Here is a 277,229-nt window from a genome sequence, read left to right as displayed (position 1 = left end):
GGTAAATTTGCATTCATACTTAAGGTGGTTTCAGGGATCAGCAACATTATCTTCCCTTTTCTGTCCTCTTTTTCTTCGAAAGGAAACTCGGTACAAAAGCACTTCCCTTGTCAAAGGTAATGCTCAATAAATAATATGCCCTTATCTACAGCAGAGAATGTTAAGGGAGCATCAAGGAGTAACTTCAGTGATTTAGACTTGTTTTTGAAATTCAAAACATGTCCTGAGAACCCCCTTGGATCTTTACTAATTCAGGCTATCTCTTCAGGAAGGGCCTTGCTCTTAGTCCTTCAGCACTTCTGAGACTGTTAATGGAATGCCCCTAGCTTATTGCAAAATAGATTTCTTTGATGACTAAATAAAGAGCCAGGAGTTTCAATTCTCCTACCCCTGTTTATTCATTTCCCAAGTCAATCCAATTGTAGGATTTATTTTTTGATCTCTCAACAGATATAAATGCATGCCATGAGTTTTAGTAATTACAGCACTTGTATAATACATGGCCGTGACAGCCTGCAATCCTTTCCTTCTCTGACAGGCAGTCAGCAGTGGCCTGCCACTGATTTCAGGAGTGTTTCTGTTTTCCCCTACTCTGCACATTCCTTCTAACTTAACATTTCTAACTTAGACTACTTCTAATGTCTTGGAGGGTACAGTGAGGGTCTTGGAGGGTAATGCTACAAACCTTTATAATCTGCCCAGCTCTGGATTCCATAGCTAAGGGAAGGCTGTTCCTTACTTACACTTCTGGATTCCTGGAAGAAGTCAAGAAGCGCAATTTCCTAGTGGTTGTTTTGCTGGTAAGGGCTGGCTTCCCATGCTAGAGAAAGAGGCATTATTCCCTGTGACAAGGCAATTCTGGGTTCAGCCACAACTGAAATGTTAAATGGATATGCATTTCTAATAAAAAACAGCTTTTTTAATTGCTTGTAGAAGACTGGAGTTTAATGGCCCCATAAACACCGCCTTGAACCAAAAGCCATGAAAACACCAACATCAAGGGCAGAAGGAGTCAAGGAGCAAATGGGCTGTTCAGTATGAAATGAGCTGCTTGGTGAACACCTCCAAAGCAACTGCGGATACTTTGCTTTGTGTGCACTCAAATTTCCATCCCAAAAACCATGATAAACCATGAGTCATTGAATTGTGGAACCATGTGTTGGGTGGAACTTCCAAAAATCTTCACGTCCAGCCTTATCAAATCAAGTCTAGATGCAGCCGGTTGTGCCAGGCTATGCCTCCTCTCCAGGAGAGTTTTGAGTATCTCTGAGTGACAGATACTGCCCTCAATGGGGAGGCCATCCTGCCAACAATTCTCAAAGACAATTTTTTTTAATCAAGTCAGACTTTCCCACATTCCAGCTTGTTCTAAATGCATCTTGTCCTAGCCCTATGTTCCTCCCAGTATCTGTGAACAGTAGTTAGAATTCCATTCAGCTTTGGCTTCTTTGAGGCTGAACAAAACTCAGTTCCCTCAACACCACTTTGGTTGTTGTGCAACTCAGCCTCAGTCATCTTGGTGTCTCTTTGTTGCACTCACTCCAGCCTACCAATGTCTTTCCAGCACTAGGAGCCCCAAACTGAACCCAGCTGTGCCCACAGATGTGGTCTCACAGCTGATAAATAGAGGGAACTAGTCACTTCCCAAACTGTTGGCTACGCTCTTGCAATGTCCTGGTATAGACTGTAAAGTTAGGCTGTGCAAACTGACTTGCATTAAATAAATGAGCCACATGAACTTTAAATCTCAGCTTCCTATTTAAGGCAAGTCTATAAATGAGCTTTTGCTGTGAATATGTATATGTACTAAGATGAAATTAGATAGCATATCTTAACAGCTTGGGAAAAAAAGGCTGTTGGATTTATGTTGTTTCTGCTGTAAATCCCACTTAGGGAGGTATGGCAGGGTGTAAGAGATCCGATTTACGTAGTTTGCCTCTGGCAGTCTCTGTTCAACTCCCTTTACTGTTAGACAATTGTCTTGTCAAATTCTGTCCAACATGCAGGGTTTTTTCCGATGGAACAATGAACATTTATACCAGCTCCTCCTAAGTTTACCAGCTCTCAGGAGCAAAATAAAGGTCTGCATGTGGTGCCCCAACTTGAAGCAGTAATGATTTTGGTTTGAATCACAGAACTAGGAAAGAGTTGCCATTCCTTGTCCATTAAGTTGTCCAACATCAGGTTTGCTGAAATGGCAAATAAGGCTTGATGAATATCAACAAGAGAAGGCAGCAGCTGTTCCATCTCCTGATCCCAGACATAATTTTCCTTATATTATTTACTGAGAGGGTTGAATTTAAAAAAACACGCTGCCCCTTGATCACTGACCTTTAAAAGCAGTGCTGTGCTGCATGCCACTCAATCAACCCAAACTCTGCCAGTCCTTACTCACATAGATTTTCCTGGATTGATTCAGATTTCAGGGATTTAAGTGTTTTACATAGCATGGAAAATCCCTTAAAAATAAAATAGGGAAAAAAAAACTGAAAAATGACCTTGAGAAAAAATATCTGTGATGAATCTGTTATGTGGTACCCACACAGAGATCGTATGGGTTATTATTAATTATATAGGAAAAATACTTTTCTTACTTAAAAGGTCAGAAAAAAAGTGTTTCAATAGCTAAGGAGTGAATTTTCTATTTATATAGGTCTGTAAACATTTTGCCATACAGTTATAAACTGTTGCTGTTCCCTTTTCTCACAGGTTCAATTCTACTTATTTACGTTTTTCAAATGCAGTAATAGAACTGTATGCACAAAACCACATCATCAATCTGCCTTAGGGGTAAATGCAAGTCAGCAGGTAATGAGAGGTATTGGCAGGTATGTATAAATACAACTTGGAGCTCCTACCAGCAGTACTTCCCAGCTAGTGCTGCCTAAACAAACAGTTGGGTGCATCTCGTTCAAAAATGATTGCACCAAAGGCTCAGTTCCACTGGCTGTTTGCTCACAGGCTGTGACTGAGTTCAGCACTGCTTCCACACAAGGCAAGACTGCCGAGCTGAGCATTGTGTTTCAAACACAGCCTTCCCAAATCACCTCGTGCATCTCAGGCACTTGTTTCAATCAGATAAAGTCAACTCTGTAAGATCGACTAGCTCATCCAAGAAGTGACAGGTTTAAAGTTGCCCATCTAACACCAACGCGTATCTATTTCTATTTACATACCTGTGACACAGTCTGTAATAACTAGACATACTGTTTTTCTCTATTCATTCACTGTTCCCAGTTGGCAATCTTTATGCAATGAGCATGTCCTTGATATTGCTTTATATTCTCAGTATGTATTTTGCCATCTTATTATTTTTTTGCTGACATGCAATCCTTTCTCTGCAGAGAATATGGAAATTGTCATTACTTCACAGTTTTGAATTTTTCTACACACTGTTCTTTCACAGTTTTGGGTTTTCTATGCTGTTTTAATTACTAGATCTCAATCTCAATATTCAGCTTTTATTATGATCTATTTTCTGTCATTTGAATTTAAAGAGGCTGGCCAAAATTTAATAGGATTTTTAAATACCAGGAATAAACCATTTTACTTTTTTTGTTGTTGTTTTTTTGCATTTTAGACATTTTTTCCTTCCTGTTTTTTTCTTAATTCAGCTTCTTTTTAAGTACAAAAATTTCTGAAAACTCAAAAATGTAATGTGGAAAATGACACTTTATTAGTGTATTGAAAATTTGATGGACAACCAGTTGTTGCCACTTCTAAAGAGGTTTTTAGATGCTCTCGAGGCAAGTATGCTTTGTTTATTTTAGAGTACTCATCACAAAGAATAGATTCTAACTTACAGCTTACAGCTCGAATATCACACACACTTCAGTCCTCAGTTTCTGGTAGCTGAGAAAGCAATGAATCTCTAGATGCTTTCCAAAAGTGAGTCAACTCTATCTGCTTGTTGTATGCTTGTTTGCATGCCAGTTGCTTCTAATTCTAGAGATGCTTGGTTGTTACAAACAACAATACCACTCACTCTTTGCTTTGTCAAAAAATTAGTCTTGTAACAATTTTTAAAGGTTATGTATGTTCTTAAAACTGAATCAAATGCTTTTCAGGCTCAGTTTTGACTTGCTGATGATGTCTGTGCACTGTTGAATGTGTTGTCTTTGGGACAAACAATGGGACTATGTTTAAAAGATGAAAAACTTTCAAATATATGTTCCCTTCTCTTCAGGTTACAGATGCCAGAATACAGAAAACTGGTCACAAAGTTTGCACACATTCTTTCCTCCTTGTAGAGAGTGCCTAGAGCATACAGCTGACTACACATTACCCAGAAATATATTTTAGTGAGCCTATTTCTCAAAAATATCCATATGTTTTGGAGGGTTTTTTTGTTACCATATGCTACTTTTATCATTACAAACCTTTTTCATATTGCTCTTAAGCTCAAGGAAATGGGTCATCTTTTGACCTTGCTCAGCCAACCTTCATTAAGATGAAGAAGATTGCTGGTGTGGTTGGCATCTAGGTCCTGAAGAGATGCTCCAAAGAATCAATATGGATAGAGTAACCTATCTGAAATGTAATTATTTTGATGAATAATGACATCCATGAATGAAGACAGCCCTTTGATAATGTTGTCTGATATATAATGCCATGTAAAACACATCGTATTTGTTGTGAGCATAAATAGAAGATGCAATTAAAAAGTTTCCAGTGAAAATTTATGAAAATGTCATCTTATATAAAGAAATTCTTTTTTTTCAATCACTAAGACAAAAAATGAGTATCTTTTTCCCATGTTGCTGAAAGTAAATTAATTCTTATAATTTTCTACACACAATTTCAGTGAATTTTCCTACATTTACACAGAATTTGCAGGCTGTTCTCAACCCCTCACTGGCTTCATCCAGGGTCATTCTGTACCTCTGTGTGGCATTTTATGCAGTAATATCTTTTGGGGAAAATACATAGCATTAAATTAATGGATTTCCTTTGTAAGTATTTCTTATCCTTGAGAAATTACTTTAATTGCTAAAGAAGTGGAAAAAGACTACTGCCCATATCTTTTATGACTCATTTTATAAAGTAAAGTGGTTACTGTCTCATTTGTGCACTCTGTCAGAATTTTGGAACTTCTGAAGGACTAAATTCTAGGCTAAATGCAGCAAACCTGTACATCCCCCTTCTCGAACTGTAATTCCATGACTCAAACACTCACATACAGAAATAACAGAAAGTTTCAGCTGTTTCATCTTCTTCCTTGCTGGTACTTTCCATTACAGATGTCACACCTTCCAGTGTAGTGAAACTTCAGTGCCTCATTTTTGACTGACAGCATTGTTTGTGAACAAGTTAAGCTTGTCAGCCTATCTTCACAAGGTTGAAAAGTGCTCTGATCCAAAAAGTCTGCCTCCCACTCTGAACTGAACTGGTAGTTTTCTACATGAACTCCGTTTTCCTTTGTTAAGTGCCTGTGATTACCACCCACATCTTCCAGAGTGATGGCATTTGAATTGCTAGGGGTATTTTAGGATGGAGAAGGAATGGGAAGAGGCTTGGGAAAAAAGTGGGTAGGGGTTTGGCATGTTTGTAAGGCTAAGCATTGTGTGACTGAACACAGCCAGGAGACCAGCAGCCAGAGCACCCTCTGTGCACAAAGCTTATCCACTCTGCCCAGCTTCAGCACAAAGGAATGTGCCAGCTCCTGCTTTTCCAGAGCAGCTGAAAGCCTCCTTCATGCTCCACTGAAATTTTGCTATCATTCCCTGAAGATCTATTCCCTTCACACTGCACATCTGGCTGCCACAGCCTTCCTTCAGCAAGAAGCTCTTTCTTTCTGCAGTGCTGTTTTTGCAGGTTGGATTGGGGAAGATTCAACTGCTCTTCAGCATCACCTCCCTGTCCTGCAAGCTGCAGCATGATCATCTCAGGGTCCTGGGGAATGGTAAGACACATATAATCCCGCCAGAAATGCAAAAACATCTCAAGAGGCTGTGTGGGGCTGTCTGTGGTGGAGGTGTTTGCATCTGAGATTGTTATCTTAGACCTCTTTTAAGGTCAAGAGAGATCTACTTAGTCTAACCAGTGGAGTTGAAAACTTTATTATGTTGGGTTGGATGAATTGCACCCTAAACACCATCAGCTGTTTAGAAGACCTTCTTCAACCCCAGGGGAAACCTCAGCTAGTTATTTGTACACTGTGGGTACCTAAACTCCAGTGAAAGGAATTTCACCTGTCACTAGTGACACTGCAAGGATGTGCAAGTGTATTTTCTCCCCATCAGTGTCTGGATTGAAATCTTGTGTATGGGTAGTTATTCTCCAGATCCTCAGTGAAGTTTAAGCACATAGTGTCCATTGATTTCAGGTACAAAAACTATACAGTGTTGGAGCCTTAATGCTTTGCAGATTGTGTCACATTTGTCCTTATAGATGGTCTGTATGATATTCTCTTTCTTGTTCACAAAGACTTGGGGGGGCTTTCCTGTACACAGAAACTGTCCAAAATACCTCTCCCAGACAAGTTCCAGATATGGACTCCCTTTTTCCTAAATATCCTTTACTGTATTACAGGCAAAATTTCCTATATGGCAAGTCCTAGACTGCCAAAAATAGAAAGAAAAAAGAACCCAAAATAACAATTGTTTTAATCTGTAAACTCATTCTGATGTCCATAAAAGTTTTTGTCATACTGGCAATCTTACCCATTTTCACAGTGCACTAATTCTTCACCTAGCAGGTAAAGATGATGGCAGGTTTAGATGGATCTGCCATCACAGGAAATTAATATCACACCTTCCAGTCAGTGCCTTTGAGTGAAGACCAGAAAAATCAAATCTCTCTATTCTGCGGGAATAGATTCTGCGGGAGAGTTCTGTTGAGTGACTAGAGACCACCCTGTTCTGTGTATCTGCACACAATCTATCTTACTCTGGCTTCTCTATTATGTACAAAAAATCCAGTTCATGGCTCTCACCAACTCACCCTTCCCCTCTATTCTGAAGTCTTCCCTGTGATTCTGGCTTTCCTCCAGCATTGATTCCTGCCAGTCATATGGGACACTCCCATACATTTCTGTCTTTTATTCCTATAACCTTCCTCCCAGCATGGTCTCACCAACAAACATTTGTACACAGATGTTTTGGCTGTTTACCTCTCCTCCTGAGAGTATTGGATGCACTCTTGTCTCTCCTAATAGCAACTTTTGTTCACTGCCAAAATTGAAGAAAATGCTGTTAACATCTGTGTGTGAGAAGAGAGATCTTCTTTATCAGTGTTATTACTTTCGTAGCTCTACCAAATTTGAGAGCAAAATTTAGGACATTGCTTCTTTATCACCTCATTTCTTCCCTCAGCAGAGATTAATTGCCAAGTAGTTTTGTATGATTTTAATGTTACTGCTCTGTTCTCTACAGTGCAAATGTATCTGGCCTATATAGTGGGAAAGTAGTGAATATAATAACAGAAGAATGATAATGAATTCTTGTGTAAATTTTGGTTGATTTTCTACCACCTTATGACATTTTAAAGAAACCAGACCTATGAAAAATTCAATAGTTTAACTGATTTGCCTTTTCACAGACAAAAGGCAAAAGCATTGCACTGCATTGCATTTTCTTCATGACATTGTATCTTGTGCTGTGCAGCTAAGTATTAACATGACCAGCCATGAGCCTGCTCCTTGTAGAAATCCTGAAATTTCCCTAGCCTAAAAAAACCTCTTATATCTCTCCTATTTGCCTTCATTGCAGTGAAAATGTTACTTTTGTAAAGAAACCTGAGTAACAAATATTTTGCAGACATACTTTACAATACAAGGCAGTAAAACCATGAGCTTGAAGACAGAAGGGCTTCACCACACTCTTTTAGGCAAAGTAATTCAAGGCTTCAGCCCCTTGCTACAGCAGTGACTCAGAGCACCCACAAGCCAGCACCTCTCACCTTGTCACCTTGCAGCAGGCACATGCATCTCCAGTACCACCTTTATTTGGAGGTGCACAATTTAGTTTGACTCTTAAAGCAACTTAAAATAGTTTTACTATTGCAATATTGTTTTAAATTACGAGTATTTGTTAGTGAAAAATACTTCCTTTTTGTTTATGCTTCTTCATGAACTTTTGCACAAAAGAAACAGACATTCCTTGTTACAAATTAATAAAAATCACAGACTCAGTTCTCTGCCTTTTTTCTGGTAAACTCAGTAGAACAGTGCAGTAATGCTATCACACATTCGTTAATATGATTGCAGAGGTATAGTGCACTGTAATATTAAATCTTATTTAAAAATAATTCCTATGTCAAATATAATATTAATTTATGGATATAAATAAAACAGTAGTCTGTCTTTCCATAAAATATATCAATTTAAACTGAAGAGGGTTCATATTAGTAAAAACTTTATATTAGTAAAATTTTAATGTATCCAGAAATTAATAAAAAATACCAAGCTTAATAATGGGGAGAAAAAAACCCAGTGTACTTAAAAATCAGGTTTATGTGATTATGCAGCAGTCTTTAGTCTGTATTACTATTTTTCTAATCCCAAGTGAGTTTAATTCTGCTTGATCACCAACTTCTGATTTTGTACAAGTGAATCTGCCAGCCCTACACTGGTGAACTATTGATTGATTCAAATCTAATCCACATTTTTACCCAAAAGTTTATACCATATACTTATAGTTTAGAAAGTATCAGGATGGTGATGCAAAAAAAGGCCAATTTTAAATCAGGGCTTGGATTCTGCTACCCACGTTTGTTTCAAGGAAAGAGTGTTTGACTTTGGTGTTAAGCAGTGCTTCACTGCACACCCCACAGCTCAGAAAAGCCACGGAGTCTGAGGGAAAAGTGTCAGGATCCAGAGTCCCCTCGGTGGCTGACAGCCTGCAGCTACCTTGCCTTCTGCTTTTCATGAACAGCCTCTTCTTCTGCAGAAAACCAGTCCAAAAAGGACCAGTGAAACTAAATGTATGAGGATCTGGGACTGCAGAAATAGCTCCAGAGGGGACTCCAGAAGCTGTTCAGGGGAAGCCTTTAAGTTTTCTGCTTTTCAGATATTCAGGGCCAGGGAACAGAGTTATCCACTCCAAACTTATCTGCTATTTTGGAAACTCTGACATTGATCTTGTGGCAGTTGTTGAAAACTGGAGCTCTTTACTAGCTAGCTAGCCTGGAGCTTATACCAGATGAGGTTTCCACACTGAGAAGGCTCCTGCAGGCACTGGACTTTGTTTTGGTCAATCCAAAACAGATCTTTTTCAATTTATCGCAAATTTGTAGCATCTCTTCCCTCAGGCAGTTTTGGTCTAAGCTTTTCCACCCTAGGTAGAAATTCAAAAGATCAAGTCAATATAAAAAGAAGCCACCCCTCTCATCTTTTCACTGCTCAGAAACAGCTTCTGGCAGCCAACACTTGGATTAGTGCAGGATTTAATAACATTTCTGTAAACAAGTTGTGGCTTTCACTGCACTAAGTAAATCCTGTAAAGGGAAATCCTGCTTTGAAGCTTTCTGAAGTTCTACAGGTTACCTATATATCAAAAAATATATTTTGTTTGGATTTTCACCAAACCGATGATAAGACGCCTGGCAGAAAGTTACTAAAGGAATCAAGTTGCTGGAGGACTGGTGCTTATAAGATTTCAAATCTGCCTACAGAATCTTTGGCACTTTTCAGGATAAAGGGTAAGCAGCAGAGTATCTTAAGGAATTAGTTTTATTTAAGATCTTCATCAATGACCTGCAGAAGGAAGGGGTGCAAGAGTATGTCTCAGTTCACAGAAGATACTGAACTCCTGCAGGGAGTCAGACAACACACTCACACACAGAAATGAGCTCTAGAGAGATCATACACAGCTGAGCAAGTGCAGAAAAAAATGTGGCAGATGATCCTGTCTAGATATGTATAGTGAGTGCATCTAGGGAGAATAATCTAAGCCATGCTTACACAGGGCTGAACTGGAAGCTGACAGCTGGAGCTCAGGAAAGAGACCTGAGGGTCTTTGAACTCATCTGCTCAACATGCAACAGCAGCCAAAAAATGCCAACAAAATTTTGGGTGTTCTCAGAAAAGATGGTAAGAGAAAACCAAAAAAATTTAAGATGCCTGTGCATCCACATCTTGAACATTCTGTACAATCCTATTTACATGTTTTAAGAAGGACATAGAAAAATTCAAGAAAATGCAGAGAAAAGCAACTAAGATGATTAAAGGGATGGAGCAGCTGTCTTCACAGGGAATCAGAGAAGGCTGGGACTTTTTATGATCTTATTCCTCCCCCAAGCTGAGTGGGATATGGTTAAGGTTTATAAAATCACAGAGACAGAGTGTAAAGAACATACAGAACTGTTGTTTCCCAAGTCCTGTGATGTCCTCTGGGCACTCACTGAAACTTTTGGAGAGCAGTTTAAAACCTGCAAAAGTCCTATTTTGAATACCACTACTGCTCTCTCTTCTTAAATGTGCTGGCACTGAAGGCTGTGGAGGTGCACCGTACCAGCAAGTTAAAAAAGGAGAAAGCAGACAAATTCCAGAGTAGCAAATCCATAAAGGGACACTGGAATGAAGAGGTAGGAACATACTTTCTGGCATCTCTGGTGCAGTGGAGGGTAGTGGAGAAATATGAGGGGGATGGACAGCAGAGACACAGGTTTATGAGTCGTCTCCAAACAGCATTTCCCATTGCCACTGCTGGTGATGAAATGGGTTATTAGTTTGGCCCAGAAGGCAATTTTCTATGTTGTCATGAAAATAAGACCCCGTGCTTCTTTGCTAGAGCTTAAACCTGCCACTTCAGAGTTATTTCCACCCATTTAATTTTGATTGCATCTCAGTAGGCAGTCAATGGTGCAGAATTTGTCAGCTGGAACAACTGTGTGGTAATTATCAATGGCAGGAATATTTTTTTTGTAATTTTGACCATGACATTTTTTTGCAATAGAATTAAGGAAAATATGGGCTTTTGCAAAAATGAAAGGAGGTGAACCAGTGTTTAAAATAGATATGGATCTTTTGTATAAATGTATAGAACTTAAAAATTATGCAAATTCAGTTAAATAAGAAAGATGTTGATTGAAAAGAATGAATTAGGCAGGCACAAAAATAATTATTTTTAATGAACATAATTTTAGGGCTTTGTTCTGCTGCAGTCATTAAAATTTCTGGATCAGAGTCCAGTTTCTAGAGTTAAACATTGTTCCCAGGTTTTCTGATGGCATTACTCTTGTGCTTTGCATGGTGAGCAAACAATTTTTCTCAGGAATGAGGAGTTGCTTGAATAAAAGTATTAAGCTGGACCTAAATAATTAAAGACAGACCAGAAGTCCTGGAGAGTGTGCAACAATCTCTGCCAACTCATCCCTTTCGGCAGAGATTCCCTCTCACTTTTAGGTTTCCATAGGCATCAAACACTGCCTTCTCCTCACTCAACCTCTTCTGCTGTACCTTTTTGTCTTTCCCTGCCCACCTTGCTCCAAATACCCCACACAGCAGAGTGTTTCTTCACTTTTCCTGATTTCTTGTCATTCCTTCTCCCAGCTCACAGAAAAGGATGAAAATGCCAAAGAGCTCTCCACACCCCCACACTAGATGGTGGTTTTCTGTTAGAGGAAATACTGCAAAAATATTGATTTTGTATGTTTCTAACTGGGAAACATACAAAGGGAGGAAATGGAAACATTTAAGGGACGCTTAAATACTTATCTATATTCATCAGTTATCACAACTTCTTGAGGCAATTATCAGTTGCAGTTTTGATACCACTTTACTGTATCACAATGCCAAGAGAAGACAGGCAAATCACATCCCCTGGAAATGTGCTGCATTTGAGAAAAAGGTTTAAATAGGGGAGGTGTTTTTATTCTTTTTTTTTTTTACCCATGGAAAGTAGGACAGCAAATAGATAATCAGAGGGGGAAAAAAATCTCACAGACTAATTAACTGTTGTTTGAACTGATGGATATGGATGACAATTTGCTCTTCATATAAATATTCTTATATTCTGTATGTCCCTACATATCACAACAAGAAAAAAGACCAAAATCAGTTATTATTATTATTATTATTAATAATAATAATAATAATATTGTTATTTTCAATCTTCTGTTTCTTACAGCAGCCTTAACTTGGTCTGTTGTAGTCACACAAAGGAGGAAAAAACCCGAAAATTTGCTGTAATTAAGCATGAGAATTGTTTTCTCTTTAAATATGCTCAAAAGTCCACTGCATTTTCAAACACTGAAATTTAGTAGGTGTTTAGAGGGTACACCAGGATGTGTTAGTTGAAATGTGGGATCAAATGAGCTGGAGATTGGTGAGGAGCAATCCCCCAAGTATGAACATTTTTGCTTTCTTGTTTGATGGGTTCTTATAATGCATTGCTGACATTGTTCCTGGACAATTAAATCATAATGCTGATCGTTGATCTCAGCTGCTTGACATTTCCCACTGCTAGCACACAGGGATCACTACCCAGCATGTAATAAGGAATCAAAATTTGAAAGTCAGTATTCTCTAAAACCAGGGTAAAGCCCTCTCCCCCTCCCACAGCACTCCCTACATTGCACTCTGGATTCAGCTGGAGGAGCTGCAGCTGTTCTCTGTGCCTGTTTTCACTTTCAAGAGGGACCGACTAAAGGCTGCTGAGATGCACAGCTCAACTCCTCTGATCTGTTTTTAGTGGGTTTTCTGCACTGGATGTTCCGGAAATATAACCATAAACCTTCCTCTGTCACAAATCCAAATAAATCATGGCATTGCCATGAAACATGAGAGAGAATACAGTTAAGCTGTCCAGGAGCAAGTCCAGAGGCAGAATAGCAGCACCTCTAGTGCTGTAGGAGCCAAAATGTTTATCCTTCACATTCTTTGCTTACAAATACCCCTGGGATCAGCCCTGACAAATACCCATTTTTTAAATCCCCCAGAGGAAATTCAACTGTATTTAAATCACCTTTGAAGGCTCACTAACCTTCAGATTCTCGGGTGGGACTGGCAGTATCCATCACACAGGCTGCATCCCTGAAACCACCATTGCAGACAGCTGAGTTAGCTCACTGGAGTCAACTGGGGAACATCTGTCCCTCTCACACTTTCTGAGCTTTTTCCAGCTTTAATATCCACATCAGTACTGGCAGAGTGCCTTAGGAATCTGCCAAGGGCTTATGCTTTCACATCCTTGACAGCACCACATGAGGGAGGTGGCTGGCTCTTGGGCTGCAGCTACTCATAGATCCAGTAGGTCATACAAGACATCAGCAAGTTTCTTACATCTCTGTGTTCCTTATCTAGTCTTGATTCAGTCCAGAGTGGAAATCACAGGTTGAATCCTAAGGAAAAATCAGTAAAACTCTATTATTCTTACAATCAGATGGATTCCCCCTCCTTTTCTCTCTGTGTGAAACCTGAGCTCAAGTTTTCTGTCTGTCAATATACATCCATCGTACAGTCAACCTTGTGTTCTTTCCTTTGATTTTATTTTGTCTTCTCCACTACTGCAGCTGTCTTTTATCATTCTTGCTTTAACTTCATATGACTGAGGAAATATACTGGCTTTTTCAAACAGCATAGGGTTTTTTTTTTTACATGAGCCATAACATGATGTACTTATTTTCAGCTGATCTACTTCTCTCATAAGGTAAGATACTCTATGAACCTTGGAAAAAGAATGAAAAGATACATCTAAAATAGCTTGTGTGGATATGAGGAGGGGAATAAATAGTTCTGTTATAAAGGACCATTAGTTGAGCCAGCTGTAGCTGCTGAGAGTGTTCAGAAGCAAATTCTATAACATAAATTGAACACATCCCCACTCATGAAATGGTCATGTCTCCCTATTTCCAGTTATTTTTGCTTTCAGCAAAAAAAATTGAAATATGGAAAGTTGAAATTTAGACAGAGGCAGAGGCAGCTTTGCCAATTCTTGTAATGTTATTGCAAGTATCACAACTGTTAATGTTTTCTCTTCAAGTCCCAAATGCTAGCAGCAAGACATTGCAAAGGAGTTTTCATTTCTGAGTATATTCTGAGTCATTCTGATCTCAAGGAAAGGCTTGAAGCTGCTTCAGAAATGTAGCCTAAAGAGTAAAATAGTAAATAAATAAAAAATGTGGGGCTTAAAGTCTTGTGACTTCTAAACAACTGAGATGTTTTTCCAATCGTGTGGATTTTGGAGATGGGATTTGCAATACTGTGCATCATAGCCTTAATCCAGCTGAAGAAAATAGACCTGTTTATTGTACTGCCTAGAACACAGGAAAACACTGTCCTGACTACGAATTACTTTAATCTTTTACATTCAGGTGCTCTCCTGATTCAAGACCCTTTTATGTTTGCAAGCTGAACAGGACACCAAAAGGAGTTACTCACCTTGCACAAATGAGCATGAAATGGCCCCTGTCCAATACCCCAGGAAAGCTGCCAGTCAACTGCTGCTACACTCAGCTGCTTCTGGGCAGGACTTCTCCTTCTGCAGCTTGGGAGGCATTAACATTTCAGCTGGGCTATATCCCAGATTCCTCTTTCAGGATGCCTTTGGCATCAGCTGTGAAATAAACTGCCATGCAGGTCAGTGGTTCTGCTTTGAAGGACTCCTGACTGCTCCTCAGGCTATCAGTGGAGCGAGGTCTCCTTTATTCCTGGACACTGAGAACCTGCAAGCCACAGCTTAGGGGTCATCCTCCCAGTTGCTGTTTTTCCCTTTGAAGAGAGGATTCCTGTACTGTGTGTCAACTGTGGTGATGGCTTCTAATGGAGACAGACACTCAGGTGAACACCAGTGGCAGAGCTTTTCCTCTTTGCAGCAGCAGGCCTGCCCCAGACTTGCATCTCATCCCTCCTCAAGAAATTTCTAGGAGCATTTGGTTTTGAAACAGGCTCAAACTCATGCTCAGCTGAAGCTGCCAGCAGTGAAATAGGCCACACTGTTAATTTCCAATGAGCCTGTCAAACATCTGTGTAAAAATGGAGACAGGAGCAATTCCCCCAGACTGGGGGAACATGTCATAAGGGTTTATTGCACTTCATGGTGTCTGAGAAGAATGGTTCAGATCAAGATTAAAATTAATCTCAGAAAAATTGAAATGGTTTCATTGATTTTTGCACAAGAAAAAAACAAATCCAATAAATAATCACCGTTAAGGGTAACATTGTAATTGCCTCCATACTAATCTATATTGGGGGTGGAGTGCCCCCGGTTTAATTTTGTCAAATAAATGATTTACAAATCATTTATTAGGTCTTTCATCACAAAAAATGCTTTATATACCATGAAATACAAGTCAGGAAACAGTGGTGCCCTTTTAAAAACAAGATTGTACAAAGATGGGATAAAACCCCAAAAGAAACAGTAATTCCAAGGGAAATAAGGAATTAAATTTGTCTGAGAGTAGAATTAATTATAAATAAAGTGGAATGCAAACAACATAAATTAAATCAGATTTCCTAAGCGTAGAGCAGAGAGTTTGTTACATACAGAATCACAGTGTGTTTATTCTGTGTGCACTTCGATATGAAAGGTATAGTGTAGCTGGAAAATAATAGAACTGTTGCTTGAATAATATGTCTCCTCTATTATTCTTTATAAAGGGCTCTGTTTCTTTCAAGTCACCATTCAAGCCCACACTTTTTTAAACATTTTATTGCTATGAAGCAAACTTTGAAACACTGACATTTCTAATTTATTGAACAGGCGCTAAAGTAAAAATCTTGATATTGTAGTAGATTGTGTGGAGCACATTAAAGAACAGTTTGTTTGGGCCTTATCTCAAAGGAAATTAAAATTCTTGGAGATTCTACACAATGTTGACCCTTTTATTGCAGCCCCATAACAGTTAGGACTGCAACTTAATATGTCACTGGTCACTGCTTTCAGAGGACCTCTACATCCCAGTAAGAGATGTTAAACTGCTCTAAGGGATATAATGTCACAATTTCACAGTGCATTTTTATAAGGTAGGTCCACCTATATAGGCATCATATGCAGAGAACAAACAATTTCTAACTGATACAAAAACTCAGATTTCATGGGATCAAATGCAGTTAGATAGCTCAATTCAGCCCTGTTGTTCTGAAAATGTTTCCAGAGCACAGTTCCTTGTCTAGAAGGATCTCAGCCTTCTGTCTTGACCAGTGAAACAAAAAACCATTCATCCAACTACAGAGCCAGAGTTTTGGTTGTTCTGACCCAGAAGAGAGAAGGGACAGCTGTGGGGTTTTTGTCTTGAAGGAAATATGTGCCCAGCCTCTGGCACGTGGCACTGAATGGTGCCTGAGAGAGTGCTGCAATCCCTACATTTTTATTGCAGTCTGGTCCTGACAGTGACCATGGTCAGTTTCTTTTCAAGCAAGCTGCACTGAGCCACATGTCGAAAGGTTTGATTGCCCCTCTTTAAAGACTGAGTGATCTGTCTCTCCTCAGCAGTCTGCAATACAGAAAAAATCTCTGTGTCAGGCACTTGCAGTTACTCTTCATGGCAGAGAATTTGTCTTTAGGGATTCAGATTTATAGGCTTCCCAAATGCATGTTGGAGCAGTTTGAAAGGTTATCCTCCCCAGCTGCCCATCCTTTCTCTCTGCAGAGGTTATTCCTCCTGCAGCAGGGACAATCGAATGGCTGGCAGGTTGTGTGTCCTGTTTATGACCTGGGGCATTGATTTCAGCTCACGTTATTGACTGGCTGGGCTATGAGCTTAAGGAGCAGAATGCCTTGGCTTTCACACCTGCTGGACACAGTTGCAGCAGCTAAAGCATTAATCAGTTCCCACAGGCCATAGACAAGTCCCACAGGCACTGAGGAGAAAACCGTAAATCCTACCCTGGTAGGGTTGTTGCAATGCATTGTTTCCCACACTGACAGTCTCACCCTTTGGAAGGAGTTAGGGGAAAAAGACAAGTGGCTTCCAGGGTCTCTGTTCCAGGATTGCCAGATAACCCTGGTACTCAGGAGAAGGCCAGGCACAAGAAATGGAACTGGGAGAAGTTAGCCTGAGAAACTTTCCAGTTGGGAGTTAAGGAAACCAAAGTGCTGAAGTGGCCACTTGGGACAATGCCTGGAAGGGATTTGGAAAACTCAGTAATGTGCACTGTAAAGCCTAATCTTTAAACAGTGCAGTGACCTGTAGGAACCACACTGTGCACCCAGAAGAAAATCCCAGGAGGCACCAAGTCAACCAAAAATCAGGAAGAAATTGTAATGACAGACAGTTGATTTCCCAGCATCACCATGGAGCCAAAGAACACCACAGACTGGAAAACACTGCTTGGGTATTCACTTGATAGAAGAGGAGTGCAGCTTCAGCATCTGTTGCAGTTCTGCAGGGGAAGGGACTGCACAGTTGTGTCCCATGTGCCACAGGGACTAGTTCACCTCAGGAGTGTGCTGTTGGGGAAAGTGCAATCCTGTGTCTTTTGCCTGAGACATGTGCAGTCTGAGAACAACTAATCTAAGATATATTTGGGGTATTTCGTTGGTAAATAAGTTTGGATCTCCTTGGCACACACAGAGTTTTACAAAGGCCAGATAGAACGAGGCTTGGAGGGTCTGTTTTGGATGCATATCGGTAGAATTTAGGTACCTTGGGGGTAAGGAAGCAGTTACTTAGAATTTTTAAAATTTCTAATAGTAATTTATTTTTGAAAGCACACATCTTAATTTGCAAGTAGGATCTCGGTTCCTTGGTGGATTTAGTCTTTTTGATCTGGAGGTATTTAAAAATGTATCAGTAAATCAGCGGGAGTTTGGGGCTTTGATGTCTTATGTTCCAGTTTCCAACTGTAAGTGTCTGAATACCTAAGTCTGGGCCATAATAAGTTCTTTGAGCCATGCTGAAGCGTGAGGTTTTTCCACAGCCAGAAATGACCTTTCTTGAGCAGAGAGATTTTAGCATGGAGCATCAAAAAGTCTCTTTCGATTGGGCATTCCTACACAGAAAATAAAGTTGTATAAGACACCCAGGAATTATTAATTATATTTAACCCATTAGGCACAGGAATGATGCAGAGAAAAATAATTTAGTTTTGACAGGTTTTTGCATTGCCATTCTTACACTTACCCCACATTTAGAGCAACTCCCACTGACTTCTGTGGGCCATTAATGGATCATGAATGGTTGAATACAGGGACAGACTGCCCTTTGCCTATGCCAATCCCCATCTCCTGCTTGCAAAGCTCTCCTGCTGTCTGCTGCTGCTGCCAAAGCAGGGACCAAGGAATGGGGCAGCAGCAACTGCACCAGGACTAGACCTTCCCAGCAGAATTAGGTGTCACTGTCCCAGCTTTTCCTTTGGGGATGACAGCAGCAGAAAGATGTTCTCCAGTCTCCATCCAACAGAGCAGCCCTGCTCTAACTCTTCCCTCCAGCCCAGAGGTGCAGCAGATCAAGAAGGGCCAGGATGCAGGGAAGCAGCAGGACTCTGCATCCTGCAGGCCTGGAGGGTGGCTCTCTGAGGTGCTGGGATGGGGATGAGTGAGGAGTGTGGCTTCTGAGCCTAGGGAAGAGTAGACAGGGATCCTGAGAAAAGAGGCATGGTGGAACACATGGGTGAGGAGAGGAGGGAGAAAAGAAGTGACAAAGAGGTGTTCCTGCCCTGCCAGGCTCCCACAGCTCCCTGATACATTGCTGTCATCCACTCAGAGCTCTTCAGACTTCACTGACCCTTGCTCACTGATCATTCTCTTTCTCCAGGAAGCTGAAATCTCCACTGGCTCCTCCCAGTCCCACTCACTCGCCTCTGAGGTCACTAGTGATCTCTTTTCAGCTACTCAGACCCATTCCTCCTCTCCCCACCTCCTCTGCTCCATCTCCATCACCACTCCTACAGTCCTCATGTAGAGCCTGCCCAGTCCCTCCCACAGAACTGTATTGCAAAGTTGATTACTCCAGTATTTCAGTCTTCAAAAATTTCACTGCTACCCTTCTTTTCCACTGCAGTCTTACAGAGAAGATACCCATAGTAATGACATCCTGTAAAGCCTTTTATAAGACATGTGTTTTTTTGATATCCTACCTTTTTGATAGTCTTCTATCCAATACCAGGCTTCACAGATAAAATGCAATATTTTACTCAGTGATCAGCATGAGTAGGGTTAACCATAACCTTGTAATAGCCAAAAGTTCTTTGAAATTACTCATCCTATTTTGATGAAAATCCTGATTAACAAAACACCCAAGAAAAAGAAATGTTATTTCTAATTCTTAATTTTAGAAATTAATCTATTCCATTTTTAATACCTATCTTATTCTGGTAAAAGTCAATTTTCCTTTGATTAATTTGAAGTTTCTGAGGCAGTGGAAGAGGTTTGGCACCTGTTCAGGTGCCATCTAATACCCAAGTCAAGATACAGCATTGCATGTGTAAATGACACTGACACAGAATAAATAACAAGTGAATAAGTCAGTGGGAATTGAAATTAGTAGAGAGAAAAATAGAAAAAAATATAGAAATACAGCAGAATTTGATGCTTTTCATTGTAATAGCCTTGCTAGAAATGCATAAATAGATTTCATTTATAAACTCTTAAATCCCCTACTACAGATTAGAAAGCAACAATGTAAAATTCATGGTATTTGTGACTGGCCTTTATCGACAGAGGGTAAACAGCCACGATTTATAATAGAGCTTCTGCTGCTGGTTTGACATCTCCATAAGAGGCTCATTCTAGAGATTCAAACTGCACAATAAATGTGTCACAGAAGCTTAAACATCTCTTAACATAAAGTGATTATTATGCATTCTCATCTTATTGGTCTCCCAGCTATTCACATTAAGGCTTTGAAGAGTCTGCCTTTATTTCAGCCCTACCATTCTTTTTTTACTCTTCTGAAGTTGCACAGAAGTTGCTCAAGAGATCAGCACCAGCATCTCTGTGAATGATATGTAAATCAAAAACAAGTGGGAAAATTGTAACAAGCCTTGAGGGAGACAGAGGGCTTCTTTATGGTACTTGCTTGATGCTCAAATTATTTCTGGTCTTCAAGCTATTTCTAAGGCTATCAATTAGGAAGGAATGAGTAACTGAGGTGATTAGCATTGGAGTAATTCAGACTGTTATTCCAGCTCTCATTTAAACTGGTAGTTACTGAAACTTGTTAGTGGCAAAACAGAGCTCTCCTCCTCTCAGTCTGTTTCCATTAAATTATTAGAGAACACTACTAGAGTGAGCTGACTGTCATGTCAAAAAGGTGTCTTGTAAAAATTAAAGAGCTTTATGTCTCTAGGTGTCAGCTAAATATCCCCTAAATGTGTCCTCAGACTTGCTGAGCTTGGTTTGTGGGTGAGCATAAGCAAGAACTCTATTGCAGAGAGTGCCATACACCTTATTTATGCTCACCTACAAAGAGTTCTCTCAGATGCTGAGATTAATTTACTCTGTTTGGCTAACAAAGCAGCTGTGGCAAAAATTTTGTTGGGGAAATAATGAAGTGAAAAAAAAAATCAACAACGATTACACTAATGAACAGTTATATAAAATCCATTCATTAAAAAGCAGGAAATGAAAGGGATTATCACTCCGCAAGAATTTTACACATGGGAAAGGTAATGCAGTGGATAGTGGATATTAGATCACAAACAATGCTCTAGTTCAGAGGGAAATCAAAGAAATAAAATTTTCCTCCTGGAAATATGCCTACAGCAGAATGAATATTGACTTGGGGCTTAATAAAAGGCGTTTCCCTAGTGCCTTTTCTTCCCTAAAAAAACTGCCCAAAACATAAGGGCTGACAGTTTTCCCACCCAGCCATTAATATGAAAAAATTCCAGATGTTCTGTACATATTGCCAAAAGTAGAAGGGAAGGTCTAAGCGGGAATCCGAGACAGCACTAAGTGGCAATGGAGAAAATAATAAAATATTTTTATTTTAACCAATTAAAGAAATCAAGCTACAGTCCCAGATTTAGATTTTTATATATATAAGTTTAATAATGTGGAAGAAAAGTAAAAATTGAAAATTTCTTGGTTCACAAACATCTGATATTTTTTCATCCCAATTTTTTATTTTCTTCTTCAGTAGAAAAATCAAACCAATGGAAACCTAACCCAGAACTGAAAAAAATAAAAAGATTATTTGAATATGGCATGAGTTCAGTGTCTGACTGAAATTCAAACAAAAAAATTTAAAAGCTTGACCTATTTAGGAGGATTATTTCCATCCACAGACTCTCTCTGTCAGGTACACATTCACCTCAATAGTAGCCAAGCCCCACATACATGTCTTACTAATTTAATGCAACCACAGTACCAAAAAATTGAAAGCAGTTAAATGCATTAAATTGAAACTGAATATTTGTTTGCCCATATTTTCCTGGTTTTGCAATATAGTCACCCATTACTGGAGGCCAACCTGACTTTCCTGTGTTTGCAGCTTCACCATTACTTCCATGCTTGCAGTCAGTAATTACAGCAAATCCCTATGAACTTTCAAATCATCATTATTACATTCATAAAAAGTATTTGAAAGCAAAAATATGTCAACAGCACCGTTGTGCTGAGATTACTTTTCTAAACCAGCTTTGAAGTTGTTTCCTGTCTGAAGCCCTGTGTCCAATTAAGTTAAATCGTTAAAAAGCAAATTATCTTGACGTTTTACTGTAATGGCCTAAATTTGCTTTGGACAAACATGAAACACTGAACTTCCAGGGTGTGAACTTCCCCCACTAGTGTATGTTTTGGGAACACTGGTCTGAAGAATGAAAGAAAGGGAAAGAAACTGTTGAATCAGTACCAGAGTAATAGCCCCTTACTGAATGAATCAATGCTTTCTTAGATGCAAGGAGGAAGAAAAATCTTGCCCTAATCAATATTCTGACATTTGTAAGCCTATAAATTATTCATGGATTAATCTGAGTCTCTTTCTTATTCAGACAATAAACTTAACAATCCTGTCTTCAGAATACTCATGCTTTTGAACTCAGTTGTACAAAGCCCTAAGCCATATAAGAGAACACATTTAGTTTAACAGAAGGAAACACTGTACACTGTACATGCAATTTTACTAAACTATTACAGCTATTTGCATGCTAACTTTTCATAGCCCAGAAAACATTAACGTGTCTTCTCCTGTGGGTCCAATTAGAAATAGTACAGAAGAGAGGAGGGTGATCCAATGAGTGAGAAATTGTGTTTCAAAGAGAGTTTGAAGGAAGTAACATCTTTTGCCAAATGGAAAAAATGGAGGTGGCCATTTGTCCCAGTGATATCTCAAACATGAGAGATTATCACAGTATGAGTTCGGGAGGCTGTGGGTACCCCAGGGGAATGAGCTGGGTCTCTTCTTCCTGCTCATCTTGTAGTGGCCACAAGATTTTTGGCCAGTTGGATACCACCAAGGAAAATATGTAATCTTGTATTCTTATGTGGAGCTTGCCCTTGCACACCATGCCTGGGTTGTTTTTTTGTTGTTTTTTTTCACTTTACAACCCACAGATTAGGAAGTATTTTAGAAACCCTGATCATTGGAAGAGGAATTGATGTATCAGGAAGGCTGAGAGAACACAGAGTGTTTTTTTTATCAGCACTGTTGGCAGTAGAAGGAAAACAAAAATATTATAGACTAAAGGCTTGTGGCTTGTATTTATACATCTGAGACTTGGAGACAAAGTAGAGACTGTTATCTATAAATTTGTGAGGCCTCTCTTTCTAGAGAGCTAGATCATGCCTTTCTCTGTTGGGCTATTTGAGCTAGAGTTCTGAAACCTGCTCCAGGCGGGTTTTTCTTGGGGGAGACATAAAAAGTATCCCATGTAGTAGGATTCATATTAAATTTACAAATAATGAAATACTTTCTGAATTAATTTTGACTAATGAAAGGAAGACTATTTCTAGGGTTTTTGGTCAATATATATGTATGAGGAAAGAAGACATCTAACAGATCTAAATTTTGCAAAGCATGGTTTTCACCAAAGCAGCCTGAAAGTTATTAGCAATATGTTCTCTTCTTTTAGAGCAGATTTTTCAATTGAAATACATTATAACAGAAATAAAATAGAATATTATATATTAGGAAACAACTGAAGAATAATATTTACCTGTTTGTAGACCAACACAGGAAGGTCTAGTGTACCAGATTAAATGCTAAAAGTCAATACTATAAAAATACAGACATACATTTAGTACAAGTGCTGAGCCCCCTCAAATCAAGGATATTGTTTGAAATCCTACTCTTACAATTCATGGGCAAGTAGAGTTAGGAAATCTTCATAGGATGTGTTTCTATCCTCATAGGATGTGTTTCTTCAGAGACGTAGTGAGACAGCACAATGCTCTGTGCTTTCAGTGTGCTGCTCTGTGGGAAATGAAAAAAACATTCTTTAAAATTAAGAAATAAATTAAAGGCCAAGGAATTATATCTCCTTAGCCAAGATGCCAAAAATATTTATTCATCTGAAATCTCAAGAGCATAAAACAATTCTTACTATGTTAATGTTTATACTGGGAACTTTCCATTAGTAAATATATGACAGGGAATAACCAAATCCATCCATCTGCTTAGTGGCTGCCTCAGAAGCTGCTACATGTCAATTATTAATCCTCCTGGGGATAGAAAACCATTTTTCTTCTGGAGGCCTACTTTTGTGTTTATTTCTTTTTTCTTTTTTTTCCCCTGCTATTTAAAATAATCTTTTTTCCTACATATTTCTTACAAATATTGACAGATGTATTTTCTTCTCAGCAATGTGTTCTCTTTTCACACAGCTTTACCATTTTCTAATGGAATTATCAGGATGAATAAAACAAATCTTTTTCAACTTATTCAAGTTTTTCTGAGACTCTTACTTCAGTGCCTTTGTTGCAAAAAATGGCTATTCCACCAGTAGTTGTTGAGACATTTGAACAGCTGTGCTGTTTCTATTTTTATTGATGAGGTAGTGATCTTTCTCATTTTTGGCATAGCAACAGACAGGAATGCAACAAAGCTATTTATAAAATAAAAATCAGAAGTGTCTAATTTAGATTTTTTTTAAAAAAAAGACAAAGCAGTGATAGGTGATCATGGTTTCTGGTACTGTTACTTAAAAGCTAATCAAGCAAGTGATGTTTAACATCAAAGGGAAATTAACTTCAATGAAGAGGGTTTATATATTGATGCTAGCGACATTAGGAAATTGTTAATTTTCACTTGAATCAAGAAAGGTCACTTGGTTGTTTTGTTGCCTCGTCATACTGCTTTTTACAGGATGGTTTCTGCCAGGATTGTCTTCATTACTAAAGCCACTGTCATAGCATGGGAGAGCAGGTACACAGCATCAAAGTAAATCTTTGCAATAAACACAGGTACTAATTAAACCTATTCATCAGAACTGCCTTAGAGAAAAAGCTAATTTAATTATGCCAATCACTGAATATGACTCATTACGAGCAACTAACCTTTGTGAAAAAATGCAGAAACAGACAAAAGTATAAGCTTTGGAAAGTACAATCACAAAACAATTTGCTTAACTTATTTCAGAAGAAATGAGGAAAATATCAATAATAAGATTACAAATTTTCACTTCAGGTTAGCTGTTGAGTCTTTTTCATCAGCTAGATAAATAGCATTATAGGAAAGGCAGCCTGTACAAAACTTTTGCCTGTTCTGTGTGTCAGTGCATGACTCTTGGTGCAATACATTAGCTACAGGCACTCAGATATCCGAGTGAACGAGAATCCTGCTGTGCTGGGCAGTGCCTGCAGCTGGAGGCAGTCCCTGTCTCAGAGACATCCTGCTCTCAACAGATCCTGGCTTGCTAACACAAAACTGAGGGGCCTGAGGGGCCTGGGAGCATCCCCAAGAAGTTCCTGTTCCCACCCTGCCCCAGCCCAGAGGATCCTGGCTGCAGCTGAGTCTGTGTGCTGGAACACAGAGAGGGAACATCCTTGCTGAATCCTAAACACTCAGAGAAACTGATGAACTGGCAAAGGTTGAAGTGTTAACTTTATGCTATGGTTTAAAAGTTCTTCATGTGTAACATACATCATTAAAAAAAAATGTATAAATGGCAGTCTGCTGCTGATTTCTTATTTAAAGACAATCAGTACATTTTATCATTTTATTTAAGTAGACAGAATAGATATATTTTATAGACATAATTCTTTCAGTAGTACATGGTATCCTATTATAGTGTGCTTTTGTCCTTTCCAGATGCTAGATTTCTGCTGAAGAAAGGGAAAACTAGGCATATGTCTTCGCTTATCAAAAATTGCAATTATTTTAAAGTTATTTGAATATTACAAATTCTTGTTTTTAGGGAAACTATAAATTTGAAGTACCAGAAAATTTCACAAAATAGAACGTTATATAACAGTTGTGTTATATCATATTTCCAGTGGTTTAAATCTTCTCACAAAACTTATGTAACTGCTGGTCTGCATATCTTTCAGGTTCAAAACCCACAGAACTTCTGAATAGAATCCAGGTAAAACCACATGGCTTCACCTGCTTCTGTGTCCAAACCAAAGAAACAAAATGCAAGTGCATGGCAGTTTCAAAGCACAATCACAAATCAGTTCCTTTGTTATTGGTTTCCATTGAAAGATTGGCCAAGGGTTGAGACTCTTCCCAGATACAATCTACATGTTGAGTCTAAAAAGGAAATCAAAGCTTTACAGATTTTGCCTAGGTTTGGAGTGGCTGCATGCACCTTGCTTTGGTGGCCGCTTGGATCTGACAGCTTCCTGAATGAAAGGAGCCACTGCCTCCTACCCTGCTCCCACTGCTCTCTCTGGAGGTAGGGAAAGTGCTGTATTTCTGCCTTTGCTCTTGTTTTCTTTTTAATTTTTCATTTCAGTGAGTAGGTACAGTAACACAGGGATCCTAATGCTGATTAGAATTTTTCCCAAATTATGAAGTTTTGGATCTATCTTTTTCCTTCCAAATGCTCTGATACATCAGCTGTGTTTGCTTAAAAGCAAATGCCCAGGAACACGTCCTGTTCTGAGTGCCTGTGCTAAAGCAGCTCACTGCCTCGTGCACAGCGCCTGCAGCTCTTCATCTCTCATGAGGAAAACCAAGATAACAGTGTTTGTGAACCTGTTCAAATACCTTTATGCCTTTATTACAGTTTGTGTGTTTATTAAAAGATAATTCCATTTTATGACTTATAACTTCAAAGCTATTTTGCAGTGCTCTGTTTGAAAGATTTACCAAGCAGAAAACCTGAGGAAATAACTGGGAAAGTTTTATGCAGCCTGGTGGATAAGTGTCTGAGAAACTTGGCATTTTTTTCACAATGAAAAGCTGGTTTTCAGTCTATAGTTTTTGAAGAGTCTGTCTGTCTAGCTGGTGGAGAACTGCAGAATGGTACTTTCATTATATAACACTAAAAATAACATTTTAGTCTAAAGCAAATTGATTTCCTGGCTCTCTTTTACTCTCTTTTGCTGTATCTATCTAAAAGTTATTCAGAGAGGTATTTGATAGGCACCTTTTGATGCTGTATGCCTCACATAACTCATCTTTGACTCTAGCATATTTCAATTCCATTTCTAAAAGTTAAATAAGCAGAACACTTGTCCTGCTAAGAGCAGAGCTTTTATTTGCTGTTGCAAAGTCAAAATAACAAATTTGCAAAATAAAAACCATTGTGAAAAGTTTGATGTTACATAATAAGTTTTGTCTCCAGATAGTGAAAGTAAGTTGTTTATAAACAACTTAGGGGGAAGTGGTGTGATGAGGAAAGCAAGGGCTGTGGATATGAAGTGGAATTTAAATCCCTGCTTACCATTAATGTCACAGGGGAAATGTTCTCATTGTTCATTCCCAGGTCCATCACTTATGATCTATCCTGCCAGATAGGATATAAATTTGTGGAGTGCTAAACTTGAGACAGAATTAGCTGTTTCCTAATATATCTCTTGCTATGTTGGCACTTGGATCCTGCATTGTGCTGCAGAATAGATCAAAGTGCTTCAGCATGCAGCAAGGTAAAGCAGGTCAGGAACTGTGGCTGGAGCATACAGACATATCCAAGCTTCTACTTCTGAAAAGTTAAGGTGTACAGTAAGATCTGTCTTAGGCACCAATTGAGGAAGCTTTTTTTTTTCCTTTTTCCTTTTTCCTTTATTTTGTGGATTTTTATGGAATAAATTTGGAGCTCATGTTTTGAGCCCTGGAAAATTACACTTAATCTGTATGGTTCTGAACACACATAGTTTAAATTTACAAACTTTGTCTTCATGTGAGCTAATGTCACTCCAGACAATAACATTTTTCGCCTCTGCTGTTTTCTATTATTGATGTCTTTAGACCAGTTTAACCTAGCTGTGGATAAATATTAGATAATGACAGCAGATTAATTATTATCACCCACATGTAGGTGCAATAGAAGCATGCAATAACCAGAAGAAAAATATCCTTTCTCTGTGTCTCCCACCTGAAATCCTGTTTCTTTTGCTGTCAACAGTACCCTCTCCTTGAAGCTCCTGAACTGCTGCTGCTGAGAGTGAGATATTCCAACAAATCATTTCCATTAGTCATTTCTCCAAAGTAATCACCATGTTGTCAGGAGCTGAAGCAGTCTAATTATTTATTGTGATAAAACAACAGTATTGCACAAGGTAAGAGAGGCAGGAGAAAGGGCCAGCATTAAATCACCCCTTCCTGTGGAAGTGAGTTCTTGTCTCTGTGGCTTGTCTATTGGAGAAGTGGCCAGGAATCTCAGAGCAGAAGTAGCCCCCAACCTGCCTCTGCCTTCCAGTAGAAAGACCATTCAGCATTAATTTGTGAATGTATTATTTCATATTTACCGTTTAATAGACATCCTGCCCCAAGCAAATGAATGATGCAGCAAGAAGGGAATAATACTTTTCTTTAATTCCCTTCTATTCTTCTAGAAAGTTGCCCTCATAATGTTTCTTCTAAGTCAACTCTTCTCATGAGTGACAGCTCTACATTTCAGTTTCTGCTGCTGTGAATGCACTTTATTTTATCTGTGGAAAGCTCTAGGCATTTACATGAGGAGGTACCTGAGCTGACTTTCAATCCCCTGCAAGTAACTATTGAACATTAAATCAAAAGACTGAGACTCCCCCAAAATTCTCAGACCTGGTAAGCTTTAACAGCATTCTGTTTACTATCACAGGATGGCCATGCCATCTAAACTGAAATAATGAAAAGCAAAATTCTTTAAGAGGAGCCTTGCTTGCCTGATGTTTCCATGTTGTGACTGCATAAAGCAGTGAGAAGAATAAAAGATTAGGAACCAAGGCAATACACTTTTACCAGGCTTGACAAAAGCTCCTTCTCCAAACTTCTTTCTTCTGAAAGCAAGCTCCTAGACCACAGTGTTTCTTCCCCCTCTCTGCAGCTGCCTTCAGCATGGTGTGCCCTGTCACACTGTGGCTTTTCCCTGCCAGCAGGATTTCAAGAGGGGTCAGAGGCCTTGGCCTTGGTGTGCAGGTGGATGGTGAGTCATGTTTTTACAGCACCTGTAGATGTTTGGGCTCAACCACCACCTCTGGTTTTAAAAATTTCCAGCAGACAAAGTTCTCAGCAGAGAGCAATCAGCCAGCAATGAAACCTGGCCGTAGCACTGTGGCTGCCCAGGGCTGGCACCTGGGAGCAGCACTGCAGGCCATGCTGGACAGAGTTGGCCTGCCCCATTCCACACGGAGCAGCCCACACCATTTCTTCTAATAGCAGGTGTTGGTGCATACTATGGAAAAACATTACGAGAGAGCACCTGAAAAGCTGCTTTTCTGTGCAGTGCTGTTGTCTTTCAGCAGGACATTTTAGTCTTTCAAAACCTTTCCCCTTAGAGTGCAGGGGAAGAAGTTGAAGTTGTTTGAGGAGAAGGGCATGGGAGAGTGCTGAGCCCCAAGACACTGCTCACTGTGGGTACTGTTTCCCTTTCTGCATCAGGACTATCAAGTCAAAGGAAGGTGTTCCACTGGTACCAGACAGAAGGGCAGCACACCATTTTTGTCCAAATGCAACTCTCCTCCAGATTTTCCAACAGCAGAGTTCAAGACTAGGCTGAAGAACCCTCCAGATCCATCCAGGATATAAATTAGATTGATTTTCCTTTGAGGGCAGAAACTCAGACTGTGTTTGCATATAGCCTCCAGTGAATTATTCTTTATTAATTCTGTCTTGAAAAGTTTGAGTCTCTCTGTAATGGTGTCTCTGGAAACTGACCTCTCGCATTTCACCCATTTCTCAGACATGCTCATTAAACTGATGGCAAAGTAGTAAAGCCTAACACATGATCTTTATACAACATTGTGGAGAAAGAAGGGCACGGCCTTATTGAACAGGGTGACTACTAGAGAAATTCAGGTAATGAAAACTATTAAATTAAATGTACTGGCTTGGAAGGAAAAGATTCAAGAGTGAGGGAACGTCAGGAGAGGGAAACATTATTAAATATAATTAAGCAGGAAAATAAAATACTGATGGCTATATCTATACTGTATCTATACTGCTTATTTACCTCACTCAACAAAAACCAAAGAATGCTAACAATGGAAGTAAATGTAATAATAACCGTATTGAGAACTGTCTCAGCTTTAAATATAAGGAGGAAAAAAATGGCAGCAATTTCAAGCTGCTTAAGGGAGATCAGCACCACTGCAATGTCTTTTAAAATGTGTTACTGATGATGACAAGAGAGAAACCTAAATGAGTCCATTCACAGATCAATGCACCGAGCTGCAGGAATTTATGTTTATAGGGAGCAACAAGGGCTGTTTCTTATTTACTGGTGTTTATTCTCAGATTTCATAGCAGTATTGCCTTCCTACAGCTACCAGAATAGTTGTGGACTGGTGTAATTGTGATGGTGATGCCCTACGTTCTGGGGTGAACTGAGCACTGGACCCCTCTGGTCTCCTTCCTGGCTACAACTGCTCCATCAAAAGCATGGCCTGGCATGGGATGGTGGGATGGGATGGGATGGGATGGGATGGGATGGGATGGGATGGGATGGGATGGGATGGTGGTTATCCTTTAGATGATTCAGGTGGCTATGTGCAGACTGCCATGGAAAGCGACATCGAAGTCTTGTGAGCTAGCAGGGGGATTGAGATAGCTGCTAGCAACTGGTCTTAGTGCTGCTGGTAGGTGCCATAGAAAACACAGTGTAATTTCAGAACCACATGTGTAAGTGGTGAATGAAAATAAGCTGGCAAAACCAAAGTTACCTCACAGGTGACAAACAAAAAAGTGTGGAAGGATCTTACACAAGATGGTGTCCCACAACCAGAAATAAATGGGATCACAACAATGACAATTTTGTCATTGACAAAAGCTAGTGCCTACAAATAAAAGTTCTCTATCCCATATGCCACCCCACAGTGAGGGTCTACCTGGCAAATGCCAAGATGGGAGAAATGGATCAGGAAGAATGTTGTTTGGCAATGGATCAAGAAATAAAAAGAAGCCTCTGACACCTGCAAAAATGCTTTGATTGGCCATGTCTAATTAAGAACTCTTAGAAAGGGAAATGCTTTTGAATTATAAGTAACAATTCTAGATTATTTAGTCTTGTGGGGATCATGGCAAACAACTGAAAAAGTTTAAAATAATCTGTAGGATTTTAGTCCAAGGCATTACAAATCTTCCTACACATTTTACTCTGATGGATAAACAAATTAAAACCTTGGGCACTGCAAGAAACTGAAAGAACCAGAGGCCAAAATAATGACTGTACATCTCCAGTACAAAATACAGTGAGGACTGAAATTCTTCCATATTGGAAGAACTGGCACTTCTTCCCAAATATTAGCCCATGGGAAAATGGAATGGTTTGCACTGATGGATTTTGTGGCAGGACTGCAACTGCTGTGTGCCAAGAAAAGCTACAGCATCGATTACTGAAGAAACACCTCTGTCTTCAGCATCATACACCCTTTTCTGAATGGAAAGGGCATGCAGATCTTCAGCCTGACTTCTTCAACCTGACTGCTGGATCAGCTGGCAGGGAGGATGGTAACCAACATCCCCAGGACTGAACACATGGAATAACAACCTAACAGTAGTGCATGGATGATTCAAAAGTTTAGTTCACTGATGAGAAGGGTGGGACACAACTCAGATCATTGTTTGGATGTTTATTCTTTTTTCTGCATGCTTTATTAAATGGTCTCTTGAGCAAGGCATGGAATGTTTGGAGAAATGGTTAAATATAGAAGACAAAAAAGAAAGATTATCAGTCATTCCAGTGGCCTTGAAGAGGGGAATAACTCTTGATAAGCCTGTGTGAACAGCATGCCAGTGATTCTCCAGCACAGACCAAGTTTAACAGTGCTTGTGTCTCTGCTTTTGTACTTCTGCCCAGGTGTTGCATCAGGGATTCCCTGGTTAGCAAGGTAATTGAAATAAGTTTACTCTTTGTGTTTCATCCATGCGCTTGTCCCAGATGCCTGCCTGTGCCAATGCACACAACCCTTATCTTTTATGTTTTCAAGATGGCATGACATTGTTTGCTGCGATTTTTCCGTGTCTACTCTCCATCATCTCTCAGTGCAATCAAACCTACACAATAACCAAGTTACATCATTCTAAGGTGGAGTAGAAAACAAGTAATTAATGTTAAACCACTGTCTGCAACATGAGATCTTCCACATCTTTAATTTTAGTGGATTTATTTTTTATTTAAAACGTGCACTCTGACAAGTAAGACAACTTGGTAAATATCCTTTATAATGCATAAGATTTCACAGCAATTTCTTTCCTGTCACATTCCAACCCCTTGTAACAAGAGAATGTAGAAATATATTTGCAGATGCATCCTCAAGGCAAGCAGTGTACAGTTCAAACAAGGCACTGAAATATATGTGAAGACAGAACAAGTGCTTCACTATAAATTCAACTCAGCATATGCCAACCATCCCCATTGCTGTTCTGCCAGCGTGTGCTTTGCTAGAGCAAACACTGAAGTTGTTCGCTGTTTGGATCCTCCTGAAGTCAACCTGAATTCCTCCCCTGACTTCATGGGACTCAGGTTTTTACTTCCTGTATATGATGAAGTCGCATGTTCATATAGCATGGTAGGGGTTTCACCTGCCATGATTTCACCTGCAATTCTACAGATTTCTCCTACAATAAAAAAAAAGGCCTTCTGACAGTAAATTATGATATGGCATAAGGAAGAGTGACAGAGCACTCAGTATACTCGGGTGGAAAGAATACTAATGGCTCAGAAAAATGAAAGGTCAAAAATATTTATTCAAATATAAACTGTCATTCCATTAGTTACTCTTGAAATTTTCTATTTGTTTAGCACATGCTTTTTATCTCATGGCTTTAATAAAGCATAATGTTGTATTAGTGTTCCTGCAGTGGCCTATGAATGTGCATGTAGTTGAAGTAATCTCACCAAATAAATGCTCAAAGCAGCTTTCCAATACAGCTTCATGACTTATTCATGAGTCATGCTGTTTGCAAATGAGACCACAAATAACACAAACCAAAGAAACTTTCTTCTGAATCACTAGCAGTGGTGCCTAATAACTTAGACACAAAGCTGCCTATAAACATATGTTTTACATCATAATTGCTTTTGTACCAAACTATTTCTAGGTGAATCAGATAATGAGCAATAGAAAAATACTTGTCCCAAGTTTTACATTTTGCTACTGTGTTTGCATTGCTTAACATTTTTGCTTCTGGAGATATATTTGCCATGATTTTGCTCTAAGGATCTGTTTCTTTCTTCATAGTCAGAATGTAACTGTGATGTTTTTATGGGAAAGACATTCTTCAAGTTTACATCCTTCCTCCAAATTCCCATCCAAATTATCTACAGAAAAAAGTTTGACCACGCTTGGGTTTATTTAATATATAAAACATATTTTTTACATTGATCTGTCAAATACAGAACTATAAATGTAGTGGAAAGCAATGCTAAAGATTTGTTGTCCGCTGCTTCTGTATGAACCAAGGCATTTCTGTTATAGTGACAACTGAGAATTTCTTCTTACAAAAACTTTTTAGAAAATCATCTTTCTTCAACCATATGTCCATAACTGTAGTCTTTCAGGCAGCATCTGTGTTTCAACTCCATTAAAAGATAAGCTTCATAAAGAAAGCAAAGACTAGATAAGGAATATTCTTTAAAAAATAGTAATTTCATACACATGAAATGGTAAAACTCCTCCTTTGTATAACTCACTTCTTAACTTCCAGTTCTAGGTTGTAAATAACAGTGAGTGTTGATGTTCCAAACCACCCCAGAAGGCAAGAGGAATGTAAGTTCTTGTTAATAGATCCCATGGGGTGGATTAGAATGAAATGACATTAAATGATCAGTGTTTATAAATACATATGTTGTGTGTATATCCATATTTTTGTATCCAAATATATATATATATGTATATATATATATATATATATGGACTTACTTTAGAACAGTTTGGTTGCAATGGAAAGCAGGTATGCGGCCATTTTGGTTATTATTACCTGTAGTAATACAACAAAATAAAAGCATAAAAATAAAACTTGAGAAAATGTATATGGAACAGAAAGAAAGAGAAAGAAAGGATAAGAGTAGGAAGTTCACAACTTGAACTCCTTGGGCTCATTAGATCTGGAGACATGGAAGCCATGGAAGTTCAGTTTGGCCTCAGCAACATAAGGAGAGATAAGCATCTTGTGAGGATTCTTTGCCATCTTGTCATAGAGGCATGAAAAGACACGATTAAGAAAATTTGAGGCACTAATTAATACATTTTTCAGAGATGGAAGGCTGTACTTTGCTTAAATTCACCTCAGGACTAGCCATTGCCCCCCCCCCCCAGGTGCCAAGAGAACATCTTTATACCTTATACTTTTGGGGTAGTTAAGAGTAAATGCTTTTCCTGTTATTTTTGTTGTGCTTGTTTATTTTGAGCTTATTATTTTGAATCTCCAAATAATTGGAGATTCATTCAGTCAGAGGCTTGAACATAACTCTCTGGTCAAGGGACTCAACATTTTCCTTGCACGTTTCAAATCTGACTCAATGCATATCCAGTCACCAGTAGAAAGTTAACCATCTCCAGTAGACAAGATTGTGATTATCTCCTCTTAGTACAACAGTTCCTGGTGATTGCAAATTTTTTCTCATTTTTAAGAAAACTGCATCCAGCTCCTTATTTTATATAAAAAACAAAATGAAGCTATAAACCAAGAGTTTTCACTTCCTGAGTTGTATAACCACTGAGTCATAGTAAAAAACACAGTACCTGCCTGAAGGCCTGGCCTCCAATACCTTTATTGTGAATTTCAGCATAGCCTGAGAATATCTGTTGAACCTGACCACTAGAAGTGAGATAGATCTAAGGTGCTTGAACTGAGTAACTCAAATAAACACTTTTGATCCATCTGGTTTTCAAAGCATACATCCAGTAACTGCTGCTGAAGGGAAACCGTTCTTGAAGACAGTTAGTATGGAATTATATTCCCAGCACTCATCACCCAATAAATGTCATGATCAGGGACAGGCTGGAATAAAGGATAATGATTGAAATGTTGGTTTAAAGTCTATGGGAAAGGAATTTAGTACTTATGGATAACACAGCAGAAACAGATGTGAACCATCATAAACACACAACTTGAATTTTTCACATCTCATACTTGTTATTAAATGAAAACTAATCTTTTAGGCCAAAGCATGGGAAAAATCTCAGTTTGAATGATTTTAGCTTAATTGGGTTATTGTTTTTCAACATTCTCAAGCATTTTCAGTGTTTATTTTCTGCTGTTCATATTTTACTTGGCTGTGTGTGCTCTTGTTCCCTCTTTAGTTGAGAGGTCAGTGCAATTTATTATTATTATTATTATTTATCCTTCCAACAAACTAAATCCACGCCTTATGTAAAACCTGCCACTCTGGACTTATATACTGAGTGACTTGGGGTACCAAAGTAATTTATTTTAAAGTGCTATCATGTGATAAAGTCATCCCTAAAAGGAATATTTATTCGTGTTTAGGAACAGGAAAGAGAGGACGCCTTACCAACATCACATGAATTTACTTAGATTGAAGGAACTCACTTCACCTTTGCCTTTGTGAAATATAATTTCCTCTGTCAACACTGTGACTGCTTTGGTGTTACAGATCAACACTGGATAAGCTTTATCTTCCACAAGAGCCTCCAACAGCAACAACTCAGCAGGATGAATCCAGTTATACACAGAAATATAGTGCAGTTGTAATAGAATATAAAATACCCAGTTTCTTGACTGCCATTTCAGTATACGCCAAGTTAGAGATTAAATGTACATAATCGTTTTCTTTTGGTAAAGTCTGGGTTTTGCTGTCAGAAAGTGTAACTCTGCTGAGTTGCTTGTTACAATTTATGGGCTGATTTTCTGCACAAATCCAGATGCATCTTTTAACAGAAATTTAATTAATTCAACATGACAAAGGGCAAATAGTTATTTTTTGGCAATTAAATCAACAGGAGAAAATATTCAGAATATAAATATTTGAAATGACATTTTAAATAACAGGCTTTTGGATTTTGATATCATCACAGGACTATCTTTAGAAATAGAGAGCAAGACAGTGCTGCACAGAGCTGCCCTGGCAACACAACACATGGCTGATTCCTGTCAGCAGCTGAACACCTTTCAGTGCATAAAGTGAGATTGCTGGTCAGGGAAATGGAGACTAAACAGGAATGTGATTGAAAGAGACACAAAATACAAGAATTTTTTTCTCATTCTACTATTTCTAAATGAGTAATAAAAAGTGTATATAGCAAAAACTAGTACCCTAAAGCAGGAAAATGAGATAGAACAATTACCTATTTTGTTCCTAAGCTTTTTCTTCCTTGGTAAAGCATTTGTTGCACAATCCCTGCAACATGACCTTCTGGGATATCAGTCCAATATACTCAAGGAAGAATGATATTATATCTGATGGTATAAAACACTTCTGCAAGGAAATACATGCATTCCAAATAAACAGCTGGTCCTCTGCAGTGGAGAGGCTTGTGTTTTCATGGGTTTGAATAAAATCTGCTTTTCTCATTATTTTGCAAATACCTATGGGTTTTGTCAATCTACTACTGGTTCAAATCAAATAGGAACTGCAGTGGCTCTTAAGGGCATGTCTTTCAAGCCCAAATTATACCAGTGGAACTGCAGTCATTACTTGCAAGATGTATTGTATTTCTATCAGTCAGAAACATCTCTTAGGTTCATTTAAATAGAAAATTTCATTAAAATAGGTCAGTAAAAATAAGACATTTTAAAAACAATTTACAGTCATGGGTGAAAAATAATCAAAATACTGAAACTCATAAGAGAAGTTATCTACTGAAGACTCTGCAAGAAAAGTCACACAAATTGGCATCAATCAGCCCATTTTCCCTTTACCCCCACAATTAAAACACATTCAGTTCCAACGCTTCCCTCTATCAGAGTGTATGAAGTAAGATGAGACAAAGATCAATATCCCAAAACTCTCAATGGTGAAAAAATGTTTTTGTAACTCTGGGATTTACATCACCAAGGAAGGAATACAGGTGTGTCTGCTAATGTTGCATGAAGCTAACCATGACAATGGCCTCCAGCAACTTACAGGGCAAGAGGAAAGACACCAAACACTAGCCCTAATGCCAGAGTTTGAGTGCATGGTGACTGAAAGGTGCAAGAATCTTGTTCATGCACTCATAAGTAGCTGGTGGTGAGGGGCCGGCTTGGCTCAATACATGGGCTATATTTAAACTTATTCTGGTGTACCTGTGTTAGCTTTAGGAGGTAAATGCAATTTTAATTTGAAAGATGCCTCACATAACTTGTAACTTGGCTCTTTCCTGAATACTAAGTCAAAGAAGATCTTTTTAGAAACAGGAAATACATAGTAGATGGTGGTTCCATGAGCAGTTACATTATTATTGAATAATTTTATTAAGGGTCAGGAACATTAGCCCTTGCAAAAAGTAAGGGTCGGTCACATCTAATTCATCACCACAAAAACAATCAAGGAAATTATGTTTGCAATTAAAAATTAAAGCTGTCTACAGATAATTAAAAGGTAAAATTAGTGAGTGGGGACTGGACCCTCAGGTGATTTTTTTCAATATTCTCTCCCTGCAGTAAGTAAGACTTCACTAATGGTCCTCACCTGAGAATAAAGGCTTTGAAACACACTGTTTTCCAGGTCTATTATGTAGATAAGCTATCATTTGCTTTTGTTACACACATCTAATTTTAATAACCCCAGCTAGGTTGAAAGGCATCACAATCACTGACAGAGGATAATGCATGTGAATAAGCACACACATTTACTGTCTCTGGCACTGCCATTGATTTGCTGGCTGATCATGGGCAGAGTAACCTTATCTTCCTCTATATGGATTTTTTCAGCTGTCTTGTGAATAATAAAATAGTTGGGAGCTGTGAATGAAATATTCCTCTATGCATTTTATTGCCTACTATAGGCAGCAGGTCTCTCAAATACTACATGGCATTTAAATGCAAGAGAAGTTCTGTTGTTTTGCTGGCTTCTCTAAATGAAGCAGTAGCTTCACATGGGCTTGGGATTTTCTCCCAAGCCTGCTCCAATAGAACCACTTCTTCAGCTCCCTTGTGTAGCCCTGGGTTCTGGATGCAGGTATTACATCCTCAGTTGTCTGCCAAACATGGAGTGTTTCCACTCATAGCTGATTCTTCAAGGGTTTACAGACCAAAAGCCATGAACTTTTAGCTCTATTCAGCTTTCACAAGACCTCTGGGCACCAGTTTTGTAGAACAATAAAATTATTTCCCATCACATGCAACTCAGAGTAAAAGAGCACAACTTTCTTTGCAGTGAATTTCAGTGAAACATCTGAGTCAGAGCCACCTCAAACCTCAAGCCAGCATGATTCATTTCAGTGCTTGTGTTTATCTGCCGAAATCCAGGAGTAGTTTAATATTAGGTCCAAATTTCTGTTGCTGCAACCCCGCTGTCTCTGCCCTCAAGCTGAGTTTTAAGTTTAGTTTACAGATAGCCAGTTTTGGGGACACATGAGTCAAGCGTACTCACAGCTTGAGACCTCCAGAAATTCAGTTCCAGACACCTTCTTCTATGCAAACATCAAACAGTGACTGAACAAGGGGTATCTGCAGTATGAGGCACAGAGAACATGCCAATCTCATAGGGAGAGGATGTCAGCTGGAGATGTGGATGTGATGAAGGGAAATATGCAAATGTACTAGAGATTTTAGGTCCATGTGGAAGAAGACTCTCGTGGCTAGCTGTATCTCCAGGGTTGCAGTCTCACTTGCAGCTGCTCTGGAAAGCCTCAGTTCAGCAACCTAATTAGTTTTTCCCTGATGTATGATAAGGGAACAGCAGACAAATTTTGCCTTGTTTTTTTTCCAGGGCAGAAAGCCGTGCATCCTTCTGCCCCTTGCTTTTGAAAAGCAAAAAAACCCAACAACTGGGGGATGAGGCTGGTTTAATGCACTGACCTGACTGGAGCAGATTTCAGAAAGCAGTAGGTACACGTGGGAACTGATAGACACATTGGAATTGTGTGCAGGCAAGGAGTAACAGCTGTGTTAATCACTGCAAGTGTTTATGGGGGCAGGAGGGAGTGCTCCTGCTTTAACCAAAACTCATATTACCAAGGAATTTCCAATCCTCTGTGAGACTGGACCAGTTACTTAACTGACTTTGATTAAGAGACTATTAAAAAAACCTATAAGACAGACCAAGAAACAATGCCAGTCTTAATGCTGGTTTTCTGATGTTGTGAGGGGAGTTCCTGCTGCCTCTTCTCATTCTTGAGGAGGACAGAACATCCTGTCTTGGTGCTCACTATGAAGCCCAAGTAGCTGGATGATGTGCCAGGTCCTCTTGGCTTGCCAAGACACCCACAGCAGACAATTCCCAGCAGACTGGGCTGCCAGGGTGCTGGGACACAGGGGTTGAACAGAGTCTGTGGGATGCAGATGGAGAAGAAGACATGCACTAGGTCTGGATATCATTTTAGTTGTAGGAGGTATATCAAACACAGATATCTGGAAGTGGTGTGTTCCTGAATCTGCTGTGAATAGCTCATGATTAAACTTTCTCAGCAATCTTACAGCCTCATGGTTTTCCCTGTAATTTATTCAGAGACTGTAAAGAACTCAAGGCTTAATCAGAGCTGTGCAGTGCCCCTTCTCTCCTGATTGACACTGAAGTCAAAGCAACAACTCTTCTGCCTCCAGCAAAAAATGAGCTTTCATTTTTGAGTGAAAAAAAGAAAGAACTCTCTTTCTCCTCTCTGAAGTCCATTCCAGGAGTATAGAAGGAATTATATATTCTGTTCATGATTTTGTTAGCTTTCTTTTAGGGCAGACTAAGTGTCACCTCACAGGTGGCTGGGGGCAGTCAGTAGCACACAGAACACACAGGCAACAGAGTCTTGCTCTGGATTTCTGGTGTATCTTCCTAGAAACCAGCTTTTCATCCTTAAAATCCTTTTTTCTTTTATTTTCCAATCTTTGCTTTGCCAGAAAAACAGCAGCAAAACCATAAACATGTTCAGGTTTTGGACTTATTGTACAGTGAAATGTCAATCTGTATAGTTTCAAAACTCTATGTGTAGGATTAAAAACAATAGCATGAATTCTGACATTTCAAAACTAACACAACACTATGAAAATCAGTAAGAAATTCTGAGGAATTCAGTATCAAAATAGTTGACAGCCAGAAAGTGTAATACTTGTAAATATTAAATTAGAAAGGTACTTTTTCCACTTCTGTGGGATTTTTCTGATATCAAAGTTAACTGAATGGCTAAGCTGAAGTGCCCAGAGATATTTTAGATTCCCTTGAGTTCCTAAGACATCTGCAAGGAGCTGGCAGGTATGACACAAACATATGGGAGACCTATGCCCTTCTGCAGTGGCAGCTGTACACCAGGTAGGATAGCCCAGGAATTTAAAGTGGCATTGAATGCCTACTTGGGAAGCTATGTCCTTTTTCTTTAAATCCTGCATTTTTCCGTCAATTCTTTTCCCATTAGCTGTGACATAGAGGTGTTAGAAGGAAGAGTAATTAGCTGAGAGTTATTGTTTGTCCTTCAGAAGTAGGAGATAGCTCAAGCTCAGGTTCATTGTCTGTGGAAGTCTGACAGACACCTAATTTAATTCAGCCTTTGAAAAGTGACACCAAATGTTATCAACAAAGATGAAATGTTACATGGTTGACTATGCTAAAGCTGTGAAATCTTGCTGGATGCACTGGATATGCATATTACACATAGGATGACCAAGGTAAACTACTAGAGCTTTTTGAGGAGAGGGGGCAAATAAATTCAATTTCTCACTGGACTGGACAGTTTGTGGGCCAGATCTCAAGGCTAATTTGCCACAGGGATATTTTGACAAGAATACTGAGAGGTCAGGCTGTACCACAGAACTGCTTTAATGAACTTGATGTGAAAGTTATATAAATGGTTATTTAGCCAAGTAAAATGTAGTTGGGGTAACTCACAGTTAATAGTGTTTGCAAAGTAAACAAAGGGGGAGTATAGAACAACATGCTTGAGGGGTTGATTCTTTGGTGATACTTTCCTTGGACTTTTCTTCTTTATCATCTATCCATTAGAAAATAATAGCCATCTGTGTCATAGTTTTTGCTCGTAAGTGTTCCTTTGACTGTATGCAATATTGCTTTTATGCCTCATTTTTTGTGGGGTTTCTTCTGTCCCAGTTGCACAAAGTCACAGTAATCATTTTCAGGTAGGTGTCCAGATATGCAAAATTAATAGCTGCAATTTCCCCTGGTTCAATAACCTTATTATATTTCCTATTTAAAAGGAACTTCAATTTGGTAGAACAGAACACTAATTTAAAAACTGGTTAATGTTCAAATATAGGAGAAGGCTCTTCTAACTAATTTAAGCTTGCAATCTATTTAGTTCACTGATATTTTCTAGTCATGATACAAGCACAGAATCAGAATGGTTTGGAGGGAACCTTAAAGATCATATGGTTGTGATTTGCCTCTTCCTGACATGGGAAGGGATGCCACTCACTAGATCAGGTTGCTGAAAGCTCCTAACCAGGTCTGGAACACTTTCAGAGATGGACTATCCACAACTTCTCTGGACAACCTGTTCCAGTTCTCAACACTCTCACAGTAAGAAATTTCTTCCCATTTCCTAGCCTAAACCTGCCCTCTTTCAGTACAAAGCCATTCCTCCTTGTCCTGTCACCATGTGCCCTTGTGATATTCCCCTCCTACCACTCTCTTATAGGTCCCCTTTAGGTTTTGGAAGGCTTCTATAATTTCTGTGTGCTGCCTTCTCTTCTCCAGGCTGAACAACCCCAGCTTTCTCAGTCTGTCTTCACAGAAGAGATGCTCCAGCTCTCTGGCCATCTTCGTGGCTCTCCTCTGGACTTGATCCTACAGGTCCAAGTTCTTCGTATGCTGGGGCCCCCGGAGCTGGATGCAATATTTCAGGTGGGGTCTCCTGAGAGAAGGGGGGAAGAATCACCTTTCTTGACTGCCTGGTCACACTTCTGATACAGCCCAGGACAAGATTGGCTTTCTGATCTGCAAGAGCCCATTGCCAGGTCATGTCAAGCTTCTCATCCACCAACACCCCAGTTCTTACTCCTTAGGGAAATTTTCACTCTGAACAGCTTGGAATTTCTCTGAACCAGGTACAGGACTTTATACCTGGCTTTGTTGAACTTCACAGGGTTCATATGGGGCCACCTCTCAAGCCTGTCCAGGTGGTTCTGGGTGGCATGCCTTTCATCCAGTGTGTCAGCTGTGCCACACAGCTGGGTGCTGACAGCAGGCTGGCTGAGGCTGCGCTTGATCCCTCTGTCTGTGTCACCAACAAGGATGCTGAGCTGCCTGATGCCAAGACCAAGCCCTGAAAAATGCCACTCCTCACCCATCTCTACTTGGACATTGAGCTGTTGACCATAACCCTTTGAGTGTGACCATCCAGCCAATTCCTTATCCACGATGGGGTCCAACCATCAAATCCAATAATATGTCTCATATTATTTATATAACTATTAGATTGTTGAATAAGATTCTGATGTAGAGGCTGTGAAAGTCAGTAAAGTCTCTCACATTGCTTCAGAAGGCAATAAAACATTTTTTTATGCACTTAGCACCTACCAGGGTTAACACATTACCTGATCTATTGGATATGACAGGATATGGCAGAAATTATGTAGGTACGTATCTGTTTTCCTTTCATTTATGAGCTGACTCCATCATGTATCAGAGTTTAAAACTGACCACATAAAATGAGCTTCAGCAACTGTTTTTCAAGGGTATAAATACATTCCATAATAACCTTAAAGACCACTTGAATTAAGAAGATTTAAACATAAATTTCTAGGTAGTATCAGTTTGCTTGTGATAGACCTGCAATAATGAAACTCTGTAACTAAGAAAATCTTCTCTAGGAGTCTTAACTTCATCCAGGTTTCTCAATCTTTCTTCAAACAGTGCTACAACAATCACCCAAATTCTGAATCTGTAGATTTACTAAGTTTTTTATTTTGAAAGAGAACCAGCTTCATTGCATTACTCTTCTGAGCTGTTTATCAAAACCCAAGCCAGAGCAAACCTTCCACTTAGCGATTTCACTTATTCTTGCAAACTCTTATTCTCCTGCTACAATTTTAAATGAAGTGTGAGGAGTGCTGGGGTTATCGTGTCACTTTCACTGAAACAGCTGCTAGCAGAACAGGCTGTAGCTCTTTGAATCATTTTATCTGCAGCACTAATAGCATTAGCTACAGCCATACAGGTTACAAGTCAGCACCTTCTGTGATTTCTCTAGAGCCACTAGATGGTAATGATAGTCACGACAAGTGAGTTACCAAAGTATCTTTTAAGTCATCTCAATTCTATCAGGGATAAGCACAATTTTTGAAGCTTCATAAGTTACAATTCAATTTTCCAAGTACAAAATGGACTAAGCCTTCCATTACTGAGAACTGAAACTGACAGTGTGTTCTACTAAACAGCTGATGACTTCTAGCCTAAGCGATAGGAGAATTATGTTTTAGGGATATTCAGTTCTTATATAAAAAATCTGAGACTCTCTTGGAGTTATAGATAATAAAATTGCTACTACAGACAATTTTGAAAATAGCTTCATTTAAAGCACTAACTGCATTCTCCATGATAGTCACATGAAACACAGACTAGGCACAATAAGAAAAATTAATGGCACAGTTATGAGTAATATTGGTCACCACATACATAACTCAAACATTTTCAGAATAGTTCCTTCTTTCGTATAATTGATTTTGGACATGTGTTTAACAGCCATCAGTTTTCAATACATGCCAGTATTTAACATTTTTATTTCCCAAGGATTTTAAATATGTGTTGGTATGGTTCCTCAGAGAACATTTTATGAACAAATGGAGTAAAAATTATGCTAAAGAACAAATTGTCTGCTGTCTCTGAAGACTAGCTTCTCTGAGTTCATTGTGCATATTTTCTGCAGTGCTCCTCTGGACCTTGATTTTTCATGTAATATTAAGTAGGTTGCCACTTCTTTCATGGGCAGAAACTCAAGCAAGGATACAAGGAAAAATAAAATGGAGGGGGTTGTGGTGTTTGAACTAATACCAGCTAGCCAGTACTTTGTTTCCATATATTTCATCAGCCTTTTTTTGAAGCGACCTTCAGTGACATCATGCGAAGGCTCAGGTCTCTTTCTACGGACACATTTACCTGTAGCATGGATTATGTTCAGATTGCTTTTGTTTCATTTAACTCCAAACATGAGTGGCCAAGGTCAGCTTCTCTATAAACCAGTTAGGACTTTTTAAACTTTAAAACTTTAAGCTTTTAATATTCTTTCTATCTGTTATTTTGTCTCATTGCTGTTTGAAGAGGAGGCAATGAATCCTATCTTTTAAATAGTTAATGTGCAGTAATGGAAGAAAGTTTCCAGAGTTCGTTCACAGCTAATGGCAGAGAAAGCACAAGGAGAGAGAAATTCATCTATTAAGATGTAATACTGAGAGAATAAATTACCATTCTAGATTATAATATTAAAATAATATACTGTTATTAAACATCTTATCCAAGTTAAGTATCTCATAACTTTGTTCCTGCTGAAACTGTATCCACTCTAATCACAGCAGAAGAGTAGTTATCTGCAATTTGTCAGAGTGAAACATTTTCACCAGGAAGCAAGTGTAGGAGGAATTTCAGGATGAAGGAACTGGAGATGTATGGCACTGCTATATTTTGCCACAGGCCATGTCTTACATAAAGGATTTGGAATACCATTTCTGGGTTCAGGTGCTTGTTTTCAACTCTCCATTGACCCAAAGACCACCATACCTTCCTGTCCTATTTTTAGTCTAAACAAGTCAGCCAGGGAGGCAGCTATAGTGAATGCTGAGAGTTTTTCTGTTGTAGAATCCTGGTTTGAGTTGTAAGGCACCTTAAAGATCATCTGGTTTCAACCCCCCTGCCATGTTCAGGAATACCTTCCATGAAATCAGAATACCTTCCAGGTTGCTCAGAGCCCCATCCAGCCTTGAACACTCCTAGGGATGGGGCATTCACAACTTCTCTAAGCAGCCTGTTCCAGAGTCTCACCACTCTGACAGTAAAAAATTTCTTCCTAATATCTAATCTTGACCTATCTTCTTTTAGTTTAAAGTCATCCCCCCTTGTCCTATTCCTACATGCCCTTGTAGAAACTCCCTCTCCAGCTTTCTTGTAGGATCCCTTCAGGTGCCTCTTTCCTTGAACCTCTTTATTCAAACGCCTTCAGCTCAAATAAAAGATTCTACCAGGTCTGTATATACAGCTTAAATACATATGATAATTATTTATTACCAAACATGAACAAGAGACAGCTGAGATTTCATGAGCTACTATGCTAAGCATTAGTATGCTCACCACCTCCAAGAGGAGTCCCAGGGGTTTTCTGCTGCTCAGGCAGGTGTCAGTCAGGAGAAAGGCCAGGTTCCACTTCTGGAATCAAATCTGTGTCATTGTTGAGCTGCCATCTTCAACCACCTCTGTTTTGTCTCCTTCAGAATTTCATACCTCTCCAACCTACTGTGTTTCTCTCTTGAAATCTTGAGCCACTTAACACAGCCTTCATATCAACGTTACCTGTTTGAAAGGTAACCTTTCTTATGGCTCTGAAGAGAGTTTCACTGCTTCCTTCTGTCTTAAAAATATCTTTAGACGTCCAAGCTGAGGTTCCACAGCTTGGCTCCACTGGAGTGAGGGCCGTAAATCCTTAGATATTAGGGTGACTATTGTGAAGGATCTTGCTCAGAGTAGGTTACACGCTACAGCACAGATACCATCAGACCTTTACCTTAATTTTTAGAAGTGTCAGAATTTCACCTGTGGAACAGAGAATTGCACCACAAGATCTTTGTTCTCACTCCTGACCAAGGGACCTTAACAGCAATAATAAGTATTGGCAATGAAAGACAGAACACTTAAACATGTCTGCCTCTGAAAGAACAAAGTGTATATTCCTAATCTTGAATGGTGATACATTCTGAGAAATTTTGACTGCAAGTAATTTTTTTTAATATCCAAATTCAATTTTAATACCCAATATCTTCACTTCAGGATGCTTTGTTCAGTTGCACATTTAAATAACCTCTGTTTCTTTCATATATTCATATATTCTGCTGTAGCTAGTGAAAACTGTTTTCTGAAAAGATTAGAAAAACAGTTATTGTAATCTCTATGCCTCAGTGCATGGAACAAAAGAAAGAACATGCAAATTTGGGATGAGGGAAGGACCTAAAAGAAATTATGACATTAGACTCTTCTGTGGTATTTAGCAGTAATGCACTATTCATCAGTTCTCAGGCTAGAACTGTTCCTGCACTTTTAAAATATGGAGTAATTTACTGAATAGATTATGTATGAAGACATCTGGAAAACTGAGATCGTTCTGATGGTTTAGGAAAAATGCAGCCTCTGTCTCCATAGGTTCTTCTCCAGAAAATTTAATCAGCAATGCAAGTCAGTGCATTTCCTGAAAAAATATGTGGCATGTTTCCATACATCTAAACACAGAGTGAAAGCAACATCCTGGTGATCTAGCACAGGTTCGGTCTACTGTGCAGGTAGAGCTAATACATGCAGAAATTCATTTATGTGCAAGATTCTTCTCCCTGATACCTCATAGCTTGTTCCTCTGTGTTCCCTTCCCAGCCCACCTACAGCTCTGAATTTGTGAGGGTTATCCAAGCACACAAGACACTACAAGATTTATAATTTTTATTACTATCTTTCAATTCTTGTGTTTATGTGCAAGTACATACTATCTACATTTTGTTCTGTGTGACAGAACGTGAACCTGCAAATATACTTGGCTGTAGAAGGGAGGAATAGGGGCTCTCATTTTTTTAACCTTTAAAAAAATTAAAATATCAGAACTTTTCTTATGACATAAAGTATGAGAGAGGAACAGCTTATGCTATATGGCATGCAGTTCAAACATTTCATCAGTAATGTCCTTCTCTTTCAGTGTTAGGTCATGAAACTTATTTCAACATGACTTTTATTTGCAAGTCTTTGTTGATCTACTTACTGCAAACCATGCAACAAGGGCCAAGGTAGGGGGAAAGTTTTTTCCTCTTTCTTTTCTAAACTGCAGAGAATGTTACTGGTTCTGTAAAAATCTTTTGGAGACACTACATTGTTCTGTGCTCCCTAAACTAGATTACTTTTTTCACAAACTCATTCTCAAGGAAATACTCCCTTTCCCTTCCAGTGTTCAATAAAAACATTAAATTATTATTTTCTTCTTTCCTTGTGAATTTTTTTGCCTAACCTACTTTCTGCCTGGAATCCTGCCTACCCTACACTATCATCCTGAAAACACAACACAATGACACACATATCCCCTCAAAAAAAGATCTGAGGGTGAACCTTGCCACATGTATTTGTCAGGAATATAAATGCTCAGGGAAAGTTCTCTCTAATTCTGTGTAACAGCAACAAAGCTATTTTCATTAGCCTCATCAAGAACTGGGTTGTGTCTGTTGCCTTTTCCAGAACTAAAAAAGGAAACACTTCCTAAGTGTTTTATCACAAATGATGACTTTCAGCATCCCAAACAGACAAAGAAATAGCTAAGTTAAGAGCAAGTGAAGCCTTGAGAAGAAATGCAGATAACTACCCCAGAAACTCCCTCACACATGTTTGAGAATACTTCAGATTTGATAATGTTTTTGTCTCCTGTCAAGTGCTTAAGTCTTTCTACTCTAAGGGGGGGAAAAAAGCATTTTACTTAATGGCTGTGATATGATGCTGAGCATCACTGAGCTGAGTAATCTAAGACGCATGAGTTAATAAGGATATGTCATTGTGTTTCTGTACCTTCTGGGGAGTTTTCACAATTATTTTCAATAGAAAAGAGGTATGTCCATGCCACAAACAACTGTATAGTTTCTTTCCGTCCAGAAAAAAAAGGACAGAGCTGTACAGGGAACTAAAGAGCCCTCAATTTGTAAAGAGATCAGCTGGAGTTTGTATCTAGTGGTGGATCCAGGAAGGTTGTTCAGAAATTAAAGAGTGTCCAGCACAGTTGCAAAAGAGTCGGCCTTGAGGGAGCTGGGTTCTTTTCATTTGGAGACAATGTAGATGAAACAGTGGAGCAGTGTCCCTAGTTGCTTGGGGCAGCATTACAAAGAAAATTGATGTAAACTCTCCTGAAAATGGATTCTAATATTAGCACATGCCAGAATGAGTGACAGTGCCCATAAGTTGCAATTTGAGAGGAGCAGATTGGATGTTAACTGCACCTTCATTGCAGGACTGGAATGGGCTGTCAATGTGGTTTTAAAAATCTGTCCCTAGAAATTGTCAGACAAGGCTAGAAGAAACCACACCTGACCTTACCTAGACTGGGACTAGTCCTGATTCACTGGAGGCTGGACTCAATGACTTGATGCCAGAAGTCCCTTTCAACAACATTTCTCTGAGAACAAATATATATAAGAAATGGAATATGTGCCTGGTATGCTCCCAAATTTTGTAAATAGTGTTTGGTATAATTCATTACGCCTTTCACAAGCCTTTGTAGAAATTCTGCTTCAGGCAGATGTCCACCCTGGTCAAGGTGAGGAAGCACACCAAGATCAGAAGAGTGGAATACTTTCAGCTTTTTCTCTAGGGATCCTGTTTTAAAAGACCATTCCATTTAAACCTATATCCATCCCAGATGGTATTATATATTATAACTAAACAGCTTGGCTTTTTAGTGAAGAAAAGAAGGGAGCTTTGAAAGGTTTCTGCTCTGTGATGTGAGGAGTGACCTCTAAGGAACAGATCTCAGTATAACTAGGTCTTTCCCTTTCTGCTTGATAGCTTTTCTACAGTGAGAGAAATCTACAGTCGTTAGCAAGACTGTCATCACTGCTTGCAAAGATCATTGCTCTGTTCGCTGAACTCTGCTTTTTTAATTCACCAAGGTTATTTCCATTATTAAGAAGAAATTGGCAACTAATGAGTTATTTCTAACATTACTCTTTCCAAGTGCTAAGACGTTGTGATGTGTTTTAAATCAGGTTCTCTGAGCTGTAAATTATTTTCTGTCTCACTGAAAGCCCCAGCTTCAACACAGTCAAAACCTAAGCAGAAAGCGTCAAAGAATGTGATTATGATTTATTTCCAGCATATCAAGACTTGACAAGTACTAAAAACTTACTAAAATAAGATGACTGTGGTAAGAACCACCTAACAATATCACATGATCCATTTACAAGTAGAATCTTAAGAGCAGAGGAAAAAAAGGAGAAAATTGCAAATGAAAATATTGGACAGATGGATGTATATGAAAATCTCATTTCAGACATTCTTAGTCATAACAAAACCATGAAATGCAGTGCTTTAGTAGAAAAGGGTTGTCAGAGCAAGTCTATTTCCATTTAGAGCAGCAAAATTATTTTTGAGGAGAGAAGCAATATATTCATAGCACTAACAGCACTATAAAATAAAAGAAGACTCTAAAATATATTTTCATAGTGACGTAGATAATTTCAGAAGTATACCCAAAAAGTAGAAGACCATGACAACTTCTGACAAATGAATTTTCCTCCTCTGCCCAGCTAATAATAACACCTGTTTTTTTCATCTTCAGTTCACTCTTCCAGCTTGGTCACAGATTAAGAAACATGCTTTCTCACACTTCCTATCCCTAGTGACACACTCTACCTCCTGACTGATTCATTGTTTTCGTCACCCATCCACCTTCTTTTATTTAGCAATTATCACTCTATACGTAGCATACCAGAGCATCTCCTCTTAAAAAGTCCTGGACCACCTCTGCTTTTCAAGCACTTTTGCAACTTTTTTCTACTTGCTGCCTCACTAGCTGTGGTGTTTTCTCACTGCAGAGCTCATGACCTTTCCAGCCGCCTTTCCCTCTGCTGAATCTGATCTGGCACTCACTCTGGCACCTCCTACAGCTCCTGGCCAAACTTCACAGCCAGTTATCTTCCCCTACTCTCTTCCTGAATCTCAGTGCCTATGACATCTCAGCCTCTCTGTCCACTTCTTATTGCTCCTCGCTGCTCTTTTATGGTTCTTTTCTCTTTTCACCCAACCAACAGGAATTTCTGTTACAAGCAGCCACTGGGCTTTGCATGTTCTTTGAAACAATGACTTTTATTACTTCCTACTTTTCCTTTTTTTTTTTTCTTTTGGTCATAATTTTTATTTGTTTTTAATTGGTTAATCTAGATTGAAAAAGCTAGTCATGGTAAGAACAGGAGTAATTTTGCAATAAAAGACACATTTTGCCTCAGCCACCAGTTTTATCTCTGTAATTTACCTTCTGCCTCAGAAAAATGCTCAGCCAGTAGCTTTCATCCCACTTTCATTGTTTGCTCTTTAATATTCTCTGCATCATGAGTAGCATCTCTCAGGTTATTCATTTCTCTAGCTGCATCCTGGCCATAATCAGAAGCTATGTTCTTATCTGAATTTGATGCAGATAAGAACAGAAAGTCATTCCTCTTCATAGGAACTCCTTTGTTTTCTGTTCTCCAGGGTATAGATGGGTGCAGCAGCATGTACAGACATCCCCACCCATACAGGGGGAGACTACTGACAAGGAAATCCTGCTGTAGATGTTATTTGCAGAGTCACATATCCTTCTGTCAACAAGCTGATGTTTCTTGGAATGTACCAGTTGTTATAAATCAGGTATCTGTCTAGTGTCCCTGAGTAAGTGACAAAGGACTGTATGGTCCAGCTGGCAGACACCAGGCTGAATCCTGGATGCAGGCTAGTTCTGGCTGCAGCAACTTTATAGAAGGGATGGCAGGTGTGCTGCACCAGGGATACCCTTGATGGCAGTAGCAAAAAGTCATTTTTTGGTCTGCAGCCATATGGACAGTCCTTTGCAAAAACTTTGTTGCTCAAGCTGAAGCATAATGTTACAGTAGCCTTCTGCAGCTGTGAACCAGGATATAGAAAAACTTTATATAGCTTCCTGAAGCCAGGATCAGATTTAAACTGGCCCAGATCCTGGTAAGGATTGAAGTAGTCTCCAGGATGGTCCAGGTAATTCAGCACTTATTCTTCATCCTGCCACTTCCATGGAGAATGAGATAGGGAGAGAATTTTGGTTTTGCCCTAGAGACAGAAGGAGTTATCTTGCCTGCAACATGGAATTTGCATCTTCAGTTCAAGGCATGTGCTCCACTTTGTACCACATGCACTTATTGTCCCAGTTGGTGTCTTCAGGAACTCATACAAAGCCCTTGCCATGGCAGACAGGAGGAGACTCCCGAGGCTCCCATTGAAATAATAGTTCAATAAAGAGTAATGTAGACAAACATTATTCCATTTTCTTCTGCATTTTTTGTGGGTTTTTTTTATGGTGTGCTTGCTGTTTAGTGGTTTTATGAGCAGTCCTCAAAGATTTGTAATACTCTTTTTTTTTCCAGTGTGGGTGGATCTATTTCCACATTGTTTTGAATGTTGCTTTTTAGTCACATGCTGTTCAGCTGTGCATGGAGTTTAAGCTCTGTGCAAATCCTTCAGATACACCAGAACAACTTGTTTGTTTAAAGTGAAATCCCTGAGAATGCTGCAAGGCGGAAATCTCTCTGGAATGAGGTATTTGTTTTGGATTTCTTCTAGTGCTGGGGAAAACACCCCCAGCTCTTGTTAGCAAAGAGAAAATATGGAATGAAGAGCCTGGGACTTTTATCTTTCAAACCCTAACATCTCATGCTGATTGTAATGACACCTTGGGCTCCAGATGAAGGGTAGAGTTGAGAAACAAAGGTAAATGGAAGACAGAAGAGGAAAATCAACACTACAAGCTCCTTGTCATTCAATGTCAACTTTGTATTTCTACCAAGCAGATAGTATCCTAAGGGTACGCAGGAGCTGTTTCCAGCACCTTGCACCTGGGCAGGTTCCAAACTAGCCTTGGTCTTGTGGGCCAGTTTGGGAGCAGATTCAGGTAATGTGAATGGGAAATTGCAGTTTCAGAAGCCAGGAGATGCTAGGCACAGAGACCACATACATAAAATCTTCAGTTATTGGTACTGGGCTTCTTGAAATAAAAATAGAAGGTGTTGACATAAAATTTAATGCAGAAGAACCTTTATTTTTTGTGGCCTTTAGTCCAGTCAGGTTTTAGTTTCATCATAATGGTCATCTGTGCATAAGAGGGATAGTACTAAAAAATCCTGCACATAGAAACTGATCTTGATGTTTGTTGTTAGGATGCTGATATAGACCTTAAAGCACAGAAGTGATACAAATACATCCATTACAAAAATACCCCCTGTAGTTGCTCTTCTCCGTCAATTCGTCTTTTGTCATGTAACACTCATTTACATGCACACCATGGAAATCCTAAGTGGGCAGTGCTGACTGCAAAGGGTTAGAGCAGGCTGGAACAAGGAGAGGGAGGAGTGATGCAAGGTAAATCATACCAGAGCAACAGTGATGTGTTTGCCAGGTTGTCTGTCAATAACCAGCTGCACCTTTCTCTTGGTGGGCATCCTGAAGTATCCTGGACCCTCCTCCCTGGCACACATCTCGCAAGTTTCTCATGGTGAGCCTGTGACTATTAGGCTTTTCCTCTCCAGTGCTTCTAAATGTAAGAATGCGTGTATAGAAAAAAAAATATTCAGCTTTATAACACTTTCTATAAGAATATTCCCAATAACTTTATCTTACCTCACAATTTCTTACAATTTCTTGTCTGTCAAACTGCTTTTTAGCTCTTCTAATGCCAGAGATTAAAAACTCTGTAAAGTATGTTTAATCAATATAATATCCTTGAATCTTACTGGTTTTTTCTGTGTGAACATCCATGTGTCTTTCATGTGGTTTTTAGAAGAATTCATTATATTTTTTTTCCAAGTAGTCAAAAGTATTGAAGCCTTAAGTATTCTCATTCCAAAGTCACTAAAGTAGAGCAGCTCATCTATAAAGTAATGCCTGCATTTTCTCTCTTGGCTCTTACTATTTGCTGTTACTGGCAGGTTTTCCAAATCAGTTTTGAAAAGGAGATAAGACAGAACCTATTAAAAGGTAATAATTAATATACCTCACTTAAGTTTCCATAGTCTTTCTGGGTGAAGACAAAATGATAGCTAGATTTCCTTACAGCCAGACATGTTTTCCTTTTCCTGGAGTTTCTGAAGAAGAGAAAATAAAGCCTTAATTTTGCACCTCTCTCAACAGACCTGACATTTTAAAGTGGCATTGACTGCAAAGTGAGAAAGCAAATTGCTATACTTCAGCAGCTGTCTCATTTCTGGGTGTTCTCCTTGAGGAACTTAGGCTGTGTTGGTAAGAGCTATGAGATCTTAATATTGGTACCTCAAAGATAACTTGATCTATAAAAGGTTAAATTAGACAGGATCAAATAATCTGGGATCATACCAATAGACCAATAGATCAATAGGGTAGATTAAGTTTTGTGAACAAGGAGACTTTACATCGGGAGTACTGGATTAGGTGGGCTAGACACTTCTGAGAGAGCTGCTTCTGAGTAATTTTAGGGATGTCCAACAGTTCTTAAAAAGTTAACAAAAAGAAATCCTTCCCTCTGAGTTGCTAAGGTGATTCAGCCACAACAAAGATTAATGAAATTCTGGAATATGCAAGAGGATATGTTCTCAGTAAGGAGAGACTATTAATGAAATTGCAGAAAACTCCAATGAAACCTCATTGAAAATATGGGTATAAGTAATTCAAAAAATAATTTGGTCTGGAAAAAATGCAGAGAAAAAGAAGTGTGGAGAGGTGGGAAATTCTAAGTCTTGTTTTTTAGAAGATAGAATTGCCTTTTGATCACCTCAGTAGGAGAAATAAATACAAAACTGCAGACTAATGCATCAGGATCTTTGAATTAAAATATATATATATATATATATATATATATATATGAAAGCAATACATAGATTGTCTTAGGTCACCTAGGAGACACCTGGAGCCGAAGATTCTCAATACACTTGATTAAAAACAAAACAAAACAAAAACCAAAACCAAACAGAAAAATACTTATTTTTCCATACTCTCATAGTTTTGAATCACCATATGCTGAAATACAATGAAAAGTTGCTGGAGGAGGGTGTCTGTATTCAGCCCAGGTTAAACAGAAGTAAATCAACATCTTGCATAGTTAGACACATTATCATGATCTAGCATAGGTCATAGCTAGGTTATTTTCTTACACTTTGTCTGAATTTCATATGAATTTCATATCTGGTGGACATTTTCATCAGTCACACTCTTAAACAAAATAATGTCTATTTTTAATCAATTTACCATATCTGAACTTTTCCCTGCACTTAGTTTCCTTGGTTCAGTGATTTTAATGAATTTTTCTAATGAAGAAAAATTACAGAACAAAGTTGACAGAAATAAGGTCAATAAATATATTACACCAGCCAAGAGTGCCTGCATTTTTGAACCAACCTTGTTATGAACAAGGGTTAACACACTAAGCCCAGTAAAGCATGAGTTCACTGAAATCTAAATGAATCCTTGGAAACTGACACTTCCATGGCTGCTAATGTTGGAAATAATGTAATTTACATTAGTTTGCTACTGCTAGAGATCTTCATTCATACATACATTCATATATTCTTCATTCATCTCAGATATAAAGAGAAACAAATTGACGTTCCTTCTTTCCTTCCTTCCTAGTCCACTTATTTCACAGTGTAAAACTGTGGACCAGCGGAAAAATGTTGGCTGGGAAATAGGAGACATATGGAGCACTACACAGAAAATTAGACAATCCATTTTTAATCCACTCAATACAGGAGCCAGAATGAACTGTATGTATACACAGAGGACTGAGAGACCATGCAGCCAATGCTTAGAGTCTCTGGAGTGACACTGAAATGGCTGAATTCTCAGCATCTGAATACCAGATCTCAACAAAGCACTTAAGCTTTAATCTTTTTCTTAAAATAATTTAGGCACCTAAATAAAAGTGAGGAGTACAGTTAGGATGTTGTATTGAATCTGGGACATGGTGTACTTCTTTCCTTTATCCTCAGTATTGCTGAGGGTGACAAGGTACAAGGCTCTCACTGAGATCTTTTCCAGTTCTATCAAATGTTAGAAGAAACATAATTGAAAACTACTGTAGAAATATTTCCCATTAGTCTCTGTTTGAGGATAAAACTAGGGAAGGACAGACAGGAAAGGATGAAAGACAAAAATAACAATCACAGGGCTGGTGCCTTTGCAGACTGAATGTGAGGGATGTATGAAAGGATGCTGGCAATGCCTGTAATCAGACTAAATACAAAATGTCAGAGGAAAAGCCATCTGCTATTCTACAGATAAAAAGAGTTTCTTCTTTTATTCAGGTGTGTGTAATGGCAGTAATAATAATAATAATAATTTGACACACATTATGGCAAGGACAGTTTCCATACTGTGTCCCCATTATTTTCACATCATATCTGCTGCCGAAGAAAGAATTCAGAATCCTTATCCTATAGTTCCAGCTCCTGCTGACACTAGACAGAAGACAGGAAATCTGTGCTTCCCTTGCTTCCCCCTTCCTGGCTGGGGTCCCTTCACCCTGCTGTGAGCACCCCCTTGACAACCCTTCTGATGAAGAGAGAGAGGAACTGCACTCTGGGATCCAGGATCAAGATTCATTTATTGTCTCTTTGCCAGGCCCTGGGTAATGACAACTCCTCCATGAAACCTCCATTTTTATTTTTTTTTTAATTGTAAAGACTATTCAATCTTGCAGGGACCTAGCCCCAAGTTTGTACTTTTTTCTTTAAGGATCTCACAGTTTGCAGAGATTATAACTTCTGTTCTGTTAATCATACGGATATTTGTCATACTGATGTGGCAGTCAAGTGTGTGTTCTTTATGCCCCAATCAGGTAAAGTTTTATCTTAGATTTATGAGAAAACCACAGAGTAAAAATACATCCTAAATCTATTCCTCAGCTTTATCTTGGCCCGGCATATGGCAGCATACTTTTAGATTGGTTAATCAGAATTCCTCAGGCATTTTAACCTGTCTGATACCAAAATCATTAATCTTGTGTCTGTAAGATACTCTGCAGATCTGTTATCACCAGGCACACATTAGCTATATGACTGCCTGAACTTAGTAAGCAACAACAGTGCATGAATTTTGTTTGCAAGATTTTTCCAGACATATATTCATCTCATCTGATCTATGTTTCCTGCTGAGATTTCCCAATGTATTTTGTTGAAAATAACTGTAATATGTCTACTTTTTCAGTAGGAAAATTCTAAGTATTAATATTAAAACCTTAAACTATGCTAAAGACTGGGATCAAAGATACACTTTAAAAAACAAAATAAAGTTTTATCATTCTGTCAAGAAAACACATGTTTCTATAACCTACTTAATTGGAAATAAGTTACTAGACTCTTAAATTATGGATTAACTTGCATATATGTTCCCTGTGACAAATGGGTATATGCATAGCTACATACATTTTCATACATCTATACAAAGCATGCATGCACATGAGGGGGCTGGTGTGTAAGGGTGGTAGAGTCTGGACACAGACTCTAAGCTGAACAGAAGCAATCCTTCCACCTTAAAAATGTCTTAAAATTTTCATTCTCTAAGCATTGCATCCATCTATCAGCCAGTCTGAAAATGCTTCATTTTCTTGCAGAACCTTGAACAGCCTCCCAGTTTCAGGTTTGGAACTGGCATTTGTGTCTCACTGCTGAGCTGTGAAGTGTGCACTTTTCCTGACACAGGGCATCCTGAGCACAGGGAGCTGATCCTTGGAAAGGAGTGGGGTAACAGCTCATACATGCTCACAGTTGTTCATATTAAGTAGCTGTTCCCCTCTGTTGATTTTAGGCTCATTTCTAAGCCAAGGGGCTGAAAGAGAGTAATTTTGTAACACTGTCTTAGTGTTAGAATCCAGCCAGACACAGGATAAAAAAGTCAAAAGTTTCTGAGATCAGCCTAATATGCTGTGTCATTTATCTTCCTGCTGGCACAAAGTCTATTACGATGCTGATGGACAGGCCCAGGTCAGCAGTGTCATCATTCCTCACACACCAGGCAGAGGTGAGGCTGAGGAATTGTGTTTCCTGTGCAGAGGGCTGGCAGGACACTTGATTGAATACAACTCCCAAGTAAAAGTGTAAGGTGGCCTTTACACCTCCCCTGACCCAAGACACGCTGTAAGTGCACATCTCCAGATAATTTATAAGATATTTTGCCCCTTTATCACAAATAGCTTATGAATATACTTCTCAGGAATTGCAGTCATCATGAATTCTCTAGAAGTCAATAGAGTCAGTTCCTCTGGCAGTCTTCAGTTTTCAATGGTATTATGTAAAAAGGGAAGGTTGGAAAACAAATGTAATTTTGTATAATTGGGCACACAAAACCACATTTACACATTCAAGTATATTCCTTCCTATATTCAAACATTCTCAATGCATTTCCTTTAGGACTGTCATTTGTTCTGCAGCCAGCTTGCTAAATTAAACCCAGGTTACAAAGAGAAAGGCAATTATCTCTATCAAAGGGAATTAAATTTAAAAAGGACTGAATCAGATGCTGGGATTAACATGGAAATGCAATAAGTGTTTATAAGCTTTGCTCAAACAAGGACAAAATAAAAAGAGCAGTGTTGCTATCCATCCTTCAAAATATGTCTGTAGAAATTGAAAAGTGGAGCTTTTGGATTGATGGGTTCTAAAATAGTTTGTATCACATAGTTGCCATCTATCAGTTGCCAAACACTTTTGCAATTTAACCATCATCTATTGATCCTGATGAAATAGTTACCTGGAAAAAGGATGTCCTTTCACAAAAACGCTGCAATTAACTTCAGTGAAATGATTGTATAGTGCTTTGCTGACATGAATATTGCAGAAACCAATTCAAGCATACATTTTTTTAAATGCCAGGTAATTACAATAGTTCCATTTCAAAAAGAACTGTAGAAAAGTTTTGCTAAATGCAAATTTCATGATTACATTAAAAAATCAGGAGGTAAATCATCATGATAAATCACCCATGCATATAAAATACAATAGATATGTCAATGTATGATTAATTGCATGCCAATATAATATAACAAATGTATGGTTAATTGCATTAATTACTGCAATCCTTACATTCCTACAATAAATTTAATATTTTAATTATTTTAATAATTAAATCATTTTCAGAAACCCTAACACAAGAGACAAATTTTTATTTTGATTATATTGCAATCAACCTAATGTACTTCCTTTACACATCATTAAGCAATAATTTACGGTACAGTGAAAAGTAACCAGATTAATCCTAAAAATATCTAAACCATTTACCTATTTTGAACATAATGCATGTTCCTTTGGCCCAAAGGCAGTGAATTTCTAGCTCATGTCTTAAATATAATTTTTAATCCAATTTTGGTTTTTACCTCCCTAAATGTTCCCCATACACATCCTGTTCAATGCAGAAGGGCAGAATGGTTGGAATTGGAAGGGACCCCCAGAGATCATCTGGTCCCTCTTCCCTTTCTTTTCTGTGCCCTTTTAACAGTCACCATACAGTTTTAATCATATCTGTAGCACACTTCTAGCACCTATCAATAATTTAGCTATTTCTTATAAACTATTTAGAGATCAAGTCCTAGTACAAAGTGTAGCCAAAAGTACAGCCTTTTCCTGCCTGAAAACACAGAACCTGGGCCCAGAGGTGGGTACAGGGCAGCTGGGTCTTGGACTCAAGCCAAGAACAGGTGAAAGACCTTTCAAATATCCCAACCTGCGGAAATGCCCAACATTGGGATTTCAGAAGGATGAGAGCCTGGCAATGGAGCACAATCACTGTATGATCTAACTAGCCTGAAGTGCAACATTAATATTTTATTGGGGAATTTTACTGAATATTATGCTTAATTGACTTTATGGAAACACACTAGAGTGGTGCTTCATGTGCACAGCTAAAATAAAAGTAGTTCCTAGATTCCTAGTCGGCCTAGTCTGTGTATCTGATACATTAATTTGGCTAAAATGTTGGTGGATTTTTCCAGAATGAGCTGTAGAAATACCAGAAATGTATTATCTCATTTAAGCCTAGTCTGTGTATCTGATACATTAGTTGGCTAAAATGTTGGCGGATTTTTCCAGAATGAGCTGTAGAAATACCAGAAATGTATTATCTCATTTAATTTCATTTTTCATCACTAAAGAGTCCATCTGTTACACAGGCTAATTTTAAATCTCCTGCACCTGGTAAGGGAGCAAAGCTATTTGATTGTGGATGTCTCTGGGTTACACATTTCGTGCTTTCTGTGTCCCATGGCATCCCCCAGGGACAGTGCAATGGAACACTGCTTCCCTAAAGGAAGCTCTGCAGCTGGATATTAATACATTATTCTGATGGAATAATAGTTCCTATTTGTTCAAAATGTAATGTTTTGTTTGTTATGATTATTATGGAAGTGTACTTCAGTGCTTTACTCACTCTTTTAATAGGCAAGAATTTAATTTTTTAGCAAGAAAGGAAGTCTGGAATTTGTTCAAAATTGAGCATATATTGGTACAATAAAATAAGGTTCCACTATCCTCCACTTCTATTCCTGTTTAATTATTCTTTCACAGGGGGAATACTGGAGCAGGATTAACTTCCAGTAATTATCAGCCAGTGAGAAAATTCACAGACAGGCTCAGAGCATAAACTCAGCATGTAAATACATCTAAAGTGAATATTACTGGGTGAAGTGGCGGAGAAAGCTAAAGGTTGGAAGAAACCTAATACATTTCTTCAATATACCAAAAAATGTAAAATCTCCCTTCCTTTCAAAAACATAACTGCTTTTAGCACAGGAACTCTTCAGAAAGAGCTGAAGCATTTGAGAAACATGGAATAACTCTGTCTTTTTTTCTTAACTGCATGCCAGTGTTGAGGTTCTGTTTTTTTATATTTAGTTGAGCAAGAGTCTTGCATGGAACAGAGTAACAGAAGATGCAATTTTTTTCATAATGTTGAAAGAAACAGCTGCTATTTGAAATTTTTTGGGTTTTTTCATGTTTTAAATGTTAAGTAAAATAATCTGTCCACTGCAGCCACACCAAAGGGATTATTTAGATTTATGTAGCAATCAGTTGTTAATTCCCATTGCACCTTCAGTTCCTCTTGCTTTAATTTCACTCACCACAGCTTGAGGGGAAGAACTGGTTTCTTAATAAACTACCTGTGAATCTTTTCTACATCTACTAAGAAAATACTACTGAAGCTGCTCTGCTTTGCAGAAAATATTTAAATATTCCCAAAACAAGAATTTAGATCCAAGACTTTATATGTTAATCATTGGACCAAAGTGTCATTCTAATGCTCTCCTGACAAACAAATATCCATAAACTTAAAAGAATTGGCACATCTTTGGCAAAAGAAAGTGAAGCCCACATTTGAGCACCCATCATTCAGCGTTAGGCACTGACCTGAGAGGCAAGAAACTGCACCAGATGCAGTCCTTGCTCCAGATGCAGACACTTCTGGGCCCCAGCAATCAGGCACAGAACTGGCTCAGCAGTTCATACAAGCCTATGGCACAAGCTCTCCAAGGTCAGAATGTTAGGCGCAACTGATTTAGCAAACAGGGTGTTTAATTGTTTACTTAAAACCTGAACATTAGTGCCATCTCTTAGAAACATGAGCCTTTTTGTGTCTTTTTATGCATGATATTTTTTTCAATGTATTTTCTGTTTAAAACAGAGGTCACTTGCCATTTGGTTTCTGGTCTCCTTTTTGAGCTTGAGTTAGTACTTCATTTTTTCCAGCTGGCAGAAGAGATATGATACTATTTTTCACTTTCATCTATTTCTGAAAGCAAAGGTACACCTGGACCCTAAAGATCTTGTTCGTAAATTTACAAACCCTTAGGGTTTTCATGAACACTGTAGTTTCTGAAAGACAATTTGAGTAAATGAAGTACAACATCAGCTTCAATAAGCACAGAATTGCTACCAAAAAAATCTTCAGAGAGCAATTTTTTTATATCCATTCTCTAATCTGCATGATTTTAATGAAAAAAAAAATAGAAGAGACCAAGCATCATGGCATACAAATTCATCTTGAACAAAATAGAAACACATTGCTTTGGGGGAAATGTTCATTTAAATTGTTTCCATTGTACCTGCTTCCTCAGGTGCCTCCTACATAATCCAAGTTGGTATTTTTGCAATTAAGTCAAGTTCTTTAACACAGTAGCTTTCTTTCTTCTCTCCTCCTGTCAGTCAAACCATATTAAAAAAATCTTCTACCCTAAGCCAGGTAGCTTGCTGTAAAGTGCTCACTTTTCTCTTGAAAAATAGATGTGATGTGAAACCCACTGCTTGGTACACTGTGTCATCAAGTCACCTGTGTGACATAATCCCCACCCTGCTATGTGAGAGAGTCATGGCGTATTCAGCTGTCTGTCACTTCTCTATGGTCATTAAATCTTTGATGGAGTCAGTGAGCCAAAATAGAACGTGAAAAATAGATGATCCTTTGAAAGCTTTATGAAAGGGTACCAATACATGCAGCCATTTAAAGAAAAGTATAGAGTTTAAGTATGAAAGGAAGAACGGGTATCACAGAAGAGGCATGCTGGGTTTGCTTTCCATAAGAATAACAGCCTGAATTTTTGGTTATATGTTAATGAAGATAAGTTCTCTGCAGCTTAATGGCAAATTTCTTGTAAATTTTATGCAAATAAGTGAACTTGAAACAACTGAACATGGTTATTCTACTAATTCATTTAATGTATTATAGCGTAAGACAGACAATCCTGCCCTTCTTAACAGCTGGAAGAGAGCAAAATTCCATCTTGGCTTTCTTCATTAAATTATGCACATTGTCTATTGATGCTACAGACACTATTGAGACATGTTGCACTACTGTCTATTGTTTACATACATAATTTTATACATCTGTATAATTGAGGCCCTTAGATCTATGTCTGCAGTTATTGCATACATTAAAAAATAGAAAAATACAAACCCAGTGTCATAACATAGAATGTCTTTCACTATATAAGAAGCACAGCATGATCTTTTCATGAAAGTTGTTATTAATGGGACTTAGAGAACTTTGATTTCCCAAGTGCTGAAGAAAAATGCCCAGAACATGTAATTTCTTAAACATTCAGTTAACTTTTGCCTTAATTAAGAAAACAGATATTGTGTGCTCCTGAATTTGAGTTTCCAGATGCATGGTTTACATGGCTTCAGCCATCTTTCCTGGCAGTCTCAAGGACTAGAACATTTCTGTCCTTATAATGAAATCTGAGACTCATTAATTCCATGCCTGTAGAATTTGCCATAAATGTAGATAGATTGTGAGGTTGCCAACAAAATCTTGAGAACTGGCCATAGTGGCACAGCCCAGTGTGCTCAGAATAGACTAATGGGCCAGCTCTGGGCCTCTTACATCTTCACAGGCAGATCCAGCAAAACCTTCCCTGCAGCTGATTATCTCACTAGGGTTTATTTTGGTATCACCCTTCCAGTCAACTCATTAATCAATGCTTGCTAACTAGAGAGTGAGTTTGCAGTAGGAAGTGGGACATTGAGACATGCAGCAGCAAGAGCTGTAAAAATGCTTAGCATGTGTGTGTCAATCCATGGATTCTCAAAATAAGAAGTGAGCAGGACATGTTATACTGAACCAAAGGTCTCTCCTCACCAAAGGTCAGTATTTTCAGAAGTTGTAACTGTAAGACAGCAGAAAATGGAGATATTGCACTTCAACTATCTGCAGTTAGCTTTGGGATTCAGAGAAAATGACATAATTAAAAGAAGCATCCTTTATCCTTCCTCCATAAAGAGCTATCCTAAGGAGATACCCTATCCATGTTTTTGACTTAAATATCTTTTTACCACAAAAAAGATTACACATTAATAAGTACCCACCAAAATACAAATACCACTTGTGAGAAAAATATCATAAAGATTTTAAAGATAACAGCTACTTTCATCTTGTTAGTAGAGTTGAAGCTGACATGGAAAATCCATGAACCCATGGTTAAACCTAGGAATGACCTTTGACTAAGTGTATTGAAAATTGAGAACAAATTTCTGCAATTTAAAGCAATAAATATGGGTGATTAGAGATCTGCTTCAAAAACACACTTCTGATCTAACCCTAAAGTGCTGGAGAAATTCTTTTTCTCTCTTTTGCATAAGGTGCTCAGCAGTATTTATCCATAATGATAGAGGAGGTGTGCACAGTATTAGAGAAGGAAGTCAAGAGGATGCATTTATTGCTTGTCCTATTATCTACATTCAAGCAAGTAGTAAGCAACAAGAGGAAAACAGTTTTGACGGTGGATGACAGATTCTCTAAAATATATTTTCATGCAGTCAGCATCACTACAGCATATGTTTCATTTCCTCATTTTTTGGCATACAGGTTTTATTAGGAGATGTGAGAATTCTACTTCCAAAAAGGTGTGAAGACATGCATGGGCAAATTCATAACACAACTGGAGAGTCCTTTCACACCACTGTATTATGTTTGTTTGGTCATGCATGTAATAACTTCTCTGGAAACTGTGTACACTTTGATGGTTAAACAGACACAACTACAGGAAGAAAAAAGAGGAAATAAAGGTATTGAGCTAGAAGAGAAAGGCCCCAGTGTTATATTTTGGAGATGAGACGAAGCAGACTGTGTAACATGGGAAAATGAGAATGTGGAGGGTGTGGCTGTTTGGAGATTTCATGCATGACATCTACTCCAGGTACAGCAGTCCCTGTTCAACAATTCATTGCTTGTCATTAGAAGTATAAACAAGTAGATCTGCTGCCATTAAAAGTATATAACAGAAGCATTTTGAATTACCTTCTTTTTTCCATTTCTCCAAACATAGTACAGTAGATATCATATGTCAGGCAGCTAAACTCTTTCTCCAAACCTTCTCTGTTTAGTGGCAATTAGTTCATTTCTTTATTTGAAGGAATCATCCTTGATTTACCTAAAGCTAAATGAAATATTCAGCCATTAAGAACACTTCCTTCCTCCAGCAATGGCTTTCTTTTCATTAAGAACTCTCTGTCACTGAGCTTCTCACACATTAGTCATGGATTGTTGCTCAGAAGAAAACCTACTCTGTATACACTACAGCAACAAAAATTTCTGATAATGTTATCTGTAATATAGTTTTTAATCTACAGAAAAAAACCCCAAAAGTACCTCTTTTCATGCAGCTCATTATATACGTATATGCAGATAGGAATAGACAGTGGAGTATGAGGAACACATAGGAAACCAAAACAAAGGAATGGATCTCATATTCCTGCCCTTTTGTTATGAGTTTGGTATGGAAACAAGAATTACAAGGTCTGGTATGCTCTTTGTGAAAGCCATCACTATTGCACAATTCATAAAAATACAATTATTCCTTTAAGCTGCCACTAGTTTTAACTCTGCATTTCTACCATCTCGCACAATTAGAGATGGTTACAGACTCATGAATATAAAAGGTCCACCCACTGCCTCAAGGCCAGGATCTACTGTCCTTAGGCCATTAATTTCACATTTGTCTGCTGAGTACTTCTCATGGTGGATGATTCCCTCACCTTCCCAAGCTACTATTCTAGTGCTCTGCTTATCCTTGCTAGCACTAAAGCTTAATGTGTAAGCCAAGTCTTCTCCATTGCAATTAAAGACCAACATGTATTTTCTTAACCTTAGCAGAGACAGGACTAGAACTTGTTAGTAAAACCTAGTTATTCTCTTCCTATTTACTGCAGCCCCTCGTATACTGAAAGGTTGTTTTCACGTCCTTTCCTCCACTGCTTCTGTTTTGTACAACTCATGTGTTTCTTACATTTGGACATTCAGCAATGATTACTCTTTTTCACTAAAAGCACATGTACTGAATAGAGTAGAATTCTTCCACATGTTCCATAGATTACATCCTCAGCTATCCATTACTTTGCAGTGCTTGCCTTGCTCACTGCAACACAATACTGGTGACCCATAGTTGATGTGAGAGTCAAAGTTTCAGATCTTTTCTCTAGAAAATAGCCACTTCATTAAAGCCATTTCATTAAAGCAATTAATGGAACTGCCCTTTCACAGCAAAACCTAAAATAACGATAAGCCTAAAATGATCTCTTCTTAGACCTACAATTTTGCACATGGAATTTTGTATGAAAAACCAGAAGAAACAGAGTAGAAATGCTTGCATGTTTTTGTTGACTTTTGAATGGGAGTGTTTCAGAAAAACACTTGTGCTTGAAGTTTTGCTTTTACAGGACTAGAATCTATGTTAAGGCAAAAAGCCTTAACATTTGAAAGCCCAAATTTCAACACTGAAATTCTTGTCTAGCAAGTACCAAGTCACAAACTTTGACATTTCAAAACTGATCCACAAGGAATGAAGCTGACACATGAGAAATGTATGAAGGCAGAGAGAAAAAGGCAGGAAGTTAGAAATTATTAAATGGGTTTCAGTTTGAATGAAGTTCTTACTAAAATGAAACAAAAAATAAATATGCTGAAGGCTCAGAAAAGGATCGTGTGCAACCCTTCAGCTCATCTCTCTTGTGTCAGCAGTTTTCTCTTTTGGAGAGGTCTGCTCATCCTGCTGCCAGAAGGTGCCTTGTAGATACTGCCAAGATGTGCAAATCACATCAAGCCACTTGAGTCAAAGCATTCTGACAGCCCCACTGCTTCGGCAAGCGAGCTGAGCAGGGTGAAGAATGAGGGGCTCTGCTCTCAATTGCAAACACACTTTGCTTACAAGCTATGTGTTGTTTACTGATCTGGGCCCAAATAAATACCCCATTGGCTCTCTGATGGAAATTTTAACCAACTTGCAAATTTTCTGTTCATTTTCACTTTTTTGTCTTTATTACTTTAGTGTAATCCTTGGGTCATCTCAGCAAAAAGTGTGTAGGTCTGTTCCTAGAGTCTACACCTATTTTTCATTCATTTCAGGTACCTCTAGGGATAAAAAGCCGAAAAAAATGAAATAAGAAACTTAGTAGTAGTTTCTGGAAGAACTTCAGTGGCTGATAGAAACAATTCCTGAGCAATCAATTAATTAATCATATTTCAGAAAGGGAGTGTGCTTTTTTTTTTTTGATGCTTGTAGAAATGATAAATAAGTAATCCAAGGACTAAAGTCAAAAGATGAAGAGTTGTTTATCTGAGCAGTGACAGCAGCAGTGGGAATACAGTAAATAATTTTAATAAGACCCCTGACTGCAGAACTGCTGTCATAGTGTTCCATAAATACACCATAGCTGTAAAAATACTGAATTTATACTCTGCAAAAATTCCTTATGAATAGTCTCTTCTACTAAAACTTTTCCCCAGCATTAGAATCACATTTTCTTGTGGGCCTTACCAAGAGGCATAAAGACCTCTAATTCAGTTCTAGCACTACCAAAAATCTGGCACACTAAAGTTTGAAAAATGTGTTCAATTGTCACATTTTCAGGGCTGAGCTCTGCAGAGTCTGAGACAGTGAAATCCCTGATAGCTTTAGGAAATACAGGATAATAGAATTTGAATTTGCAGAATAGGAGAGGTTTCCTGAACTCATTGGGGCAGTCAGATTGCAGGAGCAAGCTGAGAGTCTGTCTTCTGTAAGCCTTGGCTGCCAGGCATCCATCTGCCCCAGCTCTGCTCTGTGCCAGCTGTGCTCCCTATGTCTGCTTGCGCCAGTGGGTGTGTGTTACAGGCTACAGCACACAGAAAGACCCAGACACCTCAAGGCACATGGCCATGTGTGCAAAAACACATAGCTTGTGATTAAATCTGCCTGTAGTTACAATAAAGGCGATGGCCAGACCATCAAGGATAAGTGAGTTTCTGTGGTTCTCACCAAATTCAGTGCAACAGGCCACAGGGTGAAGCTGTAAGGTCACAATTGCTGAGACTTGATGGTAAGGAGAAGATAAGTTAGCACATTAATGGGTCTGCCTTCTTCCCAGTTACATCACTAAGTGTCTGTAAGTGTCTTTAATAACCAAGGCTTCCGCTCTAGGAAATCATGGAGGGTGCATTTGAGAAATTATTTCAATCTAGAGCTGCTCTGAAAATTGAGGACAGATGCTAAAGCTTTAAGGTGTCTTCTTAATCCACTAAAGAAAGAAGAAAAACTCCTAAGTACTTTCTAGACAAGGAAGACATATTAAATTACTAAAGGTCAGTGTTACAAGGTTTTACATATTGTAGCAGCTCTGGGCAGATGAGACCATATCATGGACAGTACTGGCATTTAAATAGACATTTTCTTTCTTGTGTCCATCTGATTCTTCTTCTAGATCCATAATAATAGTAGTAGCAATGTTAATAATAACAGTAAAAATAATTCTTACATCATTATTAGAAAGAGGATGAGCAGCCTATTGATTTGGGATCAGGACATGAATAGTGATGGGAGAGTTAATAAAACATTTCCTTTTATTATTACACCCCCTCAAGCTCCAAGAAAAATTATCTCCAATATTTTGTACTGAACAATTATCAGCTGCTTTGAGGACATTGCTGTTTCATTTTTTAACTGCAAAAATACAAATAATTGAAGATCAAAAGAATTATATTAGCATGCAAATTTTGTCTTTCTGATAAAATTAATAAAAGCAAAGATAATTGTCCTGCTTATGAAAGATAGTTGCCTCTGAAGAAGAACAGCTAATGTTATATTTATTAAATAGGGAGACTAAGCATACATAAGGAATATATGGCATAATAAGCCATATATGAATTGGTATTGTGAGAAAGTCACATAAACATGCTGTGTTCATTTGTAAGATTTCATTTTTAAGATTTCCATATTTCTGTAATTGAAAAAATTAGAATGCATATTTGTATAATAGTTTGAGCATATTTTATTGCACCTTTCATATTTGTATAATACTTTTATTTATTAATAATAATCTTATATAATTTGTTTTTAAATCTGAGTTGTGTCTTCATTAAGGAAGTTCAATTATCTTCCACTTATTCTTCCACCTGATCTTCCTGAAAGGAAGGAAAACTGGTTCTTTTGAAAAAAAGGAAAACAACTTAGTGGGTCAGGAAATCCATCCCACAGCCTAAAAACACAGTAAGAAAAAAAGAAAAAACAACCTCTACTGCGCACCCTGAAAAGAAAGCCTATTATTGTAATGAAAAGGAAGAAAAAATTAGCAAGTGTCTGTTCTTCCAAAGCTCATTTCCAGCCTTGCCATGCTTGCCATCCCTGCTGTAACCCTCTGACCACACGCAGCAGGCAGAGCTGCAGGGGAGAGTGGCAGTGTAAAATGAGGATAAATGGCTTACACACAGCCATTTGTGCAACGCTGGAAAGCATTTCCTGCCAGTAACCATTTACAAAGGACAGGGCTGGAAATGGGCAGAAAGCATGTGCTTTTGGGAGAAGAGGAGTTTTGTAAAGCACTGCCACGCAGCTAAGGGCAAAGAGAGCACCCGGGGCTAGGCCTAACAGGGAGTTAATAGCACAGCCACCATCTTGCTCACAGCATGACTGTGCAGCTAAAACCCTCACATTTCGAGGGCTTAAGATGGAGCTGTGTCTGTGGGGACCTGGGCACCGTGCCTGACCTGTAAATCCCAGCAGGGCAGGGTAAGCCGTGGCTCAGCCCTTCGCTGCGGCTCTCAGGCCTCCTCCAGCAGCAGAGGCCTCAGCTGCTTTCTGTCAGCCTTTCGACGCAGACAGACAGACAGCCTTCCGAGAGCAGCGGGTAGAGCTCCGGGCGTGCAGCCGTCTGTCTGTCCAGGTTCAGGGGATCTTCCAGCAGGGAGCACAGGCCCCTGGTAATGGAGCCAAAGTGGCTCCTGAAGGAGAGCTCCGTCTCTAGGAAAGCTCGTGCACCTGAAGCTGGAGATGTCTTGCCTCACCAGCAAGCGGTTTAAAGGTCTTCTAAACCTCTAACACTGTTTAGAGGTCTTCTAAAATGGGTTCTCCAGACTCGGTAAGGTGCAGCCAACAGAAGGGAACTGCTAAGCACACTGCTTTTCCTGCTTTCCACAAGTCTTGTGACTGTCACCCTCTCAGTCCGACACAGCTCAGCTCACCAGGAGAGGAGAGGACAAGACCTTATGTGCAGTTTCCTGGTGTCTCATTCCAGCCCTTTAACACTGTGTCCAAATGTCTCCCTTGTGTTACTTCAAATATAATCATTTTCTTCTAATAATATATAATATAATGTTATAGAATCTTGTAATAAAATGTATTTTACTCTCACAAAACCTTTCTGATCTCGTTCCCATCCAACCTCACGCTCCTCATTTGGTGCTGGCCTGCTGGCTGCTACCTCTGAGCAGCCCTTGGCACGATCCCATCTCCAACATCTCCTGTTACACTTCTATAAAAGCATTTTCATGCCTTTCGCCGTGCTGCTTCTCACTTTAGGAAGGCCACAGACACAGATATGCCTTTCTTCCCCTTTAACTCCCTATTTAAAATTTTTCTTTGTCTAGAAGCTAACAAAGCAATTAGCCACAGTTATGCTACAAGGATGCTGGTGGCTGTCAGGATGACTGATCAGATAACATTTTTACTTATATAATTCCCTTCTTTTTTCCATCCTCTATCTCCCTCAAGCACATCATGCATTGTCAGCTGTTATAGATTTCAAGCATAAGTCACTTTTTAAAGTCCTATTTTCTTTAGGTTTTGTTCTGTGCCTAGCACAGTCAGGCCTCTAGTGGTAGCCCTCTCTCCTTTACTACTAAAATACAAATTATTCTATTTGGAGAAATGTTAAAAATACACCTAATATTGAAATAATTCAATAACGCAGTAGCAATGTAATTAGCGGATCTTCTTCCCCTTTCAGATTAGTTATATTATTTCTCAGGAGCCTGATAAGAGTTGTTGATGAGGTACAAGAGAAGGTAAACCCATCAATACTTAACCCACACAACAACACTGTAAGGGAGACTTGTCAGAGTACCAAATATTTCTGTGCTGTTGGGAATTTAATTATGCCTTGCCTGCTTCATGGGAACAGTAACCTAGATACAGAGCACAACTGATAAACACAACTCAATATTTGGCATGTTCTGAACAACTGTATTTCAGAGGAAATTATTCAAATTCATTTTTATAGATCATAAGCTTGAAACTAAATTACAGCCACAGATTTTGGCTCAGCAGAGTTCTCTGAACTGTAGCAGAAAAGTCTGAGATAGGGTCTGGGGTTTTTAGCCTTCAAGAAAAGAGAATGAAACTTCCCTTTTTTCTTATAACATCAACCCAACCACTGTATGTTTCACCCAATAGCAACATTTTTAATTATAAATGTTATTTTTCCGTAAAGTTGGACTAAGTGAAAAACTACTCCAGGTTTAAAGGAATTGCTACAGGATGGGAACAAATTATAAACAATTTTGTTCAATTATTTTATTTCTGCACAGGAAAAAGAAGAGATTCCGACTGATTTAATGGGAATATGTCCACTTCATAAAGATTAAATGTGACTGCTTCACACTTTGTTTCCAACCACTCAATATTTTCTGCTGAACATTAAACTCCAATTTTCATGAGCAAATACAACGGGTAACTCTAATTGTAGAAAGTATACCTTCCTTTTTTTTTATAATCCTTGCAAGGAAAGTATCTTCAAGCCTCTCTAATTGATAAATGAATAATGAATTTAGCTCACTGTGACTCAGCAAAGGAAAATACACGATGTGAAAGTTTCAAAAGTAGTATTAAATTGTCAAATCAAACATAACCAATGCAGCTCCCCACCTACGGATGCTGTAGATTAGCACTTGGTCCACTTATCTTGAGTATTTACAACTTCACAAGCAAAATAGTAAAAAAGCAACCTAGATTTGAAACTGTCATTTTTATCAGTTGTTTCTTATGCAGAATTACAGCACCACAGGAAAAAGGGATTACACCATAGAGACACAAACTAGTGCAGAAAATCTGTGCTGCATTGCTTAAAGTTTTGACAGTATCACAAAGGAACTTCCCACATATTTCAGTCTGACACGATCTTATTTTTATTTCTAAACGCTTGTGGATTTCTGTGTACCACTGTACAAATAAAACCCACTTTATTCTTAAATGATAATTAAATTTTTTTAAAATTTAACACACTTCCCGTATGAAATTCCTAAATTCAGCTAAGCTGCACTCAAGACTGGGCTTGAAAGGAATCAGAAGAGAAAAGTTATTCTTATTGTCTTCACCTTCGTTGTGTTTCTGACAGTTGCAAAAATGTCTTTCAGAGCCCACTCATTTCAAGGTGCTTCAGATTTCATCTTTGTTTATCCCCAGTAATTACACACTTATCAGTCTGACTAAAAAAAATTCAAAGAAAAACTTTGTTCCACTCTATTAATGAGTTTTCAGCATATCTGATACAAGTTATGTAGTGATAAAAGCCATATAATCATGCAATTAATTATTTTATTTTCTTCTTCTTATGATGCATAAAGTTTTATTACCAAGAGAAAGCAATAGTACTGTAGTCACTGAGACATTAAAACCATTAGGCATTTAGGTGAAAAAATGTGTACTTAATTAGGATTACCACCTGAACTTACAAAATACATGATATCCAGACAGTTAGTACCCACTATAACCCACCTGCAGGTTTTTTTCTTGTCTGATCAAGCCCAAAATAATGCTATTATTAACTTTTTTATTTCTGGCCTTTATTGCTTTTTATATGCAAAGGTAGTATGCCCTGTTTAGCTTTAGAATGAAAATTTACATAGTCACTTGTCATCCTTCTCCACATTTTTGCTCTTTTTTCACATGACAGGTCTTGAGACTGCCAGGCTTACACTTGGGAGAGAGTCGTGAGTGAAAGCTGAAATTGCTGAAATTTCTTAGGGCTGGGTACCCCATGCCACCCAGCCTGGAAAGAGAAGTGGTTCTGGTTGCAAAGTAGCAAGATGTGCATGCCCGTGAGACTGCAAAGTTGTGGTGTAGGCTAGAAATCAATTCTTGTGCTGATATCTACTCACAAAAATTCACCCTCTCCTGAAGATTCCTCTATTTTAGTGTTTTACTACTTTGACACCACATCCGGTAAGTTCTTAAGTATCCTTGTCCCAGTGTCTTGCCTAAGGAACCTAAAACAAAACATCTGGAAAGAAATGCTCAGAGTTCTTCAACCAGCACAGAATTTTCTACACTTTATTTTCTACTTCACAAGACACTGCATTTCTTTTGCGTGCAGCAGAATCTCATTATTTCATACCTCATTATTTATATATTGGGTAAGCCACACATAAGCCATGCAAAATTTAAGTTCTTCTCACTTCCAGTAAAACAGCTCAAAAGCAGATGCTGAAGGGATGCTTTAATCATTGGTTTTGCAGAAAGTAAATAATTCGTTTTGCTGAAAGAAAAGTCAAGGTTTTCACTTGTCTGCTTATAATTAAAATTAAACCTGAATTGCCACTGTTTATTAAAGCTAAGTCACAGATTCCACTGTATTTCAAGATAACTACTGTTACATTCCTCAAGACTGCACTTTCTTTTCAGAGAAGCCAGAGTTATAATGCTGCCAAATAAATTTCTTCACCTTCCATTGAGAAGTATGTAAACAGTGAAATGGAAAATGTTATATAAAAAGAAATGAATCAGCAGGAAAGATTTTTTTAAATTCATAAGCATGAAATTATACTAATTTGGAAACTAATCAATTCTCTGCTACGAGCAGAATTAAGGGTCAGCACGGTATCTCCTTCAAATTGGATACATTTTGAGTATTTTCTGTTTAAATAATTCGTTCCATTCATAGGGTCCAAGGTCAGCATAAAATAAATTTTCTGAGTAATAACTAAGCAGAAACAAATCATATATTGCAGAAACAACACTTAATCAAAGATATAAACATTTATCCAGATATGTAACTCAGGTTCTGAAGAACTGTTTTGTGTTGGCTTTTGTTAATTCATTTGAAATTCAGAGCAGCCTTAGCCTAGACTAAAAATGCCAAATTGAAAATTAAACTAACGTTATAGAAAGTAACAGATGGGAAAAGGAGAGGTTTAAACACAAAGCTAAATGCCACTGCTGGAAATCAAGCACCACGGGAAAGAACAAAAAGCAATTTATTCAAAGGATAAAGTCCAGCAACTGAATGGCAAGAAACTAATAAATCCTTCAGTACAACATTAAAAATTAAAACACCTGCTTTATTAAAATTATTACAAACACCCAGGTTTAGTGCCAGTCATTCTTTTTAGGTATGAGGCCATCTTTCTAATGAACACAGAAGCAGCTCTGCAGATGTGGTATCCACTCCAAAGGTTTTGTGCAGTTTGAAATCTTGCAGAATTTTCACATACTTGAGTTTAGTCGTTAAAGCATATTTGGGCTGCTGCTTTTCATCCAACTTCTCTCTGTGGTCGTGCTTTCATATAGGTGGTTTAGTGTCAAATTAAGGTCAAATTTTCAGTCTTGCAACAAAGCCAAAGACAGAAGTGGGAAAAAGATACCGTATTTAGGAAATTTTTTTGTTATGGCTTGTTTTGGTTTTTTTTTAAGTGAATGGTTGAGCTGTCATCACTCAGGACTAACACAGGTCATCCTGGAGAGAGAAACTCCCTGCTGCATGGTGTGCACCATCCCACCTAGCCTGGGAAAGGGAACAGAAGGCTTTAGCCCAGTGATGTGTTCCAGTGGTCCTTGCCTCGTTCTGCAAACAGCAGAAACAAACACCCAGCACAGCTGGTAACTCCAAGCACTGTTCTCTCCTCCAGGGTAGAGCAAACCCTCCTTCACTGCAAGAATCAAGTTTAGGAAAGCGTAGCAGTATTAAAGAGGACTCACACAAAAACCATCAGTCCTGTGTCACTTCTGTGTGCTTTACAGTTTTCTGTCCTTATTTTGATATATATTGGATGGACATTTTGACTTACACTAATCAATTATGACATCATAAATTAAAATTAAAAATAAAGGGCAAGGCATAAATTATAATCTTGCCTACAACTGGCTAAATAGGGGAACATGAAGTGGAAAAGCTGCATGGAGGAAATAACTGGTGATTCAGAATGAACCTAATTTATCATAGGCATGCATGCAATTGTCTACAGTTCTAGCATTTAATTTGGACTCTTATCATCAGGAAAATAAATTGAAAAATATGCTTAAGCCTATACTTTAGTAGACAGGAAAATAAATGTAAAAATATCTTCAAAGTTTTTTAACATTCAACTTTAATGTACAATTTAGTAGGCCAAATAAGGCAATTTACATTGAAATTTTGTTATACATAATAATTTTAAAAAATAATTATGTATTAACATTGTTGTTAATTAACATTGTCAAATAAATGTATTATGTAGTTAGCTACCACCAGCCAGTTTCCTATCTTATTGGAATGTCTTTGAACATATCAAAATTAAAACATATAACACAACTAGGATGATAAACTTTCAAAGGCTTTCCTTAGTTTGGAATTTATCAGGAAAAGTACCAGGAGAGTTTCTCATCACCAAATATCATTCAATAACTTTGGCTCCAACCAAAGAATAACACAACTGGAATGATAAACTTTCAAAGGCTTTCCTTAGTTTGGAATTTATCAGGAAAAGTACCAGGAGAGTTTCTCATCACCAAATATCATTCAATAACTTTGGCTCCAACCAAAGAACAATGAGAGTATTCTGAAAAAAAGATAGCTTTTTTGAGTTTTTGTTTCAAATAAGGATTTATTTTAAATTGTCCTTGTTTAAATCTATTTTATAAACCAAACTAAATAACTTTTTGGCTGTCTTAAAAATCTCAAACTCCTCTTCAAACCCTTTCACTGTCTTTCTTTCATCCACTGCATTAGATTTTATCTCTGTGGATGAAATCCTCTTCCGTACACACACACATGCAAGTTCTTTCTTCAATGTCAAGAATCCAGCTTTAACTCAATCTGGGTGGTTTAATCCTTTCCACAGAACATTTACCACCAACATATAAACCCTGCTTATGTCCTTCTCTTACCCTGCATCTGCTGAACCTGCTCATCCCTCTCTTTCCAGTTTATTATTTCTCTAAAAAATGCTTTCCTTTACTTCTCTCCAAAGAAATAAAACAACAAGGTCTATAATAAAACAATAAAAGTCTATAATAATCACTTTTTTTAGAACCACCGTTACTTATATGGTTACACCTACTTTACAGCTCTTTAGTTCACAAAACCCCTAAGAGCCATAACTCAGAGAGGAGCAATTGGTTGCATTTCTCAGGCTATGAGATAGTCTTGGGTACTGCTGATCCAGTCATCCATCAAAGGTCCCAATTCCTGTTGGCATCAGCCACAACTTCTTGACTTTGCAAAGTGGATTTACATCAAAGGATCATCTCTAAATCAATGCTTCATACCTTTTATGGCAGAAAATTGGTGAACATCTTGACATGGAAAACAGATGCTGGACCTCACTGAAAACAGTCATTGCATTTAGGAACAATGCATTCATACATTCCCACGCTCCAGGTAATTGGTAGGTCTGTCAGAAGTCTTCAGACTCAGTGTGACAGGCACGTGCTACTTTGTCAATATATATGAATTTCCCTTACTACTATGCTCCAATTTACTTGTGTGGTATTCAAGGTGCATGAACACTGCCTGCTCTGTACTTATCATAGCATTAATAAGGCTCTTTCCAGACTTGGATCCAAAGATTGGAGGCTGAGCAGCAATTCCATTGCAATTAACCAATTTCTGTCCTTGGGTCTGCCACCGCTGCTCTGGGTACAGACACTTGCATGAGGGCAAATGTGCTCATGTCTTGTCTGATATTAATACTGGTTTCTGAAGGCAAAGGACTGTATCAATAATCTATTTGTTTTAGATTATGGATAGTGTTCTAGTCTATCTTAGTATTAAAAGAAATTTTATTTTGCCTGCTTCACAGTTAACTCAGAAAATGTGTGCTGGTGATTTATTCTTGAATGTGACTGAATAACCTAATCCTTCATTTGAAAGAGGTTTTAGGCTGTTAATAGGGAATATATTTTCTATATAATCAGAAATAACACCTTTTTCCTCTTTCATACTTAGGCTTCAGCTTACAGTGCATTGTGTTTCTTGATTGCATCTTTTGTATGTTGGTCTTTGTGAGACTTCACAAATGAAACCTCTTGCTGTGAGGTGAGTTGCTGTTCAATTACCCAAGAACAATTTTGCTAAATAATATAAGCATTTCTTATGGCATAGCTTTTTGAATTCAATAGTTAAATTCTACATCAAAATATCACAATCCTCTGTGATGTGTTATATTTGTTCTTTTCGAATTCCAAGCACATTATTAACCCTTTCACTGATAAATATTTTCCACTGCCACAGACTCCTTGCTCACACTGGCTGAGATTCTGCTGTCATTCCTTGTGTGTGCACTGTAGGCAGTGTAGCAGCATGCAGTGTGTAGCACCTGCTCAGCTTTCTAGAAGACCTTAATTTTTTCAAGAGCATGGAGGTTTTCTTCCAAGGCTACATCTCATATCCAATATCCCTTGGGAAGCTGCTGCAGGGACTCCCAGAAGTTTTCCCCTAGGTGGAGTCCTTGCTGTCCACTTTGTTTCATGGTGTGATTTCTAAATGGTATTCATTGCACTATCCATGACATTGAATGTGGGTCAGTTTAAAGCAAATTTGTGTAACAACCAAATTGGAATGTAGTCACCATTTAAAGGAAGGGGAAAAAACCACAAGCAAGCTAAACTTTTTTCCCTTCATTACTTCACACCCCTGTGCTCCCCAAAACCAAAACCCCCAAATAACCAAAACCAAAAAACAACAACAACAGCAACAAACAACAAACATGTAAGAAGATGTGGAGGTACATGGTCCATCTATGCCAGGGGTGGGTGGCAGGTGAAGATGGTGGGGAAATGAAAAGTGATAGATGCCTTGGATGAGGGAGTCCATTTTCATATATTGAATGAAAGACCTTGCAGCTGAACAAGGTCTGTCCTTGAAAGTATTTCTGTGTCCAGTAAAATATGAGAAAAATGTATGTGCTATGCTGGTTCCCACACTGACCTTCTAAAATGAGATTTTCAAAATATTACACTTCTAAATGAGAATAAGATGTAGCAGCATAAAAAGGCTTCCTCTGAGACAGAGGGAGAAATGTAATGCATAAGAATTTATGAGTGTAAATTGGCAGTTTAAAATAAAATATAGCACAGATATTTGAATTTCTATCACAGGAAAGATTAAAACCCAAAATACCACCAACTTTTTCTAATAAATAGCTTTTATTTGCTACTCAGAGCACCTTTTAGGAATTCTTCAGAACTGTCAGAGATAAACCGTTATCTCCATTGGCAAGTACCTTGCAAACATATATTCACTACAAACTGTGAAAATAACTGATCCAAGTGACATCTACTTCCCATTTTTGTCACGTACCCAGATTGGCAATTATCATAAAGATCAAGGAGGCAGACAATGTTTAAGATTGTTGTTTCTGTGTGTGCACATATTTTCCTATTTGGTCTCAACAGATTTCCTACAAATCTCAACCTTAAATCACTTCTGTTAATGAACCATAGGGTGAAACTCCCCAAACTACCAATCCTGTAGCTATGAAGCAACAAACCCAGTCTGGCACAGTGAATCATAATACTTAGCTTCTGAAGAGATAACTCTAAAAAGAGAGATGTAAAAGTCAGAATCACATTTATAGACATTTCCTTCTCCTGCTTCTCCAACTGCACTATGTGAAGTGATTTAAGGTCAAATCCTCACCAGGCAAAGCAGTGTATGCTAGTGCAGCATGAAACCACCATCCTTATAATCACAGGACCCACTTACAGTGAAAAAAATGAAAAATTTCAGTAAGCACAGCTTTATCAGAAAAAAAACCAACTAATTCTAAGAACATTCACGGCTGAGTGCTGCTGCTCTAAAGATGATAACAATGCCTCAAGAGAAGCAATACCTCCTTGGATCAGTTCATTGTCTCCCTTATCTGTTACTTCAAATATCTTGTTATTTACTGTCAAATATTACCATTTCTTTTCAGCCAACTAAAAATTAACTGAAGAGTAGTTCTTGCAACCAGTAAGAGTAAGTACACTTACAAATGAAAAGTTAGCAATAAAACTCTCAAAAATGTGGAAGTCATCATTATTCTGAGGGTTTACAAAGGAACAACTTCTGCTAATTGATTTTTACTGTACTCTTAGCTATAATAGATTCACTGGGGTTTTTTTTCCCTTCTGTGAACTCTTTGCTCTCAATTCTTCTGTGTTTTATGGGATCTGTGTGGATGTGAAGAGCATGCACAGCCCTGGCTGAGTGCTTACATACACTAGCAGTACACATGAAGGAAGCAATGAACAGTGCCCACCAGCTTCTCCTGACTCTGTTGCAGAAGTCATAATTTTTTTAATGTCAGCAGAAAATGGTGTTTGGGGCAGAATAATAAATTCTTCAACTTTGTGACTTAGAACTGAAACATGATTTATGAAGAGCTTCGTCTGTGTTTTAGATTTATAGTCAATTTTTTTTCCACTCAAATTTTCTGAAAATTTGGTGTCTGACAACAAAATTCAGGTCCCCTCCTGGTCTGATATTAATTATTCGTAACTGGTTGGAGTGCTCTAGAAGGAGCCTGGGCATTGCTACACCACTGTCTATGCCAAGAGCTGAGGAGAAGGGCTCTGGCTCTGACATTTCATGGCAAAAGATGACAAACATCTGCCAGCTCCACCGCCAGTTTGAAATGTGCTGGAACATCTCATCTGTATCCTTCCCCTAGCTGTTGTCTTGCCACCTCACACACACCAACATTGGCATACCTAGCTGCTGTGTCAGCTGGGGCCCCCAAGAGGACTGACACACCCCCCCCCCAAGCTCAGGACCTTCTCTTACACTCTCCAAGAACCATGCACTGTTTCCAGACCTGTGGGTTAGTGTCTCTGACTTGTACAAAGAAATAAAGGAAAGCTGAAGCTCAGACACTGCAAACTCAAGATAGCCAGTGGAGGTACCAGGATGTTTCAAAGGATCTGCTGCTTCAAATCCTCTCCTGTCTTGCTATGATCCACACCATACAGTAAGAATGAGTAGCAGTAACATCCTCAGTTCAAACATTGTTCATTCAGGGGAATGGCCTTGTTAACAAATTATTTTTCCAACAATCTGTAAAATTATTGTAGATTACATTCAATAAAGAAGCAGTGTAATTGAAACAAAAAGAGTGGTGTGATGCTTCCATGATTAAAAAGGCTGTATCATCTGGAGTTAATCCATTCACCCTAGAACACCTTTCCAAAGCTAATAGCTGAATTTCCACATTCAGAAGTGTATTATTCTTTATATGATCAGTGGATTCTGGTGGTTTTATTTGATCGTTAGCTTTATAAGTGAGAATTCAGGGCATTTAAATAAAACATGACATTTTATCTAAAGTAATGATGTTACTTTAAAGATTAACCTGAAACACTTTTCTACCCTTTCATTTTCGTGGAGGGATCAGAGAGTCAAGGCCATTTGAAAAATAATCCCAGACAAAAGAGGAATCCTTGAGGTTTAATTCAGTCTTTCCTTAACTTCACTGGTACCAAGACCAAGCCCTGTCCTAGATGAGCCATGGAAGCAGATCCTCCTTCCATTCTTGTGCGTCCAACAAAAGCCTTAATACAAGAGATCAGCACCAGCGTGTCACAGCAGTGACTTGAGCACAGAGAAATCCTGGATGCAGCTGGAGATACGTATAGGCTCAAAAGGTACAATATAAGTTAGGGACTGTTGTGCAAAACACCTACAAGGACTTGTCTTTCCCTGAATACTGTTTATGTGGTTCATGCAGTGATATTCATTAAATGTTCTGAAGGCTATGAAAGGGTCAAATTTTTTCCTGTTGTTTTATCTTGCTTTCACATAATTAATTACTGTCTACCTGTTAGGGTGTTGGAGTGGCAGCAGCTCCTGAGGGAAACCAGCCTTGACTGGTTGAATAAGCACTTTCCCGGACTCTGGCAAAGTGGAAGCAAATTGCCTCTACAGAAAGCAAAAGTGCTTTCTGACATACTAGCCACCTTCTGACTGAAGAATTTTACCTCCTTCCTCCTCCTGTGAAGTGTCAGGCTGCCCCTTCAGAAAATGTGGGTAGTAATTAGGGTGAAACCTAAGCAGAAATGGTCCTGTGCTGAGTAAATATCACTCCACTCTGAAATCCTTGTAGCCGTCCCTGTACCTCACCTCAAAGGTTTCTTACAAGGCTGGCACTAAGAGCCTGCCTAGACTCTGATTTCTCCTAATGGGCTCAGCTTCCTTGATCTAACATGGGAAAGGAATGCAGCAAGGGCAGTAAAATGACTTATGCTGACATGGTAACATGGCTAATAATATCTGAACACTTGTGTATGGTTTTCAAGAGAAAAAAGAAAGAGAGCCTTTGGAGGCCAGAAATATTTCCCAGGTACTGCTAATTTTCTTTAGTATTACACAGTAATCACAGCACAATTTTTATTGCTTTAAAGATATTTCTCTTAGTACCACTAATTCTTACATAATGATGTTTTTATTGAAAAAGTGTTTGTCTAAGTAAGAATCAACACTATGTATTAGTAAACACGAATACTACTCAACTTTTAATTACAATACTGCATTGATTAAATTAACTTATTGATTTTTTTTCTCAGTGTTTATATCTCAGTGTTTAGATCTATAGGATCTCAGCCCTCTTTGTTGTTACATTTTTAAACAGTTACTAAACTATATATGTGTATATGTACACATGTATTTTTACATGTAACAAATAATTGATTAGAATTGCTGCAATTAACAACCTACAGTGATGGCCCACAGAAAGGAGACAAACTTCACTTCCACATCATAACAGTAGTCACTTAAAATAACACAGTAAACGAAGGACAGGTCAACTGCTGACCAAATTAAACACCTCAGAATGATCAATGCAGACAAATCAGTGACATAAGCTAACCCTAACGCAGTCTTGGAAGAAGTCAGACAAGACAGAGCAAAAGTCACTCCTTTGAAACATTTCATAAGTATCAACACTCCTCTAAGAAAAAGAAACAAACAAGAAGACAGCAACAACTGGCTGAACACTGTGTTTTTTCTAGAGGCAGCTTAATTACATCAATTTTGTGTTAATGTCAGGAATAACAACACTGACAGTATCAATCATTGCTAGAGCTTTTGAGCATTTTACATCAAGAACAGGCTTTCTAACATTAACCTCAGTGAGAGCTTGCTGCTGAAATCCATCCTCCCAGTTAAAAAAAAAGTCAGGTGTGAGAAGAGGAGAATAAAACGCTTACAATACCCTTGTGTCTTTCCTGGTGGAGAAACACATTACAGACCCCAGTGGCAGACGATTTCTGCCTGACGATTTTTGCTGACAGCCAGTGCATTTATTGATTACCACCACATGAAGCTCAACAAAAGATCTAATAACAGACTACTCAACACATAGCCTGGGGATCTATCTGGATGCTTAAAAATCTAGTACAGGCATTTGGAAAGGATTTTTCAGGGCACTTGGCTGCTTCTGGTGCTGTGGGACCAAGTTCTGCCATGGGGGCAGTGCCTGGCCCTGCCTGCCCTGGCTTGACCTTGTTGCTGCCCTCACCTCCCAGCTTCCCTTCCCCTGGGGAGGAGCCAGATTTTGCTACATCCCTACAGAGTTGTGTAGGAGATGATTTCAAAACATCTCTTTTAAATGTCAAACCACTTTCCCCAGCTGAACATGTTACATGGTAATGGGTTATTTCTTGGCCCTTGGTTCAAGGCCAGACAGTACATTTTATGCTAAGTGTGGGAAAAGGAGCGAAAATTTTTTCCTGCCTGTTTTCCGTTCTGTTTTGTTCTATAAGCAGAGCAATTACAGTCATGCACCAAAAAAGGCTTTCCAGCTGTGGAAAGTCCCACAGGAGAAATTTTGAGGAAAAAATTTTCTCTAGAGTATTTTGCTGGATGGTTGATCTCTGCTTAGTGCACTGTCAATGCAGATAAGTGTGAAAAGCACTACCACACTGAACTCCAGATGTGACAGCTGGGAGGATTCAGCAACATTTGTGACATTCACATGCCATCAAACACTTGACCCTCAGGAATATCACCTGTCCCTGTATCTCCAGTGGAAACATGATACCAGGCCTGGCCACTCCCCAAGGTGTATTGCAAGAAGGTCTAAACATAAGAGGAAAAAACACATGGAGCTAAAATGGTAAAAGTGTCCTAAAGATATTTCCAAGAAATCCATTAAATGCTCAAGATGTGTTAGGCTTCTGACAGCAGCTAGCCACGTGCAGATGAAATAGAACTGTAGCTGCTAGAATACAAGGACTGTGTGATTTACAAAATTATTTCTGAGATCTCCTAGCCTTGGGCTCAATATTGATTCACTTTCTATGTCCTGGACAAAGAGCAGTGCTCAGAGCAACATGTGATGCCCTTTTCTGAAGGCTTCTTGTCATGGGACCAGGCCAACTCTTATTTAGGATGTTTCCAGTGGGATTTGCCCAAAGCTTCTGTCAAAATATCTCAGCACTGCTCTCAGTAATGATTAGAGGTATTGAGAGGTTTTTCGTGCATATATAGATAAACAAACACAGATACATCATCCAAATTTCTGGTGCTTTTATCTTTGTTTAGATTACAACACCCTGTGATAGCATTAGATAGGAGTTACTTGATACTCAACACTTCACCTTATACCTGCACCCATGTCCCTAATCCATGGGACCAGCCATGGACAGCACTACAATTCTCAAACCACTGAAAAAAATTTAGCAGCTGCCATCCCCTCCAAAAACACAATTTAGCAGAATTATGTTTTCTTCTTCCTCTCCAGATGTTCAATTCACACACAGTCCTGGACTTCCCTTTCCTCAACACCTGCTGATGTGAAGGCTGGATTCAGTCCAGAAGCAACAGGACAAGGAAGAGTTACTGACCAAAGTGCAATTTTACTCCAGGTTTTCTACATTCCTTAAGTCCACACTGAAACTCTCTGTCCTCTTATTCAGTAAAGGACAGTGCTGGAGGCAGTGGGATACCAGCAAGAGGAGAGGAAAAGCAGGGGTGGGCAGTGGTGCAGCCAGGACAGATGCAATGAAATGTCCTAGCTCCCACCTTTCCTTTCTGGCTCCAGACACAGCTTCAAAACATGTGAGGCAGCAAGAAAAATTCAATCCAGCAGTAATTTGCAAGGGGAATACAATTAGTGCATTAAGATTATTTCACTAAATGATTTCTTTTGCTCCATCACAATAGTGCCTTCCCTGACTGCTGCTAAAAAGGTCTGTAAACTCCACAGGGGACAGGCTGAAAAACACCACTAAGAGTTACTTGATGGCTGGCTTTGTGCACAGAAGCTCTGCTGGAGTCCTGTGTCTTTGAGTAAAGCATGTGCACCGCTACCGCATGCTAAACCTTTCAGAAAGGCTGTGGAGAAAGAAGGGCTGCCACTAGGATGTTGGATATGCAAGCACTTTTCTGCATCCCAGGGATATGGAGGACATTTTCCATTGTTTTTTTTCCTCCTTTTTGTTTTTTCCCAAATCAAATTGCAGATTATTTTAAAATCTTTTATTTTGAACTGGCAGTATGAGCACTTTTCAGTTTATCTAACTCTGACATCTAGTGCCTAAGTCCACATCACTTATTAACAGCAACAAAAGCCTAAGGCAGCCCTAGGGACGAAGACACTTTACCAAAGAGAATATTACATCAAATCTGTGTTGTCTTGCACAACAATCTTGCACATCAAATCTGTGTTATTTTATGGTAAGTTGTTCCTGATTTCACTTCACAGTAACACCACTGGCTGTCTAGAAGCAGTATCAATTTCAACAAATTAGAAAATGTCTAGTGGAAAGAAAGTTTCAAACCTTGTATGGGAGTTCTAAACATTTTAAAGGAATGTTTCAAGAAGTGACTGTGTTTTTACAAAGGGCATAAATCCATCCTGGTGGGATCCCACCTGCAGTGCTGCATCCAGGCCTAAGGGTGCCCAGCACAGGAAGGACAGGCACCTGTTGGAGCAAGTCCACAGGAGGTCATCAAGCTGATTAGAGGGGTGAAGCACCTCTCCTGCCACGAAAGGCTGAGATAATTGGCACTCTTCAGCCTGGAAAAGAAGAAGATTGGTGTAATCTAATTGCAGCTTTCCAGCACCTGAAGGGAGCCTAGAAGATTAGCAGGGACTTTATAAGAGCCTGGAGGGACAGGACAAGGGGGAATAGCTTTAAACTGAAACAAGGTAGGTTTGGATGAGCTATTGGGAAGAAATTTTTTACTGTGATGGTGTTAAGACACAGGAACAGGTTGCCCAGAGAGAGAAGCTGTGGATGCCTCATTCCTGGCAGTGTCCAAAGCCAGGTTGGATTGGACTCTGAGCAACCTGGCCTAGTGAAATGTGTGTTTGCCTACAGCCAGGGGGTTGGAACTGGAGGATCTTTGAGGTCTGTTCTGACCCAAACCATTCCATGAGTCCGTGACAATAGCTTTCTTTGCGCTACAGGTACCAAAACCATGATTTTTTATTTTTTTTTTGTGTGTGTGTGTGTTGATCATTCTTTTTCACAGAAATATTGGAAGAATCATGGAAGAAACTGTTTGAAGAAGTTCATTTGCAGATACTGTTGTTATAAATACCATTTCAGCTGTCCTTTATAGGATGCTGCATACCAGCATTTTCTGGGACTGGCACCTGAATCTGAGTTTTCTTCAGAAGCACTACAGATTTTTGACATGTTTTTTTTGTGTGACCTTACTTCCAAAGTAAGATATATTAAATCAGCTACTCAGTCTTATTATAGCTACCTACCACCTCTTCTTCTGATGAAATATTGAAACAGATGCACTTTAGAGGAGAAAGGAATTCCAATAGAAAGAACGTGGAAGCAGAAGACAAGCTGTCCCCAGATGCAGCTATCTGTGATTGGTACAAAGCCTTAGTATTTAGTATATTTAATACAGTTGTATTTTTCTTAGAGCATATTTATATCTATAGCTATAGTTTAGTTATAGTTATATTTACTTAAACATTAGTGATTTTAAACCATATCTTTATTTCATCATTATTTGATGACATAATGATGAAATAAAGATACGGTTTAAAAGAGACACAAAACCTTAGTATTTCTGAGCTGCAATGAAAACGATGCCCCTTTGTTGCATATTTCCCATTACAACGAAGGTAGAACATGAGTTATCATGCAGTTTCTTCCTGCAATCCAGTGCCAAAGGATCTGTCCATCCATCCACAGGTCCCTGCAAGAGTAAGTTAGCCTTTTCACTGATCTCATGTCACAAATCCACTGATGGGAATGGCTCAGATAAACTGAATTACAGGGAGTGATATAACCTGCAGGGCAAAGAACATGAACTCCCCGCACAACTGTTTATGACCAGAATTCAGGTATTCAGCCATTCTTACCCTATGGAAGTCTGAAATTCAGAAGAGGGTGAGTAAAAAAGAGTGAGGAGCAGGTTGCATGCCTTGCACACACCGTTGGGTTGAGAGCAAACTCGAGCAGTTACCAGGGAACCATGAGAGCACTGTAGACCCATGTTTTAGCTTGGATTATGATTAGTGCTCACATAAGACGTGTTGCTAAAACAAAGAACATTATTTGCAGTTCTGGGAGGCAAACAAAGGGGCTTGGGCTCTGCCTATAGCTTGGACTAAGATGTGAAAGCCCTTTGTTTACTTACAGAATATCATATCAAAAGGGCAGACAAGACAAGAAATTTGTAAGAGTTAACTTCCATGGAATTAAAAAATGCTAGAAATAAAATCCTTTTACCAAAGATGGAGGCCACTTTTCAATACAACTGTTGATTAATTACCTGTTTTGATCAAATATTTAAGCCATTCTTGTCTAAACTCCATAAAGATTAAAAAAAGACTTATTAAAAGAGCTCTCTGTGTTTCTTGGCAACAGATTGTTTGGTTTGTCAGGGTGAAATGCATTTTCATAGGACCTCTGATGAAGCTTAGTAGGAAGGTAACACACACAAAAGTAATTTGACTTGGCAGTCTGAACTAAATGGTTGCAGAGTGATGAATGATAACACTACATTTTCATATTTATATAGAATTTATATTATTTGTATAGTACCTTTTAAAAATAGTAGCACTTCTAGATTTTCTGTAACAGAACCCAAAGAACTTACAGTACCCCTGGAAAGGCAATCCTCTGTTGTGCCAAAATGGTCAACAGGGACTTAGACCTGAAAGAGTCAACCTTCCCACAGGCTGCAAGATACTCTTAGTTTTTCAATTATATGAAAATCTGTGTGACTACAGGAAACAGATGTGTGCTTCCTCTGTATTTCCTCCTCCCAGTTCTCGAATGAATTAATTGGGACGAATCTTCCGAATGCTACAAACACAAGAGCTCACTGCCTTTCCCCTGCTAATGATCCAGTGAGGGCGTGGTGTGGTATGGCAAAGCACACAGCGGGTGATCATGGCTGTAAACACGGTGTGAGCACAGACACAACTCTACATGTCACCATGATATTTTATGGAAAATCCTCTGCTAGGATTTTTCCCCTCCTGAGAAGCTGGGAGCCCCAGGAAAAAAATGTAATCAATAACTATCTGCTGCTGTGGAATGCAACTGGTGCATCTTCCATCGGTCCATGTGGATTGTTTTCAATTGATGAACAATCACAGCCACTTGTGCTGAGGCTGTGAGCAGTCACAAGATTTTTGTTATGCATTCCATTCTATTCCTGTTCTTTGTAGCCTTCTGATCATCTTTTCTCTCTGTTCTTTTAGTATGGTGTTAATGTAGTATTTTAGTATAATATATAAGGTATAATATATAAGGTATTATATCAGCCTTCTGAGAAAATGGAGTCAAGCCTTATGTCTCCACACATGGGGTGTTTGCCTCAACATCTATACATGGCCACAGCAGCACATCGCTGAAAATGAATAGTTCTTTATATAATATATACTTCAAATAAGTCACTTCCAGATATTTGAAAATGAATATTCATGGCATTACAAGGCTTTATTATCTCCCACATTTTTCAGTAGTTCATTCCAAGAGCACAGGACTTTGAAAGAAATCAAACCTTTCATTACAGAGAGGAACTCGGCCTTAGATGCTCCTTAAGTCTCCCCCAACAATGGACTTTAACAAACATCACACCTTAAGCAGACAGACAACAGACAAACTATGTCACATCAGTCTTTCAGATTTTCTAAGTTGTGGCTGAAGATGTTCACCAAATGCAACTTCTGTTGAAGGCTTCATCTCATTTGATTTTAGGACCTTGCTTTTTAGCTCAGCTAAGCAGTTCTAGCAATAAAAAGCCAAAACCTACAAGCAACTTCTTTGATCACTGAAATTTTGGGGTCAGCTCTGTTGTCAAGATGAATTTGCCTCAGCTGAGTCACTCAAGGGAGGGATTGTCTCCTTGCAGACCAGCAAGTCTCTTCCACTTAATAACAATTAAGCTGTCAAAACTTTTTGTAATTAAACCCATCAGCAGGTTTTTCAGAGGAGATGCCAGACCAGCAAACCCTCCTGTGTAATTTTATCTGTGTGCACAAAGTACAAGAGCACAGAGGAGGGTTGGCAGTGGGCACCGCAGTGATGCACAACACTGCAATTCCTCAGCAGTGCCCTGGCTTGGAAGATTGATCTTGGGCTCCTGGGACAAGCTGAAAGCAGACCAAAATGCATTTGGAGTCAATTCCAATGTTTCCCTCATCAATATTTTGATGTATTTTTCCTCTTCTTAAACACCACCACTGATGAGCTTGGCCTTGGCCAGCAGTGGGTCTGTTTTGGAGTTGGCTGCTCCACTGGACATAGACGAAACTTCTTGCACCTCCTCACAGAAGTCACCTCTTTAGCCCCATTCCCCCAGCTACCAAAGCCTTGTCACACAAACACAACAGAGATAAAGAAACTTTACATCTGAAACCTTTTTACCAAACTTTAAAAACTTGCCTAGCTTGTACATGAATGCTGATTTTCTATAAATACATTTAAAATTTAAATTTTTGAAGTTTAGGGTTTTTCCACTATGTCAGAGAAGATGGTGATGCTTTCTCTCCCAGAGAAACGAAAATACAGTTTGTGTATTATTTAAATTAATAACAAATTACATAACAAGTAGAAGTAATTTTATGTTACAGTTTGGGAAGGAAGCGGGAAATACTGATACCTTAGGGGAAATGCAAATAGCAAAATGTAATTAGTCATATTAATTTCTGGCCAAAATAATAGATTTTGTATCTACACACTTATTAAAAGTTTTAGTAAGTGACAGCAACTGGCAAAGACTTACTAATTGTAACCAAGAGACAGCAATAATAATACTTGGCACACCTTGCACATCTTATCAGGCAGTGAATTTTCTGAAATGTTGAGGAAATTTTGTGATGGGTCTCAAGTAAGGTCTCAGGAGACAAAGAATCTTTGAAAATCCAGGATCCATTCTTGAACCACTCTGTTCTCCAGCATTAGTCTGACCAATTTGTGACATCTCATGTGAATGTGTGATCAACTCGCAGCAAGGGAACAGAATCTCTCTCATAAAAAAAGAAAAAGGGAATATTGTACAAAACTGGTTTTTTTCAGTGAAGATTCACAGCACTCTAGGACTGACTTCGTTTATACCCAGTGCCACTCACAGCTTTTCCAAAAATTTGATTTAATCTGAATGTAAGAAACCACTGCAGAAGTAAACCTTGCTGACCACTCACAGATAGTTTCAGATATCTCCTGCTGGTCATGGTACCAAAGGGCAGCTTGGCTCTGCCTCAGAACTGATCTGCTGAAGCAGAGGTTTCATCCCTCCTGCACACTGCCTGGCACCTCTGCAGACTGCAGAAACCAACACATGCAGAAAGCAACCAACCAGCCCATAGTCTGGCTGCATGGGGCACCTGGGACTTCCTTCTCGTGCTGGAAGATCTTTCAGACACAGTGGAGAGCTACCAAAACCTCTGCAGCCACCAGCAGAGGTGGGACAGTCCTGGACACATCTTGGAGCTGTTTCTCAGTCTGGGGGAAGAGCTGGGAGTGTTTGTGGCAGAGCTGGCAAGCAGCTTAGACTAACAGAACACTTTAAGAGTTAATTTCTTTCTGAATTTGGCACATTTCTCAATTTTCATGCATTTTCACACAGATTAAGGCATAGTCTTAAGCAACTGTTTTCCTCTGTAACAAATGCTGTGTGGACAAACTCCCTGTATCAACACTGGTAGGCATCATCTGCACAGCAAAAGATCTTTAGTTTTTCCTAATTCAAAGACTAGAGGTCCACTTACTGCTGAGTCTTCATCAGACCTGGATGGTACCATGTTGATACATCTCACCAGCTTCATTTTTCTTCCTATACTTCTTCCACACTTTTTTCAAACTGAAGCAATACCTCTGAATGCAAAGGCAATCTGTGTCATTGTAAATACTAATTTTAGTTGTACTATGAAGAAGTATAGAATTTCAGTGTAATTAATATTAAAATTATATTAATTTCTTTTGGAAAAAATCAAATATTAATATACTGATGGTGTACTTCAGGCCAAACATCAAAATATGTAAGACTAATTCAGGTATCCAGAAATCGATGCATTGTTTCATCTTTATTTTTCAGAAATACAACTCAAAACCCAGCCTTAATAAATGCAAAATAATGAGTGCCTTTCCAGAATTTCTTGGAAAGTTCTCATCCAGAATAATCAGACTGAATTTATTTCTTAAAAGAAAGTCAAATTCCCCCCATGTGAGCAGAAGCTTAGGGGGGGGTTTTAGTCAGTATTACAGAATTTCCAAACAAACTACCAAGAACAGTTATCTTTACTAAGTAGCTCTCTAATTTTTCCATGAACTTGGACCAAAATCCACAGTTAATAGTCACTCTTTCCCTAGCCCATAACTCTGGGCAGCAGTACTACAATATACTAATTTGAGCTAACTCTGCTATAGGATTTCAAGAAGAAAGTTAATTTTTTCCCTTCCTTTGGCAGGTTATTTTAAGGTGTCAATTCAAATTTTGGCACTACATCAAATCTTTCTGCAGAAAAGCTGTTTCTATTCTCCACAGGACTCTTAAATGTAGAAGGAATACACTTCATTCTCCACAAATTGTAACATTTTCCATTATCCTATTACTATAATTTTCCACAATGGTCTTGACAGTCTTCTTAGCTCTGCCTTACCAGAAGAAAGGGGTTTATTCATTTGTTTAATTATGATGACTTTTTTACCATGAAGGAGATGCCAGCCTTTGGTACACACGGCTTGCTTTGCAGCAGAAAAGAGAAGAGCAATAGCTGTGGCTGCACTGTGAAAACATATCTATTTCACTGCTCTGTATTTCATGGGAAAAATAAATCTAATAACTGCAGCAATTATAATAATGGCAATGATGTGTGCAATGACATTTTACAACGCAGGAAAATTTTCAGGCCAACCTTGACTCCAAACATCCCTGTGTGACAAAAAACACCCCTAAATGGTCCCTGTCTGAAATGTCCTGTGTAGATGAATAAGGGCTCATATTTTTTCTCACAAAGGCTGCCATCTTACTGCAATAAATCCCTCTGTCAGCATGTCTCTCTGGACGACAATGTGCTGCTAAATGGCAGTCACACTTCATAAGCTCAGAAAACGGAGAGTATTAAGTAATGTAGCAATATACAGCAATTCGCTAGGAAAATGCACAATTCAACAAATCTGTTCTCCCAATTTTAGATGCTTCATTGCTCCATAATGCCTTCCCCCAAGGTCTGAACTGCAGTGGTACTTCAGGTAATCCCAGCTGGAGCAAGGCACTCAGGGAAAGTGAAGACTTCTGACCTGAGCTGCACAGGATTCAGGCTTTGTCCAGCAGTATTTCCACTGCAGTGTAAATTATTCTTATTGTGTCAGCTCAGGACACTGGAAAAGCAAAGCATTTAGAAATGGGATATCATGTCCAACTTACCATCATAATTGTTTGGGAGAGGAGAGAGTGCTGTGCTTTTTCTGCTTAGCCAGGAATGAACCTGCCATTTTGGATTTTAAAACCAATTAATCATGGCTCCAATCAGTTTTGATCAGTAAGCAAATGTTTAATTCCATTTCTTGTATAACTTTCTTGAAAGCGGGAGTCAGATTTTTAAGATTTTTTCGGTTGGCTGTTTGGTTTTGAGAGTTATTGCCTTCCGGAAACAGCTGTTTAAGAAGTCAGCCTGTGCTGGCAAAGGTGAGCACAGCAAAACTCCCAGGCAGTGAACTGCAGCATCTGCCCTGGGGAGATGGCAGCTCTCCTCATGGAGCACAAAATCATCCTACCATTGTTTCCTTCAGCTTTCCAGTCTCAGAGAAAGCTTCAAACTGCTCTCCTAAAAGAGACCATCCCTTGCCAGAAGGCATTGAGAGAGATGACAGGAGAGACTGGACTCTCAGCCTGAAGGACATTTGCTGAACTTCCTACAATCAGGAGCTCACAGCTAGTCTTGTGCAAGGAGAAAGTTTTCAGCGTGTTTTCTTGCCCCTGCACAGGATTCAGAGCAGCTGGTAGGATTAAACACTTACCATTCCTTTTCTGCTGCACCAACAGTTTTTGCCATCTGTATGTTAACAGCCTTAGCTTTATAACATTCAGTGATATAATTGTCTCTGGGAGCTGAAAGATGACTGAAATATAAGCTTTTATAAAATGATCATTTTCCAAATCACTGTGCCATGAAACAGTCACTTAAGCTAACTGGAGAAAAAAGATACCAGTTCAGAAGTTCAGGTGAACTTGAAAACAAAAGAGAAAAGAAGATCATACATCATGAGATCAAACATCTCATTCTGTTCTGTTGAATCAGTACTCCAGTGGGACAAATGGTTCAAAACTGTGCTAGAAAACCCCAGAAAAAACCCTAGATCCATTCCAGGCTCAGTTTATACCCATACTAATCCTGACAAGATCTTGCCCAATCAATTAGTGCAAGTCCTTACTAAGCAGGCAGCTGCCTTGTAGGTCCTGCAACAGTGAAAGCCTTGAACATCAGGTGTCAACAGAAAAAACTGCATGGAGAGGCCAACAGCTCCACACAGCCTTGCAGGGTGAATGGAAATACTCAATTTCACTTGCATTTGCAGCACAGCGCCGCTGAATTTAAGTCAGTCCCCAGTTCTTAAGGCCTTGAAATAACTGTGCAAAATTGTAGGGTAGATATTAACTCTGCTGGGGAAAGTAATGCTGTAAGAACCTCTCAACAGGTTCATCTGTTCTTTTCTTCATCTTCTTCCTGCTTTAAAAAGGCTGATGACAAACAGAGGATGACACTCTTTTGCCTACTGAGAGATCCTGTGCATTGAAGCTTCGGCTCAATCATCTGTGAAGCTTTTCAGAAATCTTCAGCGCTGCAGTAAAATTTAGCATGGATTAGCTTCCAGCTGGGAAAATAATAGGTAGAAGTTTTGTGCCTTTATTCATTGGAGAAGAAACACATGGATATCTCTGCATGATTTCTTTTCTGTGTATAAATAATTGACAATAAGTTGATGGTGGGGAAGGTTGTAATGATTTTGAAATTCAGCCCTGTACCTGCAACATAGTATGCTTAAATCTTTTGGCCTCATACCTATATTTAGCCTTACTCCTTCAACCCAGAAGAGCAAAGAAATTGAGCATTTTTAATCTGAAAATTTATTTCTAGGTTACTTCACCATTTGCAGCACCTAAAGTCAGAGAGAAACAAAAGCTTGGGATTTAAATTCCACGGCCTGTTACAGTCCGTCTAAATTACTGCAGATCAAAACCCTATGTACCCTCTATGAATTACACTGGAAATGAGCAAAACCTGTGATTGCCTTGCCTAAAAATTTAAGGTGATGCCTGTAACAGTTTCACAGAATTTCTGCTCAGGCTAAGCATACTTAAAGCAAATTATGCACCTGGTACTCCTACAGCTCAGGCCCAGCAGCCCCCTTGAACAGAGCCCTTTTAGGAACTTTGTGATGATCTCAGGAGTGTGCTGCTTCTTTTTCCAGAGAAAAAGAGCATTATGCCAGGTCCTCAGCACCAAAAAAAAAAAAAAAAAAAGAAGACAGAATTAAGTTCTATGAGGGTCCTACAGGACAAGCTGCCCATTGCTGTCAGCTGGGGCTTGGGCAGGTCAGGATCTGACAGGATTAACAGTTTACAGCTGAGCAAGGATAGGCAGGACCCTGCACTGAGCTCTTGTGCTCCTCAAGGTAAAGAATTCACAGCAGCTCATCTTCTTATTGCACTTGGGGAATTAGGATGGATGTGCACTTTTGAAAGCTCTGTCAGGTAAGGGAATACCATTTTTATGTGATTTTTTTTCCCCTAAGGTAGCTTTGACATTCCTTGTATTATGCTAGTATGTTTTAAGTATCCTTGCTTCTTGTGCTGACTGGGTTTTACTGGTGCTCTAGTTCATACCTATATTGTGTCCCAGCAAGTCAGTTCTCAAAGCCATTGCCAGTGAAGAGCATTTTAACCAGTGCTCTTATCCATGATGTGGTTAAACTGGGGGTTAAATTCTGGCTGCAGAAATCCTGTTGGAGAAGGTGAAAAAAACAGCTTGTTTTTAGCTGAATGGTTTGAGCACAAAGTACTGGTTGTTTACTTGCTATGTAAACTGAGAAATAGGAATGCCTGAGCTCTGCTTTTTTTCTTCCACGGTTGTACTTTTTTAGTTGTTTTGCCAAGCTGTTTTGCCTGCACCTGACAGGTTGTACTCTAGTGTGGGAGGAATAAGTCGGAAATGTTGTCCCAGAATATCCCTCTCTGTCAACATTCAGCATTTTTTCAGTAGGTGCAGAAAACTTCACTGTTGGGAAGGAGAGAAAATGGTCCACCTTAATTTTTTTCTAACTGAGGGAAACACTGAGGGGGAAAAAAAAGTGCCTGTGTAAAGTGTATGGGGGGGGGTTGGGAAAAAGTGGGGAGTGAAACAATCCATATATTTACATTCTGGGATGAGGAAATGAATGATATTCCCCAACACTCTAGTTGACAGTACCACAGTGGTAGCTGATTAGAAGAGGAAACATTTATGTTAATGATCTTATTTTGTGATTCAATTTCTTTCAAATTCTACCATCTGTTTTTAAATTCATGTTTCTCTTAGGACGCTAATAAGTACACGTGGTTTAATGCTGCATGCTAGTCACCAGTAGCTCTTGCTGATTTAAATGAAAATTGTATTTTGCCTGAATCTGGTCCGCTAGATTTGGTCCCTGTTTGAATTACAGTTTCTGGAAACTGCTGGAGAGAGAAAGATTTATAGCAAGATATGTTTGCATGTCTCTTCTGCTTTATTTGGAAGTGGTCTGTCAAAAATGAGACTGAACTTTGTAATGTTTGGAATTGTGGTTGGGGCCAGGGGACTCATTTATGGTAGGGCAGTGTCTGGCTTTCTTCATTAGCTGCTGCATGGCACTTTTCATGATTAAAAGTGGCACTGTTTGGGTATTTGTTTTATAAGTGAAAACTTATCTGGCTATTGCTAAACACAGGTCTTCCAAAATGGGAAGACTTGCCTTTAGTAATAGCCAGATAATTAATTTGTTGGTGAATGTAAAGTTTATTCCCAAGCAAGGAAGGAAGTCTGTGGTTTTGAACGGTTTTGTGAAACTCTTATCAAAGAGGTGGTGGTGAATGCTTTGCATTCAGGTTTTCTACAAAACTTTTAACCTAAGCCCTTTGATGGCTATGACACAAAATTAGTCTGATGGTGGAAGTTTTCAGCAACAATACAGCCCCACCCTTGAAGTTAAGCGTTTAAGTTTTTGTTTAAGACTTTTCTGCAATAAAAGAGCTTGTGTGAATGTGTGTGTGAAGCATTTATTTGTGCAGCTGTTCAAACTGATGACATGGAATAGGCAGGGAACAGGTGCAAATATGGGGTTCTCAGCTCAGTCCCACAACAGAAACACAAACTATAAACTTTTTTTTTTATAGCCATGTGCATGGCCATCACTTTCCTCTAGAGCCTTCAGTAAGCAAAGAATACAGTCAAACGCTGAATCCGGTTGGTTCCTGCAGATCTCTATGACTCAACTCTGCTAAAATTAGTTAACCTTTTTTTATTTATATATATAATATAAAATTACTAACTTCTTGTTGTAAACAGAGTTAAAAACCCTAGAAGACCAATCAACATCAAGGGAAGGTGACGATTTTTTTCTTGAAAGCAAACTTGAAAATTAATGCCATTTACTGGTATCTCTGATAATGTAACAAGATGGATTGCAGATGAGCAAGCTGCAGTATTTTGTATCTCTCCCTGGTGTCGCCTCAGACTCAATGCTGCTGGGTGATGTGTGAGAAGATAGAAACCCAAAACAGGAATTTTTGCTGCAGTTTAAATCCCCGTAGAGAGTACCTTTGTTCTATAGCACATGGTGGCCAGAGTAAAAATGTAAAAGTTAACATTAACCTTGCAATTTGAACTCATAGTGACAAACATAATCATTATTAGTTTAACCAAACTAAAAAAAAAAAAACTTCAATAAACATATATTTTTAAAGTTAAGGCCTTTCTTTTATTTGTTTTCAAGTGAAGCCTTTCTCTCTTTGAAGAGGATTGTTGAGATAATAGTTTTTGCATTTGAAAGAACCCTGCACTAACTGAGATTTATAACAGGTTTTGTGCTACAGAAAAATAGACACAGAGTGACCCTTAACTCAATTTTAGGTCATTTCAATTCATAGTTGGACATTAATATTAAGCAGCTGAAGAAGATCACTGGGTTTGTATTTTTGTCCTTTTTTTTAGTACCAAAAAAATCATCATGAGTAATTTCATTTTGAATGTAGTAATAAAACTTAATCAGAAATAACTGTCCTTAATTCTGAATGTTAGAAATCATATACAAGTCTTACATCTTAAAAAACCTCATTTGCAAAGAGGATTAGATGGAATCTTCTAATTCTCATTCCATTTAATCTGCTTTACTAATAAAGTATAAATACTCATTTGAATTAGGTGCACAGTGAGCCTGACATGATCCCAAGAGATGCTGAGTGCCTGGGCCCATGTGGACCACCACTGATGTCCTGCTCCAGCATCACTCCTGCTTTCTGAGCTGCCTGCTTTAGCCAGAGCTCTTCCGCTCTCCCCTGTCCTGGCTTTGGTTCTATGCAGTCAGTGTTTCTTCCAAGCTGGCCTCCAGCACACTGCAGTTCTTTTGATGTTTGTGCTAGAAAAGGATGCCAGAGCTGCAGCAGATTTCACAGGGCATCAAGGCTGTGGGGGCATGTCTGTACTTGGGTTTCTACTTTGTGTATTCACTTGGGCATTACATGTTTGCAGCTAATTCTGTGTTTCAGGAGGCATTGTATAACATGAAGTGAGATAAAAATTGCAGGTGTTTGTGTCCCACTGCCAGTCATGGGTGGGAAGGAAAGAACAATCACATGCACAGAAAAATCTGGGATTTCAGCACCATTACTGAGTGAGTCATGCAATGTAACTACAGCAAAAATGTCCACTTGAGGTGTCACCAGCCCCCATCATGTGATAATATAGAATGTTGGTGGAAACGGTGAGAACTCTGCTTTGGCAAGTGTCATAGTCAGGGGTTTGCAAATTATGACTAAAAATGCCACTGTGAGGTGAGACTTGCAATGGGTGTGGGTGGGGAAAGAGAGGAAGAGGACAATATATTGGGGCACCCAGTGCAAATGGGACAGTGACAGCATGAAATTGCTACTGCTGCCTCTGCAGGGAACTCAGTGAACTGCACTCTCATCCAATGATCAGAACAGAAACAAGCTGAAAAGCATATTTCAGGTAACTCCTTCCAGGCAGTTTCCTTTTAGTGGTTTTTACATCACTACAGTGCAGCACTGTGACAATAAACGAGATTGTTCCAGGAGACTGGCTATCAAAGTGCCTCAGCAATTATCCAGGATAGCTGGCCAGTTTTCCTGGGCCTGCCAGAAACAGGCTCTGAGCCACATGTGGCACCTTTGGAGCAGCAGGACACCCTGGAGGCTTCTGACTGTACAAACACATGGGCACATCCAGCCGTGGAATGGGGAAACTGAGGAAATCATGAAGGAAGAAAACAGCTGCAAGTTGTTTGCACTGAAGAAAAGCTCACCTGATATATCATTGCCACCAATCTCCCATGGAGATTTTCCTTAAGAAAGTGAAGCCATTGCTTGAGATGAGATGGGCAGCATTGCTGGAGAAGGCCTGGTGGTGGCCAGCTGCTCTTTCTTGGGACGAACTGAAGGGAACTTCCCTGTCTGTGTGTGTCTCTGCGGCTACATTTGACAGATGACTCTGCTCAGACAACTTGTAAAGACAAATAGAAACAGTCTTGGAAAGGTGGGAGGAAAACTAAATGGGTGAAAAATATCCAGAGAGTCCTGTGTTCATCAAACCATGCACCTACTGCAAGATTACAAACTTCTGAGACACCTCAAATTGCATTAAGATAATATAGAGCATGCTTGATAAAATTTTATTTCTCTTCTGGTTTTTGAGATGCCAAAGTTCCCCTGAGGCATATTTACAAGTTTTCTTTGTAACTAGTTCAGGAGGAAAACATTCCTTAATTGGTTAGAGAGGGGGTTTTTTTAGCTCCAGTTGCAAAAGCTCAAAGCAAACCCCCTGACAAAAAGTTTCAACATATTGATAAAAGCTAGTGGTGTTGGGGTTTGAATCAATTATGTATGTATTAGGAAGAAAAAAAAAAAAGGTTAGCCCTTTCTTTTAGTAAAAGGGGATGGGGGCAAGATTACTGCCTGTGAACTTCAGTGGATAGACAGCTATGTCAATTGTCTCAGGAAGAGCAAACCTGGCCATAATTAAACCTTGGTTGGAAAATGAAGCTCAGAAGTGCTTAGCTCTGGGACAAACCCTGGTCATAGTAACTGAGCAGTGGTGGTCAGCATAAGGAAAGGGACTTGGCTCATGGAGGGAACAGATTTTGGTGCTCCACTCCCTTCACTAGCATCCTTGGAGGTTTCATGGTCTTCCTAAAAAGAGAAACCTCTATTGTGGCAGCTCCCTGGTGGTGCTTATTTGAAAAAAGCAAAGAGCTGCTAAATCAAGTAAAAAATATTTTAACTGTCTCATTTTATCTCCATAGTAAGAGACTGAAAGTTTCTTGGAGAGATACAAACCAATAATGATCTATACAGTATGTAACTAGGTATCTAATAAAAGACACAATTATTTTTGTTAGATTGAGTCTTTTGTTAGCATATCCCAGATCACGCTGGGATGCTGATCAGGCATTATATCAGGAGATTAAAAAAGACAGAAGAAAAATATTTTTAGCTTGTTTAATTCTAGCTTGTGGCTCTGCTGTTGTTCTGTGCTTAAAGCATTACATACTTCACAGATTTCTTTTTTTCTGGTCATATCAAACAAATATTCTTTCGTATAGCCTGTGAGAGAAGAAACTGGATTTCAGCTATGCTCTCTAAGTGAAGACTGTACAATCACTTGCTACAAATTATAGTGTAGTAAATGCAATTATTATTGTGATGTGACTAAGAAGTGACATTTTTGCTCTCATAAATGTACTGCTCTGAAAAGTTAATGCATGTGCTGGACACACTAAAAGGAAAATATAAGCTGATTTGTCCTCACCCCAAGCTGTCACCAAGCTATAACAAGTTATTACAAAAAATGGTTCGTGTCTTTGAGCCTTCAGGATTGAGGTGTGCTGCTTGCTGGCATGCCAGCCTACTGCAGGGACACTCTTGCAGCTCTTTAGATTATGTTCTCCACTGGAAAATTCCACACAAATGGCAGCACTTCCATGTTGCCAACTCTGCAACCCCGGAGCACTTAGTCAGGAACACAATTTACACCTTTTTGGATACATTAGGAGGAGTACAAAAATGCAATTTTACATGGTGTCTTGATTTTAAACATTGTGGCACTCAAAACCAGATTAGGGTTAAAGCAAACAAATATTTTACTTATGAATCTCATATAGTTTACAGAGATTTTTTTGAAGATGCAGGACAGAAAGGAAACTGCATGCAGTTGAGAAGTCACATGAGAAAAACTTTAAAGGTTTCTCTTCCTGCAGCCCAGTGAAAAGCAGGTTTACTCCACATGCATTGCCAGGACTCCTGCTGTACTGAACATCCTTTGTCCTTGAGAAGCAACCTTGGGAGGTATCTCAAATGGGGGGGCAAAGAAGTGCCTGACAATTCCCTTCCTGTAATTTGTGGCTTGAACGGCAGGATGCAAGGATATCCTTCAATCTCACACCTTTCACAAACATTTTATTTTTTTCCCTTCCTGTAATTTGTGGCTTGAACTAAAGGGCAGGATGCAAGGATATCCTTCAATCTCACACCTTTCACAAACATTTTATTTTCAAATTTTGTTATCTTCTGGAAATGATGGTGATGCTGGTCATGGCCAGACGTTGCCATCCTCCATCTGGATAACCAGTGAATAACCAATGGATTTTATTTGGTTTTTCTTCATTTAAGTTAGATGGGACCTCTGGAGATCTGTAGTACAACTATTGCTCCAACATGATCAACACCTAAGTAAAATCAGGCACTCAGGACCTTGTCCAGGGGAGTTTTAAGTACCTGCAAGGATAGATTTGACATGCTCTCCAGGCATCCTTTTGCATCCTTAACTGGCTTCCCTGGAGGGGAGGGGAAAGAAAGGTTAGTTGGAATTTCCCTTGCTCCTACCAATGACTATTGCTTCTTGTGTTTTCCCTGTGCACCTCCAAGAAGGACCTGCCTGTCTTCTGTCCAGCCCTCTCCATCCTAGTGCTGGTGGCAGCCGTCCCCCAGATCCTGCCTCAGGCTGATCATGCCCAGCTCTCTGTGTGGCTCCTCGTGCCTGGAGTGCTCCAGCACTCAGCCATCACAGGAGCTCCCCACTGAGCTCCCCTTCTCCTCTGCATGCACAGACAGCGTGCTGCACCTGCCAGCAGGGCAGCTGGTCTCCAGGTTTTTGTGGAATCCTTTCCCCCACGTGCTGAATCCATTTTTGCATGACCCACATTTTTCTCACTCATGCCCTGCATTGCTGTGTAGGCAAGATCTGTGCCTACATCTTGCTGAGGGTGACACTTGACAGCAGAGAAGTACTTCAGAGTGATACTGGGGTAATTTTGGATGAGTGAGCTCCTCCATCTTCCTGTTGGCATTCTATGTGTAAATAATATGCATTTGACCTACTGTTCTTGTAAATACTGGCTTGCTGATGTTCTCCCAGTAGATCAAAAGGCTGTAACCTAATGTCTTCCCTAATGTAGTCAACATTTGACAAGTTATTGCTGAGGATGCGTACTATTTATAGTTTCACTTATTGTTTTACTATTTAGTTCTGGACTGAGGGCGACTATTAACAAAAATAATACTACTTTTAAACACTCTCCAGTAGGCTTCTCCTAATATTTTTTCATGGGAAGTTTAAAACTGTTGCTTGTTTCCTTTTTGGTTGGGGGCAAAAAAACACCAAACAGCATCTCTAACCCAATACCTCTTCAAAAAATATTAATAATAAAATTTCAACATTGAAATATCTGCTCACTGAAGTCAATGGCAGCAATTTTCTTGCTGAACTTTTTTACACTCCCTTTCCAGTAAAGGAAGGGGGCTGAATAAGTCAGAAATATGAGTACGTTGCCTGTGGGGAATTTAGTTCAATTCAGTGAAATCCTTTCCTGTGATAGAATAATGTCTTCCTTCCTCTTTTGAACCCATTTTTTAGCCTATTTCAATTGCATACATGATCTGAGATTATGCAAGAAACACCTCCACAGTGGTAATACTACTTAGAATACATGGTGCTTCCATTAATAAACTTGGCTGTCACCACTGGGGTGGTTCCATCAGGCTGGAAGGATCTTTTCCAATTCCTTTAACAAGTTAAAAGGGATTGTCAGGAGGTAGAGAAATAGTGCAGGATGGATCCTGCCCCAGGAAGCAATCTTACTCCTCTTTCTTTGTTTCTTGCATCTCATGAGTAAACTCCTCCATGCTGTAACAGTGGCTGTCTTCTTCCACAACTGGATGGAATTCAAGCCTGAGGAGAGCAGACTGAGGACTGGGGAAAAGAAAAGAGGCAGGGTTGGGCTTTGTGCCTCAGAGTACAACAGCTTGGATAATAAGTCTTTGGTAATTTACAGCAGACCACACTTATGGAAGGGGAGGTAAATTATTAAGGGCACAGAGCTGTGACTCGCCAAGACTACTTACACCTAAAGGCTGAATTTGCAGCATCTGTGCTAAAACTTATCAGTCAAATCCTTTTGGCTTGTGTAAATGCCCCTGATGAAATCTGAGGGGTAAGAGGCACAGGAGATGGTGCTGATGCTGTAGGGCTATCCCTTGGGAGTTGCTTCCTGCCCCTGACCAGAATAAGCTGGCACTTAGAGCACAATGGTGTCCTGCCCAGCACCCAGGGTGTGCCTCATCTTACACATCCCAGGCTACTGCAAAATTACAGTTCATCTGTCTGGGCCAATTAAGTCTGATATTTAGAAGCCTGGGGCTTTTTTTTGTTTTCTTGGTCAGATGAATCCCTTAGCCAAAGAGTTAGAATTACTACTTTTCACATTAATCTTTTAAAAGTTCTTTTTCTGTGCCTGTGTGTTAAGCCCTCAGTTCAAAGCAACAGCAGTGTAATAAGTTGTTCCTGCTGGAGAGAAGCCAGGGGAATTATTCAAAATGCAGTAAGAACTGATAGAATCTGGCTGCCTTAGTGCCTTGAAAGGCAGTCTTAATTTCTTTTAAAATTGGAAGTTAACCAAATCCCTACCTTCTGAGCATTCATTTTACAGTTGTGATGTTTTGCACATTTGTTGTCCCTGGGGCTCCCACTAAGGCAGGTATTTCCATGGAGCTGCCTTTGGCTGCCTTGGAGACCTGGCAATGGCAGCATCCCCAGACCCTGCTCAGGAGGGCAGAACACTTCTCTGTGCCCTGAGTTTCACCCGTGTGAGGATATTGCTGACACTGTCCTGTCCCTTGGCTTTCTCTAGTAAACTTGTCTTCAACAGAAAAAAAATTAAAAATTATAAAAATCTTCAAGCCAATCCTTGCTTCTTTGCTCTTTTCCTGGATAATTCAGGGTATGGAAATGTAAGCATACATCTGAGATTTATTTGTTGTGCACGTTTTTCAAAACCAGATGTTATTTTAAACATTTGACATTGAGTTTTGGCTCTGGAGGTGTTCTACTGTATGCAGGCTCTGATCCATCACAGATGAACAAAGCCATGGCAGACTTGAGACTGATTTTGTCATCCTTTAGGGTTAGTGAATGATAGGCATTCACGTGCTAAAACTGATAAATTAGTTGCAGAACAGAGGCTTTGTCCAGTGAAAACCTATTCTGAAGTGTTATTGTATTGAGTGTCTTTGATTATGTTAATATAAGTACTTTGTCAAAAACAAAAATATAACACAGATTCTCATGTGAATATGAGCTTGTTTCTTGAAAGCCTCTAAAATTCTCCACTTAGTATCAGGTATTGCAAAGTTGGAGATAAAAGTAGCCAGCATAAAAAAAATAGGCATCTTTCATTTCACAAAGCTGTATGTTAATTGAATATTCAGAACTTTCATAGTCTCCCTAATTTAAATTTCCATTTGTTATCCTGTCATCATTGGCTGATATGAGTAATGGCTGTTACATATTGTTCTGTCTGGTACCTTGCAGGTACAAGGATTCATTACAGCACCAGGTTTCACCTCTCACATAACTGCTGCTTTTAGTCCTGCCACTGAGCTCAGCTACCTTCAAAACCTGCCTTGAGCTACTGACATTTTCCCATGATTTCCATCAGGATTTTTTTTTTTAATGGGAATAATGTGGTTGTATCAGAAATTCAGTTTAATGGTAACAAGATTTTGAAAGCTATGCTGATTGAAAAAACTAGAAGATGGACTTTCCCCTATCAGGCTTGCACTTACATTCTCCCCAGCTGGGGTGCTTTTTCAGCACAAGTCAGCATGTGGTATGAAATTTCTAGTTCCAAAAAGCAAAAACAAAAAACAACCAGTGGAAATTTCTGGAAGAACCTAACACAGAAGTCATAAGCAAGCCTGTTTTCTTGCTTTATTTTTCCATGTTATAGAATAATTGCTAAAGACTTTAGGATGTGATTCAGATAGGACTTAAGAACTGTATTTCATGTTTTGATGGGATATGTAAGAAATCAAAATCTTTGTTTTGCATTCAAAAATTTTGATGTGTATCAACTGAAAAAAAGTAGTTGTAGAATTATCACTTCATCTCTTGCTAAATTAGTGCTTAGGCAACTATTCATGCTTAGCTGTCATAATCTTTTCTATAGTCCTTCTAGAGCTACCACCCCTTTGACACTTTTCTCCAAGCTATATATGAATGTTTTTGGTTTGGATTATTTTTCCTTGGAAGTAACATTTTCATATTTTCAGACCCAGGCATCATGTTACTGTCTGTCCTGCAACCTTAAATTTTTCTCATTGATGACCGGAACATTTCCATGTTGAGGATATTTTGTAGCCCTTATAATGAGTTTATTTTCTCATTTAAGTCAGGATTTTAGATGTATGTGTTACAAATAAACGTACCAAATATTTACTTCTGGTTTGGGTTGGTGCTTGCTTTAAATCTTGCTTGTTTGCAACCCTTTTGGCTCTCCACTGCCTAGCAGAGCAATTACAGAGGCTGATCTACCTTGAGGGCTGGCAAGGGCTTTGCTGGCCCTCTGTTATCTCTTTCAGCAGGGGATCTGGAATTATCCCAGCTCCTTGACACCCTGTCTTTCCTGCAGACAGATACTTGAAACCTCTCCCTCTGTTTCTCTGAACTCCGTGGTGCATCACAGACTGTGCTTAACCAGGTCTGGGTAGTCCAATGCCTCTGGGCATCAGGAAGCATCAGGGCATGTCCAAGAAGACTGGAAGCTAAAAGAGAATGAAAATCCAGAGGCAAAACCAAGCATGTTTTAATGAGTATTGAATTTTCAATTTGCACATTAGAAATAAAATCCAACTCTGACTAACTGGACAAAATGCAGGAATGGGTGTGAAATAGCTCAGAGACAGAGAGTGCTGCTGCTCTCACCTGGGCTAAACAAGAGACCAGCAGAGGTATTTACACTGTGCTGGGGACAGCTTAGGCAGGTCAAGCTCTGCAGGATGGACGGGAAGTCTGCCATGAAGGAAAGGAAATCACCACTAAACTTTCTCTCTTCCACAACCAGGAAAGATCTTGCCCTACTGTCCTAGACCTGCATCTGCTTCTGAAAAACTTCCATTGACTATCACTTAGAGGCTGATTTTACAGGAGCAAAGTTCAGAATATAAAACTAAATGGCAATTTTTTTCTCTCACAAATTCTTTAAAGTCTGACAGTCCTTCATCAAGCTGGTTCTCTGGAGAAGGGATTTCTGTTGTGCAGCACGAGTTTTTTAGAGAGAGCAGCTAACCTGAACACTGTGGAAAACTGGATGTGTCCTGGGTTAGGGAATGCAGCCTGGGACTGTTAGCAGTGAACTGGACTTGCATGGTCTGTGTCTTTCTGCTTGAAATCTCATTTCAGAAAGCTGTTCTTCACTTTGGGGATTTTTACCCAATATACCTCTGCCACTTGGAGACCAGTTTAATGATGAACTTTCAGATGCTTCCTCTATACCTTGATTCTAACTTTTTGCAATCCCCTACTTCATTTTCAGTAGAGACTTTGGCTGCCTTTGACCTGAGTCTGTTTTATACATTCCTCCATCCACTCCTTGAATCTTCCAGAACTAGCCAGATAATAAAAACTGAAATTTCATCAGGTCCTTATTCAATTGTGTTGGCACACTTAAAATAATTCTACAGACACTGTACTACCACAGTACCTGTTTATAACATACACTAATACAAAATACACGCAAAAATCACGTGGGACCATTTTTCCACTTGCCAAAGACTTCGAGAAGTGGTAGATGCATTAAGCTCTCTATTTGTAAAACAACATCTGTAAAAGATTACTCACCATGAGAAGAAGTAGATTGCATCCGATATTTTGCAGAAATTTGTAATGTAAGCTTCCAACAGCACTCTGTTGCAGGCTCTCAAGGATATGAGAAAACATAACAAGTGGCAGGCACAGCAGAACTGGCAGGAGCCCATGTGCTAGAGATGCAGAATTCATATTCAAAGTGATATTCGGGTACCTTATCTCAAAAGCACTCTTAAAGATGGACATAGTCTGTTTGAATTAGTCTGGAAACACATGAGAGAATATTTGATATGAAACAGTGTAACTAAGAGACATTGGCACTGGTTTAAGTAAAAGAATCAGAAAAAAATATGCCTGAGGACTGTGCTGGGATTTTATTTTGTTTTTAAAAGAAAAAAAAAACAATGTCAGTTGACAAGGGAAAACTATCAAGTAGTTTTCACTTAAATACAGTAGTTGACTGAAGCCTATTGTGAAAGAGTAATTAAGGATCAAGGTCGGGATGACTTTGGATGGATGGGATGCTGAGCAACCTGATCTAATTGAAGACGTTCCTGCTCATTGCATGGCAGGGTGGACTGGATGACTTTTGAAAGGTCCCTTCTGACCCAAAGTGTTCAATGAATCTGTGACACAGAAAAATATCCGAGGAAGAAATGCCAGGAAAGGCCCACGGAATTATGAATAGCAGTGAGGAGAGGAGAATTTAGAAGAAGCTGATGAGAAAGGCAGCTTGAGATGCAGCCTGCTGAACTGTGTTGGTAATTAGGCCAAAAAGAGAAAACATGCAATATAGTGAAAAAGCTGATCATAGTTCAATTTCAGAATATATCCAAGTCTTATCTACACTGACTTAGATTGTTTGGGTAGGATATTCTCATTTATAGTCAAACATCTGCTTTACCCTAACATTATGAATGCTAATAATCCAACAGGTTTTCAAATGTTATGAAATAGTTATCCATGTAATGCAATTAAAAATGCCTACTGGTACTCTAGATTTTTATCCCTACTCTTCTCATATTCTCTGCAATTCCCCCTCATGCAACAGTAATTAATTTTTTTAATTAACTGTTAAACTACCCACAAATATGAGTAAACTTTAATTAAAGTGGAATTTTAAAAATGTTTCCCAAAAATCACTCATAACATTTTTAATACCATACTGAGATAAAGTTTCCTTGAGTTGCATTGCTTGTCCTCCTCAGGCTGCTAGTACGTATATTTTTCCTTTATTAGACGCCTCCCCTATCTCTTCTGATTCCTGTTTGACAAACAGTACACTAGGATGTGAACACATGAAAAAGGAATCTTTTCACTCTGTCTGGCAAAAAATTAAAAGGTTTTAAATTACTGATGGTTAGCTTGTAATAATGAAATAATGAGGCTGTTAAAACCTTGTGGAGTGTCTGATTAGGTTGTTCTCTGTACTGAAGGCTTTAACTATCCAGAATTGTCTGACACCTCCCTATCTCAGTGGGTTCCTGAAAACTTAAAGAATAGCTTAGAATAAATGAAATCATACCTCATACAGGAGAGTGACTTCTTTTCATTAGAAAATGGTGGTATATCAAGCAGTTGAAATGGATTTAACAAGCTCAAATTCAGCATGAAATGGAACAACATACTTTTCTGGCAAAGAATTCTAGGGTAGGACAGCAAAATTCAGCAGACTCTACTGCAGCAGAAATCTTCTGCTAGCCTTATGCCAGCCCTAAAATTAGACATGCCTGCTTTATTTTATCAGGGTTTGTAATATGGGTGAAGAAAACTGGAAGCTGAGCTTTCCAAAGACTGCAGCACTAACCCAGCTGTGTACAGAGGCATTTGAGGGCTCACTAAATGCCTGCCCTAACTCACACTGCTCTCAGCCCCTAGCATTAGAAGAGCCTAAATAAGAATTGTTTATACAAATGACAATATCTGAGCTCTTAAAGAATTCCTCTTCTGCATTAGGATGAAAATATTTAGTATTCTTAGATATTTTTTAATACACATATTTGTCCCGATGACTTTCTCATGCAGCCAGACATTGTCCAGTGAATGCCTGTATCCACATTTATCCTGAAATTTCCAGTAAGAGCACCTGGCTTCATTCCTCTCAGAAACCTGAGACCAGTGTTTCCATCAGCAGCTCAGCCCCTGAGGTCCTGTAAACTGGAGGCCACATCCCTCCTTCAGGTGAGAGAAATCAAAATCAGGGGAACAAGCTCTGCTAACACCCAGCTCTCACCAGCACCAGCTTGTGAACTCTGCTGCACAGGCTCAGCAGAGCTAAACAGAGCTGAACTCCATCTGCTCCATGGCTTGCTTGAGTCCCCCTATAGTGTTATTCAGTTATTCACTAGTTACTTATATAAAATTTAAGTACCACATGTAGTGGTGAAAAGATGGAAAATAACAGCTGATAGCTATTGGCACTATGAAGAGCTACTGGTACCAAGAGATGTGTTGGAAACATTTTTAAGCTCAAAGCCAGAGTGGGTATGAAGAGCCTAGGAAATACCTCTGAATGCTGGAGAAATCAAGTATTTTTGCAGTAAAGTACTGTGCCTGTTCAAGCCTGATCCAATTTATATTGCAATATTTAACTCCTTGTGGGCTTTGATGCCTTTCTGGAAGCTGTGCTTTCATCAGCTGTTACTGAGCTTGCTCCGGGCCTATGTGAAATGGGAGGAGGTGTTTGGAGTGCTGGACAAACTGGGTGATGCCACTGTGTCCTCTGGCCATCATCTACTGCTTCCACAGCTTAAATTCTTGACTAGGATGAATGGATAAAATAGGTGAAAACTGTACAGATTTTTAATAGGAAAAATATGTAGTGAAAGTTTCATCAAAATACATGCCTTTAAGAATGTTCAGGTAGTTTTCTCTCATGAATATTGCTTTAGATAGCTGAGGTGAGGTTTTGTAGGATGTGGGGGTTGCCTTTTTTACATTTCTGTCTACTTTAAAGAAAGAAACAAACCCTTTCATCGGTGTTCCTATGATCATTGTTTTCACCCTAAGAGAGTGAAAGCTGCTCACCACCCCTCCTTACAAAGCTACTGCTACAAACCAGCTGTTAAACATTTTCTGACCTACCTCTGTCTCTGGCATAAAAGCAGCACATTAAAACCCAAACATTATGGATTCCCTGAAGAATATGACCTCCTGGAGTTTGGCATTTAGACTTTTTTGTATGGTCCTCCAAATCTGTTGTCATGCTGTAGAGATCCCAAGATGGTTTGCTGTTTTTTGCTTGCACCCAGGGTCTTCTTTGCTATTGAAGTTTCTGAAACATCTCCTCCTCAGTCAGAACTACTTAATTCCTGGAAGATTGTGACAACTTCCTGCCCTTTCCCAAGAGAAGCTATTCTTCCTTAATTATGCTGAAGTTGCCAATGTTAAATTAGGTACCTACAAACAAGAGAGTGTCTGAATCCACCCTCCGACTCTTGTCTTCCCTAGGAATGTGCTGCAAATACTAATACCTGTGAAAAGGTACTGGGAAATGGGGAAAATTTTTCTTCTCCTCCCTTGCTGTCAAATCTGTAGAGCAGAGACAGAAACGCCTGGCCACTGCAGCGACCAGTATTTTCAAGAATTTTGTTTTCATATACTAGTGAATACTTCCCTCTGCAGGAAGCTTTAAGCTGACAGCAGTCACAGCCTCTGGCAGTGTAAAAAAAATGCTCAAAGCCTGGAGCAGGATCTTACAGAAGATATTTGTGTTCTTATAATTCTTGAAATTTCACCCACCTTCAAGCAGTACCTAAGAATTTTTTTCCCATTCCCATGAGCAGCTATTTGTATTATAAAATTCTAAAAATTCAACCTTATTTGACAGCAGTTGCATTGTTAAATCCTTTTCCATGGTGGTTGTGCAGCATCTGTATCTTTGGAAAAGGCTTGTGCCATCTGGGTCCCAAATGGCTGCTGCCATACCTCATAGCAGGTGCCATCCCAGTGGCTTGAGCACTCCTTTCACGGCAGGAAGGGCCTGGCTCCTGAGGAGGCTAAGGGTTACTGATGCAGTCTTTGATTCAGCCATTTAACTCCTTCTGTCTCTTAAAGTTAGCCACAGACAGCTTGGAACGATTTCTGCCATGGGGGCTCCTCGTTAGTAGGGTGAACAACTCTGGTAGAGAAAGGAGCTCCCCATGACTGCTTTAAGCCCTTCCTTTGCCTGCCTGTTTGCGGCCTGTCCAGCCTGTAAATGCAGCAAAGCTGTGTTTAAGACTGCTGGATCATTACCTGTTTTCTCTCCCCTGGTCTAACATGGACACTAAACAGTATGAAGAGATGATAAACTGATCATTCTTTGTTATACATGGCAATTGCTGTCAAGAAATTTGTTGAAAGAGAGGACTTAGAACAACTGACTTCTTGGGGATGGCTTTTACCTCAAGAATGTGCACTAACCCAGAATCTTCCAGGTGAAAATTATTAAATTTAAAAATTTAATATTTTTAAATTTCCATTTATTTACTAACTCTTGTTCTTTGTTATCTAGGATGCTAACTTTGGTTCCCCCATCCCAGACAAGATAGTAATAATGTTAGAGGGAGAAGGAATAAAAAAAAAGGGCAAATAGAATAAAATGGTAACTGTAAGAATAACGACCTCCTTTCCTTATTTAGGGCAAGTTTTTTGATGCAGTGGGTGTAGCTCAATGTAACAACTTTGCTTCACCAGTCACTGACCTCTACTTTCAGAGGGCCTTTTAGTTTCTACACCAGTTACAGAACAGGGTCATACACCAATTTACTTTTTACATTATACAAAAGTATGCGAAAAAAAAAGGCAACTGTGTTCTGTCACAACCTTTTCAGAAGAAATACATGGTGGTTTATTTTCCAGAGGTTAATAAGCTCCAGTGAGATTTTTATAAACATGAAAAATATGTTTGCTGTTTTGCACACTGATTAGAGATTTCTAATGATGTATTCTATATAAACTTCAAAAAGCCTGAATTACAGCAACTGTGTGCTACTGCTGCTTCAGCTGCTTATTTCTTACACCACTGTTCTTAGCTGTAGAACAAAGACAAATTCTGCCTGAGGGTTGTATTTGGCTGGCATCAACCTAGTACTCATTACACTCAAATGCTTGATAGTGGTTCAGTACGGTCACACATGTTGGCAATACTGAAAATAGCTGCCAAGAGAAATGCTCATGTTAATAATAATGGGATTCGCTAGTTTGTAGCAAAACTGGTTTGTTTTTTTTTTTTGCCTCAGTTGGAAATCTGATCAAGAAGGATGTTACACACCTGAAAAATGCAATCCCGACTTTCTACAGTACTGGGCAGGACCTCCTTCTGTCAACTGAGATACTTTTGTTTGCATCTCTTCCTCTGGTATTCACTCCACTGTTATGCAATCTTTGTGCACCTTGGTCCATAGCTACCTTAATTAGCTAACAATACCAATTTTACCTCGGTTTGCTGGGTCCAGATTTCCATCAGAAATGCAAAAACCTAAGTCTTCATCAAGACACTTGAAAAATAAAATTGAACTTATTTCAGTAGTCTGTAGACTAGAATTCTCAGGCTGCCAGGAAAATCCTTTAAATTACCAATCCTGTGTCTTATCAGCCTTATACTGTATCATTCTACTTCAAACTGATTTTTGTCTTGACCTTAGGAGCCACTTGGTTTAAACGTGGATTAAACAAGTTCCCTGTTCCCTTTCCTCATAAGTGTTTTAGGAAATCCTAACCTTTTAACAACTTTCACTTGCAATAAAAGCTAATCAAATAACTTGCCTTCCAAGAATTACTTTTCTTAAGTCTTCACTCAGCCCCTTAATCACTGAGTTTTCTTCAGCAGAGCACTGGAGCTCTGGCCAAAGCTTGTTATTACAGAAAGCAAAGTGAATCCTGCAAAGTAAGTTTGTGAAAGTACCATGTCTAAAATAATAATTTATTTTTCTTTTACACACACCAAGTATGAACAGCATAAATTTAATATAAATGTTAATTCGTGTACAGAAGTCAAACACATTATTTCAACATTAAAAATTGCAACATGTAAAAGAATTATTATGTAGCTAATATCAAATGCAAATAAAATGAAACTGCTGTAACTGCACCTAAATTAACAGCAAAAGGACAATTTAATATGGTGATGAAATACACTGAACCAAAATACATAGTGGACCACAACAGTTGATTGCTTTTAAGAAAAAATTTTCAACTCGAAGTCTTTCCATTGCATTGTTTTCTGTCTACATAATATTCCTTTCTGACAAACAATTTTCAGATACAACAGCTTACAAACAATACTTGCATAGATAAGGCCCTTAGACATTTTAACCACCTGGTCCATTCCTTGTCAATTGAACTGAAACGATGTATAAAATTCCAAAAATAAGTCTGGTCTACAGTATTAGTTTCAGATTGTTAAGAAGGTTAAAAAAAGGTTGGTTTATTTTGTCATTCAATAAATAAAGCACTTGACTGAGAAATGCCAAATAGTCACAATAAAAATAAAGATGGCTCACTCAAAATGAATTACATATATCTGATTTTAAAAATCAAAAACTATTTTCAGTTTAATGCTAAACAATGTTTTTTAAGGAGAACACGGCCTGATTAGAAAGTGAGCAAGCTGCTGTTCCACATGGCTACCACAGGCAAGCACAGGTGCTGGTTTCAAGGGACAGCCTGGATAAAAGTAAGGCCTTTATGAATATTAAAGCACACGTTTGTCCCAACAGGGAGGTGCTAACAACAGGAAACACAACCTAGGGAGCTGTACATTAAAGCACATGTAATCTGTATCTGTCAAGATTTTTTTTGCCTGCTTCTGTCTCCAAGTGCCTGTTTCTGTCTCCAAGAATTAACTAAGGTATTGAACCTCAATTTGTTTTGTGTTATGACTACAGCAATGTAGCCTGGTGGTACATTCATGTAGAGTCCTTCAAAATACCAGTTTTCCATTGGTGCACTGCTAGATCAGAAGCAAAGATTTTATTGGACATGTTCTTCCTATAAAATTTTGCATCAAGTTAATGGAAGCAAACTTGCAGATGGTATTTAAGTCTCATATTATGCATGTTTATGATTGCTAGAATGGTGTTCATTGTTTTGTTGGTGGGATTTCTTAACATTTGTTTAAGATTTATTACATACAATAGAAGCTGAAAAAATTCTGTGTGAAAATACAAGAATAGGAATTGTGGCAAATTGTTTCAACACTAAATATAAATTACTGCTGTATAGACTATTACAGGTAATAAAAATCTTTTAAACAAATTATATTTCAAAACCCAAATTTAATCAAACTAACCAAAACAATTTAACATTCAATTTCACTAATCTTTAAATTGAAATGCTTAATACACATGCTTTGAAGAATTATTCATCAATAAACATGGAATGTGAATTTCCAGTAATTATGTATCAGTGGGGTGTTCCTTTTCTTTTCATTACAAGATCCAAAGCAATAAATTCCAAACTTCTCTTCTTCAGGGATATTCAAACCATGTAGGGTGTACAGTTGGCTGTGGAAAGAGAGGGGAAAGAAAGAGACTTTGATTTCAGCAAACATACTGCGTACGTTAATATGACTTAATAGTTAAGATAATAGTGTAACAAAAACATTCAGAGTCTTATACCAATGCTGTGTTCTTCCCTTTCCTCTGCAGCACTAACTCCAAATAATTAAGAAACTGTTTAGTCAAATGCTCAAAGGGGTTTTTTTCTTGAGAGCTTTATAGTTTTAAGACACCCCATTCTTCAGTACTGAATGCATTCTCTCATCATATATATACACACACAGAACATTTTTAACTGTACTTCAAAATAAAAACCCTTTGTTTCACCTTCACTGAATGCAAAATATTAATGCAGACAACTCTCAAGTGCATTTTAGGTCATTGTTCTGAGCTGTATTAGCTACATCCATTATACATACCATAGCAGCAGTCACTCATATTGCATATTTACCACTTTAGATCAGAGTCTACACTCAACTAAGCACCAAGTTCTGCCTGATGTATGTACACTGCATAGACAAAACTCAACCTCACTGTGATCATCAGTGGAGTAGAAGAAAACATGTTAATTGTATCCTGCTTTGAAGTGACTGACTCTAGGGAAGGCAGACAAGTTATTTCACAGGTAAAGTCAGCCCAGTGTTGTTGTATCTGTCTAACTTATTCTTTTTTAAGTTCCCTTACACAGACCAAGATTTACAAAATCTGTGTTCCCTGTTCGTTAGCAGCAGCTGAAAAATAACTGAACCTTTAGGAAATGTTCTGTGTGCCTGGGATTAGAAGCTTCCAGCAGTAAAGTTAACAAAAGAGCATGGATTTAATGCCATTTTCAAACTGCTTTGTAAGCTTTCAAAAACCATTCTCAAGCCACTCCAAAATAAAACAGGGAGGCCTCAGAAGTGACAGATATACACACTTAAATTCACAATAGCAATTCACACTTATATCCACAATAGCATATTCCAAAAAAAAAAAAAAGTCAGAGGAGACAACAGTCTCTTTTTTCTGACTACCCAAAAAACAGTCCTTCAAGCATCCAGAGTAGTAAGAGCTCCCACTTTCGTACACAAATTTAAACCCAAGCTGGAAAGGCAAATAATTAAGAAATGACTGAAAAATAACTCAAGAGTCATTTTAGGAATAAAAACCATAATCTTCCTTTGTGCTGCACAGCCAAGAACATGAGACTGTGTGATCCATCAGCAGCTAGAGGGCAGTAGAGATATGTATGGTCTCCTTTGGAAAAAGCAACAGAGAATCCAAGAACATCAGACTGTGTGATCCATCAGCAGCTAGAGGCAGTAGAGATATGTATGGTCTCCTTTGGAAAAAGCAACAGAGAATCTCTACAAGCCACCTTAGGGCTGTGTCTGTGAGGAAAGTACAACTTCTCTAACAAACAGTGCAGCTGAGACAATGCCACTGAGAGGGCAAAAAGCCACAGTGAACAATCCTGAGAGGTTTACTCACCTTTACTATCCCACCATGCTGCATTCAGGGACAGCAATGTTATATATGCTTGCTCAGGAGCTGTAAGAAAAACCATTAGGTGTAAGTCATCTGATAATTATTTGAGACTTCTCAATTCATACTGTTAAAAAACTTCTTATACTACAGTCTGAGCCTTTCTAAAGATCACTAAAAAGCTCCAAACCATTAATTACCCCTTATCATCTGTATTTGCTACACAAAGCCAGTAACTTCTGCATTTTTTTCAAACATCCTACAATTTGTGGCTATTGATTGTTCCAAGAGCAATATAATTAACTTTGATAAAGTAAACCAAGGCAATGTTTAATTAAAGAAAATTCCTACAACAAAACACGAAAACCATCTCACTTGATCTTTAGGTTCGATGTCCAAAATCTAGAAGAGCAATCTGGAGATACATCTGTTCTGAGACACAGATGCTAAATACAGACTCTTGAACTAGCTTATGAATTTTTTATCCATGACTTGTAAATTACTACTGCATGCAGTATTTAATAGGTTTAAACAAGTGAATTCATAGTAGTAAGATACAATGCTTGCTCCACCTAGTTAAGTACCATTTACTATAAAACTTAGGGGAACTGGAAGGAAACTATTATTTATGTGCTATTTAAGTACCATTTACTATAAAACTTATATGAGGGGAACTGGAAGGAAACTATTATTTATGTGCTATAGTTAGTTATTAAAAGGCTTTTACTTGCAGATTTATCAGTAAATTTTTCTTATATATACTTGAAAATATTCTCCTCTACCTAGAAAAATAATTCCATAAATTGTGTCTCAGGGAGATGCAGCATGAAATAGCATGTGTGAAAGTGCAAAGAACACTCTACAGTGGAACACCCATTGAAAACCTGGCTGAAACTTCTCCCATTTTTCCCCATCACCCTTAAGTCAAATTCAGTAGGGAATTTCCCAAGACTCAGCCTTTTCTAAGGACTTGCTTAAGGACTAGAAATAGGTAATGGTAGAAGTATTAATTCTTCTACAGGACATTCAGGTGTTTTCCTATTCCTTCCCCTATCTCCCCACTCCTCCCTGCCCCTGACAACATTTACCTCCTGAAATTTCAACATGCAGCTCTGCTCCCTTTCTCATAAATGGACACCCAAACATGATTTTCACACATTTAGCCAAGGCTGAGTGTTCACTCCCTTGATCTGTTGGTAATCTGATTTATCTAGTAACATTAAAATATAGCTTATTAATCCTTCCCAGACAGCATAGTTTTCCGTGTTTTCTAAAAACCATCATTTTCAAAATATTCAGGTGACACCAAGTGGTTAGTTGTTGTACTGCAATCTGCTCAGGACTGCTGTGTGCCAGTACTATATAAACTTCTGTAAAAATCAAGTATTCTGTAATGTGTGAAAGAAAAGACAGAAATACATACCACAAAAGTAAAAAGAAATCCAGAATGCCTTGAGATTATTAATCAAAGCAGCCCTTTCTCATTTACTTACCTTAGAACAGCTATATGCTTTAAAAAGAAAACTAACAGCAAAACCCAACCTGTACACATCATCAAAAATTAAGTGGCCAAAAACCTAGGTTTCTGTAAGAGAAGTTACTTACCAGAAGGAATTAGTCCCTACATCATCTTTGTACACTCATGTTTATTATAAAGTTGCTTCCAAGAAACACACTCAGACTTCTCTCAAATCACAGCCAGTTATCAAAAAAAAAAACCAAAAACCCAAAGCTCCCAAACCCCAAAGAAAAACCACAATATCGATCAGCAGCATCAGCATCACTCAACACTTCCATGAGAAGGAAGGACTCTGTCACATCTAACAACTTCTCTTTACCTGCAGATATTTCTTTCAACACAGAATATTTGCTGAACTGGAACAGAAACAACTTCTTTAGATTAGACAGGGAAAAGAAATTGTACTTTTAGACTCCCTAAGGCTATGTTTCAGCATCACAACAATGCCAACATCAAAAAGGGTTTTTTTGATCAATATGAAAGATGTGTATCTTTCAGAAGTCAGCCCTGTACTTTTGCTTCAAATCAGAGCTCTGTATGCTCTCTGCAGGCCCAAGTCCTCACAAACCAGAATACACAGAGGCCATAAAAAAAAAGAAAAAAAGAAAAAAAGTGTTATTCAAAGATAACAAGACAGCATTACTAGCACTAGGCCAATAGGTAGACAGCTGTAAAAAGCAAACCTGGTATTTGGGAATACTGCTAAATACCAATTCACATTAACTGTGATTGTATGGCACAATCAAGTGCTAAAAAGCTCTAGAATACTAAAAGCTTTAGAATACTATTAATTTAAATCCACTTTAACACATTTCCCTACAGCATTTTTAATTATAACTGAGGAGATAAAAATCTCAACACATACTTTCTTCATTTTTTTTAAATAGTCTGCATTCAGGATTTGCCCACAGCTGTGAATAATCACTCTTAATCTAACTTTAATTGTTCCCTTGATTCTTTCCCAGAGAAGTACAGGAGAGAAAATAACTTTAGGTAACAAAAGAAGCAAACTGGGCAGGTACATATGGTCAAGCACAAAACCTGCAACTGTCTTTATTCTTCTTTTAAGAAGAGCCTCACAACACTATTTTGAGTTTAGTACCCTGTTTATCTTTGTGTTTAGGATTACATGGGTTATAAAGGTATGGCCCTAATTTTCCTAGCTAGAAAAATATGGAAACAGACACTCAACTAGTCAAATGCTGTGTGTACAAAACCAGACATAGATACTTAGCCATTTATCATTCAAAATCACTTTGGCCATCTGAAAGCATCACCTTATGGAGGTGTCCCACTAATGTAAACCCAGCACGCCTCTGCTGAAGTGGACACAATGTATAAGGCTTTGTGCTTTACAGGTTCTTCTTCCTCTAAGACCTTTTGGCCATGCTAAATCCAAACCCAAGGACAACAAAAAATGTAAGGAAGAAGAAAAAGCTTGTTTACATTTTAGTCATGCATTGAAGAAAAAAAAAAAAGGTATCACAGTCAACCCTGAAATAAGTCTGCTATGAAGTCATCCAAAGGAGAAACCTCACCACAGCCTACATACATCTCAAGAACAAGTGCTAAGTAGCAGTATTAGGAAGAGAAGAATGGTAACACTATTTTAACAGCGTACTGCAATCACTTTTCCAATTCACCAAAATTAGAACAGGTGAGGGAAAAAAACAACCCCCACCCCCCCAATTTTATAATATAAAAACTTTCCTCTTCTAGTAGGTGCATTCTGATTTTTTTAAAAATGCAATATATATAAATGAAGATGCTAGAACACAGATTTTCAAATACATTTTCAGCACCGGAATCATCTCACAGATGACCTTAAACCTAAGTTACTTTCATGTTGTCTAATTCTTCATCTTATTCCTCCATTCCAGTAGATAAATGTAAGCAAAAATTACCCTGGCATGGGACTGTTTAGGTACTTACAGTGTTTTCTCAGTGCTCTCATCTAATGGTCCAGACTCAACTGACACAAGAACCAAGTCTTCTATAGACTACTTTATACAAAACACACACGTGCACCAAGATATGTATACCAAAAACCATTTAAAAGTAACTTTTCTAGCTCCAGCTCTTCATATATAATCAAAAATACTTATGCTTACCTAGATGTAAAAGTGTGAACTGTGCTGCCAATTCCTTTGCATCTTCTACTGTTGTACAGAGTTTTTCTGGCATGAAATAACTCTGGGAATCATCTGCAATACTAGAAATAAGCACCTTGTACACCAAGAGTATTTTCCCATCCTGACTTGTGGTTGAATACAAGCAGTATTCTGGTGGTGCCCAGCTATTTTTATGGCAAAAATAATCCAGATGCATTACTGCAGAACTGAAGTGACTCAGCTTTAAAGAATACATGCTAATTGGAGTAAGCTTTATTCCTGGAAAAATGGGATATGTACTTCTTTCAACTTCAGGAGGGCTTGGACTGTGCTGACCATTCAGACGAACTGAAAGACTTGCTGGTTTCCCCAAGGATTTTTGAGTGCCATCTTCTTTGTTAGGAAACCCTAAGAGGTTTTCAGAACTAGGACTTATCTGACCATTAAAATGTTGCTTCCAAGAACTTTCTTTGTTAACTGGCTTTGCCAGGGTTACCTCAATGCTGGCTCCATCAATGCACTTCCCGTTCATTATAGACATAGCAGCAACTGCATCTTCACGGTGGAAAAAATGAACAAAAGCATAGTCCCTCAACTTCTTCACACGTTCAACTACTCCTGGCTTGAATTTGTTGAATTCGGCTTTAATTTTGTCCTCTGTAGTAGATATCATTAAATTTCTCACATACAATACTTTAACTCTCTGCATAGTTTCTTCATCAACTACTTTCTCAGGATCTGCCCAGTCTACTTGAATAGTATGACCCCAGGGCTGGAATGTTCCTACAGCAAAGAAGCGTTACATAAATAAGAAACATGCAAAGGAAAGCAGAATCATTCTTATCACCTATTTCTACAAAAGAAAACATGATGCATACCACTAGAAACTGGCTTTTGTTGCCTACATCTACTAAATTTACTTGAAATTGTTGAAGTAAATGAGACTCTGCAAAAATGACAAGTGCTCTGTTACCTTTGGGTTCATTAAGCACCATAAGCTGTCAAAACAAAGACTCTGTGACATGCACAGAGAAACACAAAAGGACACCAAAAGTAACATATTTAAAAAGTTACTAAATACAGCCTCTTCAATAACACTACCACTTTAAAAAGCATGGGCACCACCTGGAAATAGTAACCTGAACATACAGCTCCAGCACAACCCTTACTCTATGTTGCAGCAGATGCCAGAACCCAAACTAAAAGAAAAAATCCAAAACCAAACCTGCTTTGTTACTCATGTCAACCCATCATACTGATTTATTTTCCATTCAGTGATCTGGAGGTATTTCACCCACCACTTTGCACATATATATATAATATATACCAATTACATGTTGAATATGTTACATATTATTACAAATATTATATTGATACTTATTACATATTTTATATATTGTAGATACTTTTGCATATTTATTTTCTTTTCCTTTCAAAATTATTTTCTAGTAAAATACTAAAGACCTACCTTTTTTAAAATATGAAACATTCATGTATTTCATAGTGATGAAAATAACATTACTCATGATAACCCACAGAAAATACAAGGCACATTCAAGCCATTATCCTTTCTAAGCTCACTTTTAAGAAAATTGGATTGCAGAGCCTTGTGCGTGTAAATGAAAACCGAATGTGTGCCCATACAAATACATATTGGCATAAATACCTAAATTACATAAAACTAATGTCTAGTCTTTAATTGTCAGAACTACCTAAATTACAGCTTCTTAAAAAGTTTAAACCCAACCCCCCCCCCAACTACAAAACATAAAAAAATAAAATCATCCTTAGCCTAAATGCAATACTGCAGTTTTATAGTTCTCAAAACACCTTAAAGAATGGAAAACAGAAACGATCCACCATCTCATCCCCCCACAATATGGAAATAGATACTCTCCATAAAAACTCAGTTTAATTACAAAGATTTACCTGGGATTAGTCGTCTTCTAGCCATTGCAGCTGCTCTGTGAGATTCATATTCCACAAAGGCAAAGCCACGATTTTTAGTTTTGTCAGTGGCATTTGGATAAACAATGACATCCACCACTCCTTCTGTAACTTTTTTCATTTCATTCAGTATTTCTTCTTTTTTCTTATCTTTAGGAATTGCTCCAATAAACAGCCTGCAGTTGTCCAAGCTTACGCAGACACCAATAAACTTCCCTGGACGAATTTCATAATTATTAAGAATCTTGATGGCCAGCTGGGCTTCCTCTTTAGTGGTGTACATCACAAAAGCATAGCCTCGGTTCTCACCACTGAACTCCATCATCAGTCTGAGCTCATAGATCTTCCCAGCTCTCTCAAAAACAGGAACTAGCTCATCTTCATACATATCACGAGGAATCTTACCCACAAAAACTTCACAGCCACGAGGTGGTGGAGGACCTTCCCAACCTTAAAATAAATTGTCCAACAGCAATCTTAGTACAAATGCACATTTCCCCCACACCCAGTTTGAATGTGGGAGTTATTAATTTCTGATCTCAGCTAAAAACTAGCACATTCTATTATGTCTTGTTTCTCTTATGTTTAAATTTTTAAAAGTGCCAGAAACCCACAGTTTGCATTTCTTTCAATTCCATCTTCTTGGGCTTTTTTCCAATGGAAACTGTATGACAACACACTGAACCTGTTTATCAAAAACAGGTTTACCAAGAGTCTCTATTTCAGTAATTTTATGCCCCTTACAATTTTATTTCAGTTATTAATAAAACTGATATACCTAAGAAAGATACCTAGGTAATAACTTCAGTTTTATTTTCTACTACAATGCTTTAAAGTTACAAAATGTTTCTCTGAGCTTCTTGCCCCCATATTTTTTATAAATTTCACTGAGGTCCCCAGTGCAGCACTTTTTTTATTTCCTTGACACCATTCAAAACCTCCAAAAAACATTTTGCTTCCACTTTCATTCATCCAATAAAACAGGACTCCCTAAGAAGAGTAGGATATAGAGCCAAAATTTCTGCAACAGCCAAAAACAGACCACAGTTTTCACAGGCAGTAGTGGATGTAGGACTCCCTAAGAAGAGTAGGATACAGAGCCAAACTTTGCAACAGCCAAAAACAGACCACAGTTTTCACAGGCAGTAGTGGATGGTAGGAAAAAAAGAAGAAAAAAAATAAAATTCCACAGAACAAGTCAGTCTTTGGTTGACATCTGAAAGCTGCAGAACATCTATGTGTCTCTCCTTAAGCCAAGGCCATATAAACATTCTCTCATATCTCTGCCACATATACTGAAAGACATGTTCAACAGATACTGAAAAGATGTATTTATGCATTTAATATTATGGAGTTATGGTCTTCAAATACAGCACTCCCTTCTCCCAAAATAATAAAGAAAATAATTTTTAAAAAGTTTGTTTGGCTTTGTTTCTTTTTTTAAATTAGACAACTCAGGCAGAAGGTTCAAAGGCAGACACTCAAATCATGACAAAAAGCTTTTTCCAAAGGTTTTGACAAGGAAGGTTTTTTACAGAAGAAAAAGCAAGGAATACAAAGATGGTAGGAAAAAACTATACTAGTATGAAATGACAAAGCATAATGAGGCAAGGTGAAAAAATAATTACTCTTGACAAGTTAAGACAAGAGGATAATTAAATAATGTACTTTGGTTTGAAGTTAAGAATAAATTATATTTAGATGATTTTGTAATTAACACTTTTTGCTTAATGTACTGTCAGAGACCCTGTAATTTACTTTTGAAAAAAATTAACAGAATTGAGAGATTTTTGCCTTCTCACAAAATCATTTTTCATCTAAAAACTGTACAGAAAGAACTACATGGCACACAGGGAAGCTACCAAGTCATCAGAATTGACATGCATTTTGGAGTCACACTGCCATGACTTATCTAGGAAAAAGCTTGACTCTGTTCCACACAGCATTCCACATTTTTATCATTTTCACCTTTATAATCATCTCTGACCACCTGAGCTGAGGTCTGACTGGACATGGCAGCTAACACCATTGCCAGGCTAGTACTGCCATCACTCATATCATGCCAGTCCCTTCCCACATAAAAACAAAAAACCAACCGTACACCATTTAGGAGCTCCAAAGACAAAGGCAACTCCACACCTCAGTAGAGGAAAAAACTGTGCAAGAGTAATGAAATTAAAAAGCAATCTTTCTTTATTTATTAACTAAATAAACTTTTACCATCCTCGTCAGCCCAATAACTTCTTGAACAGTGATTCTCAATAAGCAAAAGCCACATCCCACACAAAAACACCCCCTTCTGATTTTAAAGCTGCATACTAACCCAGCAGTACAGCACATTACTGCCAAGTGGAATTAGCCTCTGCCTCCTGATTTAAAGAAAACTGGTCCGTGCCACATTTGCCCATGAGGGACATGTACTTAGCAGAGCACACATGGAAAGTTAGTCAAAATATTCCAGTTAGTTTCCTTGCCTGGGTACTTGATTCATTGCTGGATGACAGAAAATGGGGCTCCTATTTTTGCAGCAGTTCAATCAACATTAGTCAGAACCCTCCCACTGTTAGTGTCCACGTCTTCTTAAACTTCCATGTAATTCTAATGACTCACATGCCTATGACATCACTGGCTCCACTGCTTAGATGGCAGCAAACATAAAACTACAAAAATTCACTTTCAGCTTTTTTTAGAACACTGTACAGATACATTTTGTGACATCACTGGCTAGTGACATCACTGACTCACATGCCTAGTGACATCACTGGCCCCACTGCTTAGATGGCAGCAAACATAAACTACAAAAATTCACTTTCAGCTTTTTTTAGAACACTGTACAGATACATTTTCCACAAGCAGCATACACTAAACAAGAACTGTACCAGGTAAAAACCTGCAAATTTTTAGGGCAATTTTCAGCCACATCTGCTGAAAACAGGGCTGACAGTGAGATTATCCTTTGACAGCAACACAAGCTTATAGAAATCACATCTTAAAGAAGGAAAATTCATAGTGAAACCCTTCATTTATAAAGATACTGTAATTTCCTACATGCCATCTCAAACATTTAAACCTCACCTGGCCTACAGCCATTTATAGTAACACAGAGTCATTTCCAATGTAAAAAAAAAAATTATTTACAATGTCCTACGAAAATACATGAAGATTTGAAGAAAAGATATATACCTAACATCAATGAACAGATTGATGGAATAGAAACCTTGTCAAACCCATCTAGTTTCAGAAAATATTAATAAAATTAACTTTGCTAAACAAACATACTGTCTAATGCTCTAATTAAAAGACATTATTAAGTAAAATGTGTATAACAATTTGAGAAAAGGCTGAAGTTATTGATGCCCTGCAGTTCTTTTTCCAGTGCCATTTTCAAAAGAGTTTCACAGGGCTTCCTTTTGCTATTTTATACAGGCTTAGTAAAAGCACAGACAAAATATAAGACAGAAAAACTTCCAGAGAAATAATTTTGATGCAGCTCTAACTTAAATTCCATACAGCAATGAGTAAATAAAGTTCATGCTTATAAGCATAACTTATGAAGACATGGGATCACGGGCCACAAGTGAGAATGAACTGAAAGAGCAGCACAACAAATTTTCCTTCTTTGTGCTTGTCTAAGTGCATAGTCTGATTCAGAAAGAAGAGTTACTGTATTCCATGTCATACAACCAGGCTTCATAGCAAAATTCTTGTACACTGCTAATGTCAGCAACACTGGAAAAATTATTCAAAATAAAAGAAATATTTTATTGCCAGCTCTGGAAGAAAATGAGTTAATCTTCACTGATGCTCTCTCAGAGAACAAAAGTTCAAAAAAAAAGCTTTGGCCAATGCAAGTGATAAGGTGTAAGAGAAGACAATAAGCAGGTTAGGCCTCTGTCAGCAACTTGTTCTTCCCTTCTGTGTCCCTAAATGTTTTGAAGCATATTCTCAGTCATATGGAACACACTTGGCTTTGTGAACCCCACATTTGTTGTGCTACCTGTCAATTTTAGGTGGCTTTAAAGCTGTGATTTTTAAGTCCACCTAAAGTAAATGTTCCAGACAGTCCAGCTCAAGAGATTTTAAATTGCTGGAAACTGTAAAACACATCAGGACTCTCCCTATATGTGTTGTGTTTCTCAGACTGTTTCCTTAAGCTTCTACTACTGGTCACTGGCAAGATACACAACATGAGGCTACACCAATTTTCAGTCTCAAAAGAAATGCTTACCTGGTGGAGGACCACCAAATTTTCTCTGCCCATTTTGCTGAACCATGCTGTATCCAGTCTTCTCCATTAGGGCAAGCAAAGCTGCCCCATTTTGAGCACCACTTCGGATCTTGCCACATCCATTTGCTGCAGCTTTATTCTCCTCATGCATATCTGCAACAGCTTCAACAGAATATGGCAAATATTCCATTTCAGCAAATTCTAAGTTGTTCTGTGCACACAGAAGCTACCAAAAAACCCACTCAGGCTATACTTGCCTATTTACTGAAACTTTGTTTAGCAAGAAGCTTCAATCCTACATCCAGCCACTATCACATGTGTACTTGCTTTCAGACCATCGTTCTGTAGCTGGGATAATCTGGAACTTTACCCAGCTACAGAAATATGTACTGTAATAGATTATGACATGATCTATACTCAACCTCTCTTAAGTGCCATCACAGCTAGCACAACATAAGTAGCACAAGTATTTTTAAGCATGCTGCCCTCAAGTAGAAGAATGAATTCTTTCATAAACCATGTCATCACAGTTGTGTAAGGCACCAATAAACTACTCCAGGTGACAAGCTCCATTTTCTTATCACTACATTTTATGCAAATGCCAACTATTTCAAATTTGTATTTTAGTATTAAAACACTGGAGGAGCACCTCACGTCCAAGCCCAGTTATTATAAAAAAGTCAAAGAAGCCATGAACAGAAATAATTTTGTTAATACTGATATAAAATAAAATTAGTCAGAACAATCTGGCAAAACTAAAGGTTTGAAATAATCCCACCCCTGGGATCCCTATTTTCATGGCTTTATCCATTTTCACAATTTCAAAAACTAAACCTTATCAATACGGTTGCTGCTGCCCTATCTCCAATTTCTCTGGCATCCCAAGATCCCACCCAACAACTTTAGGTTTCTGTCACCCAGGTGATGAAAAACAATTGCACCACTTGGCAATTACCAATTTTACTTGTCAAGCCAATAAAAAAATCTCAAGTCATATGTTTCTTTCATTGCCTCTTTTTCCTTCTGCAATTTATTTATTCTTTTCCCAAAATTATCTGCCCCAATATCTGCTTAGGCAAGCAATCTTTTTCATCACTTCAACCCTTTGTCCAGATGCGATTTCCAAGTGCTATGCCACTTCTTGAGAAATGCTGCCCAAAAAATCATCACCAGAAAAATAAAGGTACCACTGTTTATTCTTCAGTGCCCCTTACAATTTCAGCTTTGTCTTCAGGCTCAGGCTCCAAAAGACAATGTCCTGAGACATCAGCAGTTTACTTTTTATAAGTATAAGAAAAACATTAAAAACCGCTTAAAGTTCACAGAAACATTTCTTGACAACCCACTACTATTTGCTCAACAAAATTGAAGTTCTTAAATATATTGTAGACCAAATTTATGGAGTGATGCAGTGCCTGCTCCCCTACTACATTTATGGATATTATGCAATGATATTGAGACATGGGGCTGCAGCTCACTCCCCACCCTGCCCCAGCTTTATCATTTCAAATGTGCTTTGAATCAATGTCATTACTATTTCTAAGGGCATTTTTTCCCCAACAGCCTTCACATAACAGACCCCACAAATCCTTCAATTAGAATAGTGTTAGGAGTTATTTTTCCCACTCCAGGAAAAAAAGACTTTTGGTGGGGATGTATTTTTTTGTCTTTTCATCAAACCAGTATTCACTTTGGGGCAGAAATCCATGCAAGCAACCACTCACAAGAAGTTTAAATTGTATCTGTCACAGGGCATTAAAAAAGCCAAATTTTTAACAAAACTCCTGGCTTCATCAAAAGGAGATTCCAGAAAGCAGCAGGGCAGAGCACGCCCAAAAAAAAAAAAAAAAAAAAAAAAAAATCCCCCACAGGCACAAACAAAACCAGCATAGCTCCCACCTGCTAGAAATGGTGTCCCATCTCCTTTCAGCAAGTGAATTACACTTACTGTGTTTCACAGCCTACAAGCTGCACAGCGATCCCGTAATTAGGAAATCTTTCGGCAGCCTCAGGCCTAACACGGTACGGAGATGACAACGAAGCTGGAGCGAGGGAGAGGCAAACTGCTTCTCGCTTTGCCGTCGTTATCTGCAAGGGCAGCAAGCGGGCACCACACGGGCACCGCGGCAGCTCAGGGGGCGGAGCGGCCCTGAGGAGCTGCAAGGGGCCCATGCAGAAGCACAAGCAGGCCAACCTCGGGCACGCCCCGGGCACAAACGCCACGGACGCGAGGAGGCACGGCTGCATGTGGGACAATAAGGGAAGAGAAAAAACTCAACACCCCCGCCGCCCCGAATCCCTCTGCGCTACTCCCGCCGACCCGCACTTTCTCCACACCGCTTCATCCCTCATCGCACTGCCTCCGCCTCTCCCCACGGCACGGCAAGGACGCGAACGCACCACTGTCGCCAGGCAGACGAGGCCAGGGCATGACTCCCCGCGGTCCCGTCGGGAGCCGAACGCCACAGAGCGCTGCCCAGCCGCCGGCGCTGTCAGCGCCTCATGCGCCCGGCCCCGCGGGCACGCATGGGGTTTCCCTCGCTCTCAACCCGCCCGGCCAATCAGCGGCCGCGGAGGGCGGGCACTGACACAATTGACAGGCCGCTCCAGCCAATAGCAGGGGCGCCAGCGTGCCCGGCACGCGAGAGCTCTTTAAAGCGGGCGACGGTTGGGCGAAGGGGGACGTGCCCGGCGCGCGCGCGCCGCAGCCGCCGCTGGAGCCGTTGGGACGGCGCGCGCTGCTCCCGCCCTCAGGGCGGTCGCGCGCGCGGCGCCGCCTCAGCGGCCCGGCGTTCCATTCCCGCTCCGTGCCGGGTGGGTGCCCGCTCGCGAGAGCGCCCGTTCCGTTTTCAGAACCTGGCTGCTGTATCTTCTCTTTTGCGTCCTGAGGCTTTTATCTGCTCCGAAGCGTCATATTTTGGCCTTTAGGATGTGATCTGGTATGCGCTCGTTCTTTAGGGAACGTTTAGTCTTGTTCAGGTCTGAGTTGACAAGTAATACCAAAGTGAAGTATTACTGAATCAAACAGGTTGGAAAAGACCTCTGAAAAAGCCAAATCTCGCCTAAGACCCAATGCCATCACGTCCACTAGACCGTGGCACGAAGCGCTGCATCCCGTCTTACACAGGGGTGGTGTTGATCACCTCCCTGGACATTGTATTCCATTCCAGTATTTGATCACCCCTTCTGGGAAGAAATCCTTCCTAATGTCCAACCTAAACCTCCCCTGGGTGCACTCAAGGCTACGTTCTCTTGTCCTGACTCCGGCTGCCTGGGAGAAGACATGTCTGCATGTCTGGTTTCAATCCCTGTTGGCTCAGTTCATGTTTCGGTCTCTTAGAAATGAGCCCCATGAGCTTCACAACAACTGCAGCCACTCGCCAAGCCAGCTGGGCTGGAGGCCCTGCCCTTCTGGCACTGCTCTTCAACTCCCATCACAGCTCCTTAGGGCTCACGTAGCAAGGCACACATAAATGTGCCAGGGTTAGTACGGTTTGAGGGATTAGCTTGCAAGGTCTTCAAGTTGTTATCGTAATGTTGTGGCCCATTTCCCCCATCTAGCAAGTTAAAGTCTTTCAAAACCATTATGTTTTCACCAAAAACTTCTCCCCCTCCCCTTTTCTAAGGTTTACATGCCCAGCTGCACTTAGTAATAAGGCAGCGAATCCGTGAAATTTTACTTTCAGGACATGCAAATGCATCTTTATTATGAATATGTTCCAGAGCTCTTAGCAATCTCACTTTAGATCTGTAGTGCCACAGAATTGTCACATTTGACATTTAGTCATTTGAGTTTGCTTATTATTCAAAGAGAATGCATGTTGTGCTTTTTAATAATGGCATGTTACACTCATCATGTAATTTACAGATGGTATGTCTCCACTTAAAAGTTCTGAAGGGCCAACATACCAAAGCTATTGACTTCAAGATTAAATGTCACCACCTTTTCATTTCAGGTGCCTGTTTGGTTTTTGTTTGGTTATTTTTTCCCCCCACCTCTAAATCAGCCATGGAGCCTCTCACAGGAATCAGTTTGGAGTATATTAAGTCAAATAAAGTTTGTGACATTTTGACTATAGCTGTGTGTCCCTGTTACCTTAGAGACTGCTCACTCCCTGGCTGAAAACTCCATGTGTCTCATTTGTTGTGATGGTGGTGATGTTGTGATATTGGTGGTGGGAAATACTGAAGGAATGCAGGCAATTCTTTTAGATGGAAAAAAAACAAAAACAAAAACAAACAAACAACCCACCCAAACCTACAATTCCTCAGCATTTTCTTTGTATTTCATATGGCACCTTACTGGATAGGTTGCCATGTACAGCCAAATTTCCAGAGTACATAAGAAGGCCTCAAGGAAAGCATACAAATTTGCAATCAGGCTTTTCACTTTATGGCATAAATAAAAGAGAATGTAAAAATCACCTAAAAATACTCCATGTTTTTAATCTCTTATTAAACATCAAAGGTGAACATAGAAGCCAAATACCCCTGCCTTTCTGAAAGAAATTAATGATCCTTTTCTTCCTCTGTTCCCCAACTCTGTTGGGTGTCAGAGTTCTCAGTGCACCCTTGCCCACAGGTGTGAGTTGTTTTTCTTTGGCGATCCGACTGTTCATTATAATTAGGCTTTACTAAGAACAACTGTTTGTAACCTGTATTTTTCTTGCATTTTGCTGTGACTCGTAATAAAATCTAAGCTGAATATTTGAACTCTTTTTCCCAGTAAGACGTAATTTACAGGGGAATGTAATATTTTTTATTAAATTAAGAACTGTATTGGATAACTTCAGGTCTTCAGAAGTTATAAAACTTGAAAGTTTTATTCACTTGTTTTTCATGAATTTTTGTGAAAGAAGAGGAAAAAAGAACCAGGCCCAAAACATGTTTTGGTATTTATCACAGCATTTATTTTTTTATTGTTCTATTGAATCAGTACCTCAGGACATAGCTGTTTAACTTTCAAACCTGATGAACAGTAGGATTATTGTACAAGAATTACAGCATAATTTACCAAAAAGCATTTGGCACCAATTCTGGTTAGAAAATTACCTTAAATTGCAAATAATATACTGTTTGCCCCAAAGCTTTATACAGTTCCTTTTAACACTGAGTTTGTTTCCTCACTAATGTCTAGTTGAAACTCTCACGAATCTGATGGATGACGAATGAGGGCAGTCTTGCCAAGATTATGACATAGATTCCTTTGGCTAGATTTGAAAATGTGAAAGAGGTCTTTTTCTTGCACATTTTATTTTATAGCACTGCACCAGACAGTGCTTTTCCTTCTAAGTTATTTTAGGTAGCTGTAACACAGAAGTCCTTGATATTTAACTTCTGTTTTATTGGAATGCCAGCAAGTCCCACCATATATATTCCTGGAGTGGGCTATTACTGCAGTTGTAATATACTTTAATAGAAGCATTAGATTTTTTTTTTTTTGTCAGAGTAAATTATGCTATGGCCTGGAGCAGAAAAGGAGGGTATGTAGTATTTCTCTGCACTCTGACAGGTTTGATATGTAGGTAGGAGAAATACTTTAAAAGGAACCAGACATCCTTTGAAGTTTAGACAAAGGTCTCTGTAGAAAACCTAGACATAATATGATTGTAAATCTAATTATAGTAAGCTGTCTGGAAAGACTTCATTTCAGTCAATCAGTCCATTTTCTTTTGGATTTCACTTTATCAAGCACTGCAATGCTTGTTTATTGAGATCTTCCTAATAAGGCATCCTAGTGCCTAAAGGGTCTTTTTCCTTGAAAAGCACAGTTTGTTCTTTTTCAGCTTTCTGCCTTAAAAAGTTGAAATCTGTTTTAATTATAAAATTACAAGGTCTAATATTGCTGGAATGAGCATTTGGGGGAAACAGAATATCAACTGTAGAAAAAAATGTAATACAGAGTTTCTTTTTTGGTAAACCACTTTGAGACACATGCCACATGATTTTAACATGCAATGTTAAAAGATATGCAATGAAGATGAAAAAACGGATCTTGCAGCAAGTTCTGTCTTCACTTTGATGAGTACAAATGTCAACAATTGCACTGATGTAAATTGAATTAAATCAACTTTAAGGCAATATTGCTGAGTGTGGAGTGATGTAAAATGTGCATTAACAAAGTGCATAAAATCTCTTTTCTTGTTTTTCCCCTCATTACGTCCAGAACTATTGCTTTCTGTTCTCTCTAAAAACCTAGGCCCTTCACAACAAAAGCCATGCCTTTTATCACTGAGCAAAATGGCAGTTTTCTGGCAATACAGCTAAGGCTAAGAGGGGAGGAACAGAAGGGAACTGCTGAAAAGGTAGCACCACAAAGGGTTGGTGGAAAAAGTGGTGAATGTCAGGAAAGTGAAGTGAGGAAAGGACAGGAAGGAGGGAAGGGCTGAGGGAGACACAGAAAATCATGTCCTACAGCACTGTGGTCTTTTGATGTTCCACCATCAGAGGATGCTTTCCAGACTGCTTTTTAAGCAGACGTTTCAAAAGCATTCTGAAACAGAGATACATAGGCAAAGGTTTCAAAAACATTCTGAAACAGAGTTATATAGGCAGAGGTTTCAAAAACATTCTGAAACAGAGATATAGCCTCTTCACTTCTGTGGAGGAGGAATTGAAGAGGATTGGCAAGAAAATGGCTTCTGCCACAACAAGCTTGAAACCAGAGTTTTCTTCACAGAAAGATGTGAAGCACAAAGAACTACCAAGCAGGCTTCCTTCCTCACACCACTGGTGTCTCAGTCTCACCAAAGGACCCCAAAAGCTCAGACACAGTGCCTGCTCAGTTTTTTATTTCTCTGCAAATATTGCTAAAAATACTTGAATTTATGGTAGTTCCTGTGAAAATCTTAGTGCATATCTCAGCACTGAAACCAAATAGGTGTTAAACTGTAAAGTCTTTGGTCATACTGGATCTGACCTAGACATTAAGTGGAAGTTTATCAAGGAGTCTGAAGAGTTTTATATCACAATAGCTGTTGAATATTAAATAATTATGGAAAAAAATTACATTGAGTGCAACAGTGGACAACAAAATTTCATTTTACTTTTCCTAAATTTAAATATTTAAAATACTTTTTGAGTAATTTGAAAAGTGGGAAGAGTTCAGTGTTTCTTTAGGTTGCTCATACTTGGCTTTGAATTCCTGCTTATACTGAGAATCCTAAAAGGCATTGATGTATCCAGTTCACATCCTCTAAATTTGCAGTCCAGCTGCTGTGAGCTGCTAGCTTTCCTGACTTTTAAGTCAGGAAACTCTGGACTGTCAATACCAATTGTAGTTGAACAACTTACAGTGCTTCTGTGTAATTTTCTTGATTAGGGATATAGTGCTCTGATTGGAGACACAATTAAGAAAGCCTGAAGCAATGTTACCTGTAATTTTGGGTGTTTCATTTTACGTACATACATTTTTTATGTATTTGTCTCTAATACACGCATAGAATACCACAATTTCTCTTTGAGGTTTTTTATGGTATTAAGTACAGCTAACAGAATAGTTTTTAAATGCTTTTCTGTATCTAGCTATTGTCTGTCCTACAAAGCTTAGTGACACAACCAAAACTGTGGTAAGAAACTAAACTAAGAATCACTAATTACATTGTGGGCAACTATATACTATAGTAATAACTATAGTACTAACTATAAAATCGGTGTTATGCAGCTTAACTGTTCCTTCCCGATTTCTGGTTAGATGGTACAGCAGTGAAATAGGAATTCAAAACCTACGTTTCTAGACCTACTGAGAAGTTATATCAACTTAGTAAACATCTCACTTACTCGTTCTTTAAATGCGAGTTCCACAGTTAACTTCTCAATTTGCTGGAGACGGTGCATTTTCCTGACTCTAAGAGAGCCACTAGGTGGGAGTATGTTATCTTTAAAAGGCGCCTGGTCAGCCGCGGCAGTTGTCGTTTTGCAGCTCCGCTCCTCTTTTCCTGGCAGCCGGGAGATGCTGGAACTCTCTTCCTCTTAAAAGGCGCCTGATCAGCCGCGGCAGTTGTTGTTTTGCAGCTCCGCTCCTCCTTTCCTGGCAGCCGGGAGATGCTGGAACTCTCTTCACACGTGTCGAGTTGGTGGTGATGCTCATCTCCGCACTGGACGCTGGCAGGACGCTGCCTGCCTCGCTGCACCTCTGGCTGGGGCAAGCAAAGGCAAAGAATTCATAGAATCGCAGAGAATCCTGAGTTGGAAGAGACCCACAAGGATAATTAAGCCTCCTGGCCCTGCACGGGACACCGCAAGAGTCATTTTCCAAATGATTCTTGAACTCTGTCAGGCTTGGTGCTGTGACCACTTCCCTGGGGAGCTGTTCCAGTGCCCAGCCACCCTCTGGTAGAGAACCTTTTCCTAATATTGAACCTAAACCTCCCCTGACAAGCTTCATGCCATTCCCTCAGGTCCTGTCACTGGTCACCACAGAGAGAGATCAGTGTCTGCCCCACCTTGATCACTCACAGTGAAGCTGTAGATCACAAAGAGGTCTCCCCTCAGTCTCTTCTCCAGGCCAACATAAGTAACCTCAGCTGCTCCTCATATGACTTCCCCTCCAGACTCTTCACCATCTTCCTGGCCCTTCTTTGGACACTCTACTACAAGTGCCACCCTTCAAAAATCTATCTCACATCCAGACAAGGAACACAAGCTAATTATGTAGAAAGCCCTGAGGACCCAAGTGAAAATAGATTCAGAGGATCACCTTGCTAACATAAAAGCTAATAATAACTTTTTTTTTAAAAAAAGCCTTGTTAAAATATATTAAAAGCCAGGCATTTGCCAGATATAGAACTGAAAGGTGATAAAGAAAGGGTCTTTTGAGGAATTAGGCTATAGGGAAAAAAAAGTTGTAGCAATATTTAACACTATGTAACAATATTTAATAAAAAGTGATAGAGCAATTTTCAACATAAACTAGGTTTGTTTTTTTTTTTTTTCTAAAGGAACAGAGCCTCCCATTAGTTCTAAACTGAGAATATAATAAAATATAATTTTAGCACAGATGAGTAAATACAAGTAATGACTGAAGGATTTGTGTGTTCAGCTCTAGAGATCCAGGATGATACTGTTGGACTAAGTGTAATGTGTAGTAAATTTTGGAGGGCAGCCATGGTAGTAGAAAGATGGTGCCAAATGAGCTGTTTCCCAAAGTACAACTTTGTGGAAACAGCAAAAGCTCTGATTTTCACATCAGGAATATCTGAGCTGTAAGACTGTAAGTGGAAAAAAAGTACTGCAAATGATTATTCATTGTTCCCTGTAGTACAAGAAGGGGAAGGACAACAAATTTTTCAAAAGTGCTTTTTCATATATCATAATTTATCTTGCCATAGAGCCTTCCAAAGGTCAGGCTGATAAACTAAAAATGAAGTAAGATAAGTTCACACAGGGTAAGATTATTAAACATGATTAAATGAATGCAAGCTCTAAAGCTGGAATTTTGTGAACTGTAAACTTCTGAGGACACATCAAAAATCCATCTGTACCTACCCTGTCCTTGAGTGTTCACTGTTGCTCCTCAGTGGAGAAGATACTTTGCTAAACTGACTTCCACATGTTGCCAAGGTCATTCCCAGTTTCCTGTGAGGGTAAAAATCTGGCCCTCATCTATACTCTCAAGGTGTTCAAAGGTAGTAAAGTTGTTAACAGTGTCTGGTTGTCTTGCTGCAGCTCTGGATTGAATGTCCAGTTTTCCTAAATAATAATGGGAGTAGATTTGTTCACAGAAAAAAATCTCAGAAGCCACATGAAGAATGCATTACCTAGACCAGCAGAAAATTTGGTAGAAATAATGGTGGCAGTGCAAAACCATCTGTAAACAGCTGCCTGGAAATATTTGAAAAACTACAAAGGAAAAAAAAACCCAAAGCTGCAGAGTTTTTGATATGTAGGATTCTTCAAATCATAAAGTTCTGTATAAAGTTCATTATTACTGGGGTTTCATTTCTGACCATCAGGTCAGGTACAAGATTTTGAAGTCAGGGAATTGGTGGCAATATTTAATTTTGCTCTCTATGAAGACAGTAACAAAGCTCCTATTGGTTTTAGCTGGAAGAAACATAACCCAGTGATGCTGTTTAATAAGCTTGTAGTACTACTTAATTATAAATGTAATTCTGTAACTTTTAACTGTGCAGTCCTAATTATGTTACTTTTTTAAAAGGAATTTCTCTTATGATTTTTTTAAATTAGGAACAAATGTTTTTTGTATAAATAGATATCTTGCTCATACCCCACACTGCCTTCCTGCTCAGTTATACACTGAGCTCACAATTAATGTCACAAATCCACTGTCTTTCCCATAAGAACAGACTGTTTTTGCAAGCACAGATTTGTATTTAATTGCAGCATTAAGTACTGTCTGTTAGAGAACTTTCAATGCAAACATTCCACAAAATGAAAAATGCAAACTAGAAAATTACTGAGGGAAAGTAACTTCTAGAACTGGTTTGGGTGGATATTTTCAGCTTGCTAGTAAAAATCTCTTTGCAGGTCATAAAAACCTCATTATAATTTTGAAACACATTTCATGACTATGCATCAGCTCTACTGCCTGTACAGTTCTCAATTCTTTAACAGTATTAGTAAATGGAATTGCTCAAAGACATCAGAAATAGAAATACTCTGTTCCTTGCTGGAATTTCAGTTTATCAGCCAAGCAGAATTACTGCTTTCTCCAGGCAAGTTTTTGAAAAGACATACTCAGTCTACATCCTGTCTGTCAATACATGATGAAATTGTCATTCTAAAATAGTTACTTGTACACTGGAGTGGTTCTTTCTTGCATACTGTGTGACCAAACCTACTTGCTGCCAGAAACTGGGAGAAGTAACTAAAAGAATACAAACAGCTGTCTTTACCAATCATCTGTGATAAATGGCTGATGTACTGGATGAAGAAATGTCATTTTTACCTATTTGTCAAGGCCATGTCCTAGTTTATCACACATTTGGATTTTCAGAGGAGCTGAGGTTTGTCTACATCCCAAGGTTGATGAAAAGATTATTAATGGGATGTAGTAATATGACTGTGGATATCACAGGCTACATCTTCATGTATACTTCAGGCCATTGCAACCTTACACAGTTGACAGTCTGAGATTAACAGTCTGTGTAACAGTCTGTGTAACTCACCCCGGAATAAAATAAGGCTTGGGATGGAATTGAAACAGTCTGAAGTGTATCTGCATGATTCAGATCTCTTGCTTTGGGTGAGCAGGTATGACAGGACAGGGTCATCAAACGTTATCTGTTCACGCTCCAAAAGAGACAGCTGGGATAGATGGTGCTGTACTGAACAGCCACCTCCCCCTAGGGCTAAATGCACTACTCCTTTTTTCACAGCCATGCTGTTTCTGGTTCTGGAGGCAACCAAGTTGGCTCCAGGCTACTTACACAGTGCATTATCATGTCATTTAGACACTAAATGAAGCAGGTGCCTCCCTTCTCCTGGATATTCACTTGGAGCTACCTACAATCCAGTCTGCAACTATAAATGGCAAGTTACTCTGTTTAGTATCCAACCCTAATATTTCCAGTAGGAGTGAGGGAAACTCCTCATTATCTTCACATCCACATTTCTTCACTTTTGATTGGAACTAATTACTATTTTTTTCCTTCTGTGTAGGAGTAGCAGACCCACCCGTCCCTCTGTTTATGTGCAGTACTAAATGGCAACGTGCAGGTACTCTCTGCAAAACTGCAAGCAACATGGGTGCAAATCTCAGCCTATGCACAAACAGAACATAAGGTGGCTTGGCAAGTTAAGCACAGCACTACCTTTCATTTGAATGTATTCTTTATTACTTGCTGTAGTATGCCTTCTTAGCCTCACAAACTCTGGTTTCACAAGCAGAGAAAATGCCTTCTGGGGAGGAACCATGCATTTTATTTATTGGGTATGTCCAATGCAAAAAACCCTACAACCGTATGTAAATATTAACCAAGTCCTGGAAGCAGCCAGAAATCAAAGAGACGATTATTGTCATGGTTATAGAAATAGGAAAGAGTTAAAAAAAGAGACACTGTAGCCAATAGTCTGGGAGGTACAGCAGGTTATCTGCTTTAATTAAAAGTATTTGTTACAACGAAAGCAACAATGCAGTATAGAAGCAGACCTCTGATCAAACATAATAGACTCTCCCTTATTTCTACCTGAAAATTTTATTAAACACTTCCAGAAATGTCCCAGTCTTAGCAGTTTCTGCATCTAGAGATCTGTTGGGAACGTCACAGGGGCCAATAGACCATGAGAAGTGACACCCTCCTTTGGAGATACCAAAGGTGCCTGTTCCAACACAGAGTGGCCAGAGAACCATTTTGCCCTTCTAACTCAAAGTCACAGGTGTTGCCTGAGTTGATTAAAGAAAGAAAAAAAATCAACAATCACTGTTCTAACAATGAGACTAAAAATAAAAAGAGTGAAGGGTAGCCACCCCATAGCTTTATCCACAAGAAACAGGAGTTTCTTGTGAACTCCTGCAGGATGGACTGAGAAGATCCTAGGAACAAGTCTCCCAAATCCCCAGAAATGCTGTAACCATCACATTTTTTTCTACTCTTTGTAAATTGGTATTGCTGTTTCCATTGAAAGTGCTGCTCAGTCAGGAAGAGGCTCAAGGTTTTGGGTAACAAATGGGGATCCCTACCTTAAAATTCTGGCCAGGGTTATCAGCTAAACAGTCCTGCAAAATAGGTTTGCACATTTGCACATGGACATCCATGTTTGCATGATTCCATCTGCAGCACTTGAAGGCATGGTCAAGGGAGGGCTGCTCAAGGCAGGCCAGGGAGGGCTACTCACAGCCAGTAGAGGTGAAACAGTGGAGAAGTCCAGCTACACACACGAGTCACAGTGTACCACCACATAGTCAGAAGATGGACCACCAGTCATTTTATTTACTAGGTTAGATTACAGCCTGTGACATTGACAGCATACTTCAATTTAAGGGAAGGCAAGTTAATCCTTTTAATCTCTGTGCTAACATGCAACTCCACTGCAAGCGTCCTAAACTCCAGCTGGGCACACGAAGGCAGATGCAACACTGTGTCCTGCATCTGAGTCTCCAGGCACAGACTTCTGCATTCACCACACCTAATATGCCCTGCCCTTGCAAGTAAAATAAACCTTCATTATCTTCCTGTCACATTCCCACTGCTCTGTTCAGACCAAGCACCTAGATGTAGGTGTTGTGATATAGTTGTAGGGGACTGTGCAGCTGATTTGCTCTGAATCACACTAGCACAGAGCAGCCACCAACAGTTCTGCAGTTTACAGACACACAATACAGAAGAGGCAACTTCTGAAACAAAGCCACACGACTAAACAAAGTTCTCTTATAAAAAGGGAAAACCTAAAAAAGCTACAGAAAATCTTACAGAAAGTTTTCTGTCCTGTAAGACACAGAAACAGTAACTCCAAATCCCCAGTTTTGTGACAGACAGACCTGTGCTACTGGAATCAATGTAATTCTGACTTAGCCTCCTAATGGTCTCCCCACTTGCCCCGCTTCTCCCACAGTCTCTGAGCACTCAGGACCGTATCCTAAATGTTCCCTTGACTTCAGACCTGAAGCTACATCACAGAACACAACAAAATTTTTTTTTAAGAAATTATGCCTTAAAAAGTCTTCAAATACTTTTAGTGTTCCATTCCTGCAGGAGAGGAGATTGTTTATTCTACCAGCACAATGCTCTGAAAGATTTTTGTAAGGCTGACAAGAAACTGGAATGCACTACAGCAAAGAGCTTCAAAACTACTAAGCGTTTCTGTCTTCACTTCTCATTGGAAAGCTCATTCATGACAGCTAAGTACTCAGATGAATCAAGTCCAAAGCTGTTACAAAGCATAATGAGGAAATGCTCCAAGTCACCCGAGAACTTTAATTTCAGTGGATAAAGGAGATGCTAATGACTGTCTAACACAGTTCTGTATCATCCAGTGGTGTGTGATGCTTTATTTAATGTGAGAACATGCAACAAATAATACAGCACCAAATAATTTCTAGAGATCACAGTTCTAATGTTTCTTGTTGCTACATTTTGCATTCTAAAACCTGTCTGGATGATCTCAAGTCACACACAAGTTTAATTCCCTCTTCCCTACCCCCTCAGCCTTTAACAAGTATTAGTATGATTTTGTTTTCATTAAAAGCCTCAACAGTATTTATATGTAGTATTCTCCTTCAGCACAGAAGAATGGAGAGTAAAATCAAGCAGCAGACGACTATTCACCACAGAATGAGTAATCATTTATGTTCCAAACTAAAATAAATACAAACAGAAAACCAGAAAGCACACTGTTCTAATGTCTTCCTTTAGTAACTTACCTTTTTTGTTCATTTCTTTTAAACAAGGGTTTTCTAAAAACATTTTGAACCTTACTCATTTTATTTTTGTTTTCCTTGGAAAGCCTGAAGTGAAACATCTATCCTTTAAACCTGATGTCTCCACTACTTGCCTTTTCCAGTGGCACGGAAATACTCCTTCACTCCTTATACTCCTTCATTACATATTCTGGTTTAACCACACAGCTTTTCAAAACAGTCCCCACTATAATGAGCTGTGGCTCTGGATTTACACTCCCCATCACCATCACTTACAGTTACCGATGAACAATTTCATTTCTAAGCACACACATTTCCCCAACAGCTGAACTGCTCCACAGTTTTCTGTGTTTTCCTTATTATAGCTAGCTCCTTTATTTCAATGGCACCACAGTTGAGCTCAAGTCTGAAATGCAGTGCTCCAGCTAGTGCTTATTTTTACTCAAGTAATTACAGAAAAAAAAGTTGACACTGACATTTACCAAAATATTTCAGAGCACAAACACCACCCGCTGAGCTGAACACAAAAATTCATGCCTGCTAGTCTTGTTTTTCTCCTCAGAATATGACTGATTTGACTCATGCCTGACTTTAACAAAATTTCCAGATCTTTGCTAGAACTACAGCTGGTAGGAAAAATGCCTCAACATGCAGCTGAATTTCTGGTCCTATGCCATTATTACTAGTCTTGGATGAAAGGATGCAGCAAGGCATTCTAGACCATTTAATAGCATTTAGTAAGTTTAAAACTTTATATGCTGAAGGAAAATTCTCAACTAGTATATCTGAAAGCCTGCAAGAAACTGCTTTCACTTCTTTCATAGACACCTATGAAAATCCCAGTTTAGTCAGTCTGGATGTTTTTTGCTCAACACTGTTAGCAGTGCAGGAGCACAGGTCCTTTGATACCAAAGCTAGAGCAGGAACATTTCTCTGCCTTCCAAGAGTCCCACACGAGATTCAGTTACTGGTCATGACCCCGTTGTTTATTGTATATGTGGATTGTAAGAATTACTGGAATTCTTATAAATCCCAATTAAATAAAAGGTAAAAGAAAAGCCCACCTGTAATCAGACACCATGTAACTGCATGTTAATGGCTTGTTCAGTGCCCTACTGGGACATCTTAGAGTAATGCTACAGCATTATACTCAATTACAAGAGGTCAGTAGACATTTTTAAATGAATAAAATTTATATAATTACAGTTATGACTACAGCTTATGCCTTATTCACAGCAAGTTAAAAAAAACACATTGGAGTTTATGTAAATATTATTAATGCATACACTATGAAAAAGTAACTCATGTTAATTAAAAAACACCTTAATTTCAAAAGTTTACCAGAAACAGTTACACTGAGCATTGCAATCTTTCAAAGCAGAATAGAAGTTGTTTACAAGGATCCAGCAGTAATTGATATCCAGCTGCTCAGAGCTGGGCTGCCAACTGAACATGTGAAAGCTGGGCTGAAATCCCCTATTTGATGGCAGCAGGAGTCATGCTGCTATTTCCTATGAGCTGGAATTTCACCCCAGTCTTTACATTCTTCGTCGGTTATGGTGGAGCAGCCAGAAGATGACAATTAGAGGGTAGCTAAGTAAACTCTCAGTTCTAAAAATCCAACCTTCAAGCATCTGTAAAGTCTAGGGGAAGGAGGAAGGGGTTTATAGTTAAAAAGAGTCTCTCTAAAAAATGGGCAAGTGGCCATTTCAGCAACAGAGCTGATGACAGGACACTGCACACCATTAGTAGAAGTAAATCTGAGGTTGAGTCCTTGGTGAAGACACCATCATATTGACCTCTAACTAGAAAGGAAGGCAAGCACAGCATGTGAACAAGTTAGCACATGTATGCACACAAGGCATGCCAGGAGCTGAACAATTTCTCTGCATACATAAAAGACCTCACTAAGAAAAAAATAGCAAAAGTTTTTAGCATTTAAATAATTGCTTACATGAACTTGATTTCAAATCCAACTTTACACATTCTTGATAAACTGAAAGGCCTCAGCATTGAAGATAAAACGTTTCTAGCACCAGCTACTGGCTTGAAAGTGAATACTTACAAGAGATGAGTCTAGGAAGACATGTTGTCTTTCACTGAGAAAGTGTTTTAAGGCAATATCCAAAATGACAATATAGTCACCATAGAAACTGCTTCAATGATCCCTGATACTTTACAGCACCTACACAGGTTCCACAGCTGAGGAATGGTAGGAATTAAATTGGTGTCTGTCTTCCTCCTCCCTGCCACGTGCCCTGGAATGCTGGAAATGTCCCAACATCTGTACATCACTAGTAATGTACAGATAATAAGCAAGCAAATTTCTTCCTAAAACTCCTAAATCCCTCTGTAGCCATTTATATTAGCCATATTAGACACTATCACTGGCAAGGAAACTGGTGAGGAATTGCCATCCTTCCTTATCACTAACCCAATAAAAAGTTGTTCAGCAAGGTAGCAAGTGTTTACACAATTAATGCAAATGACAAATTTCTGAACATTTCCCAAAAGAGAAACTACTTTAACTGGTCTGGCCAAATGTGCTCCCACAGCACCCAGCTCAGTGTTGGTTTTTCTTCTTTGCTCTCAGAAAAGAGTCAATGTACTTGCATTTCCACCAAGGAGTATTTTAGGAATGGAGACAGTAATTTCTGAATATACACTGTATCTATAAAGGAAGAAGTAAGCAGTTTGTTCTCCATTTCCATCACTTTGTGGAACTCCATCATTCATTTTTATTAATAGTTATGGCACCCAGCTATGCAGCTAAACAACTGAAGAACATGAAGGATGTTATTAGAATAATTTTTGGCTAAAGACAAGGAGCAGAACTGCATCGCAACCCTACTTTTTCCATGATTTAAAGGTGTGTTACAATATACCAAGATTTTCAGGAAATCTGTTATTTGGCTTACACAGTAAGCTATGCCTTGTGCACTGTGTTCTAGACAAAGTTGCATTTTAAAATGGTGCACAAAGTTAAGAAACTTTACATGATGCCAGTGAGTAATGTATGCTTTCATAAATACAGTAGTATACATCCTATATACAGACGCTGGATGGAAGACTCCAGGAAGGCTCTTAGCCAGCCATCCACAGAAAGAAGGGAATGAAGATGGTGGGGAGTGTGGTGGAGGGTGCCACACCTAGGCACACTATAGATGCTAGTCCCACAAGCACCGATGCGAGGACGCTCCGCTGGTCCCGAATAATCATCTTCACAGTCTCACAGAACTGGAAAAAAAAAAAAAAGGTGCAAAAGATGAGATTTAAAGAGGAAAACTTTGGCTGCAGAGCTGGCGATACCCACTCTCGGGACAGAGCAGCGGTTGCTGCCTCAGCGCTCACACAGGCTCCCCGGAGGGAGGGGAAGAGGGAAGAGCTGGACTGGCACCGCATCACCCCCAGCCATCAGCCCCGGTACTGCCTGTGACTCCGGCTAGAACCTGTCGCTTCAGAGCATTTTAGAAGCGTATTAATTGTTCTACTAATTCAGCTTCGCTTTCCTCGCCTCTTGAAGCCAGCTGAGGCCAGGCTCGCCGCCGTCCCGAGCAGCTCCGCGCCGGCGGCACTGCCCGCTGCGGGGAGAGCGGCGTGAGCGGCGGCCGGGCCGGCGGGCGGTACCGGCACCCCGCCCGGGCCCGCGGCGGCGGCCGGCCCAGCCCGGGGAGCGGGCCCGCCGCGGGAAGGGCAGCGCCGCCGCTGGCCGGGCCGTACCTTGTCGGTCTGGAAGCTGACGGGGGCTCCGTATCGGCAGTAGGTGACGAAGTGCTCGCAGTTGTTCCAGAGCAGGCTGTAGGCCGTGGCGCCCACCAGCTTCTCTGCCCGGCGGGCCGCTTCCTCGCTGCCCAGCACCTGGTCCTCGAAGAGCCGGTCCATGTGGTTGACCAGGATGCTGCCGCCGTAGGCGAAGTCCTCCACCGTGTCCACCCGGACGCTGGCCGTCCTGGCGATGACGCCCAGGATAAGCCGCTTGTTGGTCACCACCTGCTGGATCTGCCGACGGTCGCCGGTGATGGAGGGCAGGATGTCGGGCATCAAGTGGGCGACGCGGTTCTCGCCCAGGTAAATGCCGAAGTGGATGAAGAGGGTGCGGGGCACCTCCAGCAGGTCTCCTCGCTTGAAGCAGCTGGTGTCGTAGTAGCCGGGTGCAGGCGGTGGCGTTTCCCCGGCGGAGCCCGCGGGCAGTGGCCGGATGTGGACGAGGAGCATCAGCTTCTCCAGCAGCAGCGAGGCCGCCTGTGGCACCGGGTTCTTCATGGTCGGCGGGGAAACCCTCGGCGCCTCCGAGCAGCTCCTGGCCCCCGGCACCGCTTTTCTAGGCTACCGGCGGGGCGGGGCGGGCACCGGGGCCGGCCCACCGGGTGAGGGGCGTGCGGGGAGCGCCCGCCCCGAGGACCGGCCGGGCTTTACCGGGGGCGCGGCGGGCACCCTCAGCCGGCCCGGCGTCCCTCGGTCCGGCCGCGGCGGCGGCTCGGCCCTTGCGATGGCGTGGTGCCCGCCGCCTGGAGCCGCCCGCAGCTCCGCCCCGTCTACCGCCCGCGCTGCCCAGGTAGAAGTGCGCGGAAAAGTGCGAGTAAAGCCCTTCACCCGCCCCGGGGAGAGCAGGGGCCACAGTCGCTCAGGCGGGACCTGAGGGGCTCCGGGTGCCCAGCCCCGGCAGGCGCGGGGCCAAGCGGCGGGCGGATCGGATCGGGGGCCGGGCGGGCTGCCACGGTGCCTGCACGGCGGCGGGACAGGGGAGGGAGCGTCTGTCCTCCCTGAAAGGAAAGAGGTCTCCGAGCGATAGCGGCAAGTCACATTTATAAATTAACTCGCCCCAAAGGTCCGCCAGCTAAGAAACAGTGGGAAACGGCGGAGCGGCATTCCCGTGCGTTCAGTTTCATGCTAATCCATTATGCAAATAGCTAAATCCTGGCAACGGAGCCCACAAAGGAGCAGCCCTGTCAGGTCAACAATGCCGCCCGATCGGGGCTCGGAAGTTTCAGTAACCAAGCAGGGTCCCGCCCCCTCGGGGATGGCGGGATGATGGATGGCACAGACATTAATTTTACCTGGAAGATGACAGGGCGCGGAGAGTGGCAGGGGAGGTGGCCATGGCTGCAGCCTTTCACCGAGTGTCCCGGGCCGCTGCCACGGATCTTTGTTCGTGCCGCAGCCGCTCCGGCCCGGAGCTGTCGCTCCGGCTGCAGCGGGGAGCTTTCGCCTCTGAGAAACGTGGAACGGGGGAGGGAGGGGGAAGAAGGAAGGGATATGCGTGTAAGAATGCTGGAGAAGTTTGGTGGAGCATCTTCCTTTAAACTCGGGCAAACACGGCAACCTCGGGATGCCAAATACGAAATGGGGAAGCGGGAAGAGAAGCGATGGTGTGTAACAGCTTGGCAGCTCTCCACAGGCAAACCGCGTTGAAACAGTAGGTTATTTTTCTCTCCTCAGTCACTTTAAACTCTATGGAACACGAATGAGACCTCTAGACCACCCCAGAGCTGTAGAATCCCTTTGGTCACACCAGCAAAAAAGAGAAAATGTTCACTATCCCTTTTCTTGCCATTAGCAAACAACTCTGGTATGATTCGGAAGGCAAAGGGCATGCAAAGGACCCAGCAGGTGAGAACCTTCTACCCTCACAGATTCTGAACCCAGGTTCAGGATCTTGTAAACATGAAAGCTTATTGATGAACCAACAGCAAGTTTTCCCACTTCCTCAGTAAAAAATATTTCAGGAGAGGTGGTCACCTCACTACTTGTCAGCAAAAGACAATGGCTGGTACCCTTCCGTTTCCTCCTGCTTGGAGCAGAGAGCAGCTTCCTGGGAAGCTAAGACTATCCTCACCTTGCTTCATCTGTAAAGAAAGAGGCCCCCATAAGCTCTTGTTCACTTGCTGATTACAGGCCAGAGCCCCAGCACTACTAACAGAGTGGTCAGGCCTTTGGGATTTTCTCTGGAGTCTCAGCCAAATTTTTATGCAACAGAAGCTTACCCCTCTCAAGACCCCTACTTCAAATCACATCACTTACAAAAGAGAAAATACCTTTTAGATGTAGCTTATGATGCTTGTACAGGAACCCTGTGGATTAGCCACCAGACACACATGACTGTATAATTAAACCAGCATATTTTTAAATCCAGCTGTTAAAAAAGCATATTTGGAAGGTTTGAGGCTTTTGCTACAAGTAAATAGAAGTAGAGGGAGGAGAAGGAGGAACTTATTTTTAACTGGTGCATTTTTTTTAATGGATGAGGGGAAATTTACACACCTCCTTCTCATAAAGGGTCTCACCCATTTCATGATGGTCACAGCAGGTGGTCCAGAGCTGGAGGCACAGAATGTTAAGACTCCACAAAAGCCCTGGCACAGAAATGTTCCTGTTTCCCTCCTGTGTGGATAAGCACCATTCCTGCCCTGCACTGCCATCTCAAGACCCCCCCTCTCCCCTTCCCTAAAGCTGTCTAGGGAGTGTCTGAATGGCCTTTGCTGAAATAGGTGGTAGAGATGCTTCAGTCCTGCAGTTCAGATTTCACTTCCCTGTCCAAAGGTAGGTAGAGGAATTCAATGGACTCCCTGGCAGATACAGACACCTCCCAATGGGATCTTTCACATGGAGGCAATCTTTGTTTGCTTTCTTCATGCTTGTTAACTTTAATCCCAAAATCACCAGGGTCCATTTCAAGTAAATCCAGAAAGGAAACCAGGATGAAACCGAAGAAGAGGAATTTCTTCAATGGGAAGGAGACTCAAAGCCTTACTTACTGCCTAGGAAGGTTTCAAAGTAGTAAGGTGAAAGGTGTGACACTTCTGTGTAATTTCCTCATACCTCAGGGACTGAAGAGCTTCCTCTCTCCCTCCCCCCAACCACTCACTCACTCTCAAGGCCAGAAACCCCAGCGAACAAGCCCAAAAGGCATTACAGAACAGATGGGTCTGTGGAATCCACCCAGGTAATGAATGCTTCGCCACTACCTTGCAACTGTTGTGAGCATTACTGTGTGCAAAGCACTTAATACAACATGTCAACATAATTCCTGAATGAAACCATTCAGATTCATGAAAAGCAACCTGCAACCCAATATTTTCTGCTTTCAAACCCAAGGGGCTGCACTTCTATTAATGTTAAACTTCTGCAGTGCAATGTAAGGTATACTTACCATAATTCTGCATCTGGAAGAGGGAAGAAAACATGTACTTTAATGGAAAAACATCTCTACTGGAGATGGCAAAACTAAAAATATACATTGTGCATCAAACACTGGCACATCTTCTTGGGTGACTTTTGTACCTTTAGTACACAAATGTAAGTGGGAAAATCACTCTGGAATATTAAATATAAACCCAAAAACATTGAGGAAGTATTTGTTTGGACTGTTAAGTGTCGTGGAATAATTTAATGATAAAGCCCATGCTTTATTTTTGAGTTAGGCTGAGATGCAGTAAGCGAGCTGTGAGAGGTAAGAATGAAGCCTTTGTTCAGGAGTGCAGATGAGCCAAAGTACAAAAACTTAAGTAAGAGGTGTAAGCCAGTTTCCATTACACTGAAACTCCTGTATTAGAAGGAACCTTATTTTATGCACTAGACATTACTATTTCCATCCTGCTCTCACAGCTAACACAGTAGGGAAAAGGCAGGAAAGGCGGGGAGTTGGAAGGGTATGCTCTTGCCTATATGAGGAACAGACCTGGTTTAACAAGCAGGCAAAATGAATTTTTTAACTGACTGAAGTTAAACCAATGCAGACTGCATACCTGCTCACCTTTGTGTATATTTTACCAAACCTCTCTCAATTAGTCAAGATTTACTTTCAGATCATCTGGGACTGCTGAAATAAGCACAGTTTCATGAATTCGCAACACGTTAAGGCATTCAAGGAGAATAACATCTTTGGATAGGGATTTTTGGAGGGTATAATTTGCAAGAAGAGTATCTGAAAAGCAAAGCCATTTGGTTTTAAGCTGGTCTGCTGAAAGAAATAATGAACAGAAAACATGTTTGTGAAGGATGGTTTAATAGCATCCAAAAGGGCTACTCCAGAGATAAAAAATAACACCTTTGTATTCCCATATCCAATCAGTTTGATCACTGTACCATTCCTTTCAGCAAATTACAGCTTCCACTACAGATCTGTAAGTGACCAGCTCTCCAGCAAACAGCATCATTTACTTTTTTGGGTTTTGCATTTAACAAAGAGTAGGGACAGAACAGAAAAAATCTGAACTAAGAAGGGAATCAGCAAGACAATGCATGAAATCGCAGGCAAGTGAAACAACTCCAAACAAAGAACCTGTAAACTAAGTATCACTCTCTTCCAGAAGAACAAACAGCATAAACAACTAAAACAAATTTATACTTTATAAATGTTCACTTTTATTCAGAAACTTATTGCATACACATTTCCAGAGTCACTTAAGCAGCATATTGAGTAAACTGAAAAAATTTACTGTAGCCTTTTTATCCTTGTACATTTGCTACTGAGCTCTACCACTTTTTCTTTTTTACTTCTCTCAGTAGGCTTCCCAATTATTAAGGAGAGTTTTCTAACAAACAACAACTGTAAACATAATAAAATCTGCATGCCATTTTCCCTTTGAAGTCATTAACTTCGCTATTTTTCTGAAATGAAGTAATGACTTATTTTTTACAACCTGACTATCATGTTGTACACATGGACAGTACCTATGACTTGCTCAGGCAATAATTGTTTAGATGGATACAGCATTCATTTATGATGCCTTTAATTCAAATAAAAAAAACACAGAAAACATGGGAACAATTCACTGCATAGTCCTCATTAGCAAGCAAGAGGCTAGGAAATTAATAACAGTGATAGCCAGCACTGAAAATGTAGGAACTAACATTTGGTTAGGTTACAGGTTAAAGGTGATAGGTTTGGTGACAATTAAAAAAGTAGTTATTTCCATAACTTTGTCTGCTATTAATAATGCCTCATTTTGTCAGTACTAAACAATTATTACAATCTCCCCAAAATAAACAAAAATATTAATTTCTGAATATAAAATGCCTGAACATATGGAGTAATATTTTTACAGCTTCTGCAGAGAAAATACAGTTATCAGAATTTCCATCTTGCTATTGTCCCAGGAAATTTGATACAAACTTTTAAGTCTCTTCTTAATGAGATGAAGTTCATAAGTATCCCAATTTGAACATGCTAATCATATTGTGCAGGAAGGGAGACGGAGAGGTGATAACTGGGAGTCAGAAGAAAGAATACACTGCATTCAACAGGGTTTTTATTCACAGCAGAAGACACCTTTTTGTGGGAAGGGCAATGCAAATGACAGTCAAATAAACTTAATCCAGGCATTACTCTGCTGCACAAATCAAGGATTTAATAGCCCTGGAAGAAAACCACCCAGCTCTTCACCCAGCCTGCCAGGAGTGCACCACCACAAGAAGGAGTAAGCAGGCAGATTCCCTTTTCCTCATCTTTAAATTTATTACCACACTAAGATCTGCAATTTACTACTACTCAGTGCTTTCAACTGAAGGATTAATTAGTGAAAGACATTGGAAAATGTAATAAAAAAGTCTGTCATTAACCAGACAAAGTGCTGCAAGTTTGGTGGATCACCACCAAAGGTCAGCATTTATGACCAGTCACTGTATAACAGTACCAATTATTACTTTTCTTTATTGCCCAGCAGGGAAAACTGTTCCCCAGTACAGGCAGTGCTGCCTTCCCAGCCTCACTCAGTGCACAAGACAGACACAGCTGACAGGATAGCAGTCCTGGCAGTTTTCAAATAAAGGATGAGAGAAGGAAAAGAGAGATGGACGGAACAGGAGGTAATTTCCATCTTGAAATAATGATTACCTTGTCTCATAATTAAATGTTATGTTGCAATTTGATTAATTCTATTTTTCAGGAAATAAACTGATTCTTCATCCACTGTATTAGCTAGACAGGAATGTTATCAGGCACAGACAAAGCTATTAGTCTGGTATTATTCAAAACACTTGCCAATCTGTGCCATATAGCTAAACCTGTGAGAAATAATTGTCAAATTTCTTCTCTTTAACCTTATAAAAAATCTCATTCAAGAAGCCAGTTCTTGTTTATAACATGTATTTATACCACTTAGTGTTCAAAGCAGATATATAAAACACCTGTTATTCTATCAGTGATTTTAAATCAGGAACATTTTTAATCTGGAAATCCAACAGCATCTGTCCAAATGCTTTACCCTGTAAGAAAAAGAACAAAACCAACATTTTATTTCACTATCTAAATATACCATCTTTTTAAAATAAGGTGTTTTTTTTTCAAATGGTTTCATGTGAGTGTTTTTCCTATGATCAGGGTTAGAACTCATTCTAAGTTTTCTGAGTTTTCAAGCATCCAAATCTGAATAGACTGAACAGTTTATCAACTGTTCAATCTATTTATTTGGCACCTAGTGCTAAAATCAATTAATTTGGGGTTCAATTCTATGTATTCATACATAGCATCACCTTACTTTTGAGGAGTCTTCTTGACTATGCTGAGATTATATGCACATGAGCATTTCTGAGCCCATGAGCACAGCTGTGTAAGGCACAGCATTGCTCAGGATCTCATCTTCAGGTTTAGATGTTTTATATATTTAATACTCAGATTGTACATTTGCAAAAAAAATCTTAATTTCAGATTCACATAAAATCATCAACACAAAAGACCTCATATCCATCTGCTTTTCATGTTTATATACATAATTTATCAGTATTTTAACTATAGAAGGCATAGCATAGGCTAATGAGGAGTTGTCCTACAACATGGTTCCTGTATATACTTGGAAACAATCAGAACTGTCTAGTAAATCTGCATTTTTTAAAATGAGAAAAAAGTTTCTGATATTAAATTCTGAAATCAGTTTCTGATAATTTTGCTGGTGCATCAAAAAACTGGTAGTCTTCAAATCAGTAATGCTCTTTATAATGTGCTATCCTATTAGTACACATCTTTTTCACCAAATATTCCAAATCCACTTTCTACTTTCCTATGTTGTTTTCAAACCTTACAAAATTATATAAACAGTATCTATTAATAGGAAATTAAAAGGAAGTGGAGTCAAACCCCAAACCTCACAGTTCCAGTCCAAAAACTGGTTCTAAAGAGACCCATAAAAGATGACTACATTAAAATGATTGCTTTGATACATACCTGTGGGTCACTTCTTAGGGATGCTATACCACCACCACCAAGGGAATTCTTCAGAACAAAATTTAATCCATAGATTCCTGGTAACTCGTATCTGTAAAACAAAAACTGCACATTATTTCTCAGCAGATTTTGGAAGAAACACATGTAGAGAACATCAAACAAAAACCAGCATGCAAAATTTACATGCTTCTGATCACATCCCACTGCTGAGTCAAAAGTCCAAAAGGTAACAAGATTAACACAAGGCCTTACCTGCCTTCTTGTTCCCTCCTCTTACTCCAAATTACCAGCCCTTAATAGTTTTAAAGCTGGACCATAAGGTAATCTTTCTCCTCTATTCAAAAATCACCAAATTCTAATAGGGCTGTTTCTAGAGGTCTGTCTTTCTGTGAGTTAAAGTCCATATCTGCAAGCCAGAGGTTCAAGATCTGATATGAACTCAGATAACATGATAGGCGAAAGAAAGTATTTGTATTAGCTCCTCGTTCTGATACTGAAAAGTACAATCACTTAATTCCTGGAACTCACTTTTGCTAACAAATTCTGCCAGCTAATTGGAAAGACACCCTCTTCGTTACTGAGAAAGATCTGTGAGTTACTACATCAACTCTTAGGATGAACAGATAACTTCATGGCAAATTCAACTCAGAGCTTTCCTGGAGCCATGTACTTTGTTCAGATAAAACTTTATTTTAGTGTGACAGACCTGTGTTTCTGTTCCATTGCCACTGTAAGCATTTTTCCATCCTTGCTTTTGACTGGTGCAGTTCCAATTTGGAAACCTCTGTAGCAGTTTGGCAAATGGCTCTGTGGTTTCCTATTGTTTCATATTCCATAAATAGGACTACAGTATATTTCCATTTGTCTCTCCTTGCAGTGTTTTGCTATCTTCTTTCTATTGTTGGTGTTTTTTGGTTTTGCTTTCCTCCAATATTTTCTTCATCTAAATACCTGATAGCTTTGCTTTCATTCCATAGGAAAGAATTTAAATCAGAACATCATCAAGCCATGAGGAATCAACAGAGAAAGATGATACCCAATTTAAATCCTGCTTCCTCTAACATCACTTATTTTTTAGTCACCTACCCGATCTTCATCTGTTTGGGACAGATTCTTTAAATCTTTCTCCTAATGTAGGTGCAATTTCTTGCAGTGCTCTTCCACTCATGATTTTGTCACTTTGAGGTTTTCTCTTTCACCTCCTTTTGAGCACTGTGAAAACCAGGGCTGTTGCTGGTGCTCACAGTCCTGTCTGCCTTTTATCTTGGGCATATGACCTAAACCTCTTGTGGAAAGAGATGATTCTGCTGAGCAGTGTGGCAATCACTTCAGTTCTTGTTCTAGAAAGCAAGAAGTCATTGGAGTGTTCGTGTCTGTCTCCCAGGCAAAAAGTTTTAGTAAGTTCCTTCCACTTTTTCATTACTGCACTCTACTTTAGTATTAGTACTATTAGTTTTTATTAAGAAAAAAAAATTGGTGTCGGCATTCTGTTACCCATTCTCAAAAATTAGTTGACAGGCACCATTATAATGCTTGAAGCCAAATCCACTGGGAAGGCAGGAAAAGCAGACTAATCCATCAGTGCTCTATTAGACAACACAAATATGAAGAATAAAGCAATTCTACAATAAGCTACCTACCTAATTTACTAAATTTAATACCATAATCAACTATATATCACAACCCCACCAAATTTTCTGAAAAACGAAATAAAAATTTCCAGTCACCACATACCATGAAAGCAAGAGATCTACCAAAGCAAAGCACTACACTATGAATGTTACTCTGAAAAGCCGGCAAAGATTTTCAAGTAGCAAAGAATTCACAACTGGAAGAGGTCTTCTCAAGACCTAGACTGATGGAATTTTGATTCCTAATATCTCATCTCTCAAAGTGTCATGAAAATCAGTCATGAAAAACAAATCAGGAGGGAAACTGAAGAGCATATAAATGCAGAAACAAGTAAGTGGAAGAATTTAATTTCACTTTCTGCAGTAATTTTGGCATAGAAAATACATAATACAAGCAACAGATCTTAATTTGGAACACTGTAACAAAATGATGTATGATGGCCAGCATCTTCACTATTTTAAGGCTTGTCTGTAGCATCTGAGCATCCAAAATATTTCCACAAAGAAAATAAACTTGTGCAATAAAAGGAAGAAAAACCACTATAACGATTATAATAGTCTTAAGCAGCAACAATACATTGACCAAAATGCTGGCAGGCATTTACTTAGCATAATTAAACAATTTAAGCTTAATTAACTGAGATCCAAAGGAACAAAAATATCTAATTGTACCACTTAATTAAATGTTTTAAGAGCTGATTTTTAAAAAACACAGAAAACAAATAAACCTTTCAAAGAATACTGTATCTGTGACAAAAACCAGTAAGACAAGGAGTATTCACTGTGCTAGCTGAATTCCTATACTTATGCAAAACTGAGTGCCTGCTTAACTATTTTATTTAAAGTGCTGTGCATAATATTCAGAGAAGTAAGGTCTTCTGGTGAATCTCCCATTAAAAAGCATGGACATAATAATGATATAAAATTATTTAATGCATTTAAATCAAGGAAAAGACAAGATTCCTTTCATCACAGGAAAGCAGGAGCCAAGTCCATAGGCTTAAAGTGTTTGCATATAAGATATACTGTAGAGAAATACATATTTTTCCTAACAAATGTATGTAAAAAAAATCTAGAAGGATCAGTATCCACATTTCTTGTTCTTCAGCTCTTGGTGACAACATCACATAGGAAGAAATCAGCTGTCGATTTTTAGTATTTCTGAGCATTGAAATGTTCCCAAAACATTACATATACCACATTTCAGAAAATGAAAACAGTAAAATCTTATAGGATAGCTTTACTGTCCTTAAATGACTGACCTAGTACCACTGCACTGAAAGTTTCTTCTTCTGCATCTTAAGAGACTTGGATCTGTTAAGAATGTACTCCAGCACTCTACTCTGGGAAGCAATCACCTGAGGATTGAAAGACCATCTTTTTCTATTATTTTACCCGCAGATTTGGAAATTCATTAATTTTTGGCGTCCTCTACCAAAATAATCCCACCTTTTCTCTGTTTAGTACACATGTTTAATGCCTCTAGTGAGAAAGCATGAAAGGCAGCTAGTTAACAGACTGATCTGTAGTGAGTAAGAGCCATGGTTGGTATGCTTACAGTAGCAAAACTAATACACAGTTTTTAACTACTCACTATTTAAATAAAGGAAATGAAGGAAAATCAGAAGTAAGACAACTGCTTTTTTAATGACAGTTAAAACTAAAAAATAAACAAGTAATTAAAAACGAAACTACACAATCTGAAGCACATGAGCATAATCCTTATAATCCTAAATATTTCCACAAAAGGTTTTATTCTTTTTCCCCCAGTAGCTTTCCAATTCACTCACAGAGCTCCATTATCACATCATTAAAGGAAGCCAAAACCACAGATAATCTAATTAATCAAATTAATTTGGCTACATCCAAACAGAGCAACTTTTATTTATGAACATAAACAGCATTAAGGAATGACAATGAATCCATTTCTAGAACTATCATTAGGAGGAATAACATTGTTATTTCTTCTCATCTCTGCTCTGTTTCCGAGGAAATTCAATTACAATTCTTAGTATCACAATTTATTAGATATATAGATTTGTTAGCACTTATGAAACAGTGGGTGAGATCTGCACTGAGCTGCTTATGAAGACAAAACCAGCACTTACAATTCAAAGATCAGGGGTTAAAATAACTCCAAGCTCTCTCTGAGCTTTGAGCTGTACCTTTCTGACTCAAGCTTTCTCAACAAACAAAAAGACAGCCAACAGTTTATCCACTACCCAAGGAAATACATAAAGGATTTTAGCAAAATCTCATGTGCAGCATAACTGACTTTGTATCAAAACATGTTTTAGAGGACAATGTTTTGTGGCAGTATTCAGCTTTTACTTGTTTTCAGAGATAAAAATCTGTTGACTGTTTTACTGGATATCCTTAGGAGAGTGAGGTTCATTACCTCATGCTACAACAAGAGCAGTGTATGTTTCATTCAGTCCCCAGGAAGGGCCCTGAGCATCAGCCATACCACAGAAACAAGAATGTAACGTATGCTGTCTGCTGGCAGAGGATATTCTTTAGTAGGTGAGTATCCCACAGAAGTGTCCTGCTTAGGATGCATTCTCTTTCAGATTTTAAGAGAAATTAGCTATGTTTTTCCTTTAAATTCTGTCTTGGTATATATGGCACAAAAGTGGGTGAGAGTGAAGTACTACAAGGAATACTTTATCTAAAGTGCATGAACTTCATAAATATTAAAATGCTTTGCAGAAACAGGGACAGTATGAGGCCCATTTCTAATGGATCATGAGGTAAGTTTGGGCTCCAGGCTACTGTGTGAATGTCTTTCATGTAGTGTTTTACAGATTTCTAACTCTCAGTTCAGCACTGGCTCAGAGGCTTGGGAAGCTTCAGTTACTAAGGCTTCTGCAGTTCCCAAATGGTGTAAAACCAGTGGAAAGATAAATTTCTCAGAGGGCATTGGAAGCTATTTCTAGTCGGTAAAGACATTCTGTACTGGAACAAAACAAAGGAACAGTCCCAACACTACTATGCTAATTCTGAGAATTTAAATGCCTTTGCTAAACCGATTCACGGCCTTTGTCCAGCTTCAAGAGAGGCCCAAGTTCATGTTCTCAGTGACTATACTCAAGCTGTTATTTAGAAAGGCAAAGGAAGATACATTAAAAACCCCAAAGAAAATACATAAAAGTTTGTAATGTTTATACTAACATATTTTAAGATATCTTCTGATACCATCATGTATCTACCATACAACTGTGGGCTGAGCAGCAAGCTACTCACCTTGTTACCAGTTCTTCTTCTGGTTTCTCACGCTCTAAAAGGTGTTGAAAATAATTCTCCAGGGCTTGAGCAGTTAAAGTTTTCTTTAGGTATGGATAGTAGAGGGGATGCCGTGCTATCACACCTGTTAGGCATTAACTGGCATTAGATGAAATAGGAACTGTTAAAACCAATTTGCATTTATCCTTTCAAAACCAATTTGAGGTCTTCTGCTTAACTGAAACTGTACATATGAATCCCCTTTAATGAGCTCCTGAATAAAAAACACAACAGACAGCTCTCCCTCTGTCAGTACAGATGTAGGGAGGAGCATGACACCAAAGAATACTAAGTTACCACTAAGTGATCACTGGATTTTTTTCTGCTGCAAACAATCCCTGCCACTGAAAAGACACCTAAAGAACAACAATGTCACAACAAACAACCCACACGCAATTATCTTCCCTTAAGTGGTTTGCAAGACTTAGATATTTAAGTAATCACAATTAACCACAACAAGGAATGATCACTGACCAAAGGTTTGGTCCTTGCCCCGCCTCTTGCACGGGATTCTGACGTAAGTATGACAATTCACAATTACATTTTTATTGCTGTAAATATGCTTTATAAGCTTCAGCTAATTTTATGTTGAAGCTGAAGTTCCAGAGCAGGATCAGGAAAACAACTTTGTATCACTGGGACTTTTCTATCTGGACTTAAATTAGAGGTTAAGTTTGTTGTTGTTAGTGTTGTTCCTTAGAAAAGCAGCAGTGTCTTTGTATCTGAAGCAGTCTATTACATACATGTCATTCATGATTTGGCAATGCTACACTGCAACAGTGGTCAATCACAGAGAAAGAAAAAGAAAAAAAGGAAAAAAGGAAAAAAAAAATCAACATTGCTTCATTCTTCAACCCAAAAAAACTAGTTTCACAAACAAGGACAAGAAAACTATATTCCTGAATACAAATGAACAAAATTCCTCAGTTTTAGCATGGCAGCTAATAGCAAATCAAATCCCAAACGCACCTTTAATTCATACTGAGCTTTGAACACCACACGCTCTCATCTTCCAACAAGTAAGAGAGCCAATTGTTGCATGCAGAAGTAAGGAATAGAAGGAATTATTAAACAATGCAAGAAGCAGCACAATCAATGCAAAGAGACTGCATACTGAAATATACCATTTGCATTAGCAATATAATAAAAACATTCTTGTACGTATGAAAATGAATTTTAGTATTTCCTAATACTGTCAATGTTTTAGCCATAGACATGTTACAAAATTAATGTATGAAAATATTATACATGATCAGACAACCAAGAAATTATATTATGTAACATACATACATGAAGGAGTAGCAACCGATATGTAAAAGAAACCTTAAAAAGACATTTCTTAACTTCTGGAAGCTCAACTTTCCAACCCTAGACAAAAACCTTTCTTTTTAGCATGACATGCTAGTATTTTTTCTTACTACCTCAGATTACAACAGCTGCTAATCAGAAAACTACAGACATTTCATTAGTAAAATCCATATTCAGTACGTATTCTCTTTTGTTTCAGCACAATTATAAAAAAGGTCAAGTGATGTTTAAACAAATTAAGACTAGCACTTGGTATGTAAGTCTTATGCGAAAATATTACATCATTTCAGAAAGCAAAAGAATGAAAAATACCTATGTTTGCAGAATTGCCTTTGTCTCCACTTCTAGTATAGGCAAGATCTTCTAAGCGGTAAGTATGTGGACCACTTGGCAGATCTGCACAACATAAAAATGAATTAATTTTAAAGGTTTTACAAATAATTGCATATTTTGAAGGAGTAAATGTCAGTTTAAGTGCATGTTTTTTGCATTGTTTGCAGTACTCTGAAAACACTTCCAATCCTTCTCACAGGAGCACCTAGAGAAAAAGAGGCAAGACTGGGGGGCCAATATTAGGAAGTTGATTCCTCCTGTTCTATCTCCCAAATCCTTTCTACTTTTTTACAGCCAGATGCTGTACCAGACATCCCGTCTTCCATGACCCTTCAACATGACTTCCATCTTGGCCTTAGGAATGCAGTACCTCTGAAGGAGGGATAGCAGCTGCTTGTCTTTTCTTTACTAGCCAGTAACTTTTGTCCCCTTAACACACAGATCCCTTCGTCCAGTGCAGGTGGAAAATACCTGCAGTTGCTCCTGTCCTGATTGAACAGACGTTAACAGAATTATCTGCTAATGCTTGTAGAAAAGAGTAACAAATTTCTTTCCAAGACAACGCATCTCTCACTTGCATTTGCACTATACAGCTTCTTATCCAGCTGTATAGAAGAAACCTAAGATTTCTTTTTCAAGTTACTAGTTTTGTAAGTATCTTAGTATTATATAAGAAAACGTATGCTTTCTAGGAAGCCAGTCTTCATTTTCTAACTTGTCAATGTCTGAGTATTGGCTGTTCAAGGAACATGAGGTTGTTGCACTTCACCGAACTAAGTTCATATTTAATATTTTTATCCATCTATGTATCAAAAAGCAAATACACTCCTGTCCAAACCCAGAAATTTAATATTGTGGGATTCACACAGTATATACCTGAGGTTTGATGGTAAGTTACACAGCACAGACCTCTTGCAATTGTTGATTCTGACAGTAGTAGGCTGTCACCATCTACCTCCTGTTCTCTAAAGTGAAGAGATGAAGCACCCACTTTGCTAATGAGTTTGAGTTATTCATTCATCACAGCATAACACTGAAACTTGAAGCATGGGCTAAATCCAAGCTTTAGGCAGCAAGAATCAAGTAATTTTCAGTCAGTTTTGCTTCTGATCCAACTTTCCTACAGCTGTATAAACTCTCCTGGACTTCTTGGCTTTTCAATGTCACTGTCAATAACAGACCGACCTCCACTCCTCACTCACAGTAAACTTCTATCCCCCAGTCCTTCTCTCCTCTGTCCCCTTCCTGTCTTTTTTTCCATCCTTCTGGATGCAATTGGTGGTTCTCCCCCTCTCTCTGCTCCTTGGACACCAGTAGTGGGAATATGCAGGGCAGGGAAGTGACAGCCTTCCTACTTTCTGGCAGCTTCTGGTGCAACTGCTGCTGATGGCAGCCAGAAGAAGCAAGTCACAAACATCCTGAATTTAAAGGAACTGAATATACAAGGTCTTGTAAATCAATTATGCTGGACTAACTTCATGTTGCAAGGCACAACGCAGTTTGAAAATACATGAGTCTGTCCTTTTTGTACTATTATTGCTTCTGCTGAGAATACCAAGCTATTTGGGTTGATTTTTATTTCCTTTTTTAAATTTTGTTTTAATTTTAGGGAGTAGGAGACCCATTATGCTCCAAATGCTGGCTTGAGGCATCACTTAGAGCATAGTGCACCTACTATGCAGGCATGAGTAGATACGTAGTCTGTGATCTGCATCAGGTGATCAGGTGAACTTGGCCCTAGCCTCATCATCCTTACCTTCAACTCCTTCCTGCCCACAGAAGATTGCTGAGAAAGACGTGAGCCAGGCTGACCCAGGTAGGACAGAAACCATGTCCAAATCCTACTGGCTGCAGTTGCACTGACCCTGTCGGTGGCAGTGGCAGCTGGACAGATCCCTCAAGTCCATTTGGGTATGAGGTGGGAGATATACTGGATAACAAAAATGCCTCAGTATGACATGACACAATTTGTACAGTGTATCTGTGTTTGGTTGAAGCAGATCAGTCAACACTCACAAGAGGAGCTCTGCTGGTACATGTGAGTGGCAGTAACAGGGAAAAAAATAATGAGGAACTAGGAGCTCACCACAGCAACCTCTTCTACTGGCACACCTGCATCAGAAAATCTCACAATCTGCCCAAATAACTTATCAGCACTGAACTGCTTTAATTAAGACCTGAAGTTTTATAATATATATTGGGTCACTGCAAAAGGTGGGCTGAAAGAGTGATCATAGCTCAGTCTGGCACAATGGCTCCACAGTGGTAGAAAGTCAAGGTAACATGAAATTTGAAGAGGTTAAAGCCTACAGTGAAAAAGAGGAACACAGAAGATTTGTTTTGAGCTTGAAGCTCACAATCTCTTCCACATTCTCTTGCAAGCAGAAATGTGCCAGAAAATGTTTAAGGGTGTATTTATTTAATTAGGGAATATTATTTGTGATTAAATATCTCCATTGAGAGTGGATCTGAAAGTCCAGCTAAAGCTCATTGTTCATTTTGGACAAGACTACCACACTTCATACACTACAGAAATCACATTAATTTTAATAATTTCATTCCATATACAATTCAAGACAAAATGTAGTGCTTTATCAAAGGCTGAAATATGACAATATCTAAATTGCACAAGCTATAGAAATCTTTTCTCCATCAGATGTTTTACACAGTCAGTCTCTGACAATCTCCCTTTAAATAAAACCAGTTCAGTATTTCTGGTGTTCTCATTTATTATTACCCTAATTGATTTATCTTTCATGATCTGTTTATCAGGAAATTGTTTTCATTTAATAAACATCTTAAACAAATCTACGAAAGAATTCCCTTCAAAGCTAGGGAAAATGGTAAATACAAATTCCACCCTCCCAGAAGCACATCTAGCACATATTTTAAATCCATTTTCACATATTTCTCTTATCTATTCAACAACAACTAACAGTCCCTCACCCTTGAGATAACCATGAAACTAAGAAAAATACGTTCCTCCTTTCTAAATGCTTACAGAAAATGCTTTAGCAGAAGCTATTCCTTTTACAGTCTAACCCATTTGTCTTTCTCATCCATGCTGTCCTACATTAAGCCACAGAAGTAGGTAAGTATTTAGTCACATGCAGAAAACATTTATATTTACAACCAAGGGCAAAAGTTTAGAGATGCTTCTCAGGGGAAACAACCAGAGAAGTTCTGCTGTCTCTCAGAAGTGGGGTTTTGCCTGAAAAAAGGCCTGAAGAATTCAGTAGTTAACTGCTGGTGTCAGGCACCACAAAGTTTTCTCAAGTTATTAAAAGGCAGTAGGGAGTCCAACAGCTTTTTGCTTCTCCCACATTTAGCACTGTAGTCACCTTGAAAAAAAACCCAAACCCAGGACTTTTGATAACCCTTTCATTAAGCAAAACAATGACTTAACTTGCCCAGTCTGATGGTGCAAACACCCCGCTGCCCTCCTGAGAACTCCCAGGGAGCTGAAAGATGCTGGTGAGACATCAGATTTCCAACAAACATAAGAGCTGAAATCTACTTAAGAACTTAAAATTGTTTCCACATGGCACAAATCATTCTATTGAAAAGATGTTTGAATAGATGGGGAAAATGAACACAGGCATGGCAATCAGGCATCCACTACCAGTGGCTTTCAAATGGCAATAAACACAAAGTCATGTATTTCAAAATTTCTCTATGTGATACAAACATTCCTTACTAACTCATATTAGTTGTTACACGGTTCTACTGCTAGCTTTGAGAAAACACTGTTCACCTTTATCTGGAATTCAGAGTAAACCTTAATATAGAAATGCCTTAATAGCATTAATTTTTTAAGTATACACAGACTTTAATACCTGAATTACTCTTTCACCATCAGTATTATTTTCAGAAATGTTTCTAGCTTGTAATTTTTAGGTAGAGTCACCTGATTCAGATTTTCAAGTACCTAGCCACAGCTTTAAATTAATTCTCTCAGTTCTCTGATAAGCAGAAATAGGATAATGAAGACTGTTTGGACCAAAAGGGAATGATGGAGCATGCTATACTGTAAGAAATACTGTATATAGTTCAGCCATTAGAAATAACAAAAATCCTCAGGTGTCCAGCACTTTCAATAATTGCTTGTATAAGCAACTTTGATTTAACACTTTCTTTTCATTGCAGACATCCTGACCTGCTCCATTCAGCTCACCGGTTAGCCCTTCTCGAAGTTCTTCTCTTTCTCAGAGAATTTGGTTAGACAAGTTTAGAGCAGCACAGCAACTACCATGCTGGATATTACACCAGTATGGTTTCTTTTAAAGTCAGTTCCAGGTTGATCCCGTTCTTGTTGATTTTGTGAAGGCTGCCACATGGAACAGGAGTGAATTTTAATTATGTAAGTGCTGTGAGTCTGTAAGTCATTCTGTTCGTCTGTCCTCTATTCTGAACACTATTTTGATGTAAGATAAACCCAACTATTCCCAAGATTCACAAAAACTAAGATTACAGTGTACTTTGAAACCACGTTTCAATTTTAAGCCAGTTTTACACAATCTTCAGTTGTATTTAAGGCTTAGTTTTTTAATAAAAATTTACTTCCATACTTGTTATAGTCTCAATACATGAGACTGCATGACACTTCCAAGAAAACAGTTTGTAACAGCCATAAAAACTTATCACATATTTCACAGACAAAATCCAACATGACTGACCAGGATGAAGATAACAAATGATAAATTCACAAGTACAAAGATGAACATACCTGTCAATTCACTGCTAATCTTGGGTAGATCAAACGAAACCACCTCATCTGATGTAAATGTGAGATCCTCCTCAAATATCTCAACAGTTTTTAAATAAAAATTCACTTCCATACTTGTTATAGTCTCAAGTACATATTATACTGCATGACACTTCCAAGAAAACAGTTTGTAACAGCCATAAAAACGTATCACATAAGGAGACAAAATGTATTTCACAGACAAAATCCAACATGATTGACCAGGATGAAGATAACAAATGATACATTCACAAGTACAAAGATGAACATACCTGTCAATTCACTGCTAATCTTGGGTAGATCAAACGAAACCACCTCATCTGATGTAAATGTGAGATCCTCCTCAAATATCTCAACATGCTGCCCATTTAAAAATAGGTTGATCTGTACAAAGAACACAGATTTTTCAAACAGTCAAATCAGAAATCCATTACAATGTGAATAAATAAAGCATATTCCTAATTAAGTACTGATCTAGTAGAGTTCCAGTAATAGCTTTATGGATAAGGCTCTGTTGCTCCCTTTTAAAAGGTCACAATACAATAACAATTCATTATAAACCTAAAAGAAATCTTTGTTTAGGAAAAAAAAAGGTATAAAAACCCCAAAGGAATTCTCCATCCAGTTTGGTATTTTTTAAAGGAAGACAAATCTATTTCCATCTCACTCTATATACTGCAACACTGCATGGAACTTTGTGTCACAACTCTTGACAGCTGAATCCCAAAACTTCAACATTTCCATCTTTTCCACGATGCAACCCCCTTTTATTCTTAATGTTGCTGTCTGTATTATAGACAAACACAATATAATCTCTGCATTCATCTTCAAATATATTTTGTGAAAGCTGCTTAAAAAAATACATCAATACAGGAATTTTGGGCTTGGCTGTTGCTCAGTAGCAACACTTAGAGTAGACTCTAAGTCAAGGACTTTTCAGTTTCCCATGCTCTGCCAGCAAGCAGGTGCACAGAGAGCTGGGAGAGAGCATGGCCAGGACAGCTGACCTGAGAGATATTCCACATCAAAGAGCATCCGGCCCAGTATATAAATGGGGAGAGCTGGGAGTTGGCTGGGAGCTGCTGATCTCTGCTGAGGCACGGGATGGACATTGGTCAGTGGGTGGAGGGACACTCAGGACATCCTACTTGTCTTTCTTACTTTCCCTCTTACTTTTTTGTCACCTCCCTTTTTTAATAATACCAACAACTACTACTTTGTAATAATTATTAAAGTGTTCTTATCTCAACTGGTGTGGTTTATTTTTTACCATTTTCCCAATTCTTCTCCCTATTACACTGGAGAGGAAGGAGGTGAGAGTGTGGCTGACTGGCACTTAATTGCCAGCTGGGAATAAATCCTGACAGGCCTTTTTCATGCCCAGCATGGGGCTTAATGGGTTGAGATAACAATAGATCTAACTAGAATATGTTAGAACAAATTTCTTACAAGCATTCATTGTATTAGTTTCATAGCCACTGGCCACAAGTTGATGTGTTTGTTCCTTAAGTTCAATTATGTAGCCACAATGACTTATATCTCACCAAGCTGATGTGTTTGTTCCTTAAGTTCAATTATGTACTGCCTTACTTGCAGTGTGTGTTCTCTGTTAGGATGTTTATCACTCATGGAAACTGGGCTGAGATTATCAAGCTGTACTTTGAAACACTGGCTAATGATATGATATAATTACTGGTTGTGAAACCAATCTGGTATTTGCACTCAGCATTGCTGTCATCCCTGTACTTGGGAGTCATCTATCAGCAACTATTGATAATTATACCTTTTACCTTTTCTCTTTGGAAACTCAGACCATGGAAGGGACACGTTTCCCTTCCTCTTCCCCTTATCCTCCAAGCTTGAGAATTTTAAATATCTTGGGATGCTCAAAGTAGCATATTCCTATCATTATGTCTTCACAGAATCAATTAGATTGGGAAAGACCTCTGAGATCATCGAGTCCAACCTATGATCCAACACCACTATGTCAACTTGACCTAAGTGCTACATCAAGTCTTTCCTTAAACACGTCCAGGTACGGTGACTCCACCTCCTCTCATATAGCTACAGTGTGTGATAAGGTCTCTGCTGAACCTCCTTTTCCCCAGGCTAAACAATGACAGCTCTCTCAGCTACTCCTTGTGAGACTTGTACTCCAGATCCTTCAGTAGCTTTGCCAGCTTCTCTGGACATGCTCCAGCACCTCAAAGTCCCTCCTAAACTGAGGGGCCCAGAACTGGACACATGACTCAAGATGTGGCCCCACCAGTGCTGAATAGAGGGGGAGGATCACTGACCTGCTCCTGCTGGCCACACTATTGCTGATAGAGGCCAGCATGCCATTGGCCTTCCTGGCCACCTGGGCACACTGTTGACTCATGTCTTGTGAATGTGTTCCAGGTCTTGTTTAAAGTTTAAACAGCTATTTAAGACTAATTCTCAGAGATCAGCCCTGCACAGAAAGACTTGAGAGTGATGTTTGATGGAAAACTCAACATGTTGGTGTACGTTCGCAGCTCAGAAAGTCAACTGAATACTGAGCTGCATCAAAAGGAGTGTGGCCACTCAGTTGTAGGAGGTGATTCTCCCCCTCTACTCTGCTCTTGTGACACCCCACCTGGAGCATTGTGTACAGTCCTGGTGCCCCCAAAATATGAAGGACAAGTCCAGAGGAGACCATGAAGTTCATAAAAGGACTGGAGCACCTTCCCTACAAAGACAGACTGAGGGAGTTGGGGCTGTTCAGCCCGAAGAGAAGGCTGTGTGGAGACCTCATAGCAACCTACCAGCATCTGAAGGGGCCTACATGAAAGCTGGAGAGCAGCTCTTTGTCAAGAACTGTAGTGACAGGGCAATGGTAATGGGTACAAACTGAAAAAGGGGAAATTTAGGATAGATATTAGGAGGAAATGTTTCAATGTGAGGGTGGTGAGACAATGGAACAAGATACGCAGGGAAGTTAGGGATGCCCATCCCTGGAGCTGGTTAAAGGTCTTGAACAACCTGGTCTAGAGAGAGGTATCCCTTCCCATGGCAGTGAACATTAGGAACAGATGATCTTTAAGGTCTATTCCAATCCCTTAACATTCACCCTTGAAAAAGCGCTGAATCCAGAAAAACCAGTAAAATATGTGGAAAAAGTATGCTGTCACCTTGGCAATTCCAGAGAGACACAGATCACTGCAATGTGCTGGCCCAGGCCCACCAAGCTCTCTTTGACACTATTCTTTTCAAGAGGAAAAGAAGGTCTCTGGATCTGATGATAAAAGAAAAACCCTGCAGCTACTCCAACCCCAGTAACAGGCACTGCAAAGGAATGAGAGGACTCACCCCTTCTAATTATCAATCCCTCCTATACACAAGAAATGGACACAGAACTCAGCTTGTAAAGGAGGAAGAAGGAGGGTCATCACAAAAACAGGACAAAGAGGCAGAAAGATATCTATCTTTAAATCAGATGTGAGATACACTAAAATATTCACCTGTCTTCCAGGTCAGCACATTATCATCTGGCTGCTATGATGCTGGGATAATGGGGCTAGTAGCCTGTAATTAGCCAAGTAGCTGTGATCACTTTCTAGGGAAGGTGGGACTGTCAACTGTACTTGAAAAAGGGGTCTAGGTCCTCAGCCTCTAAAGATGACTCCTGTTAAGTCTGAAGGAAAGGTATTCTTTCCAGGAAAATGCTTGTCACCCAGATAAGAGGACCACAATGCAGGGAGGTATCTAGCTCTTGAAAGAATTAGCCATGCTAGAAATGATTTATTATGACCTGACTAATGTGCAGCTACCCACAGATCCAGAGAAGCCCAGTTCCTGTGACCCACAGGACAGCAATTTATGTGCAGCACATCATCACTGTATCCCAAGTGATTGGCAGCAACGGCCTGGAGAGACAGAGGCACCAGCCAGCCATGGATCAACTGGCTCAACACCACCAACAACATGGTGGGGGGAAAAAAGTCTTGCTCCACAACATATATATGGACCAATATCTCAGCTTTTAACAATAACCATCCTTTTGATCAAGAGAAAAGATGTAGAAAGTACACACACAGCAGGCAACCCTTCAGTTTTACCTGTGGGACCACAGACAGGACATGAAGAATTGGGATGGAAGTGAATGGCATTTGTTTCATGAAAGATTCAGACACAATCACGTTAAACTTCCAGAACAAAACAACATAAATTAACTTAGCTGCAGCAGTTATCAGTGCTCAGTTGTCAGCAAATGCAAAATAACTCTACTCAGCACTCTTTCTTACTATTGCCCTTAAAGAATAACTAATAGTGACTCGCCTTCAGTAGGTTTACTGCAATTTCTCCCTGTGTAAAAGTTTTAGGTTACCTTCAAAGCACACATGGAAAACAACTATTTGAATTGTAAAATCACTGCTGATCTACAATAAAATCAGTACAATTGCATAAAAGCAGTGGAAACAACAAATAAGACATTGAATCCAAACTGACACCCAGAAAGGTGTTACCTAACACGAAAGAAAAGAACCCACTGTGGTAATGTTAACATAACTCATAATCTGCTTATGGAATTTTTTTTAGTTTTGGGTCAAATGCTGACCTAGAGCAACTAGACCCTTTGTAACTGAACTTCTAATTCAGAAAATCAGTTAATTCATACCATACTTACTCTGTAATCTCTTACTGGACAATAGTTTTTAAAACACAGCTAGAATTTTGAATCAAGGACTTGAACCACACCACATTTTTACCCTCAATATTACTGCAGGACAACAGTGATAGGACACATTGCATTCTGTTGACAGCATAGCAGTGCCCCTATCAGATTAGTTACACAGAGCAAGGACTTTGATTTTCTGTATTGAAAAGAGTAAATGAGACAGTGCTTTCTTTTCTTGTTAAATTAGGTTACTGTTTAATCTCAACGGCATTTTACTAAGTCTGGAACACAGTGCTAATTAAGTCAACACTTACTGAATACTGAATTTGAACAACACATTAGTAGGCTAAACTTCCATAAAGCTAATTTCACACTAAACTTGGCAAAGACAAGCCATTTGTATAAGGCAAAGTGTAAGTGATGATAAAAGTAAGTACTTCAACTTTAGACAACAAACAAAGGCGGGGGTTTCTTTGATGTTTTTCTACTGTGAAGAGTTTGTAATTAACTTAGATTTAATAACTAAATGGCATCTTCTGCATAAAGTTGTGAAATTAAAATGTTTTATTTTAATGAAGAATACTACTTAAAGAGTAGGGTTTGGTTGTGCTAAGCACTGTATGAATGCCAAAGAATGAAAACAAAACAGTCCCTTTCTGATCAAGTTGTTTTGTCTGTTCCCCCTTGCCCACTTTTTCACTTGCTGCCTGTACTCCCAAAGCTTCCCTGAGTCACCCTAAGCAGAAGCACAGCTGATCTGTGACCCGTTAGGTCACAATATCTGTGGCCTAACACAGACCAACATTGCAGCCTTTGGCCACTTTTTTGACAGTGGATGGATGAGAAGGCTCTTACTGAGGTATTAGGATGCCTTGGCATGAGAGGGATGCAATAGTTACAAGCTACTTGAAAAAGAAGGGCATCTGTTCAGTTTTGTCTGCAGTTTCCAAAGGATAAATTCAGTATCTGATGGCACTCAGAAGAACAGAGTTTATAAATCCAAGCACTTTACGGTTTCAGCAAAAGCAATTTCTTCAAGTTTATCCTGAAAACTTCGAACTAGACAGGGGTACCTGCATCACAGAAAAGAAATAGGCTCTAGATGAACATGTCACCTTACACTGTAATGTCTCATCTAGGGCTCACCTAGATATCTGAACTGTAAATTCTTGGACTGAAAGAAATTATTACTATGAACTGAACAGGGCCACAGTCACAGGTTCCTCCATGACAGCACAACAGTTGCACAGGCTTTCATATTCTGACAGTTTTGTAATACAGGCAAGAACAGAAATTACTACTTCTGTTTTTACAGACCTGTTCTAAACCTGTTCAACCAGAGGAAATGCAATGATTTTAGTATTTATTTCCAGTACTATACACAAAATACACCACTCCCCAAAAACTCAGATGTATCCAAGTTCACAAGAATCATGTTCCACTCTCTGAACACCCAGCTACCAACTCTCCAAAGAAGTCTACAATTTTCTTAAGCACTCTTTGCAAATGTAGTAAAAATAATTCAAACCTACAATTCCAGGAACCTGAAAAGACAAGCTCAGTTTTGATGTAATTCAAAATTCGTAGTAATTAAAATGGAAGGTTAGCAAGTTCAACTGTTGCAAAACATTCTGTGTGAGTAACATTCGTATCTCAGGAAATATTTTTTAATCAAAGTCACCAGACTACTTTGCAGTTTTATTACGGAAAGTCACCAAAAAATGCCAGAATCAGCAGGATTTTTCAAATTGCTTCCAAGAAAACAGAACTCAGACTTTAAGCGGTAGGTCTTACCTGAACATTGCTTTTGGGATAATAGAAGAAAAATGGCTTCAAAACGGGAGACCTAGACACACAAAACAACAAGCATAAATGCATTTACCTAGAAATTAATGAAACCTGCAGATCCTACACCTTTGGACTATTCATTCACCAAACACGTGGGAAGTCAAATCCATTCAACCACGACTAGCAATGGTTTTTCAAACAACTTTGGAAAGCCCGAGGAGTGTAAAAACATTATTAAGAATGTAAGATTTTGTTTTAAAAACTGAAGATTTTACTGAAGGGAAGTAGCTAAAACAGCAAAAATATTTTCTTGACAAAGGATGTACTTCTTGACATTGAAGACTACTACACTGACAGTAGCCCCACACTGATACCTAGGCCAGCTACACAGGGCTACTGGAAATACTGCCACAGGTTCTTCTCCCATCTTCATCTGCAGTATTTGCTAAATGACAGCAAAGATTTAGGTGAATAAGCATGAAAAGGTGAGGATACAAATCACAAGATTTTAGCCATATCTAGAAAGAAAGTGACTCAAGCAAAGTTTTTTTTCTAAACATGCTCAATGTTGTTATGCTCAGCTCAGTCATGAAATGTTTTCATGCTAAAATTTTGTGGGATGTTCTGGCATTTGACCTTACATTTCTAGGTGATGTGAACTCATACAAATGTAAATTTGATGGGCCCATATTCCAAACTACCAGCTACAAGAGAAAACTGGTGCAGAAATCTGCATGTATTAATGTGGTTGAACTACTGCCTTGCCAAAAGTCATATTTCAAGTTTTCTGTATAGCTCATTAAGCAAAGACATTGCTATGAGCTGATCAGAAACCTACATAATTCACACTTAATTCAATAAAGAATTTTACTATTTGCATGCATATTGTATAGCACTATTATCTTGCTATCAGTTATTAAGCACAGAGTGACACAGGAACATTTAGTTGCTTCTGTGGTTGCTGTCCCAAGCTGGGGAAGCTTGTGCTGGTGACTGCTAGGAAAATTATCATCACACATTACAACAAGTTAATGGTCAGGAGTTAACTTACACTCTGGGGCGCCCTCCAACAATTCCAGTGAGGCCAGGAGCTGGAAAAGGAAATGAAATTCACAAAATGAATGGTTAAAGCCTTCTTCAAAACATCAGAGCTTGCAGCTTACCATAGCTTGAATTGATCAATTTTTAATAAATGCAGGGAAATCTCTAGAAAATTACATACATTCTCATAAATTAACAAAACTGAACATTTCGTACAAGTTAAAAGGCAAAACACGTAACTGTGAATTTTAACCAAAAAAAATTTAAATATGCAAAGTGTGAACTAAATCTTTAGAATCTTCTTCCAAATACTTTGTATACAAATACCAGTGAGGTAATACATTTGATTAACAAAAAAAATAAGGCAAAGTTCTTTTTCTTTCTTATTTTATTTACTTTCAAAGAGAGCAGAGAAACAGCTCTGATGAACCATGGTTTCTTTTAGTATTTAATATGACTTTGCTTGTGTAGATTAATTGTTAAATTTGAATCACTCTCTCTAGCTTTTAAACTAACTTTGCTTTTTAAGGTGCTGGATACTGCAGATCCTAGTCTCTCTCTGTGGTACACAGGCAATTCAGGAATTTAAGGCATTAGCACGAGCCCAGATCTGTGGTAAGTCAGCACTGTATTATCAGGCTGCCAGGCTCTACTATCATTAAACTCAACTGCCCAGCTTAGTATTTCTGAAAGGAACAGCTCTGCTCTCCTCATCCTGAGCATAGCTTCTCACCCTTCTGTCTGGCACGGACAGCAGGAACACATGATGCATCAGAGCTCCAAACAGTATTGCAGGGGAAAGAAACAATAAAATGCATACATTACATCAGCCTAGGAATTAATTAACAACTATGTGAAGCAGTCCCTTTAAAAGAAGCGCTGTGGAAAGCTGCTCACATGGTTTGGCCAAATCAATTTTGGCTAAAAAGGGCTTCACACTTTCTGCAGGTGTGAATGCCCTCAGTTAGTGCTCCAAGCAAACTAAAAGCAAGGTAACTGCGCTGTTGTGATACTAAAGCTAACAGTGATAAGCTCTACTCCACAGAAGGCTGCTCTAGCTTGGATTCAGTGCCTTGTCAATGTGGACACATACCAGTGGCAGCACAGATTACACACCCTTGCCATATCCATGCCCATCAGAAGCGACTTCCCCCAAAAAGTCTCTGATGTTTTATAGTACACAGAAAAAAAAAACAAACCAAAAAACAAAAACTTCAAAATAAACAGCATCATCAGAAGCGACTTCCCCCAAAAAGTCTGATGTTTTATAGTACACAGAAAAAAACCCCAAAAACCAAAAACTTCAAAATAAACAGCATCACAAAAAAACACCTCCCTGCTCACTATGTACTGCTAAAAAGAAATGTGGTGGTAGAGAGAAAACAAAAGAATCCCTTACGTAAGTATTACTCAATTTCAAATGATCCAGTGAGGTTGCAGCCCTATATATCTTACCTGTGCAATCATGCAAGCAGAACTGCCACTCAGCAACAAAACCAGCTGCAGAGATTTTATTGAATTATGTGCCTAGTTTGTTTATTTAGGTTGCTGGGGAAGGAGGGTGGATATGGTAAGGTCAGGTTGAAAATACAGGTCCATAAAGCTAGTTAAAATTATCTGTGGATTGTCATATGGGTCACTTCCTGCTAGGCAGCTGAACTGCTCATTAAGGACACCAGATTTTGCTCCAACATCAATTTCAACTTCCTGAAAGCTTTTAAAGAAAGCTCTTAATTCGCTTGCTTTCACACAAGGGATCTTGACTCCTACAACAAAGTAGTTCTCAACACAGACAAGAAAACAATCCAAGTAAGAGCAACAATTGCTCACACCTCGAGGGCAGGATAACCTTCAGTTGGTCTTTCAGAAGTTCAGGAGCACAAGCTACTCTAACAGCCTATCTGTCTTTGGAGGTACTACAGCTATCCCTGCAACTGCAGAGCAAAGTTCCACCAATATCCCAGGTGCAACACTATGAAGTTCTATGCCATGATTATTGTTTATGTAAAAATTGTGTCCATCACATTTATATTAAGTCCAATTTATTTTTTATCTATATAATTAGGCTTCAAGCAGAGAAAACAAAGCCAATCTTAAATTACTGATTGTATGCCACAACCAGTTTGTTAATTCTGTAAAAAGCACAACAGCACTACACCTCACCTCAACCCAGGTCTCCAATTCCTATTACATTTCTCCAGTAAACCAAAAGAAGGCAATGGAACGTGTAGTACAACCAAGTAATAGTGAACTTGTCACTGTGGTCAGATCAGACCTAATTCTGCTAATTAAATTATGATCTCCTTGGATCAACCACTGTCCCAAGAAAACTTCCTACAAAAACATCTCATGCTGTAATTTATGTTGCACTGCTTGCTTACATAGCTGTACAGATGCTCTCCCTCCTTTCTGGGAGGCTTATCTTTATCTACAATGACACAAACAATTTGTTGTACTTGTAGAGAATATCAAATCAGGCTGCAGTCTCAAATTGCTAAGATTCTCAGCTAAATTGAGACTCTTGATCTACTTTCCCAGAAACTTCACATAACCATTTTTTGCCATCAGAGTTCCATTCCTTAGTGCCTCAAGGAAGATAAAAGTATTGTTGCCTCTGCTACCACTGAACCTCTCGAACAAGTTGCTTCACTTCAAGCCAGTGAAGTCACCACCACTCTGCCAGCTTCTGTGCCTCAGAATGGCATAAAACTGGTGCACTGCAAAATGGAGTGCTCACCTGTAGATGGGAGACCTTCCTTTCAGGGCATCTATATCCTGTTCATCTGTAGGTACAGTGTTTGTTTGGTGTCAAACTGAGTACCATGACACTTATTTTGATTCAAACATTTGATCCAAAAGCCTTCTATTTTCTCACAGTGGCTGGGGACCAAACCTAAAAACCAGAAATTCTCCAGGGGGTTGGGCATTTAAACCAATGAGTACTGGGAATTACACCACTGGAATTCCACTGTTTTTATTAACTCCCAAATATATTACATGGTTGGAAAAATTTCAGGTAGTAAGAATGGTAAGTCTACTCCTTCATAGGTGACTAAGTTCCGGTATGGGACCCTTCCTTCAGAGTCTGTATTTAAAGGTTTAAATATATACTGAATCTATTAAATAAATATATTATTAGTTAGAAAGTGCTTTTCTTTGATTAATCTGCACAATTCTTCATATAGTCCTATCCTGTCTTTTTATTTTATGATTCCTTTCCCTAGTCTACTTCATGTCTTACTCATTTTCAGCCCAAGTATCTCAGAAAAAACAAATCATTATCTTCTGTGTATACACTACGTACAATTAATTGTCAGGTTTTCTTCCTTTGTCCCTTGTCCATGATTCTTTCAGCACATCTGCAGACTCCAACATCTGGGTCCAGTGGCAAATCTGAAGGACGGAGAGGAATCTCAAGAATACCAAAGCACACTAACACCCCATGACTGGAAGTCCCATGTGAGCAGAGATGTAGGAACAGATATCCATGTAAATAATACAAGGTGAAGCCCAATCAGGATACAATCCTTGCTACAATAGCTTGACTATTTCTGGTTTCCCATGTATGTTTTATCTCTCCAGCTGCCTCTTAATCTTTTTTATTTTCTCACCCTGTAAAACCCTTCTGTGGATGGACTTGCAAATATAAATTCTTCTAAAAAACATATATGATGTGCTGGAAAAGAAAGCATGATAAATTTCATGAGCAGAGGTAGCAGGCAAACTGAAGAGTACTTGGGAAAACCAACATTGCTCTCAGTTGGGGCAGTTCAGGGAATGGATCCACTGATAACCAGCCTCACTAAAAGATGCATAAAATCAGCCCAAATAAGCACCTATTTCAATATGCAAAACCACCATGTTCTAATACATTATAATCTATGTCATATACACCACACCCTGTAAAATGCCCCATAGCAGAAAAAACCCTGGTTGGAACTTGCAATCAACCTATGAGATGCAAATTTTTAACAAAACAAGCCTCACTTATTCCTTCCAGCTCTCATTATACACCACTAGACTTACAGATGGTGGTAAAGCCAGATGTTTTGCCTCCTTAATATTCCCTCTATCCTATTCCAGTGCTACTTGAATGGTCACACCTAATTTTGGATAGTTACTTCTTATTCTTTTATCTACTTCTGTAAAAAAAAACAACTCTTCTATACAATTCTGTATAATTTTCAACAGAATAAACCATTATGCAATATACAAAGGATGCTAGACTGTATGAAGCATTTTGTAAAATGTTTTAGAGCAAAAAAGCATGAAAATGCTCCAAACTACTTGAAATCTAAAAAGCTTTAAGGACTTTAAGTTTAATAAAACTTAAGTGCTTTTTTGAAGTTTCACAGAATTTCAAGATACAGCAATGTCTCTTGCTGAACATTTTCAGCTTTTGATCCTTATATGTCCAGTGATTCAATTAGCTCAGCCAATAGGTTATTAATGTATTTACTGCATATTCTAAGGAATGAAACATGTTTTTATATATAAAACCAGACAAAGTAGTCCACTTGCCAAGCATTATTTTAAGTGATCACACTGGAGAAATCTGAAATCTCAGGTTGTATACTCAGCAGTTCTTACAACATGGTTGATCACCAGTATAAAATGCACACAACCTTTTTTTACAGGGGTCAATTGTACATCCTTAATTATTCTATCTATGTCCTCTGAAAACAGCAGATAGTTTATCTTCTGCAGTATTATTCTCAAAAAAACAGGGACTGCAGTAAACTGCTACAACAAGGACATTTCTAGAAGTATCTTCCAACACACTTAGGACATCAGTCAAAATATTTACATATACTCAAGCACTTTAAAATCTCAAGTTGTATTAACCAGCTGTCATCTTAGTGTCAAACTCCGGTCATTTTAATGTGAAATAAGGGTCAGCACATGATTTCAGCTATTAGTAAAACATTTCTTAGCTACTGAACCCCCGCTAAACTATAAACGCCAGATTCCCACAGTAAGGCTTTTCTTGAGCCTCTTCTATACTGCATTTCACTCAGAATAAAGTATCTGAATTAAAGAAGACAACATAAAGACATTAAATCAACAGAAATTATTTAAATTCTAACCATTTGGCTGACTGGACTGTACACAATGAAGAGATTTTCACTGAGTAATATAAACCAGGTCTGGGTTTGCTAGCTTTTATGAAGTGAGGGTGAACTTCAATGGACGGAATGTCACAGAACTGCACTGAACTGCCATAGGTTACTACAGATTTAAAAATCTGAGTCTATGTGTCTAGGATTCTCACTGCCAATCTCACTTCACAGAGCAGGAAAAAGCTGTGAAGATGGCACTATTACGACCTAACCGTACAGACAGATTGAAAGTTATTATTTTTTCAGGAGACTAACATGCATAAAGCAAATCAAACTTGCTGCTTGCTGATAAAAAAAATCCTGGCCATTATCAACTTTCAGACTATTGAGAACGAAACAGAATGAATAATTTTATCAATTAAAAGGATAAACGCAAATATTAATCGCAAAAAAAATTAAAAGATGGGATAAGGTATGTCTGGCCTTTTTGCTTATTGTATGTATCCCTTTAAGTTCATCAGAACGGCATAATCCAAATGAAAACTGATTAAGTGTTTGAACTTGGGAACTAAATACCACACTCAACAGAAGTTTACAGTAAATGTCTTCCATTCCAAACAGAAAATAAACAACAAATCACTCTCCAACGTGGCATGTCTATACACAGTAACTTCAAATTCTTCTCTGGGCTTAAGCATCTCATCTGCAGTGTTAATAATACTTAAAAACAATTTCTGTCAAAGTATGATAATGTGTTCTTCTGGGCCTTACAATGGGAATTTAAAAAGAATTAGGAAAAAAAAGTCAGGGAATAACTATGAAAATCTCAGTCGTTCACTGTTGACAATGGAAGCTTCTTAAAAAATGCAACATCTCAAAATTCTCTCCTGCAGGTCTAACTCCTTGCATATATTGCAGAGCACAAACACACGCAGGCTTCAGCCCATTTCAGCATATAGACAGCAATCCTTCTTTTTATGCAGATGATGCAATTTCATAAGAAATTGGGAATTTCAGATCAGCACAATGCCTTTAGATGGTTGTCTTCTAGAGTGGAGGGGAGTGGGGAGGAATCACAATTTAAGCACTCTTAAACTGATCAGAAGCTATGCAATGCTCTCCTTTTATGAGGCCTGAGTTTTATTATCCTTGACATATACCAATTCCCCAAAATTTTATCATACCCAAAAGTCACATGCTGCAAAGAAGTTATTAAATACTGACATTAAGACCCTAAATTTGCTAAAAAGCACATCTAATACTCAAGACCTAACATCCAGTTTTAAGTCTCTGAAGTGAAGCATTATGAATATCACTCCTCAACAAAATTATTATTATGTGATTTTTAATTACAGGAAGGAAAAGAAGTTATTTTAATTTTACTGTTGTTCCCTGCAAAATCTGAAAAACCGCAACTGAAAACTTCCTCCAAAGTTTATCAGGCAAATAGGTAAAAAATTTTGACTCAAGTTATTTAAATTCAGCCTAAGTAAAAAACACCAAAAGTAGGCTTTTAGTACTGATTATTACACCTATTATATACACAATTTGTAATTTTCATATTATGATATTGCCAAAATAAAACTACCAACCGACTCCAGCCAACAGCTCCACAAGTAGTGACTAGCAGGCTAAAACCACCTGATGAAACACCAGAAGTGACAGTGCTTCTGGATTTCACAAAAGATGCAGCAGGAGCTCTTGTGACTCTCCACTCTTATTCTGAACCATCAAATCTATTTCTCAATCTCTCTTCTCCCCCACTCCCCATTCTTAAATTTTAGCCAGCTTGGTCCCCTTAAATATTGGTGGAGTTGCTTTTCAGCATTTCTTACAGGGAAAGCAGAACCAAGGACTCTTGATTCACATTCTTTTGTGGTTAGGCTTTCCTTCACTATCTCAGGAAACCATCTGTAAAGCAGACAGAATACTTTCCAATGCTACTAGATGTTAGAAAGCTTAGCTGATCATCTTTACACAGCTTGCTAAAGGTTCTTGGATGAAAGGTGCTATATATGAAGATAATTATCTATACAACTGCCTACACAGCACTTAAAAGTAACAAGCGCCAAACTGCTACTGATGGGAAAGAAGAATATAGTTAAAAACAGTACTTCTCAACCACTATATACAGTCAAAGCAGAAGAGAAAATATTCCTTTTTTTCCTTTTTTCCCTTCTGTCCAGTACAGATTTAAAAGCATACTTTGTTTTTTAAAGGTCATTCTTAAGTGTCCAAAAATAACAGAACTGAGTGTTTCAGTTCAGGTGACATCACTCCTCAAGTCGTCAAATTCTCCTTCCTCCCTGGTGTACATTGTGAAAGATTTGTAATTTGTTCCTGCTTTTTCTCTGTTCTTCATTAAAAGGATATGCAGAAAAAGAAAGAAGGGTTATTTGCAATGTCTCTCATAGTCACTATCACCTCCTCAAAGAGAACTAACAGGAGAGTTGGGAGGGGTGTGACCAAGCTGGCCATCTTTGAAACACAGGACTTCACTCTTTAAGGGATTTTAATATGGAAAAGCCACTCATGCTTAAAATCTCACTTGGTGTGTATCCCCACAACTGGCACCATTTGGGCAGAACAAAACCACATGTAGTTACATCACACAGATCCATGTGCAAAGCAGAAAGCCACATTTGACAGTCATGCTCCATCCATGTAGGAGACAGCAGTCACAGCTATTTTTATTCCATGTCCAGTGAGAAAAGGTGGAGCAGCACTGTACAGAATGGAACCCCAGGCACTCACTGCCCAGAGCACTTACACAGGGCACGCCAGGCTCAGGTTCTGGGCTCTCTGCCTGTGGACAGACTGACCCTCTGCCTGTGGACACACTGACCCTATGGCACACTGCCACAGGGCATACTCTGCCCCTCACTGAAGCTGTGACACTCTGGAGAATTGTAATCATTTGCAAAAATGTCCCAGTGAAATAGAGAGGAGAGAAAAAGCTCATAGAAAAGGGGGAGGGAAACAAACACCAGCTGCTGTTACTAGAGAATTCACCTAGGACAACAACAATCTCAACAGTCCTAGTTCTGGCTTCTGTTCCCAAGATCACTCTACCCATTACTACAACTTTTCTATGGAGCTGCCCGTTTCAAGACAATCAAGCATCAAGAATTCCTTGTTCTACTCTTAACAGCAAGGTCTGGAATTCTACACTACTGTCAGAAATTAAGCATCGTTAAGCTGATGCAGTTATTAGTACACCACTAATTACTATTTGGCAGTGTTGCAAAATTCCAAATCTCGCTGAAGAAAGAAAATTTAAAAAATGGTTCTTAATCACTGCTTTAAACATATTCCACATCAATAAGGAGCTTACTAAGCATTCAGATCCCAAATCTGACCCTTCTCTACTTACATATGAGTTTATGGGCACAGGTAATACAGGAATTTAGCACACAACAGCAACTGAAAGAAGTGAATGGATAAAGCAGTCCTAGTATATCTTCCACAAATTAAAAAAAAAAGAATGACCATGCACTTGGAAGGATGTCAGTAAACAGCCCTGATAGCCTTTGACAGTAGTCGTTTATGTCACAGAGGCCAAAAACCTTCTTGCAATCCTGTACCTGGCAAGGAAAAGTGCTGTTTATCACCAGATGCCTTGGATGATTCCAGAAATAGCCTCTTTCCCACTGCTGTTCATTAGCAGCAGCTCTAAGAATTGAAACAGAGTTTTTTTTTCAGAGAAAAACTTCTACAGGATGTTCTAGAAAGCTTAAGCTGTTCCTTTAGGAAACAAACTCAGCACCCCAACCACCATCCACACAGACTGCCTAACCCTATTCCACATAGGAATGCATTTATTTCATCACTGAAAGCCCTGATAACAAGAACTGAAAGTTTGCCAGCCACCTCAAGCCACAGATGTTCACATGTTACAGTAACTCAATTTCAAATCTACATATTCGACCCAACCCACATAGGGCAGATTTTTCACTTTTTCATTCTAGAAAGATCAGCGATGAAAGGAAAAAATTGAACCCTTAATAAAACAAACACTTTCAGGCTTCAAATGAGGTTTGAATACACAGCAATTGCTTTATAAAATCATAACAGATTAAGAATGCAGAGACAAGTACAGGTTCATTAGTTTTTTACCTTACAAATCAGCAACAATTTTAAAATCCACACAGCTTTCTTTAATTCAAAAATGTGTTTTCTAGGGCATTGTCTATGCATAGATAGAATGAATAGTAAGAATAGATTTTCACTTTCTTAGTCTGCTATGGAGAAATCACTGAAAAAGGAGAAACTACTTCAGTTATGATTCCCCAGCTAGCTACAGAAATGAAAGTTTGGTCCAAGTGAAAATACTATCCTTCATTCATAAGGAAAACTCCAAGTCTTTAGAAGCAACTTACAACTATGGTAAATGCTGACCTGCTGATCAGCTTTCAAAACTGCAACATTTTAAACTATTATCTGAATAAGTATTTACAGTTAGTTCTACATGATTATACCTATATTGCAGAGACAAGAAAAAAAAGAAAAAAGGAGGACCACACACTGACCTTGTCACTATAAATACAACTTTAAAGAAAACCCCAACCTGCATTAAACTGCTCTCTGCAAACACTGTAAAGACTACAACACAGAATGTGAGAATGTGCACACTTCCACACAATTTTTAACCAGCTGGAAAAAAAATTAGTTCCATAATTTCAAGGGAACACCTAACTATTCCTCCACTAATCAGTATTTTAGATTTGCTATGGAACTTCAGAGTTTCACGTGAAGCCCATGGAATTTAATTTTGAAGATCTATGTAAATCCTAGATATAGTCTTCATTAAGGTATGCAGAAGCCACTGCAAAATATCTAAGCTCTGGTCCTCAAATTAGGCTGTCAAAATTTAAATTCATTTAGAATGGATAATAGAAGTGGGATGAGTACTCATGATTTATGCACAAAACACACGAAAGAGCTTAGAACTCAGACAGTTGTAGTGGTGACAGCTAAGGGACTTGGGAGTAGAAGAGAAAAAATTTTGCTCAAAATAATCACACAGTAGGTCACCCCAGAAAAGTCAGAGAAACCAATGACATTTACAAAAACCAAATGTGCTTTTTTTTGGAACAAACATTTGGCAAGTGATAGAAGCACAGATCATTTCACGTTACATGACCTTCAAGCAAATACTCAAAAATATACCCTCAAAATTAAGATGGACTTAACTAAATTCCAGTGGTTTGATTTTATCTCACACATCAATGAAAAATAAACCTTGCAATACATCACAAAATCAAATTCTGAGGACAGAATAATTTGAGGTTAGACTTAATACTGCAGGATGGGAATTTAAGTTGGGTACTTAACAACCACTGTGAATTAAGATGCAGATTGTCAGCACCATCACTGCAGGATTAAATTTTTTAAATTATACCTGACGTTGTCATTACTTACACAAGCAGCTGTACATTAAACAGTTAGAAGTACAGTAGCATCAATAAAAATCCTTTGTAGCAAAACCAGATAATGAAGTATGAAGAAAACCTTCAAAGCTCTCAGACTGCACATCTCTTCATAAACTGCAGTGTTACAGCTGGACACTGAGGTATATTTTTGCCAGTTGAGTAACACTCAGTTTTTATTGCCAGCGAAGTCTAATAGCATTGCTAAGTTTTAGGAACATGGTAGAAAAGTAAATCACTGTTGCACATCAGTGCAGTCACAGGCAGGAAAACAGATGGATGAGGAAAAGGTAAAAAACCAGGATGGAACAATAGCAGCAAGGGAAGAATAAATAATCTAAAAGGAATACAAAGGTGAATTTCGAGGACTTTCAGTTTATCATTCTGCTCATGTCTGTCGCATTTCTACACGGAGCTTATATACCTTTAAAAATTGTTATTTCACTATGAACAATGTAAGGAAGCTTAACACAACTAGGTTTTTGGGTGCTAGTCATGCTCAGAGAATAAAAAGTAACTTTAGAATTCTTAGAAGATGATATGAATAATTACCCATGCCAGTTCCAGCTGGTGCAATCTCTTTGGAGAAGATTTCTACAGCTTCTCTTTGTTTATGGTGTACAGCAAGCCAAATAACAGCTTCCCGAGGTCCCTGCTTCAAAAAGGTTGAAATTAGATTAGCTTAGATACAAAACATTGGTTAAATTTACAGAAGTGAAGAATAATTGTAGCTCAGTATTTGTGTTAAATCATTTGGTGACTTTCTATCCACCATCAATATAATTTGCTGTTAGCTTTTCATCATCTTTATTTTGGAATACCATGGAATCAACTATTGGGTATTTCAAGTCACTAGGGCACTGTGCCTGTTCTCCAGCATTCTCCAAGAATCAAGTCCTGTAACTAACAATACCAAATACTTGGCTTCACTGTCAGTGGAACTGGCAAACAAACTTTGCTCTTATTCTAAGAGCACTGAGAGTACTCTGGAGCCAAGTTAGAGCGCCAGGTTCACTTCTCTTAGCATCAAGAAGGAAGCAGATCTGCCTACAGAAAAGAATTCAAACCTAATCCTTGGGAGATAAATGTGAGAACAGAACTTGTAAAAACCACCATGTTTTCAGAGAGAAGAGCAGATGCTCCCCCTAAAGATAAACCAAATGTGCTCCCTACTCTAGTCAAAACACCCATCCTTGCAGATTAAGCACTGCCTCTCATTTAAAATCTTACTTCTCCAAAAATTCTATTTTCAGTCACTGAAGGATCTACCATTGGAATCAATACACAAAAAATATACAGCCATACAACAAACCCAACAAATGCGTAATTTTAACATTCAGTGTTCCTAAAGCTATCACAGGATTCATTAAATTACTACAAGTAATAACCAATCAGAAACATTCTTGCAAAAAAAACATACTCATGCATTCACACCTGCTTTCTGGTTCTAAACTGTACCATATAATCAACATTCCATTTAAAGTTCCATGTTTACCTCCTTGCCTGCAAAGGTAAGATACAATGGTCTATGAAAATCAGCTGAATCCTGTTTTGAGTGGATGAGCCCAGTATTAAAATTGGTATAAACACAGGCTGAAGCAATCAAGCTTACAGTATCAGAATTAAAACAAAACAAAAAAAAACCAGCAAAATAAAGTCTGAACAACGTCCTAGAAATCAATTAACAAAGGGTTAGCAGAAAACTATCATAACACATACAGCTTTTATGTAGCAAACTCTAATGCTTAATGTACTATTAAAAAACAGCTTACGTGAAACACATCCTGGATTTCCAAACCACAAACTCACTGATGCTGTGTCACTGTCATAACTCTTTCCTTCCCAGCGGAACAGGGGATACTAAACACTACTCAGTGCTGATTCAGGTCCCTTTCTAGCTCAGGCTTGGCTGGTGCTGACAAAGTGCTATCAAGAGTGACAGTCAGCAGCCACATCAACAGGCAGAAAACTCTGAGAAAAAGAAGTGCTTGCCACTCTTTCCTATTTCTCAAGGATATTTTGTGTTGGAACAGTCAACACTCCACACAGTAGCTCAGCCTACAGGCGCGGAGACACAGTGAGTCCACAGCTGCAAAGGCAAACCATTGCACCAGTATGACAGATGTGCATGGGAAGTAGTACAGCCACACCATACATCAACACTGAGCTCCAAATATTGTTCAACTTACCCTGTCTTGGTATTCACTTACGTATTTGCTTCTTTGCTTCAAATTTAGGTGGCAGAACTTTCAAAGCAGGAACTATTTTACTTGTGCGTTAATATACTGCCATAGTATGGCTCTGGTTTTGAGTATTGTGACTTGTAACCCAAATAACCAGGTCTAATTTTGCACAGAAGGACCTGGTAAGATAGAGTGTTTAAGTGACTACACCATCCCTACCTGAACCCCAATGAGTAAATGTTTTCTTTGGGATTCTATGACTTTGTATTTTAAATGGAAAGGCAAACTCCACTCCCCAGTCCTTTTTCTCAAACTACTGCGGCTGCTTTCCAGATGAAAGCTCCCCTGGCTAGTTTCTTCTAAAATGCTGGAGGAAGCATGAAAGGCAATTGAGAGATTTCCTGCATTTCAGCCTTAGCTCTCACATCCTGTTTCAGGCATAGATGAGAAGCACATACAATGGCAATAACACTCTGTTTACTTTTAATATAAGACTTGGGAACTGAGGCTGGAAATACAGAAAGTACTACAAATACTCTTTCATTGAAAAAATGTCTTTAATGTACAATAAGCAAGGCAAACTGAACAAGCAGGATGGAGAAACTGCTCTACTTCAACTCAGTACAAAACTTCCTATATAACAATTCAATTAAAGAATATATTACAATTTGTAATGATCAGGAGTCAATACAACAGAACACAGACAAGTGAACATCTGGAACATCTGTTCCTCTGTTTCAGAATTTTGATTCTGCACTCTTAGTAAGACACTTAAAATTGCAGATTTTATGGTCCTAAAATGAAAGAGACCACATCATAAAGCTCAGTCTTGAAGAAGCAGCTCTTGCTATTTTGCTGAAGGAAACTGAAACTCAAGCACTGAAATGAATAGCTGCAAATATAACTTGACCAATTCCTAAGAACACTCAATTTCACTAGTAAGAAGTCCACTGTCCTTCTCTACACCACATTCACATTTCCTTTCGATACAAACTGTTGGATAAAACGTCGACACTCCTAAGAACACACTCAGAGCTGAGTTCTGCCACGTGTGCCTTAAGAGTTTTGCAAGACTGCCACTGACAAAGAAGAATTAAATGCTACTGTTTTGGAACAAACTAAACTGTCTAAATATTTAAACTGTGTCTAAGTGAGGACATGATTTACAGACTTCTTCCTTTAAAAAGGACTTTCATTCTCTAGATTAGGAAAACAGACCATGGGTATCACAGCTGCAGTGGCTATGGCCATCATTCATATTCTTACATATGCACTCACAGTGCAGAATTACATAGCTGAAGATTATTTCTGAAGTAGTACTCACAGACAATTTTGAAGCTGTGCAGGCAACATTAATGCTGACATTTCCTGATTGCAATATCTATAAAGTGGTCTTTTTGCATTACATCTAATGCAATTTAAGTCTATGACACAGAAGTTATTATAATATGGTATTTCTTAAGGAGACTATCAGAAGAAAGTACAACAACATTTTTGTAAGATTTTGTATCAGTGCTTCTGGAAGACCCAATACTGCAAAGACCTTGTCACTGTTAATTTTGTACATCAAGCAGTGACAGTGAGTTCTTTACAACATGAAGGGGTGAAATTCCCAAGATGATAATGACTTCCTTTAAAGTTGTGGAAAAGATAACAATATGGAAAGATTAAAAGAGGTCAGTAAAAGTTTAAGAACACTCCACTGCATACTTACACCATCTATACTCCTTCTAGCATGAGGTCCATATGTATCTTCAGACCCTAAAACCTGTATGTTAACTGCACTGTAATCTTCATACCCAAGCTGACTGAAAATAAGACGAGTCCTGCAACAAATGATTTTTTTATTAGTAAGCTGTCTTGAAATGATTATCTGAAGTAGCCCTTTGTGGTCCACAGAAGTTAACTCTGTCAAGTAGCTGTATAAAAGATTTTATCAGCTGAAATATTGGAATTTTGTTAGGACATATTTTGCTTGGAACAAGAAACATTTTTTGCTTTGGTGGACGTTTTGAAGACACTGCTAATGCATCACTGTTGTCATAAATATAACCACAGCACCTGAAACAGTGAAGCAGCATACAGAACATTAATACAAAATACAATTTTTTAATTGCTGTAAAGAGCTGGAAAGGTGTTCAGGCATTACAAATGAAGCCACCTTTATTTTTGATGAGACAAAAAAAAATTAAACAGAACACCTAATTTAAGGTAAGTAAATTTGCAAACTGTGTACTAAGTTATTTTAAATTATTTATCTAGAAACGTTACAGATACTACAGTTGAAAATACATTCTGTGGGTCATTTTTAGCTCTTTCATGTGTTAGTAATGTAACAGAGAATCATGAAACTAAAAGGATACCAGAGACTATTTCAAAAAGACTTCTTCACACATATATCGCCAAATCCCTTCTGCTTTCAACAATGAACAAACAAATAAACGAGAAGCACACAAGAACAAAGCAAAATAAGTCATCGTACAACGTGCCAAAGCTGTTCAATGTCTTGGGCTAACAACTAATTTGTCCTGCATAAATGAAACACATTAAATTTGTGCGCCTTTTCCTGCACTTGTTGCCACTAGACCACTGGACAGAGCTTAACCTGGGACAGACTGGAAGCTGGATAGTTGAAAGATCACATCCTTAGACTATTCTCTTGAAACACAGAGACCCAGACAGACTCGATCAATGGCTTAGAGACAAGTGCATGGAGTTCACTCAGTTAGGCAAAGTGCTGGGTCCTGCACTTGGGTCACAGCAAGCACAGGCAGCACCACAGTCTGGGCCAGGGTGGCCTGAGAGCTGTTTGGCAAAAAGACTCTGGGGTGCTGGCTGACAACAAGATGAACACGAGCCAGCGTGTGCCCAGGCAGCCAAGGCCAGTGGCATCCTGGCCTGTACCAGCAATATTGTATCCAGCAGGACCAGGGCAGTGATTGTCCCTCTGTACTGGGCACTGGTGAGGCTGCACCTCAGATCCTGTGTTCAGTTCTGGGCCCCTCACTACAGGAAGGACATCGAGGTGCTGGAGAATGTCCAGAGAGGGCAATGAGGCTTGTGAAAGGTCTAGAAAACATGTCTTACATTACCAGGAATGGCTGAGGGAGCTGGGGTTGTTTAGCCTGAAAAAGGCTACACATAAAAGGAGGGTGTACTGAGGATGAGGCCAGCTCCTTCTGCTGTGCTTGCAGTGACAGGACCAGAGGAAATGGCCTTAAACTGAGACAGGGGAGATCCAGATTAGACATCAGAAAACAAATTTCCACTGTTCAAGCTGTCAGGCATTGGAGTACATTTCCCAAGCAGGTGGTGAAGTAACCATTCCTGGAGGTGTTTAAGAGATATGTGGATTTGGTGCTGGGTGATGTGATTTAGGGATTGTAATGACGGAGCTGAGTTGATGGTTGGACTTGCCAGTCTTAAAGGTCTCTTCCAATCTTGACAATCCCATGATTTTACGAACAGAAACCGGTAAAAAAACTGATGTCAAAATTTCGGAATGAGTTACAGTTGCCGATAGAGCATCCTTTGAGAGGGATCAGAATAGCTTTACTCTTATTCTCCATCTGGGCTAACATATACCAATATTTTGATGTGTCAAAGAAACAATTCCACATATTAAGCTGTTTAAGACTACATTTGAATGTGTATATTGTAATTTTCAAAACAGAGAACTTGCCCACAAGCATGCCTAATGGGCTAGAGGCCACTTCTCACACCAGTTTATCAGCCCTCAACTACCTCATATTAGCTTTCCTCTGATGGTTACTCAAGACAGCACAGTATACAGGCTGAATTAATTCTGCAGATGTCAGAGACAGCAGGAGCATTACAATCTGTTCAATCAAGGATTCACATAGTCCAGTCTGAAATAATGTCCAAGAGCATGCATGAAATGCAAAACACACCATTCTATTTTTTTCCTAATATAATCATCTAGGTTCCAGAAAGATAGCTTTTCAGAGGTTCTGAGTCCCTGAGTCATTGTATTTACCAATTCCTGAAGGGTTTTTCTATAATTTCATTTCCTCAATAGCTCTTGGACAGGAGCTTTTAGCATTTGCTAGAATGACACAGCCCCTATCAGCCTGCTCTTATCTGTCATATCTCTTGAGGGAAATCAGACAACTCCTCTTTCATCAAAGTGCTGCACACAGGCACATGAACAATCACTCCAAGTTCACAGTAAACCTTGGATTTCTGACTTTCCAAGTGTCCAAATATACTGACATGACAATACAACTGAAAGTTTATCACTCTGTCTTGGAATTGTAACTCTGTCCTAGGGAAAAAAACAAAAAACAATCACTGGGTCACATTTTAGAAAGCGTGTTTTAAACACAAGCTCAGAAAAATTCCTGTATTTCACATCAGTATGGTTTTTCATGAAAAAGTTCTGTGAAAGCTGCTGAAAACTAGTTTTGCATGGGTTTATCCCTGGTATCTAATAAAATTTAATCTCAATCATAGCTTGTTCCTCACTAAATTGGGTTTCTCTCCAGCCATCTATTTTCAAATGTATTTGGCACTTTTCTCACTCTGTCAAACTTAACAAAAGTGCAGCTACATACTGAAAACAGGTTTCTTGAAAAGGCTACTTAAGTCTTGAAATGTCATCCCAATAGGAAAACTATCATCTTATAGGATCCTTACAAGGTTAGTAATGTTGCCATCATGTGTCACTGTTCTATTTTCATCACATCTGGAAAAAAAAAAGCAAACCAGAACCCCTTCCAAGACTCAAATACCAACCTTTGCAGAATAGCTTCTGCAGTGAGTCTTCCTTTTTGTACTGCCTTTGGGCCTCCCACTGGACAGACAGCAGTAGCTCTGAAGCCATCAAGATAAGTGGCATTTACCTAACGATAAAGGGATCATGAAGTTACATGGAATTCAGTACTGATGGGCTATAAAGCTCTCTGGCAATCATTATCTATACAAATACACAATTTTTAAACAAAGTAAGAGGTTTTTGCATATAAAATAAGGTTTGCCTTTTCTCTTTCTTTTATCCTTGGGACAGAGAAGATGAGGATAGTGCTAAGTTTTAGCATTGTCTCCAAAATTCAAGCTTTTGTAAATCAATATATATTTTTCACGCCACAAAATGAGGTAATACCTTATAAAATGTTGAAGGAGGCAATCCTTTTGCTCCACAAACTTTCACTGCTCCACCATCAAAACCTTTAGTGGTTAAAAATAAGTATTTCAGCTTCTTCAATATAACTTCAAAGACATTCTTTTGTGATATATATTAATCAAATGCACTTAATTAAAAAGCAAAGCATTGATAGCTGTACTGCCAGAGAAGAGAGAAGCTTTCAGAAAACAGTCCTTCCTGCCTTAGAAAGAACAGCAGTAAACTGGTGACTGAATTTATGTCTGCCATGAGCCTTTTAAAAGGGCAAATGAAATGTTTATTCATGCACTTAAAAATACTTAACAAAGAAAGCAGCCTTAGGACATTAGACTCAATAGTTACACTCCTCTTAATATCCAGTTATTGCACACACACAGAGCATACAATTTACTGCAGCTGGCTGGAGTAGACTGCAGTCCCTCACTTGGTAAAGAATCAAAGCAGGATGAGAAACCAGTGAGAGCTTTTGGCTGAGAGCTTAGTAAGTGAAGGGTAATTTTAGCTTTCTTATCAGTAACAGAAACTGTGAAGATATGTTCCAGGGCAACAACTATTCAGTATTAGTAGTCAGTTCAGTATTAGGAATATTAATGCAAAAAAAAAAAAAAAAAAAAAAAAAAGGGCACAAAATTGCTGGGATGGCATCAGGTTCAAGCTTGAGCTGGAGAAAATCAGTAGGTGCTACTCCTTGAAAATAGGCAGTGCAGGATTGGCTTCTCCTGTTTTAGAGCCAGAATTATAGTGTAGTTCACCTGTGCCTAACCTGTGTTTGCAAATATTTAAGAAGCAGTTCAAAGTCCTATACAAATACTCTGAAAAGATCAGATCAGAACATATCTAAAAAAGTAAATGTCACTAGTACAAATTTTACACTGCACTCAAACAACATCGTCACTGTGTCTCAAGACTGACATGAGGTTAATTTAACTCTCTCAATATAGAGCTACATCCCTCCATTCAGGGTGAAGATCTGGAAGAGTTTTACGTTCTAGGTGAAAGTATAGTACAAGTAAACAAATAGCACAAAACCAAATGCATAGCATCCATTGACAAAAAGAAAACAAGCACCTCAGCTCAAACCCTGCAAGTAATCCAGCAGGACAATAAAACTGGCAATATAAACAGTAAAATTAGATAGCTTGCCTCTTTTTACTGGTGTACGTGTCAAAGCACTTCAAACTAAAATATTTAAGCAATCTGCCCATTTTCCATCTGTTATATTTCTAAGAGGACTAACTGAAAGTTCATGTGAAAGTTCATTTTAAGTTCAAACATGTCATATCAGGTCATTTGCAAGCTAAAAGTTCATAGGAAGGTTAGGGATTCTTTTTTTAAAAAGAGAAAAGACTAGGGGCTAAAAGCAGCAAGCTGGCCTTATCAGACTGCTGTTTGTTCCATGAGCAGAAGATTCACTGTATCATGTTATGTACTTTTTTACTCAAGGAAAATATTTTTTATGTTACTACATTTTCAGTTCTACCCCAGTAAGTTTTTAATTTGAGATTTTGATTATTCTAAGCTTTAAAAAGCCACTTGGCATTCTGTCACAAGTAACTTTAGAAGGAAAAAAATATAATATAGAACCAGAAAAAGTAAAACTGTAGATGACTGTAGATAAAATTCTTTTTCAAGCTGTCTTACTCAAATTACAGCTCTCTGAATCTGTTAAGACTGGGGTTTTTTTGTTTTCCTTTTGAAGCTAAATTCTGAACATACATTATATCCATCTTTAATCTACTGGCTGTTAAGTGTTTCGAGGATTGCAAATGGACTTTTTAAAACAAGATTCTCTGATGGAAATCCTGTACCTAATCATTCTTCTCCCATGATCCACCTAAATGTCTAAGAAAAATGCCATTACCAAGTAGTGCCCTGAAAGACACAGCCTTTCATTGTTACCAATACTTCAAATGCCCTAAGTAAAACCATGTAGAAAACATTTTTTTGAGAAAAGAAATTTAGCTGCAGTTTAAAAAAATACTAAAATCATAATGAAGCTGTCTCAATGTTGTTGACACTGAATACATGGTTTAAGGACTTGACAGGTGCAAGGCAGGCATTAAAAAGTAAAGCAAAGGGAGCAGAAATGGAAAATATAAAACAGCCAGCAAGATAAATAAGATTACACTTAAAATTTCTAAAGGAATTTTCAGCAGAAGTCCTTGAAAGTATCAGTTTAATACAGCATGATTCTCAAGAACTGATTTAACAAGAAATATGCAGAGACTAAATGGAAATTAAAGTAGCTGCTTTTATTTGATAACACACTTCATTGACACAGACATCATTACATGAAAGAGGACTAACCTGGAATTTCGGTGATGGAAACCTGAGAAAAGTCACACGTAACATCTGGTAAAAGATAGCGCTGAGGATTGCCCAATTCATACACCAACTGCTCAGCTACAGTGCCAAAAGAGATCAGTCCCCCTGTGTCTGGTGGTTTGGAAAGAATAAAGTCTCCTTCAGAGGAACATTCTACAATTGGAAAGCCTATGTTGTGCCTAGAATATGAAAAACATTAAGAAAAAACCTTATAAATACAAAGGGAAAGTGAAAAGAAGTATTAACAACACACCAGAATTTCATAGCAAAGGCAAATTAAGTAAAAAGTGTCAAGAGTTACAATTTATCTGGTTGTTTCCACAGAAACATACACTAAAAAACAAGCCCTGAACAAACTGCTCAACTGAAATAATATGAGGATGTAGTCTATTGTCTAGCAAAGAAACAGATATAACAAGAGATACCACCTGCAAACACAGATGTAGGGAAGGGAATGGAGTTGGACACTAACAGAAACAGTTCAAGTAAAAAGAAGCTGAAAGAATTAGATGTAAAGATGTAGATTTAGAGTAAAATAAACCATGGTTAATTCTAGCCCAGTTTGGCTACAGCAGCACACACAGCATGACGGTGAAGACATCTACATACACCCTGCACTCTGGATTTGTAAAAAGGCAGTCAAAGCAGGAAGAATAAACTGTGCTGGGAACCTCAGAGATGAAGGGAACTAGGAAACAGAAATAATCACACCTACAAAGGATAATTTCACATGTTTAATTATTAATTATACATAGGAAAGTAATAATCTGAAAACAGAAAAACATATGAAAGTGAAGATCTTCAGCACACAGAAGACAGAACAAACAGAAAATTACAAGGCACAGCAAAAAGAAAAGCAGTGAAATTATGAACATGTTCATAAATTAAAATATTCTTCCTCCTCCTCACATTCTCACAAGCAAGATATACAAAAAGTGATCAAATAACTCATAAGAGGCATATACTGGTCATTACAGTAGCAGGGCAGAGCTTTCAGGATTACGTGGACAAAATCCAGACATCTGCCTTTCTAGCTAAAAGGCTTACATTTATTTACAGAGAATTTGAGCAAAATTAAGAACTTCAAACTTTTCAGAAGTATCTAAGAATTAAAATTAAGAGTGCAAAGATTATTCTGAAAAGTCTACCTAACTCCCTTCCCTCTCACAGGAAGCCTGAAATGTGTACAAGTGTCCCACAAAATAAAATGAACACAAAAGGAGGAGTTAAGGAGATACAGTCCCTTGCAAAAGCTAAACCATTCTAAAAAGGTCCTAATAATGAAAGGTGCTGACCTTTACCATGCTCATTAAAGTCAATGACCTTCAGGTCTTTCGTACAAACTTAAAACCAGTCTATCCCTCAATTTAATTATTTTTGTGTGGTACTGGTAACAATGTGCTGAACATACAACTGAACTAGTTATCAGCAAAGGTTACATGAACACAGTTTGTATAACATAAATCCACAAAGTCTGAAAGAAAGTAAGCAAAAATACCAGTGAACTCTTAAGGGACATTTGTAAAAGTTCATGGGAGTTTGAACAGATTCCTTATCATTGAGAATATTCAAACATAACTCCGTTATTTAAAAAAAAAGGATTAAGACACAAGATCTGTTACCAGAGACAAGCAACTTTTAACACTTACAGCAGACAAATTTGAAAAGTATGGTAGCTGGTGGACACCTAGAAAAGCCCCTATCAAATAAGTTAAGGTAACACTTAATTTGACTGATCTTTGAAACTATTTACACCACTAAAAAGTACAGGAAATAAAAATAGCCCACCCTGGTGAATGCAAAGAATTGAATGGAATCAACAATTTCATATACCAGCTATTCTAGTGGGGGGGTTTAAGGGAAAAAGGAGAGAGAAAAGACAGTAGTAGAAGTATGTAATATTCAAAATTTTGCAGTGTGACATAGAAAAAAAACACCCAAAAAGCCCTCAATTCTTGGTCTGGAACATTAAAGCATGGTAACAGACTAATGTGTAATTATCCACATTTTAGATGCAAGGAGACACACAGAGGAAGCATAATGATTTGGCCAGGGTAACAAATCAGTATCAGTGACTGAACAAGACCAGAATTAAGCAGCTTTTTCCCCTCTGAGTTCCATGTTTGTGTGCTTGACCCTACCATCTATCTGTCCTGTCTCAATAAACAGCACCAGGTGCCCTGCTAGCAGGCTGAATGCAGCTCGTTCAGAACAGGCACCCAGGAGAGACATCACTCACACGAACACAGATCACCCAGAGCAGTCCATCCTCCTGCACTGACAGCAGTGTCCCTGCTGCAGCCCACTTGGATCTGTCATCAGCCCATGTAACTCTTACAGTACTCTCCAGCAATCTTTGTTTTGAAGGAAGAAGTAAACTGTAGACACTCAACTTGCTACTCTGAACCACTGAGCCTACTAACATTGATTCAATCTCATTTTGCCCAACTTGAACTCTCAAACCATTAAAAAACAAGACCCAAATGTAATAGTGAGACAAAATGAGAAATTTACCTCATTTTGCCCAACTTGAACTCTCAAAACCCCCAAACCATTAAAAAACAAGACCCAAATGTAATAGTGAGACAAAATGAGAAATTTAATCCCCTGACAGGATCAAAATACAGCAGATATTGTTCCCCCCTTCAGGGTACACCACCACCCAATGAACTTTTCTGTATGGCCAGCTATTTGCAGAAGATGTGCGTTCCCCCAGGTTATGCCAGCCCTGAAAGCTTCCCTCACTTTTTTAACAATTCACAACATGGAGACGCAATGATCTCAGTAAGAAGCATGTGGATTCTACCTGTACTGAAACTGGGTGACTGGGAAAATACAAATACCTAGTACTATCTTGTAGCAGATGGCAATAATAACCTGCATTAACATATACACGCTTAAGACAAAAATGTATTTTGTAAATTGCCAAAAAACATTACTTAAAATTAATTTTCACATTGAAAACAAACTGGTCTGTCACTCCTAAGATACAGTCAAATGACAGCTGCTTAAATCAGGCATAAAAAGCTCTTTAGTAGCAGTAGCTGCCTGGCTCAGGTATACCACAGGCAGTATAGTCACGCCATCACCCTGACCGCCACTTTTAAAGTAGCGACTCTTTGCCTGATTAACTTGTAGGTTTTGCTGAATGACTACGCACCATACGACATCTGCTCTGTGGGGAACATGCCACCTTTAGGCTGTCCATAACCCATAGCCAAGCTGTACTTTTATACAGTGTAGCAGGGGAGTAAGCACAGAACGATGAACTTTAGCAGCAACTATGGTCTTGGCATCCAAAGGTGCCTTGGCTAAGTGGCAACCTTCAATAAAAGAACTGCATCAGTTTAGTGACAAAATCCCTATGTAGGATGAGGCAGTAGCAAGCAATGGAAGCAATTCCAAAAGGGAACTAATACAATTCATTCCAATTAAATGATATAAATTAATAAAATACATAAACTAAAACAAAATATATAAATTCATAAAATACTAGAGATAAACATCAAGTAGTATTTTTAAAATACTTAAGCAGTTCTTTTAGCACAGGGGCAACAGACAAAAGTAATACACATCAGTTTGTGAGGGGAGATAACAAATACCATTCTTTAATTCAAAAGGTCCATTTCAGGTTGCATGTTTGCTACTTAGCAAGTAAATATATTATATATAATAAAGACATTAATAAACCAGAGCACTGAATGAGACCAAGCTAAGGTTCCACCTCAGAAAACTCCTCCAAACTGGGCCTAGGCAGGAGTTAACAGTTAAAGCAGGTCTTACTGAAAACCTACAGCACAAGAATAACCAAGTTACAAAACTGATTTTGCTGCTGAAGCCTCCATCTCATCAACCTACTCTTATAGCAATCAAGAATCTGAGTTTTCTGTCAAGTTCTCTGCCTGCCAAAAACTTACTCTTGGATTAATTTTTTCCATGTAAAAAGTTATTTTTTCTTCAGCTTTGGCTCTCAGAAATGTTACAGTTTATGGGCATGTCACAGGCAATGAATTAAGCTGTGTAAGCAAGGATCTCCTCCCTGTCTTCTCTGGGACACTACTCAGAAGCCTCTGAGGAGTCATCAAGATAAACTTCCTCCCTGTTTTGCCATACTTCTTACACCATTTGATTACAAGGAAAGCAAAATCCATGACCAGTACTTTGGCTCAGGGAAAGAGACATTACTTGAGAAAGCACACGTATTTTTCCCCTCAAAAGTGTCAAATCCCTCAAGTACCTCATTCTAGCCACTACTGCTCAATGGAGATTACTGGCAACAGAAGCTGGGACAGGGAGTCTAGCACATTTACTCGGGGAAGCTGCTGCAAGAATGAAAACAAAACCCCACAGCAATGCGTGGTGGAAGTGAACCAGGATCCAAGTTAAGCTGTGGTGTGAACTTTTAGCTTTACAGCTAATGCAGTGGCCTGGGACGTGACTCAGTGAATGTCACACCAAGGAGAGCGCTGAGCCAAGCTTCCCAAATCCTTAGGTATGCATTTTAACCAGAATGCTACTAGGCAAAAAGCAGAAGCTCCTACCACTTTTAGCAGTGTTTTGACAACAGGTTCAAAACTGGTAATACATGAGGCAAGATCAGCATAAACTTACAAAGTAAAGGTATAAGCATCTCTGCACGTGTAGGTACCAAAATGTTTCCTAACATGCAATTCTGCTTTAAGCAAGACTTACTAATTGCATCACTTATCCCCTCTGACAAGGGCATTTCTGACTATGTCTTGTACCTCCACTTCTAATGGCCAGACAATTTCAGGCTAAACAGACCAGCTGCCTGGAATAGAGGGTGCTACAGAGAAAAAAACATTCCACACTGCTGAATGGGACTCGCATGCTGGATTTTGTTCTAGTCCCAAATTGAGAAATCTGGATCCAGCCCTTAAGAGTCTACAGCTATTGACTTACCCTTTTGGTCATCCCAGGCCAGAGGATTATGCAGTCTCAACCAATGTACACTCTTGGCTTAGGGCAAAATGTCAGTGTTTATCATCTCCTCAAAATGATTATCTACTGATCAGCCTTAGTTTATTCTCTCCTGCATTTCAAAACAAAACAAAACAATGTACTAATCACCCACTGGCACTAAATAATAGCAAGAGACAGCAATGTCTGGGGACAAATGAAATTAAATAGAGAGCTGTGAATTGTCAGTGTAGTTTTGGTAGTACAGTTCATTTTCACACATGGCATGAATTCCCTGTTGGAAGCTCTAGACAAGGTAATGTAATGTCAGCTAATAGACAATAAACAGGGAGCAGTGATCTGTTATCACTTCTGCTGACCCTCTGCTGATGGGCATTACTATATAAATAACAGAAATTGAGTAAGTGTCTTTTTTGATAACACTAACTTAAAATCAGAATTTAAGAATGCACATTGCCCTTTCTATGGACTATGAACTAATGGTTTTTTGCACTCTCTGCTAAACATCAGAGAATCCACACAAGAGAAGAGTCAAGCACCCACCTTCTCACTGGAAAAATAAACAGCACCTATCCCCTCTACCTGTCTGTCTGTCTTCATGAAAACTGAACAAAACCCTGCAGTGTTAAGATTCCCACCTGTAAGTCAAATGCACGAAGGAGAGACACACAGCACAAATCCCAGGGCCTCAGGTGAACACAAAGAAAGCAAGTAAGTTTGGCTTCTGTCAACTAAAGTAACTTGGAGACTCACAAGCTGGAACACGCATGTCACTTGTTTTTCATTAAAAACTTACTTTAAGGAGGCAACAAAGGAAATGAAAGAATAGCTTAGGTTTTAATAATTAACCATAAAATGCCCACACAAATATTCCTGAGATTCAAAGCACCCTTTTGCAGTGAAATTGAGTTCCCAGAAGTATCTGCATCAAACACTCCAAGAAAATTTAAAAAATAACCCCCCCACACACATCAAAAACACACCAACTAAACTATGCTGAATGAAGTGGATTCAATCCAGTCCCTCAATACTCACTGAGACATGATAGTAAATGCACAGAATGTAAGCTCTAACTTTCCTGGCTTAATTTAGATTAACTAAAGTACTCTTGTTTACAGAGTTAATTATTTCTGCTTATGCATAAACAATAGACAGGTAAGATTTATAAACCTGAAGTGTAGCAAATTATTTGGGTTTTGTTTACAAGTTAGAAAAACCTATACCCATCAGTCCTTCTTAGACAGAAGAGCTACATGGATTACTGGTCTTGGGGAGGAAAAAAAACCCCAAAGACAGTCAAAAACATGACCCCAGTAGCAGGCTAATGAAGCTCACCCTCTGCAGTAAGGTGTGAGGAGGAGAGAGGCTGCCCTCCAGTGTTCAGTTACCATACACCAGTAAGTGCAAGGGATGGGTTTTCTGCTCTTGGGCTGCACAAATGCCCTCATGGAGTGGGAAACTCCCATGTGAAAGGCACATTAATGATAAACACAGATTTAACTTGGCTTCTTCCCCCTCATATTTACTAATTCAATTGAGCTGGTTTGGATTTAACATTAGGTACCACAGACACAATGATTTATTGAGATCTAAATTATTTTCACTTATTTTCAGGAGACTGCTAAAAATGTTATTTTTTCTAAAGGAGGGAGAAATCATTAATAGACAGCCAAGTAACTTCTACAAACTCTGTCAGACCTCTGTTGACCTATTTGCAATATAGCTAGTTAGTGGCTGCAGGTATGGCATGTTTTGGTCACTGCTGAGACTGATATACCGTGTTATTATTGTATATTACTATGAATGCATTATCTACATGCACTGAAAAGAGATTCAGACTGTACAAACAACAAAAACCCTATGCCACCAAATTTCTTTAAACTCAGGAGAGAACAGGTTACTACTAAACTATTAAATGGAAAACACATTTTTCTGCATCCCAAGAGTTTTCATAATATTTGCCCTCTATGCTTTTGGGCCTAAATACAGCAAACTACAACTTATCAGGAAACCAAAATTTATACAAATAATCTTCTCCCTGCCTTCCCTTTCATATTCTAAGTGGATGTAGTGCACCACAATTCCACTTCAGTTAGAGAAGTGGATCTCCACTCTACATCTCAAAACTTAAAATCAAAGCTCATACATTATTCTGGTTTTGACTGGTTTTAGCAGCTTATCATAAAGGCTGATGTGTCACATTATTTTATTTCAAGAATTTGATCAATTACATGTTTAAGACTCAAAAATTGCCAACAAACTGACTAGTTTTAGGGCACCATAATCAATTCTTTAGCAGACTTAAAGTGAAGGTAAATAAATAACTGTTATATTAGCACAAATACAGCCATATATGGTTTCTGGGTAGGTATGCACAAAGTAACAGAGCAGTATCAGGTGTTAAATCTCCTTTAACAGAGATGCAATTTAGCACCAGTCAGCTCTAAGCCGTAAGTCCACTATGATTTTAGACAAAGTTCTGTGATTTCACAGATACAAAACTATTAGCTATGCATACTTGTGTACTTAAATTCTTCTGTAAAATGAGCTATTTCCACTCCAATAGTTCACAATGGCTTCATATATTCAAGCTTCCTTTCTTTTTTAAAGCCAGATTGACACTCCTCACAGAAAAGTCCTTAAAAATAAAGACCTATCAAACATTTTAATAAGAAAATTAGTGTTCTTTTTTTTCACTTCAATTCTTTTATAAAGCAAGGTCTTCTAGAGTCAGTTACAGAAGATTTTAAGGTTCATGATGTAGCATAATTAAATTATTGGGAGAGACATCAGAATAGGAATTATGTATTTCCAAACCAAACTTGTTACTATAAACTCTCGCCTTTGATTTCCCATAGAATACAACAGCAAAGAGTGAGTGCATTTTGTTCAGCAGCTTCCAGCAGGTGAGAAGAAATGTCTAGTCCTGTTTGTTTCAATGCCATACATGCATTCACCTTTAATCAGCAGTGCTCAGGAACTCAGAAAAACAGCACACATCTTTTAGGATCACACTCTGAATCAGAAGCAGTCACTACAAGGAGAAGAAAAAATCCAGGCAGTCCTATGGCTCTTCAGACAGCAGGGCACAGTCCTGCTGGGTAACTCACCTGGACCAGAGTCAGCCTGGGAGCAGAACACTCTGTATTAAAGCACTCTTCTCTCCTGCACCTCCCTGCTGCTCCTCAGCCCTTTCCTCCATCATATAAAAGAGCTGCCTTTCTCATCATACAGCACAGGACAAGATTCCTCCCTCTCATCCCAAAGAACACAGAAGTAACTGCAGCCAGAACTATGCAGAAAATGTGCTCCCTAACTACTTTTAAACTACTCTTAACAACAGGTTGGCAGAAAGCAGGCTCCCCCAGCAGGCAGAATGACACATGTACGCGTAACTCTAACTCAACAGCTCTGAACAGAAGACACACAGAACTTTTTGGAAGGACTGACCATCCAACACATTTGTGTTCATCAGGTTATCCAGCAGGACAGAACTACAGCATATATTCATCCCTACCAAAGCAAATTATGTGAAATTTCTGACTGACCAGCAAGCACCTCTGGTCTAACTGAAGACTATTGTAACAGCATGCAAACCATCAATATTGTCTTTTCCAATACAATCATAGTCAATAATGTATCCTTTCAAAAAGCAGAGGATACTGGAGGAAACAGGAAAAAATAGTTTTAAAGGGGAAAAAAATAATCAAAGGGCTAATTTGGTTTTCAAAATCTGCTGAAGTTAACAAAAGAAAGACTCTGTCTGACCAAAAAGGAAAACTTGAAAAGGGAAAACAGAACCTGTAGAAAAGTAATGTTGAGGTGGCAAAATATCAAGAGACTCATATTGTGTCCCCAAAAAGAGAAACGTAGAAGCAGTTTTCAGAACACAGACACAGGCAGAAAACCTCATCTTTGGCCCAGTGCAAACATGCATGCTGGTATCAAGTTTACCTACCAGTCTGGTACTGTGTGCCAATCAGTGAATATTCCACCTGTACACTGAGCGCCACATTCAATGAGATGACCTGCAAGACTGGGAAAATGGCATTAAAGTAACTAAGTAAAATGCAAAATCAATTTTTACAAATCCAGCTTTAAAATACAATGGAAATATAGCTAAGTAACGAAATGTGCTGTTTTCCTCCACAAGTATATAATACAACTATGAATTAATAATAATAATTAATAACATTAAGCATAACAAGGGATCCTGAAAGATTACTAGAGTGTTTAAAGGACAAACTTTTACAAGAAGAATTTTCCTACAAAAAAATTAATATCTAAAAGATTACCTCACACCTGAACCCAAGTCTTCTTAGTCATTTCAAATCTTGATCTAAATTCAGTATTTTAGTAGTCTGTGCTGTGTGTAACTAAATAGACAAAGACCATTTTTAAATGAAGAGACAGGAAATCTCCCCTCCATGTATTATGATTACCTATTACTATTTTCATATTTGATTGTGATAGGCCATAACTATTCAACAGAATTATGGGGCAAATCTTCATCTCTATCATCCCTAACTCAGTGGAGCCTGTATGAATTTCTTTCCACATTTTTCCTCAAGCAGAGGTTCAAGAACACTAGAGTGTGCTCAGGCTATCTAAGTAATCACTCTTTTATGAGTGATTACTTAGATACATGATGCACAATGTTAGATTAGGTGGCATAATTCCATCCACTTCTGAATTGGATTCCTAGCCTTAAGCCTACAACAAGGACTTGTAAATGGGAGCACTGACATTGAACTTCAACAGAACCATACCAGGATGCTGCCTTCTGACCAAACCTGCTTTTGTGCATCTTTCCAAGTAAGCCCTCCAACCACCCCAACTGCCAACAGCAGCAGCCAAACAGAAAAACCTGGGAATCAGTGGCCTGTACTATAAGACTTCATCTCTCGACACAAAATGAACAGCAAGAGAAAGTTAAGCTGTTAAATAAAATCCTTCAACCCTTTCTTCCTCTTCTTATTCTAAGCAGGTTCCAGAATGAGGTTTCTATAATTTCAATTCCAAGTGAGAGTAGTAAGTGAGCCTTGAAAAAGAACTCAAAACCTAATAAAAACATGCAAATAAAGTAATGCAACGATAATATGAAAAATTAGGATGTGCTGAAAATATTGGTACCTTGACATTATGATATGAAATATAGATTAACCCCATTTCTTCTCATATCATTTACCTTCCCGCAGCCAGCAAGTCATAGTCATCCCTATTCCAGCCAAACTAGAAGAAAAACACAAATATTTTAAATGCACAGAAGTTTCATACAGTACAAAAAACTGCACACTGTATGTTCATTGCTTTGAATAACAATGCATTGGGATTTTAAATCTAAACAACAATAATCAGCAGGCAGTGTACATGGATTTGAGTTCCTAGACAGCAAATTAGCAAAAAACTTCTGACACATTTCAGTTTTCCTCCTATTGACACACCCCAACAAATTTAAAGTCTGAAAGTCATACCCACCTCAAAAAACCTGGAAGTGCAACATCCATATTAGTTAAAACTGCACAACATACAGGTTTGAAAGTATAGTACCTATCTTGTGTCACCTGGACAAACCACTATGTGTCTTCAACTTTTGAAAATTATCAGTTCCTGGAGTACTACCAGTCACTCTCAAAAACTGGAAGCACGCTTTCTGTTTAACTGGAAATTTTAACTAGAATCTTTTCCCCGAGTTCAACCTGCAAGCAATACAGTAATTGTTTCTTATTTAGCACTTCGCAGACATCTTCTTAAAACCTTCCCTAAATAAATTAGATACGGTCTCTCTGGAGTAGGTAATACACATTAACAGTTGTTATTCTGAGAATGTAAACAACTAGGAATAAAGTAAGAAGTCATAATAGAAATTATAAATGGAAAAATAATCAGGCAATGTTTGACATGCACAAAGTCAAGAGTTTTAGAAAGTATGTTTTTAACTAGACACATACCCTATTTTTCTAAATATGCACCAAAAGAAAGCTTCTGTATTTGACCACGTGTGATCCTTCACAAAAATTCATGAAAACCTATTAAAAATACTTCAGAAAACTACATACCATGCTTGTATATTTTTTTGAAATTCAAGGAATTTCAGAAATGCTGCATTGAAACTTTACTTTAAACAAAACTGCTTACCCACTGAAAAAAAACCCCAGTGTTTTAAATCAACTCACATGCTAACCCCCAACCAGAGTGAGCTCTACTATTGACACTTCATGGTAAAGAAAAATATACTTGCACACCAAACTTTGCAGAAAGGCAAGGGAAAAAACCCCAAAACAAATGGTACAAGTGAAATACTGGTGAAAAAGGCTAAGACTTCCTAAATTTCACCCAGGCTTTCCAGCTTATATGGTACACAAGTTAACAAATATGCCTGCTATCCGTTTAGGAGAAGCGGAAGCTGACAACTTTTCATGCACGTAAGAAAAAAAATACAGATGCTCATTATTTTTCATTTAGTATCTACATTTTCATAATGGACAAAAATTGTCTGATGATGACTGCAGAATATTCACTCACATATATTCATTAGGATTTGGAAATTAACTTTTACTTACAGAATGAATGAGTGGGCCTAAAACAATCCCGCTGTCAACACATCTGCCCGTCACAACAATATCAGCTCCAAGGTCTAGAGCTCTGCTTATTGGTCTTGCACTAAAAATGATAAAACACAGCAGTAAGTACTTTCATCTTTTAAAGCATCATTTAAAAAACAGTTCCCTAACACAAGTTAAAAACCACTTAAAAATTGCATAAGAAATCAATAAAAAATCTACTTCAGCAACCAATCTATTGTTAGGTATGTACATCAAGAGTATTTTAAACAGTAGTCATCAGGGCACTATCAAATTCAGATACCTATATAACATAAATGGAGCACTTCTCTTTATTCAAGAAAGTTTCTATGGACATTAAGTGCAGAGTGGGATATTTTTATCATCAATCACAGAAAAGAGTGTTTTTCAGAGATTCATTAAACATTTAATTTTTAGATGAGTGTATAAAGATGAACATCCTTCAGCGATAAAGCCTGGTGACTCAGTCCTTCAATTTAAACCTATCAGGTCAATTATCTAAGTGATTTAAGAACTTGCAATACTGCCTAACTTCAAGAGCACTGTGCAAGAACAGGGTCATCAACTGGAAGAGATGCATGTGACCACTGTCTCATTTCTTGGTCCTTTCCCTTTACTAGACCCGATTAACATTGATTCATCTGAAGTGGATGGTGACAATGAAAATGCAACTTCACAAAGAGGTAGCTGGAAATACACCTGCACTCACAGACTTATGGAAACCCTAAGCATCATCAAGGAAGGAAGGGAGACCTTTCAAAGCAAGTGACTTGAAAAACTGATTTCCAAAATTTCAAGAGTACAAAGCCTGACACAGAGTTCAGCGCAAGGGAACCTCCTACATCAATGACTACATATCCCAGTACTTAAATTCCCTGTTTGCATTTCTCTAGTGACAACACAGCAAACTACTCCATTCTGCAACAGAATACTCAGCATATGAAAAAGCATTTTTGGAATTGTTATAATTGAACTAACACTGTTTTGGCTCCAATTAAAACCTGGTAATTCACAGATGGTGTATTGCTAAGAAGTCATAACTTACAAGGTTGTAACTGTAACTTACAAGTTACAAACAAATTTTTTCCTGGCTGCCTGAATAATTCAAAGGTGAGCCTCATCTATTAAGCAGTTCTAACTGCAAAGCAAAACAAATTCCTGTATTCAATGTGTTAAAATCAGTTGTTCATAATAAAGACACCTTGCTAAAATAACTCACCCAAGATACACACTCATGCTGTGAATATTCTCTGGAAATTGCTTGCCACTCTCTAAATCGGTGATACCAGCTCCTTTTAAGTTCTCTTTCTGTTAGAAAACAAGCAGAACACACAAGCAATGAGTATTTTAAAATTTCTACTGTACACCTCTCATTAGTATCAAACAATAGATCCACTTCACAGCAACTCTAAGCCAAGTATAATTATTAAAAGTATTACCAATACCAAGCAGTTGAATGGCTAAAAGCCTTAGACAGACTTTAACCACAAATTTTGCAGTACGCAGAAAATTAAGGTAGTCTTCAAAAAATGTAATGTTCATTTATATGTGACCAACAACAATGAACTGGTGCATTTCCTAGCCTTTAAACGGTCTTTAATTGCTGTAGGACTAAATAAACCAAACCCTGCCATCAGAAATGTATCTGCCACAGCTACAATGGTGTCATGGCCAGAGAACAAGGTTAATCCTGCAGCTTCACAGGGTACTTAGAACAAACTGTGTTTCCAGAAAAGTAGGGGCGAGGGGAGGGTGTGTTTTTGACCATGAATTAGGCATTAGCTTGGCAATCCAGTGGATTAAGGGGACAGTGAATGCATAGACACAACATCCATGTAAACTAAATACTAATTTACAGGTGGGATCTGTAGTGTGGGAAAAAAGCCAAACTTCCACTCTGAAATAATTTGGTATTCTAAATTAATGACTGAAATCCTCCAAACCACAAGTAACATTTACCACGTTTCATGTACCAACAGCAGAAGTTGTCTGTAGACCATAAAAGCTGTGTCTTTGTTTCTGTAGGTCATGTATGGGCAACAGCATAGAACACAATGCATTTCAGATCAGACATGTCCATAACAAGCTCACATAACACCCAGTGTTGTACCAGTAATGAAATTCTGGCCCACAGACAGTAATTTCAGCGGGGCAGAAGTTTCTTAAAAGAAAGTCCAAGCACCACACAACTTGCAAATAAAGACTCTTACTTGACAATCTTCCACATTCAAGAGCATGCAAGAGGTAACAGATCCTATGCAGATAAATAATTTTCCAAGTACAGGCAGGGATTTTACCACAGTGCAAACCTCTCCTCTCAACTACTATTGTGTACAAACTCTTTTCCCAGTAGCTTTTCAGGTATGGCCAACATTTTTTTGCAGATTTCACAGATAAAGCATAATTCTCCAAGTAAAAAAAAAATCCCATTTATTTAATAATATTTTTTAATACTTAAACTTCAGTCCTCTTACTCAACATTACCTTATTGGCTGTAAACTAATTACTTAAAACCAGAAAACCAGCTATCTATAAACAAAATAACATCAGGAAGTGCCTGTAAACCACTAAAAAAGCTAGAAGGGATAAACATTTGAATGTGTGGTAGCTACACCATGTTCAGAAGAATTAAAAGGCATAATTATCTAGTTTAGACAGAAGCATAAATAACAGTATATAATAGCTTCTCCTGAAGAGCAGGCAGACCTTACAGCAGATTCACATTTTGCTTCAAAAAGCTAAACAGAAGATCCACAAGCTTATAAAATTCACCCCCACTATATACCAAACAGCAGATGTCCCAAGAATTATATTTATGCATTAAAAAACCTGAAAGACAATGAAGAACAACGCTTCTGATAGTAGAAGACTACTGCAGAAAGACACACAAGGTTCCTATGGGACAGTAAATGCCACCTTCATACTACAGACTTGGGCTACTAAAACTTAAAACAAAGTGAAATACCTCACTCATCAGATCATCTCCAGCAACAACAGCTATTTTCAAATCAACATCTGCTTTCTTTGCCACCTCCTGAAGGGCAGCTGCACAAGCAAGTGGATTAACTCCACCAGCATTACTGATGACACGAACACCTAACAGAAAAAAAAAAAGGCAAATAAAGTTCGGCAGCATCAATAATCCATCACCTGTACTTTAAAAAGTCTGCTGGAACAGAAGCAAGGTATCAACTTCACGAGGTAATAGACATTCAGTCAAGCAAAATACAAAAACCACATTAAAACAAGAACCACATTTAACCTGTGAAAGGATCAGAATAAGCCAGGACAAAATTGTTTAGAGAAAAATAACTGCTATAGATGCTTTTCACCTATCCTTTATGAATGGAAGAAGTAAGTGACCAGAAAGAGACACATTATGAGGCAGACAGCAGGATCAAACACCTCTGACAGGAACAATAATAGACATTGTGAAGCTTTACTAATGTAAACAAAGAAAAAAAGAGTGGAAAATCATATTGTAGAACTATGTGGGAATTTTGAAAAGCTTAAATTACCTTGAAAACATCTAGATCTCACATTTTGAAAAATATCTGTAAAGCAATCTGCCATTCACAAACTGAAGTTACAGTAAGACAGGCATGGAAAGATACATATGTATTTACAATTGTAACAAATATCTCAACCCAATTTCACCATCAGGCCTGTACCTGGCATCAATTAGAATGTGATTTTTCATAGAATTTTAGAATAGTTTGAATTAAAAGGATCTTAGAGATCACCTAGTTCCAAGTCCCCTGCTATGGGCAAGGTTATTCACGGCTCCACCTGTCCTGGCCTTGAACACTTCCAGGGATGGGGCACTCACAACTTCTCCGGAAAACCTGCTCCAGTGCCCCGCCACCCTCACAGTAAAGAATTTCTTCCTAGCATCCAATCTAAAATTACCCCATTCCCCCTTCTCCTATCACTACATATCCTTATAAAAAGTCTCTTGCAAACCCCCTTTAGGTACTGTAAGATCTTCCCAGAGCCTTCTCTTCTCCAGACTGAAGAGCCCCAACTCTGTCAGCCTGCTGTCATAAGCAGGTGTACAGAAATAACACACAAACTCATGCAAGGAGTAGCATACCTTTCCTGTGAATATCTTTTATATAGGGAGCCATGGCAGTGGAGACAAAATCCGGAGTGTAACCTAAAACCTGAAATAATAAAGAGCTGTAACCATTTCTTACAGGTAGGTCAACCCAACCCCTCCCCTTGGTTAACACAGAAGAACTACCTCTCAAATAATAGCATCGTTCGAGTAACACGATGGGAAACGACATCACTTTCACTAGATGAAACTGAACAGATGCAAATAAACACATGCGAATAAAAAGTACACTTAAGAAACCGTATCCCCGTAACCAGCTATGTCTTGAACAGGTTTCGGGCGCGATCTGGGCTGAAGGAGAGCTCGGGAGGTCGCGAAGTACCGCAGCGCGCCCGCCCCGGCCAAGCCCAGCACGCCGGGGCCGGACACCGGCGCTACTTACGGGAGACCGGGCCCTGGCGGCCGTCAGCAGCGACATGGTGATCTCGGAGAGGTAATCGAAGACGAGGAAATCCAGCTTCCCTCCGTAGAGCAGCTGCGGCACTGGCGGGGCAGGCAAGAAGGCACCATCAGCTCGGGGCACCCCCGCTCGCCCCCACCCCCGGTGCCGGCCCCGCCCGGGCGTGCGGCGGCGGCCCCGGCCCGGCCGCTTGCGCAACCGCAGCGCCAGCAGCGCGGCGCAGCTCATGGTGGCGGCGGCGGGAGCGCGGGCACCGCCCCGGCTGCGGCCGCTAACACGGGGCCGGGGAGGAGCTGCGGAGGCGATTGGGAAAAGGGGCGGGAGAAAGTCTATAAACCCCGGGAGCGCGGGGGAGAGCGGTGGGCGGGTGCAGCGGTGTACGCATAGCGCCGGTCAGCTGCCGGGCAGTGATGGGTCCGGGCCGGGTGTGTCCGAACGGGGCTCTCCGGCTCGGGCTGTGCCAGCCCCATGCTGGACACGGGGCGGTGGCGGGGCTGTCGCATCCCCGGGGAGCTGCGGCTCCCGAAGCGTGCGGCGGAGGGCCGGGGAAAGCCTGGACAGGGAAAGAAACCCCGTCATGAGACTCGGGATAACGTCAGAAGCGTCACATCGTCCCGTTATGGAATCCTTATAAACCTTTTCCTCCTCGGCTAAAAACAAAATGTGTTTATTGAAGAATAAGACTTTCTGTGTGGGAGTGCACATCTCTGTTCTGGCATAAAGCGTTTCTCAGGTCCTGGACTGAATTTCCAGTCTCTGGACGTGATGAAAGCGTCACCAAGCCAGGAAATTCCCTCGTATATGAGGAGGAAGGATTTCCTGGTCCTGGTGTCTGAGCTGGAGGGCTGTCTCTGGATATCTCCACAGAGATCGTGTACAGGTGCTCCAGAGCGAGTCCTCCGTGTCTGGCCTCAGCGAGGACTGTGCCGGAGCCAGTCTTGTGTGCTACTCTGACACAACAACAGCCTGGCCTTCCTTAGCAAGTACACTTCTATTCCAAGTGGGTTTGAATCACATCTTGCAAATGATACAATAATAAAATTGGGAGTCTTTGCAAGAGTGATGAAAAATAAAACGTTTGGTGTAACACAATGCAAAGTGTGTGATGATGATGAGAGGGGGCTTTACTGATGTAAAAAGTAGCTGTGTTGAAAATAAATAAGTACTTCTGGAAATTGTTGATAAGACTTCCAGTTAGGCTATTTTCAAATTGTGAATAGAAATAATGCAGTTGAGTGAAGATAGGAAATAGTCATGTTCTCATCTCAGGATTTGGTTCCTTATTTAGCGAGTTACAATGTTTTCCTATTGCAAAGAAGGGCTGTAAAGCACCATTTTATGTTCTCAGTGCCTGAGTGATGAACAACTCCTGTCCTAATCTATTAAAGAGGCAGAACCAAGGAGGTAATAAGAAAGAAAATTTTGTTCCCTATACAGACTTTTATTATTACACTATGAAAGTATTTCATTATTATGTTGAAAATTTTCAGGTTTTGAGTCCCTATAAACTAATAAACATGCAAATAAGCACAGTAGGGGAGGAAAAATTTATGCATATTCAACTCTAGAGAGCTTTGTTCTAAAAGTATGTTTATTGTAGCTCCTTAAAGTCAACTTTGAAGCAAGAATCAGAAAGAACAGTCTCTGGTATAGCCATACAGACATAAAGACAGATGCTTTCTGTAAATAAACTTCAAAGTGTCTTGCACATGTGTTTTGATACGGAATGCATTGCAGTCAGATGCCAACATATTGCAGCGTGGCAGTAGACATGGCTAATCCTGTGCAACTCATGCAATCCTCTCAAATCCTGGGGTGAAATTCAAGCTCGCCTTGGCTGACAACATGCTGCAGTCTCACCTTCTGTGCGTGAACACATCCAGAATTAATGCCAATCCCTGATAAGCAGAATCACTGATAACCCATGGATGTAAGTCAAAGTTCTACTGGAATGGGCTGGGCCACGTTTTCATGCTGCAAAACTGAGCTCCAGGGCGTGAGGAGAGCTGGCTGCTGGGGCCAAGGGACCCAGAGGCCGGCAGGTGGCTGTGTTTCACCACTGTCTGCACCCTCCTCGCCTGCAAAAGCATCCCTGGCCCCAAAACCAGCCCCCTGCTCCTGCCAGCATCCTCTGCGCGATTCTGTCTCTCCGGATGAACCGGGCATTTTATCTATGTTAAGAAATACTCACATGCACATGTGTATGTTGGTGAAACAGTCTTGGAATCTAGAAGGCTTTATTCTTTTATCTACTCTCAACTATTTTCATAGCATTATCGATGCATGGGTGACTCCTGACGTGTGTGGAGAGAGAGAGAAAATAAGGCGTCTGACTCAATCATCAGAAGGCTAAATAATTACTTTATTATTCTATACTACATACATTGCATCTAAACTGAATCTGCCTTGTACTCACCCTTGTACACAACTGCACTCATTCCTCGACTCTCTTGTGACTGTCCAGACTCACACACACACTTGGCCCTGACAGGCCAAGGGAACAAAACATCTTCACTTTGGATGAACAATCCCTACATTGCATTCTACTTTTGTAGCCATGATATTTTATGAAAAATCCTTTCCTAGAATTTTTCCTAGCATGGATTTTGACAGCCACTGCTCATGGCTCGGAGAAAGGACTGGGTCTTGCTTTGTCAGAAACCATTTCAAGGTCCTTATGGAACCTTAAATACAATTTTATATGGATGTTGATGGCTGACAATTAATATATAACATATATTTAATATTAAGACATACCCATTAGTCAAATGCAAGGAAAGGGTTTAGGACTGTTTCCATTATTTGCAATGGTGCGGTGAAGTAATAAAGGGATCAAAGCCTGTATTCTGTTGGTTCCCACAGAGAATGTGTTTCTTACTAAATTTTTACTTGTCCATAAATAAGTAGACTATTTAATAAGTTTATTGAGAGTCCAGAAAAATAATCCATTTTTCTGAGAGAGTAATTTTACCTCTATACCCTCCATTTCACAAATTCTTTTATTAAAATTTACTGAATGTTCATTACCATCATCATTCCGTCCTGAGCAGTAATGATTAGCTCAGAGTCCATTATTTCATACATTAGGTTAGGATTGTTTGAATGAAAACACGGGAAAATTATATAGTGGTTCTTTTCCTGGTAGTCTTGGGAAGCAATGCTCTGTGATGGTCAAGTCATAATTTGAGATTTTTTTTTTGAGGTGAATTAAGAGATTTTAGGAACAGTTTATTGCTCTTTGAGGACATTAGATGGCACTGTGTGGTTGTCAGTAAAGCCCAAAAGAAACCACAATGAGTAACAAGCTTGTGTGGAATTCATAGACAGGAGGTGCTAGTAAAGGCTTGACTGTATTTGTGACCTGTGTAGGGGATTTGGGTCAACAATAAAACTCACATAATAGGAACCCATTGCTTAATGTAACATTTTTAAGAATAAGCCAGAATTCCTCCCATAATTTGTGAGAAGAAAGCAAAAGAAGCATCTTCTGGCTTTATTTTTTATGCCAGAGAAATAAGAAGACTACAGATTAAAAAAGAAGAAGAAAGAAGACTTTTTTTTTTCTGCTCATGGTTTACATATAGATAGATCTGAGCTTCTCTTTCCTTGAGTGACCCTAAATACTTATCTTTGCATTTAATCAGCTAATGCTATTTATGTTTCAAACATAAGCCTGTGCTTCTCTTCCTGTAAACAGATTCATGCACCAACATGGAGCACAGATAATATGTAAGAGAACTGTGGAATTCATTCTTCTACTTCCATCATCCTGAATTAATGGCATTCAAGCCTAATCCTGGAAGTCAAGGAGGACAATACAGAGTGCATTTTTCCAAAACAAATACACTTTCTATTACATTTCTAGGATTTTTCTGACAGTCAGGCTTCCTCTGGTTGCTTAAAAAAGTACAAACAAAGTATTTCCCAGGCCAGAGATTTATTATGAAATACATTACATTTTTGCTGTATTTTCTTTAATGTTATTGTAAATAAATTCCTGTCCAAACAAATAATATCAGCCTATATGTTTAATTATTGAAGTAGGCTCTGTTTAGTTTATTGAGGCTCTGTCCTCTCAACTAATTACAAAATACTCAGCAAATATTTGAATTTACTACTTATCTCATTCCCACAAATTAGTGCATCTCTCTGTTTAACAAATGAGTTCACTGTTCTTGCCCTCAAGGTAAAGCATACACTGCAATCTCTCTTCTGCAGACAGTCTGAATAGCAACCTTTTCTAAGGGAATCAACAGCTGGAAATGGTTTCTGCAGATCAGTAAAGGCAGAGAATTTACTATGTTGCATCAATTTCCTTAAATAAGGCACAAACAACTCAAAGCTCAATAATGATGTTTCACTTGGGGCTTTGTATTCGATTTTTAGAATTTCAAGGTATAATGTAGTGTACTACATGACTCAGAAAAACCTCAGCTATGACAAAATGATAGAATGAGTTATCTTCTGAATCATCTTGGTTCCATTCCTTAATATTACAGTCCTTTTTTTCAGATAAAAGAACACTCTTAATACCTTGAGATTTGAAAGAGGTTTAAATAAAATCTTTAATGCATTAAATTAAGTGAGCGGAACTAACTAAACAGAAACACCATAAGATTTTTCAAAAATAAGATAATAGCTCATTCAAATCATCAAATATCTGGCTTATGGATATGAGGTGTCTTCAGAAGTATTATGATGATGGAGTGTCTTATTTTTGATACTTTAATTTTACATATTTATTTAAATTTATTTGTAGTGATGATTTAAGTAAAAAAAGAACTATGTATTAAAGCAATAACTCTTGGTTATTCTTTGCAGAAAACAAAGTGTCTTTCATGATATTAAAAGTGCTGACATGAACAGTCACGAATCAATGTAACAGTCATGAATCAATGTAACTTCCATGTTTTGATTTAAGAAAATACATTAGCCTATAAGTATTAAAGAATACACTCTAAAATGCATATTCCCAGTGTGGAGGCAGCAAAATATCCCATAATTTCTTTCCAAAATAAAAGGTTCTGCCTGACATGAAGGACATACATTTCATACTGTTCTTCATTTAATTTTCAAGGAAACAACTATTTCCAGCCAGTATTTGAGCTGAAGCACAGCAAGTACCTGTGCTGGTGTCACAAATATAAAGACATTAAAGGCTCTCCCTTGCACAGCAACTGTTTTTTGTTGACTCATTTCACTTCAGGAAGGGTGAGGAAGAAATGTGCTGCACAGAGTGGACTATGCAATTGGAAAAAAAAAATGTTGTTGTTATTTACCTTTCACCCACATTTTGAAAATTGAAAGAGAAAGATAAGTTATAAAACTTGTTTTTTCATTTTCTCTTTAGTGCGCTTGGCTTTCTCACCCACCATTGCCATAGCTTCACTACCAGACAGCTTTTTAGTTGTTTCTAATTCTTATGCTAATTATCACACTTATTGGTTGACCTAGCAAAGGGGATTTTGCCCACTAATCTGTTTAGTAATGCAAGCAGGGTGATATATATTGGTGATGGATAGCAAAGCATTGTAGGGCACTTTTTTTCATAATTTGCCATTTGGTATTTTTAAATAGGAAAATTATCTTCTGGAGCATCTAAAAAAATGGAAGTTCATGTCAAGTCCACTGAACACTTTCAGTTAAATAGTAATAAAAGCCCATTGGAAATCTTAAAACTCATCGCTGAACATTTCTAAAATATTGTAGACTGATTTTTCAGGTTAGATTCTTAAGGCAAGTAAGTATAAGCTTAAAAAACAGATGTTTTTCCAAGGCAGCCATAAGGATATTCTGATATTCAGGAACTAATTTACGGACACAAACATGTTTCATCTAGTTTGTTTTTCTGATGAAAGGTTTTCTATGAATGATGGGCAGGTGTTGGCTAGTATCCCAGTGGCCGACAAAAAATACTAATCAATACTGAGTTGAAGAAAGCTCTTTCAAACAAATAATGATCTTTACTCTCCCATTAAAAATAAATTTCAGGAAAAGAGTACACTGAGTTTGAGAACTCTTCTTTCCACCTGTGCTACCACGTATTGTTCCTCATCTGTTACCAAACCAGCAAACAGACTTACTGGAAAGAACACACCGGCCAGAAAATCAACATGGCTAAATGAACCTGGCCATGTCTGAGGGACAATTAGGTCTCTAGCACACCAGTTTGGTAAGTGGGTCAGCTGTTTTGCAACCAGCACCCACCATGACAAAATGGTATGTAGGAGAGAAAAAATACCGCATAGGATATGGATTGCTTTCAACTTAATTAAAAGTAGGAATAAGATCATTCTAAGCAATGAAAGGTGAAATAACAGAAGAAAAGAAAAATAAGCAAATATGTTAAATGATTAATTATTCATGACCATGTAATCAGTAAAGCAAACAAAAATTTTCTGAGGTTTAAATATTTACATCTTCTGCTGAGAAGTACCACAGTTGTAACCACAAACACAGCTAAGCAACACTTATAATTGCAGTGTGCAAATATTTGGTAATCATTGAGGCAATGTTGAAAATTGACTCCTTCATGACTGTAAATATATACGGTGATAATTTTGTGTAACATAAGCATCTGACTGAAAATTCAGGTTTCCTATTCCTAACCCATTTGTAGGGATTGTGATCCTTTTGTTTTTCCTACCAATTAGACATTTACCTTGAACATTGAAACTATATTTATATAGTGTTATTATGTCATTATAGCCATTCTCATACTTAAGTTATAAAATCTTGGGGGTTTTAACTCAAGATGAACTAGGCTTTTACTGCTACAGTTCACTGTTGTCATCTTCTCTGATTCCTGAAATTCATGCCTAGGAACACAAGACAATTTTTTTTTTTCATTTTCTGCTACCACATAGTCTTCTGACAGAGTTTCAAGCCTATATGTACTACTTCTGGTGACAAAAGGGAAAGATGTGTTCTTTATTCTGTCAGAGGATGTGGGATACCTGAATTGTGCTACGTGGTTCACCTATTGCATCACGAACAGTACGTGCCCATCTGTACTCTGCAGTGTACATCTGTGTTCAAGCTGTTACTTAACAAAGTTCATACCAGCAACCTACTCATGCTATCTTGTCATATCTAAGGGAATCCTGCTGGTGCACAGCCTCTGGAATGGTATCTCTAGGACCCTGTGGACCCTTGTGTCATGAACTGCAAAGATGAAGCAAAGCAAGCTCGGTTCAGCGGTCATTTCCTCAGTCCATGTTAAAGTACCAGTGAAGCAACAGAAAAAAACACAACAGCAGATAGACTTCTACCCAGTCCTATTTACTTTGTTTTCACACTTTAGGAAACAGAAGTGACTCTGTAAAAGGTCGGACCAAGGTGGGACCAAGGTGGGACCATGTTCTATTTGTATCAGTAAGGTGAATGAGAGTGCATTCTGCACAGGCTTTTGAAGGTAGTTAATAGCAGATTTGGAAAGACAAACCTTTAGCATCGGTCATCCTTTGGGAAAGACTTTTGGCAGCCTGGCAACTAACTCACTGGTCATCAGTACAGTTACTGGAAAGCTGACTCTCCCAGGCACAATGCATCAGCCTCACTTTAAGTGCCACATCAGATTGATTCTTAGCATCTTAAACACTCACATTTCCTTCTGGCAATATGTGGGTGGATCTCTGAACATAATGGGAACCTTCTGTTTGACCCTATTTGACCAGATTAAAAGAGGATATACAGGTCACAAACTCTCCATTTTTTCAGGGCATAATTATATCTCATTTTCTAATAATCTGGTTTCTATACAGTGCTCTTTTTCCCATTTTTAAAATACCTATTATGCCATATTGAAACGTTGATCCTGCCGTACAGAGATGAAGTCATTTGCCTGAAATCACAAAGCTGACCCCAGTAACAACAGATCTATCCGTGAGCCCCATTCTCACCATTTCTTCTCATCATTTGGTCAAACATGTCACAGAGTCAAAAACCTCATTCAACAGTGCCTTATCACGCATCGTGCTGTACAGGCACAAAATCAGGCTTTCTCTGTAGGTCTAGGTCATGAGTGGAAAGGTGTTAATGCTTCCAGTACAGAGAGCATGCAAAAGGACATACTGAAGTAATTGCTGGAACAAAGCCCATGGCAGAAGACAGGGCTTCTCAGCACTCTTGTAACAATATTGAATAAGGCAGATACCAACAACTTTAGCTCCCCAGCAAGGAAGTATTGACTAAAGTCATTGCAATGGATTCACTGTGTTGAAGGATGGGGAACATTAATACTTTCATTGCTTGTGAGAAACACCACAGACTTCTTTTCCAGATGTGCCACTGCCCAATGGCTTCACACCTTTCTCTGCCTCAGTTTTTTCATCTACAGAACTGGGAAAATGGTGTTGAGTCTCTTTGCAAAACACAGATCTGTGGCGAGAGAGGCCTACATAATCCTAAAATATCATTTGTTGTTAGGCAATTGGTAGTTGGTACAGATAATTGAGACTGCTACTGTGGCTTTTCCCTGTGCTATTAGAGTGAAACTTCTGCCAGCCCCTGTTACGAAGCGATGTGTGAGTTTGATTATGCTTGTGACTAGGTGTAGCATCTCCATGCCTTGTCTCACCTTCCCGCCTCCCTGGCTGGAGCAGAGATCAGGCGACTAAGTGCAAAGCGGGTTCTGAAAATGGGAGGAGTGTATGTGCAAATTCTGGGAATCCACCTCAGATCCCTACCCCACCTCTTCCCACCACCTCCCAGTGCCCGCCCCCAGCTTCAGCCTGCTGCCTTAAACTGCTGCCACCCTGAGCTAGGTTGAACATTCTCGGCTGCTGACTGCACAAGTGCACCTGGTGGGACAGACACGATGGGGCTGAGGTTGTGCAGCTGGGCTCCCTTGGGGTCTCTCCTCTCCCTGCTCTTTTCTACCAGCATGGCGGTAAGTGAATGGACAGCGTTTAGGAAAGTGTGTCTTAGCGCAGCAGTGATGTTGGAGAAAATCCACTAAAAACAGCCCTCTTTCTTCTCTTCAGTATATTGCTACCAGAGACAACTGCTGCATACTGGATGACAGATTTGTAAGTACCTGAACAATTTTCTTTTATCTTAAGAATGTAACTAAAGTTTTTCTATGCTGATTATTAACTAGTGTTATCGCTTGAACCTCATAATTCTTTTCAGTACTTATTAAGTGTGCTTTACTTAAACCTGTAATTTACTGATAGCAGTATATGCTTGGTAAAAGTGTATGGGGGGCTGCACTGTGGGTGAAAGCACATACCCAGCACATGCTACAATAATGGCAGGCACTGTTTTCTTGCTGTGTGCATGTAGTGTGAAAGTAAACTCTAAAAATTCAAATACAGCAGAAAAGCCTGCTGCAAATGCCTGCCCTTTTTTATCCTTTGTCATTTGTGTCAGAAGTGTCTGAAAGTTCCTCTGCCCAAATATTCTGCTCTCTTTGCCCCGACACATTGCCAACTGTGTCTCTTTACTCCTTAGGGTAGCTTCTGCCCAACAACTTGTGGCATTGAAGATTTCTTTAGTAAATACCATGCCGCTGTAGATAATGACCTGCTGGAAATGGAGAGACTTTTGCAGCGGATTTCTAATGCCACAGTAACAGCAGACCATCTGATCGAACACATCCAAGGCCTCTATCCTTCAGAAAAGCAGACATTACCAAGTGAGCATATAAAATAAGTACACAACTGAAAAATATTACTTATGTGGTTTTCTTTTTTTAAATTTGCCTAACTACAATTGTTTTGTGCCTTTTTTGTTTTACAGATTCAATTGATGATTTCACTCAAAAGTCCAGGAAAATAATTGAAGAAATTATCAGATATGAAAACACTATATTGTCTCATGAAGCTACTATACAGTAGGTACCTTCACTTCTGTTGTCAGTGACAATATAAATAGTTTTCTTTCTGTTCTTTTGTCAAGTGCCAAAAAGCCTCTCTCAGAAAGGTTTTTTATGCTCTTGCGCACAGTTCTGCCCAAACTGCCATTAGCAGCTGCCTAGCAAGACACAGAAGGATCATGAGGATCTGACACTGAATTCCTTGCTCACCTGGATAAACTGTTAATTGTGCAAGAAGTGCAAGATAAGAATGCCATGAAGTCTGGCAATATTTATATTTATGTTTCTGCTGCTGTGCCAGCTATCCCTAAATTTTTTTTCATGACCTTTGGAGGTCATGAGTTTTTTACTGTAAAGCAGAGCGCGTGGAATGTTTGTGCAATCATTTACTCTGGCCAATTTTTCTGCATACGTCCATGAAAATTAGCTCGATTATCTAGTTCAAAATCATAAGTAGCTATAAACTCAGTGATAGTCTTTTATAAGTTGGCATTAGAAATATAATTGAAAACATCATTAATGTTACTAATTCTTAAGGATATGTTTTTTGACAGATCTCCACTTCTATGATATCATGTGAAAGACTTTTTTTAGGCATTCTGACACTTACAGCAGTTTATTTAGAGCACTTATGTTTTACAAATGCATCCATAATTGAAGAGGAGTTTATAATTTACTTCAGGAGAGCAAAGCAAAACTTTCCATAGAGTTATATTAATACACTAATTACTGGTTAGAGTTTTTCTGATTAGAGTCAAGTTTTGCATATGGTTATGCATATATGAAGTTAGTTTTGCATGAAGTTAGGCATGTGCTTTCCTATTTTGCCTGTCCTTAACTCTGAATACCAATGCTGAGAGAGGCACTCCGTTTTACACGGGTGCATGTGGCAGCACGTTAGATCCGTGAGGCATGTGTCCAGGGAAATCAATGTGCATTACACATTCTCAAACAGCAGATACAACAACCCATTTTTGTGTCTCTCTCTCCAGACAGTTGACAGACACACATATAATGAACGGCAACAGGATCACAGAGCTGAAACAGAAGATTGCCCAGCTTGAGTCACTCTGTCAGGAGCCGTGCAAGGACCGGGCTGAAATTCAGGAGACAACTGGAAGAGGTGTGCAGAATGTTTCCTGTATGGTGGAGGGTTAATTCAACTACGAGTGCTGCTGCTTGGCATCACAGCAATGATTTATTTGGAATCTTATGGGCCACAGACTTCTGCAAAGACATATGAAATTGCAAATTGTAGAACCAGTCAGTAAAAGTTAGATGCTCTGCAGGCAAGGATACAGGTGGAACTTAGCTCTTGCTTGGCCTTTTTGGCCAAAATACAGTTATGCCAAAATGTGAGCTAAACACGAGGGACATGACTATAGTTTCCATGGACCTGGGACAAAGAGAAGATAACTCATCAGATTTCTACTAAGCCACGTGGAAAAAAAATTTAATTATTCCATTAGGTCCAGAAGCATCTTTCTTTGTTGCTGTAGAAATCAATGCAATGACTATGTTCTACACTGCTTAACTCTATGTGAGACTAAATTCATCTTCACCTTACACAATCCTTTGGTAGGATTTTTTATGGCAATGACATTGAAGTATGTGGACTAAATAGCTAACTTTGCAACAATGGTATTTAGATAAATTGCATTTCTTGCACTAAGAAAGTTAGAATAGAAAATAAATGTGAGGATAGAATTGAAAATTATCTTTGGAATATTTTTACTTCAGATTGTCAAGACATTGCAAATAAGGGTGCAAGGAAAAGTGGTCTGTACTTTATCAAGCCTCAGAGAGCCAAGCAGTCATTCCTAGTCTACTGTGAGATTGACTCATATGGCAATGGCTGGACAGTACTACAAAGGGTATGTCACTTATGTATTATTGCTATAAACAAAGTTTTTGCATCAGCACTGTTTTTATTTACTTACATATGATGCATATCTTTTTGACTGAGGTTTTTATTTTTGTTTTTGGTATTCTTGGTTTTTTCCGTCAGAGACTGGATGGGAGTGAAGACTTCAGCAAAAATTGGGTTCAGTACAAGGAAGGATTTGGACATCTGTCTCCAGATGACACCACTGAGTTCTGGCTGGGCAATGAAAAGATGCATTTAATTACTACACAGTCTACTCTGCCATACACCTTACGAATAGAGCTGGAGGACTGGAGTGGCAAAAAAAGGTACTTGCTTATGATGCTTCTGAAAATGACAGCTTAAAACCAAATGCTCCCACTGCTGCATCAGTTCATACTGATAAAAGGTCACTCCTAAAAAATTATGAACCCTTAGACCAGCTGACGTGTACATCTAACTGCTTTGGCTCCTGAACTTACAGCAGTGACAGCAGTCACTGGGTGCGACTTGCTGCCAGGCACACATGCCTGTCAGAAGGCCACATGCAGTCAGCACTCATTTATTAGGCAGAAGGAATCTGTTTCTTCTCTCCAAGTTTCTTTGTCTTATCTTATGGACTACAGGATTATTATAGGTCTGGTCTACACTGTTCTGTTTTGTTCTCTTCTATTATTTTATTTTTTATTTCTATTTTTATTGTGACTCTAGGAGATTATATATATAATGTGTGTGCATTGATAAAGTAGATATTTCATACATCACTAAGGACTAGTAGTCAGAAAATATGTCTGGCACTGGAGCGCAAATGTTGATCGGATGTGCGTCACTGAACTGAGGCCCACAGTAATCTAAAAACAATTTGTTCTAAAATACTAGGATGCAATAAATGCCTTTTCTGCAGTTTTACCGCTGATGCATTTTTCACTTGTGCATGTGCTGGGAATGCAGCATGCTCGTATTCAGCACTGCCCTCTGTTCACAGCACTGCTGACTACGCTGTATTCCGAGTGGGAAGTGAAGAGGACAAGTATCGACTGACTTACGCCTACTTCATCGGGGGCGACGCCGGCGATGCCTTTGACGGGTACGATTTTGGGGATGACCCAAGTGACAAATCCTACACCTACCACAACGGCATGCGGTTCAGTACCCACGATAATGACAACGACAACTACGAAGGCAACTGTGCTGAGCAGGACGGATCTGGGTGGTGGATGAATAGGTGTCATGCTGGCCACCTCAATGGCAAATATTATCAAGGTAAGGAGTCTTCTTATAGTCCAGGACACCAGGTTTCAGTGACAAAGGAAAATGAGTCACGCTTATAGAGTACACTTTGCCTTCTGGATTTTCCAAAGATGACATAGCCCATTCTTTGCAATAATTGTTAACACCAGTAGTAGGAATTAATGACTGCTCTCCATTCCAAAGTGGGAGAATCAAAGAGAGAAACAAAATAGAGGGAGAAAGGCGGTGAACAGGGTCTGTTAGGATACCCAGGGATGCCATGGAGGTGTCAGGACCAGAAAAACGTAACTGTTCTAGAAAGCAACCAACTGTTTTTCTCCAACTGGTGTTTTCTAGGTGGTGTGTACACATCAGAAGATGCTGGTCCATCTGGATTTGACAATGGCATTATCTGGGCAACCTGGCGTGACCGGTGGTACTCCATGAAGAAATCTGCAATGAAAATCATCCCATTCAACAGACTGTCAGTAGATGGACAGCAGCACAACTTAGGCAATGTCAAACAGGTTCGACCACAGGGCTGGGGAGATATTTAAAATGAACACACAACATTGTAATAATTTCAAACACTGGCCATGTACAGCTGAAGTTAAGCCCACTGCATCTTAGAGAAGTTGGTTTTGTTTATCATTTTGTCACAGAAGTATTTGTACTTTAATTTTAATGCACCTTCTACATTACTGTTTCTTTTAATGGATAGATAAATGGGTAGTCTCATGATCAAGAGATCTCTTACCTTTGTGTATTTAAATACTGCATTTTTAATTCCCAACTAATATAACTATTTATGAACACTGTCAACATGTCGTCATAGCCTTATGTACTTCTTTCATTAGAAGAATATTAAAATACTCTTTTTTTTCTGTTTTAGGTTGGAGACGCATAAAGGACAAATTGAGAAAGACCAGTCTGAACAGGAAAAGCAAATCTTTTCTTAGACAGTGAACTCAGCAAACATTACACAGTTCAGTTTTGACTATAAAGCAATATTGACTGTAAGATACCCAAACCTCTTCCCTGAGCAGTACATACCTCTGTAGATGGTTGGTTTTTTTCTGTACACATTGTCAATAAATTTTTCATTATTACAAAAAATGTCTGGGTTTGTTATCTGTGGTCTACACCTGGCCAAACAAGACAAAGAAAACTTTTGATAGGTGGATCAAACCTACTTGATTCAGTTATTCCTGAATTTCACACCAGCAGTTCCTGCTCTTTGTTTAGAGGCATGTGTTCAACCTATTTCGACATAAATGTGACAAGTACCTATAAGTTTTCAAGTCTTCTAATAAATTTATTTGGTGACATAGATCAAAGTACACAGCATCTTGAAAGTAGCTTATTTTACTGCTGATGACTATTTAACTTAGCTTACCATGAAGTAATGCATACATTTTCAGTTGGGATGTGCTAGGCAGTATCAATGACCAAAAAAAGGTATTTTACTCCAGACCATACATATTAACAAGTTTCTCAAATTTTACTCGAAATAAGTTTCATTTGCTATATGACACATAGTAGTACACTCTGCAGCTATTATTCTCACATATCCCTCTTTTCTTCCCACAAATATTTAAAAATTGCTTCAATGTATTCAGTGCCATGCAACCAAAAAATGCTACAATTTGCAGCAGAAATTGATTGCATGTTGCTTCCATTTTTTCTCTCTGGATCTGATCACAATTTGCTGTGTGATCCACATAAGCAAATCCACAGCACAGATCATGACCAGCAAAGAGTTTGCAATGCTGTCTGAATGTGCCTCCTCAAAATCTGATGAGTGCATTTGAGGGGTGTGTTAGCAAACCAAATTAGATTTGTGGATAAATTGCTCAACACCCAGAGCTAGAAACTATCACTATCTCAAGCTAATGCATGAAGAAGTAAAATAGGAAGTGTATTCTGGTCTTTATTTTTAGCTACTTATGAAACACCAGAAGTTTGCCTGATATCTCTAAATAGCACATTCAAGTGCTTTCTTTTAGAGACAGGAGGACATGGCAGTGATAAAAGAGACCTTACAGCCAGTTCATGCTGCCTCAGCAGTTTTCCAGTTTTGATGCCCAGATATCTGGTGAGGCTGAGCATCTTCCCTGGAGCTGAGTCTCCACATCACGATAATCTGCCAATTCCCTCTCATTTTTAATTAAGATTTTGACATAGTTGAATTTTTGCTTTTGGGCCGAAAACTAAGAGGAAAACAGGTTTCTCAGGAGAGAAGAAGGCACCATTAGCTAGGGTCAGGTGAGGTTAACAACAGCTTGAGAGGAGGGGTGACCCCCCACACCACTGAACTGGTATATTTGCACCCAGGCAACCAGCCATGATGCACAGCTCCCTGCCAGCCTTGACATTCAATTCCTCACCAAGCAAAGCAGTTTTCCTGAACATTTTGTGCTGTAAGGCCTCTCCTGTGGGCTCCATGGAGCTGAAGCCGTACGTGTAGAGTGTCTGGAGAGAAGGATGAAAGGGAAGGGTTGGCAAGCCCAGTCTACTCCTTGTTCTGCAAACAGCCACCTGAGTAGCATTGGTTGAGTCCCTTCCACTTTCTGTTTTCAATTTATGCCACCTATGACATGACTTTAAGTTAATATTATTTATATATTTTTAACATGGATTTAAAAAATATTCCTTTCACCTCGGTCACTTTGATATCTGTATTTACACTCTACTAGGTCAGAATTGTTATTGCCTCTCCTGGTTTAGATTTTGACTGCAATTTGATGGCCATCTGCTGTAATTACATACATTTAATGGATATGAGTTGGCATTTTATGGATTGCTCACCATAACTAAGATCAGTTTATTCTTCCACTTGGTTTGCTGATGGGTGTCTTAAAATTTTCGTAAATCATTTTAACCTCTGGAGCATTTACTCCAGCAGTCAGAAGGGTCAGAATCAGCAAATTCAAGAAGCCTGATCTTTCAGTGAAGTCCTATGACAGAGTCATCAGGATCCCAGCCCACTGTTCTGTTCTCTGGGCCCTGGAAGAAATCTGACAAGACTTGTGCCTCTGGAAGCTCCTTGCTATGGTATCCAATACCATATTTATAAGAAAGAGGCTGGAAAATACCTGGGTGTTTTTACCTCTTAAAAAGAGAATAATATTCTCAGTGTTATTTTTTGCAAACAAGTACATTGCAATTGAACTTACTGCCCCTATTTTGTATACTGAGAGCTGAGCATATTTCTCTTTTCTAAATAATTTTTATCATACATGACCCTCAGACTGTAGCCTGTAGTAAAAATTACCTGTATTTAGAAAAGTTTGTACCTTTCACTTTACAAACATTTATTAAAGGATTTGGTGGCCTTTGTTTCATACCTTGAGCTTGCAGTGACTCTTCCAAAGACCACTGTAGCACAAAACAGAGGAATCTCACTCCAAAGGCAAGGAAAAAAAAGGTGAATGAGAATGATGTAGAGGAAGAAAGAATCAAATAAAGTGGATGGACTGCAGGACTTCTGGGTTCCTCAGTCCTGGGATATTGCATTGAGAAAATGTGGGACAAAGTGCTGGGACTGACTAGTAATGACTTCAGAAGGGTTAGGTAGTCTGAGGAGCATATGATGAGATAGTGAAGATGAGAGCTGAGTCTGAAGGAGAATGAAGTCCAAGACAAAGCATCCATAGGCAGGTCATGAATGAGCAGGCAGGAGGAGCAGAAGGCACCCCTTGGAAGCTGGTGGTAGGGCAGGAGACACAGAGGGCGCTGGGCAAACAAGGTGAGGCTCACAAACCACCTCTAAATCCCAGACTCCCCGACTGTTCCTGTGGCATTCAGCCAAAAGCAGGGCAGATGAAGTAGTGAACAGCACTTCTGTCCTTTGATCCTGAATTAAAGTTAAATCCAAAGTTTATCTAGCTCTTGGCCTCCAGCCTTTCAAACAAACACCAGCAGAAGTGACTGAATGATTGCAACATGAAAGCAGAGGTACAGGCTGAAGGTCAGGCACACAGATTCAGCCCCTGACTGTACAGCCTGAGAAGCTCCTCCTTCACCCCAGCTTCTCCCAGCAGTTGCCTTCGCAGCAAGCAGGAAACCCCTCTTAGCTTACCTAATATTTATGATCAGATATCAACTTTTCTTCCAGTCCCTCTAGCCTTGGTGGCTGAGTTTTACTTGGACCAGAGTTAAGTTTACTGTGTTTGAGTGTTACCAGAGAGCTGTGCCATCCCTCAGGGTCAGAAGAGGTCTGGAACATGCTACTTGCCATGTCTCTTGTTACCCTGGTGACCTGTGCCTGGAACACCACCTAGCAAATTGTCACATCCTCTGTCAGCATGGTTGAAAAGGCAGAAATTCTTCTGCTTTGTGTGCTCTTACTACTACTACTGATTTTTAAGGCCCATTAAATTACAAATATAATGTTAAGTTATTACTGACGATCACAAAATCAAGCATTGACAAACTGGGAGAAGTTAGAACCCACGTGACATATCACATCTGCATTATGAAGGATGCTTTAGCTGTTGCACAGATTGTAACACACATAGCAGGACAGGGTGGGCCACAGTGATGCCTTCCTTACAGCTGATACCCTGCAGAAGAAGGTGCTATTCCTGCCCTGATCATGCAGTTCCTGTGGGAGAAGAGGCAAGACACATGTCTCAGAGCTGTTCCCCCTTGAGCCGTGGTGCCAGCACAGAGAGGCAGCTGCCAGCAATGGGATCTGCACACTGGGCGTGCACTGAAGACTTCAGGCCATCAAAATGGATCCCAAAAATTAATAGCCACTTTGTGACTTAGCCTTCTCACCTGGTTTCCACAACTGTGAAAAGGGGAAAGTTATGGCCAGGGAATTAATGTTAGGTACCATAGGAAAATCCTTGAAGCTTTAAGCAGTCTGCAGAGCATCACTCTACAATGAAAAGAGTGTACAGCTCTGGGCAGATGCTTGCCTGTGGAGCACCATCCCCATGCTCAGTGTGAGGCAGAAGGGGTTCAGTGGAAGAAATCTCATATGTGATCCTGTGATAGAGCACATCCATGACTGTATGCCCAAGGACAACCCACAAAGGTTGCACCTGCAGATCTTGTGTTCCTGAGCATGAAGATCACAAGCTTGTGATTTTTCACTAGACTTTTGTATCCATTATAGAGTCAAACAGTGAGCTTTTTTGAGTTTGAGTGGGAGATTCTTCATGGACCTCAGTATATTTTGTTCAACACCAACATGCAGGAAAAGTAATGACTTCCTTTTTCAAATATCAGCTCTTTGTTTATGCAGCTAAATGCCCATCACACCGAGTGTCTGTTTTCCGGCAGGTAAGCACTGCTGGATCCCACTATTGCTGACATACTTCTTGGTTGACTGTCCAGTTACAAGAAACAGTTTTAGACAGAATGTTTTCCTGGAATTCTTGGTGTTGCCCGCATGTTGGCGTTCGAACAAATTTATCTGGAGCAAATAACTCCAGAAACTTGTGCAAGAGGCCTTAGGTAAGCACCAAAGGGGGAGGGGGGCATGTGGTGTGTTTTTTCTGCAAACAGAAGGGAGCATAATGATTAATCTCAGCTTCACATTCAGGTTTAAATTGCACTAAAAGACTGGCAAAAAGCATCCTTTCAGTCAGAGTTCTTGCTCTTCTCCTGAAGATGATACCTGTGAGGATCCTCTGTGTGCTCCTGTGCCTCAGCATAGCCTGGGTATGAATTTGCTTACTTGATTCTTTTTGTATTTTTCTGCTTTGAATAGTAAGCATTTATTTAATGTTTGTTCATGAGATAGATAAATTTTGTCTATCACCTAGCTTGTAAAATTCAGTGCACACACATATGCAGCAGCTTAGTGTAACCACTTCATTGATGAAGTTTCATCACTACTTTTGGAGTATCTAGCCCTCAATAGTTTTGCTTAACTTGGTTTTGCTGAATCTGCCAGGCTTCAGGAACATCAAAACAAATCCATTTACATGAATTCAAACATTCATAGGTGATGCTCTAAGTCTTGAACATAACTGGCTGGATGCTAGTGGCTCCAGCCTTTCAGGAATTTTCATGCTTATTGGGATGAATTGTGCTTTCCTTTGGACAGTATTTCAGGAGGATCTTCTGCCTGCAAATGACACACAATACCTTTATTATGACAGACACATTTAAAAACAAGAAAACAAGGATTCTTGTAGCAGCATCATCAGCTTAAACTACAGCTAAGTAAGAAACAAATTTTTGATAAGGAAGGAGAAAACCTTGATTTTCAACTGTGCTGATATAACCAGGTTTTTTTCCCCCTGGAGGACTCAGTCCATAATATTATGTTATATTCTTTACATTTTTCCTTGTGAATTTTTTTTAAGAAATTGCCTGTTTTAACAAATGACAGAAATTAGGAAGCTGTTGGGACGAAACAGAAGCAGTTGTATTGGAGTTGTCAATGCCTAAAGGGCATTTTTGGGTATATGTGCTACTTTTAGGAGGCACTTGGGCCAGATCAAATCATTAATTAATCAAACTACTGAATTTAAATCTGCTGATTTTAATAAAAAGCATTCCAGTTCCTCAGAGTGGTTCTGACCCTGGAGATTAGAATAAGGATCACTTTCTCAGCTTCAGAATTAATCATAAATCATAATAAGAAGTAGTCATTGATATTTTCAAGCATTAATTATAATGTTTGAAAAGCACAAAAGGTGCACAGAGGATTCCAGTCAGACCTAATTACATCTTAAACACAGTTTTCTTTAATGAAAAAAAGGAAAAAAAAATTATGGTCTTTTACTAAGTGATAACACTGCAGAAATCTTTATTGTGTTTTGGACTGGAATTAGCTTGTCTATATCACTTTTTCCTCTCAGGTTTGAAGAAAAACTCAGTGTGTTTATTTTTCTTCTTTCCATTAACACAGTGAAATCCATCCATCACTGAAACTGTTTTTTGAATTGTGTTAGTAGCTTTCTTGCTCTTTTTGTCAGGCAAAACCCTGTTATAAGCTTCCAGTTAGGAACTGTGATTAAAATCAGAAATAGTAGTGGAAAAACCTCATATATCTGTAAGCTACTTTTGTGTAGACTGAATGTGGTAAAGTGACAATAAGAATTTTAGAGTATTGCAACTAATGGGAATAGTATTTTTTAAGTATTTATTTTTAGTTTTCCAATTTCAGTCTAATTTCAAGTTAATTTTATACTTGCACACAGGACAAAATATTTCTGTGGAATGATATTGTTATAATATATCCTGAGCATCACTAGCTCTCTACATGAAAGCATTAATTTTAAGAGATGCAAAGCTTTATTCTGACAAAACAAACAATATAATATCTGACAAGAAATGTTGGAATAAAATCCTTACACTGGTGGGTGTGATGCTTACAGGATGGCTGCGACTGCCTCCCACCAGCTGAGTGTGTGAGGACATCAGCCTTGTGCTTCTGCTTCCTTGACAGCTTTTCACTGGACCTCGGTTTTACTCTTCCCCTTTTCCCTCCTGGCAGGCAGAAGATGGAGACAGTACCTTTGAGCAGATAGGTGCAGGAGTGCGTGGCCCCAGGATTGTGGAGCACAAGTCCCCGTCCAGCTGCCAGTCTGAGAAGAGCTGGCCCTTGTGTGCGCACGACGACTGGGTGAGCCTTTGACACTGGGGGGAAAGGGGGACCCGTCCAGAGGGCACTCGTGTGCCTCAGCAGGACCAGCAGCTGGAGCAGCAGCTGGATCAACATCTGGACCAGCAGCTGGATCAGCAGCTGGAGCAGCAGCTGGATCAACAGCTGGACCAGCAGCTGCATCATACATCAGATGCCACAGGCCAGCATGGGGTTCAGCGTTAAGGCTGAGATAACACTTCAGGTTGGAACAGCCTGCACAGATTTCCTGTGGGAAAAAAGGGAAAAAATGAAGACAAAAGCAACAGGGAGAAGTTTGCAGGAGTGCAGGATGAGAAGAGAAAGTAAGTCTGGAAAAGACAGATTAGATAAACAAGGGCTCGCTGTAGAAAAACATAAGAACTGTTTCTTTTCAGAATTTTGGTATTGCCTCTTTTGGAGTTCATAAAGGAAAGGCACCGGAAAGAGAATTGTGAGACAAAGAAAAGAAGTAGCTAGAAATCACATACTCACAACCACTCACTAGTTAACTTTTAGGAAGTCAGATTACAAGATGCTTGGTAAATGTTTCATAATAATTGACCAGATGTTTTTGTATATAAACTATTAATTTCTCTCTTTCTTGCATCTTGCACCTCAGTCCTTTTCCATGCTACATTTATTTGATGGCTTCTTGGCAAAGAGCTTAAGTCTGTCAGAACTTTAAGCTTTTCTGAGGAAAACTTTGCTTCAAAATTCTAGCCTCTAACATCCTCCCTCAAACTGGATGACAGACTTCTTACAGCAGATCTTTAGGAAATATACATATATCTACAAAAAATCTCACCCATGAGGAGCAGAGGAGAGAGGAAACTAGAGATTTACTTGTTCCACACCCCAGGGTTATGACAGGTTTCTGAGTACGTGCTTCACAAAATCCATTATACAATATGTTTACTCTTGAGGACTTTAGCACAATCACTTTCCCCTTTCAATTCTAGGGTACCAAATGTCCATCAGGATGCAGAATGCAAGGACTGATTGATGAAAAGGACAAGGAGTTCAGTCAAAGAATAGACAAAATCAAGAAACTGCTCTCAGATAATCAAAACAACTATAAGAGGTCCAATCAGATAATTGTGGAAACTGTAAATGCACTAAAACCAAACCTGGATAGTGCTCAGGGTGAGTATCTTGCACCCAGTTTTATTATCCATTTCTGAATTACTACTTTTTTGTGAATAAGCCATATGTAGTGAATGTACAGGCTGCACTGGATATTATTATCAGGAAACAGAACAAGCATATTAATAGACCTAACTAGTTAGCAAAAATTAATTTAATCTGCTCAGTACTATGAGAAATATGTTCTCAATTATGTGTTTAATTAGCTATTTTAAAATATTATACATATTTAGGAAAGAAAAGCATATAATGGGCATAGCTGACTGTGAGGCATTTTTGTTTCAGAGCTTGATGAGACTTACGGTCGCCTGTCAGGAGAACTGAGACGGAGAATTGTGACATTAAAGCAGAGAGTTGTCACTCAAGTGAACAGAATTAAAGCTCTGCAGAGCAGCATCCAGGAGCAAGTGGTGGAGATGAAGCGCTTGGAGGTAGGTGTCTGCTGTGCACTTCCTGTTCTCTCCAGTGCTTAGCTACAGAAAGGGGATCTGTCCATTATGGTCAGCAGTGCTCCAGCTGGGAGAAAACATGGTACAAATCTCCCAGGACCTGACTTGCTGAGACAAATCCCCCTATCCATCCTGATTTTCTACTTCTGCTCTGTAGGAGCCAGCGTGAGTTCCGTGAGTTTCTAGTCCCATCTGCTGCATCTCTCTCAGGCCACAAGGATGCTCCCTCTGCTGATAGCTGCTTCTGTATGAGGCGCTTCTCCCCCTGTAAGGAGCTGCTGAGCAGTTAGAAAGGGGACATGCTCTGTCCATCCCCAGTGCTGCCACTCTCCCACAGCTAGGGCTGGCATGAGAACCTGTGCTCCCAGGTTGCAGCCAGTTCTTCTGATGGTAATGCAAGGAAAAGTCATGGCACAAACAGTGGTTTTGCTCAAAGGCTCATTTTGATTCCTAGAACAGAAATCCATCATTTGAGTCATCTGAGAAAGCAATGGTAACCCCATGACAGAATCTTCCCCTCTTTGGAGGGCCCATTTCTGCCCCAGTCCCCCTGGACCATGTCCAACTCCACAGCACTCCTTCCAAAACCAGGAAGACACCTCTAAACCCCCAAAAATAAAGGTAGCAAAGACTGGGAACCTTCTACAATGTTCTTTTCCATGGAACTCACATGCACAGTGCTATTGCACATGTTGTATTTACAATGGAAATAAACCTATGATGACATCAAAACTGAACTTTGGAAAAGCTCAGCTGTAGGTGGGAGGTACTAGGGCAGCTCTCATCTTTCCCCTGTTCAGTGGAAGATATCCTTGCTTGAGAAAGGTGGGAAAGCTCCCTAACCAAATTACTTCTCTCTGGTTATATAGGTGGACATTGATATTAAGATACGAGCGTGCACAGGAACCTGTGCTAGAAGTTTTGATTACAAGGTGGACAAAGAAAGCTATGACAACATCCAGAAGCACCTTGCCCAAGCCAACTCCATCAACCTGCACCCAGAGCTTCAAGAAACTACCTTGAGCACACTGAAAATGAGGCCACTTAAGGACTCTAATGTTCCTGATCATTTTAAGCATAAGCCTCTCCCAGAAATGCAAGCTCTGAACATAATTAATGACATCAAGCAGATGGAAGTGGTATTAGAAAGACCTGAAACAGACACGAAACTCTCCCGAGGCGACAGCTCATATCACACGGCAGAAGCAAGGGGGGATGAATCCCCCAGAAAATTAGTTATTCCTACTCATAGGAGAGAAACCCTTAGTCTGGAAGACAAAACCTCTGCAGTTCGTAGATGCACCAAAACTACCACCAGAAAAATTGTCTCTGGGCCTGATGGCCCTAGAGAAGAAGTAGTTGAGAAAACAGTCTCTTCTGATGGCTCAGACTGCGCCTATTTACCTGGAAATGTTGGAGGGGAAGGGAGCACCTACCATTTTAGTGGTGCAGATGGCTTGCACAAGCTAGAGACTGTATTCCCTGAGCTAGAGTCATTTTTTACCCCTGACTCCCCATCCACTAAGCACGTTAGTGGTTCTAGCAGCTTCACAACCAGCAGACGCACAACTGGCACAGGCAGTAGCCATATAGGTACAGGAGCTTATGGGGGGAAAGACAAATTTGGAGACTTAGGAGAAGAGGAGGAAGATGACTTTGGAAGACTTCAGCCATCTGGATTCCCATCTGGCAGTGCAAGTCACTCCAAGACTGTAGCAACCAGCTCTTCTAGTTTCAAGAAGGGAGGCTCTGCTTTTGAAACCAAATCAGTAAAGATCCGTGAAATAAGTGAGCAGCTAGGTGGGTTGGAACATGAGCAGAGTGCAGAGGACACCCCAGACTTTCAGGCACGCAGCTTCAGACCATCAGGAGGGAAGAGAAGGACACCCAGCACTGGGAAAGGTAGTTATTGAGGTAATGGAGACAAACTCCATCCATAACCAAACTGACACATTGATTTTAAATACTGTAGTACAACAGTGTGATGATTAAATGCAAGCACTGTGTTTGTTTGTTACCACCTTAGAAACAAAAGGGAAAATATTTCATTAATACTCGGGTGTTACATAGAGAATTCACAATTTAAAAATATGTAAAGTTTTCTTTCCCGAATTCTTTTTGATGTTGCCTGTCACTATACCTAGCATAGTCCAAGATGCGTTTAACAATTTTCCTCTGAGCTGTTGGTATTTGGATTCCTCTGAACCTTTTATTAAATGTTGCTGATAACTAACTTCTGTCAAACCAGATCAACTTTTTTTTTTAGACTGTGATGATATCCGCCAGAAACACACTTCTGGTGCCAAAAGTGGCATTTTCAAAATCAAGCCAGCGGGATCCAATAAGGTTTTGTCAGTTTATTGCGACCAAGAGACCACTTTGGGAGGATGGCTATTGATCCAACAAAGAATGGATGGATCAGTGAATTTTAACCGGACCTGGCAAGACTACAAGAAAGGTTTCGGCAGCGTGGATGGCAGGGGGCGAGGAGAGTTTTGGCTGGGCAATGAAAACCTCCACTTGCTGACTCAGAATGATACTGTGCTTCGGGTAGAGTTAGAGGACTGGGATGGAAATGCTGTGTTTGCAGAGTATCTCATGCAGGTAGGGTCTGAAGCTGAAGGGTACACCCTGGCCGTGTCTTCCTACGAGGGCACTGCTGGGGATGCCCTGGTGGCTGGCTGGCTGGAAGAGGGCACTGAGTACACGTCCCATGCCCAGATGAAGTTCAGCACCTTTGACCGGGACCAGGACCACTGGGAGGAGAACTGTGCCGAGATGTATGGGGGGGGCTGGTGGTACAACAGCTGCCAGGCTGCCAACCTCAATGGCATTTACTACCCAGGTGGCCACTATGACCCCAGGTACAATGTCCCCTATGAGATTGAGAATGGTGTAGTCTGGCTGCCATTTAAAGCTTCTGATTATTCCCTAAAAACTGTTAGAATGAAAATCAGGCCCATAGAAACCCTGTAGAAAGTCAGGCCTTTAATATGTGTTATGACTACAAGTTGAAAACACTTTTTTATATATGTATCTATGATGAACCTTTACCCTGTGGATTTGAAGGCAACTGAGCACATTTGGAGATTAAAAAATAAAAAAATTATTAATTATCAACAAGACTTTTTGGATTTTATTTTTATCTGACAAGGAAATATTGATTTAAAAACCCTTTTGATATGAACTTTGTCCACGTCTTTGGCAGCTCACACATTGACTTGAGATAAAAAATTTTAATTTGAATAATTTACTTTGTTTTAGGGGTGTTAAAGAAGTAAAAATATTTAGACTTACGTTCACATCCTGCCTCCACTGACATGGACTGTGAAAGTCTAACCAAGTTCAACATTCACACTCTCATTTCCATTTCAAGGGGAGCACAACAGCAGTGGGAGTCAGCTCTCAGACAGAACCAAGGGTGGTGTGGGTTCTCACTTTTGCCACACACCCAACATGGAGTACACTTTGATAAAAAATGCATGCATTTCAGGACTGACTTGTAAGAATCTCCTAAGCTTTGATTTTATAAATGTAGACATAGACCTTCCATCCCATTGATGAATCCTAGATAGCTTACCATGCATACTAGCAGCTTCAAAATAAGACAACTCTATGATAACTCATCAAAATGCAACTTCCAAAACAGGCTATTATTTTCTAGCAACCATTAAAAGGTTATGACTAACCGGAACAAACAAGATGAGGAACTACCTGAATGTTTCTCAGCACATATGCCAAACAAGAATTCTTCCAAGAGTAAGGGGGTTAATCAGCTTGCTGACAGTGTGTGGTAAGGATCTTCTAGAAAAAAGCTGGCTGCAAGGAATATCAATTACATTGGTCACACAATTACAGAAGATCACATTGCATTTATCTTTATACTTTGTGGCATAACGTTAGACAAGTATTTACACTGAGTGGTATTTCTGTGGTTCTAGAAAGAAGCATTAGCAAACTTCCTTACCTCTAATCTCACTGACATGTTGCATACCATTTAACAAGCTCATCAAATACTGGTAAAGCAGCACACATTTAGCCTGTTTTTTCAGTGCTTCTCAAATACAGCCACTGTCTACTCTTTTCAGAAATATTGCTGAAGAGCAAAGAGATCTTTACACTCATGTATGAGAAGGGGGTCTGTGCTTTTGGAAAACAGGTTTCCACTTGCACATTAAGTTTTTGTTCCTTAACCTCAGTGGAAGCCTGCCTGTGCAGATGTTGAACATTTGTGCTCCCTTAGTGAGAAGCTGCCATTATGTCTCCTTGTCCTCCTGGGCTTCACAGATTAAATAAACACTAAAGGTTTCAGATGGGATCCATCCCCTCCTAGTGATCTGGGTCCCTTCCTTTCTGGAGGAAGGCAGACCCCTTTGAGAGATGTTCATCCTGTCTACCAGGGTTGGGCAGTCTTGTCTTTGTCTGCTCAGGGGAACATAGAGTACTAGATTTGATGAAATATTCAACCTCCACTACTCTATGACTGGAGACATCCACTACTCCAGTCCCATAATAGGGATTGTGTACAAAACACATATGTGCGAAAGCAAGTACCTGACCAGGTCCCAGAAAAGGATATATTTTATCCAGCAACAGGATTTGAGCCAAGGGACCAGCGACTTACTCATTTGTTCAATACTCTTTTCACTTCTATTCCTTCTCAACTTGTTACACAGGTAGTTACTGTTACTTTTATAATAGAAAAGAAGATAACTGTCTCTTTTTTAGTGGAATGCATTTCCTTCTCCCCAGATTATGCATGAATAGTTAAGAATAATATGAAGAATACTTTAGTTTAAAGATTTCATTATTTTTTTGAAAACACTTAGAAATAATCCTCTCCCACTTTAAAAAAGATACAAAAGACCTTTGTAAAAGAGTGAAACAAGTTGGCTTTATTTTATCAGTGTTACTCTATAATAGTTAATTCTGTCTTATGCACAAATGAAAAATGGGAAAAATACACTGGTGAGTTATTTTCATTGGACAGATTTAGATTTATATTTGACACAGCTTTTCACTTTAGGTCACAATATGGTTGTACATACAGATTTGGTTCTCATATGTAAAGATAAGACTGAGCACCACGCTAGAAAGATAACGACGTACAAACACTAAAAGAAAACCCCTGATTCTGTACATTTTGATAATGGTTACTGTGGAAAGTACGGCCGGATTTTCATGCTCATCTTCTTCATCGAATACCACGACCCTTTCCAGTTCATCCATACGACACCATCATCTGTCCCATGTTTTGCCATGTCCCAGCTGTAGGTCCCTCCCCAGTAGTATCTGCCATTGGGGTTGGCTGAGTGGCAGCGGTTGTACCACCATCCACCACCATCTTGTTTGGAGCACTGTTTTCTTGGATCTAAAGTTAACCTTGAGGGGGGGAGAAAAAAAGAAGCACTGAGAGTGACACCTGTAATACAGGCTAACAGATCAACAAAGTACATATACCTGCCCGTGTACTGAAATTTTCAAACCATAATAAACAGTTTAAGTCCTCTCTGAACTTTCTAAAAAGGATTAACCATCACAAGTGTGTGCTACACGATGCACTCAGAAGATAAAGCAGCAAAGAAAATCAAATCAAATTTTAATTGCACCTCATTGGGAATATCATTTTAGTTTACTGATTGATAACTGTGGTTATTTGCAGTTCATAATGATAATTGCAATATCAATGCAATTTAAAGATAGAAAGCAATGAGAAATGTATATCTTCCCCAACTTAAACAATTCCTTTATTCATGAATGTGTGATCAGGTATTAAGTACATTATGTACTTTTATAACTGCACTTCTGTCTTCTGAGTAAGCAGAGCATTGCTTTTTTAATGGATGTGCTACCTGCCTTTTTCTTCAGGATCCATTATATTTTACTGGAATAAGTACCAATATTCCTGCTTAGTGTCCTCAGCACTGCTGCTGTCAGTCTCTGACTATAAATATATTGCATCCAGATTTGCTGCCTTTTTTTTTTTCCTGGTAAGTAATTAATGTAATCAATAAAATTCAGCGTGCTTGCTTCTTACTTGGTTGTGGACTCTTACTAACCCAATACATAGTTTTACCTGTCCTTGGCTATGCCAAGAGAACTCCATAGACATTTAGCTGGTAACGTGCAGGGACATAACATATTTTGACATACTACAAAATGCTGTGAAAACTAGTGCCAAATTACAGAAATATGATATATTCAGCTCTATTTTTATCTTAAATGTCTAGAGCAAGTACATACCATCCATCATTGTCTCTGTCATAAGTACTGAAGTACATGCCATTGTGAATTGTCATTGTCCTGTTTTCTCCATGCAATTGGGAAGCTCCTTCCATCAGCGCATTGCCTGCAGTGCCTTTGTAGTTACTGACTGAAAGCTGATACTTGTTTCCTTCATTCTGTATGGTGAAACCTCCATAATGAGCTGATACTTTATTATCATTCCAGTCCTCCATTTCAATTAGAACTTCAGTGGGCCCTATTTTGGTAAGCTGGCTGATCTTGTCATTTCCAAGCCAATATTCACCTGAGAAGAAACAAGTGGCAGCTCTGTGAAACAGACTTTGCAATATACTTTAAGGCAACTTTTATTATTTGCCTATAGGTCTGCTGGAGTGGATTAGTTAATTTTACAAATATCTAAGAGCTTCAAAAAATAGGAGAAAATGGTTTCAGTAAGAACAGCTCTACATTTTGCGCTCAGTGTTTTACCTGGTGTATCACAGTAATTCTTCCCTCCACTCTTTGCAACATTTCCAAATCCTTTTTTATATTGATCCCATACTCTTCCAAAATTAACACTGCCATCCTGGCGGTTCTGAATCAAAGTCCAGCCTGCAGAAGCAAAAGTATTTAGATTAAATTACCAATACAAAAGGAGCTCTAACATTAAGATACAGCCCTTTTAACTGCATCCCAGGATCAGAGGAGCATATGGCTTCCTTGCAGCAGGTCCTTTCACTGCTTTTGAGCTCAGCTTTGCCCCTTTTGCTCACACTTAAGTAGAACCTTGCTTCATAAGGAAAGGAGGAAAAAGCAGAACTTGAAGGACAGCCCTGGTCTTTTGTCAAGTGACAGGGTAAGAAATGAGCCAGACTGTGCTTGTCTGCCCACCTATGCACCATCCATGATGGTCATAGTCAGATATATACACAATTTATTTCCAGTTTCACTATAGAAGTATCCTATTCTGCATCAACAGATGTCCTCAACAAGACTTCCCTGAACGAGTCAATCAGATTTAATTACAAAAGGTAAAATTTCATATTTCTTTGTATAAAATACAAATTAATAATTTGATTTTTTTGGTAGCATCAATAAATTAATATTATAACAGCATAGTTATTTCACACTAACCTCCATTGTCTGTTTCCATGTCACAGTATACTCTGTATGGCTTGACGAAAGGATCTGGCTGGATGAGGTACATTTCGGATGTCTCGCCTCCCTTTCTGATGATATCCTCACATTCTGCAAGAATAAAACAGAGACTATTACTGAAAGATCTGTGAAGTTGAACAGTTTTCTTATCATTTGGTTTGCTGTTATATGGGAACAGTTTTAAATTCCTATAGATAATATTTTACTTTCATTTTGATTTCTGTAATACATCAAGTGAAAGAATCATGGAAGAAAGAATACTGCACCATGCAGCTTTTCCAAAGAGGAATTTCTGAAACTTCAAACTAATGATGCAACACCATATACCTTACAATGACTTCTTGAACTACACAAGCTTTTGAAAGAAGAACCTTTCTTGACCAAAAAAAAATCAAGAGTACCATGATAGTCACAAAAGTATCACTTCCACCTTACAAAGGCCCTGAAGCACATATTTCTTTAAAATCCAACCAGTCACTTATGAAGACTGATATTGGATAAGAGGATCTTTGGTCTGACCAGTATAGTGATCCAGAAAAGATTTTTGTTCATCTAGGATTTCCATCTTTCCTAATACCCTAGTTAATTGTACAGGCTTCAGATGCATCTACCAATTTGCACAGTGACATAAATGGGAGAAAAGATGTCATTAGAGTTGAATGAGTACCTTTGCCTGAAACCACAGGAATATTACAGGAAACAGTACATGGGGAACGGCAGTAGTCCACCTGGGTTGCAATGGCATTTTCCAGTTTCTGTATCTTTTTATGTAAAGTATCCACAACTGCACGCAGGACCCTGAGGCTAGATGGGATGTTATTGTCCAGATTATCCTTTATATAATTATACTGCAATTCCACTTCTGTGTTGTACTGAGAAAGTAAATCATCATTGTCTAGAAGAGCAAAGAGATGAAAAGCAGATTAGTTTTCAACATATTTCCCAGTTAGGAAATGATGAAGAGCAGTTTATAAGTACAATTTGAGATGCCACTAGGAAGGAATACAGGAAAGGCATTTCTTTTGCTTCCTTTTCTATAGTGTGCAAAAACTACGCAGATAGTGTCAGGGAAGTGGTACATGTGTACTGTTGTTTCTTTGCTAGCTAATACATCTAGCAGTGGTGCTTCACTCTGCCAAAGAGCAGTAATTCTCTTCTTTCTGGGGAGGCATGGTGCCAATCCAAAGGCTGGTCGTAAATGGATTGGATGGACATAGGAAAACAGGTAAGGGGAACACGTGAATGATGTACATTTAGAGGCCTCATATGAATCTTGCCTTAATATGAGATCCATTCCTTTGCTCTCTCAAAGGATGTTTTTAAGGATTTAAGATGCTGCAGTCACAGAATCCTGCTTTGCTAGATATTCCATGGTATTTTTCATTTTTTTAAGTTCCACTAAAAAGTAATTGTAGGAATGCAAATAAAACTTGAATACCATTTACACTAGTAGTTCATAGAAATAGCATACCTTTTCTTTGTTTTTGCCTCTTTGCCAATTTATCTTCTAGAATGGTCACATATTCATAGAAAGTTGAGGAGCTCTCTGAAAGTGTGTTCACTTTAACTTTTAGATCATTAATGACTGGTTTCACTGTTTTTTCCTGTTTTAGCAGTGTGGTTCGCAGCTCACATCCAGTTGGACACAGCACTCCCTTAAAAGAAGGAAAAAGGACTGTGAATAAAAGTAAATAAGTTCTAGTCCCATCAGTGAACAGCCATACCTTTGAACACAGCGAAGAGTTTGTAATGTGAGAACAGATACTTAAGCATCTAGACACGCTTTAACAAACTTCATTTATTGGCAACCTCCACACTCAAACTTGTGCTTGGTCACTAAGATGCCTCTCAGCATTGCTACAGCTTGCATTTTCCAGCAGGGATCATGGCAGAGATAGTGTGACAGGCTGCTGCAAGGCAGCAAGGGGTGTGCTGGATGTCAAGCATGCTTGTATGCAGTATGACTGAGGGTAGAGTAGAACTACATTTTGAAACTAATTTTAAGAAAGACATGGGAGGATGTGTGGTTTTTTTTGGTCCCTAGGGTTCCTTAAGATTGTCTGGAACTGAATCCAGCAGTTCTGCAGAGGTTTTTCCTGTCCTGAATACTTACCTGTGCAAAGCCAGGTGGAAGGCACAGGCTAACCCACATATACTTCCTTTCCTGGTTTACAGTTCAACTGTCATCCCCCCATCTTTGCTGTAGGCTGGACTCTGCCACTAACCCCATGGACTCTGACACATCACCCTTCTGAGTGCAGTCCTAGCAAACCCAAGCAAAGTGCAGAAAAGCTGGACGGCTTTAAAGGAATGACCATCCTTTATTTGGCAAGGCAAACTCCCTTGTTGGGCGTTCTAGAAGGAAAGGACAGTATGTCACCAGCTGCCTCAACAGCTGGACACCCACCAGCTCGTCCTGTGCATGCTTGCAGCCTCCCTCATCAGGATAGACGATCTGCTGCTTCTTGTCGTCCGTCTTCCCGCGCTTCGGGGGCCGGCGCTGGTATCCGGCCCCGCTGAGCGGAGGTGCCACAGGCCGGACCGTGGGTGCCATTTCACGCCTTTTGTCCAGGGGTCGGTGGCCTCGAGGGTTGTGCACAGGGTTGAACACAGGGCCTTCATCCTGCACAGCCAAGGGGAGACGAAACTCTCTGAATCTGGGATTGCTACTGCAAAACGGGCTGCACAGGGTGGTGGCATCCATTCAGCACTATTTAGTATTGTAAACGGCAAGGAAAACCAGGGAATGGAGTGAAAAAGCCATAATGGCAATACTATACTGACATTATGTAAAAGTCATTGCTTCCCCTCCCTTCTAGAACTAGCCACATGCTCCATACCTAGATGTAGATAAACTAAAAAGTCTTCAAACCAAAGTAAAACAATATTTCAAAAGCCAGTTTTGACCAAGGAATAAATTGTACATAGTCCAGAGCTACTAAGTGTCATGAAACTTGAAGTATTAGGCTACAAAAAAAAAAAAGTAATTAGACATCCTTGGGCTGTGAAGTGTATTCAGCAGCACATTTTCAGTGTCCCAATTTTTTTTTTGGGCTATAGGAACATTTGTAAGGTCTCAGAAAACCAGGCCACAGTGAAATATACCATCAGGTCTCAAGCCACATACCAGCTGCTAACTGGTGAAATTAGGAAAACCATTTAATAACATCTCTCAAAAGTTTGCAGGGCTCTCTCTGATGCATACATTCCCCATATCTGCCAGAAACGGCAAAACCTAAGAGGATGAGCAAGGAAAACAGACAGCATCCCTAAGCATTTTTTCAAAAAAACCTATTCGAATTAATAGTTGTTTGAGCTGCTGAATCAAAACTTACAGCTGTTTCCAATCACCCTCAGACTTAGCTCAAAATAACAAACATTAGAAAGGATCCAGCATCAGAGGCTTCAAGTAGTTTCAAAAATAAGCAGCATACAAACCACAGAATTGCCGAAAATTATTTAAAACATTAGTGTTATCAGTAGTCAATGTGCAGACACAAGTGCTCAGATTGTCAGAAAGTCTGACCAATTCAATTTTTACAGGGATTTTCAAACAATAAAAAAGTGTACCAAAATTCTAAATTGTGTTTTCCACTAAAATATTTTACTTAAACAAAAATAAATATATATTAAACCATTATTTTATATTGATTCTCATTGCTTTTCCTTCTGTTTAGCAACTGTTACCTTCTAATTTCCAATATTAAGCTGTATGAACTGGTATGAATTGGTTTTTTCTTGTGTCTGCTGACTCTGCAGAAAAGTTTTATTGTCTCTGAGACAGAACATGATTAATTACACATTTCTACTCCTTAATAACTAATACTAATTGTCTGTAACATCATATGTCAAGATTGCTAAATTAGTATCCTTAAATAAATTCAGCTAAATAACTAATCTTACCATCAAATATTCTTCATTCCCTACAAAAAATGAAATAGGAAGAAAATATCTCCAAACTCAGAAAATAACTATTATGGAGTTACATATAAAAAGTTACTTTTTTGAACAATTCAATCAGAAAAAGAATATGCACTGGATTATCTTTTCCCACAACTTCTAATTTAGCTAACTCACATAATCTGAGGAAGTAATGCACACAATTAAATTAATTATTAATAACTAATTATTAATCAATGTCAGTATTACAACCTCGTCGTCATACTCAAGAGAGCCCTGGGACTGAACGGAGGAAACACAGAGCAGGAACAGCAGGAGCAGCTTCATGGTGCTGGCTTCCTTGAGCAGCTCAGTGATCTTCTCTTTTCATCAGCTCTCACAGGGAGAGGTCTCTTCTGTTCTTTTATATGTATGCAGCAGCACTAATTTCCAGCTTCACAGTGATAGGGTCAACCCTTCTGAGCAATCAGAGCTTCTTTGTTAATATTCAACTCTTCACTATGTGCCTGAATACATCAGCTGTTGAGCAATTCCTCTGGAAAACTCTTATCTATATGTCCCAGAGACCTCTGTTGATGCTGGCATCAAATACATGTTCAGATCCCTAAAAGTACCTCCTGCTCGGATTACACAAGGTTATCATTTTCTCAAAAATCACAAGTGTTCTAAAGCAGCTGGAAAAGTGAATGGCCAAAGAAAAAAAAATTATTAGATGTCATGTTGTGATGGCTGCTTTTTTTTTTTTTCCTGCTGAAAATGTGAAGATTCAGAAATATTGTATTAAATGTGAAGACAACTCACATGATACAGATTTCTGCATTTTTCTAAATAGTTTGATGGTGCCTGATGGATATGCAAATTTTTGGGTCTTTTAACCTGCTGAAAATGTGAATATTCAGAAATATTGTATTAAATGTGAAGACAACTCACATCCTACAGATTTCTGCATTTTTCTAAATAGTTTGATGGTGCCTGATGGATATGCAAATTTTTGGGTCTTTTAACATAAAAGTGAAAAAAAAGGTATATTATATTCATTAAATTAATAATTTTGAGTAAAAGCAATGTTTTGCTTTATTAAAGATCAGATGAATACTGTAAGCATAAGCCAATATTATTCCATTAATATAGCCTTGTGATATTGTAAATGAACTAAAATAATTCAATTTTACATATTAATTTTCTGGTTTCCTTTTTTAATACAAAAATTACATCTTTCAAATATTATCTGAATGTTTTCAATAATCTTTTAAGAGAATCCAGCATGAAGTTACTTGAAATCATAGTGAAATACTCAAACATACTTTCTGATGTTTTATAGGAAGTTGCATATCACTGCTCTCATATTAGCAGAGTTTTAACATTTCAGTGTGCTTATATCCTGTGATTTTCTTGAGCATTATAAATGACCATAATGTACCGAATTAAATTAAATCTGCCAAGTGGGAGCCAGCACATTTTTCTGAAGTCATTCGTATCAATGTCTGAACCAATGAAGGGATACAAACTGTGGTCTGAGCTTCCATTTCAAAGACTAACTCAATGGAGGGGAGGATTTTACAGGAAGCAAAGTTAAGAACAGCTAAAATGTATTGGTTTAGGCTTTTTCCTGTATTCGTGCTGTTGTCAGAATTCTAGTAAACTATGGAGATTTGCAAAATATGAAAACTGTTTAACCTGACCGGTTTAATTATTAAACAGTTTGGCCCCAAATCAGCCATGGCCCAAGGAGCTTAAACTCCACTGAATTGGATCTCACTCCATGAGGACATCACCAACACTATTAGATTTGGAGGAACACAAACTTCTCCCTACAGACATTAAGAAATCTCTCTAAGGCAAAACTGAAATCACGAACAAGTTATTTCCACTTATGGATGCTAGCCAATGATGGTATCCTTGATTTTGGGAATATCCTAACCTTTAATACAGTTTTCCCTCCATCTACCTCTGAGGGAAGTTCAGTCACCCTCATCCTACAGATGGAAGGGACATAGTCATCCTGAAGCTTTGCCCAGGGCTTACAAGTAGCCTGTGGTACAGTGGAACTCAAACTAAGTCTCACCATTCCTGAGCTATAAACTTAAATTATCCCAGCTCAGTTCACACAAATCTTAATTAAATATTAATAATATCAAGTGATATTTGTGCTAAATCTGTATTAAAATGATCAGCATGTTCTGCAGTAATTTATGGTGTCCTCCTTCAGGCATAAAGCTCTCTTCAGCTCCTGATGGAGTGCCCTGGTTGCACCTGTGCAGAGGCTGTCAGAGACTGGATGAAGAGGGCTGGTGCAGGAGCCACCAAGCCAACTGCAGAGCCCCATCATGGGAAACCCCCAGGCTTATTCTGCCTTCAGATGGGATTTCCCCTTCAACAGTCAGCCTTTGACCCTCCCAACTCCAGTACCTTCCACTGGCTTTCCCAGGAGAGTCGGGTGGTGGTGGCTCCATGAGGATTCTCCATGAGCAACACGTGTATGTCACACCCCAGCAGGCTGGCGGCTACTTGCCAAATGACCAGCTGCCTCAGGGCAGGGATCGTGTGACTGTCCATCTGGAAAGCAAGGGCCTTGTCTGCACTGCGGAGGTTGTGCCTGGGGACTTTTATCAACAAAAACGGTCAAAATTTGGACTGGCATGCAGAGGGGTCTACCCTGGCAGACACACACACTGACAGGAAAGCATTTTGGCAGCAAAAGTTAATCTCCATTGGCATCTTGGTTATGAGAAGTGATTTTACTCTCACACTTGCAACCATTACAGTCAGGCTGACACTTTATAAGGATTGAATAAAGCCTTATGAAGGACCAAAACTATAGCTTGAATTTCTTCTAAAAATGGTATGAAAGAAGCTCTCTCTTCAAAACAGAACAACCTCTCTTCCTTCATCCTCCCTCTTCCAATTCACGTGGTTAATGAGAAGAGTTACTGTGGTGGTGATACCACAGCATGTCTGCTAGAAACTGCAATAATACTCCATGGACCTGTTGGTGTTCCAGAACACCCCTGTGTACAGTACCTTTCTCTAAAAAGGCACTTACTGGCAGAGGCGTGTGTGTGTTTTGAGGAACAACTGTTTGCTCAGTGCCCTGGTGTTTGTAGTGCTGGCCAGTGATGCAACCCTCTGTACACAAACCTCCCGACCAGGCGAGTCACGATCACCAGATCATGGCTCTTCAGAGCTGGATGGAACCCCAAAAGAGGTCTTGGGGAACAGAACCTTCTTGGCTTACACTGAGCTATAGTGTTTCAATTTAAAAATAGCTGTTGGTTTAGAAATTTTAGTTCTTTTAAGCCAGTAGTGTTGTAACAGTGTCATCCTATGAAAAGAATATCGTGAACTTAAATGTTCACCTCTGCTGAGATGAACATCCTTTTTTCTTATTTGCTTTTACTGGTGGCAAATATTACTTCAAAGGTTTCTTGTAAATTATAATGAATGCTATCTCCATGTTCTGGGATCAACATTAATGACTGGGCTATTCCCTTTGGCTTTAATATAACAATGAAAGTTCATCCAATTTGCTAGTCACTTTCTACGAAATAGTGCTTATAAAAAAATACATAGCTAGCTATTTCCAGAATTGCAGCTGTAGCTGTCATGCAAGAGCACATCAAGAAGCCATATGTAACAAAGGAAATTAATTAAGTGCATGTTCTTATTAATATAACTGACATGATTTATTGATGTTCCAGGACTAAATTTCACCCTCGACTAAACCTTCTACGAAAAAAAAAATTAAATTTGTCCTCTAACTGCATTCTGAAATCTCTGAAAAGATTAATTTGTCCTCTGAGTTTCTGAAGCATTACAAGGATAACAGGAAATAAGTTCAGATTATAAATTTCTGAGTGGAATGTTTATATGTAAAAAAATTAGAAAACTACAGCAACTCCAGGGCCATGTGAATACTACTATTAATAGTAATAACAAACACCGACAAGTTTTCTTGCTAAATATAATTTTTTTTTTTTTTTTTGCTACCAGAGCACATATTTCAAATCTGGTTTCTCTTTAAAAGGCAGTGGAAATAAGCCTGATTTCTTTCAACAGAAAACAGGAAGGAAAGAACTCTATAGACAGCCAGAGACTAGTCTTTAAACCATTTCCACACATCAAATCCACCAGTCAACTGTGTGATCAAGCAGGCACATGCTACTCTGTGTGCAACCTTAAAAAAGAAAGATAAACCTGTTCGAAATTCCTAGCTCTCCCCAAGTTTCCTTTTGAATGTTGTGTATCTTCAGTCTAACCTCATCAGCCCAAGAGGATGTAAGAGATTTGCCCCATTTTGACACACTGCCCTGTGGAGTTTGCACTCCAGGTTGCACTTTAAGCAAGGACAGACAACGCTCCCCCTCCGTGAGATGCTGTGCTGGTCTTTGCAGGAAGCTCTGAAATCCAACAGGGATTGCCAGCCGCACCAGAGGGACTACCAAAATAGGCTGACACCTTAAACATGAAACCTGCCTGCCTTGGCTTGAAGCTGAGCTGGCAATAGTTCTCCACCACTACTGACACAATGTAATTGGCATCTCTTCCCCAAATCTACCTAGAACGGGAGTTAGGGCTCAAAGCCACTTCAAGCACGTTTCCATCACATTATCCCAAAATTACTAAATACAAACCACCAGCGCAGCCACCAGAAGTGACCCATTAACCGCAGAAAAGACAGGATATTTATGTCAAGCAGGCGCATTGTGTGCCAGAAATAATCCCAGGCTAACGCTGTCCTGTAGCTAATAAAGACAGCAGGTTTGAACCAACTATGTTGCACTGATTTACTTCTAGCTCAGATTGTTTTGTAAGTTGTTCACAGCTCAGGCATGCAGGCAAGCAAACAGAGCGGCTGGTTTGGTGGTAAAAGAAGAGCATCATGATGGAGTGGCTGCAAAAGATGAGCTTGTCAAATCCCAGCTACTGCTCAGGAGGACAAGACTTCCTGGAATTAAGAGCAGATGAGTATATGTGGAGAAAGTAGGTGCCTGTGTGAAATTTGCACAGATGCATCTGGTTATTCCTCTCACCAATGGAAGTGAAATGTCAGGTGGAGCACCAGGGTAGGTCTGGAAGAGATTTACAGCCTCTGCCATTTCATACCCAACACTTCGCCATGAAGTGCGGGGGGTGCCAGCTCGCTCACACGCTTCTCTCTCCATCGAAATGAGGTCCCGTGGAGCCAAACGAAGACACTTCCCAAAAGATCAGCTATAATGGCTAACATCCACTATCACCGCGCTTCAACACCGTAAGGCTTTACCCTTGAGAACTCACGAGGAAAGCAATACACGAAACCTATAGCTCCACGGCCCTACACATTTGCAAAGTCCCACCGTTTGAGACCCAAAGCGGGACTGCCCGAACCCGTCCCTCACGCCGAGGCGGCAGCGCCCGGGCCCGCCGAGGGCCGAGGGCCGCGAGCGGCGCCGCAGCGCCCTCTGCCGGCCGCTGCCCGCCGCCGGGACACCGCACCCGCGGCACGGCCCAGGCTGGAGCGAGCGCAGTGAGTGGGTCAGCGGGTCACCGAGCAGAGCCTGGCTCCATTCATTCTCTTTATATATTTGTACACATTGATGAAGTGACTCGTAGCGCCCGCTCCGGCAGCGCCAGCGGGGCTCGAACCCGCATCCCCCGAGGGATTGCGATAAGCCCCGCCCCTCCGCTTTGGCGCTCCGTCCATTTCCCTCTTTACGCTCCTCTTCCGGTCCGGCGCGGGAAGGCGCCGGAAGTGGCCCCATAGCGGCCGCGGCGGGGGGAGCTCGGCGGCGCCATGGCGGAGGTGAGGGACGGGGGAGCGAGGGGGGCATTCGCTCTGTCGGGCCCTTGAGGCGGTCTGGGTGAGACCCGGGAGCGGGTTGGGGCCGGGCGGGAGAAGCGCCGCCCGCAGCCGCCACGCTCGCGGTGCCCCGGGTGGGAAGGCCGCTGTGGGGATGGTGCGCGGCGGCCCCTCCGTCTGCGCGGCCCCGCCCGGTTCGGCCCGGGACAGCGAGGTGCCCGCAGAACGCAGCGGGTGCGGGTCACCGGGGTGTGCGTGTCTGGGCGGAGTGAGCAGCAGGCAGCGGGTTTGCTCTGCCAGACTCGTGCCGAGTGCGGAGCTGGTGCTGGGGAGCATCAGGCACTGCATCGGCAGCCCGTCAGGAGAGGGGATTGTCCCGCTCCGCTCTGCCCTGGAGCGGCCTCACCTCCAGTGCCGGGTTTTGGTTTGGGTACCACAATATCAGAAAAAGGTGTAAAGCATATGGGAATGAATGGTCTAGAGAGAAAATCTTATGAGGAGTGGATGAGGTCACTTACCGTGTTCAGACTGGAGGAGAGGGTGAAGTGAAACATCATTTCAGCTTACAGCTTCCTCATGAGCGGGAAGCAGAGGAGCAGGCTCTGATCTGATCTCTGTGGTGACAGTGACAGGATCCAAGAGAATGGCCTGAAGTTGTGTCAGGGATAGCTTAGGTGGGCTATTAGGAAGAAGGTCTTTCACCCAGAGGGTGTTTGGGCACTGGAACAGCTTCCCCAGGGAACTGGTCACAGCAGCAAGGCTGACAGAATTCAGTGAATATTGGGACAAAGCTCTTGGGCACAGGGTGTGCCTCTTGGGGTGTCCTGTGCAGGGCCAGGAGCTGAGCTTGGTGATCCTTGTAAGGCACTTCCAGCTCAGCACATTCTGTGATTGTGGGGAGCTGATGCTGTGGTGTTTTACCACCAGAGAGCTTCTGATTCTGTTGCCCATGAGAGAGACCTCAGCTTTTCTTGTGAGGGCTTGGGAGCCCGGCTGTGGTGAAGGCCACTGCTTTTATAGGTTGTAGAATCTTTACTGTGGGGTGAATTTCATGCACTTCTGAAGGCACGTGGGGCTGTCAGGGTTATAGAAGAAGGTGCAATGACTTCTGCCTGATGCAACACTATGAGCTGGCTTTTTACAGAAAAGCATCTGTCAGAAATTACTTGCAGAAGTTTCTTCCCCGCTGGGGAGACGTGGTGGTACCTACTGCTCCTCTTGTGCTGTCAACAGCTGCTGTTGTCGAGTGGTAATTAGCCATGTTAACATAAAGTGGTACTGTGCACAGAAATTCATGGTGCTTGTGTTCTTTTTACAGTGGTAGTGAAGGAAAATTTACAGTTCTTTGGGGTTTTTTTTCCAGAATTGATTTCTTTATTGCCTACATATGAAAACCCCCTCAAAACTGGGGAGGATGTGGGATGAAAGCTTTTATACTCATGGATTTGTCATATAGATGTCAGTGCAGAAAGTTTGATAAAAGTTTTTGGCTTGCTTTTTTAAGTCTTGAAAGTTTTCAAGGAGTAGACTATAGTTTTGAATAAACAACTGTTATAATAACTTAATTTTTTAATTTCCAAGAAGATCAGTGTCTTCTGTAAACCAAATGGTTGCTTGCCATGTAACAGAACTGAGAAATTGCTACTCAGTTCAATTTATGTTTCAGTGTGCAGTTTTTTATTCAAATCTGTCCTAATTTATTTAAATGCTCTTTTCTTTATTTCAGGAAGTCCAAAAGCATTCTGTGCACACACTTGTGTTCAGGTCTTTGAAGAGAACCCATGACATGTTTGTAGCTGATAATGCCAAGCCTATCCCATTGGATGAAGAAAGGTAAGTGCTGCTGCACTCAGTGAGGTTTTAAACTCTGCCAGTGACTGTCAATTTCTGACCCAAGTCAGAAATTCAGATGTTTCTGCACTGTCAACAGCGTAATCTTGAGGGGAGAGAAATATTAGAGTTGTAAAGTAAGTTTTACGACATCTTCTATGAAATATTTCAGCAGGTGGGTTTCAGTGAGGGTTTTGCTTTCCTCTTGCCGCAGTCACAAGGTGAAGATGGCAGTCAAGCTGCGCACGGAGTACGGCTCAGTGCTGCACATGCCCACGCTCAAAGAGAACCTGAGGGAGAAAGGAGGCCCCAACACCGGCGATCCCTATGGACACAAACAGTACTCTGGAAATCAAGGTTAGTTTGCCCTTAGTGCTACGTTTGTCCTTTCTTTTGTAACAGTCTCACTGATGTAAAATCTGCACAATGCAGTCCAGTGTTAATTCACTGGAGATAAATAGAGAAATCAAAAAAAACCTTTTTTGATTAGTATTTTTTTTGCTAGGGTTCACAGGTGGTAAGTGATTCAGAAAAGGGGAAAAGCTGCTTTTAACAAAGGAGTTATTGGGTGCTGTGGAGTTTTTTATAGTGATTAGTTGGCAAAAAGAGTAATTTTTGGTAATATTATTGTGTAATGTACTTAGGTGTTAGAGTTGAGTAATGTATTTCTTATGTTTGCGAGTTCATGGTGATTAAGGACGTGCTCTTTTGTTGGCTTTTGTTTGTTTTGGCATTTTTGTGTGTTGTTTTTTGTTTGGGGTGGTTTTTTTGTTATTTTAGTTTTGTTTCTTACCATCTTTTAGCTGTGCAATTTTTAAACCAGAAAACACTTCATTTCAAATCTGTGGAGTTTTTTTCAATATATGTTTTGTGATGTATAAAATGTGTATATATCAGTTAGATTTCGTATGAAAATCTCTTTTCTAAAAATGCGGCCTTGTTTTAGTTGAGGTAGTTGATATTCAGTTGATACTGAGATTCTGTCCAAGGTGCTTTGTTTGGAAGTATTGTGAAAGTGAAACATGTTGAGAGAGACTGAAAAATCTTTTAAGAAGAATCTGACAGCACAGACAGCCGACTAGCTTACATTTCAGTCACCTGTGCTCTTTGTATACATTATTTGTTCTTCAAAGACAGTATGAAGATTTTTTAATTGAGTCCTCTTTATAACAGGTAGCTTCACCATTCAAATTAATTATTTTTTACAGTTGAGTTTTCTAAAATGGAGATAACCAGAACAAATTAAATTAGTGAAAATGAAAAATGTCTAAGTACGTTGGAGGTGATTACTGGTTTCTTCTGCTGTGTATGATCTGCTCTCTTTTCCTCTATTTGATGTTTGAGTGCATTGTTTGCAGTACAGTATAAACTGTAATTATTAATATAACATTCTCTTGCTCTTTAGGGCAAGAAGTTGAGTATATGGTAACTGGTACTCACCCGTACCCATCTGGGCCTGGTAAGTAAAATTTTGCAAGTGATTGTATGGATTTTTTTAGTTCCAGTATGAACAAGATATTCTTCATCCTAGCAGGAGCACGCTTCCTCTTGATGTGAATCCATAATTAATAGTAGTTGAATGTTGCCTGCTTTTCATCCCCAGAGCAGAGAAGTGCAGGTTTCACCACCTTGCTCTGGGGAAGAGACTTGAGGGTCTAGTAATTTTAGTGTCTTTTGCTTGTGCTTGTAAGGGCTATGTTTCTGTGTTGTTACATTGGCCGTTGCTCATTGCCTATCACTGTTACTGATCAATTCCAAGAGCTTAGTTTTAGCTCTTGGTCTTTTATTGTGATTAACTTTATTATGAGTATAGTGGAAAATCTGTTGTCTTGATTTATAACTTAACAGCTGTGAGTGTTCAGTAGACCCTCAACCATTAAAAAAACAGGCATAGTTGCTTCTAACTGTGGGGGCAAGAATTGCTCACAGTGGCTTCCTTAAGTTTAGTGTTCTTTTAATAGAATCATTTGTATCAGGGTTGAAAATCAGATTTCTTTCTTTGCTGTTTCTTGTTTTAATCTGAATATTTTGCCCAAATACTGAGTTTGTTGTCAACTGACAGAAGTTTGGTTAGGAAAAGAAATAAAGCAATGAGTTAAATTCACCAGTCCACATCACAACTATACTTTACAAAGAGTTTTAAATTTTTGTTTAGACAATATCTGCTGTTCTTGAGATAAGGTTAAAAATCTGCAGATGTTAAAAATCTGCAGATGTAGCCTGAAACTCTCGCTTCAGTAGGACTAAACCTTTTATAGTTCTGACACCACTGCATGATGCCAAATACCTCATAGGGGTGGATTATAGATTGTGCTAAAGGGCCTAAGTTAGCAAATGCTTTGCAAGCTCATGTTTATTTCTGGGATGTTTGGATTTCCATAGCACTTAAAGCTGGATAGATTGATGTTGCTCCTAGTTAGACTTTTTTTTGTTGTTTCCACTGACATACTGTTTTATACTCTAGAAATTTTATGCTCACATATGTAGTAGATCAAGATGGAAAGGATTTGTGCCAAAATAAAGATTTCAGTAGATTTGAATTGTTTGTGAAAATGTTATTGAAGAATGAGAGTTTATGTTACAGGTGTGTCAGGCCCTTGTTTACAGTTGTACGTCTATATATATGTTTGTATGATACACTTTGAGTTCCTCTTTAAAGGAGTTGTCTTTGTTTCTGATGTGTGGGGTTTTTTTTTCAAGGTGTGGCTTTGACAGCAGATACTAAGGTCCAGAGGATGCCAAGTGAATCTGCAGCACAGTCCTTAGCTGTAGCACTTCCTGCTTCCCAGTCCAGGTACTGCTGTGTTACCTCATTGACAGTGTTATCTGTGGGAATTGCAAGGCAAATCACAGAAGCTGGGATAAGAGCCACTTGGAGTAATTAGAATATTCTTAAAGGAACTGCTTTTAGTGTGGACAGGCATTGCTTTTCTGTATGCTTTTTATTTTGTATTGTTATGAGAGGCAGTGGGTGAAAGTTGGGAAATTTTGTTTAGTTAGAAGAGAAGAATGGGAAACTTTGTGCTCTCTGTGCCTTGGGGTTGTCAGGTCCTGGACAGGGTGCCAGGAGAGGTTGTGGACTCTCCATCCTGAGAAGTGTGCAACACTCAGCTGGGTGATGCTATCACTTAGCAGGAGGAAGTGGATTGCAACTCATGAACCATTTTCACTCCCCCTAGGCTGGATGCAAACCGGACAGCTGCTGGTGTGGGTGACATTTACAGGCATGCTGGCATATCTGAGCGTTCCCAGCCTCCTGGGATGTCTGTGGTGAGTCTGCTGCACATCTGATGTGAACAGTACGTGGTGATGATCGGATTGCTTCTGGATCTGTGTGCGTGTGGTGTGCAGATCTGACTGACTAAATTTAACCAGTATTGAGAAGGCAGGATGAGAAAGTTTTAGGCTTTGGACAAAGAGATAAGCTACAAACCAGAAGAGTAACCCTTCTTTTAACTTACAGGCTATGGTGGAAGCTGGTGGAAACAAAAATTCTGCATTAATGCCAAAGAAGGCTCCAACCATGCCCAAACCTCAGTGGCATCCACCTTGGAAACTGTACAGAGTAAGTTAGAAATTATATGACACGAATGTACATATAAAAGTAAACATACTCTATGTAAAGACCTCAAATCATAATTTCTGTTCTCATTTACAAAAATATAATCAAATATGATTTAAAAATGTGATCAAAAAGTGATCACAACTAAGCTGAATACACAGTCTGTCTTTGAACCTCTTTTTTACTCTCATAGTTGTGTTATGTTAAATTTGGTGGAAGGTTTGCTGTATTTCTGCCTAAGAAGCTTCATTGTGTTTTAAATCTTTTGAAATGAGCTGTGTGACAGTACATGAAACATGACATCAGTGAAACCAGTTAGGGGGTTTGATTTTAGCTGTCTGACTGGAGAATTTGAAGAAACGACCTGCTGAAAGCAAAGCATGTGTTGGCAGAGTATTTCTTGTGAGATCAGTCTCCATTATTTTATTATTGGAAAATGTCCAATTCTCAAACTATCCCTGTTCTGGGGAGAAGAAGATGATGGTGTGCTTTAAGAGGTTATTATGTAGAAATGTGATTTAATAGCCAGTGTTTTTATAACTGTTCTTTGTATAAGCACTATACAGCAGCAGAAGGAATCTGTGTTCAAATAGTCGTTCTCTGCAAAGCTTCAAGTGTTGAGCCACGGTGTTATGGGCTCTCAAAGGATTTGAAAAAGTTGCTTTTACAAACAAGGTCTTTACATATTGCAGCTTCCCCAAATCTGGTGTATGTAAATTTCTAGTTTTCTCTTTGACTGAAGTAGAAATCGAGCTGTCTTCAGATCTAATTTCACATTTGATTTTTTTTTTTGGTGAATACTAGCAAATTTCAGTGTTGGAGAAGGAAAATTACATCAAAAGTTATTGTATTATTTCTGATATAATTTTTTTTTGTTCTTTCTTAAGGTTATCAGTGGTCATCTGGGCTGGGTGAGATGTATTGCAGTAGAACCAGGAAATCAGTGGTTTGTTACTGGCTCTGCTGACAGAACCATAAAGGTAAGAGGTTGGAAGAAATGACTGACAAAGTTTGCAGGGGGTGGGGTTTTTTTGTGCCTATTTATTTTAAAATGTTTCCAGCCTTTGGAAACAATTTCTTGTTTATTGTTTGCGGAATAATGAACTGCAGAACATTTGTTACATTGTCATAAGGGATTTGTGGAGTATCACTAGTTCTTTTCTTCAGATTTCATTTATTACATGGTAGTATCTGGAGAGTGTTTTTGTGACTGTATTTTTAACTTACATTGCAGCAGGATCAGTTACATCTGGGCTGTTTACTCAGATTCACTGTGTAGCTTTTTCCTGTCTACCTTAAAATACCTATTTTGGTGCAGATTTGGGACCTTGCTAGTGGCAAATTGAAATTGTCTTTGACGGGACACATCAGTACTGTACGCGGGGTGATAGTGAGTGCAAGAAGTCCATACCTCTTTTCTTGTGGAGAAGACAAACAAGTGAAATGCTGGGATCTTGAATACAATAAGGTAAGCTGCAGTTTCTTTAGTTGAAGGAATTAGTAGTAGCAAATACAAAAATCAAAGCATTTAGAATATTCTTTCACTTATTAGTTTGCGTGGTTTTTATTCATCTAGGTTATCAGACATTACCACGGTCATCTAAGTGCTGTTTATGGCTTAGACTTGCATCCAACAATAGATGTGCTGGTGACATGCAGCAGAGATTCAACAGCACGAGTAAGTATAGCATTGTTGTGTTTAAACATCTTGATGTGTGGATCTCAGTATCTTTATTTGTAAAAATGAGTACCTGGCAAAAGTTATCATCAATTTAGATGAAATACTGAGATGATTTGTGTTAGCTTTGTCTTATATTATTGATAAAATTGAAGCTCAAATGCACAAATGTGCCGTGTCCCTTAAAAATAATGTTTTATTTCTTAAATTAGTAGGTAGACTATGTAATATATGTAGGATTGCTTAGTATTTAGAAGGTGGTATGGTATTATGGTGACTTGAATGAGCCATATGCCTGGAAGTTCACTGGCAGGTTCCTGCTCCCCTTGAAATTTACCAGCTGAGGCAGTTCTGTAATACATGGTTGGGTGAAAAATACCACCTAAATACCATTTTTTAATCTGTGGAGCTATGGCAAGGAAATGATGTCATCAATGGCAGTGCCTAAAATACATTGAAGATGCACCTGTTACTGACCTCTGACATATTTGCTGTGATTTCATAGATTTGGGATGTAAGGACAAAAGCCAGTGTGCACACGCTGTCAGGACACACAAATGCAGTAGCAACTGTGAAGTGCCAAGCTGCAGAACCACAAATTATTACAGGTATAGTAGGTGTAGTTTAATGAGTAACATGATTGAAAAACCTAATGGTGAATGTGTTTGTTCAGTAATTGTGTGACGTTCATGATGTTGTCTTGGTGAATTTGCTCAAATCTCATACTAGTTTCTGTAGAAAATGGGCCATTAAACATACTGTTAATGGTATGTTTAAGCAAATATGGCTGTGCATTGTTTGAATGCTTTTCTGCACTTCCTTTTTTTTTTTTCTGGTGTTTTCATTTGTGTTATAATATGTATTGAGACTTGCATTTTCTGTGGTATTTCAGTTCTCCCCATTTCAGTTCAGGAGTGTCCAGTACTGTGGTTAAGTATTCATCTTCTTTCCCATTTTGTCAAAATCAAGCTTTGCAGTGTAACTTCTTAAAGTTACACTGCAGAACCTGATACTTCTTAAAACTGAGTGAAAATACTTTTGCAGTCCAGCATCTTCTTCATCTCAGGTGGCATTAGCACAGTATTTATGTCTTTCTTACATCATTCTGTCTGCCTTAGCAAAGTAATGATTATGGTAAAATCAAGATTATGGTTTTTACTAATTTTTTTTTAAATTTTCTTCTCATTGTAGGCAGTCATGATACTACCATACGGCTCTGGGACTTGGTAGCAGGAAAAACTCGTGTTACTTTAACAAATCACAAGAAATCTGTAAGAGCAGTAGTGCTACATCCAAGACAGTAAGTTTTCTTCATTCTGTTACGCTTTCACAGTTTTTTGAGAATTGAAGAGAGCCAATGTGAATGATGATCTAGAATGGTAGAGCATAATAATGTGAGAAACTAATGCACTTAGGATGATGCAAAAATGTACATATCAATTACCAGATACATTTTACTGCACTGATTGTGCTTCCCTAGTATTGGCATTAGCAATCCTGAGAATGCCTTATATCCCACAGAGTTACTTACGTGTTTGCCTTTTATTCAGTCCTTAAAACTTGGTGATACAGTGCTCATAAGGCTAATAATAAATGAATGGTTGTGAGCAGGAATTGCAGTAGTTTTGTGATGGGCCAATGCACACATGTGATTAATGCTCAAGGAGACAGTGATTAATAGAGTGGTATTTCTTTTAAATATGTGGTTCACTGCACAAGGCATTTCAATCTAACTGGCCTTAAAAAAACTCAATGTGAGAATTGAAGCTTTGAAGCAGATGTTCTTGGAAGTGCTCTGAATTCATATGCTGTGTTTTGATGCACAACAGATGCCTGTTTGGATCCCCATTAAAACAGTGGAGAAAAGGAGTGCACATAGAACTTGATTACTTCCTTGTCTTTAATATTTTAAAATTACATTCTATCATTTCTGTCAAAAATTCAGAATCTTTGATATGAATAAACTCTCTTCCAGTGTGTGCCTGAAAAATTGTGTAGCCTGTTAGCTATAGAAAAAGCCTATATTTTACTTACATTCTGAAAAAAAAGTAATTCAGGGTTCAGCTTTATCAATTACACCCTTCTGAAAAACACTTGAAGTGTTCTTGTCAAACTGTAGCAATTGTCAGCCTATAGTTCAGTATTTCTATTTTTTTTTAATGCTGTGGTGTTTTCTCTTAATACTTGACTTTTTTATTTGTGGTATCTTTTAAATAGACAGCAAATTCCCTGGACAGTGGCAAATGAAAGTATTCCTACAGACTAGCCAAATAACCATGTAACTGCTCGCACATCTTAAAATGAAGGACATTTTTATTTTGGGGTAACTCAGTGGGAGAATTTATCTTTTGTAGTTTCACTTTTGCAGGGCTTTTTCCTTGTGTAAATTTGGAAGACTAGCCATTAGCCTATGCTTGGGGTTTGGTACCTTTTTATCTTGTTATCTTTGCTGGTGATACCCTGAAAATTTCCCAGAATAACAACTGAAGAGACTTTAATGTGCATTTTAAATATTTGTTTGCATATTAAATCCTACAACATACAGGATGTTACAAGGTTTAGTTTATGAAGTAGAAAGAAAACAGTAGGAGTAGGTAATTCACGACTTCATAAAATTGCTTATTTTCATGTGAAGTAAACAGATAAGTAGTTTTAATATTAAGTTATTTTGCAACTAGCATTTAGCAATAGTTTTAATGGAGGACATTTGCTGTGACTACAGCTATTTTGAGCTTTAATGTACTGTGTTTATTTTCTTTCAGTTACACATTTGCATCTGGTTCTCCAGATAATATTAAGCAGTGGAAATTCCCAGATGGAAACTTCATTCAGAACCTCTCTGGTCACAATGCTATTATAAACACACTGGCTGTAAATTCTGATGGTGTTCTGGTCTCAGGAGGTAAGAATAAGAACTACACACTGCTCTCCTCTCCCCCATGTACATATGGCTGGACGTCCTTAGGCAGAGATGCTCATGGAGCTCTGCTTTACCTAGGCCTGTCAGCCTGCTGCAGGACACCATTTCATTTTGTAGTGAGTAGGGCCACTTTCATGTCCTTGGATGTTTCTGAGCTGCATGCAAATAAAATAAATTTGAAGGACTTCTAATGTACTGTATGAAAGAGATTTTCTCTTCTCAGCTGGCTGCTGCAGGGCTCCAGAGTCCATCTTTTATGATCTGCTGGTCATTAGTGTCTCCTCTAGAGTTAGCTGCATGTTGAAGGAGTGAGACTGGGTAGAGGATATACAAGCATCTTGCTAAAGCTAAATGGGAATAAGGCATTTGGTTCAATGTGCCCTTGGTCTGTAGGCTAGTGATGTGGAGTAAGATGGAAATGTGCTAAGCAGGAATTGGGAAACAGCCAATTACACTGTCATCTTACTGTGGTTATGTTTCCAGATATGTGTAAAAGGGGCCCTTGATTTTAAAATTTGGATAAAGCTGTGTTTAACAAATGTCTCGTCCCCAGTAAGAACAAGAACTTGAGAAAATACTGGAATGGACTTAGATGTCATTATTATTATTATTTGAAGATGCTTTCAGAACATCCTTTTAAGACTTTTTTATGTTAGTAGTAGATGAGTCTTAAAAAACACCTTCTCCACATAAAAAATATTATCATTTTACTGATATTAATTGTGACTTTTAAAAAGTTAAAATCTGAGTATCAATTCTCCCCTTTACATCCTAATGCTATCTACAGCAGCTTCAGAGAAGGTGATGCTGAATCAAAGGAAGTTGATTTTACCGTGGAGTTTTCTACTGTAGAAACACCCTTTCTTGAAGGGGGCAGGGTTTTGTAACTGAACCCCCCTTGGGTTTTGTAACTGAAAAATTTTCTTGAGAGCATCTTCTGAGTAGGGAGTTCAGATTGCTGTGAATGCTCTGTAGCTGATGCCAGTAGCAGCAATACTGGAAGTGGTTTAAACTGCATTTGGAATAAAATCTGCAAACATTACACCTACTTTGCATTAAGGACTTAATGTCCTAATCTCTTTGGGAGGATGATGCCTCCTCATTCAGCTTCAGTGGAGCTACTGAGCAGGGAGCTTGATATTCAGAATACCAGTCCTTATTGTGCCTCCAAAGCAACTTGCTGCAATTGCCCTGTGATGTAGTCTGTCATCTGTCTGGGTTATCTGATGAAAATCTGGATGAGATTCTGAGGAAGGAAAACAGCAAAAAAGAGGAGAATTTATAGGGTGTACTGAGCTATTCTACATGAATGTTGTGTGATGTATTCCTGATGTATTTACTAGCTGTCTGTGATGCTCTTTTTAGAAAACAGGACTGGTCAAAATACTAAGTTTGTTTGTTTGTTTGTTGTAGCTGATAATGGCACTATGCACCTTTGGGACTGGAGAACTGGATACAATTTCCAGAGAGTACATGCAGCTGTACAGCCGGGTTCTTTGGACAGTGAATCAGGAATATTTGCTTGTGTTTTTGACCAGTCAGAAAGCAGATTGCTAACAGCTGAAGCTGATAAAACCATAAAAGTATACAAAGAAGATGATACTGCGGTATGTCAAAGTGTCTTTTTAAAGTATTTTCATAAATTCAGAAAAATTCAGACAAATAGAACACACATCTCTGTAGGGGACATGTTCAGACTTACATAATCCAAAGACCTCTGTATTACAGGACAGTAGCTAATTTCTGCATTCCTAATTGTTGTTATATGCTGTAGTACAAGTAAGTGTCAGGTCTGGGAACTCTTCTGTTAAAGGTCTTTGTGGTGAAGTTTGGAGAAATCTGAATACAATCATACATGTTGGGTTTTGAACCCAGTGGGGAACTTTGGGTGCTTGTATTGATAAAAACATGGGAATCAGCAAAAGGATTGCTCTTTTAAGGTTTATTGTACTTATTTATATGATCTGGATTAGATGTTGGCCTTGACAATTTTTAGACTTTAGAGTCAAGAGCTTATTTTCAAACTTTTATTCTAAAATATGAATTAATTTGCCAGTGGAGAAGACAACAGATGATTGCACAGTTTATCAGTGCATGTCTTCAGTATAAATAATGTAAGAATTTTTATTAAATGTTGGAATTTTGCACTAATTAGACTAGGAGTAAGTCTTAGATATAAAAATCAGGAATTTTTTATCTGTTTTGGAGTTGGGCAAAACACACTCCATGACATCTACCGATACTGATACTGATGTAGACGTGTCTGTCACTGGCAACTCCTGTTCATGTGCTTTGATAACCACAGTGTTGTTTTGGAAATGCCACTGGCAATCTAATAATTTTCCTTGATGGCAAAAAAAGACAAGTATAGAACAAGTATTGCTATGTACTTCAGACAGTGAGATGACAGAAAATTTAATTTGGGTAAATTAATTGCAGATTAGATATTAATAGATTAGATATTAATAATGCTACATATGAAATAGAGTACATATACTTCATAAGTAATATTTTAAACCAAACCTTAATTATAGGTGAGTTTCAAGTTTAAAGTAATCCTTATGAGATTATTTTTTCCCTTTAGACTGAAGAAACTCATCCTGTCAGCTGGAAACCAGAAATTATCAAGAGAAAGCGATTTTAGTGCGGCAACATACTACTTCTGTAATTTTGTTTTGGCTTTCCTGAGAGCATTCGGTCAGATTTTGTTCTGCCTAGAACAGCAGAGCAAGAAGTCAGCTAAGTCATTGCTATTTCAACATATTGTATAATAAATTTTATTTCTCTTTCCGTCTGTCTTTTTTTTTTGTTGTGATTCCAGCAAACCAGTTGAATCTTAACTTTGTGAAGCATGTATGGTTCATGAAAAAGATAGGTGTGCAGGTCATTATTTTCTTAGACTTACATTCAATAGATTTTTATAAAAATATTTTGATGAGCTAGGTTGTCTGAAACACCCTTGCTTGACCTCAAAAGTTAATCACAAATTTATGCATAGAAGTCATCTTCTGGAAGTTTCTTAGGGACACTTTCAGATTTTAGACCAATATTGTTTATTGTACATAGGCTAAGTACTAAATTAGAGTTACTGAGTAATTTGCAAACAAGCAGGACAGCACAATAATAAGGTAGTTTGCTTTATAAACATGGCCACTGAACATTGCTGGTGCTGTGTTATTGAATGAAATGGATCTTCAGAGTGTATCTTTCCCCAGGAAAGTGTTTGAATGGAAGCACTCATCTTCACTTAGTTACTTCAGAGTGGGCCTTCTATAGCAAGGACTGCTGTTGAATCACTTTGTTTGCAGCACCAGTTGACTTTCTTTGTAGATGAACTGTTTGCTTTTGCCAGTTATCTAAAGCGTATATGGCAGTAGAATGCAGTGAGTTTTTAAAACTCAGCTACAGGAAAAGTTCTTAAGTCATTTAAGCCTTATTTTACAGGTTGCTGTCTTCCCATGACCTTAGGAAGGAATTTAAAATAAACTTACTGAAAGGTAGTTTGTACGTCTGGAGGGACAAATCTTTCATTGGCTCTGCAAATAGTCACGTAACTAGCAGTAAACATTAAAACCTCCTTGCTACTGCTTATCTGTGATGTCTGTGCTGCTCTAAAGTACTTTCTCTTCACAGGGCAGTGGAGAAAATCATTGTCATCTGGCCATTCTGTCATTGGCAAATTCACTAGTGGTGTTAATAGCTGCATTGGCAGGTTTTACACAGGGTAGATGCTGAGAATTGGTCTGTGGCCTCATTGATATCAAGCGTTGATATCAAGCAGTTCACAATAATTATTTCTATTCTCTAGCAGTTTGACTTCTTTCAAATCTAGGATTTGTGTTAGAGAAGTGAGTTAATTTCAATGTAATTTACAAAAAGCTAGTGAAATGATGTGTTGTTTATATTATGACAATTTTTGTCTTTTTTATGATACATAGGAGGTCTTGTATTTATAATCTGAATGTTTGACAATGTCATTTTAAGGAAGTCCATGCTGCATAAATAACTGAATTTTAGTTGACAGCTACTATCGGAAGCAACTTCACAAAATAGGAAGGGGAATATTTGGTATTTATGAGTTGGATTAAACATCTTTTATTTGAGTGGTAATTTGATTTTTTCTGGATCTTGATTACCATTCTTTCCATGTTAACTAATATGACAATTAAAAATCCAGATTGTGGCTTATGCATGTTGTGTACTGCTGCTAATGTTTCATTCCAGAAATCAGTGGATTATTGGTGTTATACAGAATTTTGTTGCTCACAGTAAAATCCTATTTAGGAAATCAGGGCAGAGAGAAATAACTTAACTTGAAAAGAGGTGGGATTGTTGCAGATATTTTTTTTTGTTTCATTTTGTTTTGGGATTTTTTTTAAGAAGTGTCTTTTTTTTTTTTTTTTTTTGGTAGTTTGAAATGAGGAAGGAAAAATTACATCTCTAGCTTTGGGCCACAGTTCTAGAATGTCTTTCCTGTACTGGCACTTTACTTTAGAAACTGCATTTATTTTACTCTTTATCATTTTGAAGAGAGATCAGAAAATCTTAAGAACCCGTGTTTCTTCTCTGGACTTCTGCAGGAATCTGGTATCTTGGGGCAGTGGTTACCAAAGCATTTCTTTTTTGTGCCCTCAGTAAAATTTTGTTTGTACATTAAAGGCTGTGCACTATTACTTGGGATAATATGTATCCTTTTTTGGCCCTAGGATGGGTTGCCCCAGTTCTTAAGTGTGATTTTTTTTTTTAATGTGTATTCTTGAACATTTCATTGACTTGTTTGTTTCCTTCTCAGAAGTTTTTTCTCCCCCTTTACAGTAATGTGAATATCATCACTTGTTTTTATGTAAGTATTGTTTATGGTGCATCAAGATGATCAGATTTCATCCAAGTACTTCGCTGGTGCTGAGTAAGCCTGGATAGTCAGTCATGACACATAAAGGCCTGGTCATGTAGGATATATAGTGACATTAGATTTGTCTGTGTCAGTCACAAGGTGAAGCAAAAGAGGAGGATCTGATCATGGATTATCCATGCTTCTGGAAGGGGTCACAGTGCAATGTCCGTTTAAGTAATCTTGACTGGGAGTCTAATCACAGAAAATAATTACTGTCCTTAATTTCATAAAATTTGATGTTGTCTTCTGTATAGGCTCAAATAATTTCTACCACAAACCCTGAGATTTGTTTTATACTGTGTATAAAGTTGCAGAGAAGTGAGGAAATGGGGTTTTTTTGTAAAATAAAAAAGTGTAACTGGTAAAAGTGATGAATTTTCAGACAACTCTTTGCTTATACTGATGCATACAGTGTAAGCTGTGCAGCTACCATGCTGTTGTGTTGCTGGCAGCATGAGAGTTGTGCAGAACAATATGTATTTGGCAGCTGAAAGGTTTACAGAAACAAGTGTCTAACAGCAGCTTCTTTTTAGTTTTGTTGGATTGGAATGAAAGTGCTATACCTGATGTAAGTGACAGCAATTTAGCAATCAATAAAACCTTCCATACAATATGAATTCATGTATTTTTTCCATTATGGTTTTTATAGTAAGAAGAGCAAAAAACAACTGTATTAAAGTGAAAGTAATTCAGTATCGACATGGACTGTTTCCCATAGCACAGTAACAAATATTTCTGCACATCAGCTGTAATGGGAAGAGAGAAACTATTGATTGCTGTTTTATGCAGAGCTTCCTGTCTGCATGAAGGAATTAGCAAAACAGATACAGAATTGTTCATGCATTTTCTCTAGTGTGTTTTTATAAAACAAAAAACCACTTCTGGAGTTAAGTATGAGTTCTAGGATGAGCTCTGGGTGAGAGTTTTGTGACAGGATCATCCCTTCGGTGTTACTGTCTTCCTATTGCTACTTTTCTTGAATCTGTGTGGGATAGGCTCATGTTGCTTAAGTCAGTAACGTGTTAACTTCTTTCAGGTGCATATTAGCATATTTTGTTAACCTTTCTTTAGGGTTTTTGTTTGAATATAATGAGTACACAAGCCCCAAACTTGTATCTAAAGCATGGATTAATTGGAGGCAATCATCTGCAAATTAGAACTCAGCAGTAAAATAATTGAGGTAAATGTCTGTCTCATTGCAAGGAAGGTTGAAATCGCTGACAAGAAAACTAGTTGAAGATGCTTGGGAAATTTATATTGTGCTGGGTTTTTTTTTTTTTCTTTCTTCAAAAAACTTGCACACCTTCCCCCCTGTGTTTGAGAAGTGCAGGTAATGTGTGAAATGCTCATTTCTGCCAATGTGTTTTTGCAACCTTTGCTTTACTTTTTAGGGAGAGCATGTCTGCAAGATGTGTCAGCTTTACTCTTTCAACTCCAATAACAATTTTTGAGTTTTTAGATGCTGCAAATGTCTTTTTTTCCCCAGGTGATGCATCACTAAGAGAAGGGATGAAGGGTTAAGTACTTCAGAGCAAGGTAGAGTCAAGGCAGCATCAGTATGAATTATGAGAACCAAAGGCTACACATAGAGAAAAATAAGACTTCCCAGAGACAAGATAAGAAAACTGTAATTAATTGAAACCTCTCAGGGAGGTGAAAAGGATAGTAGAAGAATTAAGACTAAAGGAGACTAGAGCTATGATGTCTGAAAGGAAATATTTGAAAACTTGCGACATGTGCCTGGCAGGCTGGAGTAGAGGAGGTATTTCTGGATTAGAATGGAAAATGAAGGAGCAAGAGTGTGTTAATGGGGTGCAGCCAATGGGGAAAATGAAATTGTGGGCACCTTGATGCAAATAAATCTTTTTTACAGCAAGCTATAAATGCATTTCTGAAAAGTGCAGGTCTTGTATGTATCTACATGTTCCAGTGCCCTCATGCTCCAAATTATAACAGTATACTACAGAAAACTCAGTGGCAGGTGAAGAATTGTGGACCACTGCAGAATGATAAGTCTGGAGAGATTTGCAGTTGCACTGGGATTTTCACTGAGGAGGTGCTTGCAAGCACAGTTCTAAACAAGGCTTAAAAGTAAAGTGTGAAGTGTGAAGCCAAAGTTTGCATGATTAATATCTTAAAAAATAGGCTATTTTTTTTAAGATATTTGAATGTAGGGATTACCTTACAACACTGAGTTTGTTTTCTGACAGGTAAGTGGTGAGCTGAGGAATGAGAAGTGGGTTTATAGCCGCAGAATATCATGCTGAGAGGATGCATTGCTATTGGGAGACTGTTGTGATAAGTAAGAGTGTAGCTTGTGCAATCAGAAAAACCTTTGTGCTGCATCCAAAAGTGGGGTTTTTTTGTGTTTGGTTTGGTTTTTTTTAATGGGAAAAGACACTACAAATCATGACTTAACTATTTCCAAGTAAATCCCCTTGACAAGCAAACTTCCTGCACTGACAGCTAGAGATCTGCTCTCAATAAAGCAGCAGTATAGATTATGAATATAAGAACTCCATACAAAAATTTGAGCATGGCTTCAGCTGCCAGATGAATGACATTTCATATCCTGTAGGTATATTAATTCTTTCCTGCTCATTCAATTTCTTTTCTTCCCATGCAACATGGTAATGAGCATGTTTCTTTTAAAGAAAGCTTGGCAATGCAAACTGACTAGAATCTATTAATTCTGTTAATGACTTTGTTCTATTTGGAGCTGAAAATCCCAGTGAAGGAGTTTTGTGTTGCCCTAAATCAAACTTCAACAGGAAATTAGAAAGTAACTAGCAATCAATCACAGTAGCTAAATGAAAGCATAGATAAAATTGCTTGCTGCTTACATAAATTATTGTAGTGGAGTGCATTTTTTTTTGTTTTCCTGGGCTGACCTGATTGATTATTTTTGGTTCTTTGAATTTTATTTTTTTTTGTTAGATTTTGTTTGTTTTTTAATTTTTAGGTGAGGTTGTAAATGTCCTTTAATTATATGAGAGCAAAGAAAATTGCTCCTGTGTTTCTGCAGTTTTAGTTGCCATGCAGTTGCCAGTTCAGTGATGCAGTTTTTCTGGAGTGATTGTAATAGAAAGATTTGCTTAAAATGGCGCAGTGAGTTTCAAAGATTCACATACTGAAGAGAAGGACCACAGCCCTGTGTAACATAGCCCTGTGTCAGTGCAAGTTTAGTTTTGTATTCTCTCACAGGTTTCAATTTCTCAGTTTTTGTTCTTGGGAAACTTTAAGGGTGAAAACACTGCTAAGAAATTGGAAGCTATCTCTAGCTCATATCTCCAGCCTGACTAATTATGATCTGATAACTCCTTTCTTTTTTCCCTTTTTCCCCAAACTTGTTCTGGCTTTCTTCCATCAACAACATCCCTGAGGAGCCTGTGAGATCCTCAGCTGTTCTGGAGAGCTTCATGTTGGCCAGGTGCAGTGAGCAGTGCTATCGATTGCTCTTTCAGGTCCCTGTGTGGTTCAGCCTTGCTGCATCAAACATTGACAGAACTATGCAGGGGGAGTGTTTTGTGGTGGGAAGTTGTTCCTGGAGACAGAAAATACTGACTGAATTACCTGATGTTGATAGATAATTGTTCTGCCTCCATCCTCCCAGTTCCTCTCACCCTACTTGATTTTTCTTGAGAAATCATAGTAGTAGTAGTAGTACAGCACACTGTGTATAAGATGCACTGCTGGTTGCTAACAATGCCTCACACTGGTTTTAACAATAAAATATGATAACAGTTTTCATTCGTAACAGAAAATAGGCAGGCGGTAAAGCCTGAGGTTGAATGAGGCACACACACAGGAAACCTAAACCAAAGTGAGGAAGGTGTTCAAGTAAATCATGCCTGGGTTTTTCTCTTTTTAACATGTTCAGCTCAGGAGTGTGCCCAGTAATAGTTACTAAACCTCAGCATTCCACTGAGAAACATTCAGTCCAACCTGGCTGACTGTCCTGGCAGAGGCTTTGTATTGGTGAAGCTGAGCAGGGGATATTCTGGTGGAGGAATGCCAAAATGGCTTTGAGTGAAAAGCTGTCCTTGTGATGAGAAAATGTCTAGCTTTTTTCTGTTTCACAATTCCTTAGTTTCTTAAACCCCATAAATAGTTGCTGTGAATAGCAAACAGATTTAGTATTGCAAGTAATAAAGAACTTTAAATTGTGGTCAAACTTCTAAATTGTCTTAAAATGTTGGCCTCAGGGATATTCCAGGACATACGAGTCTCATGATAACACAGTACCTATAGAGAAATAAAACAAAAAGTCACAGGCAAGGAGCCATTACCTATAATGGTCACAAGTAGAAAATGGGAGAACTTCCTACTCTGGAGGATATTGCATCTCCATACACATCTTCCAAAACAAAAAGCCTAAATGTTATTGCTCTGTTCAGAGGGAAGACAGAAAGGATGGCAAGGTGAGGTGTGTTTATAAAATGAACAGCCAGAATATAAATGTGTGCTGTTCTGTGTGTGCCTCACACCCTGCTTACACTCTAGCAGTTAATTTGAAACAACTCTGGTGATAACTGATACCTGTGTGGAGAGGTGTGCGGGATGTGACAAACAGAACTAGTGATTTTCTGCAGGACACACCTCACAGTTAACCACTAGGAGCCAGCATGTTTTAAAATAACACAGCTGTTGCCACTCCCCCCTCAGGGCAATACTGTGTTTTCACACTGTTTTCCTTGCTTTAAGACATGTCAGTTCTCACTTTTTTTAACGTGGTGCTTTTCTCTAGTGTAGACAGGACCAAAGTAGTATGTGGTTGAATTTAGAAATACTCCTGTATAAAGAATACACTTACACTTTGCTCATCCTCTTTCCTTTTCTTTCTCTTTTTTTTTTTTTCCTGAAAGGTTTTCCTGTATGTTCACACATGCAGTTCACATGAAGTCACTTCTCTCTTTCAGTAAAAGGGGAACGTTATGCAAGAGAGAATAAAGGTAATGTTCCCTGAGAATGTTACCTTGGAAAAAATTTAAATGTCTTAGCCTCACATTTGATGATAAGTAGTTATAGTCAGCTAAGCCTCCTGCAAAAATGCATTTGATTCTCAACTTTTTAAATTAATTTTCACTGCTTTTAGTTTTCCTTAGACTGCTGTAGTTTCCCCCTGTGCTGAGGCTGATTGAGTGGTCAGCATAGTGAGATGCTGCTTTCTTCCTTCCTGTGCACACTCTGTCCTTCCTCTTTCTCAGCCTGTCCCTTCCAGAATGGAGGGAGGTGGTGGGCAGAGACACAACCACATCACTGTCCTCCCATCCCAGAGCTCTGCCCCTTCCACTCCTACCAAAAGCCTCCTTGTTGGCTCCTGAGCAGAATAAAATAATCTGTTGTTTCCCTCCTGAGCCCCAGAGACCATCAGAGAAGTGAGTGTATTACAGGGGAAGAAGAAATGGATTTCTTGATGCCTTAGAGGTTAGAAAGGGATCACATGCTGGAAACCAGGGAGTCGTGTTTATAGGGTCCTGTCTTCTAAAATTCACTGCAGAGTTTGTACAGATTCTAAAGCTGTTTTGCTGACAACTGTTGTTTCTCCTGTCTGAAAGCATTACAATAATAAGAATAATGGTTGTGATCTATTATTTGCTACAACTATAAGGCACACTGAGCATGGAGTTGCATTTTTTATATTTTCCTCCAAATAGCTTTGTATGCTTTTTTTTTTATTTGAAATGGGACTGAGAAGTGTCACTGATTCACTCCATTGGATTTCTAAATTTTGTTTGGCAAGGTCAATGCAGTTTGGGAAACAGAAATTCTACAGCTGCTTTGCTCATTGCCTCCCTGCAGTGATCATTGTCCCTAGCAAATATACAGCCTGAGCAGTAACTAAGCATAGCACAGAAATGGATCCTGCCCCATGGTGCTATGTTCCTGTTCAGGGGCTGGCTGACTGTAGTTGCTTGAAAAGCTTGTTTCTTACAAATCTCTGGGGCTTGCTAGGATGGTTTTGCATCCAGACCATTGGTCCAAATATTAGTATTGAAGGATTTTTGCTACTAAAACCAAAATGTTTCCTACGAGGCTCAAGGTGGTGTAAGTCTACCAGCCCTGGGGGCCATGTGTCAGTTTGGAGGTTTTCGCACAGGCACTGAGGTAGATCCAGCCTGTGCTGCTCCATCCATGTCCCACCTCTTGCCAGCCTTCCTTAGGAACTAGTGGCAGTGACAGCTACTTCAGCAGGGCAGTGTCAGCTATTTGGAAATGTGCCAGCTCTTTGGGCTGTTTGCTGCCTGATCATCCATCCCCACCAGCACACACTACCAAAACCTGGCCATGCAAACCCCGAACAACCATCTACTTTTCACCCTGGATATTAAACTTGGAGAAAATAAAGCATATGCACATTACTGAGGAAATAAATTTTGGGAAGCTAAATTTGCAGTTCCTTTTTCACATTCTTTTCTCCTTTTAAATCAAGACGTGAATGTTGTGCACTCTGTGTGTATGGTGACCCTTGCTGTTGCATCCCATAACAGAAGGAGGGAGAGGAAGTGTTCTTGTATTTGCTCTGCTCTGAAGTCTTTGTCTTTCCAAAATTTTTTCTTTGGCATTTTTTCCATATCTGGCTCATTGAAGCCATGCATTTGTTTTCCATTAGTTGCCTTGGTTAATATGATGAGTTTCTTTATTATTATTTTTAAATACTGCATTTGAAAAATGCACTCATTCAGTGGTCTGATAAACTGGTGTTATTTGCTGTCTTTGCCTCATGTCCTTCTTTTCACTCATTTTCCTTCATTTTCTCTTTAATTCACATCTTAGAGCCAGCTTTGGTCATGCATACATCATTTAATGTGTTTTTATGGGTGTGGTACTGCATTTAGAAAACCCCAGTGTGAACCCCAGCCTGCTGTGGACTCTGCCCACCTCACCTGTGTGCTGGGAACAGGACACTGCAGGTACCAGGGACAAGATGGTGAAAAGAGCACGGTGTGCTTAAGAAGCACTAACATTTTTGAAATATCTCTCTTGGCTAGTTGATTCACTTTCCATCTCTTTACATTTTCCACATCTGTTCTGGGCTTCTTCTCCTTTGACAGAAGGAAGTAGAAATAAAAAGAGCGTGAGAGAATAAGTATTGAGAAGTAACACTGAAGTAAGATTTTTCACAAGTTTTTTGTGTCCTATAAACCCACCACAGGAGTAGAGCCATAGCATCAAACCTCCCAAATCTCATACTATAAAGCTTCCTCTATCAAACCCTGATTTTTCCTCTTATCCTTTAAGTAGAGATTTAAGCCAACAGATAAGTCTTGAGTCTTGCCTCAAAAACTGAAGGTAAATAAATCCATCCAGCATACACTGGCAGAGAAATTTAAAAGTTACATTGTCCTCATGGCTGCATTTTCTAAAATGTCTTTTCTCTGCCAGCACTTTTGGTCATAAGCCCTCTTCAGCAGATTCTGCAGTCATATTTATGCCCTCAGTCTGTACTAGTCATAACAGGGGAGGTGATTTCTACCACATTGAATGGTTTTGTATTTCAAAGTATAATCGGTTACAATCAGTACATATTTATTGGGGTGAGGCAGCCAGAGAGACTGTGCTGGGCATGCTGGGATGGGGTGTTTCAATTAATTCTGAAATGTTCTAACTGCATTAATGTACTGCTTCTTTCTTTCATGACCTTTCCCATCTCAGAAAGTGATGAACTGAGAGATCAATATTTGTTCTGTCTAAACACCTGTTTAAAATTCCAGTTTGAATAATTTTCTCGTTGTTGTACCTTTGCCTTTTCTCTGTGTTTCTTCAAAGGGGGAAAAAATCCCCAGGCTGAGAAATTAGCCGAAGAGTTTTGTCTCTCTAGCAGGTCAAAAAATGTGAAGTGGTTTCTGAACCTGGGCACACAAAAGCTCCCTGCATTGAATGGCTGCTTTAGATGTAGGTTTTGAAGAGAGAATTGCATCTCCCAGCACTCTGGTGAGGCTTTTTAATATGTTAATTGATGGGCAGAGAGAAAGCCAGGCATGAGTTTACAGAGGAGTAATTTAGTAGGAAATCAAAGTCTCCCAAGAGAGAATTTTAACATTCTTCATCCTCCCCCCAAAGATGCTTACTTTCCCAGTTATCTTCTCCTCTTGGGGAGTTTTTTGCCTGTGATCAGCAGCAGTTTGATGTCCCTGGATGAGCCATATTGCTGTCCATGACTTGAGTGCATGGGAGAACTGCCTGCAATCCCTGGTAGTCGCCCATGTACCTGCCTGGCCTCCATGCCTGGGCCAAAGGCAGCCCTTGGCAGGAGCCTGCCTACATCCCAGCCTGTTGTGATTCACTGCCCAGTTTATTGGTGCAAATTGAGGCAGCTGAGGTTAACTCACAGAGGTGTGAACTGGAGCAGATGAAATGCTGGCCTGCATCTTGTCCTGTGGCTGAGGGGCATCAACCTGTGTGGAGGAGCAGCAGAAAGCGGTGAGAGGAAAGGCATAACTGCTGCCAGGATGGCTAGGCATCCTCTCTGAACACATTTTTCTGCCCCAGTTTAATCACTCTGGTGCTCAGGTCATTGCCCTTTTACTCACTGAGAAGAGTTTAGATGCATTTCCCCATCCTCAACCTTTCCACTTTGCCATTTATTCCTTCCTTCATGATTAACTGTGCTTGAAATTGGACACAGAGGCATGTACAAGTGGAAAACCAAAGGAGAAGTCCCAAGCTGTGCTGTTGCTATTAATGGCAGGGCTAGCAGCCAGCGACTTCACTTGGTTATGCCAAACCCAGATTAGACAGTACAAACCCTGACAATTTTCTGAAGAAATTATTCAAAGTCTATTTTCTAGTGGGGCGACAAGACTTCATTTTGCATGAAAAGAATAACTTTCTTGAGCAAACACAGAGCATCTGCCTAATATATATGTCCAAGAAAATGTAGGCAAAAAATGTTCATTTTGGAACTTAGTGGATGAAATTATGTCCCTTTGGAGTAAATGGGAGATCTGCCATTGACTCCACTCAGGCAGGCGTTTCACCCGATACTTTTTACATATGTTTTTATATGTAATGATAATCCGTGAATGAACTAAAATAGTTCTGTAGAGAATATAAGAGGATTGTTCTTCTCTGGCTTATGGGGAGCAGCCTTCATTTATACTGGGGTTCTTGGAAAGAAATATAGATGGGAGAGTCTTTACCCCATTAACAATACATACTTCATCTTGTATCTCTGTTTTGTGTAATCCATCAACAGCAGCATTGCACAGAGTTAGCTGAAAAAGGAGCACAGATGGGAAGAAAGTGTTTGAAACCAGATCTGAAGGAGGCTGAGGTGAGTTTTCTGGATGGGGGTTGTAATCAGCAGAGAAAGCAGAGTATCTTGCCCTTTGAGGGTGTCTGTCTTAGGTTGTTCCAAGTCTATGATCCAAAGGCCTAGTTGGGCTTCCAACCTTATTCTGGCTGGATTTCTAAATGCTCAAGAAATCATTAGTAGCAGGAGATATTTGGGGGTTTATTTGTTTGTTACCTGGCACAGGGAGATTCTGAAGAATCCTTGTGGACACAGACCTTGTCATTTCAGCCAGGTTTCTGCCCCCCCGCATCAGGTTCCTTCAATGTGCTCCTTATGAAGATGCATCTTCTACCTGATGAGAAACCGATACCCATGGACATTATGGGCTGGTTTTATCCCCTGTGAATGCATGATTCCTGTGCTCCACAGTCAGCTTTGGCCACCTCTTGCCTTGATTTGAATATGTTATATTTGGCCTGGGAAGTTCCAACAGTCCAAAGGAGCTTGTCCTTTCCTGGCTCAGGCACCAGTTAGTGCTGGCCCTCGGCCTGGAAGGCTGCTAATGTAAGAGAGAAAAGGGGTAGCTGGAGAGCCATTTCTGTTCCGTTTCTGGAAGAAACTTCCATTCTTGTCCTGGTCAGAACATCTCCAGAGGATAAATAAGTGGTTTGGAACTTAGGAAAGGAAAGAAAGAGGATGAAGTTAGTGCCATGCTATTTTCTGTTGCAGGACTCTGGTTGGCAGGTAATTGGGGGAATCCTCCATTACTGTAACTGCATTTAGCTTAAATATGCAGTGAAGTGACCACCTAGAGAAAATAAAAGCATAGCTAATACAAAGCCCATGTAAATTAGAGCATGAGCAGATATTACAAATATTTGGTAGGATAAAAATATTAGTGATGCTGTTGACTGCAGAGTAGAGAAGTCCCAAATTTTTACTGGCAGATCTGCTTTGCCCAGCTTGAGTATGAAAGCAGTAGAGCTGTTTGGATGGTATTGTGTGCAAGTAAATAAGCTTGTCTTTTCAGAGCAACTTGGCTGTCTTCCTGTTGCTGTGGTATGACTAATAACAGCCACGATAATTTGCTTCCATGTAGTTGAGAGACATCTGTATTTCCAAGTGGATCCTACAGTTATGACTGCATAGCAATTACTGCAATTAAAAAGGTGTGGTTTAAACTAAAAGATTACTTAAGTGCTCATTGCTGAATACTTGTGTGTGTTTAGCAGCCTAACAGTGCACAGTTTGGAGTGGTTCAGATTTTTCATTTCCCTGCTACACTACTGAGTCCTGAATTCTAGCTGGTACTTCTACTATAGCCCTGTGCCTTTAACCTAGGCAGTAATGGCATAAAGTTGTTGCAGTAAATAAAAATTTCAGATAAATGCTTTAGTGTTCAAGCAAAGAAGCCTTTGGGAATATTTAAACTCATTCTGATTTCCTTTAAATATTATCTTGGCCACAAAATACTATTATTTGTCCTTGCAATGTAGTTTTTTTTCTGGAAAGCTTTAACACAAATTCTCTTGTATCATATAGTCATGTAATAAATTTTCGTGGTTTGGCTGATGTTCTGGTTTAAGCCTGTTCTAAAACAGAAGGAAGAAAAGTAGCCTAAAATAGCAATTAGAAGAGAGATTTGAGGGTTATGAATTATTTTCTATTTCTGTCACTAGCTTAGCTCTCAGCTCAGCATGCCTTGAAGTTGCAGGAAATGTTTTATTGATTTCAATAGATCTTGGTTCAGGTGCATTTAGTCTAACCTTGGACAAGTCAGGTGCCTTCTGTGCTTGGGACTGAAAAGTACATGTTCTGCTTACCCCTCCAATGGATCACTATAAAGCTTCATTCATTCGCATCTGCAGAGAGCTTTAGGGCTTGTAAATGAATGCCACTTTCTAAAGTACAAACTATTATTTCAATGTAGATGAATTCATTTTACCTTCCCACCAGCTGCCAACAATCTGTTTAGTGCAGTGAAATTCTGACAGCCTATGTCAACAACTGAAAGCTCATTCATGACAGAGAGCAAAAAGAAAGAGAAAATTCAGACCTGAACTCTTCCCCTAGCAGAGAATGGCTTTGTGTATGAAAATAAAAATTTTGTCTATCATTTCAAAAGGCCCTCTCATAAAAGAAATGCACGTTAAATTAAAACTGCTGTTATTTTTTCATTCATTGCACTACAGACCCCTCCTGGTTCTTGATGAAGAGTGAGGTGAAATATCGCACGACTGAGCTACAGAGAAAACAGCAAGCTGTTCCAAGTGCATAAGCCAAAATGAGCATTCAGAGAGAGATCACCCTGTCATGAGCTCATGCTGGCAATATGTTTTTTTCTATGGGTGTAAACTGAGATTTGAGCCTGAGAGAGACTCCATATTCAGCCCTGCAGGAGTACTTTCGTGCATGTTGTTTTCTTTAGAATAAGTGATGAAGTTGTGAACTGCTCCCAGACCTAGAAAAATACCTACAGCCACAGTGAGTTTGATGGCCTCCTTCCCTTCCCTCCCCACCATGCAGCAATAAACTGAAGATGGAGTCAGAGAGAAAACATGCAGGTTTTACTGAAGGGACAATGTCATTTTGCCCTGTATGATTACTTGGGTTTGTGTGGTGGTCTGAGCATTCTGCCTGTTTTCATTTGGGAGGTGGTCGGCAGATGTAGGTTTGTGGTGAGCAGAGGCAAGGAGATGGTGGCCAGGGTTGGGAAGCTGGAAGGAAGAGTGAGTCCCTGTGTGGGGAAGGCATGATCTGAAGCCTGATGTCCCTGCCCCTGTGTGGCAGTGGGGAGCCCATCTGTATCATGACTCTGGGCACAGCCCAGAGTCAGCACAGTGCCCAGTTTCTCTGTTCTCTGAATTTTCAGTCAAATAAATACTGTGCTATAGAAGAACAACATCACTTGAATTTACTAGGATATTTTATGTCCTTCTGTGCTGTTGTGGTTTTTTTGGGGGTTTTTTGTTTTGGTTTGTTTTTTTTTGTTTGTTTTGGTTTTGTTTTTTTTTTGCTAGATGTGAACAATGCTGGGATTTCTGGTATTAACTGCCCCTTCCAGGCAGTCAAACCTCCCTCTGCCTGGGGTCTGCTCCCAGCAGAGTGTGATCTGTTGCATATCCTGTTCTAGACCTAAACACTTCACAATTCCTTTCAAGAGTGTCATGTCATTCGGATTAGTAAAGTTTGAAAAGCATAGCATTAATTCTTTTCCTGGGTGACCTAAAAAAGACTAGTAACTCTTGTTAGGAAAAAATATAAATTTAAAAATAGATGCACTTTTCTAATCCCCAAAGTGCTGGCACCCAGTTTTAGAGCATGACTGTGGCTGGGGGCATCGTGGCACTGGAAGAGGCCATCCCAATTGCGCTGTACCCAAGACACTCTGATGAATGTGTTTAGGAATCCAGTTTCCTTTTCCTGATGGCATTTTTCAGTGCAGTTCAGAGATGGGATGCATTTTGAGTTATTTTGAAAGAAGCAGTTATAAACCCTTTGATTCAGGAATTCAGAAACAATGTGGTCAAGTCACGCATGAACACATGGCAAATGTAATTGAAATAGTAAGCTGAGTCTACAGACAAGTTCTTGCCTAAAATTAGCTGTAGGAATTTACTCTTTCTATGATATCTTCTTGCTCCTGTTGTCATATTCTTATTCATGAATGTACACAGATTCAGAAGTCCTGCATTCCTGTTACAGATGCCTAGCAGTCTTTCTTTTTCCTCTAAATACATTACAGAAGTTTATCTTATGCCTTACTTAAAGGCTTAAGAAACTTCTCCTTCCTAACCTTTTTGGCTGAGTTCACTCTAAAATACACTGATTTCTGTATTTACTGCAGTAGGATATATCGAAGCATTGCAACCTATACCGAGGGTTATGTTAAAGGTAAGATAGTCAAAGATATGAATATTCATGAATATTCTAGGAGTGATGAAAAAAACATTTACAAATATATTTTTATTGACTATTTTATGGTGGAGAACAATCTGATGTGGCTAACAGTGTGATGTCCATGTTTGAAGCTTTAAAACCACTGCTGAGATGCTGTGTGTGATCTCAAGCATCTCATAGTTGACATTCCCAGCAGCAGAGCAGAAAATACATTGCTAAAATTGGTGAAACCCTGTGTTATTTTACTCTTGAACACACTCATATACACAGAGAGAGAGAGAGAGAGAGGAAAGAAAAAAAAAAGGTCAGCAGTGAAATAAAACTAGAACAGGTGGGGAAAAGCAAGCAGGGAAAAACAAGCCCAAAGCCACTGCCTTGGGATGCAGGAAGTGCAGGTTGTATTGCTATGCACACATGGAGTGAGGGCTCCACAGGGAACTTCCCACCCTAGTGCATTCACTGTCTGTGATCACTGTTTTTGCACAACTGCAAAGACTGTTTTGCACTAGAAACTGTGATGGTTAGATGGTTGAGGCTTTTCCAGCATAGAAGCCCACCTTGGGTTTGGTTTTTAAGGCTGGGACCCCTTAGGGTGGTGCTGTGACACCTCCAGCTGAAGAGCAGGTTCAATTTCACCTGAGGGGTCGCTGTCCATTGCAGGATGTAAATGTGGCCTATGTGAGCATCTGCCTTCAGTCCTCTGTGGAATGGTAGAATGGTGATTATGAGCCTCCATAAAGATTCTGGAGGGATAAACCCTATTAAAAAATGATAAGAACTTGGATAATTCAGTGGCAGCACCGTAAAAATAGGATTTCCCCCTGCTGACATGAAGAGGCTCGAGGAAGCTGTCAGAACTGCTTTTAGATGCAGCTCATATGACCTAAATTAAAATAGGCAATCAACTTCTGTCTCCAGCACTCAGTCTGGCTTACTTTAAATCAAATAGGATTCATTAAGTAAGATTTGTACAAATTTGTTTTCATATCTAGTAAAAATGAGTGCCCATGGAGAACGTGCTAGGTGCTCCACTGCCACTGACCAAAATGATATGAGCAGAATTACCCAGCAATTGTACAAATTGGCATTTGTATTACAACTGCCAATAGAAACAAACCTGCTACAGGAGGTAACACAAACATCTGCTCTCCTATGGCTGCTGGGGGGGTTTTCACCCCATCCAGCCACACCTCCAGCTGTCACCTCCCCAAAGAAATACATAGTACTGCATAATACTGTGTGCCCTGAAAATCAGCAGGTCAGGGCACTTATACTGGGACAAGGAGGATTGCTTTGTTCTTGTGTATTTATAGCTTAGTCTTAATAGACTGTTTAAGAAAACATGTGAACCTTTCAGGAATGTAATTGTGGTAGTGTCAGTTGTAGCACAGCAGCCAAAACTCAGGCATCAAAACTCTTTATGAAATTATCATCTGGAAGAAGAATACAAAGGCTCAAAAACTGCTGGTGAATTCATTGCTTTTAGTGTTTGTACACGTGAGAGAGAGAAAATAGCCAGGGGCATTAATTCGCACATGGATTACGCTATATTTCACTTTTAAAAGCAAAGCTCTTTTCTGATTTACAGCTATTTAAAATAATTACTTAGCTCAATGCAGCAAGGGAATCAGCTGGCAGAGTGGCTTAGCGTATTAAGATACAGCTTTATGTGTGGACCCTCCCTCCTCTCAGTGCCACAAGTCCTCAGCAGGGACCTCAGCTGATGAAGTGATAGCAGCAGGTTTCCAGTCTCAAGCACACTGTGTGGGCTGCTCTTCTGTGATCAGGGCAGCTGCCCTGGGAAGCTGGATTTTCATAGATGGGAAAGCCAGAAAGGAACAGCCTAATCGTTTAGCCTGACTTCATTTTACTTGGAAATTCCTGCTTAAAGCCCTGTCATTTGTGGATGAAATAGAACATGTCTGTTAGCTCTCTAACCTCCCTCTAAGACTGCAAGGGACAGAAAATGCATCCTATACCATGGCAAGCCATTGCAATCATTCTTGCTATTTGCATCTTGTTTGCAGCTTGAACTCTGTTAACTGACTTTTAACTTCCAACTACTGTATTTTGGCTCCTGGCACCACTAGTGCTGTGCACCGTGCTGGCCAATGTTAACATCAGCTAACTGACGTCACTGGAGGGAAATCTGGGAAGAGCTACTTCAGAGCAGTCCACTGCTTGATGGCTTCTGTGTCTTTAGATATGGTTGTAATGGTTTTGTTTTGCATGCTCTCAGCCAGCACTTGATTTTTAGAGCTTCAAAGCTTAGAGAGAGATAGATTAGGAAGCATAGTAAATGCTAGGATATCATATCCTGAGGATGTGGAATAACTTTCATAATGTTGCACTCATGTCCCTAATTTAAGAGGCTGCATCCAGATGAAGATAATCTGGATTTGGAGCTCCTGCAAATGTGTTTGGTCATTGCAGACTTTCCGTATCATCTGGAGTTCAGACAAACACATCAGACAGCAGGATTTGGTCCCATTTTGTTTCTCACATCTGCGTCCTTTTTTCTTTCCTTCTTCTACACACACAGAATTTGACTACTGGACCTGATTGCAGGTTGTAATCTATTATTGTGTGAGAAAAATTGATAATGTAGATAATCTCATAAATTGTATCTGAAAATTCAACATAGTGCTCAAGGGAGATATTATATCCAAGGAGTATTAAATCCAGCCTGGGATATATTTTTTCATGCTTTCTGGAGCTACATTTCAGGTTTTAGAGAGCCACCAAGGTCTGGGTTCAGCAGTGGCAAGCAGATAGCAAAAGACAGCTTTATGTGGAATGCAACCCATGTAGTGGGAAGCTGTTGTGTGTTTATTCCTGGCCTGTAAGGGTGAACCCTTTGCCATCCTAAAGAGATTGCTTCAAATCTGCATCAGCTTGTTGGAATAACAGACAGCTAAAGCAAGAAGCCTTTTTTCTGTTTTAAAGATAACCCCATATCATGTTAATTAAAAATGAGGCAGTGAACAGCTATAAAGTATGGAGTCTTTTACTTTTGGATAATTAAATCTGTGACCAAGTTTATAAACTAAATATAGGTATGTATATATATATATAGAGAGAGAGAGAGAGAGTGCATAACAAGAAATGTCTTCATCTTGCTGTGGATAGTGGGATAAATTTAACATGTGTAGGACACAGCAAAATTTTTCAGGCAAATCTAAGTATATTTGAACAATCACCTTGACAAATGATTGGATTTGCAGCTGGGAAGGTGTGTATAAACAGAATGGGATCGACAGCAAAGAGATTAATGAAGATCCATAAAACACAAAACTGGGACAGACTATTAAGTCTGGTTGACAGCATATGAGATAAGTGGACTAGAAATAAAGTTAATGTGAAAATATTGATCTGAGTAATCCTACTTAGATGGTTATATCCAAGTTACAAATTCTGAAGTAATTGCCCACGGAAGGCAGCAGCAACATGCTCTACAGGTGGAGTGAAGGCATTGTGATATATCTGGAATGAAAAACCCCATTACTACTATCTGTACTACAAACAGTATGAAAGCCTTTCCTACCTTTGAAGACTGACTCAGGTATATTATTTCCAATCAGATTCTGGCAACTACATGATTTTTCCATAGAGAAGGCAAAGCATGTATTATTTCACAGCAAAAGGAGTTCGGCAAATTAGCTTGTGATTAAGAGTTAAATGATGGCTACCAGAAAAAAAAAAATCCTAATTACATTTCTCTACATTTATAAGGAGAGAGTCCCTACATAGCTTTTTATTATAGTAACTGTGACCAGCCTCCATGTGGTCACCAGCAAATCTTTTGTGCAGCTGACACTCCTTCAAGGAGGTGTTGCTGAAATCAATATATGTGTGCCTGGGGAACTATAAATAATGAAACACCTGATGCTTTGCGAAGTTAACGCTTTCTCCATATATCACATATTACAGGCTGAACACCCATAGTGACCCCAGCCAGTGAGGCTGGAGACAAACATCCTTTCTTAGATCCAGCTGCAATAGTTGAAGATATTAGTGCTTCCCCACCCCACAATTTTGCCAGAAAGCTGATTTATATGGGCGTTCTGTAACCCAGCATAGGAAAAAAAAATCACTGGCGTTAATGGAAATCATGGTTTCAGCATTGCTTAAACTAATCTCTGTCCTTAAACTAAGCCCACAGAGGATCAGGGAACACCACCTGGTAGGCAGAAATGGAAGCATGGTGCCCACCGGCTGAAAAGCAGTAACAAGCAGCTGAGACCATGCTGTCTTCAAACAGCAGGAAATAACTTCATGGAAAATTTTTCAGGTTTTATTTTATTTGCTTCAGCTCTGTCTGGAGCAGTTCAGCCACGCTCTGCCCTCAGCTGGCTGCTACCACCCATCTGATGAGTGCTGGAATGGATCCTGCAGCGCTCCCGCCCTGCGTCAGCCCTGAGTCAGGTGGCTTGGCTGACACTGCTGCTGCTGCTGAAGATGGTTTGCAGTGGCAGAAAAGGAAGTGGTCATGCTGCTTTACCACCTCAGCCATGTCTTCAGCATGGGAGAGTCACATCTTCAGCTGCCACAGCTGTTGCGTGGGCGAGGCAATGTTTGTAGGTAGAATTAACTGTTATTGATAGACCTTGGTGGTTGTAACAACACTATCTCTGTTTCAAGTGATCTTTTGCACTCTAGTGTCATACCCGGCTTTAGTTTGCTATAGTTTAATTCTCCTTGAATGAAAAAGAATCTCCAATTAATCCAAGGAGGATTAAGCTATAGTAAATTGTGATTTGCAAATATGGGCTGATTAAATTTGAGCAGCTGATACAGCTATCACCTTCCAGCTTCCTTCCTTGCTGCTTTCCTGGAGGTTGGGTCCCTGCCACAGGACAGCTGATTTGGCATGTGGAACTGCTCGGGAGCACCAGAGTTCACTGCCTTGCATAGTGGATTAGAGGGATGCTCATATAGGGTTGCCTGAAGACACAGGCTTAAAAATGAATTCCTATGCTGTTCACCTGCCTACAAAGTCAGAGGTGGCTGCCTCCAGGAATGGAGTTGGAGAGCAGCAGGAGAAGTAACACTCTTCTATCTAACTGAGCAGGCTGGCTCACCAACAGGCAATCCCTTCTAAACTGGAATGCTTCGGCATTCTGTATACTCTAACCAGCATCCCTCATCTTCAAATAATATGCTTATCCTCCTGTCCACTTTTTACAGTGTTATACTTTGTAGATCTGAGGAGCTGACTATGAGAGTGATCTGTTGAAGATGTAGGAGGTGGCTAGTGCACTAAAACTTTGACACCCTGTTTCCCCTGGAGTAATGTCATTTCGGCAGCTTCCGGCCATGTCTTAGAACTGTCTCTTTTTTTTGTGGGTCAGCATGTCACTGAGAAGATGGGGAACAGCAGGGGCAGCTAAATATATCCAGGAGATGACAAACATCTCCTCAAGACTTAGAAACTTCTGTTTGTGATTTGTGGAAGAAAAGAATGAAGTCATGAACACGTCAAAAAAGAGGAAGGGAAAATGTTTAAGAAAGGAACGGAAGAAAGAGAAGGCAGAAACACAAAGAAGGTAGAGGAACACTTAAGAGGTAAAGTTCATGCTCACAGTAGGCAAAACATCTATAGTGTCCCAAAGATGCAGTATTTCTGGAAACATGCTGTAGTTGGGCAGTGCTTTCATATAACTTTATTTCATATAAAACTGTTAAAGTGTGCTAGTTTCACAAAATACTTGAATATTGCCAGAACCACAGATAACTACGTCAGTCTTATTTTTCCCCTGCTATCTTTATGCATGATGTATCTGAAGACAGAATTTTGCTCTTTAGGCACTGCCTGACCATGTCAACAGCAGGTTTTGTTTAGTTTTTTGGTGTATGTGCCTGATTGAACATGATTCACATGTTTTCTTAGTGACAGCATGGGCTGTAAGGGACATGGCTGTTTTTCCAAACTTGCTGTGATTCAGTGGAATTCAGGCATTTTCATATTGAACATCTGTGACTTGGGGAAGATCCATGTGCTTTCTCAATGAATATGAATGAAGCTGGCAAAGGTCTCTGCATTTCCTTCTTGCTTCTATGCTTGTAATTATCACAGTGTATAAATATACAGAGACTTTCTCAGAATGTGCCTAAGAAGATCTGACAAGATCTAAGCTTTGCTCTGCCCGGTTTCTCTGTGTAGAGGCAAATCAGATACAGCGGATGTGATCACATGTGTTCCCCCTCCTGTCCATGCAACTACACCCATACAGTAGGACTTCTAAACTTACTTTAGAACCTAGTTCTCTCTCTTAGTCCGGATATGTGGAGTTGTGTAGGCTCTCAAAAATGTTGGGAAAAAAATCCTCTTCACCGTCTCCTCACTTGCAGTGAGTTTGCTCCCTCCTTAGAGTGCTCTGGCAGTGTACTTGGGTAGATCTTCCATGACTTGGGAAAGAGGCAAATAGTAAAACAGCTGCCCTCTCAAGTGCCCCTTCATAGGAGAAGACTAAGCTATAGTAACTCCTCCCGCTATTTACTGTCTTTGCCCTGATTTTACTTGTCTGTCCTAGGATGAATTTACTTTTCTCTGAGCAGCTGTTAGATTCTTGCCTGAAAGATGAAGTTAAATTTGTAAAGGATCAGTGGGAACAGCAAGAGACTAGTAACCACCAAAGTATTGTATTTGGCTTTCGTGGATAGATGGATGGTTGGTACTTAGCATTTATATGGACACTGTGTATTCTCAGTGTCATTGAAAAACCCTTATTCTTT

General features: G+C 39.2%; 7 protein-coding genes across 8 annotated transcripts; 3 read left to right on the top strand and 4 right to left on the bottom strand.

The window, feature by feature from the left end:
* Positions 1-110,952: 110,952 nt before the first annotated feature.
* RBM46 (RNA binding motif protein 46) lies at positions 110,953-125,427 on the bottom strand. Of its 2 annotated transcripts, none has more exons than XM_039700125.1 (6): positions 125,291-125,427; positions 122,891-123,052; positions 118,645-119,112; positions 116,716-117,498; positions 113,092-113,151; positions 110,953-111,627 (listed from the first exon to the last, which is right to left on the bottom strand). In XM_039700125.1, exons 1-6 carry the CDS (start codon positions 125,319-125,321, stop codon positions 111,602-111,604), a joined length of 1,530 nt encoding a protein of 509 aa, XP_039556059.1. In that variant the 5' UTR covers positions 125,322-125,427; the 3' UTR covers positions 110,953-111,601. The 2 variants fall into 2 exon arrangements, with proteins under 2 accessions (XP_039556059.1, XP_039556060.1); XM_039700126.1 differs by lacking the exon at positions 125,291-125,427 and adding an exon at positions 124,839-124,901.
* Positions 125,428-137,565: 12,138 nt separating this feature from the next.
* LRAT (lecithin retinol acyltransferase) lies at positions 137,566-141,493 on the bottom strand. Its single transcript, XM_039700333.1, has 2 exons — positions 140,931-141,493; positions 137,566-140,447 (listed from the first exon to the last, which is right to left on the bottom strand). Exons 1-2 carry the CDS (start codon positions 141,471-141,473, stop codon positions 140,295-140,297), a joined length of 696 nt encoding a protein of 231 aa, XP_039556267.1. The 5' UTR covers positions 141,474-141,493; the 3' UTR covers positions 137,566-140,294.
* A 4,057-nt stretch (positions 141,494-145,550) lies between these two features.
* LOC120497875 lies at positions 145,551-203,547 on the bottom strand. The gene is made up of 19 exons (XM_039699841.1): positions 203,302-203,547; positions 202,896-202,965; positions 201,768-201,898; positions 200,022-200,110; positions 198,782-198,881; positions 197,407-197,450; positions 196,177-196,254; positions 187,260-187,456; positions 184,932-184,996; positions 184,565-184,671; positions 181,524-181,635; positions 178,179-178,278; positions 167,148-167,187; positions 166,103-166,154; positions 159,942-160,053; positions 154,905-154,988; positions 153,246-153,369; positions 148,372-148,462; positions 145,551-147,416 (listed from the first exon to the last, which is right to left on the bottom strand). Exons 1-19 carry the CDS (start codon positions 203,545-203,547, stop codon positions 147,342-147,344), a joined length of 1,917 nt encoding a protein of 638 aa, XP_039555775.1. The 3' UTR covers positions 145,551-147,341.
* Positions 203,548-212,066: 8,519 nt separating this feature from the next.
* On the top strand, positions 212,067-217,346 carry FGG (fibrinogen gamma chain). Its single transcript, XM_039700289.1, has 10 exons — positions 212,067-212,209; positions 212,304-212,348; positions 212,773-212,956; positions 213,061-213,154; positions 214,129-214,259; positions 214,877-215,010; positions 215,145-215,329; positions 215,986-216,263; positions 216,588-216,757; positions 217,123-217,346. The coding sequence occupies exons 1-10, from the start codon at positions 212,138-212,140 to the stop codon at positions 217,135-217,137; spliced, it is 1,308 nt and encodes a 435-aa protein (XP_039556223.1). The 5' UTR covers positions 212,067-212,137; the 3' UTR covers positions 217,138-217,346.
* Positions 217,347-221,766: 4,420 nt separating this feature from the next.
* FGA (fibrinogen alpha chain) lies at positions 221,767-228,535 on the top strand. The gene is made up of 6 exons (XM_039700112.1): positions 221,767-221,903; positions 223,690-223,818; positions 224,778-224,961; positions 225,247-225,392; positions 226,280-227,312; positions 227,677-228,535. Exons 1-6 carry the CDS (start codon positions 221,853-221,855, stop codon positions 228,384-228,386), a joined length of 2,253 nt encoding a protein of 750 aa, XP_039556046.1. The 5' UTR covers positions 221,767-221,852; the 3' UTR covers positions 228,387-228,535.
* Positions 228,536-230,282: 1,747 nt separating this feature from the next.
* FGB (fibrinogen beta chain) lies at positions 230,283-237,103 on the bottom strand. Its single transcript, XM_039700113.1, has 8 exons — positions 236,946-237,103; positions 235,201-235,416; positions 234,265-234,448; positions 233,461-233,688; positions 232,770-232,883; positions 232,125-232,247; positions 231,654-231,939; positions 230,283-230,792 (listed from the first exon to the last, which is right to left on the bottom strand). Exons 1-8 carry the CDS (start codon positions 237,018-237,020, stop codon positions 230,564-230,566), a joined length of 1,455 nt encoding a protein of 484 aa, XP_039556047.1. The 5' UTR covers positions 237,021-237,103; the 3' UTR covers positions 230,283-230,563.
* A 5,274-nt stretch (positions 237,104-242,377) lies between these two features.
* On the top strand, positions 242,378-256,369 carry PLRG1 (pleiotropic regulator 1). The gene is made up of 15 exons (XM_039700220.1): positions 242,378-242,475; positions 244,199-244,305; positions 244,517-244,659; positions 245,708-245,761; positions 247,003-247,096; positions 247,482-247,572; positions 247,766-247,867; positions 248,752-248,844; positions 249,183-249,332; positions 249,441-249,542; positions 250,048-250,150; positions 250,734-250,842; positions 252,305-252,444; positions 253,876-254,069; positions 255,047-256,369. Exons 1-15 carry the CDS (start codon positions 242,467-242,469, stop codon positions 255,104-255,106), a joined length of 1,551 nt encoding a protein of 516 aa, XP_039556154.1. The 5' UTR covers positions 242,378-242,466; the 3' UTR covers positions 255,107-256,369.
* The last annotated feature ends 20,860 nt before the right edge of the window (positions 256,370-277,229 follow it).

This window comes from Passer montanus, unplaced genomic scaffold, assembly GCF_014805655.1.
Source record: "Passer montanus isolate IOZ18808 unplaced genomic scaffold, ASM1480565v1 scaffold14, whole genome shotgun sequence".
Classification (NCBI taxonomy): domain Eukaryota; kingdom Metazoa; phylum Chordata; class Aves; order Passeriformes; family Passeridae; genus Passer; species Passer montanus.
The sequence above is the reverse complement of the archived record's forward strand: the minus strand, read 5'-3'. Positions and strand labels throughout refer to the sequence as shown.

Excerpts from the sequence above, each read along its gene's own strand:
- RBM46 (XM_039700125.1), bottom strand. The coding sequence starts at position 125,321 with ATGCCCTGGCCTCGTCTGCCTGGCGACAGTG. Across the intron at positions 113,152-116,715 it reads GTTCACACTTTTACATCTAG|CTCCTGAGCAAGCATATATA; the intron begins GTAAGCATAAGT and ends TTTTTCTTACAG. Across the intron at positions 111,628-113,091 it reads AGCATGGTGGGATAGTAAAG|CCAACTGTACACCCTACATG; the intron begins GTGAGTAAACCT and ends CTCTTTCCACAG.
- LRAT (XM_039700333.1), bottom strand. The coding sequence starts at position 141,473 with ATGAAGAACCCGGTGCCACAGGCGGCCTCGCTGCTGCTGGAGAAGCTG. Across the intron at positions 140,448-140,930 it reads TCAGCTTCCAGACCGACAAG|TTCTGTGAGACTGTGAAGAT; the intron begins GTACGGCCCGGC and ends TTTTTTTTCCAG.
- LOC120497875 (XM_039699841.1), bottom strand. The coding sequence starts at position 203,547 with ATGAGCTGCGCCGCGCTGCTGGCGCTGCGGTTGCGCAAGCGGCCGGGC. Across the intron at positions 154,989-159,941 it reads GATTAGCAGTGAATTGACAG|ATCTGCCAAGTGGTCCACAT; the intron begins GTATGTTCATCT and ends TATGTTGTGCAG. Across the intron at positions 148,463-153,245 it reads GAAGAAGAACTGGTAACAAG|ATACGAGTTACCAGGAATCT; the intron begins GTGAGTAGCTTG and ends TTTGTTTTACAG.
- FGG (XM_039700289.1), top strand. The coding sequence starts at position 212,138 with ATGGGGCTGAGGTTGTGCAGCTGGGCTCCCTTGGGGTCTCTCCTCTCC. Across the intron at positions 215,330-215,985 it reads GACTGGAGTGGCAAAAAAAG|CACTGCTGACTACGCTGTAT; the intron begins GTACTTGCTTAT and ends CTCTGTTCACAG. Across the intron at positions 216,264-216,587 it reads CAATGGCAAATATTATCAAG|GTGGTGTGTACACATCAGAA; the intron begins GTAAGGAGTCTT and ends GGTGTTTTCTAG.
- FGA (XM_039700112.1), top strand. The coding sequence starts at position 221,853 with ATGATACCTGTGAGGATCCTCTGTGTGCTCCTGTGCCTCAGCATAGCC. Across the intron at positions 221,904-223,689 it reads TGTGCCTCAGCATAGCCTGG|GCAGAAGATGGAGACAGTAC; the intron begins GTATGAATTTGC and ends CCCTCCTGGCAG. Across the intron at positions 224,962-225,246 it reads AAACCTGGATAGTGCTCAGG|AGCTTGATGAGACTTACGGT; the intron begins GTGAGTATCTTG and ends TTTTTGTTTCAG.
- FGB (XM_039700113.1), bottom strand. The coding sequence starts at position 237,020 with ATGAAGCTGCTCCTGCTGTTCCTGCTCTGTGTTTCCTCCGTTCAGTCC. Across the intron at positions 232,884-233,460 it reads TCCTGTGGTTTCAGGCAAAG|AATGTGAGGATATCATCAGA; the intron begins GTACTCATTCAA and ends TTATTCTTGCAG. Across the intron at positions 232,248-232,769 it reads CATGGAAACAGACAATGGAG|GCTGGACTTTGATTCAGAAC; the intron begins GTTAGTGTGAAA and ends TTGCTTCTGCAG.
- PLRG1 (XM_039700220.1), top strand. Across the intron at positions 247,097-247,481 it reads CTTCCTGCTTCCCAGTCCAG|GCTGGATGCAAACCGGACAG; the intron begins GTACTGCTGTGT and ends CACTCCCCCTAG. Across the intron at positions 254,070-255,046 it reads ACAAAGAAGATGATACTGCG|ACTGAAGAAACTCATCCTGT; the intron begins GTATGTCAAAGT and ends TTTTCCCTTTAG.